Source organism: Eptesicus fuscus, chromosome 9 (genome assembly GCF_027574615.1).
Source record: "Eptesicus fuscus isolate TK198812 chromosome 9, DD_ASM_mEF_20220401, whole genome shotgun sequence".
Classification (NCBI taxonomy): domain Eukaryota; kingdom Metazoa; phylum Chordata; class Mammalia; order Chiroptera; family Vespertilionidae; genus Eptesicus; species Eptesicus fuscus.
In genome coordinates this window covers 56294087-56556352 of record NC_072481.1, presented here as the reverse complement: position 1 = coordinate 56556352, position 262266 = coordinate 56294087, and the positions used below count along the sequence as shown (strand labels likewise).

At 39.8% G+C, this 262266-nt stretch overlaps 4 protein-coding genes, 1 non-coding gene and 2 pseudogenes across 33 annotated transcripts; 3 read left to right on the top strand and 4 right to left on the bottom strand.

The window, feature by feature from the left end:
- Window positions 1–31871: 31871 nt before the first annotated feature.
- On the bottom strand, window positions 31872–81277 carry DNAJB4 (DnaJ heat shock protein family (Hsp40) member B4). Of its 7 annotated transcripts, XM_054721112.1 has the most exons (7): window positions 80888–81277; window positions 80105–80447; window positions 79570–79666; window positions 77114–77319; window positions 41933–42220; window positions 34326–34894; window positions 31872–32209 (listed from the first exon to the last, which is right to left on the bottom strand). In XM_054721112.1, the coding sequence occupies exons 5-7, from the start codon at window positions 42141–42143 to the stop codon at window positions 31976–31978; spliced, it is 1014 nt and encodes a 337-aa protein (XP_054577087.1). In that variant the 5' UTR covers window positions 42144–42220; window positions 77114–77319; window positions 79570–79666; window positions 80105–80447; window positions 80888–81277; the 3' UTR covers window positions 31872–31975. The 7 variants fall into 7 exon arrangements, with proteins under 7 accessions (XP_054577087.1, XP_054577086.1, XP_054577090.1 ...); XM_054721111.1 differs by lacking the exon at window positions 80888–81277 and having other exon boundaries at window positions 80105–80658; XM_054721115.1 differs by lacking the exons at window positions 41933–42220; window positions 80888–81277 and having other exon boundaries at window positions 80105–80649.
- On the top strand, window positions 55285–56677 carry LOC103284144 (high mobility group protein 20A-like; annotated as a pseudogene).
- LOC114230820 (U6 spliceosomal RNA) lies at window positions 57822–57928 on the top strand. Its single transcript, XR_003616796.2, has one exon. It is a non-coding gene; the product is annotated as a U6 spliceosomal RNA (small nuclear RNA).
- A 137-nt stretch (window positions 81278–81414) lies between the features above and the next one.
- On the top strand, window positions 81415–121549 carry FUBP1 (far upstream element binding protein 1). Of its 18 annotated transcripts, none has more exons than XM_054721103.1 (23): window positions 81415–81629; window positions 88498–88588; window positions 89428–89490; window positions 90251–90289; window positions 90823–90862; window positions 91405–91454; window positions 91534–91605; window positions 91735–91792; window positions 94075–94237; window positions 94338–94436; window positions 94560–94661; window positions 94912–95014; window positions 95116–95216; window positions 95765–95906; window positions 96783–96943; window positions 99203–99354; window positions 99442–99521; window positions 103259–103387; window positions 105267–105341; window positions 116297–116442; window positions 119041–119087; window positions 119974–120110; window positions 121331–121549. In XM_054721103.1, the coding sequence occupies exons 1-22, from the start codon at window positions 81510–81512 to the stop codon at window positions 120002–120004; spliced, it is 2064 nt and encodes a 687-aa protein (XP_054577078.1). In that variant the 5' UTR covers window positions 81415–81509; the 3' UTR covers window positions 120005–120110; window positions 121331–121549. The 18 variants fall into 18 exon arrangements, with proteins under 18 accessions (XP_054577078.1, XP_054577077.1, XP_054577074.1 ...); XM_054721102.1 differs by having other exon boundaries at window positions 91402–91454; XM_054721099.1 differs by having other exon boundaries at window positions 81415–81668; window positions 91402–91454.
- A 78-nt stretch (window positions 121550–121627) lies between these two features.
- NEXN (nexilin F-actin binding protein) lies at window positions 121628–162971 on the bottom strand. 6 transcript variants are annotated; one of them, XM_028142463.2, is made up of 14 exons: window positions 162745–162971; window positions 147734–147812; window positions 145495–145686; window positions 145221–145299; window positions 144988–145136; window positions 137730–137771; window positions 136198–136392; window positions 135911–136087; window positions 134669–134857; window positions 131058–131255; window positions 127016–127237; window positions 123493–123678; window positions 122676–123033; window positions 121628–122581 (listed from the first exon to the last, which is right to left on the bottom strand). In XM_028142463.2, exons 1-14 carry the CDS (start codon window positions 162933–162935, stop codon window positions 122568–122570), a joined length of 2271 nt encoding a protein of 756 aa, XP_027998264.2. In that variant the 5' UTR covers window positions 162936–162971; the 3' UTR covers window positions 121628–122567. The 6 variants fall into 6 exon arrangements, with proteins under 6 accessions (XP_027998264.2, XP_054577071.1, XP_027998265.2 ...); XM_054721096.1 differs by lacking the exon at window positions 162745–162971 and adding an exon at window positions 159872–159917; XM_028142464.2 differs by lacking the exon at window positions 137730–137771 and having other exon boundaries at window positions 162745–162970.
- Window positions 162972–173484: 10513 nt separating this feature from the next.
- MIGA1 (mitoguardin 1) lies at window positions 173485–261599 on the bottom strand. Its single transcript, XM_054720739.1, has 15 exons — window positions 261480–261599; window positions 247201–247378; window positions 244443–244579; window positions 236198–236324; window positions 233621–233754; window positions 232504–232627; window positions 211376–211476; window positions 197280–197398; window positions 196944–197016; window positions 195949–196035; window positions 189916–190014; window positions 187654–187788; window positions 181746–181799; window positions 177318–177434; window positions 173485–173882 (listed from the first exon to the last, which is right to left on the bottom strand). The coding sequence occupies exons 1-15, from the start codon at window positions 261597–261599 to the stop codon at window positions 173664–173666; spliced, it is 1824 nt and encodes a 607-aa protein (XP_054576714.1). The 3' UTR covers window positions 173485–173663.
- LOC103284188 (40S ribosomal protein S11-like) lies at window positions 203087–204041 on the bottom strand (annotated as a pseudogene).
- Window positions 261600–262266: the final 667 nt, after the last annotated feature.

Genomic DNA, 262266 nt, shown 5'->3' with positions numbered 1-262266 from the left:
GTCTGTACGTCTGAGCCATTGGGGATATGAATTTTTTTTTAATTTCTTTATTGATTAAGGTGTCACATATTTGTCCTCACCCCCCCCCCCCCCATTCCCATCCCACACCCCTCCCCACGGATGCCCCAACCCCCTGTTGAACTTAACCATTGGTTAGGCTCATATGCATGCACACAAGTCCTTTGGTTGATCTCTCCCCCCTCCCCCCACCCCCCATCGATAGTCCGATCGATGCCTCCTTGTTTCTGGTTCTGTTCTTGTTCATCAGTCTGGGGATATGAATTTTAAGGTTCAAGTCCACCTTCATGTGCCTTCTCTGCGCCTTACTACACCGTGCAGGGCGGAATTGGAAGGGAAAGCTTTGAGACTGGTGCCACATCAAATTCATATTCAAATACCCTCAATGCCTCACAATCTTAAAAAAGTAAAAACTTTTTCCTTCCTGGCAGCTTTCTCTGTCGAATGTTCAGCACTCTTCCCCAAATCGATAGCTCCACCTACGCCCTTCTCTTGGTCTCTGCAGTGGACCCAGCCCGAGGGTCCTACTCAAAGTATTGTGTAAACTCCCTTAATTCCCCACCCCTTGTCTGTAACTCCACCCACCCCCCTTCTCCAAACTCAGAGAAATCGCTTTTTATTTGACCCTTGATCTGTCTTCACTCCTTAAGAACCTCTATTTTTAAGGACTCTTGTCCTTCCCCACCTCATGCCCTCATTAATAGCCAAAAGCCAAATCTCTTACACTGTTTTCAAGTCGCCCTCCATCCCTGCAGCTGCCTCTAGCTACATTTTCACAACAAAGCAAAACTATCTTGAATTATTAGCTGCATTTCCTCGCTTCCTCCTTTACTCTTAAGCTCGCTGTGATCAGACTTTGCCCCCACACTCCACTGAAATTGCTCTGACTCTGGTCAGCACTTCGTAATCCATCAGCTATGATTCACTCTTTTCCTTCTTTATCTTACTTGACCTTTGAAAGTTTCTGACTGCAATAACCATTTCACTCTTAAGTCAGGCCTCTGTTTTGACTTCCTTACCTCTTCTCTTTAACTGCTGCTCTGCAGAAACTGTTCTCCAAGGCTATTTTTCTTTGGCCATTTTTTGTTGTTGTTCTTTGCATGCTGTTCTCCCTGAATGACCACATCTATTGTCTTGGTTGGGTTTTTTATATATATGTTGATTTCCAAGAGTAAGGAAGAGGGAGAGAGAGAAATGTCAATGACGAAAGAGAATCTTTGATGGGCTGCCTCCCGCACACCCCCTCCTGGGGATCAAGCCCCCAACCCAGGCATGTGCCCTGACCAGGAATCAAACCGTAACCTCCTGGTTAATAGATTGATGCTCAACCACTGAGCCACACTGGCCAAGTGTTTTTGTTTGTTTTTTAATTCTTTAAGAATATGTGTTTATTGATTTTATATTTTTTTGTTTTTATTTATTTTAAAGAGAGATAATATAGAGACAGAGAGAAACATCAATTGGTTGCCTCCCATATGCACCCTAACTGGGGATGGAACCCACAACCTGGTTATGTGCCCTGACCAGGAATGGAACCCACAACATTTTGGTGCACAGGACAGCAATACAACCAACTGAGCCGCCCGCCCCATCAGGGCTTGACCTTGGTTTTTGTTGTTGAACTCCAAATTTATATCCACAGTCCAGTCTACCAGAAAGGGAATGTACTGCAGGAAACTCAAATTGAGAAACTGAGATTGTACAATCATCCTTTCTCCTGAAAGCATCTTTTTTTTTTTTTAATTCCTGATTTTAGTAAATAAGGTCACATACCCAGTGGCCCAAACCAGACATCTTTGAGTCATCATACCAAGTATTTTCCTTCTCCCTCACCTCTCACATCAATTCAGTCCTAAAAGTTCATGTTCCTAAAAATAAGGTTAGCGGTTGTACTGGCAGAAGAGAGGGGAGCCTAGAGTAACTTTAAAATTTTTGTGTTTTGTTTCTGTGATTTATAATATAAATATATCCTGGTTCATATGCTGGTTCATACTCACTGAAAATGGAATAGTGCCACAGGACCTCCAGGCCTGAATTTGCCTTTATTGTTTATGATTGCTGTAGCACCAAATAGTATTACCTTAATTATCTTGGGATAATGAAAAAAGAGTAGAGAAAACCTAATAAGTAAATGATGCATTCCCATCAAGTGAGAGCCAACTAATTTCACAATGTAGTATATGGATAAAAAGTTCACTGAGGATTGATTTAAAGAAAAGGAGGAAGAGAAGTGAGTCACCATATTGTATATGGCAGGTACATTAACAATGCCTAAACAATATGAGGGAACAAAACGTTTCGGAGAGGAACCAAGATGGCAGCATAGTTAAACAACTAATCTGCTGCCTCACACAACAATTTCAAAAATACAACTAAAAGACAAAAACGTCTACCACCCAGAACCACAGGAAAGCTGGCTGAGTGGAAGATTTACAACTAAGAAGAGAAAGAAGCACAATCGCTGAAAAGCTGAGGTAGGGAGGCACGCGAATCGGGCCGGCGGCGGGCGGCTGGGTGCGCGGCTTTTCTTCAACCCGCAGGGAGACAAGCTCCCGATCACTCTGAAATCCAGTTTCTGGGGACACTCGGGGGACCCAGGCACCTACGGGGAGAAGCTGGACTCTTGGCCATCGGGTCGGAAAGTGAGAGTGACTTTTTTGCAGTGGTGCGCCCAGCAATCATTGTTTACTGCGCTGGAGCGTGGGGCGCAGGGACTTGGAAACGTGGAAAGGCAGAGACGGCTGACGGCAGCCATCGCCGTTGGCCACGCCCCAGCCTAGTGACGCCCTGAGACCCCGCCCAGCCCTGAGGCCCCGCCCTGAGGCCCTGCCCCGCACATTCTACAAACCCGCCCAGGCTCCACACAGCGGCTTTTGCATATAAATGGCCTGTTCTGGAGCAGCTTAACCAACTGCAGCTCCAGTCAGACTGCTCCAAAACCGCCCAAGCAAAGGAGGAGAAAACTAGCCCTTGCTGTAGCTCCTGCTGGGGGACACACAGTACACAAGGGTAAACCAAGAGTGTCCACCTCAAGTAACTGGGAGGCTGACCCGTTGAACCAATAGGACACCTAGTACACAAAACTACCCTACCAACTTAGGGAAGCAGAGAATATGAGAAGGCAAGGAAACAGATCACAAACCAAAGAAATGGAGGAGAACAAGCGACTGGACATAGAGTTCAAAACCACGGTTATAAGGTTTTTCAAGAATTTCATGGAAAAGGCCGATAAATTCCATGAGGACCAACTAGAAATTAAACATACACTGACTGAGATAAAAAATATTATACAGAGACCCAAAAGCAGACTAGAGGATTGCAAGAATCAACTCAAAGATTTGGAATACAAAGAGGCCAAGGACACTCCTCCAGAGAAGCATGAAGAGAAGAGAATTCAGAAAGTTGAAGATAGTGTAAGAAGCCTCTGGGACAACTTCAAGCGTACCAACATCAGAATTATGGGGGTACCAGAAGAAGAGAGAGAGCAAGATGCTGAAAACCTATTTGAAGAAATAATGAACGAAAACTTCCCCCACCTGATGAAAGAAATAGACTTACAAGTCCAGGAAGCGCACAGAACCCCAAACAAAAGGAATCCAAAGAGGACCACACCAAGACACATCATAATTAAAATGCCAAGAGCAAAAGACAAAGAGAAAATCTTACAAGCAGCAAGAGAAAAACAGTTAGTTACCTACAAGGGAGCTCCCATACGATTATCAGCTAATTTCTCAACAGAAACCATGCAGGCCAGACGGGAGTGGCAAGAAATATTCAAAGTGATGAATAGCAGGAACCTACAACCAAGACTACTCTACCCAGCAAAGTTATCATTCAGAATTGAAGGGCAGATAAAGAGCTTCACAGATAAGAAAAAGCTAAAGGAGTTCATCACCACCAAACCAGCATTATATGAAATGCTGAAAGGTATTCTTTAAAAAGAGGAAAAAGAAGAAGAAAGATAAAAATTATGAACAACAAATACATATCTATCAACAAGTGAATCTAAAAGTCAAGTGAATTAAAAATCTGAGGAACAGAATAAACTGGTGAACTTAATAGAATCAGGCATAGAATGGGAGTGGATTGATAATTCTCAGGGGAAAAGGGGTGTCTGTGTGGGGAGTATGGGAAGAGACTGGACAAAAATCATACACCTATGGATAAGGACAGCGGGGGGGGGGGGGGAGGTAAGGGAAGAGGGGGGGTAGGAACTGGGTGGTGGGGAGATATGTGGGGAAAAAGGAGAAACAATTGTAATCTGAACAATAAAGATTCATTAAAAAAATAAAAAAATAAAAAAAAATAAAAAATAAAAAAAAAAACAATATGAGGGAACAAAAGAGTGTATGAAATTAAGAAAAACTTCAAAAAGAAGACTTGTCTTTAAGCTGTGTCAAATAAAATATCAAATAAATAGGGCAAAAGTGTTGGCATGTGGGGGAGCACAGGAGACTTGGAAAGTTTGTAAGGAGGACGTTCTGAAAAGGGAAGTGTGCTGAAGGTGGCCCACCTGTTTATCAGAATTACAACTTAGGAGAGTGCGGAAGGCGGTGCCCCTAATTATTCCTTAACCTTTCCAAACAAGTCTGTGCATGTGCGGACCCCCAAGTGTTTACTGGAATCCTTATGTTTAATCTTTAGGTGTCCTTGCTTAAGGGACACTGCAGACACACGTGTCCTCCCAATATTACTTACCCTACTGATTGTATCTAAAAGATAAACTTTATCTCAAATTGCTGTTACGATAAAAGCCTAATGAGGCAGGTGATTGAGGTTGTCTGGTTCCTTTAGCCAGGCAGTCCCTTAGCCCTCTCTTTCACAGCAATCCTATGTCAGAGTAATCATTCATCTGTCGCTCAGGGTCTGCTGGTCAGCCCGGCATTGGCATAGATAGGAACATTAAAATCAATAGCCTTTCAATTCCCTTTAATTTCTAAATTCTCTTATTCTTTGCCTAGAAAGTGAGAGTTTCCCTCAAGGCCTATGTCAAGTTTACCTTTACTGTAAATCTCATTTAAGGAGCCAGCTGTATCAGCTATAGCTACAGAAGGAAATGGATGGTACACTCAAGAATATCTGGCGATGGTTTAATAAAGGGATCGGGCAAGGTGGTGGTCAAGGTATACACATAACATAACCTGACCCAATATTACCATTAGATCTGAGCAACAGGCACACCTGCTCTGGCCCTACAAGGTGCACCAAACCCTACAAGGTATAAAGTCCACAGGGTCAAGGGGCATGGTCACCCAGAACTCATGCCCTTCCTTCTAGACCTTGTTCTGGGTACCTAGGATCCTGGATTTCCCCACCCAAATAGCCCCAAGTCTGCTTGCATAGGCTTTCCCAGGGTCCAGGCAGCCAGCACCACTGGTATGCACAACCCTATGCCTGGGAGTGGCCAAGGAGCAGCTCTTTGCGAGGGCGGGGAGGTAGGGTTGCAGAACAGGAAAAGAATGGGGTAGGCTACAGTCTTGGGGGTGACTTCTATAGCAGAAACCATGTTTTATATTCCTCTTTAGTATCCTCTCAGATTTTCATATGGTACTATGTAGTAATAGATATCAGTAAATATGACTACATAAAATAAAGTGACCTTTGCTACTAAGATAAATGAATTAACTACAATTAATTAAAAGTAGTAAGTCTTCATTTTACATCTAGGTTTACAGTTCAACCCAGATTATTGATCTACAGTATTTCCACTCAGTAGCATTTGGTGTTTCTAACAGCCTAAAAGTATCAACTGTAAAATCAAATATGCATGAGTCTAAAAAAATACCAGGATTAAATTAATATAACCTTATATGTCTGCCAACAGCAATAACATTACTTTGTTGGTAAGAAAACATGTAGTCATCAAATGAATCATAAGATAAATTTACTAACTTGTTTTTTCCAGCAAATATAGCTTCTAACTACAACATGTAACGTTAGTTCTGAAGAAACAAACACTGCCGCCCCCTCGACCCCCTTTCCCTCCCCCACCCCAGTTATGTATGTATCCAGTAAGCAAATACTTGGGAGAAAATAAACACAGGATTTGTTAAACCATGTGCAGTTTTCTCGGGAACTAAAGATAGCCTGTTTTATAGTTGCATGGCAACAATAAACAATTGAAGATGACAAGTGGGTAAAGAAGTAACCCTTAATTCACTGAAATTCAAAGACTTTTTAAGGAATAATTGGAAATAGAGAACTGGAAAATGGGAAGAGGAAATGAAGATGAAGTGATATAGTGGGAAGTATGAAGTTAATAATCAAAAATAACAAGTAGTTGTTCATTGAGCACCTACTGTGTGTCTGGCTCAATGCTCAGTATTTTATATGCATTATTCTCCATGGAGGAAACCATCTGGCAAGGAATTCAAATTATTCTGCATCACCAAGGTTCTGGTAAATGAAACAGTAAAGAAGCAAGAAGAGATGTGAACAGTAAGCTAATTTAATGTAAGTTCTTTTACAATAACATAAATATGAAAGGGCTGCATGGGATTTAGAGAGCAGCCACATTCAAAAGTCACATATTTTAATCATTCAAGAACTGTATAGAAAATAGTAATAGTAATTAGTTGACATATATAAGCCTTTGATGGCTCTTTCAGATTTGGGCAAATAATTTCCTTTATACAGAACTCAAATAGTACATACATTAAAACAAATATTTTTCAGTGAAAACAATAACCTAAATAACTCTTTGAAGATAATCATAATGATTTTAAGGTCAAGATATAGCAAAGACAAAAAGAAATATAAATTCTCTAAGGAAAAATATTCACATAAGAGTAGAAAGCCTAGAGTAATGACATTACTTTTCAAAAATATGAAATCTGGAGTCACAGTACTATCCACCCATTTGCTGGGGGGAAAGGTAAAAGATTGTCAGGACATGTCCAGCCAGTGTGGCTCAGTGGTTGGGTGGCAACCCAAGAACCAAGAGGTCACCTGTTCGATTCCCGGTCAGGGCACATGCCTGGTAGCAGCTCAGACCCCTGTGGGGGGCATGCAGGAGGCAGTGGATCAATGTTGCTCTCTCTCTATCCCTCTCTGTTCCTCTTTCTCTAAATCAATAAAAACATATTTTAAAAAAAGATTGTCAGGACATGAGACTCATTAGCTGATTATGAGATTATTGTCTCCAGCTGTTTCATTTTAAACTTGAAATACATGCAAATGATAGGCTCTCAAACATGCCAAATTTTTTTTTTTTTGGTGCCTTAGTGTTATTGGATAAATTATACTAGTAAATATTATCCAAAAATATTTCACCACATTTGGTAATTAAAATTAGAACACTGAATTTACCCAGAAAGTTTTTAAAGTTTAGATTTTAATATGAAAACTTACCATTACGGGAGAGGAACCAAGATGGTGGCAGAGGTAAACACCTAAACTGCTGCCTCGCACAACAATTTCAAAAGTACAACTAAAAGACAAAACGTCTATCACCCAGAACCATGGGAAAGCTGGCTGAGTGGAAGTTCTACTACTAGAAGGAAAGAGAAAAGAGCATTGAGACATGCACAAGCACTGAAAAGCTCAGGTACGGAGGCGTGCGAACCAGGCTGGTGGCGAGCGTTGCTTTTTTCAACCTGAAGGGAGACAAGCTCCCGATTACTCTGAAATCCAGTTTCTGAGGAGACACGGGGGACCCAAACTCCTACGGGAAGAAGCTGGACTGTCTGCCATCGGGTCAGAAAGTGAGGGTGGCTTGCTTGCAGAGCTGCACGCAGGAATAATTGTTTACTGCGCTGGGGCGCAGGGTGCAGGGACGCGGTTGGAGACCCTAGCCTAGTGACTCCCTGAGACCCCACCCCGCACAACCTGCAAACCCACCCAAGCTCCAAGCAGCAGCTTTTGCATATGAATGGCCTGCGCTATCGCAACTTAACCTAGCAAACTGCAGCCCTGGTCAGACAGCTCCAAAACCTCCAAACCCCAAGCAAAGAGGAGAAAACTAGTTCTTGCTGTAGCTCCTGCTGGGTGGCCTCAGACAGTAGCTGACCTGCACCCCATTGGAGATCCATAAGCCAGTGTACCTAGTGGTCAGTGTGAGACACCAGATTTCAACTTCTCATATCTATAAGTGACACATTCAAGAGGCAGACTCAGTGAGCACCAAAGCCCCACTGAAACAAGTCCTGTACCATAAGCGTGTCTCCAACGCAGCAGTTCTTCCATTATAGACACAGCGGGTCCTCACAGCCAATTGGCCTGGAGGTCAATTCCTCCCAGTGTACCAGCAGCAATCAAGGCTTAACTACACCAAGACTTTACACTCAGCCCACAAAGGGGTGTACCAAGAGCATCTACCTCAGGTGATTGGGGAGGCTGATCTACTGGCCCCTATAGGTCACCTACCTCACAAAGCCACTCCATCAACACAGGGAAGCAGCCAAAATGCGGAGACAAAGAAACATGTCACGAATGAAAGAAATGGAGGAAAGCAAACTACAGGACATAGAGTTCAAAACCACACTTATAAGGTTACTCAAGCATCTTCTAAAAACCACCGAGAAACTTGATGAGACCTCCAAGGAGCTTAGTGAGACCTTCAAGGACCTTAATGAGAATGCCAAAAAAATGGAAAAGGACCAGTCAGAAATTAAGCATACACTGTCTGAAATAAAGAATATATAGAAACTCAACTGTAGATCAATGTACCCCAAGAATAAAACCAAAGACCTGAAATATGAGGAAACAAAAAAACACCCAACCAGAAAAACAAAAAGAAAAAAGAATCCAACCGAAACTGGTTTGGCTCAGTGGATAGAGCGTCGGCCTGCGGACTGGAGGGTCCCGGGTTCGATTCCGGTCAAGGGCATGTACTGTGATTGCGGGCACATCCCCGGTGGGGGGGTGTGCAGAAGGCAGCTGGTCGATGTTTCTCTCTCATAGATGTTTCTGGCTCTCTATCCCACTCCCTTCCTCTCTGTGAAAAATCAATAAAATATATTTAAAAAGAAAGAAAGAAAGAAAAAAGAATCCAAAACTATGAAGATAGTGTAAGGAGCCTCTGGGACAACTTTAAGCCTACCAACATCAGAATTTTTGGGGTGCCAGAAGAAGAGAGAGAGCAAGATATTGAAAACCTATTAGATGAAATAATGACAGAAAACTCTCCCTACCTGGTGAAAGAAATAGACTTACAAGTCCAGGAAGTGCACAGAACCCCAAACAAGATGAATCCAAAGAGGACCACACCAAGACACATCATAATTAAAATGCCAAGGGCAAAAGACAAAGAGAGAATCTTGAAAGCAGCAAGAGAAAAACAGTTAATTACCTACAAGGGAGTACCCATACGACTGTCAGCTGATTTCTCAACAGAAACTATGCAGGCCAGAAGGGAGTGGCAAGAAATATTCAAAGTGATGAACAGCAAGAACCTACAACCAAGATTACTCTACCCAGCAAAGCTGGGTAGAATTGAAGGTCAGAATTGAAGGTCAGATAAAGAGCTTCACAGAGAAGAAAAAGCTAAAGGAGTTCATCACCACCAAACCAGTATTACATGAAATGCTGAAGGGTATTCTTTAAGAAGAGAAAGAAGAAGAAAATGGTAAAGATAAAAATTATGAACAACAAAATGACATCAAATATATACCTACCAACAAGTGAATCTAAAAATCAAGTGAATAAAAAATCTGATGAACAGAATGGACTGATGAATATAGTAGAATCAGGGACATAGAAAGGGAGTGGACTGACAATTCTCAGGGGGAAGGAGGTGTGAGGGGTGCGGGAAGAGATTGGACAAAAATCATACACCTATAGATGAAGACAGTGGCGGGGGGTAAGGGCATGGGGTGGGGTGGGGAATCAGGTGGAGGGGAGCTATAGGGGGAAAAAAAAGAGGAACACCTGTAATAATCTGAACAATAAAGATTTATTTAAAATTTAAAAAAATAAGGAAATAGAAAAAAAAAAAGGAAAACTTGCCATTACAATATAATCTCAGTAATTTAAGATAAAATAATTCAGGTTTTGCTGTAATTTTAGCGAGAAAGGGCTGAAGTTTTTATCTGCCAAACAGAATGCAGAGAATGTTGATTTTACATGGCATAGATATAACCTAAAGATCCAAATGGAATTTTTAAGTGGGCATCCTGCTTTACACTTTCCTTTCAAAGGTCAAGAAAACAAATAAGAATGGTGAATATGTGCATACTGGAAGCCCGGTGCATGAATTCATGCATGGGTGGGGTCCAGCCATCCCACCCCGATCCGGGCTGATCAGGCTGGGCCTGCTGGGAGGAGGGGCCATGGGCGGTTGGTGGGCTGGCCCTGCCCATGATCAGGGTGGGAGGGGGCCAATTGGGGGTGAGGCTTGCCATGGGGAGGGGCCAGCCACGGGTGGTTGGCCACAGGCCCCACCCCCTGGTCGAACCCCTGGTCAAGGGGACAATTTGCATATTAGCCTTTTATTATACAGGATTATATAGGATATGGAAAAAAATAGCCAAAAGGGAATGTTATACAGAAATGGTATCATTTCCTATACTTTCCACAACTGTTGTAAATCAGGGGAGTTGTTGTTCAAGATATTGATTAAGTGCCTGAGTTTTGGATCAAGAGTCCTGGTGTGGCCCTAGCTAGTTTGGCTCAGTGGAAGGGTCCTAGGTTCAATTCCAGTCAAGGGCACATGCCTGGGTTGCTGGGATTGTGGGCTCAATCCCCAGTAGGGGGTGGCAGGAGGCAGCCAATCAATGATTCTCTCTCATCATTGATGTTTCTGTCTCTCTTTTCCTCTCCCTTCCTCTCTGAAATCAATAAAAATATATTTAAGAAAAAAAAAAAAGTCCTGGTGTGGCTCAGCAGTTGAGCACCAACCCGGGAACCAGTAGGTCACTGGTTCGATTCCCCTCCAGTGCACATGCCGAGGTTGTGGGCTCCATCCTGGTGGGGGGTGTGCAGGAAGCAGCCAATCAAGGATGTTTCTCTCTCATCAATGTTCCTATATCTCTATCCTCTCCTTTCCTCTCTCTCTAAAAATATATAGAAACATTTTTTTTTAAAAGAGTCCTGATTTAAGTCATTTTGGTATTATATAATACTAGGGGCCCAATGCACAAATTCGTGCACCTTGAAAGGAACTATGGGCTGCGAGGCTGCAGTAGGCACAGGGGAGGGTCTCGGCCCATCCTCTGCACCCCTGCCCAGCCCCTCCCGCCGCAGCCCCTGGTCCCCTGTCTGCCAGCAGCCCCACTCCCACTGCCACCACTCCCACACGCTGATGGCACCAGCCCTGCTCGCACCCACTGACAACGCAGAGCGATTGGGACCAGTGCCAGCAGCAGGTGAGAGTGGGGTCGGCACCGTCAGTGGGTGAGAGCAGTGGCAGCTGCTTCCCTGATTGCCCCTCAGGAGCAGGGGGAGGTGGAGAAGCCCTCGGGGCGATCAGGGCCAGCAGCCACTGCTCGCACCCACTGATGGCACCAAGTTATCTGGACCGGTGACAGGCACCAGCAGCCGGCAGTCGGACATCCCTCTCGTAATCTGGGACCACTGGCTCCTAACCACTCACCTCCTTGCCTGCCTGATCGCCCCTAACTGCCTCTGCCTGCCTGCCTGATTGCCCCTAATTGCCCTCCCCTGCCAACCTGATCTCGCCCTCAACTGCCTCTGCCTACCTGATCGCTACCAACTGCCCTCCACTGCCGGCCTGATCTCACCCCCAACTTTCCTCCCCTGTTGGCCTGATCTCGCCCCCAACTGCCCTCCCCTGCCGGCCAATTTGGTTCTGATTTGTCGGTTTCTATGCCAGTCAGCATCTCCGGGCCTATCTCCAGGCCTGATCAGAGAGGCGAGGCTGATTAGCAGCCCCTGTGGAGTCCCAGAAAGAAACAGAGGTGTGGCTGCTGGTGAAGCCTGGAGAGAAAGAGAGAGGCAATGACTGATCAATAGCTGCCACGGAGGCTACGAATCAGACCCTGCCTCTCTCTTTGGGCCTGTCTCTGGGCCTAATCAGCAGCCCCCTCAGCAGTCAGTGCTGAGTCGCCACGGCAACCCAGCACTGACTGCAGGACTCACGGTGTTCGGTCGAGCCTTCCGTCAATCATCACGGACCCTGGGTTTTTATATATTAGGATAATATGATATATAATATATGACTTTGATTTTAGGCAAATCTTTTAATTTCTCTTGGCTAATTTTTCATACTTAAAGATATTACTTATAAAAAAGATGTTAACTTCTTATAGTTAATATGAGGGTTACATGAAATAACATTTGTAGATCAGGTGGTACAGTACCTAGCACATAGTAAATGATTAAGAAACATTAGTTATTATTACACATTAGGTGTTCATGATAAAAATTAATGACTTACTATAAAATCCTATAGTATTTTTTGAACAAAGTACATGTTCTGCATTTGATAATAGCCTTCATGTGGCATATTTCATTGTATTCTTAAACTTTGAAAACAGGCTATCTAAGCATGATGTATATTTAATTATTCAAAATAATGAATCAGAACATTTTATCTCAAACATTCGGGATCAAGAAAAGTTGGTATAAACAGTGAATCTCTATATATAAAACCCTAATATGCAAATAGACTGAACACAGAACAACCAATCACTATGACATGTGCTGACCACCAGGGGGTGCACGGAACATAGGGGGCGTCAGCAGCAAGCGGCAGAGTGCAGAACATGGCAGGCATCAGCCATGGTGGGATGGTGGGGCGGGTGATTGGGGGCGCCAGACCAAGGCGGGGCTCCGGTCGCTGTCATCAGAGCAAGACTCTGGTGGTTACTGAAAATTCTTTGCTCCCGCGTGCTACAGTCCCGCCCGGCATTCGCACCTGCGGCCACTGCCGGCCCCACTCGCACCTGCTGCTGGCACCAGAGCTGCCGCTTGCACTCACTGCCAGTGCCCTGCGCTGGCCCCAATTGCTCAGCGCCATCAGCGGGTGCGAGCAGCGGCTGTCAGCCCCGATCTCCCCTGAGAGCTTCTTCACCTCCCTCTGCTCCTGAGGGGTGATCGGGGCAGCAGCCACCGCTTGCACCCGCTGCTGGCGCCGGCCCCAATCGCTCCGTGCCGTCAGTGGGTGCGAGAGGGGCTGGCACTGTCAGCGAGTGGGAGCAGCCGCAGTGGGAGCAGGGCTGCTGGCAGACAGGGGACCAGGGGCTTCGGAGGATGGGCTGAGACCCGCCCCTGTGCCCACTACAGCCTCGCAGCCCACAGTTCCTTTCAAGGTGCACGAATTTGTGCACTGCGCTCCTAGTAAAGTTATAAGAGACATGTTAAAAATACTTGCAATCCAATCATTTTACAGTATAATAGAAATTTTCAGCAATTGATTACACTAAACACCACATTTTTATCTGCTCATTAAATCAAATCCTGAAGTACATTTACTTAGCAGATAAGTATTTCAAGTTGTAAACTAAACTGGAAAGTAAACAATCTATCTTTATGATATACTATGTTTTAATATTTAATTCAGAATAGTCAGTCTACTTCTTCCAAATTGTTTCAGTTTATTATGCTTTAAGACTATTTTGCATAATCTGCCTCCTTGGACATTTTTCTTAAATAAAAGCATTAAAAAATAGCCCGAGGCAAAGATTCCTGGCTGCTCTTTTTCCGAGTCTCCTCGCTATACTTCCCAACCCAGCCTCTCCTTAGGCATCTTGAATCCGAATCTCCTCCCGCCCCTAAGCCTTGGGCTCCAGACTCTGCTGCAGCCAGCAGCCCTGTCTTGGGTGGATGTTACCTGGACTATGGGTCTCAGCTCCATTCTGCTGCAGCCAGCAGCCCTGCAGCCTTTCACAGTTGGATGTTTCAAGGGCTGAGGATCTTGGCTCTGGTGCTCTGGGCTGGGGAGCCCAGCCTGGGTTCCGGGCCTCTATCTTCTGAGGGAACAGACCTTCTCATAGCCCAGCATGCCTTCCTCTCTTGACATGCCAGCCTGCCGCCCCTGAGAACTGGGTCAGCCCCTCTCTCAACCTCACCCTTCCTACTGGTCTCCAGGTATTTTCTATACTTCCTTGATATGTCTCCCCCTCAGCTGGACCTCATTTGGCCAGGAGAATGTCCTCCAATTTAGTTGTATTTCAAGTTTCCCTGGGATGAAGTGCACGACAGATCTGCCTATTCGGCCACCATTTTTTCCAGGGATGAATTTCATTGATACTCTGATCTTAAATTTGTTTCCTTCCCCTATTTGCTTTATATTTAATTCTTTTTCTTGTTTCTTAAGCTTGAGGCTTGGATCATTGATTTGAGACTTAGCTTTTTCTTCTTCTAATTTAATTTTTTCCATCACCTTTTTATCTCCTCTATGCCCTCTATCATCTCCACCCATCACCTTCCACTTCAACAAGCACAACACTGTTGTTTATGTCCTTGAGTTCTCTCTCTCTCTCTCTCTCTCTCTCTCTCTCTCTCTCTCTCTCTCTTTCTCTCCAACCCTCTACCTCCTCGTCCCTACTCCCGTTCTCTGCCCCAAGCTGTCTGCCTGCTCGCTATCAATGAGTCTATCTCTATTTTGCTTGGTAGTTAAGTTTGTTCATTAAATTTCGAATATAAGTGAAAAAAAAAAAAAAAAATAGCCCGAGCCAGTTTGGCTCAGTGGACAGAGCATTGGTGTGCAGAATGAAGGGTCACAGGTTCGATTCCGGTCAAGGGTGATCCCCAGTGGGGGAGTTGTGCAGGAAGCAGCCAATCAGTGATTGAATCAATGATTCTCTCTCATCATTCATGTTTCTGTCTCTCCCTCTCCCTTTCTCTCTGATATATTAAATATATCAATATAAATATATTTTTAAAAATAGATACCACAAAATGTCTGCTATTATAAATTATTTAGCATAAATTCAACCCAACATTTATTAAGAAATTGCTTTGTATCAGACCTGACCTAAATGCTGGGGAAGAAAAGTCTATTTTCAAGAAGATCAAGTCTAGTGAGAAAGATTAAGACTGCTTAAACTTTCTTATCAATCTTTATCATTTAGAAGGTGAAAATGTATTTTCCTATTTAAATAGAAAATTTAAATTTAACCATCCTTATGGTTGTTAAAATAAAAGATGGTTTCCTTTTGCTGACACCTAATTCTAACCAGTAGACATTTTCTTTCTGGGAATTAAGATGCATTCCCCCAAAGAAAGTTTATCCCATCCTCTGCCGTGAAAGCACTTTCTTGTCTGCCAGGATCTCAAATGTTTTGAAAAGATCCAGAGTGCCATAAAAATTCAAGGCAAAATACTAAGGTATAGTAGCTGGCATCTAATAAGTGCTAAATTTTTGTTGAAATAAGTATTCCCCTTCCTTTCCATTTCTATTGATAACTTTAACTCAAGCCCTCATAATATCTTAACACAATCATTTTGATCGTCTTCCAACTGGGCTCATTTCTCCTGTGCTTTATCTTTCCTATTCGTCTGCCACACCTTTATCTATGAGTGATCTTAGTAAATTTAAATCTGATTGTGTTGCTCCACTGCTTAAAGCTACTTGTCTTCCATTGCTTTCAACGGTAGTTCTCCAAGTGTGGTCCCCAGATGAGCACCATCAACATCACCCAGGAACTTTTTATAAATGCAGTTTCTCAGACCCTATTCCAAACCCACAATCCATGTTTTAAGCAACTCTCCAGGTGTCTCTGATGCACCCTACATTTGGGGACCACTGGCTTATAGGATAAAATACAAACACCTGAGGATAGCCTATACCAAGCACCAGTTCTCCCCCTATTCCCTCCTCCTCTGTATCAAACCATATATTTTAACCCTGCTAAAGCGCTGGCAGTTCCCTAAATACTACTGCCCTTTGCTCATAGTACTCCTAGAAAGCACTTTCCTAACGTGGCAGCCTGATAGCCCCTGCTCACTTTTCAAAATTCAGCTCAAGGTTGTCTGAAGTAGCAGTGAGATATATGGAGTATCTGATAAGCCGCAATAGAAAAATCAGAGTGCAAAACCTTAGGACTTTGGACTAAGGGCATGTCCTCTGTGGCCAACAGCCATTTTCCCTTTGAAAAGCTCCTGACTTGCTGGTAGAGGCTCACCAGCTGATGGTGGGACACCATGGGATTATGCAACCTAAGCTGCTCCTCGTGAATTGAATGTTACTTGGTCAACCAAGTCATCAAGTTGAAACACGAACTCCATTATTAATACAATTAATAATGCATTCCATTAAACAAAAATTATATGGCACGACTGATGCCAAGTAAAGGAGGAAAAAACACAGGCCTGGATCTTCACATTATATAGGCACCAGCCAGAAATGGAAAGCTACTGCATTACATCCCACCACTGCCCTGAAGCATTTGGTGAAGGAAAATCCCCCCAATAGGCAGAACTTTGGGCAGTTCACTTGATTGTCCACTTTGCATGGAAAGAGAAATGATCTGATATCTATTTACTTTGGCCACATACCCCTAGCCACTTTAGCTGATAATGTAAATTGACAAGAGAATCTTTAAGGTCTTGGGAGGAGCCCAAGGGCACAGAACCCCAGGCCCTGCCTAAACACTATTGATCATTCTTGTTTGCTGTTATCCATTAGGCAACAACGTTGTAGGAGTTTTACCTTTAAATCCTTAGTGGGCAGCACATTGAGAGAAATAATTCACCAGTCCCAGGGCTTTAAAGTGAAAGAAAAGGAGGAATAAATAGCTAGGACTATCAATCAGCCTGATTTGTTCTCATCAACACTTCCTAACACCAAGGCCTGGGGATGCTCTGCGGTTATCAGCATCTGCAACCTGGGCTATTGCTTTCAACTGCAGAAGTGAAGCTTCCTGCAATGTCTGTTAACAAGATGACACAGGAGAAAAGCAAGGGTAGACTGAAGCTTTCCTCCAACTAATCCTCTCACTCCTCACCAACCTGCCATTCATCACCCCTGACAGACTAGTTCAAGGCCTCCCAAATCTCTCTAGGGTCCCTCCTGTTTCCATCTAACCCTATAGTTTTTCTATGGTTGATTATCAGAGAAGGAGGTTGCAGCTTCTGCTGCTTTCCTACAATTCTGGCCAGGAGCTCGAAACCCTCAATTCTCATGAATCTAATGCCTGGCATATAGTTTGCTCTTAAATGTTTAATTAATATTGAATGAATAGACCCTAGCACGGAGGCCTGGTATTAGGATTCTAAATTCACTTTCAATGGAAAGATGCTATGACTCAGAAAATTTAATATTTACTGTTGAGCCAGACATGCTTATAAGTGCTTATTTAAGTGAAGTAATCCATTTAGTAAATGAAAACAATGACGATTTCCTTTTGTGTTCTGAGTGGAAAATAAGAAACATACTTCTTTACAATAATAACATGATTTAAGTGCTTACTATGTGTGATGGTTAATTTGTGTCAACTTGGATAGGCTAAGGAACAGCTGGCAAAACATTATTCTGGGTGTGTCTGTGAGGAAGTTTCTGGAAAAGAAACACTGAAAAAGAGATTGAAAAAACGAGATTGAAACACTGAAAAAGAGATTGCCCTCACCAGTGTAAGTAGGCATCATTCAATCCATTGAGGGCTACAATGGAACAAGAAGGGAAAGGAAGGACAAATCTCTTTCTCTCCTTGAGCTGGAATGTCCATTTTTCCCTGTCATGGTACATCGTGGCATCTGGTGCTGGGGCCTTCAAACTCTGGAATTTATTCCTGGGGTCCCCTGGTTTCTCAGGCCTTCGAACTTGGACTGAATTATACCACCAGTTTTCCTGATTCTCTAGCTTGCTTACAGCAGATTGTGGGACTTCTCCATAACTATTTATTAATCTCTCCGAATATATATATATATATATATATATATATATATATATCCTATTGGTTATATTTCTCTGGAGAATCCTGACTAATACACCATATGCAATGATTTACCTAATAAGGCTAATATCTTTAGTCAACTAATACTCTGATGTTTTTTTCCTAGAAAAAAGAAGAACCTTTCGTTTTTTCTGAAGATATATTTTCATGACTTTGGCAACTATACACATACACACACAACCCTGAATGCAAATTAATTTTCTAATAATTTCTAATTTTTGTAAGAATAGTTATTAGACAATGTCCTGGCTGCTGCCTTAGAGATACATATATGTGGCCCTTTGCTTATATCCCAGAAGCAGACCTTGGACTGAAACAGCAGTAATAAAGAGGACACTTACGTGAAGGTCTGTGAATTCCAACAGACTACACATCAATAGTGTATGTACAGTGCCCTAAAACATTAAGATTACACTTAATGGTTGCAAATAAAAATCATTGAATATATCAATCTGGGAAACATATTTTTCTCTATATTCTTTTTGTGGTCACTAATGATGACAATCAAATTAAATAATATCAAAATAGAATTCACACAGACACTTTTAATGGTATTTTGTTTTCTCATATATAATCCTAAGAGGAATGTTTGTGATGCTGGCAAATAGAATAAAAATTTTTGAAAGTAAATATTAAAAAATTTTAAAGTAAAAGTGTTTCATTTAGAAGTTCTCTTCCCTGCAATGAGGATAAAGCAGACACATCAGAATTATTTAAGCTCACTCAAACCCATTCTGAACTAATATTGCAAATATTTCTAATGAGAAATTAAAACACTTCCATGTCTCTTACTAAAACAACCATCTCTTTATATAAAATCTTCCTAAAGTCTTTGGTTTGTAAATTAAATTTTTAAAAATATTACCAACTAATATGTTTGCTAAAATAATGTATAAACAGAATTTGAAAGAAATCTGAATGTTGTCACAGTTGATATGGGCCTTTAATATGAAAATTTTAATATAAATGCACATTCTTATCTCCAATTATCTTAAGTTTTGAGGGAGGGAGAGAAATGATCTCCATCTATAAATTGATTGAAATAGTATAGGTCTTTGTTAGAATTTGCCTCATGACCACAAAAGAGCTGTATCTATTGCTGTTTCAATAATCAAATAATGAGTTAAGCACTTCCAAATAATAGTTTTAAAGTGAACTGAAGCATATTAAGAGTTAAGTTTTAAATTTTGGCAATCACTACATTTATACCCTCATGAGAATACCTAGGAGTGTTTTTCAAACTGTAGAGCTATTTCACAAATATAAATTCTGAAAGAAATGTAGTGGGTTACAATCAGAAAAAAAATGTAATGAACTAGAGTAAAACAGAAAATATCTGGGCCATTCCATTTAAGAAGTGTAGATGTTTTATGAAACTTTAGTTTCATACACATATATGCATATATATGTATTTGTATACCTACCTAATAAAAGAGTAACATGCTAATTGACTGTACCTTCGTGATGCCCACCAGCCAATCAGGAGTGAGTATGCAAATTAACCCAACAAATATGGTGGGTTAATTTGCATACGCAGGTGCCAAGTGGCCGGGGGGCGGGGCAGAATGCTTGTGTCATCGCCATGGCAACAATGCAGGTGTTCCACACCACCCCAGCTGCTCTAGGCCTCTGGGCAGCGTGGGAAGACAGAAACGCAGCTCGGGCCAGAGTGAAGGTGATGCCGGCAGCCAGGGGAAGAAAGGCCCATTCCTGCACGAATCTTCATGCATTGGGCTTCTAATATATATATATATATATATATATATATATATATATATATATATAATTACTTTTATAGGTCAAAAATTTAATTTAAATTGCTATATTTATAGATTTAAAGAATTGTATACAATTTCATATGGTTCAAGCTATCCTATATAATAAAAAGGTAATATGCAAATTGACCATCATTCCAACACACAAGATGGCCACCCCCATGTGGTCAAAGATGGCTGCCCCCATGTGGACACAAGATGGCTGCCACAAGATGGCTGGCAGGGGAGGGCAGTTGTGGGCAATCAGGCCAGCAGGGGAGGGCAGTTGGGAGGGACCAGGCCTGCAAGGGAGAGTAGTTAGGGGCGATCAGGCCTACAGGGGAGGACAGTTGTGGGGGACCGAGGCCTGCAGGGGAAGGGAGTTGGGGGAGGGGGACCAGGCCTGCAGGGGAGGGCAGTTAGGGGTGACCAGGCTGGCAAGGGAGAGAAGTTAGGGATGACCGGTCCAGCAGGGGAGCAGTTAGGCGTCAATCAGGCTGGCAGGGGAATGGTTAGGGGGTGATCAGGCTGGCAGGCAGAAGTGGTTAGGGGCAATCAGGCAGGCAGGCAGGCGAGCAGTTGGAAGCCAGCAGTCCTGGATTGTGAGAGGGATCCCAGATTGGAGGGGGTGCAGGCTGACCTGAGGGACACACACCCCTCCATGCCGTGCACGAATTTCATGCACCAGGCCTCTAATTATATATAAACATTTGTACACATATGTAACCAATTAGATGATAGTATAAAATATATTCTTACTGGCAAAGAGTAAAAAACAAAAAACATAAACAAAACATTGTTATACATTACATATTTCTAGAAAATAGCCTAATATTTAAGAATTTTTATTTCTAACAAATTACAGAGTAGTTTTACTTGTGAACTTTTTATAGTTTATTAACTTTTACACTACATTATAGAGTGCATTGATAGTTGAAAATGAACTCAAACAAGTTGTTGTTTTTTTAAATCCTTACCTGAGGATATTTTTTCCATTGATTTTTAGAGATAGTGGAAGGGAAGGAGGAGGGAGAAATAGAAAGAGCAACATCGATGTGAGAGAGACATATTGATTGATTGCCTCTCACACTCTTCCCGACTTGGGATGGGATCAACCTGCAACCCAGGTACATGCCCTTGACCAGGAATGGAACCTGAGACCCTTTGATCCACAGCCAACACTCTAACAACTAAGCAAACTGGGCAGGGCTCAAACAAGCTTTTTAATATAGGAATATTTAAAGTTTCTAAACTCCGATAATTTTTCTAAACTTCTATAACTTTTAGGGAAAAAATGGTTAGGTTAAATGAAGAATAGTTGAAAGAGGTGGGCAAATTAATTTTCTAATTTTGTTCCCTGTACCAATTTTCCAAAGACAGATTATTCTATTAGTTTGAATTTCAAAGCATTATGAAACAGTAATACTACCAAATTTAAGTTCCATGAATCATTTACTAAGATTTATTATAATTATAAAGGGAATGCATTATTCTTTTCTGCTCTTCCACTATTCGTACTTTTTTTTTTTTTTTTTTTTAAGAAACCGTGGCACCTTTCAAAGTTGTTAGCAGTACAAATAAACTTTTGGCCCATGGTTACTATTATAACTACCTTGAAAAACAAGTTGTCGCCCTAGCTGGTTTGGCTCAGTGGATAGAGCGTCGGCCTGTGGACCAAAGGGTCCCAGGTTCGATTCCAGTCAAGGGCACATGCCCAGGGTTGTGGGCTCGATCCTCAATAGGGGGCATGCAGGATGCAGCCAATCAATGATTCTCTCTCATCATTGATGTTTCTATCTTTCTTTTCCTCTCCCTTCCTCTCTGAAATCAATAAAAATATATTTTTAAAAAACAAAACAAAAATAAAACAAGTTGTCATGTAAACTTGAACATATCCTAAGACAAAAGCATACTCTTCTGGGTATTTACCCTAAATAAATTTGTGCACTTGTGTACCAAGGGAAATGGACAAGAATCTTCTTGACAGCATTGTTCATGGTAGAGAAGATCTGAAGACAACCCACACATCCATCGTTGGTAAAATGGACACTGTGTGTTCATAAAGTGGAATATTATTCTGTAATTAAAATGAACTCCAGTTCCAGGCAATAATATGGATAAATCTCATAGCTATATTATGTGATAATAAAACACACACAAAAAGTATAAATGTAATCATGTAATACTCAAAAACAGGCAAATCAATATCTTATTTAGGAGTGCAGAGGAACTTATGTAAAAAGCCAGAAAACTATTAGTGCAAAATCAGGTCAGTGGCTACCTGTAAGGGAAGGAGGGAAGAGGTTAATATTGGGAAGGACACACAGGGTGCGCCTGGGTCCTAGCAGTGTTCTAATTCTTATCTTGGTAAGAAAAAGAAGCTGAATTCTAAGAAGGCAGAGCACTGCTCACATTCCCTGGGTGAGATTTACTCATGTGTCCACACCTAACTGCAAGGGAAGCTGAGAAGAAACGTACGCCAGCTAACTCTGTCTACTGCCCAGAACAGCACCTGGCATCAGAGTAGGTACCAGCCAGCTGAGGAATGAATGAATACTGGCTGTGTGACTTCGTTTTGTTTTTAAATTTATCTTTATTGTTGTAATATTACAGATGTCCCCCCTTATTTCCCCCATTGCCTCCCTCCTCCCTGCACCCGCCTCCCCCAGGCCTTCACCATACTATTGTCTGTGTCCATGGGTTATGTATATATGCTTATTCTTTGGTTAATCTCTTCCCACCCCCACCTTCTGAGATTTGTCGGTCTGTTCCATGCTTCTATGTCTCATGATCTATTTTGTTCATCACTTTATTTTGTTCATTAGATTCCCCATATGAGTGAGATCATGTGATACTTGTCTTTCTATGACTGGCTTATTTTGCTTTGCATAATACTCTCCAGATCTTTCCCTGTTGTCGCAAAGGTAAGAGATCCTTCCTTTTTAGAGCTGCAGAGTATTCTATTGTGTAAGTGTACCACTACTTTTTTATCCACTCATCTACTGATGGGCACTTGGGCTGTTTCCAGATCTTAGCTATTGTAAATAGTGCTGCAATGAACATAGGGGTGCGTATATTCTTTCTGATTGGTGTTTCAAGTTTCTTAGGATATATTCCTAGAAATGGGATTACTGGGTCAAATGGCAGTTCCATTTTCAATTGTTTGAGGAAACACCATATTATTTTCCATAGTGGCTGCACCAGTCTGCATTCCCACCAGCAGGGTACTAGGGTTCCCTTTTCTCCACATCTTTGCCAGTACTTGTCATTTGTTGATGATAGTCATTCTTACAGGTGTGAGGTGATACCTCATTGTGTTGTGTTTTTTAAAAATATAATTTATTACAGAGAGGAAGGGAGAGGAGAGAGAGATAGAAACATCAATGATGAGAGAGAATTATTGGTTGGCTGCCTCCTGCACACCCTACACTGGGGATCGAGCACACAACCCAGGCATGTGCCCTGACCTGAAATCAAACCATGACCTCCTGGTTCATAAGTCAACGCTCAACCACTGAGCCAAATCGGCCGGACATCATTGTGGTTTTAATTTGTCTGGCTGTGTGACTTTGGACAAGCAAATTAACGTATTAAGACATTGGTCTCCTCTTTTGCTCAATGCAATGTGATTTAAATAGGGGTCATTATAAAACAACTTTATGGCTGTAAATGCAGCATATGCTCTTTGGAGAAAAATTTTTAAATAACAGGAAGTAGGTATAAAATGAAAGCAACAGTCACCCTTGGTCCCACCATCTCAAGATCATCACAAACATTTCTATTTGTTTTCTTCCCCTCTTTTTTCTATAGATAGCATTGTATCCTAATTTAAAATTTTTAACCTGCTTTAAAATAAAAAATTAAGTAAGAAAAGTCACCATTCTATAATATTCCTTGTTAGGAATTCATTATAAAGCTGCTTAGGGCATACAAATCATCTTATTACACTTTTTATTTTACCAGTGAGGAAAAGATATGGCAGAGAGGTTAAACAGCTTGCCCAAGTTACAGATGTTGTTATTGATAAAACCTGACACCTGGTAGTATTCTTTCCACCATCATTTTGCCTTCCTTCTTAAGTGGGTCATATTTTAAATAGGCCACCTTTTAGTGTTATATTATTATACTAGAGGCCCAGTGCACAAAATTCATGCACGGGGGTGTGTGTCCCTCAGCCAAGCCTGCACCCTCTCCAATCTGGGACCCCTCAAGGGATGTCCGACTGCACGTTTAGGCCCGATCCTAAACGGGCAGTCGGACATCCCTCTCACAATCCAGGACTGCTAGCTCTCAACTGCTCACCTGCCTGCCTTCCTGATTGCCCCTAACTGCTTCTGCCTGCCAACCTGATCACCCCCTAACCACTCCCCTGCCAGCCTGATTGATGCCGAACTGCTCCCCTGCCAGCCTGTTTGCCCCTAACTGCCCTCCCTGCAGGCCTGGTCACCCCTAACTGCCCTCACCTGCAGGCCTTGTCCCCCCCAACTGCTCTCCCCTGTAGGCCTGGTTCCCCCTTCCCTGCAGGCCCGGTCACCCCCAACTGCCCTCCTCTGCCAGCCTGGTCAACCCTAACTGCCCTCCTCTGCCAGCCTGGTCACCCCTAACTGCCTTCCCCTGCAGGCTTGATTGCCCCCAACTGCCCTCTCTTGCAGGCCTGGTCCCTCCCAACTGCCCTTCCCTGCTGGCCATCTTGTGGCAGCCATCTTGTGTCCACATGGAGCAGCCATCTTTGACCACATGGGGGCAGCCATCTTGTGTGTTGGAGTGATGGTCAATTTGCATATTACTCTTTTATTAGATAGGCTACTTTAATTATTTATCTTATATTTCAGAAGTGAGCAAAAATATTACTCATTAAAAAATATATATTAATCCTCTTTCTCCAAAGAACGCCCCTTTCTCTATATTAGAAGTGTCAACCAAATTCACGATAGATAATGACAGATGGAAACACACACATGCGATTGGCACCAGCAAAAGCTTTATATGTATCGCGCATGCACAAGTCAACTTAGCCTTTTCTATATATATAATAAACTTGCTCCATTTTCCAGCTAATGAAAAGGAAATAGGATTCCACTGAGTCTCCTATCTACTTGCTCCAGGACTTCTGTGAGGATCAAATGAGATGAGGCACAGGGAAATGCTTCACAGACATTTGGTTAAAGTGTAAAATGTTTCCACCTGGGTATAAAGCAAGTCATGTTCCTGGGCTGAAGAAACTCCAAGGAGGCTAGTCACTAGGGAGAGGAAGCCGGGTATTGCTACGTGACATCATTACCTGGTGCCCACAGCCAACATTTCTGGGCTGGGCTGAGCTGTGGGCCACATTTTGCGCCATGGGGTCTCGGCAGTGTTGGCTGCGATTTGGTGGGCTGTCACTCTGGGGTGGTGGCAGGGCCTGTGTCCCACCTGGGGGAAGCCGAGAGTTGCTTTGTGGGCGCCAGATCCGCGGTGCCATTTCTCTGTAAATGGCCAGTGCACATCACGGCAGCTCCTGCATTGTGCGTCTGCCCCCTGGTGGTCAGTGCACATCATAGTGACTGGTTGGATGGGCAAAGGGACACTTAGCATGTGACACTTAGCAAAGGGACACTTTATATAGATATATAAAAGGCTAAGTTGATTCACGCATGCATGATACATATAAAGCTCTCGCTGGTGCCAATCATGTGCATGTGTTTCAATCTGTAATTGTCGATCATGAATTTGGTTGACTCTTCTATTATAGAGAAAGGGCGAATAGTGATATAAAATATTTCTTCTAATTAATTTTCTTTCAATGTGCACGAATGCGTGCACCAGATCACTGGTGATTTATAAAAGCCTAATTTTCCAAGCTGAGAGGGTTACATTTCTGAAAGCACTGTGGTAGGAAAATGATTAGCTGAGGAATTTAAGTTGTTATGGAAAAAAATAGTTTTAGGCAGAACACTAAAAAGTCAGTTTTTAGGTTCATTAAAATAAAGATCATCCTACCTAATAATAGACAAATATGCAAATTGACCATACCTCCGACACACCCACAAGCCACGCCCACCATCCAATCAGAGCGAGCATGCAAATTAACCCAAACCAAGATGGCTACAGCCACAGAGAGCAAGGTTTCCTAGGTAACAGAGGAAGCCAAGCTTTCCGCCTGCCCTCGCCAGGCCTAAGCCTCCACTCAAGCTACGAAGTTTCAATTATAGAAGGTAAACAAATTCATGGTGGCAGAATGGAGCTTGAGAGAGCAGGCCAGGGTTGCTGCCGGCAACAGGGGAAGCAAAGCTTTCCGCACACCCTGGCATGGCCCACCCGCTTAAGGCAGCAAAGTTTCACTTATAACCCCAACAGAAATGGCTTCCAGCCTCGGAGGGAGCCCCAGGCTTGGCTCCGCTCCAGGCTACAAAGTTTCAATTGTAGAAGGAAAATATATTCCAGATACCAGGGCCTCCACTTGGGTTGCCAGGGGGCGTGGCCCACCTGCAAACCACCACAGGCCCCTCGCTCAAGCCGCCCCATGCCCCAAGGGAACCCCCACCTGATCCGGGACACCCTTCAGGGCAAACCAGCTGGCCCCCACCACTGTACCAGGCCTCTATCCTATCTAATAAAAGAGTAATATACAGATTGATCATCACCGCAACACACAATATAGCTGCCCCCATGTGGTCAAAGATCCTGCCCCCATGTGAACACAAGATGGCCACCACAAGATGGCCAGCAGGAGAGGGCAGTTGGGAGGCACCCAGCCTGCAAGGGAGGGCAGATGAGAAGGACCAGGCCTGCAAGGGAGGGCAGTTGGAAGTGATCAACCCTGCAGGAGAGGACAGTTAGGAGTGACCAGGCCAGCAGAGGAGGGAAGTTGGGGGCAAACAGGCTGGCAGCAGAGTGGTTAGGGGGTGATCAGGCTGGCAGGCAGAAGCGGTTAGGGGCAATCAGGAAGGCAGGCAGGCAAGCAGTTGGGAGCCAGCAGTCCTGGATTGTGAGAGGGATGTCCGACTGCCCGTTTAGGCCCGATCCCAGGGACATCCCTTGAGGGGTCCCAGATTGGAGAGGGTACAGGCTGGGCTGAGGGACAACCCCCTCCGTGCACGAATTTCGTGCACCGGGCCTCTAGTATTAAATAAAGAGAATGATAGTCCATATAGTATTTAATAAGTAATAAATATTATATGATGTACCATCCCTTGCTCACTAGAAACTTTTTCGGAACTCCCATTCACAGCTTCAATAAGATACTTGCAAATTTATTTTTGCTTTGTTAGACACCTAATAGGCATAGTGAGGCAATGAAGAAAAAAATTAGTCCTGCCGAAACCGGTTTGGCTCAGTGGGTAGAGCGTCGGCCTGCGGACTCAAGGGTCCCAGGTTCGATTCCGGTCAAGGGCATGTACCTTGGTTGCGGGCACATCCCCAGTAGGGGGTGTGCAGGAAGCAGCTGATCGATGTTTCTCTCTCATCGATGTTTCTAACTCTCTATCCCTCTCTCTTCCTCTCTGTAAAAAATCAATAAAATATATTTTTTAAAAAAAGAAAAGAAAAGAAAAAAATTAGTCTAATCTCATTTCAAATGTCTCATACTTCTCATATCTTATGATCTGCAAATAATCCCCTCTCTTGAACCCCTCCATTCCCAATCCTAGAGATGCAAAATATGTACTTGAGATTAAAAATATTGTGCAATATTTCTCAAGCTCTTCTCTAATATAGACTTCCTATTATAACTTAATGTCACAATAGTACTTTTCTTTCTATAATTCTCCATAAAGAGGGAGGGTGGAATATATATATACAGCACACTGCATTACATATTATTGGATAAGCATTTTGTTAGTTAGATTATTACAGATAATGGTTAACCTTAACTCTGAGGTTAACAAGAAAAATAAATAAAAACTCAGACATAGGCAACAGTATGATGGTTACCAGAGGGAAGGGGGTTGGGTAAAGGGGGTCAAATATATGGTGATGAAAGATTTGACTTTGGGTAGTGGGAACACAATGCAATATAGAGATGATGTATTATAGAGTTGTATACTTGAAACCTATATAATTTTTTAAAATATGTTTTTACTGATTTTAGAGAGAGAGAAAGGGAGGAGAGAGAAACATCAATGAGAGAAAAACCTCGATTAGCGTGTGCCTTGACCTGGAATCGAACCACAACCTCTTGGTGCATGGGACAACACTCAACTGAGCCACGCCAGCCAGGGCAAAACCTATATAATTTTATTAACTAATGTCATTCAATAATTTTTTAAAAATCGTCCTTTATATGTAAGGATATAGTATCATTACTTTGCCATTTACCAAGTCCAATCACATATTAACTTTATTTTATCCATACCTAATCAAATGATAGTTTCTTAAAAATAAGCAAGCCAAAGTATTTTCAACTCCTTTCCCTCGAGAAAAGCTAATAGTAGGCAGATGTGATGAGATAAAAAGTAAAGTAGGGGTCACAAACTCAGACGCTTCCCAAGGTGGTGAGGCAAATGAACTAAATATGTGAAGCGGCTTTATGTAGCACAATAGAGTGATAGGTCGGTTACAAAGCAATAGGGCACACCTTGCCTAAAAACATCCTAATTAAAAAATATAAGCAACTTGTGGTTTTCTTGTAGGAGAGACAGATAAACATCTTTATCAATTAGCTTACTGAGATCTACAGTTCTTCAAAACTATTCCAGGTATCCAAGAACCTAGTTGAATTTAAAGAAAACATTTAAAAATAAAAAAATACTTTCATAATTTAAATAAATAAGAAAACTTTAAACCTCTTTTAAATGAATTTAACAAAAATTGGGCACTTCATGCTAAGTCATTATCAATATCCTTTAAGATAAGAAAGATATTGATATACGGTTTTTATATGCCAATGCAAATTAATTTTTTACTACTAAAATGATTCTATACTTTAAAAATGCTTTTTAATCCAAATATTATTCACCTATATAATCTATAAATCCTTTATCTAATTTAGGAGAAAATACTTAATCAAGTAAATTTCAATGGGTGTGGCTCAGTGGTTGAACATCAACCTAAGAACTGGGAGATCACTGTTTGATTCTGGGTCAGGGCACATGCCCAGGTGTAGGGCTTGATCCCCAGTAGGGGGCATGCAGGAGGCAGCTGATCAGTGATTCTCTCTCATCATTGATGTTTCTATTTCTCTCTCCCTCTCCCTTCCTCTCTGAAATCAATAAAAATATACTTAAAAATAAATAAATAAAAATAAATGAATAAAATAGAAACCACATCCACCACTCTGACTTGCTGTTCAGCTCTTTAAACCTGTGAGAAAATTTTCTTGGTCTTTATCCTTCCCTAAGGACATCTATAAATAAGATGGACTAATAAGTATGATTAGCTGAATTCGCTGGCATTTTCCTTACAACTAAAATATATGGTTATCCCCAGCAATTCTATTTTAGGCATATATCTAACAAAACTGAAAAATTATGCACACAAAATCGTGTACAAGTATACTCATAGTAGCATCCTATATAATAAAGAGGTAATATGCAAATTGACTATCACTCCAACACACAAGATGGCCACCCCCATGTGGTCAAAGATGGTCACCCTCATGTGGACACAAGATGGCCACCACAAGATGGCTGGCAGGGGCGGGCAGTTGGGGCCAATCAGGCCTGCAGGGAAGGGCAGTTAGGAGTGACCAGGCCACAGGGGAGGACAGTTGGGGGGGACTCAGGCATGCAGAATAGGGCAGTTGGGGGGGACCAGGCCTGCAGGGGAGGTCAGTTAGGGGCAATTGGGCCGGCAGGAGAGAGAAGTTAGCGGCAACCAGGCTGGCAAGGGAGGGAAGTTAGGGGTGACCAGGCCAGCAGGGGCAGGCAGTTGGGGGTGACCAGGCATGCTGGGGAAGACAGTTAGGGGCGACCAGGCCTGCAGGGGAGGGCAGTTATGGGAACTCAAGCCAGCAGGGGAGCAGTTAGGCATTGATCAGGCTGGCAGGGGAGTGGTTAGGGGGTGATCAGGTTGGCAGGCAGAAGCAGTTAGGGGCAATCAGGCAGGTGAGCGGTTGGGAGCCAGCAGTCCTGGATTGTAAGAGTGATGTCCCAGATTGGAGAGGGTGCAGGTTGGGCTGAGGGACACACACCCCTGTGCACAAATTTCATGCACCGGGCCTCTAGTTATTAATAATAGCCAAAAAGTGGAAATACACATCTATAAACTAATGGTTAAACAAATTTTGGTATATCCATACAATGGAATATTATTGTTATAAAAAAGGAAAAAAAAGTCTTGATACATAGTGCAACATGGATGTATCTTGAAAACATTATGGCCAAGTGACAGAAGCCAAGCAAAAAAAAATAATATCATTTTCTCCCATTTATATGTAATGTTCAGAATAGACAAATCCAGAGAGACAGAAGTAGATTAGTGTTTGTCAGGAGCTGGAGGAATTGAAGGTGAGAGCTAATGGATATGGTATTTCTTTTGGGGGTGATTTAAATGTTTTGGAATTAGAGAATGGTTGGTTGCATAACTCTGTGAATATCTTAAAACCATAGATTTTAAAACAATGAATGTAAAAAAATAAATTTAAAAAAATAAAAGGGTAAATGTTATATACGAAATCGTGCGTGGTAGGGTCCCTAGGCCTAGCCTGCAATCAGGACCATCTTCTGCCCACTCGCCAGTCCCCAGTTTCGCTCCGCCGCCACCCCCCCAACCCCCATTCACTGTGGTTCACCGATCGCAGCATGGCTCCACTTCCCTGGAGCCTGCAGGCCTGGGGGAGGGACCAAGAGGTTGGCCGTTCCCGCCCACTCGCCAGTCCCGCCCCACGGTCACTCACCTCGGTTCACCGTGGTTCCCCATTTGCCATGCTGTGATGGGAGCCTGTGGGCTGGTGGGGCGGGACTGAGAGGTGGTCAATGCACCTCATGGCAACTGGTCGAGCAGTCATTCCAGTTGTTACACTTATGGTCACTGGCCTTCTATTATACAGGATAATAAAAGCATAATATGCAAATCGACCGAAAGGCCAAACAGCGGAACGACCATCCAGACGACCTTCCAGACAAAGCCAGGGCTGGGAGGGCGGCCAAGGCAGCCAGGGCTGCGAGGCTGGCTGAGGCAGCTGGGGCTGTGAAGGCCTGCTCTCACACTAATTTCCTGCATCGGGCCTCTAGTATCTCAAAGCTGTAAAATAAATGGCGATTGCAACCTACTTCTTGAATTTCTAAAAGAAGATTTCATATTCTGCTAAAGAGTGATAGGATCCAGTGAACCCTGTGTGTGTGTATCATCCCGAAAATTACTTTTGAGCAAAATGCTGTTTCAAAACATCATTCTCACTAGAGTTATAAAACAGAAAACAAAACAATTTTTAGATGTAAATATATTTTAAAAATTAAAACACCTAAGAAATGCAATCTATGCATATGAAAAAGTAAAATATTTATATGCATAACAAGTAGTAGCAACATCATTCATAAGCAGCAGTTAGTATTTATTTTCCCCATATTTTGGCTTAACACCATAGTGGTAGTTTATTCTTTTTAGGGAAATTGCATAAGGTACATATAGCATATTATGAGTAAGTTATAGAAGACTGTGTAATTGGAAAATTAATTCCAAGTAACAACATTTCCTCTAAAAACATATTTATTATTAAACAAACTAGTTTAAACTAGTGGACAATAAAATGTGCCTATAATTTATTAAGTCCAAGATATATAATCAACTTGCATAAAATTACATATGGTATTTTAAAAACAGCCTATTTCTAAAATATCAGTAATTCAGACAATTGGGATTTCCACAGGAGATAAATTGCCATTAATTTCCTTTTTATGGAGAAAAGGTCCGTCTTAAGAACATTACAACTATGTTATTAACAAATATTATAGCATATTTTAAAAATCAAAATGATGAAACATATGCATTTGGATATTCTTTTATGGGCACCAGCCCTATAGCAGCATTTCAGATAGTGTTTTAAATCTAGTTAACCACAGTTCCAAATGACTTGGGTTTTTATTTTCTAGAAATACATATCACATGTATAGTTTAGTTAAGAATTTAAATTTGCATTATAAATGAGAACCTAATTGATAATGTAAAGATATAAGAAATAAAGTACTTGGATAGTCTAGTACTTTATTAGAAATATATCTACTAACTCCACAAAAACAAACTTTACATGTAAGCAAAATACTAAAAATTCCTGACTTCTGAGAAATAAAATAGAGTGAATGATTTCTCTTCATCTCTAACTGTAAAAATCCCTTTTGCCTATTTATTTGACCCGTCTCTATTCATGCAATTTAATGAACCCTCAAAATAATTTATACATCTTTATACAGAATTCACATCTACATCAATAAACAGCCAGTCCTTTTATATTTTCAGTGCCTTATCAAAATATGGGTAGCAAAGTTTTTCATTCTATGAGGCAGGAAGATGTTTTCTAAGTACTTCTTTGGATGATGAGGATATAGAATCTGGGAAGGACACCTCAAATTCTATTAGAAGGTCACCACGTTGCTCAGGATTTTTTGGAAATGGCAGCCCATATCCAATAATTCTTCTCCTCATTCCAGGTTTCACAATATCATTTACTGACATAGGTATGGTTCTTCCATCCATTGTTGGAACATTAATTGAGCAGCCACACAATGCCTAAAAAGTGCACAAAATAAAATTAAACAACTTAAAAGTCTAAACAAAAATATTACCAATTGTAAAAGATGATACCAATATGTCAAAATTTTAACTTCCAAAAGAATATCAATAATTATAAAATTATTTCCCCCATTAGAAAATTCCTTTAGGACATGCACAAGCAGGCATGCTAAAAAAAAAAAAAAAAAAAGGAAAAGAAAAAGAAGGGAAAGGAAAGGAAAAGAGAAGTAAAGCATGTCTTTCACACTGTCCTAGACCCGGGGTCGGCAAACTGCGGCTCGCGAGCCACATGCAGCTCTTTGGCCCCTTGAGTGTGGCTCTTCCACAAAATACCACGGCCTGGACGAGTATTACGTATGTAATACTTTAAACAAAATGGATGAGTCTATTTTGAAGAAGTGGCGTTAGAAGAGGTTTAAGTTTTAAAAATTTGGCTCTCAAAAGAAATTTCAGTTGTTGTACTGTTGATATTTGGCTCTGTTGATTAATGAGTTTGCCGACCACTGTCCTAGACTGAAATGGATAGTTTGAGTCTGTTATTGCAACATTCAAGATGCAGGGATGGAATGGGAGAAGAGGGAGAAATTCAGGGCTGGAAAGAACATGATAGGACCAACTACCTACTTCTCTGGAGGGAAAACATTAGAATAAGAAATACATTTATTGTTTTAGTCAATAAATGTTTACTGAGTACCTACTATATGCCATATATTCCTGCTAAATGCTGAGCATAGATAGGGACCATGAATACCAACACCACTTCAAGGAATGCACAAGGACCACAGAAGCAAACTAGTAATTAAAATACAGTAAAATTTTGGCACAGTGATATGTGCAGAAGTCTTTTGTGAAAGAAAAGGCATGCAACATACCCTCTTAGCTTCTGGGAGTATCAAATATTTAAAGTAAGCATTGGACTAATAGTTGGTATTGAGGCAGAGTGAGGAATAATAGTGTTCTACAGAGTAGAGCTCAGACAACGACACAGATATATACTAGTATAAGATAATAATAGAGCAAACTTAGGGAAATGCATATACAGTTACGGGTGGAAATCAGATTAAAATGATCTTTTATGTTAAGCTAAAGAGTTTGAACTTTATGATAGATGCTATGTGGAGTCATCTAAGAATTGTAAGCAGGCCGAAACTGGTTTGGCTCAGTGGATAGAGCGTCGGTCTGTGGACTGAAGGGTCCCAGGTTCGATTCCGGTCAAGGGCATGTACATTGGTTGCGGGCACATCCCCGGTGGGGGCTGTGCAGGAGGCAGCTGGTCGATGTTTCTCTCTCATCGATGTTTCTAGCTCTCTATCCCTCTCCTTTCCTCTCTGTAAAAAATCAATAAAATATATTTTTTTAAAAAGAATTTTAAGCAGGCAATTGACATAGCCATATTTGTTAGATTATAATCTAACTTGAGAAATAGTGCCTAAAAATAGAAAATTAAAACCCGTGTGTCCTAAATCAGTATCCTTATAAATTATTTTGTCTTTTAACACATTTTTTGTTATATAATTACTCCAAACTAACAATTTTTTTAAAAAAATCTTAAACATAGACTAAGGTGAGGAGATTACAATGCAGATCTCATAAACCACACTTGTTAAAACAGAGTAGAGTTAGCCCTGGCCAGTGTGGCTCAGTGGATAGAGTGTTGACCTGAGGACTGGGGGGGGTCCCGGGTTCGATTCCTGGTCAAGGGCACATGCCTGGGTTGCGGGCTCAATCCCCAGTGGGGGTGCAGGAGGCAGCCCATCCATGATTCTTTCTCATCATGGATGTTTCTCTCTCTCTCTCTCTCTCTCTCTCCTCTCTGAAATCAATAAAAATATATTTTAAAAAAAAACAGAGTAGAGTTGTTAGGCCTCATAGTACATAATCCAGGTAGCACTTAAAATTAGCATTTAAATTGTTACTATAGGTAACTAAACTTAGAATGTATAATTTTATTCATAAAAGAGGTATAATATAGCAGTACTACCTCAGAGGGTTCTTAGGAGAATTTTAAAAATAATGTATAGTAAACATTAAATAAATCTTAGCTATTATTTAAATTCCCTAAAATCAACTGCATAAATGTTTGGTTTCAGAATCCTAGCTTTTACTAACTTACCTCTCGCAAACTAATTTTAGCAGTATAAATTATATTTGATCCATCCCTTTTAAATTTGGGGTGATCTTTATCTTTAATAATGAAAACAATGTCTGCTGGAATACTAGTTGGTGTTTCATCTCCTTCCCTTGGAAAAGTAATTTTGGTGCCTTCTTTCCATCCTTTTTTTATCTCAATGGTGAGAATTTTGTCCTCAGATCTATAACTCCTTCCATCAGGGTTTAACCTTTTTCGAGAAATCTTCATCCGTTTGGTGCAACCACTATATATTTCTTCAAGTGATACTCTAAGTTCATGAATAATTGGAGGATCTTGTTTGAGGCGGGATGGCCCCACAGAATTCCTGTCTCTTGGATATCCATTCATGCTGAATCCAAAGGCACTAAAAGGATCTCCATCTACTTCCATATCTTCAGAATCTCTACCACCAGCCATCCGTCTTCCAAAGAAAATTTCAAAGGGATTGGAACCTCCGAAAAATGCTGCAAATGTGGCATGAGGATCGCCATGAAAGGTGTACCGGAAGGTACCTCCTTGTCCATCAGTACCTCCTGCTCCTCCTTTCAACCCTAGCGAAGAAATAAGCATAATTAGAATAAAGTTTGCAACTATTGAAAGTTTAACTTTCAAAAATTGTATTATTTGTAATACCTTAACCAATAAAGAAATTAAAATGCAAAAAGAAAAAGAAAAAAATGACTGTGATAAGATGACAAAAAAAATTGTATTACTAATAAACTTTGGCGACTTTAGATTGTAATTTATTAAATTGGCAAGAAATGCCATTATAACTAAATACAGAACAGCTACCTACCTCTAGATCATTCTATCTAAAGTTAAAATTTTAGCTTCAAATTCTCCCTCCAAATACCCATCTTTAATGATAATTTATCCCTGAATCACTGTTCCACAGATAAATAAAAAATAGAAGTCTGGAACCTCTTATCTCATAAGCTACTGGTTGACAACCTGAAGTATATAAAGTTTTCTTAACTTACGTCAATTGAAAGGTCTTCAGTAATCAATGCAAAATATATAACCTAAATCTTTAAGTACCATTATCATCAATGAGCACAATCAACAATATAAAATACCATATTCATACTAACAAGTTTTATTTCTGATCATCTTTTACTGCTTAAGAATTAAAACAGAACTCTTTCTGTGGCTGAAAAACTTTAATAGTACAAAAGATGTTTTTACACACTAATATTGTTATCACTATCTCAGATAACCAAATTTTTCCTCTAGGCGTACCACGTGATTACATTAATTTCAACACCATTTAAAAAGAAGACTGAAATCAAGAGCTGTAAATCCTCTTGATAAATAAGGCCTTTGGACTGGTTATTTCTATCTATTATGGACAACCTGCTTCACGCACCAAGTTAGTGAACCTCTGACCCTGTTCTTTAGGCTCAACTAAGTAATATATATCTTACAAAATATTATATATGTGAAGCATCATGATTCTACTAAAACCCACAAACGATAGTACAGTGATCTCTTTTTTCTTTTCTCTCTCTCTCTTTTTTTTTTTTTGGTGGCAGCAGTGGGATTACAATGATCTTTTAAGGGAGCAATACTGACAAGGATTTACATCATTACAATATTAATAAATTTTCTGAATGAGCCTTATGAGAATTCCTAACCAAAAAAACAAGCAGGAGCAGAATCTAAAAATTATAAAACTGATACATTCCAGAGATTTAACTAGCTCATCCAAAACTTATTTTAGTTAAATTTTAGTGGTATTATTATAGCTCCAAATGTAAAAAATACATACACACAAAAACCTAGTGACAGATTTTTTTAATGATAAAATATGTATACAACTCAAGGTCATGATCAATGTGACTAAACCATTAAATTATTTTAATCATTTCATCTTTCGTCCCACAAATATAACACAGTATAATAATTTAACAGAGTTAATAAAGTAAATTAGCTGCCAAATATAGTTTAATTTTGTTGGCAAGACAAAAATCTAAATGTTTGAGCCCATACTGAATTCATGAAAAGAAAGAATATTTTAAGTTATTATATCATGCCCATTTGACCCAGTAATCACACTTCTAGGAATATATCCCAAGAAGTCAGAAACATCAATCAGAAAGAATACATGCACCCCTATGTTCATAGCAGCACAATTTACAATTTGGAAGATTTGAAAAAGCCTAAGTGTCCATCAGCAGGTGAGTGGATTAAAAAATGGTGGTACATCAATACAATGGAATACTACGCTGCTGTAAAAAAAGAAGGAACTCTTACCATTTGCAACAGCATGGATGGACCTAGAGAGCATTATACTAAGCGAAATAAGCCAATCAGAGAAATATAAATATCACATGATCTCAGTCATTTGTGGAATATAATAAACAACGTAAACTGATGAACAAAAATAGATCCAGAGACATAAGAAGCATTGAACAGACTGTCCAACCTCAGAGGGAAGGCAGGAGGGGTGAGTAAGAGATCAACCAAAGGACTTGTATGCAAGCATATAAGTATAACCCATGGACACAGACAGTAAGGGGGGTGAGGGCATGTGCTGGGGGGTGGGAACGGCCAGGGAGAGGTCAATGGGGTGGGGGGGGGGGGCGGGGAGGAAACATGTAATACTTTAAACAATAAAGAATTTAAATTTTGAAAAAGTTATATCATGGGTTTGGCTTTTCCCTAAAACCCTTTTCCTCCTCTGCCAAAAATAGTAACTCAATCAGGATTACAGAGTTCCTGAGATTTACATACTGTATAAACTGACATGTATCAAAGGTGATAAAAAGCCTCCAACAGGGTTTTGAAATTTTCTTTGACACTAGTCAACTACATTGCTCAGATAAATGACAAGGCTACTATAATGACTGAAAAAAATCTAACCAAAATTTAGACTACTACAATAAAACATGAATTATTATGCAAATATCACTTGCACTGCTGAGCACTTGAATTATAATGGGCATGTCATCAACTATACAGTCAATTCTTTTATTACATACATTTCAACTGCTTGTGGAAAATTTTTAAATTCAACTGGATTCCCTCTGCTATCCAAAATGTTTCCCAGACACCATATCACTTTGTATTATCAAGGAATGCACTCTAGAATCAACATTTGCCTATGCTTTAGAAAGACTGCTATTATTTAAAAAACAACTAAGCACCCTGGTTGGGTGGCTCAGTAGGTTGGAACATTGTTCTGTGCACCAGAAGATTGTGGGTTCAATTCGGGGTTGGGGCACATACCTAGGTTGCAGATTCAATCCTGGTCGAGATGTGTAGGGAAGGCAAGGGATCAATGTTTCTCTCTCACATCGATGTTTCCTTCTTTCTCTCTGTCTCTCTGTTTCTCTCTGTCTCTCTCTCTAAGCATATCCTCGGGTGAGGATTAAAAAAACAGCAACCAACCAACCAACCAACCAATGTGCAATCCAAAAACAAATATGTGTTTGGGGTACTAACCATAAAAATGATTTCTAACAGTTAATTGACTAAAAGTTTATCCAAAGAAACAACACTGGAGAAGAATTAGGACTTCAAAGAAAAAAATTATAGGACTTAAATAACTCTTACTTTAAGGAGATCTAACATGTAAATATCCAGATTGATAGCAAGACTTAGAATTACTAGCATGAGAACCTTTAAACAGTTTTGATTCATAAAAACTCAATTTATTTATTTTTAGAAATATATAGTAAATAAAAAAAAATCCAGTTGATTTAAAACAATAACTGAAGAAGCAAGCTAGTATAGAGATTAATGTACTACATAAAAGTCTGATCATATAAATACTACCTTTCTTTATATATATATATATATATATATATATATATATTTATATGTATATGTATATATTGATTTCAGAGAGGAAGGGAGAGGGAGAGAGAGTTAGAAACATCAATGATGAGAAAGAATCACTGATCGGCTGCCTCCTGCACACACCCTTCTGGGGATAGAGCCTGCAACCCGGGCATGTGCCCTTGACCGGAATCGAACGCTGGACCCTTTAGTCCGAAGGGTGACGCTCTATCCACTAAGCCAAATCAGCCAGGGCTAAATACTACCTTTCAGTGTTTAAAATAAGTTATTGATTAAACCATAAACAAGCAAAAAAAGAAGGCATAACGAAATGTTAGAGAACTAGAATACTATAAGGATGTGTTACTTAAAATTTTTTTTTAGTCTTTTAATACAAACTTGTGTTGACATCTACTAAACCATTCAGAACTAAACCTAAATTTTTTCGGAGAGACTGATTCAAAATCCAATATTAAATTTCTGTAGTTCTGTGTTTTTTGTTTTCCAATGATTCAACTATGTTGAAAATTTCTGTTTTTTAAAATAATGTTTTTTACTATATACCATAAAATTAACCCATCGAATGTACAATTCGATGAGTTTAGTAAAGTTGTAGAGTTGTGCGACCATCACCACAATAATTAGAACATTTACCTCTAGTTTCTATTTGTAGCTAATCCCTGTTCCTACCTCTAGCCCTAAGCAACCACTGATCCGCTTTCTTTCTTTACAAATTTGCCTTTTCTATGTAATTCATATTCTAGTAAATGGGATCATAGCCTATATAGTCTTTTACATCCAACTTCTTTTATTTAGCATAGTTTTTAAATTTCATCCATGATGTAGCAGACTTAATTAAATTGGTCATTTTAATTGCTAAATAGTATTCCTGTGTGTGTGTGTGTGTGTGTGTGTGTCACAAGCATACATAGCATTTATCACAGTTTGTTTATCCATTCACCTAATGATGGTACTTTTGACTTGTCTCCAGTTGGGGACCATTACAAATAATGCTATGAACATTCACATACATGTCTTTGGGTGGACGTATATTTTCATTTCTCTTTTATAGATTCCTAGGAGTAGTACTGCTGGGTCATATAATAAATTTAAAACATCTTTATTTTTATCTAGCTTTTTAAAAACACAGCATTTAAGGCCCTGGCCGGGTAGCTCAGTTGGTTAGAGCATCATCTACATACTCCAAGGTTGCGGGTTTGATCTCCTGTCAGGACACATACAAGAATCAACCAATGAATGCATAAATAAGTGGAACAAATTGATGTTTCTCTCTCCCCCCGCCTCTAAAAATCAATAATATTTTTAAAACCCCAGCATTTAAAATTTGGATATTAGAGATTTTCAAACCATGAGCAAACTGGATCACTAGTTCTCTTAGTTCCTAAGTATATAATTTAGCATGTTCAACTCATACACTGCTCAGTTCATGGTTCCTTCCCACTGTCCCAAGCCTTGAAACAGTGCAATAATTGGGAGGGGTGGGGGGACATCAGGTAAATTAGTAATGGCTCCAATCATAAAATTCAGTGTTTTGTTACTGCTAGAGAAAGCCATAGGGCTATGGAACCAGGCCTGCAGGCATGAACAGATACGAAAAACAAAGAGAAAAATGTTTTCCCACATTTTCACAGTACTATACCCAAAGGGATTTTTTTTTAAAGAATGAGACATTCTGAATAAAAGGTAAATATAATGCTTTTCTGTAAAGGAAGAATAAGTTTTTAAAATAATCAAATATAGTAACTTTTATTTTAACTATTTTCAAGTAGCATAACTAGAGAATAGTATTTCTTATTCTCCCCTCACTTTTACCTATTGCTTATATAAATTATCTGAGTCAAGAACAACAAAATTCAGGATACATAAATGATCCCGCTTTAGTTTTGTTTTTCAGTTTTATTTTTGGTGTTGTTTTTAAATTCACTCACAATGATGATCAGTAAAAATCACACTGGAGAAATATCACTCAATAAAAACACTACTAAAAGGTAATGTTAAACCAAAAAAAAGTGTATTATTTGGTGACTTCAAATTTCTGAAGACAAATATCCTCAGTCCTGTGGCTGAGTCAGCTATCAGTGAGATGTGGAGTAAAGCAGTGGGTATCTGGTTTTCCATGGAAATTTATATTGGTGGGTTTCTTTTTTTTTTAATTTTAATTTAATTTATTGAGGTGAGATTGGTTAATAAAATTATATAGGGTTCAGGTGTACAATTTTATAATACATCACCTGCATATTGTACTGTGTGTTCACCACCAAAAGTCAAGTCTCCCTCCAGTTACTAGATTTATCCCCTCTATGGATTTCTTTACAAAATTACAAAATAATTTCTTTGGAAATAGTACACTGTTAGTAGTATCTGAGAATCCTGCTTAGCTTTTATGATGAACCGAACCATAGTATTTTGAGTAGTATGGCCATAGGAGCAAGCAGGATTAAACTGCCAACTATTTATTTGCCTTTTTCAATATCTACTTTATAAGAACCTGACAATGCAGGTCCTCATCACACCAAAGCTAGCAGCAAAAGCTGCTATTTTTGGCAACTCAGATCAAAAAGAAAAATAAAACAAAGAAAAAAGCCTTAATACATAATCACCCTGCTTATCTAAATTTAATTTTTAACTTAAAATGAATAGTCACTTTTTCACTATTTTAGGATATATTTCTAATTAGAAAAAGTTAACATTAAATGCAATAAAGGAAGCAAGGACATTACAAAAAAGTTTTCATAACTTAAAATTTCATAATTTATAAGCATTTAAAAGAGAACACTTTGGGCGAAAATAATAAAACAACTTAAGTTCTGATTTTTAAAATTGTAGGAATTAAAAGTATTTTTGTTGTTAATTAGCAATTTAAAACAGACTTACTTTATAGCTATGGAGATGATGACAAACTTAATTTAAAATCTGAGTGATAAAATAATCTTAAAATATCTCATCTACTGTATTCAACTAGTTTCTGATCTCAATGCAAGAAACAAAAGTACCGCAGGGAGAGGAAAGGGGAAGTTGTCATGCTTTTCTCCATACCTAGACAGTAAAATTTCAAAGGAAATAGTGCTACCTAAAAGTAAATCAATAATTGTGCTAAGTGGCCATTTTAGGTCAAAAATTGTATTTCTGAGATCTCATTTTCTTGGCAACAATTACTGTTTACAATTAAGCTAAAAACTTGTTCTGGTATTTTATGACATCAGGAAAATTCTTTCCTCTCCAGGCGGAATGCCAAAAACAACTAGAGCTAAATGCCTAGGCCTTCTCCTTCTGAGGGAGATGACTTTCTCTTGTTCAAGCTAATCTAGCTTTGCTCTAAGAAAGGCAAAAACTTCTTTTTTGTGAATAAAATAGAAACTGACCAGAATTTGAACTGCCAATCTTAAGATTTTAAATGACTGAAGGATCTTTACTGGTTCTGGCAGAAAACTCATTAAAAAATAAAACAGGTTGCATAAGACTTTTGACACAATTCATTAATGTGTATGAGAATTTAAGGTTTCTTTTCAAATATAAATGTTAACATTATAAATCTAATGGTAGAATACGGATATTACAAAATGCCAAAATCTAAAAAAAGGCAAACAAGTATTTTTGATTGACAGCTATGTAATATTCATTCATATCATCAGAGCTAAAATTTTGTTTTTATCCATTATTTATCTTTCTACATTGATATGTCTGATAATTTAATTTAATGACAACCAGAAAGCCGAGAGAGGACGGGGAAAAGAGAGAGAGACAGAGACAGAGCTGGAGAGACAGAAAGATATACACCGAATTCTTACCTTCCTCCCCAAACTGATCATATATTTCTCTCTTTTTAGGATCACTCAATACTTCATAAGCTTCTGCGACCTCTTTAAATTTTTCCTCTGCCTGAGGAGATTTGTTCTTGTCCGGATGAAATTTGAGGGCTTGTTTTCGGTAAGCCTTTTTAATATCTTCATCTGACGCTCCTTTTTCAATTCCCAAAATGCAATAATAGTCTTTCCCCATTTCGAATGCCTTGAAATGAACTTAGATTTCCCTTTGTGAAAGAAAACTGCGTCCCCAGTCTTAGCAATACAAGGATTCTAAGGAAAATAAACCAAGCAGGGTATTTTAAAAGTTAAAGCAATTAGCAATTCAGCCTCGCTGTCTTAAGGCAGCAAGCAGACAGCATATCCGTATTTAATTCCTTCCCCAACAGCTCACTTACAGATAAATATACACTACACAGGAGACAGCCTTCTTCTAGATCCTCCCATTTTCACTACGTGTCTCTGTACTTTCTAGAACAGCAAATGCTACAGGACGTCACTTCCCCAGCTGCCGCTAGTCAAAGATCTGAGCTAGGTTTTCTCCTCCTCCACGATTAACTATTCATTTTCCTTCTGGCTCTACCATCTGTATTTCCTTTTTAAGAGGCCAAGTAGATTAAGAAACCAATATTTCAGCATTGACTGTCATAACTACGCTTTTTTATTTACTCCATTCTAGGTGAAAAGTAACAAAAATAATTATAGCTATTAGGCATCCTATGTTAAAATAAGTTAAACTTATTATGCAAATATACCCATGGGTACTTATTTTAGGTATTTCACTTCAATTTAAAGTTATTCACGTGTAAGATATACAATACTAAAATATGGTTTGTCTAAATTAAAATTTTCAAAAAATTTGTGTCATTTTCAAAATTCCTGGGGTTTATCAATCAAAATGCCAGGAAGTCAATATACCAATTTCACATTGTAAAAAGGCTATATCATAACTTCAAAAACAATATTTTAAAAATAACTAGAGGACTTAAATATTATTTTAGCTAATGATTTTAAATGGTCTTTTTATAGTAAGCAAAAGTTAATAGTTCTGGCAAACTAATACTTGTGAAATCTTCATATCTGATTTTAGTTACTTCAACTAAAATAGAACGAGACACCTCCAATTCCTTAGAGTCACTGAAGACCTTTTGTGCTGCAGGACAGAGAGGAGAAAAGTATCAGGTTACCAACAGTAAATACTCATGTTTCTTTCAAGACCTTAACTGGATCAGCTTAAAATCTGGATATGCTATTTTCGGGGCAATAGTATGAGAAATATTTTTTCTTTTAAGAACACATTTTCCCTAATTATAAATACAAATTATTGTTCAAGATTTTGGAAAACAGAAAGGAAAAAAATTAAAATAAAAACCTCCCTATCATACCACTTTAGACAATTCCCTGCTAAATGTTAGTGTATTTCCTTCTAATCCTTTTTTTTTCTTAGGAATATTTATGTTTATTTATTTATTGTAGTTTGGTATATTTATCAACAAATTTTATGTCATATCACTTATATACCCTTTTTATGTCTGCTCTTATATATTTTGGGTATTTATAAGAGTAATAATTTAAATGTATATAACTAATCTCTTATTTCCTGTATGGTTTCCTCATCTTTTCAAAGTGCTCCTATTTCTAACATTGGAAAGATGGATTAATAAGAAAATGTCAAAAGAATTGCATAGAAAAAAGAATTATATAGAGCCTTATACTTAATTATCTTAAGTCTGTTAACTTAAAATAAAAAAGAACATTTATGAAGAAAATTAAATGTACATATATGTTTAGAGTATAATGAAAAGGTGATGATTATGTGTTAACTTTTTAAAGTATGGGAACACCTACTGTATATGCCAAACAGCTTTACATTAATGATTCAGCAATTCTTTCAGATGTCCATTTTTGTGCATTCTGATAGCTTTCCTATTTCTCAAAACACTTTATTTTAAAAACACCTTGACATTATAAATTTATAACATCTATCTAGCCTAGTTACAGGTTATAGAGGTTTGTCAGGTATTCAACAAAATTTTTAGTCCCATCAAGAAATACTCAATGTCAAAAGATAAATTTTCAAATTCAAAAATACATAGAAAACAGTACTAATATACAAAGTCACTTTAAGACTTCTACTCTAAAAAAAAAAAAAAAAGCAAATAGGAGTCCAGTGCAGGGATCAACAATTAATTACCAAAGAAACACTGACATTACTATCTATGAAAGGCTTAAATTATTCTGGTGGGTAACACAGAAGGAAAAAAAAAAAGGAAATTTTCATCTGATTTGATAATTTTCAGAGAGCTAGAAATATTATAAGGACTTGGCATATTAAATGATTTTAAAAACCCAAAGACTAGGTTTTCCACATTTCTGAGAAATTCATTATTTATTAACAAATGAAAAGAAATCTGGCTCTCCATACATAGAGAAGGGTGATAAAAGGATGTTCATAGTTTTTCAAATATCTTAAACACATAAAAGAATACTAGTGGTAAAGTCAAAAGGCCAGAATTCACCTCAACTTGGAAATTTCAAGTTAATAAGGGATCAATTATAATTTTTAAGATTTCAAATAATAAAATAACCTAGTAGCTTTTGACAAAATGACCAGATACTTGTACACTTATAGCTTTAAAAAAGTATTTTTATTGATTTTTAGAGACAGAGGAAGGGAGAGGGACAAAGGGAGAGAAACATCAACGTGAGAGATCAGCATGAATCCCCCTACCAGAGACCCGCAACCCAGGCATGTGCCCTGACTGGGAATCAAACCAGTTACCTCTCGGTGCTCCAACCAACTAAGCCACACTGGCGAGAGCGGTTTATAACTTTGTAAATAATTCTTTCAAATATTTGGGAACAGTTATTTAAAATGGTTTTAAAAACCCTGTATATAACATACTTGGAAATTTGTCCTTAGAAAATAATTCATAGGATAAAATCCTATCTAATAAAAAGAGTAATATGCAAATTGACCATCACTCCAAACACAAGATGGCTGCCCCCATCTGGTCAAAGATGGCTGCCCCCATGTGGACACAAGATGGCCGCCACAAGATGGCCAGTAGGGGAGGGCAGTTGTGGGTGATCAGGCCAGCAGGGGAGGGCAGTTAGGGGTGACCGGGCTGGCAGAGGAGGGCAGTTGGGAAGGACCAGGCCTGCAAGGGAGGGGGACCAGGCCTGCAGGGAGGGCAGTTGGGGGCAAACAGGCCTTCAGAGGAGGGCAGTTAGGGGTGACCAGGCCTGCAGGGGAGGGCAGTTGGGGGGGACCCAGGCCTGCAGGGGAGGGCAGTTGGGGGGGACCAGGCCTGCAGGGGAGGGCAGTTAGGGGGGACCAGGCCTGCAGGGGAGGGCAGTTGGGGGCAATCAGGCATTCAGGGGAGGGCAGTTAGGGGTGACTGGGCCGGTAGAGGAGGGAAGTTGAGAGGGATCAGGCCTGCAGGGGAGGGCAGTTAGGGGGGACGAGGCCTGCAGGGGAGGGCAGTTGGGGGCAATCAGGCCTTCAGGGGAGGGCAGTTAGGGGTGACTGGGCCAGTAGAGGAGGGAAGTTGGGAGGGACCAGGCCTGCAGGGGAGGGCATTTGGGGGGACCAGGCCTGCAGGCGAGGGCAGTTGGGAGGGATCAGGCCTACAAGGGAGGGCAGTTAGGGGCGATCAGGCCTGTAGGGGAGGGCAGTTAGAGGTGACCAGGCCGGTAGAGGAGGGCAGTTGGGAGGAACCAGGCCTGCAGCGGAGGGCAGTTAAGGGGGACCAGGCCTGCAGCAGAGGGCAGTTGGGGGGGACCAGGCCTGCAGGGGAAGGCAGTTAGGGGCAATCGGGCCAGCAGGGGAGCAGTTAGGCGTCCATCAGACTGGCAGGGGAGTGGTTAGGGGGTGATCAGGCTAGCAGGCAGAAGTGGTTAGGGGCAATCAGGCTGGCAGGCAAGTGAGCAGTTGGGAGCCAGCAGTCCTGGATTGTGAGAGGGCAGTCAGACATCCCTCAAGGGGTCCCAGATTGGAGAGGGTGCAGACTGGGCTGAAGGAAACACACACACACACACACACACACACACACACACACACACACACACACCATGCATGAATTTCGTGCACTGGGCCTCTAGTGATTATATATACAAATACACTCATTGCAATTAGATGCAATAGGGTAATGGGTCAATATGATCATTTTTAAACTACATAATATTTTAGAGATATTTCTCGCTTACATTCACTTTTTCAGACTGATCTGAACCACTTAGGGGTTGAAATTCCCTTACACAATCACTTTACATTAAATTTTCGTCATCCAAGTTTGCATGAGATAAATGTGGGGTTTTTTGAGGGCGGTGGGGAGTCAAGCAATTATCATCCCTGTAAATAATTACCATGACAAAAATAGAATATATAAAGGGAACAGTAGTGGAAGCCTTTTGGGAAAATGGAGCAGAAAATATTATGTGAACAAAGCTCATTTAATGCCGGACACCGATCATTGTCACTAATAGAGAAATGTGAAAAGGGAATCCGGAAGGCTGGTCAACCTTAATTGTTCTGGTCAGAGCTAATCACTCATTGTTTAGTTGAGACTTTGGTAGTTAAAGCAGCCTCTACCTGTTAGTCATATGTAAATTCTTGCTGATTGTCTATTATTGGAATTTCCTGCCTAAAGGATATGGGTGTATCTCATAACTTTAATAAAAGGGATAGCAAGCCCAGAGCAGTGGTAGTCCTCCCCCTAGAGGTGGACTCCCGCCTGGCCCCCCATTTCCCAAATTAATTCTTTTCTAGTCTCTTTCATTTTGTGTGCGGCCTTCTCCAGAACCCGAACCCTGAACAGGAACCCTGAACCACGCGGGACGTGAAAGGGGCTCCCATGTGGTTTGTTTTCAATTTAATTGTTTTCAAAAGGAAAAAGGAAACCAAAAATACTATAAAATAGAGTCTATTTACAACATTATTTAGAAATCACATAAATCCCTGCTTATTTGATATTACAGGTATGTGTATGTGTGACAGAAAATTTGAGAACAAAACTAGCTAGAGTTTATAACTTATTTTTTTCCTTAAATATCTTTAAGGCTTCTTTATAGCTATTTAAAGTATATTTCATTAATTTTTTTTTTAGAGAGGAAGGGAGAGGGAGAGAGAGAGAAACATCAATGTGGGAGCAAAATATTGATCGGATGCCTCCTGTACACCACCTACCTGGGGCTAGAGCCTGTAACCCAGGCATGTGCCCTTACCAGAAATCAAATTGCCAACCTTTTGGTGCACTGAATGACACCCAACCAACCGAGCCACAGCAGCCAGAGCTATATTTTTAACAAAGATAAAATTAGTGTTTGTATTTTTTTTAAATACTATATTTCTTTTTATTTCAGAGAGGAAGGAAGAGGTAGAGATAGATAGAAACATCAATCTTTGATTGGCTGCCTCCTGCATGCCCCACACCGGGGATTGAGCCCGAAACCTGGGCATTGAACTGTGACCTCCTGTTTCATAGGTCGATGCTCAATCACTGAGCCATGTTGGCTGGGCAGTGTTTGTATTTTTAAATTTTTACCTTACTACTCAAATACTGATGAGATTATACCATGACAACACAATTATTTCCTTTATTAAAAGAAAGTCACAAAAAATCAGATTCTTCTCAATATTTAGTTTATAAGGTCAAGTTCTCATGCTGAGAATAGGTCATCTGTGACTGAAGGCAAGTTACAATATATTTTAAAGAAATGATTTTCATTTTTTAAACCAAATCAGAAATCTTAAGTGTGTTTATTACTTTGTTTATCAAAGTTAATAGCAACAAACTTTTTGTGCTTAATAATATATTTAGGGGAAAAGTATCACTCTATTAAGAGAGCCATGCATGGGCCAGGATTAAGTAAAAATTTTAATGATACTATATTTTGTTTTCTATATCTTTACAAAACTTCCTTATTTGGCTTATTATGCTCTGTAATAAATATAGAAAAAATTATTTTTATAAAACTATGAGATTTTTATTTTATAATCATAGTTCAAATACTAAATATAAAAATCAGAAAAAAGCAAATATTAAATATATTTAGATAATGAGAGCTAAAGATAATTTTAATCACAAAAAACTAAAAGTATATTACTAGTCATTCAACTAATGCTATCTTTGGATTTATTCATATACAGTAAAAATGTTTTCTTTCTCCAACTCACAAATCATTTCTCAGTTTATAATAAACTAGAGGCCTGGTGCACGAAATTCATGCATGGGGAGGGGGGCGGTGTGTGTCCCTTAGCCCAGCCTGCACCCTCTCCAATCTGGAACCCCTCAAGGGATGTCCGACTGCCCGGGCCTAAACGGCCCGTCGGACATCCCTCTCATAATCCAGGACTGCTGGCTCCCAACTGCTCACCTGCCTGCCTTCCTGATTGCCCCTAACTGCTTCTGCCTGCCAGCCTGATCACCCCCTAACCACTCCCCTGCCAGCCTGATTGATGCCTAACTGCTCCCCTGCCAGCCTGGTCACCCCTAACTGCCCTCCCCTGCAGGCCTGGTCACCCCTAACTGCCCTCCCCTACAGGCCTGGTCCCCCCCAACTGCCCTTCCCTGCAGGCCTGGTCACCCCCGACTTCCCTCTTCTGCCAGCCTGGTCACCCCTAACTGCCCTCCCCTGCAGGCTTGATCCCTCCCAACTGCCCTCCCCTGTGGACCATCTTGCGGTGGCCATCTTGTGTCCACATGGGGGCAGCCATCTTGTGTGTTGGAGTGATGGTCAATTTGCATATTACTCTTTTATTAGATAGGATTAGTATAGTGAAAGGCAACATGCCTTCTAGAGCCTCAGAAAAAAAGATTACCATTAAAATCCAGATCATCATACTTAAATACTCAAAGACAAATGACTTCTAATATTTTAACTATTTTCCTATTGAAAACTTTTCTGTCAATAATTAATTCTTAAATGAGTATGTTTAGTCCTGAAATTTCTCAGTGATTGGTTTTAATACATTATGACTTCCATTCCCTGCTACTTCTTATCAAGAATAAGAAAACTGAGGTTCTTTTATTCCTTGTTAAAAGTACTTCAGATATTGAATATAAGCTCAAATATAAGTATGTAACAGTGGTTGTAAAATTTGCTAAGATGGCACCAGGGAATATTGATAGTGTAGTTGTTAAAAGCACAGACTTTGGAGCCAGACAATCTGGGTTAGAATCCTGGCAATACCACTTACTAGCTGTGTGACCTTGGATTTCACTTCTCTGTGCCTCAGGTTCCTCATCTCTCAAATGGAATTAGTATTAACTAGAGGCCCAGTGCACGAAATTTGTGCACTTGGGCATGGGGGGGGGGGGGTTCCTCAGCCCAGCCTGCACCCTCTCACAGTCCAGAAGCCAGCAGCTGGACATCCTTAGCACTGCCACAGAGCTGGGAAAGGCACCCATTACCACCGCTGCACTCACCAGCTGTGAACCTGGCTTCCAGCTGAGTGGCGCTCCCCCTATGGGAGCACACTGATCACCAGGGGGCAGCTCCTGCATTGAACATCTGCCCCCTGGTGGTCAGTGTGCATCATAGTGACCGGTAGTTCCGCCATTCAGTCGATTTGCATATTGGCCTTTTATTATATAGTACAGTGGTCGGCAAACTCATTAGTCAACAGAGCCAAATATCAACAGTACAATGATTGAAATTTCTTTTGAGAACCAAATTTTTTAAACTTAAACTTCTAACGCCACTTCTTCAAAATAGACTCGCCCAGGCCGAGGTATTTTGTGGAAGAGACACACTCAAAGAGCCAAACAGCCACATGTGGCTCGCAAGCCGCAGTTTGCCGACCACGGATATAGGATATTAACTTCATAGGGTTGTTGTGAGAATTAAGTGAGAGAAATGTATGATGCACTTCATGTGACTGGCACATAGTGAGGACTATGGAAGTGTTATCCACTGTGATGACAATGATTTCATCATATGAAACAAAAATTTTTAGAAAAATATTGCTATACAATATGTATAACAAAATATCCTTTTTACAAACATTCACACACAAAAAAAACTGTCCAACTAAGAATTAATGGCTCTTTCCAAATATTCCAGTTAATATTTGCTACTTACCCATCTTAACTCTATTCAAATTTCATCATTAAAACTTCACATAGGTAGTATTCACTATATTGAAAATATATTCATTTGTATTTCAAGTGCATTAATTATATTTCAAGTGCATTGTGTTTCAAATATAGTAATCAAGACAGTGTGGTATTGGTGAAAGAATAGGCAAATAGATCAATGGAAGAGAATAGGGAATCCAGAAATAGTCCCATAATTATAGTCAACTGATCTTTGACAAGGGAGGAAAGGCTAAATAGCACTGGAACAACTGGACATTCACTTGCAAAGAAAAAATCTAGACACAGACTTTAAATTATACCCTTCACAGAAATTAACTCAAAATGGATCCTCAGACCTAAAAATAAAATGCAAAATTATAAAACTTTCAGAACATAGGGAAAAAATCTAAATTTACCTTGGATTTAGCAATGACTTTTTTCATGTATTTATCTTCACGTGAGGATATTTGTTTCCTTTTTTTTTTTTTTTAGAGAGAAAGTGAAAAGGGAGGGAGGGAAGGAAGGAATAGGAGGAGGAGAAAGAGAGAGAAACATCGATGTGAGACACACTGATCAGCTGTCTCCCCCATGTGTCCCGACCGGTGCTAGAGATCAAACGTGTAACCCAGGTATGTATGTGCCCTTGACTGGGAATCAAACCTGTGACCGTTTGGTGCACAAGCCAATGCTCTAACCATTGAGAACACCAGCCAGGGCTGCAATGACATTTTTTTAATCCTCACCCAAGAATATGTTTGTTGATGTTTATTAATTTTAGAGAGGAAGGGAGAGAGAGACAGAGAGAGAGAGAGACAGAGAGAGAGAGAGATCCATGTGAGAAAACATCTATCGGGTGCCTCCCCTATGTGCACAGACTGGGGATTGAACCCACAACTTTTGCTGTACAGGTTGACGCTCCAACCAACTGAGCTACCCAGCCAGGGGTGACAATTACTTTTTAAATATAATACCAAAGGCATACTTCATGAAAGAACTGATAAGCTGGACTTCATTAAAATTACAATTTTCTGCTGAGGAAGACACTGTTAATAGAATGAAAAGATAGAGAAAATAATCTCACAGACGGAGAAAATAATTCAGAAGTAATCCAATAAAAAACCGTTATCCAAAATATATAAAGAACTCTTAGAACTCAACAATTAGAAAACAAGTCAATTAAAACATGGGCCAAATATCTTAACAGACACCTCACCAAAGGAGATATACAGATGGCAAAAAAGCATATAAAATGATTCTCCAGCTCAGCCGCGGTGTGGCTCTGTAGTTGAATATAGATCTATGAACTAGGAGGTCACAGTTCAATTCCTGGTCAGGGCACATGCCTAGGTTGTGGGCTTGACCCCTGTGTGGGGCGTATAGAAGGCAGCCAATCAATGATTCTCTCTTATCATTGATGTTTCTCTCTCTCTCCCTTCCTCTCGGAAATCAATAAAAATATATTTTTAAAAATAATAAAATAAAATGATTCTCCATATCATGTCATCAGGAAGATGAATATTAAAATGAGATATCCCTACACACCTATTAAAATGGCTAAAATCCAGAACATTGGTAATACCAAATGCTGGCATAGGAATAGGAATTCTCATTCATTTCTGGTGGGAATGAAAAATGGTATAGCCACTTTGGAAGATAGTTTGGTGTTTTCTTACAAAAATAAACATAGACCACCTTAGCCGGTTTGGCTCAGTGGATAGAGCATTGGCCCTCAGAATGAAGGGTCCCAGGTTCAATTCCGGTCAAGGGCACATATAGTTGCAGGCTCCATCCCTGGCCCTGGTCAGGGTGGGTACAAGAGGCAACCAATCGATGTCTCCCTCACATCAGTGTTTCTCTCTTTCTGTTTCTTCTCTCCCTTCCACTCTCTCTAAAAATCAATGGGAAAATATCCTCAGGTGAAGATTAACCAAAAAAAAATTAAATTAAAAAATAAAATAAACATAGACTTATCATACCATCCAAAGGTACTTATCAAAGGAGTTGAAAACTTTCACCCACATTATAAACATTCATATGCATATGAATGTTTATAACAGCTTTATTCCTAATTGCCAAAACTTGGAAGCAATCAAAATGTCCTTCAGTAGGTGAACAGATAAACTGTAGTACATCCAGACAATAGAATATTGTTCAGCACTAAAAAGAACGAGTTTTCAAGACATGAAAAGACATGGAAGAAATCTAAATGCATATTGCTAAATAAGTGAAAGAAGCCAGTCTAAAAAGTACACATTCTGGAAAAGGTGAAACTATGGAGACAGTAAAAATATCAGTGCTCGCCAGCGGTAAGTGGGCAGAGAAGAATAAATAGGTGGGGTACAGAAGGATTTTTAGGGCAAACTACTCCACTTAATACTGAAATGGTGGGCTCATGTCATTTTACATTTGTCCAAATCCATAGAATGTTCAACACCAAGTGTGAACCCTAATGTAAATTAAGAACTCTGGGTGATGATGTATCAATATAAGTTCTTCAATTGTAAACAATTGTTCCAATTGTTCCATCTGGTGGGAGGTGTTGGAAGGGGGGGTGGGGATAACCATGTGTGGAGGCAGGAGGTACATGGGGAATCTCTAAATCTTCCACTCAATTTGCTGTGAACTGGAAACTGCTCTAAAAAAATAATCTACTTAAAAATTAAAATTTTAAAAATAAATGGAAAAAGGCTTCTGGTCTTGCTGATGAGTAGGTAAACACTATACTCACCTCCTCCCATGAGCACATCAAAATTCCAACTAAACTACAGAATAACCATCATTGAGAACTGTTTGAAGTCTAGCCTGAAGTCCCTATAACAAGGGCTATACCGAAGAAACCACATTAAGACTGGTAGGATGGGGCGAAGACTCAGAAGGGGCTGGGTGTGGTGGTTAAAAACCAGAAGGGATATCTCAGCTGCAGAGGTCCCCCCTGAGGAGTGAGACATCCTGGCACCACCCCAGGCTCCCCAGCTCAGGGCTCCAGGGCCAGGAAGAGAAGTCCCCATAACTTCTGGCTGTGAAAACCAGATTGTGACTGAGTGACATGGAGGACCTCACCAGATCACCACGTCCAACCACGTCCACAAACAACATATTTAAAGGGCAGATGTGGCAGGCATCAGAGCCCTGCTAAAGTGATGCGTGCTCCATAGGATCAGTCCCTGCAAACAGTTCCTCCACTGTAGTCATGGCCAGTCCTCAGAACCAATCAGCCTGAGAATCAATACCTCACATTGACATGCCAACAGCTATCAAGACTCAACTTGATTGGCACACACAAGCAACACACAGCAAGAGGGCACACACAAGCAACACAAGAGAGCACACCTGGAGCACCTGCTTAGGTGACAGGGAGAAAGGTCCTCTGGGCCCCACAGGACACCCAACCATGAAGGCCACTCTACCAAGACTGCGACACATAGCAAGCAGCTCTACCTAGTACATAGAAACAAACACAGGGAGTCCCAAATGAAAAAAAATGAAGAAAAAAAAAACAGAAGAAAACTCCAAAAAAGAAACTAAACACAAGGGAGACAAGTAATCTACCAGATGCAGAGTTCAAAATACTTGTTATGAGGATGCTCAATGATCTTGAAAGATTGATAGAACTTAGAAAGAGAGCAAGGTTATGGGGGTTCGAGGTATCTGCAATTTGGACCAAGAACACAAAGTTCAGAGGCAAAAAAGTATAAAATGTATTTGATACAGCAAAAAGATCGGTCAGATTAAAGCACAGAACTTAGATGGGCTCTCCTTAGAAAGCTGACCAAAAAAAAAAAGTTATGGTCAGATTTTTGAAAGTTTTGAATGTCATTTTTTTTTTTACTTAATGACTGCTCTTTCATGTTTTTCCAAAAGGGCTAATTCATTAGGTCTTTGAAATGAATTTTAAAAGCTAGCTTCATTTCATAAATACCAATTTATTTTGAAGCTAATGAAATTACTTTTTGGTTCTCTCAGTAAAGGGTTCTTAACAATGTTTCATCAATATTTGTAAGCTTCCGAGAGCACCAATAAAAGACGTCAAACTAACTAACCTAAAAAGACTGATAGGAAGAAGGGCTTTATCAGTTTTAACTCTCCTTGCACTAATTGTCTATATCCTCTAAATTTCCCAGTACTTTATCACTATAGTTATATTAGTAATTCCCAAAGTGTTCAAGTTTTGATACAGTGTCATTGTTTGATTTTATACTTTCCTGCACAAAGCACTGTAATAAAGTGTACACATTTAATTTTATTGATTTAATAGTCTTTACAAAAAAGATTTAAAATGAAATTTTAAAAAATGTAAAAGTACATGCCTTTTTAAAAATTAAAATAAAATTGCTTTAAGACGTTTATAAAAATTACTAGAGGCCCAGTGCACAGACTCGTGCACCAGTGACGTCCCTCAGCCTGGCCTGCTTCCTCTCACAATCCAGGACCTCTCGGGGGATGCCGGAGAGCTGGTTTCGGCCTGATCCCCGCTGGCCAGGCCGAGGGACCCCACCAGTGCACGGGGCCTCTAGTATGCATATAAGCTCTTTGGTTAATCTCTTTGTGCCCTCCTCCCTTCCCTCTGAGATTCATCAGTCTGTTCCATGTTTCCATGCCTATGGTTTCCGCTCCTGCGTTGAGCATCTGCCCCCTGGTGGTCAGTGCGTGTCATAGCTACCGGACAGTCGCTTAGTCTTTTATAGATATAGATATAGATATAGATATAGATATAGATATAGATATAGATATAGATATAGATATAGATATAGATATAAGTTGGAGTTACTGGAGATACCCAGGTATCAGAAATATTTTATGCTTTTATTTTTTTAAAATATGTTTTTACTTATTTCAGAGAGAGGAAGAAAAAGAGAGAAAAATCATCATTAATCGGCTGGCTCTTGCCCACCCCCTACTGAGGTTCGACCCCACAACTAGGGCATGTGCCCTAACCAGAAATCCAACTGTGACCTCTTGGTTCATGGGTCCACGCTCAACCACTGAGCCACACTGGGCTTGGCAATATTTTATGTGTTTTTTTCTAAATCATTTTCTGTTGGGAGTGTAGAATTCGTGTATTCTGTGGTGATATTAAAATGTATCCTAATAATACTTCATTTTTCTCCTCACCGAAACAACTTTAAGTGTTATTGTGATAATAGAAGTTGCCTATGGGAAGGTGTTTAAGACGATAAGGTAAACAGAAAGAAAGGACATAATAATAAAGTACTGCGAGGAATTTTTCTCAAGCTGTGAGATGCCGGAGAAGGGTGAATGTGATTCAGAGAAGCTCAGAGAATTGTCCTCTCTACAGGGGACTTTCTTTAGCTCCAGGCTCCTGCCTAGCCCTATCTTCAGCAGAGAGATGGAAACTTTGATGACTTTTATTTTTTAAAAATATGTTTTTACTTATTTCAGAGAGAGGAAGAAAAAGAAAGAGAGAAAAATCATCATTAATCGGCTGGCTCTTGCCCACCCCCTACTGAGGTTCGACCCCACAACTAGGGCATGTGCCCTAACCAGAAATCCAACTGTGACCTCTTGGTTCATGGGTCCACGCTCAACCACTGAGCCACACTGGGCCTGGCAATATTTTATGTGTGTGTTTTTTTAATCATTTTCTGTTGGGAGTGTAGAATTCGTGTATTCTGTGGTGATATTAAAATGTATCCTAATAATACTTCATTTTTCTCCTCACCTCCCCTTTATGCAGAGGAGGATTGCTCCAAGGAGAGTAGTGATCTGGCTACAACCTGGCTAACCAACCCAGAGATTCCATATGGTAGTGGAGCCACATCATCTACCAACAATCCAGAATTTGTGGAGGGTCTCTCCCAAGGTCAATTGCTTCAGAATGAGCCTTCAGACACAGCAGAAGGCATTGAAGATGAGCAAAGATGTAAATGAGGAGGGTGGTCCAAAGGAAGAAAGAGGAAGACACCTCTTTGAGACAGCAATACACCCAAATCCCCCCTTACAGGTTATGTTCGGGTCATGAATAAGTGTCAAGAACAGCTTTGAGCAAAGAGACCAGAAGTCCCATTTCCAGAAATCACATTAGGCAATGAATGTTAGGTAGGAAAAACAGTGCTACTTTGATGAAGCCAATAGAGATAAGGAGCGTTACATGAAGGAACTGGAGCAGTATCAGAAGACTGAGGCCTACAAGGTTTTCAGTAGGAAAACCCAGGTCCATCAGAAAGGCAAATCTCAAAGGCAAGATGCAGCCAGATCGGCCAATCATGATCGTGAGAAAGAAACAGAAGAAACTGTCTATTTTTGACATCCCTATATTTACAGAGGAATTCTTGAGCCTCAGCAAAGCTCGGGAGGCAGAGCTTCACAAATCCAACATGGAGTTTGAAGGAGAAATGCAGCCCTGCAGAAGCACGTGGAGAGCGTGCGCACAGCAGTGGAGAAGCTGGAAGTGGATGTGATCCAGGAGCGAAGCCGCAACACTGTCTTACAACAGCACCTGGAGACCCTGCGGCAGGTGTTGACCAGCAGCTTTGCCGGCATGCCCTTACCTGGAAGTGGAGAGACACCTACACTGGACACCTTTGACTCATATAAGAACAGACTGCACAGTATTATTTTAGCTAATCCCCAAGACAATGAAAACCTCATTGCTATGGTTGGAGAAGTTGTAAACAGACTTGATCGTTAAGGAATGGTGAGTGCTCACTGATATCACACTTCAAAAATAAATGGCCTTAGATTTTATCAATACTACTAAAATCTTGGAATCACACTGAATAAAGAAATGAGTTGGAGACTTGAAACAAATAAAAACAAAATGTATTCTAATAAAGTAGCACTGTAACAACCTGCCCTTCTTCTTTACCCACTTTTACAAGAAGTCACTAAAAAGATTACCGTAGTGTTACTGAATGTACAGTGAACTAATCTCATACTTTCCTAGCATTTTGGAATCAGTTAAAATAAAGCATTCTCTACGGTACTTTTTCATATTTAATTAGAGAGCCAAAAGAAATTATAGAATTTCTAGGTCATTTTCTTTTCTTTATCATCTCCTTTTTTAAAGTATTTTTTTTTTATTTTAGACAGAGATGAAGAGAAACATCAATGTGAGAGAGAAACATCGACTGGTTGCCTCTCACACACAAACCAACCAGGGATTGAACCCAAAACCTGGGTATTTGCCCTGACCAGGAATCGAATAACGACCTTTTTGGTGCGTAGGACAACACTCAACCAACTGAGCCCCACACCAGCCAGGGCCTAGGTCATTTTAAATGGATCTTGTAAATTGGTATTTGATTATATACTTTGATTATGTTGAAAGATCACAGAATGTAGAGCAGTGCTGTCCAACAGAAATATAAAGCTACAAATGCAAGCCACATATATAACTTAAACATTTCTAGAATCTACATTTTAATAAAAGTAAAAAGGAAGGTGAAATTAATTTTAATAATGTATTTTATTTAACCCAAGATATTATCATTGCAACATGTAATCAATAAAAAAATTATGAGGAAGCTATTTTACATTCTTGTTTTTATACTAAGTCTTCAGAAGCCAGTGTGATTTTCACACTTCACACTATATCTCAATTCAGAGAGCCACATGTCAGGTACTTAACAGTTTCATGTGGCTAGTGGCTACTGTATTAGCCACTATAGATGAAGAGGTTACTTCTCATCATTAGTGCTGAAATCCAATTTTTCAGAAACTTCAACCTATGAACTGAAGTATATCACCGTCTCTCACATGCACATTTAGGGGGAAAAAATCCTAACAGTTGAACTCTAAAGAAACGTTTATTTTACTTATAAAATAGTATTACAGTACTCACTTCAGCCATACATTTACTATAATTGGAGTGACATGGAAAAGATTAGCATGGCCCCAGTGCAAGAATGACATGAAAATTCATGAAGTGTTCCATATTTTTAAAAAGATAAATATATGAGGTGGTAAATGTGTTAGTTAAGTAGAGGGGTGGAATCCTTTCACAGTCTATACATATGTCAAATTATCACAATGTACACTTTAAATATCTTATAATTTTTAAATTAAATTTATTGGGGGTGACATTGGTTAATACAATTATATAGGTTTCCAGTGCACAATTGTATGATACATCATCTGTATCTTGTAATTTTACATGTCAATATCTATATATATAAAAGGCTAATATGCCAAGTGTCCCCTTAGGAATTCGACTGGGAGTTCGATCGCTCACTATGACGTGCACTGACCACCAGGGGGCAGCATGGAATGAAGGAAGGCCCCAGCCAGCGGCTGGCAGCTGGGGAAGGAAGGCCCCAGCTGGCAGCCAGAAGGCCCTGATAGGCCCTGATCACAGGCCAGGCCTAGGGATCCTACCCGTGCACAAATTTTGTACACCGGGCCTCTAGTATCTCAATAAAGTTGAAAAATAAAGTAAAATAGTATTCCACATTTCATCTACAAGAAAAAGGTACTTGTAAGGAATTTTTGAAATCATATTTTTACATTTAGAGGAGAGTTGTGGGACTGGCTCTTACACATACTCACTCCATATATACTTTCACAATATTAAAAGTAAAAAACACAAACACACACTAGGAAATGAGGAATTTATGTAATTTTCATTTTATTCTTTTCTAAAGTTTCTCCTCTCACAAGCAGCCATGGAGGCCAGGAGAATCACTTGGAAAACTTAGTTGGCTGGCCAGAGAAAGGGATTAGCATTAGTCTGTGGCCAAAGTGAAACCAACAGCCCTCATAGTAAGACAAATAGTAACAGAAAAAAATGTCTGTATCACAGAGGTGAGCAGGAAAGGAGAGAACTGGCTGCTGTTTCACCGAACTATTAGGCTCTTAGCCAATCAATAAACTGATTATTGGAATAGCTTGTTTAACTCTCCAACTATTTATAACTCTAAAATTAGGCAATCTAATTCCACATACAATGAGTACCAACTACTGTAATTGCTTAGAAAAGGACATTTATAAATAAGAGAAAAATAGTATTTCTACAATAATTCAATTTTAAATGGATGGGTTTCAATTGTTTCAGTTTTTAATATTTTAAAATATAGCCTTTTTATTAATCTAGGCTAAATCAGCAAGTCAACAGTTATTGAGACCCTACTGTGTTATGTGCCCTGAAGAATACATCAGTATAAGGCATGATCCCTGCCCTTAGGAGTTTATAATATCTATAATTAAAAAAGCATAAAATGCTAATTAGACCAGATGTCCTTCCAGAAGTCCTCCCTTCCAGACAAAGCCGCAGTAGGCGGGGGCCGAGGCAGAGGTGGGCGGGGACCACGGCGGCAGCAGGAGGGGGCTGTGGCAGAGGTGGCAGAGGCAGCAGAGGGCCATGGCAGCAACCAGCGGGGGCCACGGCAGAGGCCCCCAGCCATGGCCGCAGTGGGCAGGGGCCGGGGCCAAGGCCCTTGCATGAATTTCATGCATCGGGCCTCTAGTAAGTATATAAAAGAGTAATCACTGTCTATTGCTGCTTTTGCCATATAGTGGTAGAGTTGAATATTAGTAGCAAAGACTATAGGGCCCACAAAACCTAACAATTTACTATCTGGCTCTTAACAGAAAATGTTTGCCAATTCCTGCTTTTTAAAAATTATTCTTGACTGGAGTAAGAGGGCAGACTGAAAAAACACTAAACACGACAAAATTTTATATCTAGCAAGCTTTTAAAGAACTGAAATTTTTTACTATAAACACTCAGCTTTCACTATAAAACATTAGCCTGGATGATGGTAAAGTAAAACTTGCAGACTAATTCTCAACCTGGCTGTGTCTACTAAGGAAAATATATTAGAACTAGAGGCCTGGTGCATGAAATTCATACACAGGGGGTGTGTCCCTCAGCCCAGCCTGCACCTTCTCCAATCCTGGACCCCTCAGGGGATGTTCAACTGCCAGTTTAGGCCTGATCCCTGTGGCAGTCGGACATCCCTCTCACAATCCAGGACCACTGGCTCCTAACCACTCACCTGCCTGCCTGCCTAATGCCCCCAACTGCCCTACCCTGCCGACCTGGTCACCCCCAACGGTCCTCCCCTGCCAGCCTGGTCGCCCCCAACTGACCTCCCCTGCTGGCCTGCCTTGGCCCCCACCACCATGGCTTTGTCCAGAAGAAAGTTGGATGTCTAGAAAATGGCTGGTCGACTTGGTCCAATTAGCATATTACCCTTTTAGTAGTATAGATAGATTACATAGGATAGGATTGCTTAAATCGGGGGAAAGCCTTTTTCAGCAGGAGGAGATGCTCTTGCAGACATAAATACATAATACCTATATCTGGACTGATAGCCAGCCATATGCACTATACTGCCAAACCGGTTATTAAAAAATTGAACTGCTTTCTTACACCTTACACCAAATGTCTGTTGCCCTTAAAACCCCTCCTCAACCCCCACCTTAGGTTCTGCCTTCACAATTCACCAGATTTGGTTCTGATTGGTCTGTTTCTATGCCAGTCAGCGTCAAAAGCTCACCTCCTAGGCAGCCATTGGCTCCTCTTGGAAATTCAGAGCAGCCCCACCTTCATGTCGGTGCCAGCCCTTCAGTCACACCTCCAGTCCGCTACCAGGTGTATCTCTGGCTGCTCTGAGAAGAGGTACCTCAGGTCTGTGCTGGTGGCAATTTTGAATTCTCATCCCTGACCTAACCTTCTTACAGTGCGAGCTCCGTGAAGGCAAGCATTTGCTTGTTAATTCTTAGTTCACTCATAGACTTTACCTGTGTCTATGCATCTATGCTAGCACCGCATGGTGACTGAACAGTTGTTTCAGTCTTCATGGTCACTGCTTTATATATATATATATATATATTTAGGGTAGTGAAGTAAGATGTTTATCAAAGGGAAGGGGGCATGTGTTTTAAAAGGTTGAGGAAGACTTTAATAATCAGACCTCTATAGTGTCCAGCTTGACTCACCACTCCTGGCCATAAATGACTTTGGCTGTTTCCCAAAATCAAATGTACCCTGAAAGTACTCGATTCTCATTATTTGCCATAGTTATGTTCCATAAAGTTGCTGTGAATGCTGAATTAGTGAATACTGAATCATTTTCCCTAAGGGAAATGCAGAGTTAAGTCAACTCATCAATAGATAACCTTGTTTTATGTGTGTTTATGCTTAACGGTACCTTAGTTACTGTAACATTGAACTCAAGATCAACAGCACTATAACTCATGCCTGAATAAAGCTTACATAACACATGCATTCTCTCTATAAGGCACATCACAGGCTTCCTATGCTTAAGAACACAATTTAGATAGTATTTCAGCACTACACTGAAACATTTCTTTAAACAGTGAAATCACCAACGAAGAGCACAAAAATGCAAAAAATGTAAAAGTATACTTAATAGTCTACAAAAACTTGTTTACAATATGAGAACTGAAATAATAAAGCTAAGTAAGCACTGCCTTGTTGGACCCAGCTAGGAACATAGGACTCAAATTTATTTTGCCCATGCTCAGGTCTGAAAAAAAAAAAAACCTGCAAATCACCCCAACTGCTTGATTTCAGAGTTACAATTAGATTTTGGGGTTAGTGGACAAATTCAAAAGTAAAGAATTGGTAAATAATGAAGGATCAACTGTATAATGATGTACTACTACTGATAACCTTCTAAATCAATTATGATGCTTAAAAATTATTTTTAAGCAAGAGCAAATTAATAAGTACACAAGCACCCAAAGTAATGTCTTTAAAATAATATTTCTTTAGTATATACAAAGTGAATGGTGTGTGTGTATAACTCTCTTCCCCACGCCACACTTAGTTTGCTACTGCTTTGAGACTCAGCCTCTAGTTGGCCAAATCTTACTCCCAGCATGGGTTAGGTTCCCCTGACCTTGAGTTCCCATATTTTTCCCAGTATCTCTATTCTATCACAACTACATAACTATCTATTTGCTTATGCCTTGCACACTGAGATATTGTAATCTCCCTGAGAGATCCTGTTTTTGTTTTTCTCTAGATCTTATTTTTTAGTACGAGGCCTTATTTATAACATATTGCTGTTCAGTTAACTTTGAATGAGTGAAAATAACTCAATGACATGAGTAATTATGAGGACCTACATAAAATGACTATGAAATAAAAAGACAAATGGCTAAAGTAATCAAGAGATAGAATATGTACAATTTGCCAACCAAATGCATGTGGAAATTTGAAAAAGTTTTAGATTGCCCTGGTTTCCAGATTGAACAAAGATGTGCACAGTTCACCCTAGCTGGTTTGGCTCACTGGATAGAGCGTCGGCCTGCAAACTGAAAGATCCCAGGTTCGATTCCAGTCAAGGGCACATGCCCAGGTTGTGGGCTCGATCCCCAATGGGGGACTTGCAGGAGGCAGCTGATCCATGATTCTCTCTCATCATGGATGTTTCTATCTCTCCTTCTTTCTTCCTCTCTGAAATCAATAAAAATATATATTTTTTTAAAAAAAGATGTGCACTACTAATGAAATTATTCTATATAATAAAAGGCTAATATGCAAATCAACCGAACAGCAGAACAACTGGTTGCTATGATGTGCACTGACCACGAGAGGGAAGACACTTAATGCAGAAGCTGTCCCCTGGTGATCAGTGTGCTCCCACAGGGGGAGCGCTGCTCAGCCAGAAGCCAGGCTCACAGCTAGTGAGCACAGCGGCGGTGGCGGGAGCCTCTCCCGCCTCTGCAACAGCACTAAGGATGTCTGACTGATGGCTTAGGCCCGCTCCCCAGGTGGAGGGGGCCTAAGCCATCAGTCAGACATCCCCCAAGGGCTCCTGGACTGCAAGAGGGCACAGGCTGGGCTGAGGAACACCCCCCGATTGCAACAATTTCGTGCACCGGGCCTCTAGCAGAATATAAGAATGCATTTGAAGAGAAAGACAAGTTCTGTTAGAACATGCCTATAACCCTACTAATCACCCATTCATCTCTGCTACTTCCATACTTGGTAAAATTCATTGCTTGAACTATATTCCTAATTACTACCTATGTTGTAATAACTTGTTTCTCTAACTCCCCTATAATAATGTAAGATCAAACAGGGCAAGGCTTATTTAATTTTTGACTCCCAAAAACCTAGTACAACAATATTCAATTAAATTGAATGTGGATGAAGGTGTCTAGGAAAGAATTGGATATTCTAAATTGGGACTTACAAAAAAGTCTTAGCTGGAGATAAAGATTTAGAAAAGATTGTAACACAGGTAGTATTTTAACCTTTTGCACTCGGATGTCGAGTGTGACTCGACACGGTTAGCATTGGTAGCAGCTCGTATGTCGAATTGTATTGAATGTATCAATAATTTGAAATATAAAAAAATCCAAATAAATAAGTTTGTATGAAAAGAAACTCCAGTTTTTTATTCTACTGCCGCACTTTGTAAAATCTGGGGTATTTAAAAAATTAAATCCCGAGTAGAATAAAGGAATCGAGAAAAAAGCAAGTGCAAAGGGTTAAAGTGTAAAAGAGGGATAATTTTTGAAAGAATCGAATACAATGTGGGATGGAAAATTTTTGAAAGAATCAAAGACAACTTTTGGATGGCCAGCATTTAAGGGGCACATCAATAAAAAACTGACGATGAGCTCGGCCTATGTAGCTCAGTGGTTGAGTGTTGACCCATGCAACAAGAGGTCACTGGTTCAATTCCCGGTCAGGCACATGCCCAGGTGTAGGGCTCAATCCCCAGTGTGGGGCATGCAGGAGGCAGGCGATCAATTATTTTCTCTCATCATTGATGTTTCTCTCTCTCTCACCCTCTCCATTCCTCTCTGAAATCAATAAAAATATATATATATTTTAAAAGAACCTTCAGCCCTGGATGGTTTGGCTCAGTGAATAGAGCATCAGCCTGCGAACTGAAGGGTCCCAGGTTCAATTCCAGTCAAGGGCACATGCCTGGGTTCTGAGCTTGATCCCCAGTGGGGGACTTGCAGGAGGCAGCCAATCCATGATTCTCTCTCATCATGGATGTTTCTATCTCTCTCTCCCTCTTACTTCCTCTCTAAAATCAATAAAAATATATTTTAAAAATAAATTTAAAAATAAATAAATAAATAAAAAGAACCTTCTTATGCCAAGACACCTTTCTAGGTACTGAGGATACAATATAAATTTAAAAATCCATGCCTTTACATTCTAATGGGGAAGATAAAACTTTATTTTTTTAAATAATTAAGAACAATTTTAAAAATACTATATAGAATATTAGATGGTGGTAGGAGCTAAGGAAAGTAAAGTAAGAAAGGAAATAAGAGAATTAAAATTTTAGATGGGGTGGCCAGAAATGGGTTTAAAGGGTTGAGAAATGACATTTGCACCATGACCTGAAAGAGGAAAGGAGGAAAGTTATGTATATATGTGGGGGTAGAATATACCAGGTAGAGGGAAATATTAAAAAATGCTAGGCATCTTTGAGGTGCTGCTATGTCAGAGTGATGAAGTGGGAGTGGTGAAAAGGTTAGAAGGCAGTCAGAAAAATAATGCTAAATGGCGTGGAGCCTTGTAAACTACTAAAGACAGACTTCTATATGGGGAAATGAGAAGCCACTGAAATTTTATACAGGATGCCAAAATCACTGGCTTCTGTGTTAAGAATGGAGTGGGAAAGAATGATAAAGTCTAAGGAGAGTATATTGCATTATTTCAGGTGGATTGGACCATGATGTAGCCATTTTATTTATTTTGAAAGTAGAATCAATAGGACTTCCTGATGAATCAGATGTGGGATATGAGAGAAATCAATAATGACTCCAAGGTTTTTCAGCTTCAGCAAACTGAAAAAACAAATTTGTTACTTACTAAAATAGGAAGACAGAAGAGCTGAAGGGGGAAATTGAGTTTAACATTGAACATATTAAGTGGAAGATGCCTATTAAACTTACAAATGGCAATGTCTAAGAGGCAATTGAATACATGAGTCTGGTTTACATAAAGCAGTCCAGAGGGAAGATAAAAAATTTGGAGTAAAGGTGATCTTTAAAACCATGAGACAAAAGATTATACTAGAGTGAATGAAGATTAAAAAAAAAAAAAAAGAAAAAGCCCAAGGACAGAATTCTAAGGGTCACAAATGTAGTAGTAGTAATAACTATTACCAGGAAAGTGGGGCCTCTTCCCTGGCTCCAGATAAATCTTAATTATTCAAAATCAAATATGATACTTGCTAGAGTAAGCCTGTGGGATTAGCTGAGTCCAATTGGTATCCAGAGGAAGAGGGTAGAAGAAAGAGAAGAAACTTTCTTCTTCCACTTTACAATCATGACTGCATAACACCGGGAACTGTGGCAACCATTATGCAATCATTAGGGGCACTAAACCACATACTAAGGATGGCAGAGGATAAAGATTTTAAAAAACAACAACTCATATATTGAGCTGCTAAATCAACCCGTGCTAGAGCTACTCTGGATCTCGATTTTTAGGTTATTTCATAAGAATTTTCATTACATACAGGCAATAGTATCTGCTTACAATAATGTCATTTAATTTTTATTACAATGTTTAGGGTACCAAAGAACAAACTGAGACTGAAAACAAAAAAAAAGTAAAACCTGAAGAAGTTAAATAACTTGCACTTATGCAGCAAATGGTGAATTGAAGCTCATCTAACTCCAAAGTCTATTTCAAGTGATTAATAATAGTGGATTAAAAAAAGAAGAAGCATGCCACACCTGCTACTCCTTGGCCCTGCAGCCATTCACAACTATTGGCTTTTACCAGCAGGCATTAATGAGTTTGTAGCAAAAAAAAAAAAAAAAGGCAGGGAGGGGGAGCGCTTAAGTCATATAAACAATCTCAGTTGATAAAAAAATAAAAAGAGAGTAGTGGATTTAAAGAGTGGATACAACTAAAAGACAAAGGAGAATGGGAACTGAGAATTCTTGAGGTGAATGGCAAAATTAGGCCAGGAAGTAACAGAGATTGAAAGAAAAGGGAAATGACCTAGCCCAGTGGTCGGCAAACTGCAGCTCACAAACCACATTCGGCTCGAGAGCCGTGGTTTGCCGCTCTGTTGACTAATGAGTTTGCCGACCACTGCTGTAAGGCATTACCCTTACCCAGAAGTTTTGACTTCAGGTTAAAGACATTAGTACATTATTAAAATGTTTTTTAAAGTTTTTCCCTAAGGCAGTGGTTGGCAAACTCATTAGTCATCAGAGCAGCAAATATATGGCTCGCGAGCCGCGGTTTGTCTCAGTGGATAGTGTCAGCCTGCAGACCGAAGGGTCCCAGGTTCAGTTCCAGTCAAGGACACATACCCCGGGTTGCAGGCTCCTACCAGCCTGGGCCCTGGTTGGGGCTCGTGCAGGAGGCAACCAATCAATGTTTCTCTCACATCAATATTTCTGTCTTTCCTTCTCTCTTCCACTCTCTCTAAAAAAATCAATGGAAAAATATCCTCAGGTGAGGATTTAAAAAAGGGGGGTGGGAGTGTCAAAAGACTAGAAGAACAGATAGAGTATATTAGTAAACTAGAGGCCCGGTGCACAAAATTCGTGCATGATCTAGGCTTGGCCAGTGATCAGGGCCGATCGGCGCCTTCCGGCTGCCAGCCGGGACCTTCCTTCGTTCCACACCACCCCCTGGTGGTCAGCACACTTCACAGCGAGCGGTCGAACTCCCAGTCAGTCAAACTCCCGAGGGTACAATTTGCATATTAGCCATTTATTACATAGGAATAGAGGCCAGTGCACAAAATTCATGCACAGGGCAGGGGGGGAGGGTCCCTCAGCCTGGCCTGCACCCTCTTCAATCCGGGACCCCTCAGGGGATGTCTGACTGCTGGTTTATGCCTGCACTTTTAACAGATGACAGCTCCATTGTTGTTTCTTTCTTTTCATGCTTAAACCCATTGGAATTAGTAGGTATTCAAAATGTGGGGGGACACCCTGTATATCTCTAGTCAGCAGTGAAAGGAACCAACGGCAGGTTTGGAACCCCCAGACAGGGAACCTCGCTCACTCCCCGCATGTCTCCCCACTCAGCTTTCCACCTTCATGGGCAGTGGGAGAATCAATGTTTTCTCTCATTAACTCGGAAAAGCACGTCCTGTCACCCGCTGCCCTGGCAGGAGCGCACTAGGCCCCGAGCAAGCGAGGCTCAGTCAGGGCAGCCTTCACTCATGGGCGCCAGCACCCCGAGTGCACATTCCTCCTCTGCAGTCTCCCCGACTCTCCTGCCGTTCCACTGAGGACAGACCCCCTCACTTCCTCTAGGTTTCCAATCTTGAACACTGACCGAAGGCATGCCGCCGCCCACCAGGTGAGTCTGTTCGCACCTGCTCCCGCCTCAGCACCTGCATTAGCCTCACGGAGGCAATCTCATGGCCGCACTGGCCTCCGGAGGAACAGGGCCTCACCATTCCCCGCCCTCTCACTGTCATCTCACAGGCACCTACCCCGAGCACCCAGAGCACCCAGACACGCTAAAAAGCATGTGAGCGTGCCAGAGGGGACATGCACATGCTGTGTGGGGGACGTAGGCATGCCGGGGTTGATGGAAGTGCCGCGGAGGGGGAGGGAGAACATGCCCGCACCATGGTCCGGGACTTTTGCGGGTGTGCGTGGGTGACAGCACGCTGGGGGACGTTCACACGCGAGTTGGGGAAGAGAGGATGCACACACCGGAGGCCTGTGCCTGCGCAGATCCGCAAACCTGCGCGGGCGGCACGGCCAGGAGGATGTCAATCTGGCCCGCCACGGTGGCTGTCCCTGCGATCACACACCTTCTAGGCCAGGAGGTGTAACTGGCGCAGCCGCTCCTTGGCACTGGTGACCCACAGGCACTGCTTCAGCTCGGCCCACAGGCTCCGCTTGGTGCCACTCACAGCCGCCGCTGCCGCCATGTGGGGAGTAAGGCCACCCTCCATCAGGCCCGCCTCCCCTGCCCCCATCCCCACTGCCGCTTGCCCAGGACCAGCCCTGGGCAAGTGGCAGCAGCCATCGTGAGTGCTCACAGCCACCGCTACCGCCATGTGGGGAGTACAGGCCGCCTTACAGCGAGCCCGCCTCTCCCGCCCCCGGTTCTCGCTGCCACAAGTCCCCACCCACCCTCGCCTGCTGTGAGCACACAGCCTGCTGTTCTGGTCATTACGTGTGACGGCGTCCTGGAAAATTTGCATATTCCTCTATTATTAGTATAGATAAGTTAAAGTGATAGCTCTTCTTAAGAGAATACTAGAGTTGAAGATTTTAATTTTTTTAATAGTCTGAATGAAGACTAAATGTAGGCTGTAGCCATGAGTAGGGAGAGATGTGCATTTTGAGTGGTCAAGGATTAATATTTACTAACATCTATGTGGAATGTTATTTTATGCACTTGGTACACAGTAGTATTTATGCACTCTGGTGTGAAGAGCAGACAATAAACAAGGAACTAGAACTGCGATGTGTATGAAGTTTGGGGCCAGCACAGTCAGAGACTTACACTCAGAGGTATCTGACTTGAGATTAAGATCTCTGGTGGTGGCATGGCCAGCAACTGAGGCCTTTACTCAAGGTTACAAACAGAACATAAGAATTGAGTGATAATCGGGAAGACAATGAATAGCAATTATGTGATTTCAAATAATTTTACATACTCACACTAGAAAATGTTTAATGGATATATGATCTAAGTACTAAGCTTCTCCCATTCCACCTTATCAACCATTGCTTAGTAAATTACAGGTTATTCTTTTTTTAGGCTGATGCAAATAACTACCTGAAAACAAATATGGAGTCTTTGCACACAGTGATTCATGGTTTCATTCAACATTCACACACTAGAATAAGCTCCATGAAGGTAAAAATATTGCCTATTTTGTTCACTGCTATATATCTAGCACCTAGAACAACGCCCAACATTTTTACTGAACTGAATAATAAATAATGAATAATTAATAAGCACCTACTGGATGTCAGGTACTATGTTAATTTCAAAGGTAGATAAGATAGTTCTGCCCTTAAGGAGTTTAGCATTTAAAGATTTTTATTTTATTTCATTTTATTTCTTTTTGCATTTAAAGACTCTTAACTGCCTTGGCCAGGTAGCTCAGTTGATTAGAGCTAGCTGGAAAATAATACAATAATTAATAAATAATAATACAATAAGTTGTGTTTCGTGTACTCACAACTGTAAACCTATTTTTGCCCAACCCTGTATACAGTTAAGGAGCAAAGTTGTTAAACTTAAAGTTGTATCTGTCCTGGATAAAAGAAATTTATTTTAGACTACATATGTTTTTAAACTTAGTAAAACAAACTACCATTCTACCTAAAAATATTAGTATTTGTATCATTAGGTACTACAGTTAGATGACCAGTTTTAAACAATGATTATGATAATGCATAGAAAAATAATTATTTCACATGCTTCTAAAATTTTAATTCCTTCTTTCCTTCTCAAGTCCTTGCAAATACATTATTTTTTAAAAATGAATGAGAATACTGGTTATTATGTAGCAACACAAAAGAAAAAAACAGAATCAGAAGTCAAATTCCAAGGAGATCGCAGCTATAGAGATATGGAAATGTCAGGACAGAGAAGAAAAGTTCCACTAAAAAACAACAAAACTGTGTGCCAAGTAAGTTTTATATCTCATATCATCTATCGTCAGTTAAAGATTTCATTTGCAAATAGTCTAATAATCTATTTCAAAAAAATAAATGAGTGCCCTAGCCCGTTTGGCTCAGTGGATAGAGCGTCAGCCTGGATTTGATTCCAGTCAAGGCATGTGCCCAGGTTGCAGGCTCAATCCCCAGTGTGGGGCAGGAGGCAGCCAATCAGTGATTCTCTCTCATCATTGATACTTCTCTTTCTCTCTCTCCCCACCTCTCTCCTTCTCTGAAATCAATAAAAATATATATTTTTTAAAATAAATAAAGTAAGAGTGAGTCCCAGTCAGGTTGCTCAGTTGGTTAGTGTCATCCCAATATATCAAGGTTGCAGGTACAGAAACAACCAATGACTGCATAAATAAGTGGAACAACAAATTGATGCCTCTCTCTCTCTAAAATCAATCAGTAATAGAGGCTCAGTGCATGAAATTCGTGCACTGCGGGGGGGGGGGGGGTGTCCCTCAGCCCAGCCTGTGCCCTCTCACAGTCCAGGACCCCTTGCTCCTTACTACCTGCCTGCTCGCTGCTCCTTACTGCTCAGCTCACTGCTCCTTAGTGCTGCCACGGAGGCAGGAGAGGCTCCTGCCACCACCACTGTGCTTGCCAGCAGTGAGCCCAGCTTCTGGCTGAGCGGCACACTGACCACCAAGGGGCAGCTCCTGCATTGAGCGTCTGACCCCTGGTGGTCAGTGCACATCATAGCAACTGGTCGTTCGGCAGTTTAATATGCAAAAACCCGATTTGCATATTAGGGTTTTATTATATAGGATAAAAAATTAAGTAGAAGTAAAGGTAGATGTCCTGATTATAAAAACCAAGATGTTGTTGGTTCTAAAGATTCTTCCTCCTTTTGTACCCAAGGAGCAGAAAATCCCCTTCTGAAATGTAAACCAATCACTGCTGCTTCACAGAAAATTTATTCCATAAAATAAAAAGCAATTAATCTTGTTACTTTTAATGGCAGTTAAGCAATCTGAGTCACAATTTCCTCCACCACAAAATGAAATGGATTAGATGATCTTCAAGACCTTTCAAAATCTTTTTTAAAGTAATTTTTTATTTTTTAATTAGTTGATGTATAACCTTTTATTAGTTTCAGGTATAAAACCCAGTGGTTAGACATTTATATAACTTACAAACTGATCACTCCAATAAATATACTACCCATCTGACACCACACATAGTTAATAAATATTATTGACCATATTTCCTATGCTGTACTTTACACCCACATGCTTATAGTGTTTTGAATTCTGCATCTAGTAGATTGCTGGTTTCTATTTTCTTTAGTTCTTCTTCTGGAGTTTTGCTCTGTTGTTTCACTTGGGACATGTTTTTTTTGTCTCCTCATTTTGGCTACCTCCCTGTTTATTTCTATGTAATAGGTAGAGCTGCTCTGTCTGCCAGTAGAGGGGCCTTATGTGTAGGGTGTATTGGTGCAGCCTGTTGGTCACCTGATCTGGACACTCAGGTGTACCCCTCGTGTGGGCTGAGTGCACCCTCCTGTTGTAGTTGAGCCTGATTGCTGTTGGCACATCGGTGAGATTTACCCCCAGGCCAATTGATTTAAAGGACTGGCTGAGACCACAGCAGAGCACCTACTGTCCAGGTGCAGACCCAATGAAGCGGGAAATGCTTTAGCAGGCTCTGGTGCTAAATCATGAGTGTGCTGCTGGTGAAGGTGGTTGGGTGGTACTCTGGATTGGTCTGAAGCTGTCCACTGGGTGCAATGGCTCTGGGTTCTCCCAGGAGGTGCAGGCCAAGATCAGACACATATGTCCTGCTTGGGACATAAGCTACAAAGCAATCTTAGGTGGCTGCTACTTGTGCTGAGTTTATAGATGCCTGGGAGAAACCAAGGCCAGCTATCACTAATGCCTAACTTTGGGCCATTTAGCAAGATATGCAAGGCATGCCAAGATCAGATGCTGCTTGTTAGGGGTTTGAGAAATTTTAGGAAAGTCCACAGCATGAGTCAAGACAGGCCAATTTTATTTAAAAGCCACTGGAAGGGTAATGGGTAGTCCCTCAAGTTGCTTGTGTTGGTGTCTCAGGAAATCACCACTGTGGGGGCGGGGCTCAACAAAGGAACAGTGGTATTTGCCAGCACTTCTGTTTTGGAGAAAGCTGCCCCTTCAGCCCTCAGTTTCTCCCTGTACGTTCCTGGTGCCTTTTGAACTGCTGCCCCAGTGCTAGAGCTCAGAGTGAGTCCAAGTAGGTCCATGCACGAGCTTTTTTAAAAATATATTTTATTGATTTTTACAGAGAGGAAGGGAGAGGGATAGAGTTAGAAACACTGATGAGAGAGAAACATCAATCAGCCGCCTCCTGCACACGCCCCACTGGGGACGTGCCAGCAACCAAGGTACATGCCGTTGACCGGAATCAAACCTGGGACCTTTCAGTCCGCAGGCTGACGCTCTATCCACTGAGCTAAACCGGTTAGGGCAACGAGCTCTTTAAGAGAAATGCCTGGCACTCCAGCAGCCCTCCAGCTCACTCTGCCATAATCCCCACTTGTTTCCACAGCCAGAAATTATGAGGACTTCTGTTCCCAGCACTGGAATTCTAGGCTGGGGGGCCTGGTGTGGGATTGAGACCCCCTAGCTCCAAAGGCAGGACCACTTGCAGCTGAGATATCCCTCTTGATTTTTAACTGCCACATGAATGTGGGGCCAGCAAGTTCAGTGCCTCCATCCCTCCCACCAGTCTCCATGTGGCGTCTTTATATCCTTAGTTGTAAGACTTCTGTTCAGCTAGATTTTAGGCAGTTCTGAATGATGGTTGTTCTGCAGTTTAGATGTCATTTTGATGTGGTTGTGGGAGGATGTGAGTACCGCATTTACCTACTCTGCCTTCTTGACCACTCCTATTCTAAGAAAAGTGTAAGTGAAGCTACTCTTCAGTGCCATGTAGCATCAAAGGCCCCCAATGTTCATGATATACACTCAACATTTTTTAATCTCTGGATTTATAGGAAAGTTTTAGTATGATAACAATGAATTCAATTTCATACTTAGTAAGCTTTTATCAACATAAAAGCACTAAGCCATACTAAGCAAACCAAAGAATAAGATCCAGTCCTTGACTAGCCCTCTCTTATACAGAAGGGAAAGTGGAGAGAACAAGATCTCTGTATTCAGAATATTTACTGCAGTCTAGCTGGGGAAACAAAATTTAATTCTGCAAACATTTATTAAATTCTTTTTGCCGAAAAGGGCAGGTTTCAAACTTAGATAAGCATAAGAATCAACTATGATGTTCTTTTTTTAAAATATATTTTATTGATTTTTTACAGAGAGGAAGTGAGAGGGATAGAGAGTTAGAAACATCATGAGAGAGAAACATCAATCAGCTGTCTCCTGCACACCTCCTACTGGGGATTTGCCTGCAACCAAGGTATATGCCCTTGGCCAGAATCGAACCTGGGACCCTTCAGTCTGCAGGCCGACGCTCTATCCACTGAGCCAAACTGGTTAGGGCTGATGTTATTTTTTTTTAAAAGCCTCTGATGAAGCGTGTGTTGGTAGGGAAAATAAGAAAAGCAGATGTTCTTGCCCTGGCCAGTGTGGCTTAATTGGTTGGAGTGGCGTCCTGTATACCGAAAGGTCGTGGGTTCCATTTCTAGTCAGGGCACATACCTAGGTTATGAGTTAAATTGGGGTGTGTATGGAAGGCAACCAATTGATGTTCTCTCTCACATCAATGTTTCTCTCTCCCTTCTCCTCTAAAATATGCTTATCCTCAAGAAAGGATTAAAAACAAAAATGTAGATGTCCTAAAACATGATTCTCCAGATGAGGCCAAGTATCCACATTTTTAAAAAGCACCCCAGATGCTGCTAGATGCCCTTATTTAAGAAATACTGCCCTAGCCCAGCCAGTGTGGCTCAGTGTTTTGAGTGTCGACCTATGAACCAGGAGGTCACGGTTTGATTCTGGTCAGGGCACATTCCCGGGTTGTGGGCTCAATCCCGAATAGGGGGCATGCAGGAGGCAGCAAACTAATGATCTCTCTCATCATTGATGTTTTGATCTCTCATTCCCTCTCCTTTCCTCTCCGAAATCAATAAAAATATGTTATTTAAAAATAAATATTTCCCTAGCCTAGAACAAAAAGTTGACTGGGTTCAAAAAATAGAAAATGTGGACATTTACACTATGGAATACTATGCAGATGTAAAAAAGAGGGACCTCTTAAGACTTTGGGACAGCATGGATGGACCTGGAAATTATTATGCTATGTGAAATAAGCCAAACTAAGACACGTATCACATGATCTCACTTATTTGTGGAATCTAATGAACAAAATGAATTGAACAACAAAATAAGACCTGAAGCATGAGGCATGGAACAGACTAACATACCTCGATGTGGGGTTGGGGAGATGAGAAGAGATAAACCAAAGAACTTATATGCATAGCCCATGGACATGGGCAATAGGGTAGTGAAGAACTGGGGGTGGGTAGAGGCTGGGAGGAGGTTGAGTAGGGAGAGAAAAAGGGAGATATCTGTAATACTATCAACAATAAAAAATATATTTTTTTAAAAAGTATGCCTCCCCCCCAAAATATTTGACCTCCCATTAATAATATACAAGACATGTCTCTTTAACAACCAACCTCTTGCCACATTAGACTCAATGAGAGGATTACAGTATACTGTGATGGGATTTTAGTTAAACCCCTTATTGATTAAAAAATGTATTTAATTGGATTTGAAATAAAAAATTTTAAAAAGAAAGTGTTGCTAGACCTCGAGGTCTCAAGACTATGTATATGCCCATAACAACTACAGAACAAACTTTATGAAAAATAAGCAAAAGTCAGACACAGCATGTAGACTTCAGTTCTATTTCAGTGGTTCTCAAGTATGGATCAACCTAGGACCAACCTAGGAAGATTTTACAGATATTGATCAATTAAATTAGTCTCTGGGTGTGGGGGCTGGGACTCAACCTTAAATTTAGAAAAACTCCCTGTAACTAACGCAAACAACCACTGAACTGAGTAAGAGATCACTGGAATTAGGTTATGTCTCATGAAAAAATATGATTTTTAATATGGATCTTTAGTTGGCTAAAAATTTCATGAAAAAGATAAATATAAGAGAAGAAGTGAAAACTGATATATAAATACATGATCCAAGTAGTGAAGAAAAATAAAAAACATTTTTTAAACCACAAAATAAGGGAGAATAAGAACAATAAATATATTAATTTATTTTAGACATTTTAGTTTTGAGGTAAAATGCAAAATGTTTTGGAGGTAGTTGCAGACACAGGTTTGAAAACAAATTTGGGGAATAAACACAGAACCAATTTAAAGTAAATTATGAAACCAAATGTATATATAACATATATATATTCTGCAGTTTTGTTTTATATTATATTCTGAAGCATTCTTATCAGCTTTATTATAATTTACTAGAATACATACTGTAGAAATAGCTAAAGTCACTAAAAAACTGGGCAATGGAGGCCAGTTTTTTAAAACAAATATTTTCAAGAATCCCAAATTTTTCAACATAGCATTATCCCTAAAGTAATGGAAAGCTAGGAGTGTTGTAGCTTATCAGCAAGGACAGGCAGCTCTAAACTTTTCTCACTAAATACTGATTTTCAATTTCTTATACTGTATATTCTATGATGCTGCATTACCGCTCCTATGACCCTGGTCAAGGGACAGACCCTGTTTATAGACAGATGCCAACACATGTGTGCAACTAGCTAAGCAAGCACTCTGTATGCATTCAAAGAGGCCCTTTGCATGACACAGTAATGAGAGATGATAATTCTTTCATTAGATTTGAAGAAGCCTGTAAAGTCAGGAATAGTATTTTAGCAAATCTTTCCCTTCCATCTTTACTGAAGAGGTCCTAAAGGGAAAAGAAAATTTATCGTATTTTCACAAAGCATCTTTAATTGTCCCAAAAGATTAAATTATAAAGAATTTTAATCAGAATTCTCAGAAGAGTCTAATCTAAAAACTCTTAATATGCTTCATTTGGTAGATGGGGGCTATTTTTCAGAGAAATCCAATATGCAGAAAAACAGTACAAATACTATAATAAGTGCTGTATGGAAATGAAAATTAGTTAATCCTATCATTGGTTTGAAGAGGCTTATACTCTAGTTAGTGATATGGACTACAAATATGTAAATGCCCTAAATAATGTATTTGAGAAATAATACTAATCATCATCAAATATATATGCACACATGTATGTACACCATAAAGCACTACATACTCTAGATTACTAATCCACCCAAAGCAACTAACAATACAGAAAACAGCTTCTATCAGGTTGTATAACACATGGGTTCTTTAAATTTTATAAGTATTCTATATTTATTATCTTACATTAAGAGCTGCCTTTTCATGAATTTTGGCCTACGTCTTGACAAAAACTAATGTGCATGTTTTAAAAACCCAAGAAAGAAATAGTAAGTTGTGAACCACATCCTCAAAATTATAGAAATATTTATTACTTGCCTTTTTATAGATTCCTCCATTCCTTCAAGTAAGGCTGCCTGGGTTCAAATCACAGCTCTAACATTTACTTAACAGGTGACTTTGGGATCAGTTAACTTATTTGTACCCCAGCAAAATGGAGATTTTAAGAGCACCTCTCTCATAAACCATTATGAGAATGAATTAAATACATGCAAAGCACTGAGAACAATGTCTGATATATAGTGTTAGCTATTATTAGCTATTGTTATGTTTTAGGGTGTGTTATGCAGTAAAGGCACAGAAAAAGATGAAGCCCTCACTGTCATGGACCTTACAATCCAGTAGGAATTCCAAATAAACAATAAATGATATTATGGTATTATTACCGTAATATTGTACATGAGAACAAATAGGAATCTCTAAATTTGAGAGTTTTGGACAGACTTTCTGGGGGGAGGTATTAGGCAAGAAGTGAGAAATGTTTCTGACTGAGAGAACAATATGTGCAAAGGCTCAGGGGCTCTACAGCAGGGGTGGGGAATGTCCAGCTCACCGGTCTTAGTGTAAAGCCCACAAAATCATTTGGTCTGGCCCTGCCAAGTCATTAGGGGTGAATTAATTAAATGTTTGGCCAAATATAGCAGGCTGACTTGTAAGTTAATAATTTTGTATTGCCTGCGAATGGTGTTATAAATATCCAAGTGGCCCTTGGCAGAAAAAAGGTTCACCACCCCTGCTTATGAATAGATGGGAATGACAAGGAGAATAAAAGACTCGATTTAGGGCAAATCAATGGTCATGAGCAATATCCTAGTATTCATCAATTCTCTAATAGCCCTTCAATCAGGGCACACCATTAAATTTGGCATCTAATTCAGAGAATTTTCTAATAATTGAGAGTGAGATGATACTCTGATAACTTCTGAAAGGGAAAACAGAAATCACTGTAAAACATAATACTTTTTATAATCTTTTACTAGTACTGTTGGCTTCTTTTCAGAAACAGATTAAATTACCTCCTACTTTTGGTATGCTGGTAAAAGAAGCTGTGTGACTTACCAAAGGGTACATGGGTGGGATCTGAATCAAGATTCTCTGGGACCAAGTCCAGAGTCCTTTACACGTTATGGAGCTGATTCCAGTTTCAGACACTGGTCAAATTGTTATTCTCCACCATGTTCCAAAATTACATTTGTGTTAGCAACTTTGTCCTTTAAATGCAAATATTCCCTGCTTCCATTCATACCTTAGTCTGAAATAGAATCCTGGAAATTCAATCAGAAGGGATAAAAAAAAGTCATTAAGACTAAAGACCAACTTAATGATCAAATATCCTAACAACATTCTGGACTATTTAGTTTAATTTGAAGTGGCCACTTTCCTCCTATCTAACCTGAATCTGTTGTGACTGCTGAGAAAATACAGGCCTGGTTTAAATGATACAGAGTATAACATGAAGTTATCAGATTCTTCTCTCTAAGAGTTGTTAGGAGGTAGGTGGGGCAGTAGCCTGTAAAATTTTGCCTCTCTTAAAGTGCCCGTACAAAAAGTCATGTTGAGTGATTTTTCTCCAATAGCTATAAATAAGAATGATAATACTGTATACAGATTTAACAAATCCAGTAGTGAAAAGTTGGGCCAAGAATCACTCAGTCATTTGGTAACCAATAAATGAGAAGATAAAATGGAAAATCTTACCAATATATATACCAGCCCAACTTTTATTATCTTTGCTAATCTTTTCATTCTATTTGGCAAGTCTAAATGCTCCCTGCTAGACTTCTATAAGCTCAAAAATACTGACTTTTGCTTCATTCTGAGGATGAAATATGGGATACCAATTTCTGTGATAACAGTGTGACTATAATATAACTCAGCTGAATATTAGCCAACTTATAAAAAGCTAATAATAAACTAATTTTAGGTCAGCTATGATGCAGCCACAATTAAGAGAAATTGCATTGCAAAGGGGAATAAACTTAGTCAACAAAAGTCTGATTTCATCGGTTTTCATGAAAGTATCTAGAATAATCAGCAAAGTACAAATGGCTTTGAGACTGACTGGACTCAGAACGAACACACAAATAGTCTAGTCAAGTCACTGGTTATAGTCTTCCCAAAACTAAGATTTGACCATAGCTGTTTAACCCAAAAAATTTACAGATGCAAAGTACCTTGCATTATCCTTTCCTGTCCTTATGATATACCAGAAGCCAAATTATATGTTTAATAATACCAATTTCCATTTGCATAACACTTTACAGCTTCTGAAATGATCACAGATTTCTCATTCTAGGATAGCAAAGTAGGTCATGCTTATTATGTAGATGAGATATCTGAGCACAGAGTCTAATTCACTTGCACAATGTCACAAAACAACTAAAATGAAGAGGCAGATTTTTTTCAATATTCGTTCATTCAACAAATAGCTAGAATGCTAAGACTTTGTTTTAGGAACTAGTCAATGGTAGATACACAAAAGCGGAAGAGAGACAATAAACAAGTAAACATACAGAACGTAAGATTTTAGATAAACGCTTTAATTTTAGATAAATTTAGGTAAGTTTTAAATAAATGCTGTAAAGAGAACATGGTAATGGATAGAGTGTTGTAGAATGGCACAACCAGAGGTCAGAGATGTTCTAAGGAGGTTATATCTGAACTAAGGCCCGAATGAGGATGACAAATCACCCATGTGAAGGTCTACAAAGGCATCCCAGGCATAGGAAAATGTAAGTATAAAGCTCCAGGGGCAGGAAAGATCATGGACAACAAGGTGACCAGACAGCTGAAGAGGAGTAAGAGGGAGGAGGGTAATGAAGGAAGAGGGTACAGAGACAGTGGACTGGTTATATATAGCCCTTAGACCACTCACTCCAGGAGGTAGGATTCAAAGTGAAATTGGAGACAGAGGTGGGATGATCTGATTTTCCTTTTAAAGAGATCATTCAAGCTGCCAAAAGAAACAACTGTTAATACAATCCTCTAGCAACACCCCCTTGAGATTCAAAAGTACCAATAACAGTCTATTCCTTAGAGAACATTCCCAGAGAGTGGATGCATGGGTACTTGTTACCTTTGAGACTTTACATGAATATTATGCACTTTTCTGTACAAAATTCCATTTTTAAAAGTAAATCGTATGGATGTAAGGGTGGAAGCTGAAAAACCACCAGAACGCTTCTGTCACAGTCCAGGTGTGAGGTGATGGTACCTTGGGCGTAGGGAAGTGAAAAGTAATGGAATTTGTAATATACATAGTTCAGAGTATGGTAAGGAAGTCTCCCTGACGGATGCAGGCAGGGGCAGGAATCAAGGCTAACCAGTGGTTCTCAGTGTGGGATGGTTTTGCCTCCCAGGGGACATTTGTATTGTCTGAAGACATTTTTAGTTGTCACAATTGGTGGTGGTGGGGAGTGAGGGAGGGGGGTGACAGGCTACTGGCCTTTATGGGTAGAGGCCAAGAATGCTAAACATACTATAATGCACAGTAGTACTGCAAAACAAAGACTTACTTGGCTAAAATGTGTTACAGTGCTGAGGTTGAGAAATCCTGATCTAGACTGAGTCCAACTGATTCCCATCCCAGAATATCCATATTTCCAGTAGAATCTACAAAAAAAAAAAAAAAAAAACCACCCCAAAACCTAGAAATGGCATTCTTTATTTTCATTATTTAGAGACAAGTAAAATTGTTGTATACAAGAAATAAAGTTTATTTGTTTAGAGATCAATTAAATCACTGTGGTTAACTCTGTTGATCAGGTCTGATTAGTACATAAGTGTAACAAAATATAAAAAATCAATTGCTGATTAATAAATGCCATTTGTTGAACACTTTCTCAAAATGCAAGTAGAAAACTTCTATTTAGCAACACCGCCCAACACTGCTTTTAATTTTTCTTTCTACCAGCTGGTTTAATCTGTAGTCCAATACATCCACTACTTCTCCAAATAAAAATCCCTCCCAAATCTAAAGAGATGGCTACAAACGCTGGAAAGATAACCAGAACTATAACTGGGTAAAATGGGAAGAAAATGATAACCCACTTGCATGTATGTGCATGTAGCTGTTTAGTTATCCTGCCTTATTTTGGGCCTTGAGCAAATGGACACGTGAGTTCTAGGTATCAGAAGACTGCAGCACGCATTTCTCTCAATTACTCTAAGACCAGCAACAGGAAAGAAACTTCATAGACCTAATTAACAAAACACAAAATGCCAAAGTTGGTAAAGTTCATTTTACCTCCTTCTTTGTTACCTAAAAGGAGAGAATCTGGGAAAAAGTCATTGTCTCCCACAGCTTCCTCCAAGTCTGGAACTGCTATGAATGCAGTCAATTACGAGCCACATTATACTGGGAAAGGTCTGAAGATCTGGAGTGATTTGGTGACTGAAGTAGGTAACAGAAAATAAGAAAGTAATTATCTAGTCCTAAAATGACAGTTCAGAACATTACCTTTCCACAAGGTGGGGCTGGGGGGAAGCTATTTCTAAGAAGCTACAAAGTCACTTTTGAATTAAGAAAAGGATGCTGTTCTTAATTACAAGGATCTCAAGGAAATTGGTCATGGACACATAGAATACTAGGTTACTAAATCTGGTTAAAACTGAGTTTTAGGAACAATTTACGCTTTTTAAAAGGTAAAAAGCAGGGGGGGGGAGGGGGGGAGGAACAGCAGTCATATTATCACAGCCTCATCCACATTATTTACCCAAAATCATCTCACGTGGTAACAAGCCTCCAGCCTGAATCCAGCCCCACTTGTGATAAAACTTAAAAAAAACAACAATCTAACAATCTAGAAGTAAAATACAAGGGCACTTTACTACCCTGAACATCAGGCCGAGCTCCCGCTAGACCCGGTGGACGTTTTCGGGAGCATCACCGCGCGGCGACCAGAGCGCGCCCTTCCCTGGTGGCCTCCCGGCTGCAGGGACCTCAGGACACCGCAGCGTCGTCTTTACGCTCGTGACGTCACCCTCTTCCCTATGGATACGCAGAATTACCCCCCAACGTAAAATTCGCCGAGACTAACTCCCTCAGGCAGCGACCGTTAAGCAGCTTTTCTTCAGGCTTTCAGAAACTCGATCCTACCGCGGTCGCCCGGCCGACCTTAGCCTCCCTAAAGGGGCAAGCCACACAGCCTCAACACAGGAACGCGCGAGAGGGGCGCCCCTAACAAACCACATTCTCGCGAACTCTTAAACACAATTCTCGCGACACCTTCCTGCGTGCCCGTCCCCCTTTTTTTTTTTTTTTAAGCCCCACCCCTACACAGCTACTTGCTTAGAAACATCGCGAGATTTGCTGCTTTCAATCTCCGCCCCTTTACGGCACGATGGTCGCACAAGAATGTGATAGAGGCTCCGCGGCCGCCATTTTCTTTCTTTCTTAGCAGTTGGCTGGGAGAAGGTCTCTGTGAAGAGCGGTAGCGGCCACAGTAGGGTAGAGATGGCAGACTATTCAACAGTCCCTCCACCCTCCTCTGGCTCAGCTGGCGGTGGAGGCGGCGGCGGCGGCGGCGGAGGTGTTAACGATGCTTTCAAAGATGCGCTGCAGAGAGCCCGGCAGGTAAGCCGGGGCCGCGCGGCGGGATCCCGACGGCTCACGGTAATTGGTCGCTGGCTGAGTAGGCCGCTACTTGTTCGCGCAGAGGAAGAGGGAAGACATGCTCTTCCGGGCTCTGAAATGTGGGGGAAGAGGCACGTTTCCCCACGTTGGTGGTGCCGGTCAGAGGCTAGAGTTAGGTTTTGTGTTCCTGCGGTCTGAGCCCGGGGTAACCCCAGCGCGTGCTGCGCTTGGCCGGCCTCGGCCCTCCGTCCTCCCCGGCGGCACACGCGCTTCTTTCCCTTAAGGAGTGAGCACGTCCTCCTCCTCAGATGGAACATGGTTCCCCCGGGGTAGAAAGCGCGCCTAGTTTCACACAATAGTACGGAAGGCTCTGGCAGTGAGTGTAGTTCGGGAGGGAAACCGGGGTCTGCCCCCAGGAGCCTTGTAAGGGGGAGGATAGGCCAGGAGAGCCGTCTTTACAGCCCTCTCCTCGCCATTAAATCTTTCGGTGTCGTTCACTTTCACAGTGACGAGGAAGAGACTTCGGAGAGGGCTGAATACCGGGTTGGAGTTCTTCCTCATGGCGGGATTTACGTGTCCGTGTGGTACCAGTCCTTCCCCCTTATTGCTCAAAATGGCTTCAGGCCCATTTTACCCCACATTTCCATTTGAATCTGCCTCTCCTGTTCAGAGTCGTAAACTGACCACCTCTTTGTATTACGTAGGTGCATACATTTGCCCCGAAGGCACTTCTTTCACGTACGAAAGCTTTAAAAAAAAAAAAAAAAAAGGGGCAGCACATGTACCTCAGGAAGTAAAGATTTCTTAATGTGAACTTCCATCTTTATTGGGAAGTACGTTAATATAATTATAACTTTAAAATGTGTGATATTGGTCTGGACTTGTATGTAAGCAAAATTGAGAATCTTTTTCTCGTTATGACCCTATGCACAATAGGTGCCAGACATTTTTAGACATTAGTGTAAAACAGATGGTAATCGGAAACTAATTTTGTGCTGTGCTTTGATTACGTTAGGAGTTCGCTTAATTATATTTTACCCTCCAGTTAAAGGATTATTTCAGTCAAAATCCATAAAATCGGTAGTGATGTAACAAATCGCTCTTATTTTTATAAAAATGTACCTGTACTAGTTTATAGTCAGACTACTCAGGAGAGTCAAGGAAAAGTCATCATTAATACTAACGCTACAGTTTTTTCACGTAATTTTTTTTTTATTCTGAACATGTTTTGAATAGCGACTGAGACATTTGTATAATGACAGGATTTATTTTTATTCAACCAGCATATTGAATTATTATGTGCCACACACTGTACTTAGATACTGGAGAATTTTTTAAAATATATTTCTTTATTGATTTCGGAGAGGAAGGGAGAAGGAGAGAGAGAAAGAAACATCAATGATGAGGGAGTATCATTGATCGGCTGCCTCCTGCACGCCGTCCACTGGGGATGAGCCCTCAACCCAGGCAGGTGCCCTTGACCGGTATGGAGCCTGGAACCCTTCAGTCCGCAGGCTGACGCTCTATCCACTGAGCCAAGCCGGCTAGGGCAGATACTGGAGAATTTTTAAATGTGTGAATTGGGTTTCTGGCTTCTAGGAACCAAATGCAAATGAGTGGTTTTCATAAAGAAGTGGACATAATAAGGACAGTTAATCTATTGGTTCTATAAACATTTATAGAGTTCCGGAGTTAAGCACGGTTCACACCACCAGGGAGTGGGGTACCTAACTGCCAAAGTAAAGGACTGATACTTTAAGCAAGGCATTAAAGAAAGAATGGGAGTTTGACCAGTGGAGAAAAGCAGCATGTGCAAAGGGAGGAGGGTTTTTTGCAATGACAGCCCAAGTATGAAGTCACTGGAGGATAGTGTTGGGTGAGGCAAGAAGTGAAAAAAGGTACAGATGGATACAACTTCTGAAAGACTGCTTTAATAAAAAGTAGGTTTCATGATTTGGCTAAGCTACAATTTCCTGGTTAAGTTAGACTGCCTTTTTAATGTGAAAATTGTCCTCAAACTGGAATTTTTTGTACTCTTTTCATACCAATAGGTCAGCTGCCCCAATGCCCTTGATGTAACGATCCTTTATAGATAGATGTCTTTGCTGTAATAATTTGATTGTTTCTTTACAGACTTGATCTTAAATCTGAGGTTTCCAAATTTAGCTTCTGATTACATTTTAGGATGCTGCTTGTCTTATATAAGTGGAATGTTGGGAAGAGTACTTGGACTGAAGGAACCAGTTAGGTTAATATTTGAACTACTTTTTCCTAAAGGACGCTGAATTATATTTCCAAAATTCCCATCTAACCTTAAGCTTCATTGCTTTGTCCAAAGTATTATGCTGTGTTCTTTGGAAGGGAGAGTTACAAGAACAGCTTCTTGTTCTCAAAGAGCTGTGTACCGATGGGCATTTTTGGCTGGACAGTTATTTGTTGGAAAGCAGGATTAAGTGGTTAGGATCCCTGGTCCCTACCTAGTAAATGCTAGTGGCATTTACGCTAGCTGATTGTTGCCATCTGGTAATTTAGGCCAAGTTGCCAAATTTTTTCTTTTTCCCCCCAGAGAATCCTAGTTCTTTATTTTTAATGTGAAATTTATAGGTTTTTATAATACACTCTGTGAGCTAAATCCAGCACAGGGCACCAGATTAGATTGCTTCTCTAGTTTAGGGTTTCCAACCTGTACACTTTAGAAATTTATGTTTTTGTATTTCAGGTTGTGACTCCAGAAGGTGAGGTTGGGATTCTGGTGATCACATTAAATAATAAGTTCTGTCTCTGAACATTGGAAAATTAAAATGTACCTATCCACTTTTTTTTCTCAATGTTATATGAAGATAGAAGTGAATCAGACAGAGGCTGAGACTAGATAGATGAATAAAGTGGTAGATTACTTTCCTAAAGGACACTGAATTATATTTCCAAAATTCCCATCTAACCTTAAGTTTCATATCCTTGTCCAAAGTATTATGCTATGTTCTTTAGAAGGAAAAGGTATAAGAACAGCTTATGCAGTGGTAGGTCACAAGTTAGCAAAAAAATCAAACTTCATCCATTCTGCTTAACTACTAAATTAGTTATTAAGTACCCAGTCATTCTTTTTTTTTTTTAATATTGATTTGAGAGAGGAGAGGGAAGTGGGAGAGAAAGAAAGAGAGACATCCATTTGTTGTTCCACTTATTTATGCATTCATTTGTTGATTCTTGTATGTACCCTGACTGAACCCTCCAACCTTGGTATAGGGGACGATGCTCCAAACAACTGAGCTACCCGGCTGGGACCAGTACTCAGTTGTTCTTGATAATTCTTTTTTGATAATTATAAATTGCATTATGCTGTTTGAATGCAATGAAAATTTTATAAAATAGAATTGTTGATTTTAATTACCATTAATCCCATCAATGAAAACTAGCATTTGAGTATGACTTTTTTAAACAATTTGGAACAGAATAGCAAAGTTTGATTATGATAATAAGCAAAGGTTCCTGTTTCTTAGAGAGGGAACAATGTTAATAAAATGGTGGCCTAGTAATATTTCTTGTGTCCTTCATGCATCTTCACATTTCTGGTGCATGGGAACCATCAAAACCTGGCCCTTAGCAGGTACTTAGTATTTATTCAGTTGAATCAAGAAATATCTTTAATGAATTTAGGTAGTAATGAAATTTTGTTTTGAAAATAATTATGTTCTTGCAGAAATTCATTTGTTAAATACCCACAATATGGCTATGTCAGTCCTTAGGGATAACAAAGAGAAATCGCATACCTTAGTCTCCTGCAGGCAGTTTTCACAAATAGAATGTAACTACATACATCTTCAGCAGGACAAATAAAAATTGTTAAAATTTTAAAATGCAAATATTTGATGTGCAGACCCTGCTTTATAGTTTGAATTATAATATGCTGATCTGTTTAATTAGTAATTAATATACTATGTTAGGCTCTGTGCTAAACTTGTATTCATTTAATTATCACAACCATCCTGCTAGGTAAGTATAGAAAAATGGTTATCTCCTTTGTATAGATAAGGTGAGCCAGGCCCAGAATGCACAGGGAAATTTGGCAGGGACCCAAATTAGTTGAACCGGAATCACAATCCACCCAAATCACAGTAGTAATGCAAAACCTAAAGAAGCATGTAGTGGACTGAAAATTAGGAGCTAGTCACCTTAGGCATTTAGGTAGTTTGCTTCTGAGAATTAGCTTCTGATTTTTAAAAAATAATCTCTAAAATCTGATGGTATGAGTAAATAATCTCTTAAATATCCAGAATTGTTGGGTAGTAGGAACAGTCTATGAAGAAAGGTGGAAAAATGCTAAAACAATCAAACACAAAAAAATATTTACTCATTTGAGGTCCAAATGAAAATATTGAATTATTGTAAATTAAAATAAAAAATTGATCACACTTAATTTTCTAGTCTAGTAAGAATTTTATATATAGTTGGAGGTTGGATTTTAGGAACTACTGTTTCTCTTAAATTAATCCTCTTTTCAATGACTTAGGACAGCAATTCTCAACCTGTGTGCCACAAGAATTTTTAAACATTCAATACCTGACTATTTAGTCAGGGATACTGACCTTTGTTGTCAAATGAAAAAATGACAACAGCCAACTCAATAATTTTGGTGTGAATAAACCAAAATTATACCTCTGTGTGTGTGTGTGTGTGAGTGAGATCAGAAAACGTTTTGTTGGTGTGCCACAGAATTTTAGTAATTTATGTGTGCAATGAAATTTTAAAAAGGTTGAAAATCGCTGACTTGGGAAATGTGTATTTTCTTTTGATTTTGGAGAATTGATCAAATCTGTATTGATGGTATTTTTACCAAAAGCTCTTCTCTGATGTCTTCATATTTTGAATTTTTGAGATGGTGTTACTGGTTCTTTGTAACCCTAAGGTCACCTGTTCGATCCCTGGTCAGGGAAGATACTGGAGGCGACCAATTGATGTCTCTCTCTCCCTCTCCCTCTCTATTGAATGAATAGGGAGGTAAAAATAAGTGTACTTTCTCTGTGCAGAAATTCCAAGGAGTGCTGCTTTGCAGATTTATAGAGCATTTATAAAAGCTAACTGTTGGAGATACTCACAGCCTAAACTATTTTCCAGTCATTGGTGTCACTATTTTCTCTGGCCTAAAATACTTTCCTTAACATCAGTGTCCATCAATAATGGCAGTGTAGTTAAGTTCCTAAGGAACAATTCAATGCTAAGTGCAGAACTGTCTTGACACAATTTGAACTTGCTAGTTTAACATATTGCAGTGCTCTCCTCTATTTGACAAGCCATTATATAGATTTAGCGTAAAAAAAAAAACCAAAAACCCTTAAGGATGGAAAAGCAGTTTTCGGGTATGATGAGAAAATCTTAGAAAAGAAATAAGGTTTTAATTAGATGCTCAAAGATGCAAACAGACTTTTGAGAAAGTGAAAGTTGATTAAGGAAGGTTAGATTGACCAGAGCTATAGTATACTTAATTCTAATATGCTTTGCTATATGTGTTTGCATGTAGAAAAAGGGAAATCTAGTAATCCTGGGAAATACAGTTGGTTTGTGGGAACATATATATAAGTGATACATATTGGATTTATGACTCAAGTTTCTGAATATACTCTTACTTTCTCTAGTTTTCTAGTTATAATGAAGCTTGAGGTATAGTTGGTTTAGTTCCACATCAGGACATCTTTGGGGGAATTTCAGTTACCAAAAGTTTGATTTTCCATTTAATTTTTTATCATGGAACATTTCAAACATACTCAAAATTGAAAGAATAATGTAATATGAACTCTGAGCCATTCACCCACTTGAGTGATTATCCCCCTCATAGTAATGAGCCTGGGATTGTGTAGAAATTAGGATATCAGCATTGACTAACGATGTAATCTTAGTTAAATTAACCTCTTTTAATTTCTTTTAACTGTAAGATAGATCTCTACTTCACTAAATACTTTCTACCTCATAGAGATGTTATGATTATTCAATGACAAAATGAATATGAAACATTTATTTATAGTGTGGAGCTTGGCCTGTTGCTAGCACTCAACAATATTAGTTTCATTTCTTTCATAGAAAAATGCAGTAAATGTCCATTGGTTGTGCCCCACTTGTGACTTGAGGCTGGTATTTCAAGTATGATGTTTGTTTAGTCAACTTCAGGCAATTATTTGGCCCACTCTAATTAAGTCTTTAAGGCTAAAATTACTTATGTCTATTTCTGAGGCTTTCTTGTCCCCATGTTTCCTTAGTGCAGGATTGTCCAGTAGAAATATAGTGCAAGTCACACATTTTATTTAATCCAACATATCTAAAATATTACTAATCTAATATGTGTTCAATATAAAAAGTTTTGAGATGCTTTACATTCTTTAGTTAATTTCAAGTTCTTAATATCTGTATATTTTACACTTCAAAGTATATCTCCAATTTGGACTATTTTAAGTACTTAATAACCACATTGGCTAATGTCTGCCCTATTAGACAGCACAGCCGTAGAGTCCCACAGGTATTCACATTCTCTATGCCAACACACATCTTCTGTGGAGTCATGGGAGAGAGCCATGGCAAAGATAGAATTAGGATCCAGATTTTCTTCAAAGCTATTTGGTCAGTCTTAAGGTTCCTAATTGATTACTCCTTTTTTTTGTTCTTGTATGAAAAGCTTAATTTCAGGTGATTATTTGTTAACTCTGGAGTTATTAATGGTAGTAATGTACTATAATTTGTCTTTTTATCAAATTAGTCATTATGTGATAGTTACTTGGCATATATAGGTATTAGGAACTATATGAGGAAATTGAGTACTAAATAGCATATAGTAGTTATGGTGCTCTTCTTAATGATAGTATGTTTTTGTTTTTTTAAGATTGCAGCGAAAATTGGAGGTGATGCTGGTACATCACTGAATTCAAATGACTATGGTTATGGGGGACAAAAAAGACCTTTGGAAGATGGAGGTAAGTTATAGCCATAAGTATTTTTATTGTTTTACACAGTTTAGTTAAAATTATTTTTATAATTTTTCAAATGTTATTATTGCATTGAAACATTACTTTTATCATAAGATTCCTAAAATTGTAAGGCTTATATTGCCCTCAAAAGGAAAGGGGGGGAAAAGAAACCTAGACAAGGTAGGTAAAATTTTAGTCAACCAGCCAGTTTTGTCTTATTAGAAAACATCTTTTTTCTTCTTTTAAGATTGTGCCAGATTGACAGTTTGCACAGACGACTTGTTAATATTCTGGGGGAGGGGGGAGTGAAAATTAAAATGTTTAGGGGACATTTCACAGGTTTTTCTCATCATACATGAATTAAATTTTTATATGCTATATTTTCATTGTTCTGCTATTTCAGATTTCACTTTAAAGGTTGAAGTTGCCAAAGTTTGCTATTCTAGTGTGTTGCAGGTTATACCATTTTATTGCTACATTTTTATTTATTTTAGTACCTTGTTTTGTGTTTCAGGTTTAACTCAATGTGGCTTAAAGCAGTAGATTTACAGTGCCTTGTATTTTTTTAAAAAATTATTGAAGTTTCTGAACTTAGAAGTCAGCACATATTTTTGTTTTAGATTTGATGTATGAAATTTTGATACAATTTCTTTTTGCCTTTTTATTTTTTTAAGAGGAGGATTCTGAATGAGCCTATAGAATGTATTTGTAGCTTTTGACCAGGACTACATGGTTTCATTAAGTGACTTTCACATTTACAGTGAGGTTTTAATATACAAAACAAAAAATGAGCTAATGATGCTTCAGATGTTGTATGTAATGTATTCTTTTTATTTTATGTGTAGATGGCTCTTGGACAAGTCCGAGCAGTACAACACACTGGGAGGGAATGCCCTCTCCTTTTAAAGGCAGGAATTTTTATTTATTACCTGTGTTTAGTATGTAAACGTGAAATAAACCAGTGGATTCTGATATGGACACAGTATTTCTTGGATTATGTGTCTGAATTTTTGCTGTACAACATTCTGATGTTTAATTATTTAACTTTGAAGGGGGGAGGAGAATAGTACTTTATCAGTTGTCTATTCTAAGGTATGCATTATATTCATCTGTAAAGGATGTAGATGAAGGTAGTCATGTAGTTGCTTTGAGTTTCTGCTGAAGTTTATGCCTTGATATGTTTGGTGAAGAACAATAGAACAGTTTAGATCGAGATTGCCTGTAATGTCATTTTAAAATTTATTTTGCATAGCTTTGTGGTCACTGTCTGATACACTCAACTTTTGATATGTCAACTTTTCACATTTTGATAGGTCTTCTTTTCTTCCAGTCTTCAGTTCCTACAATGGGAAGCATCATTAGCCTTTAGCATGTGATATTTTGCTAGTAACGGACCTAAGTACTTTGTCTTATAACATTCTAAAGTGCTTAACATACATTAAGGTCAGTGATTTGATACAATCAAAAAGAACTTTTTAAAAAATGTCTGTGCATCTTTTAAACATGAATAGTTTGGGCTATGTTTTGGCACTTTTGGTTCAAGTTACACCATACCCTCAGCTATTTCAATAAATGTTTATATTGATATTTATTCTTGCTTGGGCAGGGGGAACTGATTCATATATTTGTACTTATTGGCAAAAAATTAAAAGACACTTAATTTTGCAGATCAACCAGATGCTAAGAAAGTTGCTCCTCAAAATGACTGTAAGTATTTATTTGAAGTTGGGTTAAAAAATAAAGTAACTGGATTTTAATTAGGGTTTTGTTCCTATCTTTTGTTGGGTATCTTTGAAGTTAGTTGAAGGTCATGAATATTATGTTATAATGAATTTCTTTGTAGATATGTGCATCCTATCTTTATGATCTTTCAGTTATGGCCAGGTACATATTAATGAGTTTAGACCATTAAATTATTTTATATAGTCTCTTTTTTTGCTCTATTTATTTTTTATTTTACTTTTTTTAAAATTTTGTTGCTCTATTTTTTAATCTATACTTGCACCACTTGAAAAGGGACAGGTGTTTTTTTTTTCTATGTCATTGCTAGTAATGTCTGCCCTTTTACTGACTTTTTATTTGCCTACTGTCAATGTTGATTTAAGTATTCTGCATAAAATTTTACTCTCTTCAAGGTATTATCTGTGCATCAGGGAAATATTTTGGAATTGCTTGATAATTATTAAATATATGTGAACTTAAATTTAAACTTTTCAATTTTTATTTAATTTTTATGGTAGCTTTTGGGACGCAGTTACCACCGATGCATCAGCAGCAAAGGTATAGTCAAATGCTTTTCAAATGATTTGCAAGTTTTAGTTGAACTGTATGTAAAAATACAACCAAGTTAGTGTACGGTGAATATGTGTCTGCCGTGTGTGTGTGTGTGTGTGTGTGTGTGTGTGTGTGTGTGTTTCATTTCCTTCGACTTAAAGTAATACAAAATGATCATTTTTCCTTTTGAGTGATGTACATTTGTAGTTTGGAAGGATGGGTGTAATTAGACACATTTTAGAAGAAGTAAAGTAAATTAAAATACTATTTTTTAAAAAAATTAAGATGACATTCCCTCAACTCTGCTCCAGCTTCTTTGCATGTCTTCAGACTGTTCCATTCATCATACCCTCCTCACTTGATGTGTGTTACCTTAAGATTCTAACTTTACTCAAGCCATATTTTGATTATAAACAAACATGTTCCTGGAACCCTGGTTTGAGCCATTAGACCTCCATTTTCATCAGTAGAGTACCTTTTATATGTAAATAAATTATCTTTCTTTGAAGGAAGATGTTAGTTTCTGGTTTGTTTGTTTTTTTTAGCAGGTCTGTAATGACTGAAGAATACAAAGTTCCAGATGGAATGGTTGGATTTAGTAAGTAACCTAGTTTCTAAAGCTTTGAAAACAGTCAAAACATACTTGGCAGTCTTTCAGCTAATAATTTTCTTTCTAGTTATTGGCAGAGGAGGTGAACAAATCTCACGTATACAGCAGGAATCTGGATGCAAAATACAGATTGCTCCTGGTAATGTTATTTTCATGCTATTTTCATACTGAATAGAAAGCTAGCATATTTTTAACCTAGTGAAAATTATCGTATGTGTTAACCTTTTCTTAGTCTTAAACTTTTTTGTTTGTTTGTTTTATATTGTAGACAGTGGTGGCCTTCCAGAAAGGTCTTGTATGTTAACTGGAACACCTGAGTCTGTCCAGTAAGTATGAAAATCATGTGTCTAAGGCCAGCCCCCTTCTTCCTACTGATGGGCATTGCCTTTACAATTGAACCAACTTCCTCCTGCACTGTTAATTTCCCTTTCTTTTCTAGATAATTTCTAATAGCATACAGACATGCTTGAAAATCTCACATTGACCAAAACTATCCCTGAACCCCACATTTATATTTCTCTGCTCCCTTTTACAACAAAACTCCTTAAATAAAGAGGTAGTTCTACTTTGGTATATCATCTGCCTGTTTTCATTTTGTCATGACCTTACACCAATCAGGCATTGATTCCCACTGTTCCATTAAAATTGGTCTATTCGAGATCATGACTGGCCGCTTCCTCATTCAGCCTGTCAGCACGTTTTGACACAGTGGGCCACTTGCCTAGATACCTACTTCTCTTCTCCTCTTTCTCAGTTTATCTTGGTTGTCAGCCTTATCTTCCTGGGCTCAACATGAAAGTGCCACAAAATTCATTCCTCTTACATTATATCTACACATACTCTTTAGATGGCTTAATTTACTCTATTAACTTTCATTTAATACATAGCTTTATATACCATAGATTTTATGTTCTAAATTTTTATCTCCAGCCTTGGTCTCTTTTTCTAAATTCCAGGCTCATATCCAGCTGCTCAGTACACCTCAAACATTAGATTGTTAGGAAACGAAATCATAGTTTTACAGCCCATTCCCAGCTTGCTTTTATTTATTTATATATGTATTTATTTATACTTATTTATCTCTTACACGTATGGCAACTCTGTTTTAGTATTTTTTATCTCTCTCTTACTCCTCATTTATCCATAAGCAAGTCTTGGTCATTTTTTATTCCTAATTTATTTGAGATCCCGCCTCTTTTTGTCACCTTCTATACTACCGCCTTATCTGTGATGTGATTTGCCTATATTACAACATGTGTCCATTGTTTTAGCCTTGTTCAACAATGATCTATTCTTATAACAGTATAGCCAATGTGATTCTTCTAGAATGTGAGTCAATTCATAATATTACTTTGCTCAAAATCCCGTAATGCTTAACTCAATTAGAGTAAAAGTCAGTGTCTACCATGGCCTGCTTACCTGCTATTTTTCTATTTTTTTACCATTCTCCCAACTCACTCTGTTCTAGCCTCATGTAGCCTCTTGTATTCTTTCAGCACATCAAGCGTGCTTCTCATTTGAGGTCTTTGCACTTTCTATTTCTTCTTTCTGGAACATTTTCCCCCAGATATTTTCACATTCCCTCCCCCTCTTCCTTCAGGTCTTGGTTCAAATGTCTATCAGTAAGATTTCCAATATCTACTTTCCATAAAATAGCATCCCTTCACACACATACACATTCTATCCTTATTCTGCTTTTGACTTTCTTTATAGCCCTTCCCAAATTACATGTAATTTATTTAACATGTTAGTTTTTAATATGCTTTTATTTATTACAGAGAGGAAGGAAGGAGGGAGAAAAAAATTCAGTGATGAGAGAGGATCAATGATTGATCTGCTGCCTTGTTCAGAGCGCCTATTGGGGATCAAGCCCACAACCCGGGCATATGCCCTGACTAGGAATCGAACAGTGACATCCTGGTTCATGGGACAACGCTCAACCACTGAGCAATGCCAGAAGAAACTCTTGTCTGTTTTGTTCAGTGCTGTATCCCCATCAGCTAGAATGAAACCTGAAATATAAATGACATTTCTTATGTATTTATTGAATGAATACATTTTAACATCTGAGTGACCAAAGTGATGGTTTAAAAATAGAAATATTGCCCGGCCAGGTGTGACTCAGTGGTTGAACATCGACCTATGAACCAGGAGGTCACTGTTCTATTCCTGGTCAGGGCACATGCCTGGATTGCTGGCTTGATACCCTATAGGGGCCGTGCACGAGGCAGCCGATCAATGATTATCTCTTGTGATTGATGTTTCTACCTCTCTCCCTTCCTCTCTGAAATCAACAAAAATACATATTTTTAAAAACGTTTTATTTAGTGCTCTTAAGAATCAATTTAATATTGCGGTAACTTTGGAATTTGAGTGCTACTTAGAAATTCTGGATTCTCAAAAATATTTAAAAATTGTATACCTAGAAATTTGATTGAATAGTTTCAATCTTTGACCCTAATGGCATTTTCTTTTAATTGAAATTATTAAAATTTAGCTTTAAGCCACCTAAACTGGAATTGGAAGAAGTAACTGGTTATATTTTTTATTTCTCTTTGATAAGCTTTGGGGTATATTACAACTTATTTGACTGTTAATTTATTAACAGGTCAGCAAAGCGATTACTGGACCAGATTGTTGAAAAAGGAAGACCAGCCCCTGGCTTCCATCATGGCGATGGACCAGGAAATGCAGTTCAAGAAATAATGATTCCAGCTAGCAAAGCAGGATTAGTTATTGGAAAGGGGGGAGAGACAATTAAACAACTTCAGGTATTATTATTTGTAAAACGATTACTATTCATCTGTTTTGAAGCCGGTTTCCTTCAATTCCCCTTTTATTAATACTGTGGTTTTTTTTTATGATGAACAGGAACGGGCTGGAGTTAAAATGGTTATGATTCAAGATGGACCTCAGAATACTGGTGCTGACAAACCTCTTAGGATTACCGGAGATCCATACAAAGTTCAAGTAAACAAGTTTATATTTTACAAAGAAGGGTTGGGATGGGTGCAGAATGAGCAAAACTTGTATGAATAAATTGCAATGTTTTGAGACATGCTTTCTAAATTGGGTAATTTTTTTCTACTTCAGCAAGCCAAGGAAATGGTGTTAGAGTTAATTCGTGATCAAGGTGGTTTCAGAGAAGTTCGAAATGAGTATGGGTCAAGAATTGGAGGAAATGAAGGGATAGATGTAAGTAAAAATATTCAGAAATGGTTTTATGCTAATGTATAAGTAAAATAGTGTTTTTCCTGTTTTGTATTACATAGCCTACTGTAACATTGTATCTTTTTTTCTCCCAGTTTCCACCTTAGAATATAGTAGTATTTTTTGTGTCTTGTTACCCTACTCGATATAAAGAGTGTTATATATTTTTTTATGATTTGAGGCAGCTTGATTTTCAGTAAGTGGTTTTTTTAATACTTGGTCTCCTTTGCATCAGGTCCCCATTCCAAGATTTGCTGTTGGCATTGTAATAGGAAGAAATGGAGAAATGATTAAAAAAATACAAAATGATGCTGGTGTTCGAATTCAATTTAAGCCAGGTGAGTACGTACATTTAATTTTCTGAGTGTTGGTAGCAATTACTTTTGACAGTGACACATTTAACGTTAAATTAATTCATTTTATTTCTTTTGTTTTGAAGATGATGGAACAACACCTGACAGGATAGCACAAATAACAGGACCTCCAGACCGATGTCAACATGCTGCAGAAATTATTACAGACCTTCTTAGAAGTGTTCAGGTTGATAGAATATAATAATTTCTTTGTTTTATTTTCATTCAAAAAATTTTTCTTCAGCTCCAGCCAGGTGTCTCAGTTGGTTAGAGTGTCATACCGTACACCAAGAGTTTGTGGGTTCAATTTCTGGTCAGGGCACACACCTAAGTTGCAGGTTTGCTCCCTGGTTGGGGCCCATACAGGAGGCAACTGATTGATGTTTCTCTCACATCGGTGGTTGTTTCTCTTCCGCTCTCAAATCAATAAAAACATAAGCTTGGTTGGAAATTTTAAAAATTTCCTTCATCAAATCTGAAAGCCCCCCCTTTATTTTATATCAGAATCTGTTTAATAACTAAAAAGTTTGAAGTTGCTTTAAGGCAGACATCTTGGAGCAGGAAGGCAGCTAGCTACCTTACTCATTCCAGTATAAAATGAATAAGTGGTGGTTATTACTGGCTGATTACTTGTAAACTTTTCTAAATTTCTAATTTAGGAAAATAGACATGTAATTTATTATGGAAAGAAGAGTGTATTTTTATTCTGACTTCGTTTCTTGTCTTTCTCTTTAGGCTGGTAATCCTGGTGGACCTGGACCTGGTGGTCGAGGGAGAGGTAGAGGTCAAGGCAACTGGAACATGGGACCACCTGGTGGACTACAGGAATTTAATTTCATTGTACCAACTGGGAAAACTGGATTAATAATAGGAAAAGGCAATGTATTTTTTAAACTCTTAATCTTTTAATGTAGGGTTAAAATTTTAACCTATTAATTTTTCTGATGATATATCTGTTGCTGTTCTAAACAAGTGGTGGTGATTTTTCCTGAGCTGTATTTTAGTAGAAAAGTGTTATGTTGATGTGTAACAACTAAAGCATAAATGAGAAGGGCCTTATATATACTTAAATAAAAAGAGTAGTCTTTAATTCACACGGGCTTCTAGAAGAGATCAACAGCTTATCAGTATAAGAAACTTCTTTTGACCCCAAAAGTGGTCTGGGTGTTTTTGTTTACTTTGCTATTTCCTGATACACATGTTTTCAAATTTTTTTAATGTGTTCTTTATATTGCTTGTAAAAGCAGTTTAATTGAACCAAATATTTTGATTTTGATAAGTTATTCCATTTTAAGGTTAGGTACAGATATACTAAATTATGTCTTAAAACTCAAATGTATTTTAAGAGAAGCATGAAATGCTTTATACAGTTTGATTTAAAGTATAGAATAAATGGAAAATCTTAATAGAATATTGGTAGATGGACTACTGGTCAAAGCTTAATGACCCATTTAATTGTGACTTTAAGTTTATTGAAGTAATATTGATTAATGACATTATATAAACTTCAGGTGTACATCTATATCTGTATACCCTATTTTGTACTCTATACCCAAAGTCTAATTTCTTTCCATTGCCATATATTTGACCCCCTTTGCTTAATTTGCCCTTTCCCCTTCCCCACTGGTAATCGTCATTCTGTTTGTATCTATGAGTTTATATTTGTTAGTTCGTTTGTTACTTCCATTTTATTTTAAATACCTTTTCTTGTATCCTTTGAATTCTTAGAGAAATAATTGTGTTTTGATTTTAGGAGGTGAAACCATAAAAAGCATAAGCCAACAGTCTGGTGCAAGAATAGAACTTCAGAGAAATCCTCCACCTAATGCAGATCCTAATATGAAGTTATTTACAATTCGTGGCACTCCACAGCAAATAGACTATGCTCGGCAACTCATAGAAGAAAAGATTGGTGTGAGTGTGCTTTAAACTTCAATTATAGCATAGGTTCTAATCTAAAATTATAGGGCTCATTACATAATAGATAACATAAACAGAAAAGATTTTCCAGTAATGAAAGTAACCTAATTAAATATAGTAAAGGTGTTGAGAACCTTATATTGGTGTGGGTAGATAAGAGGATAGCATTACTTGCAGATATGTTAAGGTTGGTGGAGAATTGTGAAACATATTTGAAGGATATAGTTAACAGGAATTCAGTGTTTATTACGGGCTTTTACTATATGTAACCCTGGTGACACAAACATGAATCAGATACATCCCACTTTAAAGTAGAAATTTATAGATCCTAATTCTTAGGCAGTAATCTGGGGAGTTTTAAATGTAGACTAGTTGGGTGCTTTCCACCTCTACACATAACAGAGTTCTCATTCAAAATGTCTGGAATAGAGTCCAACATCTACTTTTAGAAAGATGGTCCAGGTGATTCTGATGCCTGGCCAACCTTGAAAATGTTTCTGCTAGAAAAGTTTGCTGGGGATAGTACAAAAATATATGAAAAGTCTTGACTGTTCTTTCTTGTAAATGAGGTAAATAATGCTTTACTGTTTTCTTTTACTATAAAGAATTAATATAGGGTGTGAGCAAGCATCTTAAACTATTAATAATAATTAGAATTTCTTAGAAAAATTCTCCTTGGTGTTTGCCATGCTGTGGATGGGGTGCAAAAGAAATTTGACACTGTTTCTGTCTGGGAAATCAAAATAACTGTACAAGAAATACTTAAAGAATATTTTTTAAAAACATACACAAACATTGTATGGGCAATAAGTGTAATTGCACAGAGACATGAAGAAAATAATTGTGGACTCAGTTTGGCAGAGATTAATGCAGAAAAATGAATAGCACATCTTGTTTTTGAAGTTTACTATTCTTTTACTATGCATGGATTAGGATTCCTTCTGGATTGGTAGACAAACAGAATAGAATGTCCTAGAGAAGCAAAACAATCTGAATTCAAAATACTCTGGCCCTTGCTGGCATTTTCCAGTGGTTAGAGCATTGGTCCACACACTGAAGAGTCTTGGGTTAACATCGATTGTGTCTCTCCCTCTCTTCCACTCTCTCTAAAAATCAGTGGGAAAAAAATACTCTCAGTTGAGAATTAACAAAATAAATACTCTGAATTATTTACTGACTATGATCTTGGGAAACCTAATATTCATTTTTGCCTTAGTCTGTTACCTACTTAATAGGGTTTAGGGATTAAATAATTTGAGTATGAGTGTGTGGTGCGTGTGTATTACTTAAAAGAGTACCTGGCACGTATCTCTATGAAAATATTCCTACTTAACCCTGGCCAGTGTGGTTCAGTTGGTTGGGCATCGTCCCATGACCAAAAGGTCACTGGTTTGATTCCCAGTCAGGGCACATGCCTGGGTTGTGAGCTCCATCCCCAGTAGGGGGCTATAGGAGGCTGCCAATCGATGTTTCTCTCCCTCTGAATAAAAACACATTTTTTTAAATGTTGCTAATTTTTTTCAGTGTTTTGTTTTGTTTTTTACTATTTGGAAAGGATGGGTTATAGATAATACAATGTTAGAAGTGGGGGATGGTGACAGCAATTAGAGACATAAAGAGACGTCCTAATAAAAGGAACTTTAAAAATCATGAAGGTTAGCCCTGGCCAGTGTGGCTCAGTTGGTTGGGTGTCTTCTTATGCATGGAAAGGTTGGTTCACTTCCTAGTCAGGATCCATGCCTGGGTTGTAGGCTTGATCCCCAGCAGGAGGCGGCTGATCAGTGTTCCACTCTCACATCGGTATTTTTCCCCTTTCCCTTCCTCTCTCTAAAAATCATTTTAAAATATTTTAAAAAGAAAAATACCACAAAGGTTAGCTTCATTATTTTGTAGTGAGAAAAATGACAACCAAATGTAGTTTAAAAACAATTTTGTCCAAAATATCTCATGGTAAATATTAACTGAAATGAAAGGAATGTTTTAGGGCAGTTAAATCTAGTGGTCTTTACAAGTTAGATAAGTTAGATAAATAAAAAGAAGACATCAACTAAGTATTTTTTTTTTTTTAATATATGTTTTCATTGAGTTTAGAGAGAGAAAGGGAGAGGGAGAGACACATCTATTGGCTGCCTCCTGCACTCCCTCTACTAGGGATTGAGCCCACAATCCAGTCATGACCCAGGAATTGACCTTTGAGTTGTTTGGCCATTGTTGTTTTTCTGATTTTTGTAAGTCATTTTGCTTTTTTTGCAGGGCCCAGTAAATCCTTTAGGGCCACCTGTACCCCATGGGCCCCATGGTGTCCCAGGGCCCCATGGGCCTCCTGGGCCTCCTGGGCCTGGAGCTCCAATGGGACCATACAACCCTGCACCTTATAATCCGGGACCACCTGGCCCTGCTCCTCAGTAAGTACACTGGGTTTTGTTTGTGCTTTTCCCAAAAAATTCTAGCTTTTGTAAGTCATATACTTATATTGATTTATATCTTTTCAGTGGTCCTCCAGCTCCTTATGCTCCCCAGGGATGGGGAAATGCATATCCACACTGGCAGCAACAGGCCCCTCCCGATCCAGGTAAAAGATGTTTATCATCCTTGTGTAATTTGTATTGTTTTTTACTCCTATTACATTCTTATATTTTCTAGTGTTGTTTCTACATTGTGTGCCATTTTCTGCACATATTCCACTCTTTCAACAGGAGTGTTAGGGTCTGGTTCTACCCCAGTGTGTAAGACTGGTGTGAATATGGTCTGTTGTCATGGAACCTTTTACAACCTGCGTTTGGCTTTCTCTACTTTTGAAATTATACAGCAGAGTGCTAAGCCAAAAGCTATAGGAAGAAGTACAATGTCTTGGGCCTTAAGTACTAGTGCCATTTCATGTATATAGTATGTTACAAGTCTAAATGGAGTGTTTAATACTTGGGCATTAAACTCCTAAGTTCTCGAATAAGATATGTAAGTTGTCCGTTTTAGTATTCTAGATACAGTAACTTTACCTGTTAATAAAAATCAGGCCTGTATTTAATATCTGCATGCTAAAACTCTAAAACACATTTTTTCAAATATTTTCTCTGCTCAGAACTGGATTTTACATATATTACATTCTGTTCAATTCTATGTTATTTTTTCCCCACCATGGGTGGTCAAGGGGGCACTTATCGAAACCAATTAACAATTGTTTATGATTATTTTTTCTCACCTACTACCTACCTTTAGGCCTCTTTCACTGGAGTAGTTTCAAGGAAGGTACTAAATGATGGATTCCTTTCCACACTAGTTAATAGTTGTATTTTTTTAAAAACCTAAGAAATTAGGTGAAACACTGTGGTATTTAAATGTGGCCCCCATCCTATCTAATAAAAGAGTAATATGCAAATTGACCATCACTCCAACACACAAGATGGCCAGCCGGGGAGGGCAGTTGGGAGGGACCAGGCCTGCAAGGGAGGGCAGTTTTTGGGGGTTACCAGGCCAGCAGACGAGGGAAGTTGGGGGCGACCGGGCCTGCAGGGAAGAGCAGTTGGGGGGGGGGACCCAGGCCTGCAGGGGAGGGCAGTAGGGGCAATTAGGCTGGCAGGGGAGCAGTTAGGCATCAATCAGGCTGGCAGGGGAGTCGTTAGGGGGTGATCAGGCTGGCAGGCAGAAGCGTTTATGGGCAATCAGGAAGGCAGGCAGGCAAGCGGTTGGGAGCCAGCAGTCCTGGATTGTGAGAGGGATGTCCGGTAGGATCGGGCCTAAACAGGCAGTTGGACATCCCTCGAGGAATCCCAGATTGGAGAGGGTGTAGGCTGGGGTTGAGGGACACACACACACACACACACACACTGCATGAATTTCGTGCACTGGGCCTCTGGTATTCTATAGCATACTTTAATTTCAAAGGAAGTGTATTCTTTGGAAATGATGACACAGCATGGCAGTCACCCAATAGCCACAACATCCACTAAACAACTTGAGTGTGCTGAGAATCTGGGTGTGCAAAGAGTAGTTTATATTCTGTAGCAGAAGAGTGCATTTCAAGTGTTAGCAATAATGTGATAGAAGGACTTACAGAAGAGTCAAATGTGATTTAATGTATAGTCTAAAGTTAGTCTTTTATGAATGAAAGGATTTTCTTCCCTCTTGTAAACGAATTGGGATGGTGTGATAAGCAGAAGAATCACCATTTAAGAGATTCAACAGGTTGGGTAAGTTAAGAGGCAGATTTATATTGGGCAACTTGGATCTGCAGAGTAGCACCTATGAGCACTGTTTGGGTAGGTAGCATGACTGAGAAAATGATGGGAATAGAGAAGTGGTCTCTATCAACAATCTCATTTTCCCACTTGGAGTAGTAATAAAGTAACAATTGGTTAATGAATGTGGTTTCTAGCATTGCTTTGGGGAAAGAAAGAATCCATAGGCTAAAGTTAGATATTACTTAAATTAGACAACATTATATAAAAACCAAATAAATGATTTAAATGAAATTGTATTGACAATAAAGTCAATATTCTCTGAACTAAAATCTGTTTTGATAAAAAATTAATGGGCTGCTAAGCATTTATATAGAGTCAAAAGATTAGACCTCAAAATGAAACAGACCTAGATATATCCTAATCTTACAACTTAGTAATTGTGGTATAACAAGCACATTTTTTAACCCCTCTAAATCTATTTTCTTATGCATAAAATAGTGATACATGAATGAATGAATATTATGTTGAATGAATGATTGTAAGTTCTCATTATGTATTGTGTGTAAACATGAGGCTGGTTTTCTATTTTTGACTTGGATGGCATCTTTTTATTTTCTTTACTATTGCTTTAATGCACTTTAAGACTGTTTTTCTTACATGACGTTCATTCAGGAGTACCAGTATCACTTCCTAAGGTCTTTTATCTCACTTTCTCTATCCAGACATGGTATCAAGTGAAAATATTTTGTATTTATTCGTATACAGGTAATGACACTATTGACACATAAATATCCAACGTAGAAAAGCAATACATTTCTTACTTGAGAAAGATTAGGAGGGTGGAGTAATGTCATGGAATTATATCACCTTAAAATTATATACCTCTAAAAATTCTTGTTCCTTTTTTTCTCAAACTTCATTCACTTTTATTAAGCAGATGAAAATTGCTGCCCATTTAGGATGAAGGCTATAAACAAATTACATTATAGATGCTAACTCTAGCTAAGAAAATGACATTCTTCTTGAGGCTATAAACTAATAAAGATATATACCTGTAATACCATATGATACTCTTAGTATAAAGTACAGAATCAATAAGAGAATTTGTTTCAAAGAAGTCTCAAACTGTTCATGTATCCATTGATTTTTATGAAGAATAAGTGAAGGTGAGCCAAGTGCAGAGGAAGGCCCAGGTCACTTCTGAAAAGTATAAGCAGTTTATTGTAGTCAGAATATGGGTGTTAGAAAAATACTGACATAGGGAAGATGAGGCTGGAATGGAAAGGATAATCCAGGGGGTCCAGATCATGGAAGATACTGGATGATATGCTGTACCTAAGAGCTTAGACGGTCTTGAAGACTCTAGGGAATAAATGAAGAATTTCAAGTAGGACTATGACATCAAGTTTATGTTTTAGGATAATCACTGAAATACGATGAGATGAAATATGGCTAATCTCTGTTTCCTTTTCTAAGATTAAGTTGTCTTTTTATTGGAAACAAGGCAGGAGAAAGTTCATAGTTCTATAATAACTAGTAGCCCTGCGCAGCAATCTCTGCGCCAGTAGCTTGCTGCCGCCCTCCAGTAGCTCCCTCCCCTGTCATAGCTCGCTGCCCTGCCCCCTCCTGTAGCTCTCCGCCACCCGCTTGTAGCTCACTGCCCCACCCTCCTGCTGATCCGTGATCTGGTTGTTACATGGTCGGTCATTATGCTTCACGATGTAATGACCATTTGCATATCACATCTATTATATAGGATTGTTTCTTGTAGCTTAGTCCCTAGAAATCCTTTCATTTAGTAATCTGCCATATGGAACTGTTGTGCTTGAAGCAAAACTGATTTAGAAAGAAAACACACAGGATGTTTTGAGACAAAGCATTGTATTGAGAAAAGATCTTTATTCCTATCTGAATCCTGCCACCAACTAGTTTTCTAGGACCTAGGAATGCCAGTTAATCTCTGAACCTTACCTAGGGGTAACAGTGAAATTAATAGGAGAATTTGAAAGTTTCTAATTATTTTTAAGTCTAGTTAATTTTGGGTTCTATGTATTTGCCAGAGGGTGTGTGTATGTGAGAGAGAGAAAATAATGGACTTTTGGTGCAAATGTTGAACTTGTGTTTATTCTAGCTAAAGCAGGAACCGATCCAAATTCAGCAGCTTGGGCTGCGTATTATGCTCACTATTACCAACAGCAAGCACAGCCACCACCTGCAGCTCCCACTGGTGCACCAACTACAGCCCAAACCAATGGACAAGGTAACTATGGTAATAAAACAATTTTTTTATATATATATGTGTGTGTATATGTGTGTGTGCGTGTGAGAGAGAGAGAAAACTTGTGTTTGGAATTATATATAAAGTGCATGTGATACCTAAAAATTCCTAATTCTTACAGCATTGATAAGCAGACTTTTTAAATATAGGTTACTTTTTTAGTCACAAACTTGCATAAAAGTTGTAAGATACATTAGAGAACACCCACTTAACCTAGTTATTAGTGTTTCATCCCTTATTAACACTCCCCCCCTCCTTTTTTTTTATTATCTTCTCTTATCATGTGTCCATGTCCATTATCCTTAGTCTTTGTCAGAACCATTTATGGCCAAGCTGTAGAAATAAATGATACCTCATTTAAAATACTCCTTTCCGATTACTCCAAAAATCCATGACCATCATGCAGCCTTCCACATTAGTTGATCAACATTGATACATTATTACTGTCCCAGTACACAGTCCTTAATTCAGATTTCACCATTTGTCCCAACAATTTTTATTCTGATCCAGGATCCCATCTGGTAACGTGTTTTTATGAGTTGTCAGGTCTATTCTATCTCATCAATCAGGAAAAAAAAGTTTTTGGTTTTTTTTTTATTTGTTTTTTTTTAATGTTATAAAGAATACAGACCTTTTGTTTTGTGGGATGATACTCAGTCTAGGGCCCTTTATTCTTTTATTATGAAGATGATGTCATGCTCATGAGGTCCTGTTTGTGGTATGGCAAGGATACTTACGATCTGCTCTTGTGCTTTACATCAAGAGGTCATATAATGTTGACCTGTTTCATCCCTGGAAATGGCAACCTTTAGTTATCTGCCATATAGAACTGTTGTGCTTGAGGCAAAACATGGTGACTTGGTTATATTGGTGTCTGCCAGGCTTTTATACCATAGAATCACCATTTTTCTCGTTAAGATTACTATTTTCTGGAGAGTTATAGTGATACTAGACCACTAATCTTTATCTCATTGGCCTTCGCTTTCATTGATTAATACCTGCCTCATTCATTCAGCTACAATTATGATGGCAATTTCTATTCCCATCATTTATTTTACATTTATTAGTTGGTAGTTTATTGTCAAAAGAGCTTCCCCCCCTTCCTGCTTACTTCTTTATATCAGTATAGGTTCCTATTTTATTCAATAGGTTGTATTTTAGACTGTATATTTTGATTATGAAATTGTCCTAGGTTTGACTAGTCAGGAGTACCTTCAAGATCACTTCTGTATCCTTTTGACATGCCTGTCATTCTCTAAGCATTTTCTTACTTTCTTGCAGAATAAGATGCTCATTTTGTGCTCTCTGGGCTCCAGCCCTAGAATCAGCCATTTTTCCAAGGAGCCCTGATTCCTTTTAGTAGATGATGGTATTTAGAAACCAAACTCACTGTGTTCATTGCTACTGAGGTATCATTGCTTCTAGCTCCTTTCAATGTACGGAGCTATGTAATTTACATAAATACATACCTACATAAGCATGTATATGTGTTTAAATGTATGTAAAATACATATATATTTTAGACTACATTCATTCCACCTACAATTAATTACATTCTTGTACTTCAAGGTTCTTTTTAGCCTTTTCATGTTTATAAATGGTGAGGGACCTGGTATCCTCAGTGTGTTTTCTTATGTGACAAGTGAATTTACTTACATGCTCAGTGTAGCTACTCTTCCAAATACATAGACTATCTTCTCTGTCCACCAACTTTGTACCCTAGTGTACACCAGCAGGGATACCACTGTCACAGCACCCTTCCTTCCCCCAACCCTTGCACTCAAGAAAGTGAAGGAAAAGCCCAAATTGTCTCTTGACAACTTTAATCTATTTTTTTTTCTTTTCTTTTTTCTTGAACAAGGTGATCAACAGAATCCAGCTCCAGCTGGACAGGTTGATTATACCAAGGCTTGGGAAGAGTACTACAAGAAAATGGGTACGTTCTACATTTCCTTTTTTATTTCTTTGGACTTTCACTGATTAACTTTTAAAACCTTAAAAGAATAATTGAGCAAGAATGCATTCCAAAATCACTAAACTTTCATATGTTTCAAGGTCATTACAAATAATAATTCTTAAAATTTGATTATATAATAAGGAAACATTTTTATTTGTAAATCTATTTGTCAACCATTTACCAATTGAAACTAAAAATTTTTCTATTGGCACATATGACATTGTATATTACCTACATTTTTGTCAAGACAGTTATATATGTTAGTAGCCAAAATGGCATAGGTTAAATTCTAGAGTGCCAAAGAAAAATTTGATTGTGTGGTATTATAATAGTGTCCCCATTTTCTTCAGGGAATACGATAAACTCCAAGACCCTCCAGTGGATGCCTGAAACCACAGATAGTAAATTTATAAATTAGGAACAGTAAGAGATTAACAATCATTATGAAATAAGCAATATGATAATACTAGAGGCCTGGTGCTCGAAATTCGTGCACAGGGGAGTGGGGGCTGTCAGTCATCCCAGCCTGCACCCTCTCCAGTCCAGGAGCCCACTGGGGATGTCAGACTGCCAGTTTAGGCCCCATCCCAGGGCCTAAACCGGCATTTGGACATCCCTCTCATAATCCTCCAGAACCACTAGCTTCTAACTGCTCACCTGCCTGATTGCCCCAAACTGGCGCGCCCACCACCACCACCAGCCTGATTACCCCTAACCCCCTCTGCCTACTGGCCTGATCGCCCCTAACTGCCCACCCCCCCCAGCCTGGTCGCCCCATGCAGCCTGCTGTTCAGTCGTTTCGTCGTCCTTCACTAAAACCCTCTGCTGGCCTGGTCACCCCACGCAGCCTGCTGTTCAGTCGTTTGGTCATCCCTCACTAAAACCCCCTGCCAGCCTGGTCGCCCCATGCGGCCTGTCTACCGTCCGGTTGTTTTGATCGTAATGGCACCTGGCTTTTTATATATTAGGATAAGTAAGGGTTTCTTGAACACAAGCACTTACAATACTGGAACAGTTGATCTCATAACAGCAACCAAGAGACTAACATAGGAGTAGAATATACAGTGTGGATATGCAAGACATAGGGAGATGATTCACCTCTTGAGAGTGAGAGAGTACAATGGCTTCAGATTTCATCACACTTCTCAGAACAGTGTACAATTTAAAATGGGAGTTGCTTATTTCTGGGATTTTTCTATACAATATTTCTGACCACAGTTGACTGTAGATGAGGGGAAACTATCAAAATAATCAGATAAGAAGTAATCTACAGTGACAGAAGAAATTACTTAAATGGCATTTTCATGTATGAAAAAGAAAAAAACACAATCACCTAGAAAGGCCATTTTTATTCAGTAACTATAAAGGACTTAACTATATGCCGAGTATGGTGATAGATGCCTACAGTGTGATTGTGGGAATAATAGCTATGATACAATAATAATACCAGAGTATGCCCTTCTGGTTATCATACTCTAATGGAGGTACAGTTGTTAATCAAGTATTCAGCAAATATATTCATACATACTGTTGTGAATGAAAAGAACTATCTTCACTAACACTTCACATGTGCAGATTGAGAAACAGAGGTCACAACTACAACTAAGTGGTAGAACCAGAATTTGATCTCTAAGGGTCTAAAGCCCAAGCATATCTCTAAAATTTGGCTTTTTCAGGGACTATTTGGACAAGTAGTTTTTTGTTTGTTTGTTTTGCCAGGTGCTTAGGCTCTTGGTCATTTGCAAACAATACAACTTATAGCCAGTTATCTTAAATGAAAGTTAAACTTGCCCATCCTTAACTAGTATAGAAAGAAAGGAAATAGGTGATAGAATCCTATCTAGTAAAGAGGGATTATGCTACTTGACTATCACACCTTCAAAGATGGCAGCTCCCACAGCCACAAGATGGCGGTGCCCAGTCCCCTCAGCCCCACAGGGGTGGCAGGGGCACGGGATGGCCAGGCCCGCCCCCAGGCGGGTCCAGCCACTCTGTGTGCCTGCCTCCAGAGTCCCCCAGCCGCCCAGGGCCAGCCTGAGGCATAGGCAAGCCTTTGATGGCGGCTGCCCAGCCGCCCGTGGCCGCCCGAGTCTCAGGTAACCAGGGCCAGCCGAGGATTGCGCTGCTGGCAGTAGCAGCACCAGAGGTGTGATGGGGGCATCTCCTTCCCCTGATTGCCAGGTCACCTCCCACCCCTGAGGGCTCCCGGACTGTGAGAAAGAGGGGGCAGGCCGGCCTGAGGGACCCCCCCACCCCATTGCATGAATTTTAATGCACCAGGCCTCTAGTTTTTTCATAAGATATAGTCTACTTGTGATTCTCAATATAAATTTTGTTGTTTTCTTTGTCAAAGAATGCTTGTCATTTTCCACAGGAAAAAAATTATAGTAATCTTTTTTTTTTTTTTTTGTATAAAAGTACATATACCTGGTAATAAGGATTTTTTTTTTTTACACAACTGATTTCTGTTTAAAGAAGGAAAATTCATTTTCCCGCCAAGCCAGTGTGGCTCAGTGGTTGGGTGTCGACCTAAGAACCAGGAGTTCATGGTTCAACTCCCAGTCAGGGCATATGCGGGTTGCAGGCTCAATCCCAGTGTGAGGTGTGCAGGAGGCAGCCAATCAATGATTCTCTCTCATTGATGTTTCTATCTCTCTCTTCCTTTCCCTTCCTCTCTGAAATCAATAAAAAATATATGTATGTATATATATATGTGTGTGTATATATATATATATATATTTTTTTTTTAAGGCAGTTTTATAAAGAAAAATTCAGAGCTCACTAAAAAAGAAGTGCTCTGGCTAGGCAATCATAATAAAGAAATATTTTTTTAAAAAAAAAGGGAGACCCAAAATGGCGGCATAGGTAAACACCTATACTTGCTGCCTCTCAAAACCACATCAAAATTACAACTAAAAGGCAGAATAACCACCACCCAGAACTGCAGGAAAGCTGGCTGAGTGGAAGTTCCACAACTAGAGGAGTGAAAAAAGCGCATGAGACTGGTAAGAGGTGCGGAAAGTGCTGGCACCTGGATGTGCTGCTCTTTTAATCAGGGAGATACAAGCTCCCGCTTGCTTTGAATTTCAGTTCAGGGCAAGACTCTGGGGGACCCAGACACATATGGGGAGAAACTGCACTGTCTAGCATCAGGCCGGAACGTGAGGGCGACTTTATCTCAAGAGGTGTTCACAGCAATCATTGTTTCTGCGTGGGGACACGGAGACGCGAGGACCTCTCTGGTGCAGGGCTGACCGGCAGCCATTGCTGTTTGCTTCGCCCTGTGATTCCCAGAGACCCTACCCCATCCAATTTACAACCCCACCCAAGCCGTGTGCATCGGCTTTTGCATATGAATGGCCTATCCTTTCTCCGCCTAAAACCTTTCACACTGCAGCTGGGTCAGAGAGCCCCAGAGGTTCCAAAAGAAGGCCCAAAGCCAGGCGGCAGCAGCCTGCCTTGCTTCGTAGCTGGGCCTCATCTGGGCACTTCCAAACCCCATACAAAGAGGAGCAATTTGCAGATGCCTCTCTAGCTCCTGCTGAGTGACCCCAGACAGTAGCTGACCTGGCATCTCCTTGGAGATCCAAGAGCCAGTGTACCCAGTGTGAGACCATACCAGATTATAACTCTTCACATCTATAAGAGACACTCAAGGAGCAGACTCAGTGAGCACCAAAGCTCCACTGAAGCAAGTCCTGCCCCATAAGGGCATCTTCTGTGCAACAGATCTTCCAGTATAGACACAGCTGGTCATCACAGCCAATTGGCCTGGAGGTCAATTCCTCCCAGTGTAACCAACAGCAATCGAGGGTTAAGTAGAACAAGACTGTACACATAGCCCACAAAGGGGTGCACCAAGATCGTCCACCTCAGGTAACGGGAGGCTGAGCCACTGGGCCCTATAGTTCACCTACCACACAAGGCCACTCTATCAACTCAAGGAGACTTAGCAGCTCCCCAGTACATAGAAACAAACATAGGGAAGCAGCCAAAATGCGGAGACAAGTCACAAATGAAAGAAATGGATGAAGGCAAAATACTGGATATAGAGTTCAAAACTACGGTTATAAAGTTACTCAGGAATCTTATAGAAACCTCCGAAAAATTTAGACCCTCAAGGATATGAAAAAGGACCAATCAGAAATTAAGCATACACTGACTGAAATAAAGAATATACAGAGATTCAACAGCAGACTAGAGGATCCCAAGAATCAAGTCAAAGATTTGAAATAAGAAGAAGCAAAAAACACCCAACCAGAAAAGGAAAAAGAATCCAAAAGTATGAAGATAGTGTAGGGAGCCTCTGGACAACTTCAAGCGTACCAACATCCAAATAATGGAGGTGCCAGAAGAAGAGAGCGAGCTAGATATTGAAAACCTATTTGAAGAAATAATAATGGAAAACTTCCCCTACCTGGTGAAAGAAATAGACTTACAAGTCCAGGAAGTGCAGAGAACCCCAAACAAGAGAAATCCAAAGAGGACCACACCAAGACACATCATAATTAAAATGCCAAGGGCAAAAGACAAAGAATATTAAAAGCAGCAAGAGAAAAACAGTTACCTACAAGGGAGTACCCATACGACTGTCAGCTGATTTCTCAACAGAAACTATGCAGGCCAGAAGGGAGTGGCAAGAAATATACAAAGTGATGAATAGCAAGAACCTAAACCAAGATTACTCTACCCAGCAAAGCTATCATTTAGAATTGAAGGTCAGATAAAGAGCTTCACTGACAAGAAAAAGCTAAAGGAGTTCATCACCACCAAACCAGTATTATATGAAATGCTGAAGGGTATTCTTTAAGAAGAGGAAGAAGAAGAAAAAGGTAAAGAGAAAAAATTATGAACAACAAAGTGACAACAAATGCCTATCTATCAACAAGTGAATCTAAAAATCAAATGAATAAAAAACCTTATGAACAGAACAGACTGGTGAATGTAACAGAATCAGGGGCATGGAAAGGGAGCAGACTGGCAATTATCAAGAGGAAAGGGGTGTGGGGGATGTGGGAAGAGACTGGACAAAGAGCTTACACCTATGGATGGAGGTCAGTGGGGTGGGAACCGGGTGGAGGGGAGTTATGGGGTGGGGGGAGAGGGACATCTGTAATTGAACAATAACGATTTTTAAGAAAAGAAAAATAATTTTTCCTGTTAGAATGACTTCCCATGCTGCATGTTATTCTTAAGGCTATAAAAGATTCATTAATTTATTTTTTTTTGACCCAGTTTATTTCAGGAAGTTCTATAACAGCTGAAACTGTAAAAAGACACTTTAAAAAAAAACTTAACATCAATATACTGTAATTACAGTGATTGCATAGTTCAGTGATGGCGAACCTATGACACGCGTGTCAGCACTAAATATTTAGTTTTTGGTTTATTAAATACAATTATATATAACAATTATACATTTATGTTATTTAAACTATAAGTATCGCGAAATAATGTTTTTCCCTCAAAGTAACACACTACCCGAGTTATGCTCAGTTTTTTGGCGAAGTCTGACACACCAAGCTCAAAAGGTTGCCCATCACTGGCATAGTTGATTGTCCAAACTAGGATGTTATTTAGAATAACTGGAAATCATTTTGTGACAACATAGTGTGGTCAGGACCTCACTATGAAAAAGCTTCACCATTTTAGCCCTAACCGGTTTGGCTCAGTGAATAGAGTGTCAGCCTACGGACTGTTAGGTCCCAGGTTCGATTCCGGTCAAGTGCATGTACCTTGGTTGCAGGCACATCCCCGGTAGGAGGTGTGCAGGAGGCAGCTGATGATCGATGTTTCTCTCTATCCCTCTCCCTTCCTCTCTGTAAAAAGTCAATAAAAATATGGTGTTTTTTGTTTTTTTTTAAAGTCTTCACCATTTTAAAGATTTAAGCATGTCAAGGTTAAAAATCATTATGTCCAGCTTGTTTCACAATGGGCAATATGCCAGAGATGTTCCATATATATATATATCTTCAGAGGATATGTTTTTATTGGTTTTTAGAGGGGGTGGGGAGAGGGAGAGAGAGAGAGAAAAATCAGTGTGCGGGAAACATTGATCAATTGCCTCCCATACATGCCCTGACTGGTGATTGAACAGCAACCTAGGTATGTGCCCTGACTGGGAAACAAACCCACAACCTTTTGGTGTATGGGATGATGCTCCAACCAACTGAGCTATCCAGCCCGGGCTGTTCCCTATATTACTAAAAGTGAGTAAAAACAAAGGCCTATTATTAGACTTACGTAGTTATTGGGGAATGAGTATGGTTTCTGTTTTATTATATAGGATTGTTTCTTTGCAACATGGTCATTAATAAATTTGCTATTAAACCATTTTACATTTTACTTGCCCAAATGAATGGGTATGTTGAATGTAATCTGGGAGGTCTTAATACCATTCAAATTTTTATGAAGGTGAGATACTTCACCTTGCCTTTCTTTTAAGTTTTCATTTTCTATCTTTTCCCTACTTACTACTCTATTAAATTCTAATTTTAGAAAAAGTATGTTGGACTGTCTTGAATCCTTTGTGGAGAAAGGTTATAAATAAAAATAAATAACACCATGTTTGACTGAAGACTTTCCTTAACCCCTTCACCTTTTTTTCAGTTGTGTTTTTCTGTAGCATAGTGGTCAGCTGTTAATTTTATGAGCAAGGTGGGCTGGTTGAGTGATTTCCTGTTACCTTAAAGGAAATAATGTTAAGTCCGGTTTTTAATGATACAAGGTCAATTTTTTTCCCCTATCATAGTTCTTTTTATAAATGATTGATTGCTTAACTGATCTAATTACAAGGTACATTACTTGTCCTTAAGATCTATTTAGAATAACCACAAATAAGAGGCCTTAAAGCATTAGAATAATACAGTTCAGTCTTGAGATTTTTAAATGGAAGGAAAGAAAGGTGTAATAAAGTATCAGGTAGTCAAATATCTTTATCTCCAAATCTAACGCCCTTATTTGGAGAGGCTAAGTTTTACTCTTCCAGTGGCAGAACAAGGATTTCCTAGGAACTTGGTTGTTCTGATTCCCAGTCAGTGCCCTCTTCACCAAATGAGGCAGGCTATTGCAGCTTTTGAAGCCTAATTTCAGCTTTTCCTGTCAAGAACAGGAAATCTCCACTAACACTATAAATTTTCATTATTTGCTTCTTGGTAAATAAACCTCTTTTGAAACATGCAGGTTAAATTTTTAAATTTGTTTTCTGAAAAAATTCTGTTTCCTGGGATTAACAGAATTTAGGAGAGGAATTCTTAAAGACAAGATTCTAGAGGGTTAAAGAAGGGAATTTTAAGTCATACAAGCAAAGGCAACAATCGGTTGGAAGGGTGGATATTTTTGAAGCTAGAATGAAGGAAACTTGAAGTGAACAAACAGGTTTCAAAGTAGAGAGGCAATTCCTATTTTGAAGATGGTAAGTGAAGGCATTTTGGAAGAAAAGTTTGACTTTCTGAAGGCTATTATAATGTTAAGCACTGATATGGTGGATTTGTAAGCATTAGCATATGGTACCTTAAGCCTAAAATAGGGAGAGAGTGGTTGTGGGAAGGATGCTAATATATAGATAACTAAGAGTGAAAATCTATTCAAGCAAGGCTGGCTCTTGGGCTATAATAAAATGTTACATGTGAACTGCAGAGCAAGTCTTACCTCTTAAATGAGATGAAATTAAAGTCAAGCTCTATACATTGTGAAGCTGTATGTGAATATTAAGTGGTAGTCTATTAAAGTATAAACTAAACTATCTGGCATCAAAACTGTTTTTGAACTGAGGGGAAGAATAAAGGGGGCAAGTCAAGGACATGTACTAAAAAGGTCAGAGAAGCGCAAGAGGCTAGCGGACAGCTACATCATAAGTAGATTAGAGAGGAGGAAGAGTCTTTTCCTATTTTCGTCTGGGCAAAGTAAATCACATTTACCCTTCACTTTGGAGGAGTGTAATGAGTTTCTTCAGATAACTTCAAGATTGAAATATCAAGTGTTGATGATTTATTTATTATGTGTTTGTTTTTCATGGCGATATTTGACTTTGGGAGGGTTGTGGTTTGGTTTGGTTTGGTGTTTTTTTTGTTCTGTTTTTAGGGAACATTTACTTTTGAGATATTTTCTTGATCCACCTCCATTTCTGTTGTCTTATATTGGTATTTTGCCTCTAAATACCAATGAGTATCTCTTAACAATGAGATTTAGTTCCTTCCATAAACCTCAAGTGGAAATTGTTATTTCCTTAACCAGATTTGACCTCAAGTCAGCAGGTTTTCAAGTGTGCAGTTTGTAAGAGACATTATATGGTTTTATTGCTCTTGGTACCAGGATATTTGGCAGTTGTGTAAATATTAAAACCTTTCAGATTTAATATTTGTATTTATTTCAGATTTGCCTGAATTGTGTCTCCTCCTAAGATCAAAATGTTAAGCTCACGTTCTTTTTGAAAAGAATTATGGAAAACAAAAATATGAGAATTTTCTTTATACTATATGGGATTTCTTATGTTTTTTAAAGATAGCCATAAATCTTAAGTTTTCATTTACTCAATTGCTTTTATTTGACCAGTTTTGTGATGGTGATAGACTACTTACTAAAACAATGTCATGTACCACTTAATAACAGGGATACTTACTAAGAAATATATCTTTAGGTGTTTTCATTGTGTGAACATCAGAAGAGTGTACTTACCCAGACTACATAGTACATCACCATCATGTATACTGTTTGTTGTTGTCCCTGAGGTGCATAACTGGATAAAGTTGCCTCGTTGGGAACATCTAGTAAACATAAAAACAGCTTTCTGTATATATGTGCTCCAGTATTTTTTGTTTAGCTGTAATTTTATAAAGCCAACTGAATTACATATTAACTAAATGCTGTTCCAATAAAGGAACTAAATAGGAAAACACATGTTTTCTTTCTTCCCAACCTTTTATTTTAAAAAATGTTTATACTGTTAGAAAAATTGGAAAAATAGTACAGCAAATACCCATATTTATGTTTTTCTACCCAGAATCACCATTTTTTTAAAGTTTGCCATACGTACTTTTTGTATATACATGTTTTATGTGCCTGACACATTTTCAGAGTAAGTTGCAGGCTGGTAGCTCTAAATAAATTATTTCAATAGCAGCTGCGCTGCGGGCGGGGTTTCCTCAATGGTTAAGCGTTGACCCATGAACCAGATATCACTAGTTCGATTCCCTGAAATTGATTAAAAAATATTTTTTAAAAAATAATAGATTACTTCAGTAGTAGCAACACAAAGACCGCATTTAAGTGTGGAGGGGTTTTGTTTTAATCCAGAGCCTGTTTAAGATTCATGCATTATATTTGGTGGTTGTGTCTCTTTAGTCTCTTAAATTCAGAAAAGTTGTCCTGCCTAGTAAAATAACTACTCATGAAAGCTCATTTTCTTTGCATTTTGTGTTTCACTGATCTTGTTGCTTAGAACCTCTTTGGTAATTGTTCTTTATGTCCTTCATCAGGTTATTTATAATATAATTGTGTTGTACTTTGAACACATGTATTAAAACTTTAAACATGTCATTTAAAAGGTATAGGTTAGTCTTTATATATATATATATATATATTAGTGACCCGGTGCATGAAATTTGTACACGGGGGGGGGGGGGGTGTCCCTCAGCCCGGCCTGCAACCTCCCCAATCTGGGACCCCTCGGGGGATATCCGGCAGTCGGACATCCCTCTCACAATCTGGGACCACTGGCTCCTAACCGCTCACCTGCCTGCCTGATTGCCCCTAACCACTCTGCATGCCAGCCTGCTTGCCCCCAACTGCCCCCCCTTGCTGGCCTGATCGTCCCCAACTGTCTGTCCCCCCCATGCTGGCCTGCTTGCCCCCATCTGCCCCCCACTTCTGGTCTGCTTGCCCCCAATTGCCACCCCCCTGCCGCCCTGCTCGCTCCCCACTGCCCCTCCCCCGCCTGCCTGCTCACCCCCAACTGCCCTCCCCTCCTGGCCTGATCACCCCTAACCGCCTCTGCCTCGGCCCCACCACCAGGGCTTTGTCCGGAAGGACATCCGAAAGGTCTCCCAGTCTAATTAGCGTATTACCCTTTTATTAGTATAGACGTACACATACATTTATACATATATGTAGTGTATAGGTTACTAATAAGGAGACAAATCTTTGGGCAGGTCTTAAAATAATAGTCTTTGCATTTTATTTAAAATAGGTACTGTAACAGATACACATGAATGAGCGATCAAAAAAATAGTGGCCCCCACCCACCAGTCACTACCAGGGAACTTTAGACTGTTTACATGAAGCACTTTAAAAAAAAAATTAAAGTATAGTTGGCCATGAGGCACTTTTTAAACAAAATTTGGAACATTAATAAATTCTTTAATTGAGCCCTAGCCAGTTTGGCTCAGTGGATAGAGCGTTGGCCTGCGGACTCAAGGGTCCCAGGTTCGATTCCGGTCAAGGGCATGTACCTTGGTTGCGGGCACATCCCCAGTAGGGGGTGTGTGCAGGAGGAAGCTGAATTGATGTTTCTAACTATATCCCTCTCCCTTCCTCTCTGTAAAAAAAATCAATTAAAATATTTTTTTTAATTCTTTGAATCAACATGTTTATATCTTCACCTTAGTTAAATTATGTGGGGGGGGGTTATTTTTTATTAATAGAGATGATATGCAAAGAAATAAAAAACATTCTAATTTTTTTATTACAGAGTTTTCTGACACTGGTGAAAACTTGAATGAGCAATTCAGATCCTCTGCTTTTGTCTTTATAAGCTGTACTTAAGTGGATATAGTTTTGTATTAAAAATGAGGGGATTTGATCAACAAGGGCAGACACAGGATTATTCAAAGGCTTGGGAGGAATATTATAAGAAGCATGGTATTGTCTTTATTAGAAATGAGATTCTTTTGGACTTTTAATTATGGTTACAGTAATAAAGTTCTGTTTTCTCAAAGGTCAAGCAGTTCCTGCTCCTACTGGTGCTCCACCAGGTGGTCAGCCAGATTACAGTGCAGCCTGGGCTGAATACTATAGACAACAAGCAGCCTACTATGCCCAGACAAGTCCCCAGGGAATGCCACAGCATCCTCCAGCACCTCAGGTATAATAAATTTGCTGATGTTTTAAAAACTCCAGTCATGTTTTCTGCATGTTTACTATTTTGTTTGTTTGGGATTGATTATGTTTGCCTTTTTAATTTTTATATGGCAAAATATAACTAAACGAAGGACTATGGTGTACTGTTGGGTTGCTTTTGGCTTTGTTTTTTTATAATGCTTTATGGCATCTGAGTGCTGAACATTTCTATAATGCCTTTAATTTTAAAAATAAATTTTTTTCCCCCAGGGATTTGCAAATCATGCAAGAAGCCACCACCATTTATATTAACCAGTTTTTCTTTCTTAAAGGATTCACTCCTGAGTTAGCTCCATTTAAAGGATTTTCTTTAACTTTTTGTGTATTTCTTATGTATCTCTTCTGCACAGGGCCAATAATAAGAAGTGGACAATACAGTATTTGCTTCATTGTGTGGGGGAAAAATACCTTTGTTAAATATATGGATGCAGACGACTTGATGAAGATCTTAATTTTGTTTTTGGTTTAAAATAGTAGTTTTTTTTTTCTTTTGAAAATGTACAAAATATCTATCACTACTGATAGGAGGTTAATATTTCTGTGTAGAAATGAAAATTGGTTTGTTTTTAGTATTTAGTGTAGATGTACACATTCCAGCAAATGTATTTGCAACTATTATGTGGTCAATGCTTTGTGATATAAATGTACTTTTTCAATGTATACTTTCACTTTTAAAATGCCTGTTTTGTGCTTTACAATAAATGATATGAAACCTCCTGTGTCGGTAAGTTGGATATGTGGGTATTTAAAGAATTCATAATTTCTTAGCAATGATAAATTAAGATACATATACACAAATATATAAGCTTTCCCCATGAAATATTAATTGAATTTTTAAACACTGGCATGTTTTTTTTTCCCCCCTTACAGTATAGTAGTAGATTGGAGGATCTTTTCCATTTATTGTATTTGGCTGTTTCAGCACAAGTAATCCTGATATCGTCTTTTTTTTTTTTTTTTTTTTCCTTCTGTTTGATTAAAAACTGCATGTGTGTACAATGATCTTTTGGCATACTTCCATTGAATTAACAGTGAAATTTCCTTTTATACATGACCACTGTTTCAGACCTGTACTGCTGCTATAACAGTTAACCTTTCTGTTCTTAATTACTTGGTTTCCAAGACTGTTTCAGCATAACTAACTTTAAACAGTTTTCAGATAGTGAATATGAGTAGTCTAATAAGAACAGTTTTTTGTTTTTTTTTTCATGTGAAGCAACTCTTTCAATGTATCGATATTAGTGTGTTTCTTTCTAAATTAAGGGTAGAAAAGTGAATAGTTTAAAAAGTATAATAGTTACAGTTCATCTGCCATTGAAACATTATTGGGGTATGGAAATGTTCAAGCTCTTCTTTTTTTTTCTTTTTGCAGTATAGATAAGCTTTGTTTTGTAAATGCACAAGTCAGTCATTGAATCAACTTAATTTTTTTATGTACTTGAAATCATTTTATTACTCTATGACACTCATGCTGAAGTTTTGATATTTTGTTGAAATCCATTGTTTTACTCTGCATATTTGTTGGCTCTTTGCATATTAATATATTAGACTACATGCAAATACAGTCTGTCTTGCCATTGTCTGTTGAAGTGCAGGTTTGATCCAGCCAGTATAGAACTAGCTCTGTAGGGGTGAGGAGGACTGTGCTGTGTATCATCCTTGATTGTGTTCCTTCAAGGAGCATTGCACTGTAAGTACATCAGAATGACAAATTGATGAACTGCAACAGTATCTTTTTGTCAATGTTCCACATAATGTAAATGCCATACTTTGTGTGAATATTATGTTGGAATACAGTGCTGATATCTTGGAAAACCATAACTGCTTCTTAATTTAACATAGAATAATACATAGGTTTTTTTTTTTTTAAGTGAGCTCAATGGGTAAGTATTTTTTATATGCTTTAGCTATAGCTAAAGAAAACTGATCATTAACAAAATTGAATAGTATTACTCATTGGTGCTCCTAAAATATATTGTTTTTCAGTATAATATATGCATATTTTGTATATTAATAATGAAAGATTTACAATGTATCAGACAGAAGTGGTTTTCAGTTTGCAAATATATTAAGCAATATAGCAGTTTTAACACCATTTCATAAATATGTTCTTTCATTGGTAGGGAGCACCATTTGTTTTGAATATACTGTAAAGGAAGATGTACAAAAACATAAATGTTGAGATTACCTAGGTTAGAAAATTAGCAGTACAGTTCATTGTGGATATTTTGAAATGTTTTTGATTGTTTTATAGAAGTTAGAGTGACTTCCATTACCCTTATGTAGATATGGATATATAGCTCAAGTTTGAAGCTTAATCCTTAAGGAGTTAGTTATTTGTTATCTTTAAGAGTAGGGTATTGACATGAAGAATATCAGTATTTTGCATGATACTGTTTTATAGATGACCTTTAGGAAAGTGGTACATTTATTAATTAAACTGAAGAGATAGTTCAGTTAGATTCAATATCATAACTCACAAATTGGAGGCTGTTGATTTTGATTCATTTAAACTTTAAAATCTTTATTAATTGCAAACAGTGCAATTATTTATGCTTCACAGTGCCTTCCCAGACCTTCCACCTTAGGTTCTGCTGCAAAAAGCAACAGGTAAGCACAACCTAAGGACATATATAAATAAATATTTCAATACATTAATGTTGTCCCTGTGAGGTTTTTGTGGTTGTGTATTCAAAAGCAATCTGCTACTGCTTCCCCAAAATGTATCTTGTTATTTATGCTACTATTTCAGTGGAAAGTCTGTAAGTTGTTCAAACAGCTGTTTACATTTCTAGGTAATGTTTTTTATTTTATTAAACAAGAATGATGAGTAGATTGCTGCTGTAATTGAACTACATCATCCTTTGTCATCTTTTCCCATAGAAAAATTGTTACATTTAAGAAAAGGCAATTACGTAGATTTTAAGATTTAGGAAGTCACTTGGTCAGAAAGTTCAACAGCCTTCACAATCTATTTAAGATTGATAGGACATTTTCTTTGCCCTCCAAAGCTATGTGGTCTTTATTTTTTTCTTATTCTTGAACTAGAGCAATTCAGTAAGGCCATTTTGGGTGAGAGTTTTATTATGTCTTCTTTTTAGACAGTTTGGGTTTTAAAACTTTTATATACACTGAAAAAGGAAAAAATTATAAAGAAAACTGGCAGTATGTTTTGATAAAAGGCATGTGCATCAGTGAAATGGTAACTGTTTAGCAAATAACCTTGCATAATCTGTATAGCAACCAGTATTTTTCTGATTTATAATATTTTAATAACTGACGCTGAATTTCATTTTTTTGCCAGTTTAAAATGTTTGTGTGTTCTTATTGATGATTTTAACTGGTACATATTTTGAGTTAAGATGAATGTTTTAAAGCAGCATCATATCAGTTTTGTTTATTCTATTTCTAAAATGTGCTGATCCTTTTAAAACTCCTGCTTATCTCTACAACAAAGAAAAATATTCAAAAATACTGCCTTCATTTTCACACACAGTGCTGAAGATGCTGCAAGCACCAAATCATAGCTCATAAAATCAGGTCCTGAGATAGTTACCCATAAAGAGGAATCCTTTGAGTGTATGCCATTGGTGAGCCGATGAGCATGGACCATAGAAGGGCTCAATGTAGAAGGTAAAATTGGCGAATCATAATTGAGAAATATGAAATGTATTCCCATACATAATATGGTATAGGGTATAATGTACCTGCTTTTGATCACTTCATTTTAAAGTGCTATTCACTTGCTCTTAAATGTTCCATGAACTGTTAAGTTTCATAAGTTATGTAGTTATTGCACCACGTGTGTGTGTGTGTGTGTGTGTGTGTGTGTGTGTGTGTGTTTGATAGTCAATGATAGGTATGTTAAGATAATATAAAGGAGCTCTTTGAACTTTCAGAGATTGTCAAGTTTGGGTTAGCTGTAGCGTGCATTTTTACAAAAGAAAATATAGATGAATGCTAATAGATATTGGAGCATTGTTTCTGTCTTATGAGAATTTTTTATCATTACCACAAGCCTTCACTGATACTGCAAGCATTTTTTTTAATGGCGCTAATCTTAACCTTGAAATTAATGGAAAGCAGAAAAGGTGAGCCAGTTGGTTTGAATGCAATGGGTGTTCGGAGTGGTAGAAACAATGTTTAGTTTAGATTGAAATTGAACTGATTTACTTTATTTTGCACTTAAAATTTTGAAAAATTTTTTAAAGATCTGTTAGTGTGATACTTAGAATTCTTATGTTTTGATGTTTCTTTTAGAAATGAGAAGTATGCTTTTATTTTTAACGAAAATGGTTTTAATACTAGAACTAGTCATTTAATACTAGTTGTTTATAGACATTGTAAAATATATTGTTAGACAAATACCTTTGTAGTTAATTCAGAAGGGTGGGTTTGTGTAGAAGTAGCAGAGTACCTTAAGAGAGAAATAGGAATATACGTAGGAGGGATAACATGTCATTTGTGTGAATACTCTGCCAAGAGAATCAGTTCTATCTGCAAAGTTGTCTGTTGTTTAGAATAGGGATATAGAAATTAGTAATCAATGAGGATGTCTTATTTTTAGTTCTTGAAAATTCTGCCTCATTTTAAAATGTATTTTAACAATACCTAAAAAGATAATTTTGACTCTGAAAATAACCTTATTTTTTGTTTAGTCACTTGAGTTTTATTGCCACAGTATAAACTTCTGAGGGATTTTTTTACATTAGTGTTTCTAAGCAAATAAATCCCAGGGTTTTATTTTCTTCATTTATACCCCTATAGAAACTCTTAAATGTACTTGCACATATATATATTTTTTCTTATGCATGCTCGATGCATTTTCGTCCTGAGAAAAGTGTTCTCTACAGAAACTACCCGTGTGTAAAAAGAAGATTGGCTTAAAATGGCTACTGTGATGGGAACAGTGTCTTAGGGAGATGCAGCTTGGACTGGAGGTAAATTGAATACTTTACAAACTGTGGTTTAGAGTTTGCTTTAATGACATTGTATGTAAAAGGACACATGATTGCTGTAATTTTGTATTATGGTTTCCTCAATAAAAAAAAATAAATGTACATTGATGAATATTATAAGGGAGTGTTTTGTCTTTTCTAAAATACTGAGACTTTTTTTTTTTAATATAGAAGTTATTTTATTATGGGTTTACATTGTAAAACAAAATTGTCTTCCAGAAAATTAAAATATAAAACAACTTGATGATAGAACATGGTAGCTAATTATTTACAAACTCATTTTAAAGACCAGAATTTAAAATTGAAGATTGTGCCATTCCCACCCTTCCCCCACCCCCCAAATCCTCTTGGATCTTAAAATCTTCAATTATATTGAAAGTGTTTTCTCCTGTGTGACTACTAATACAGAGTTTCTCATTGAAATGTCATTTGTTCAGGCAAGGTCACAACATAAATTGGTTTTATAAGCTTGAACATATATTACACACATTTGAAAAGTACATTTAATATTATTCTCAACACTCAGAACTCTGTATAGGCAGTGGTTTTCATCCAGTTTTCTCTGGCATTTGTTTCTTAGAAGTCTTTAATGTCGTGTTTTTCTCCATTCTCCTCCTCTCCCATAAAAAGAGTGGTATCCCAACCCCCTCCTACATCTGCTTCAGAAAGGCTCTGAAACTACAACCAAAACGATGTACTAAGGGAAACTCCCACTCAAACTGATAGGTTCCAAATTCACTGTCTCGGCTATTTCAGACTAATTTTAGTTGTAAATAGCTCATTGATGGCATTCTTTCATGCAAAATAATGTGTTGGTTTTGATACTTTTAAATATTGCTGTGAACTTACGGTAAATGCACAGCCTAAGTTCTGATATAATTGAGTAAATTTCCCACTTTCCCCATTAAATGTGCATTAACTTATGCATAATATGGCGATGAATCTGGTGCTCATTTTGAAAGGAGGAAGGTATTCTTTAGATGAGCTTGTGTTTTTGAAGACGGTTATGAAAAGGAATAAGAAGTCAACATTGTGGCACTTCTGGTTTCCTTTTTTGGCCCCGCCACAGAAAAGATGGATGTAGTAAGAAAGTCGGAGAGAGAAAGAGAGTTCCAGGCAGAGGGAAGGGGAGCTAGTAGTCATCAGCTAAAAAAGAAGAAGAAAAGTGATTCTTTTTAAAGGGAAAAATTTTAAAATAGAATAAAAGTATTAGATTTTTTTTAAAGTGATTAATTCTTACTTTCAATTGTAAGAATACAGGTACTAGCTGCGGAGCCTTTATTGTTGACAGCTTTACACATATACTCTCCTTCATCTTCTGGGAAAGTTTCTGGTAAATAAAGGCAGTAAGTTTCTCCTCTTTCGATATATTGGTAGTCTTCTCCATCCTGCAATATTTCTCCTTCAAACCACCATGTAATTTCTGGTTTGGGTTCTCCTGTTACTTTAACTGTAAATCTAACAGGCTCACTATCTACAACCGAAGTATTTTTCAGAGGCTTCTTGAACCACGGAGCTCCTGACCTGGTTTGCTCTTCATCTTCGATAATGGAGCCATTCATGATGCTACCCTCCTCTTCTTCCTCCTCTTCTCTTTTCTATATTAAAATTAATGCATTCAAGTGGTCACTTTCAGTATAGCAGCATTTTCAGTACAGTAGTTTAATCACAATCTTTGAGGTAAATAGGTTTTGGGGGGTTTTTTTGCCCTCAGAGTCAAGAGCATGTAAGTAAGCTGTGCACCACTTAACAACAGTATATTCTTAGGACTGCATCATTAGGTGATTTGGTCATTGTGCCAATATCATAGAGTGCATTTACACAAACCTAGATGGTATAGCCTATTGCTTCTAAGCTATAAACTTGTTACTGTACTGAATACTGTAGGCAGTTGTAACAGTATTTGAATATATAAACATCTAAACAAAAGGTACAGTAAAAATAACTATGAAATGTTTCTAAAACAATCCAGTGACTTATTAAAATGTTTTTTTACCCCTCATATAAAACTATGGCTTTTAAGAGCATCTTTGGAAAATAAAGGCTATGTTTGGTACCTTTTGTAGTGCTGCATCAATTTCCTTTTGTTCAAACTGCATACGTAGTAACTTTTGTTCTTCAATTCTCCTTTGTTCTTCTTCTTCTCTTGCCTTAGCCATTTGTTCAAACCTAGCTTTCATATTCACTTTATGAGTAAACGGAGCCTCACTTTTTTTTGCAGGCTTGACATCAACATCTTCTTCCTTTACAAAAGTGGGCCAAGAATAAGAGTTGCTTGTTTTTCAAAAACCAAGAACTAAGTATTAATAGTCCTGAAGTTGTCATTTATAATAGGCACAAAATAATTAACATTTTGTATACATTATTTGTGCTACACTATAGACAAGTTCTCACTATACCTTAGTTTGGGAAAGATGAAATTTTTATTTGTGAAACGTTATCTTAACAAATGGAATTCTTTTCTCCCAATGTAAAGATCATAAAATATCAGTGGGATCCCAGTATCTTTATTTCCCCAACTGTCAGTGTTTGTTGACCAGACTGAGTAACAGTGGAGATACTATATATTATAACAAAATACTCCCGTATTTCCCACTTCATGATTTCCTTCGTCACCCTACTTAGTTAATAAGTGTCGTTCCGATGTATTCCATCCAACAAATTTATTGATGGTCAGATGGCAAAGAGTGCAGGTAGAATAAATGTGACAACAACTTCAGGTAATGACGAATTTAGGAAAATCACTGAGGTGAAGAGTGGTTGTGAGTCATCTATTTAGGAGTAAGAGTTGGGAACCATGGAAATAAAAACTGAGTAACTTAAGAGTAGTGTTTCAACTGTCAAATAGTGTGAGTCAATAAAATCAAACTATAAAGCCATCATGAGATCACTAATGGCCTTAGTAGAGTGGGGTCATGTAGATAACAGTTCATGGTTTCTAAAGTACTTTAGTCATATTTGACAGTTTTGAAACTAGGTTTTTGATGGGTCTGTCTAAAGATACCACCATGTATATTACAGAATAAGGAAATTGCTCTAGGGTACTACATCAAATAAATTTTGAAACAAGCTGTAAAGTAGTTTCCTATAGTAAAAACCTGATTTATGGATGTTTTACATCAATTTGAGGTACTGCAGCTAAGTTCCAGTGCATGTAGGAGGAGGAATTAGAATAACTTGGATAGTTTTCCGACTTGTTCTTGAATCAGATTTTTACGTGATGTTGGGAAATCCTTGTGCATCAGACACACAACCAGATACCTGTTGGGTAAATTCTATTATACATGCCATAATTTACCTTCGGTTGATAAACATGCCTGCCTATAGCTATTGCTAATGAAGGATGTTCTGGGGGTTTTGTTATTAAAGTTTTTAAATAGGCTAAAAAGTATATGTTAATAAGAATTCCTCTGAAGCTAATTGGGGGAAACTTATGAACAGTCTTTCTGTTATTAAATGCAATTGTTGCCCTTTTTTTTGAGAGAGAGAGAGAGAGAGAGAAGAAGCATCGATTTGTTGTTCCACTTATTTATGCATTCATTGGTTAATTCTTGTATGTGCCCTGACAGAGATCGAACTCAAAACCTTGGTGTATTGGGATAATGCTCTAACCAACTAAGCTACCCAGCCAGGGCAATTGTTGCCTTTTCTTGAATCTCTGAAAAGCCACATTTTAAAATGTTACAGAAAATGAGTCATAGTAAAAGAATAACTTTTGTTCTCTAAGTGCTTTCTTAAGAGGACATTGACACCCCAGCACATGAATATTAAGGACAGTATAATTAGGCAGTAAATTTAAGATAAAAGGGAGTATAAGGAAATGGTTTTGGAGTATACCTTATTAGAAAATTGAACTACAAAGTCAAATACTATAAGGCAATTAAAATATTTAAGTACCAAATGAGGTACGGATTAAGGGCTACGGGAGCTGGAATGGAATTCCTTGATTAGGGAAGGTTACATGAATGAGTTGGTCCTTAAAAGATGTTTGGAATAGGAGATGAATTGAACATTGACATTTTCTAAAGGTGAAAATTAGATACATGATTAGAGGGATGAGGGGGGCAGTCCTATTCTGGAAGTTGATTGCACTCAATGCCAAAACTGCTAACAAGTTTTTAAAGAATATCTCAATGACCTTTAATATAGAGGGTTATGATCAGAGGAATGTCAACATTCTTCACAGGAAACAGTGTTCAGGGCATCCACATGGGTTATAGATCAACTATGTCCTAGTATATCATTTTAAACGAGAACCAATAAATAGCAATAAAACAAGAAGTAACCACCTCTTTTCTTTCTATCTTACATATTTTATAGGGCTAGGTATTACTGCTCTGAGGTTTCACTACCTTTAACAAAGAGAATCAAGTGCATGCTTATGGAACTTTAGATAGAGTGACATTTATCTTTCTAAAGAACCACCTGATATTTTAGCCAAACAAATGTTAAATGTTGGTGTTCTCCAGGGTTTTATCATTTACTTTCAAACTATTAACTGTTTCAAGATGGTTTTATCTATTTCTATACTTTCAAAGACTATCCATAAAAGTGACAATCCCTAGCTCCTGCCTCGCACCTGAGCTCAGTACCTGTTTCAGACAGCTTTTACCTTATCTAAATACAGCTCAAACAGTGCAGTCCCGGTGTCCAGAACAGTCCCTCGGACATTTAAGGCTTTCAAGTAAGTTTTTTAATGCATGAATCAAAAACCATCTTTAGATTCAGCATGATCTACCTATAAAGATGCTAACTTGACATGACTCCATGTTTTTAAAATCCCTTCAGTGCACCCCAATAAAACAAAGTTCCTTAACGTGTCACCTGTGACCTTTCGTGGTCATCTCACCTACACTTACATCTTCATCATTAGCTGTTTGCACTCTGTTTGCCTCAATAATAAATTCTTTTTAGTCTTGAGAACTTGCACATACTTTCTATTAACAACCTCCTCTGATGGCCCTCCCAGCTTCCATACCTGTTTTACTAGTTGGATATCTGATGATAATGCATTTTTAGAGGAATATTGGTTGAATGCTCTGGCAGAAAAACATTCCAAGGTCCTATTTAAACCAGTATTCATTACCATGGAACTAGTCCTCAAACTGGGAGGGACTTTACAGGTCATTTAGTGATCACCTCATTTTACATTTGGAGGTACTTCAAATTCATGCTATCTGAATTTTGATTTAGGTTCTGCCACTGAGTTATATGACTTGCATGACTGAGCAAGTCATACAGGGTTTATTGGCCTCATCTTTAAGAGTAAATGAATAATCTCTGGAGTTTATTTTAACTCAAATATATATTGGTTGTACTAATTCAAGCTAAAATTTATGCCCATAATTTTTTTTTTTTTTTTTTTTTTTTTTTGGTAGGGTGAAACATTTGGTGTTCACTATTGGCTTTAATTCTAATAAAACTCTGAAACAATGCTAAAGTGGGAAAATAATTTCAAAGTCTTTTAAGATCTTGATGTGTTTTTGCTATTTAGTTTCCAAAACTTATTTCAAAGCCAGTGTTACTTCCGTTGAATCACCATTACGGTATCATAACAATGTTAAATATAAAATAGTTTACCTCATGGAAGTGTTCTGCTTCTCGCTCTTTAATTTCAAGGTCAATGGCTCTCCTTCTTGCTCGTTCTTCTTCTATCTTTTTCTGTATTTCTTTTTCAGACAACTGTCCAATTTTTTCAAACTTGCTTTTTAGATTTTTAGCTTGAATAGAGCCACTCCTTTTCAGTTTGATTAATTCTTCATATTCCCTGCTCAATTCAAAAGTTTCGTTTTCTTCCTCTTGCTTAAAAAAAAAAAAAGGTATTTTATATATTAAATACTAGAAAATTAGTTTGTATTATAAACATCCAAAAAGTGTTCGCCATTTCCTATTTTAAACCAAAAATAAAGGTTAAATAACCTCCCTGAACACAATACCTAAATACAACCTGCTAAAATATGTGTATCAAAAATTAACTTTTACTAGGAATTGTAGAAAGATCTTTGTTCAAAGAACACTGAGATAGGGAAGAGTCAGATATAAATTCTAGTTCTGACACTCCTACTGTGTGGCCATTTTATCGCTTAACTAACTGGACGTGGTTTTTTCATTTCTATATAGAGTCAGAGTATCTCTAAATGCTTTTTGTCTTTGATTTGATGATGGCCTAATAAAGTTAAATATCAGTCTTAATACTCAACTGATTCAGCACCTCTACAGATACAGTCTGGTAAAATCCCTACACTTCACTATGTATCACTTGTATTCTCAATTTTATATTTTGCCAAGAAAGAAAAAGAGTCAACCTAAATTGGGATCTAATTTTTTTTAAAAACAAGTGTCTCTTCATTTTACTCTTCTTTCTTTAATCCCCACCCAAGGATATGCTTTTATTGATTTTTAGAGAGGAAGGGAGAGAAAGATGTGATAGAGAAACATTGATCTGTTGTCTTCTGAATGTGTCCCAACTGGGGATCGAACTTGCAACCTAAGTGTGTGCCCTTACCAGAAATTGAACCCTTGGTGTACTGGACAACACTCAAACCAACTGAGCCACCACCAGCCAGGGCAGGAACTAATTTTTTATACCATTTTATTTTGAAAACTTTTTTTTTAATAAATATTTCTATTGATTTTTTACAGAGAGGAAGGGAGAGGGATAGAGAGAAACATCGATGAGAGAGAAACATCCATCAGCTGCCTCCTGCACACCTCCCACTGGGGACACGCCCGCAACCAAGATTCCCTTGACCGGAATCGAACCCGGGACCCTTGAGTCTTCAGGCTGACACTCTATCCTCTGAGCCAAACCAGTCAGGGCTATTTTGAAAACTTTTTATTCACATTCCTTTCCCTTGGCTTTTCATAATTTATGATCACTAGTTCTTTTCTAAAATTTATTGTTGAGAGTGTACAAATGTCACCCATTGTTCCCACCCCACCCCAGTCCTTACCCTGTCCATTGTGATTACTAGTTCTTTGTATACTTCTTACACTAAAACCTAATCTCACTAAATGGAATGGTAAAATATTGCTGTTATTCCTGGTAAACTTTTCCTGGAGAAGACCTACAGTTTTATTGGGCTGAGGGGGCAAAAAAAGCAGGAATGGGGCAGGGGAGGTAGTCACAGTGGATGTGACATGAGGCTTAATGGCTCATTCAAGGGGGAAAAACATTTCTTTATACTACCGCTATTTTTTCACCTAGGGGTAAAAACAGACTACTTAAAATACCAGAAACAAATTTATGATATAATTCATTTTCAGCTTCCTTTTCCAAATAAATGCTATAATTTAGGCTAGATCTTAGAATATTTCCCTATAGCATACTAATTTTATTAACTATACTAGTGACCTGGTGCATGAAATTCGTGCACATTAAAAGGGGACTAATTAGAGGAAATAATTTAATATTGCTACTTGCCCTTTATAATAGAAGTGTCAGAGATGAAAGAAAATTAGTAAAATGTATATGAAAACCTTCCTCCTGTCATAGTCTGGGGCTCACCATGGGACCCAGACCCAGCCGGGCCCCCCTCGCCCCCCCACATTGGGTTAGATCCAGACCTGGCCAGTTCCACCCTTGTCAAGCCCTGCCGGGCAGGGGGCATAGCCTCAGGTCCCCTGGCCCCAGGGCCAGGATGGGGGGAGTGGCCTGAGGTCCCCCAGACCGTTGTGGGGGGGCGTGCCTTGATGTCCTCCATCAAGCCCCGCTGGGTGGGGGGGGGGGCCTGGCCTGAGTTCCCCCGTCAAACCCCGCCAGGCAGGGGGCCGAGCCTCAGGTCCCTCGGCCCAACACAGGGAGGGAGGTGCAGCCTCAGGTCCCCTGTCTAGCCCTGCTGGGCAGGGGGGCACAAGCCTCAGGTCCCTCGTCAAGCCCCACTGGGTGGGGGCGCAGCCTGAGGTCCCCTCTCAAGCCCTGCCGGATAGGGGGTGCAGTCAGGTCCCCCGGCCTGGTGCCGGGGAGGGAGGCACGGCCTGAAGTCCCGTCAAGCCCCACCTGGTGGGGGGCGCAGCCTGAGGTCCCCTGTCAAGCCCTGCCGGGTGGGGGCGCAGCCTGGCGCTGGGGCGGGGGGAGCAGCCTGAGGTCCCCTAGCCCAGCACCAGGACGCGAAGCACACCTTGAGGTCCCCTGTCAAGCCCTGCCGGGGATGGGGGGCATGGCCTGAGGTCCCCTGGCCTGGCACTGGGGCAGGGGGTGCGGCCTGAGGTCCCCTGTCAAGCCCCATGGGGTCAGGGGAGGGTGTAGCCTCAGGTCCCTGCTGATTGCTTGTTAAGGCTCATTAAGGGAACTTGGCCTCAGCTGTGGATGCAGCCATCTTTGTGATGAAGATGGTCAATTAGCATATTCCCTCTTTATTAGATAGGATATTTATACAGCCTTTATAGTCTCTTGGTTAGTGAGGGCAAGGAAGTAAATATCCCCACAGGCCCAATGCCCTAACCCATGACAAAGAGGCAACTTCTAAGAGATTGCAACCTCTGCACAGGAACCCCTCAGTTCCTAGATTAGGAGGAATTGGCAAGGGGCTCCCACCAAGTCACCTGCCAAACATGCCATGTCACTGCTAGTCCAAGGTTGCGATAGCCACTGGCCCCTTGCCCTAAGTTGGGCTGTGTGCTGTTCCCCAACTCTGCTCATTTGCTGTCAGCCCCTCCCCATCAGTGGCAGAGGGAGACTTGGAATGCTGACCCCCTCCCTCACCCTTCCCTCTCTGCCTATGCAATTGGTTGGCCATTCAGATGGAGGGCTGCAGCGTCCAAGGGCAAAAAGGAGAAAGTTAAGTAGGGCCTTGGGGGCATCAGTAGGTGGGAAGAGGGCTGCTGAGAACCCACCACAGGGAGGCAGGATATGTGGGTGAGCCAAGGCTCTAAGACTCAAGCGCAGGTTCCATTGTCCAGTTGGCTTGGAACTGGACAATGGAACACAGATTCAAAGTAAATCATTAAACATTTCAAGATGGCAACCTGAGAGAATTAGACCACTAAACATGACCCTTCTGAACATGGGGTCCTGTGAGGGCACAAGTTGCATGCCCATGCAAACGGCCCTGTACAGTGTGTGTGTGTGTGTGTGTGTGTGTGTGTGTGTGTGTGTCTATTTCATTTCAACACTAGAGAAGTCACACTAAAATGTGACAGCATCAAAGTTTTATCTTTAGTAAAATAAAGTGACTCAAAGGCTTGCCAAACTGATGTTCCTATTAGTATCCATGGCACTCCTTTAGTTTTATCTTATTTAGATTACATGTATCAGTTTATCAGTTTCAAAGATACGAACAAGTATAAATGGGTATATTAAGTACTCCCAACAGCTCTCAATAATGACAACCACATATAATCATGAGGTCTATGGAAATATATATTTACTTAAGGTATTGTAGTAATATCTCAGTCACTTGCAATCTTCTATATTTTTTAAACTACCAAGAAAGAAGCTGAGTTATGTGAGCTAGAAAGTGCACATAACTGTGAAAACTTGTATCAGGGGTCTCATTGGAGTATGTTGCATGTCCTTTATGTGAATAATAAATATTAACAAAGTTATTATGAGGAAATATATGTAAAATACTTAGAATAATTAATATTTGTGGAATACAAATGAGTATTTTTAAAACCTTACCTCTCCCATTTCTTGTCTCAGTTGTTCAAATTCCTGTTTTTCCATTTCTAGCTTATGCTTCCGTTCTTCCTCTGTTCGTCGTTTTTCTTCTTCCATTTTTTGTTTTAATAATTCTTCAAAATTAAATTCCAGTTTTCCCGGTGTAAGAGATTCTTGAGAGATTGTTTTATACATCTCTGGGGAGTCATCATCTACTACCTATATAAAATAATTATTTTATCACTCTTATCAGAATTATGCTTACTAAAAAGGGAATATTTCTTGTAGAAACTATGATTACTGGAATACAAAGGTTGTACATTGAACTAAAAACCAGGAGACCTAAATTATCTTCTAAAGTACAAAACAATAAATGGGAGGAATTATTAGAAAATGTAGACTAAGGTATTTTGTGATTACAGAGGAAATGGTGACCATCTATTCTCCATTCCAATGAACACGATGAAATACTTTGATTTTATACTATCAGTTATTGGAATTAGACATTAAGATCCCCTAACATTAAACATTTTTTAGTTGAATTAAAATAAATCTGTGGTAATAAAAATAGAGCATTTCAGTTTAATCACAGTTTTGTCTGAATGAATTAGATAACCCCTCAGGATCCCTTCCTTCATAATCAGGCAGAAATTATTCAATGCTATGATTTTATTATACTGATTTATTGATTGATTTATTATTGATTTTAGAGAGGGAGAGAGAGCGTAGAAACATCAATGATGAGAGAGAAACATCAATCGGCTGCCTCCTGTACACCCTATACTAGAGATCAAGCCCACAACCTGAGCATGTGCCCTGATCGGGAATTGAACAATGACCTCCTGGTTCATAGGTCGACATTCAACCACTGAGTCACACTGGCTGGGCTGTACTGATTTATTTATGGTCAGGCTAATTGAAAAATAAATAATAATAGTTAATATAGCTGCCAGGTACAATGCTAAGCACTTTACATGTATTGAATTATTTTATCCTGTAACCCTACAAACTAGGAATTATTAATATCCCCATTTTATAGAAACTGAGGCACTGAAAAGTAACTTGTTCAAAGTTAATACAAATAAATAAGTGGTAAAGGTAGGATTCAAATCTTAAAGATCTTTAAATAATAAAATTATAAATAATGATTTAGAGGTTTTTTAAATACTTTCATGAATTCCATGTCTTGACTGCCATTTTTTTCCCCAGGAATTGAATTTATGGGGTGGCATTGGTTAATAAAATTACATGGGTTTCAGGGGTACAAATCTATAATACATCAGCACCCCCAGTCAAGTTTTCTTCCATCATCATTTATCTCCCCTTTACCGTCTCCTCCCTCCCTCCACCCCCCTATCCCTCTTGTAATCACCATACTGTTGTCTATTCTAACAGCCGTTTAGATGTGACCTTGGGCAAGTTATCTAGCCAAAGTCTGAGTTTCCTTATCTGCAACAACTTTCATGGAGTTGTCATGAGAACTAAATAAAGTATGGAAACACTTAGTGGTGCTTGACACCATGATAATAACAAAATGGCAGTTTTATTATTACATTATTTCCCTGTATATAGGCAATCTCTAAATTGCAATTAGAAACTTTGCTTTAAAATCACTGACTTAGAATACACTTTACCATGAAAAGCAATTACCTACTTCTCTTTTTCTATCTTCTGAAAGTATATACATAAACCTCTGGCTTGAAATAGACATAGGGGAAAGAGAGAGGCAAAGGGTAATTATTTGTTCTAAGATTTATATATGACAGGCTTTACCAAAGAACCAGTTCAACTAAGAAACAATGTTTATATGGTCTTACCATCCAAAGATTGCAAAAAAAAAAAAAAAATTAGTGATATATGAATTAGCTGATCTATACTATGAAATTATGATACTTAGCCCTGGATAAGAAAATAATATAAATGAAGGGGAAACTTTCTCTTTTCTGATAACATAAATGTCTCTAGGTAAAACTAGATTTTTGGTTTAAGGTATTTTGCACTTTTCTACTAGTGAATCACTGGGCCTAAAATCTGCCCCCAGCATTAACTTTCCTGATCTTCACAGATACTTCTCATTTACCACTTCTGAATTATTCCACAAAAAATAAGTGGTTTCACAATGTTTGCAGGGCTTTTGTGTAGAAACCATTTGTGAAGCAAGGATTACCTCACAATGCACATAAGACAGCTTTAATCTCACTTATTCCACAAACATTAACAAGAAGTTTTTTATGCTAGAATATGTTGTACCACATGCTTGGTGAATGGTCTCAGCCTCACTGTGTGAGAAAGACAACCATAAGCAGCAACAATACAACATTAGTGTTATGCTGGGGGAGTCCTAAAGGTTATGAGAATGCATAAAAGGAAGACCTCTCTGGAACACGTGTTATCAGGAAAGGCTTCCCAGAGAAAACGGAACATATGACTAGGAAATAGAGCACAGGGAAAGGACCGAGGGACATGCTTCACACAGCATTCATGAGAGCATAGCTTTTTGAAGAACTGGGAAGAAATTTGTCATGTCTGGCAGATCAAAGAAGAATCAAGAAATGAAACCAGAGAAATTATTGTAGGGCAAGATTATAAAGAAATTTGTTTTAAAAGTTTTTGGTTTTTGCTTACAGGAAGTGGAGAATTTTTTAACGTCAAATTTACTTTTTTTTTTGGAAAGAAAGATCACTGCTGGCTTTTCAGGGAAGAATGGATTAAGGGCAAGAAAAGTTAAGAGTTGGCCCAAGGCAAGGGGTAACAATGACCTGGATTATCGTGGTGGAAATGGGAAATGTGAGAAAAATGATAGATTTTTATAATAATTTAAGAGGTAGGATAAATGAGACAGTGAGTGAGTGGATGTGAGGCATGAAGGAGAAGGTGGAAGTGTGTAAGGCTCCAAAGCTTCTGTGTGAGTACCTGGTTGGGTAACAGAGCCTCATATATCAACACTTGGATATATATGTGTCTGAAGCTCACCCAGACACGGGAAGAAAGCCAGACCACCGAAGCCAATGGAAGTGTTTCAAGGAGGAGATGCTGTGTTCACATGTCAACTTTCTTGAAAAGTAAGTTTGTCAGATAACTATAGATTTCACAATCATTAAAGTGGTATGCGAAGTACAACTTTGTGAGAATTAAGGTTGGTAGCAATATCCAGCAATGATGGGTGAGCATTTTGGAGTTAAATACTTGTGATTAAATAGCTTCGGTCATTTAATATATACTGGATGTGATGGAAATTGAAAAGAGAGAAAGGAGAGGAAGGGAAGGAGGAGGAAATGGGAAATGTGGGAAGGGAAAGGAGAGTGTAGAGGAGGGAAGGAAAGGTGGGGATAAGAAATTCCCTGTTCAGATACTTAGCCCTGGAAAACATCCTCTCCCAGAGAAGAAAGACCATATTCAACCCTCTATGCCAGTCAAAGCAATTCAATTAGAACCTTCTCAACACCACATGGAAGCAAACGCCTGTAACTGAGGTATTACATCACAGGAGACTTAAAAACTATTTGCCATCCCTACTCTTGGCACAAATTTCAGAAACAACAGTGTATTCCCCAAAATGTAATGGTTTCTCTTAACATAATTAAAAACCTGAGTGAATCCTAATGGCATTCTCCAGTTATATTCTGTCTTACCATGCTTCTCCGTGCTTCAGCAAATGCCTTCTTTTCCTCCTCTCTTCTCCTTCTGGCTTCTTCTTCTGCTTTCCTTTTTTCCTCTTCTCTCCTTTGTCTTTCCAGCTCTTCAAAACTGAGTTTGAGTTTTCCAGGGCGGTACCCTTTAAAAATGTTTTCTGTGTCTTGGTTTTCCTCCTCTTCATTCACCTAGCCAAGAAACAACTCTCATTCATCAAAGACAGGAATGAGTCATCAATCAAAGGGCACAGAATCAGCCACCTCAACAGGAATATTTCTTTGCCCTAAATATAGTTGACCTAAATCCCCTTCTTTTATAATATCTTATATGATAAAATATTCAAATTTGGACAAATTCCAAATAAATATATACTCAAGTTAAATAAAACTTCTCAAGCAAGTCAAATTTTTAAATAGATCAGATGAAGCATTTAAAAAATTTAAGGGGTCATTTAAGAGTTATTAAACATTAACTTTCCCAGAACAAACATAGCGTGTGTGTGTGTGTGTGTGTGTGTGTGTGCTTAAACTGAGGTTCAATTATACCTATACAGAGTCTCTTTGGAAGTAAAATAAATTTCTCATTAAAAAATATTTATGTAAAAGTCAAATTTTATTTTATAATTAACATTCTAGTTTAACATTAAATCAATTAAAATTTGTTATTTGATTAATTGATGGTATTTCTATTTCAGTTCACTAAACTGACAACTAATGTATCTAAAATATATAGATATTATGCAACTATGATTACCCAAAATTCATAACATTTTCAAACAAATGTCTAGAAAATTAAAATTTTGGAGGTATAGTCCTTAGAACATCATTAATAAAAGTTGATCAAGAAATTATGAAAGCTTTAAAAAATTATAGAGGTTCTATTTTTAAATTCTTATGCAATCTGGAATTGGTGTTTTCTTATTTCAGTTTTATTTTTTATTGATAAATCTATTAGTATAATAATAGTTAATATTTTTAAAGCATTTATTATATGCTAGACAGTATTGTAACTGCTTTTGGTATTAACTCCTTTAACAATTAAGTAGGCACAATTATTTTCGCTATTTTATAAATGAGGAAACTAAAACAGGTTAAATAATGCCCATATTATATCTCCCACTTTAACGGGAGATATCTGAACCCAGGCAGTCTGGCTCTAAGACTCATGTTCTTAATGATTACACTACATATATATATGTGTGTGTGTGTGTGTATGTATGTATATATATATGCTTATTTTACCATTTGCTGCCTTGCTTCTTCAAAAGCACGCTTCTCTTCTTCTAAACGTTGTCTTGCTTCTTCTTCAGCTTGCTTCCTTCGATTTTCTTGTCTTTGTCTTTCTAATTCTTCAAAAGTTAGTTTCAGTTTTCCAGGAGAAGTTGATTCTTTTTTTGCCTCATCATCCAGTTCATCATCCTAAGAAAACATAAAAACCCATCTTTTAATCATAAGGGAAATGCTGCTAACCAACTCTACTGCTTTGACTTGCTCCTTAAGGAAAAAAAAAAAAAAAAAAGAAGAATTACCATGACCAGTGAAAGACACTTTGCTTCCTTGAGAGACCGTCGTTGTTCTTCATATCTTATTCTTTTATCTTCTTCAGACTTGACCCTTTCTTTTTCTTCTCTTTCTTTTTCTAGATCCTCAAAATTCTTTATTTTCCCAGATGTTTTGTGTGATTTCACAGGTACCACTGTTATAAGTAGTGAATCATCTCCTTCCTAATTTATAAAATAGATAATTAGCATATTTCTTCCTAATCAAAATTTAGGTTTCATGGGATTTTATCTCCATCATTGGTGAATTTCATTACATTGTCATCAATGTTATGAAGAACAAAAATTTATACATATTTTTACAGATTTTTATTAAATATCTCTTATCTCCAAAGTCATTGTACATTATGAGTTAATGTAATACAAATCCATTGCTGATTAGGTTCAAGGATCATCTTCTTCCCTAGAAGATGGTGTTAATACAGCTGTTCAGATAAAACTACATGACATTATCTGAATTTAGCTATTCATGCACTAATCCCACAAAAGGTAGTATGCACGTGAGTACACTGTAAATCAATTTGATGGTGGAAGGATTCAGTTTAAACACACAAAGTTTCTCCATTTTTCTCCCCATGCAAGTTTTTATTTTATATCTTTTTAAAATGTTTTTTATTTATTTCAGGGAGAGGGAGAGAGAGAGAAACATCAATTAGAGAATCACTGATCAAGTGTCTCCTGCACACCCCTACTGGGGATCGAGCCCCCAACCAGAGCATACCCCAACCTGGAATCGAACTGTGACCTCCTGGTTCACAGGTCAACACTCAACCACTAAGCCACACTGGATGGGCTCTCCATGCAAGTTTTTAAATACTTAGTAAAGCAAATATTTAGTAGGTAAAAAGAAACAGGATTTCCAAGTGATTTATAAAACATTTTTGTACTAGAAACAAAACTCTTTGGCATTTGATCTTCTTGAAACTTAAATTGGTTGTTGTTTTTTTAATGTATTTTAGTTAGTTCTATTACATAATCTATTGTTGCTTCCAATTTATGTGGCTGTAGTTTTAGGCACACCATCAAATTGATTTTTAACTTTCTGTTAGATAGAAAAGGGTAACTAAATTTTCTGTGGCTGTTAAGTTTTTCTTCATGGTAATAGATAATACTATACTCTCTACTAATATATGATAACCAAATAAACTATCAGGAACTCTGATGAAAGAAGACAAATGATGAAAAGAAAACTGCCTTTTTAAACTGTAAGTTTTCAACAATCTCAACTATTAGTGATAGTTTAAAAAATATACAGTCTTGACAGAGTTACCTCAAACTGAGACTGTCTCTAACCATGAAAGCAAAACATACTTTTCTTTAAAAATACTAAGGTATAATGTTCGAAAGTGCAAAAATATGATTTGCTTTGCAAAATATTTTTGTTCTTTTTATTGTTGCTGTAGTTATAATAAAAAGAATAAAAACTTAATTTTTAATTAAAAGATTATTTGTGAATCAGATAGTTTTAGGTGAATGTTTCATTAAAGTAAATGTCCATTTACCTCTGATGCTGATTCAGTTCCCGTATTGTTTATGTCCTCAATCTATTGAATGAGAATTTCATATCATTACATTACATTAGATTTCTTTTTTTTTTTTTTTTTTTTTGCTTTTAAACATACAATGGAAAAATAATTTAGTTATGACTTATGGTAAATTTTTAATTTGTAATTTTTGAAATATTTTTGGTTCAAATTAACCAATTATATCCCTTTAAATGCAGATTAAACCTTATATTGTTTTTTGCATTTTGATATAAATATCAATATCTAGGGACCAATATATTAAGAAAAAATTAAAATAGAGTCTACCTTTGTAATATTGGAATTTGGATAATTGACCAAACTCATGACCTGGCAGTGAGCTTACATAAGCATCAGTTATTAATAAAATTATCCATTTAAACTGAGATACAGAAACATTTCTCCATTCTCTGTCTCTGCCCCAGTAAAAGAAAATCTATCATCAATCAAATAACCATAACTGTATTTACAATAAAAAATATATGGCAAAAATATAACTGACACAATAAAGTGTGATGAAAGGTATAGGCTTTTACATGGCTAGTTTAGAAAAGGGAAAAAATTCTGGAAGTCATAATTGTCTATATTTTGACCAAATCTAGGTAGGGAAGTCCCCCATTCAAAAGGAGGGAGCTCAATTTGGCCATTACTCATAAGAAATATCATTGTTAGCTTGAAGGGCAGGCTAATGTACAAATACTGAGAAATGAAGAGAAGAAAGGTAATTTAAAGAATGCAGTGTTTGAGATCTCCGGAAAAAGAAATATAAGCAATGGGAAAAGTTAGAAAGTAAAAATTCATATTGTTTATTATTTTCATTTGATTTTTAACACCGGTGAAAGAGCCTGGAAGTAGCGTGTACCTCCCGCAGCCGAAGGGAAATCCGTTGTACCTTCGTTCATATGAGGAACTGGGATGGCTAAGGCCCTGTTCTGACACCATCCCACTTTCCTATGTTCTCTGCCAAGTCAGAAGTAATACATTTTATTAAGATACCAAATTTTTTGAAAAATAAATTATTCTGAACAAATCGTTAAAATACATCTATTTTTATATGTTAATAGTTTATTAATAGTTGTGTTCAGAGTAATTTGCTTTGTTACAGAATTATTTATCACACCGATTTGCCATGTAAATGGTGAAGGCTTTATTGAATGATGTATTATACTAAGAAACAATTTAATGGATCTATAATGAAATAACTACAAAATCATTTCCTTTCCAAAAGATGTTAACAATTCCTCTACAAATCACATTCTCTCAATAAAAAGTTCTAGGAGATATGATGAGAAGCCAGACATTGAGAGTATAGGGAAGAATTTCACTCAGCCTCCCTCCTGACTCAGGAATCCCTTCTATAGCATTTTTAAAAAATTGATTGATTTTAGAGAGAACAAAAGGGAGAGAGAGAGAGAAGGGGAGAGAGTCACCGATGTGTCGTTCCACTCATTTATGCATTCATTGGTTGATTCTTGTATGTGCCCTGACCAGGGATCGAAGCCGCAACCTTGGCTTATTGGGATGACACTCTAACTGAGCTACCCGGCCAAGGCTATCGCATTCTTGAATATGGACTTGTACAAGTGGATTTTTCAAACAAACATTAAGACTCTTCTTGCCCTAGGTCCGTGGTCAGCAAACTGCGGCTCGCGAGCCACATGCAGCTCTTTGGCCCCTTGAGTGTGGCTCTTCCACAAAATACCACGGCCTGGGCGAGTCTATTTTGAAGAAGTGGCATTAGAAGAAGTTTAAGTTTTAAAAATTTGGCTCTCAAAAGAAATTTCAATCATTGTACTGTTGATATTTGGCTCTGTTGACTAATGAGTTTGCCGACCACTGCTAGACTGTTTGGATAGAGTGTCAGCCTGCGAACTGAAGGGTCCCAGGTTCAATTCCGGTCAAGGGCACATGCCTGGGTTGTGTACTTGATCCCCTGTAGGGGGTGTGCAGGAGGCAGAGATGACTTTCATCATTGATGTTTCTATCTCTCCCTCTCCCTTCCTCTTTAAAATCAATAAAAATATTTTTTTAAAAAAAAGAAAATAAAGATTCTTCTTGACTACCTATGTCATACTTTACTACTTATATTCAAAGAAAGATTAAATTATATCAGATATGAGCAGAAAATGTACTTAATTAGGATTTTAAATTATTTGAAAGATAGAAATTGCTATTAGTAGTTCATTTTGTTCTACATAAATATTCTCAAATAATTTAACAGGCCAAAAATTTCATTAACCAAGATTGTATGGCACCCTGCCACATAGTACTGAGGTGGTTCTCTTTCACGATTATATTTTATTTCCATCTCTCTTTGAGTATCATGTGTATTCATCATGTTCAAATTCACCTCTTCAACATACACTTAGTTTTTCTTTGAGAAACCACTACCTACATATTCAGTGCCTGGGGTTACGATGGGTCTAGTGAGTAATCAGTGCTTTTTTTGAAAATGGACAAAAGACTTAAAAGAAGTACACTAAACCCATGTGCGTACTCATTATTTGCTGCCAAACACCCTGTATTTTAATTATATATTTTATTATAATGTTATTGCCTTACTTTATACTTTATAATATAAATAAAATTACATATATGTATTATCTTTATAATCTACATATATAAAAGGTTAATATGCAAAGTGTCCTCTTGGGAGTTCCACCGGGAGTTCAATCACTTGCTATGATGTGCGCTGACCACCAGGGGGTAGCGCAGAACATGGTGGGTGACCAGCGGCAGGGGCGCTGAGGGAGAGAAGGAAGGAGGAGGGGGTGGGGGGAGGGCCTGTTCGGCACTGATCACTGGCCAGGCCTAGTATTATAACTGTATTCCCTTCTGAAATTTCATTGCAAAGGTATACTAGTCTTTGACAACTGGAGGTGACAGGGGTAAAGTATATACCATCCTTTCCTCAGATAAAGAGGTACATAGTCATAAAATAGAGGAATTTTCAATTGTTGCCTATAATTCATCTGGCATATGTCATTGTCTGCCACCATGCAAGTGGTTATTGGTGCCATAGAAGTGGTTATTTGCAAAGTCTAGGTAAATAAATTTTTTTGACATGCAAATATGGCGTATGCTTTGCTTTCTTTGTCACTTTTCTTTTTAGAAAGGTAGCAGAAGCTGAAAAGAGCATAGCAAATAGATTTAAGGCACTTAAAGAGTAGGCAAAAAAAAGCCAAGTACAATCTCACAATTACAATTTTTTTAAGAGACAATATACTATAAAGACTCTTACAATATTTGTTAAAATACTGATGAGAGAAGGAGGAGAACCTAAAATGGTTCTATAACATTTTATCTATATGTATTATCATTTAGGTGAAACATTAGGTATGTATAGCCTACTTACTCTATAACAGGCACAGTTCTAAGTGCTTTGCATTTATTAACTCACATAACCTTATTTACGACTCTAGGAAAATAAATACCATTATTATCTCATAAAGCTCAATTGATCATCTCTTTTGATCTTCCAATGTAGATCTGGTTGTAGCACATAAACAGTATAACTGTCTCTGTCAGCTATTCAACTATATGATTATAATGTAAAACAAATATCAATATATTAAAGACATTTTTGTGATCAATCAGTTCTTTATTTAAAATATAATAATTATTATTAGAACTGTAAGTTTCTGTCATTATAATAGTTAATATTTGAAAGATTAGCTTTTTCTGGACTTTATATCATATCCTTGAGTATTTCAAAAATACCAGCCTCTTACTTCTCATGTACTTAGCTAAAATATACGGGAATTTGAAATTCATTAACAGATTATATAAAATCACAGTAATAATACTTTAATTCTCATTTCTCCTCTATGAGCATCAGTTATATAAAGGAAACTAGAGGCCCGGTGATGAAATCATACAGGGGGAGTGGGGGTGTCCCTCAGCCCGGCCTGTACCCTCTCGCAATCCAGGACCCCTCAGGGGATTGGGCCTAAACCGGCAGTCGGACATCCATCTCACAATCTGGGACCGCTGGCTCCTAACTGCTCGCCTGCCTGATCACCCCTAACCATTTGCCTGCCTGCCTGATCGCCCGTAACCACTCACCTGCCTGTCTGATCGCCCCTAACCTCTCTGCCTGCCTGCCTGATTGCCCCTAACCACTCTTCTTGCCTGTCTGATTGCCCCTAACCGCCTCTGCCTCAGCCCCCACCACCATGGCTTTGTCCAAAAGGACGTCTGGAATGATGTCCAGAAGGTCATTCAGCTGTCCGGTCTAATTAGCATATTATGCTTTTATTATTATAGATGGCTGTCACACATTTGCTCCCCGCTCCTATTACCATCCCCAACTTAAAAAAAAAATTAAATTAGATAGTACCATTATTTTTGTAATAGATTTCCAGAACATATATATATATATTTTTTTTATTGTTAATCTTGACTCAAGGATATTTTTCCATTGATTTTTAGGGAAAGACAGAGAGAGAAAAACATCAAAGTGAGAGAAACACATTGATTGGTTGCCTCCTGCACGAGCCCTGACCAGGGCCTGGGCCTGGGAGGAGCCTGCAACCAAGGTATGTGCCCTTGGCTGGAATCAAACCCGGGATCCTTTGGTCTGTGGGCCGATGCTCTATCTGCTGAGCCAAACCAACTAGGGCTAATAATACCATCCTATCTAATAAAGAGGAAATATTCAAATTGACCATCACACCATCACAAAGATGGCTGCGCCCATAGCCACAAGATGGTGGTGCCCAGTCCTCTCAGCCCCGCCGGAGTCCCACAGTCGTTTCAGCCCAGCCAGGGGGGCGACAGGTGCACGGTGCGGCCGGACCTGCCCTCAGCCCCCCAGCCGCCCAGGGCCGGCCTGAGGTGCAGGCAAGCCTCAGATGGCGGCTGCCCAGCCGACACCGAGGCGCAGGCAAGCCTTGGGTGGTAGCTGCCCAGCCAACGCCCAAGGTGCAGGCAAGCCTCAGATGTCAACTGCCCAGCCGCCCAGGGCCACCCAAGGCTCAGGTAACCAGGGCCAGCCAAGGCTTGCGCTGCCAGCAGCGGCAGCAGCAGAGGTGTGATGGGGCGTCGCCTTGCCCTGATCGCTGGGTCGTCTCCCGCCCCTGAGGGCTCCTGGACTGTGAGAGGGGGCAGGTCGGGCTGAGGGACGCCCCCTCCAGTGCATGAATTTTCATGCACCGGGCCTCTAGTCCTATCTAATAAGAGTAATATGCAAATTGACCATAACTCTGCTACACCCACAAGCCATGCCCACCAGCCAATCAGAAGCAAGTATGCAAATTAACCCAACCATGATGGCTGCGGCCATGGAGCAAGCAGGAGGCTTGGGTTTCCCCGGCAAAGGGGGAAGCCAAGCTTCCCCCACACCCTGGCTGGCCCTGGAATCCACTCAAGGCTACAAAGGTTCAATTATAAAAGATAAATAAATCCCAACAAAAATGGCAGCAGCCACGGAGCTGGAGAGAGCAGGAGGCTTGAGTTGCCCCCGGCGAGGGAGAAAGCCAAGCTTCCGCAGCCCTGGCCTGCCGTGGCCTCCACTCAAGGCTACAAAGCTTCAATTATAGAAGATAAATAAATCTCAACAAAAATGGCTGCGGCCATGGAACGAGCAGGAGGCTTGGCTCCGCTCAAGGCTACAAAGTTTCAATTATAGAAGATAAATAAATCCCAGATACCAGGGCCTCCACTTGGGTTGCCGGGGGGCGTGGTCAGCCTGCAAACCACCACAGGCCCATCACCCAGGCCACCCCATGCCCCAAGGAAACCCCCACCCTGATCCGGGACACCCTTCGAGGCAAACCAGCTGGCCCCCACCTGTGCACCAGGCCTCTATCCTATCTAATAAAAGAGTAATATGCAAATTGACCATCACTCCAACACACAAGATAGCTGCCCCCATGTGGTCAAAGATGGCTGCCCCCATGTGGACACAAGATGGCCTGCAGGGGAGGGCAGTTGGGAGGGACCAGGCCTGCAAGGGAGGGCAGTTGTGGGCGATCAGGCCAGCAGGGGAGACAGTTGGGAGGGACCAGGCCTGCAAGGGAGGGCAGTTGGGGGCGATCAAGCCTGCAGGGGAGGGCAGTTAGGGGTGACCAGGCCGGCAGAGGAGGGAAGTTGGGGGCAACCAGGCCTGCAGGGAAGGGCAGTTATGGGTGACCAGGCCTGCAGGGGAGAGCAGTTGGGGGCAAACAGGCTGGCAGGGGAGCAGTTAGGCATTAATCAGGCTGGCAGAGATGTGGTTAGGGGATGATAAGGCTGGCAGGCAGAAGCAGTTAGGGGCAATCAGGAAGGCAAGCAGTTGGGAGCCAGCAGTCCTGGATTGTGAGAGGGATGTCTGACTGCCCGTTTAGGCCCGATCCTACCTGGGGGTCCCAGATTGGAGAGGGTGCAGGCTGGGCTGAGGGACACACACACTCGTGCATGAATTTCATGCACCAGGCCTCTAGTTATTAAATAAAATGTGATTTAATTGGTTTCAAATTCTTGAGTAGAAAGATATGCTCTTTATGCCTTAGTGTTTGATAATAACCAAGTATTTACTGATTGCTGTTAAAAGACCAGCATTTTATTAAGTGTTTGTGGATAGCTTATATGTGAAATTGTCTTATATCTATACTAGAGGGCTGATATCTATACCAGTATATCTATACTGGGGTCCCTCAGCGTAGCCTGCGGGGATCGGGCCTAAACTGGCAGCCCAACACTGCCTGCGCTTCTGCCTGCCACTCCTGATCATCCCGGCACCACTGCGCCTGCCACCACCACCACTTGGTAGGCTCGCTGCAGCTCCGCTGCAGTCTCTGGGCTGTGACGGCCAGCTGTGAGCCCTGCATCTGGCTCCTGTCAGTCAGCTGAGTGGCGCTTCCACTGTGTGAGTGCACTGACCACCAGGGGGCAGCTCCTGCGTTGAGCGCGTCATAGCTACTGGTCATTCGGTCACTTAAGCTTTTATATATATAGATAAAATCCTCTAACATGTCAAGAAAAATAACCAATGAGGATAGTGTAAGGAATGTGGATGGAAGGGTAAAACGGTATATAACAAAAGTCACCTCAGTATTCAACCTTAAAATAGGCACATTCTGCCCTTACCCTTCTAGGCATTTGATATTAAATATTTGTGGTTAAGATCTTGTTTTCAAGGTAGCTACTATGTAATAGGTTCATGTTACAAAATATTTTAATTAGGCAGCATAATGATTAGTTTTACTCTGTAAAATTAGTTTCTAAAGCAAATACCAAATTAATATTTAGTGTATACCTGCTCAGCCCTTTTTGCTAATTCACGTTGTATCTTCCTCTTTTCTAACATATCCTGCTCAATTCTGCGTTTTCGTTCCTCCTCTGTTCTCTTCCTTTCTTCCTCTTGTCTTTGTTTCTCCATTTCAGCAAATCTACCTTTAACAGTTCCTGAGAATAGATGAAACATGTTTGATACTTGGCTGTTTTCCTTCTTTACAATTTCATTTACAATTTACCCTTCAAGTGTCTTACCTGTTAGCTTGGGAACATAAGCCTTATCCACTTTAGAAGGCACCTCTCCCTCTTCATCAGAAGCAAGCATTTCTTTAATCTAGATGGTTAAATAAATTAATATGAACATGTCACAAATTTAGACTAAACCACATTATATACAGAGTTGGAAATTAGTTTTTAAATACAGAAAATTATCTTAATTACGGTTAATATGAAACATAGTTAGTGTGAATAATGAAATGTAAATTAATAAGATGAATATTTGCACAACAGTAAAATAAATTAAAATAACCTCCTGTTTTCTCCTGTTCCATTCTCTCTCTCTAATATATTGTTCTTTTCTTCTTTGCTTTTCGTCTCTAGATCTCCTTTGATTTCTTTCTTCCCTGGCTCTCTGCATGGCTTCAAACTTATCCTTTACATCACCTTTGCCAAGTTTTGGCACATAGGTTTTTGGGACAGGTTTAGATGAAGAAAGCAGAATCTTCATTAGAAGAAAATAAAGAAAAGAAAGTGGAAAAAAAAAATAAAGGTAGGAATAAGTTAGGTAAAGATAGACCAGAATAAGCAATACAAGAAATACTTGTTGAAACAGAAAATAGAAATGAGTTTGAAACCTTTCTTTGAACCATAAGAACCTGATTATATACTGTTGAAGTCTAAATCTAAAAAAGGAAATTACAGAAAATATGAGAGTAAAACTTTTATTAATATATAGTACAGAAGTTCCATTTTGTAAGTGCATTCCACTGAAGCTGAGGGCCAGTAAAATATATAAATTGAATACTGGATTCTAATTTAAAATAACCTTTATTTTATCATCCTACTCCCATTGCTTGCTTAAAAGATACCCAGACTAATTTTTTAAAATATATTTTTATTGATTTCAGAGAGGAAGGGAGAGGGAGAGAGAGAGAGAAATATCAACACATCAACGATGAGAGAGAACTACCTATCCGCTGCCTCCTGTACACTCCCCACTAGGGATCTAGCCCCCAACCCGGGCATGTGCACTGACAGAGAATTGAACCTTGACCTTCTGGTTCATAGGTTGACTCTCAACTACTGAGCCACACTGGCCGGGCACCAGACTAATGTCAATAAATTAGATGAAGTTGAAAATAAAGCAAAAGTTTAGGCTTTTAAGTTTAATTCACACATTAATGTTCTTGCTTGTTTCCATATCTAATATGAGCTAAACTTAAGTCTAGTCCTTTGCCGAAACCGGTTTGGCTCAGTGGATAGAGCGTCGCCCTGCAGACTCAGGGGTCCCAGGTTCGGTTCCGGTCAAGGGCATGTACCTTGGTTGCGGGCACATCCCCACTGGGGGGTGTGCAGGAGGCAGCTGATCGATGTTTCTAACTCTCTATCCCTCTCTCTTCCTCTCTGTAAAAAATCAATAAAATATATTAAATAAAAAAAAAAGTCTAGTCCTTTATTTCTCATTTGAGGTTAAGATATGCCAGGGTCTTTGTGCATAGGCAGATACTTATATTGTTACTGCCCATCCAGAACTTCTATAAACCAACATTAAAATTGTGTAAGAATGCCTGCCGGTGATGCTCAGTGTTTGAGCATTGACCTACGAACCAGGAGGTCATAGTTTGATTCCCAGTAAGGTCATATGCCCTGGTTGCGAGCTCGATCCCCAGTGTGGGGTGTGCAGAAGGCAGCCGATCAATGATTCTCTCTCATCATTGATGTTTCATCTCTCTTTCCCTCTCCCTTCCTCTCTGAAATCAATAAAAATATTTTTTTTAATGTGTAAGAAAGCTGTCTCGTTCCAAATAGGATGAGCTCCATAGGAAAATTCCCAAATGGCAAAAGAGCTTCCCAAAGCTTTTCCTCCACTATAAAACCTAGAAAGCAAGTTATTTTCATCATTTTTTAAAATTAAGCTGATCTCTAAAAGAAGTTTCTATAAATAAAGCTTCAGTTCTTACTTAGAACGCCAAACCCTTTCTCCTAGCACTAATGACAAATTGCTAATTAATCTGGCATACCCAGCCTCTATTTTATCCACGTATGGTGTCATTGGCCATTTAAGGTTTTATTACGTTTATAATTTGGGGGCATCACCAAATTTGGGGGTGGGTTCTTCTTATTACAACTCTCCATACTGCAGCCAAGAACCAGAAAATGGCTGAGAAGTTTTATTGCAGCTTCTGGAGGAAGTGCTAATAGGGACCCTCACCTGAGATTGAATTATTGCTAACTCCTGAGAGTACAAGTCAAATCCATTTTTTTAATACTGAAAATATAACTTCTAAGACTTAGCAAGATATTAAAATTCTACTCAAGATGTTTCCCATCACATCCACTTGACAATCATTCACAAATTTAATAATCACGATTCTTAGATTGGAACCCAAGCAAAACTACGGGACCCAAGACCAGCCTATGGATTTCTTATGATTTATATCTTGACACTGTGTTGTTATGAATTTCTCAACATGACCTTTCCACTGAATAACTGTCCTACAGTCAACCTTAGGTTTCCCCCTACTTCTTTTTTAACTCTGGAGACTTACCTCAGCCTTTTGGGAAATATCATTCATGTTTGCTCTATGTTGTCTTGGGGTGATTATGAAGCTTTGTGTATTTTTGCACCTGAAAAATATATTAGTATGGAATAAGAATTTTAATGAGTTAATTTTTTAAAATATGCTATGCATTTTTGTAAATATTAATAGTATGTTAATTGCTCCTTAAGAAATACTGACATTATCCAGGTAAGTGCTAAATTGTGATAACTCTTAGCTTCTTTTCCCAAGATTTAGGGTAGAAAAGGTACAAGATGCATGGTATAAAAGATCTTTGTAAGTGTGTGTCCCAAAATAGCTTGTGACTACATCTAGTGCACTTACAAAGAATTTGTATCCTGCAGTTATTAGGTGTATTATTCTATAAATATTAACCAGGTCAAGGTGGTTATAGTGTTATTGAAATTTCTGTCTTCACTTTTTTTTTTAGCCTAGTTTCATCAGTCTTCAACTATGTGGAATTACCTATTTCTTCTTTTAATTCTGTCATTTGTGTCTCCTATAATTTCGAACTCTCTTAAGTGCATATACATTATGATTTTAATATCTTCTGTTAGAATTGACCCTTTCACCAGTATGAAATTTCCCTGTCTTACCTTATTTCCTTGAACTTATCTGATATTAAAATAGCCACATCAACTTCCTTAAGTTTAGTTTGCACAGTATATCATTTTCTAGCCATTTATTTTCAACCTTTCTCTCTCTTTACATGTGAAGTACATCTTTTGGGCACATCACATAATTGGACTTTGTGGTGTGTTTTTTTTTTTAAATCAATTCTGATATCTTTTAATTGCAGTGTTTAGTCTATTAACATTTAATGTAATTATTTATATGAATGGACTTAAGTCTACCATTTACTATTTATTTCTAATTTGTCCTCTCTTTTTTTGTTCTTTTACTATTCTTGCCTACTTCTGGATTAACTGAATACTTTTTAGAGTTTTATTGTAATTTATTTATTGTAATTTGTAAAATTAAAAAACAGCTTTACTAAGCTGCAGTTGACATACAATAAACTACACTTTTTAAAAGTGCACAATTTGATAAGTTCTGACATATGTATGTATTCATGACATCATCACCACAGTCAAGAAAACGAATATATACATTATCCCCAAACATTTTCTCAGACCCCTTACTTCCTTCCTCTTCCTGCCTCTCCCACCCTCACCCCCAACCCCAGGCAGATATGCTTTCTGTCACTACAGATTAGTTCAAATTTTCTATAAATGGAATTATATAGTATGTACTTGATTGTCTGGCTTTTTTCACCCAGTATAATTATGTTGAGGTTCATCCATGTTGTTGCATTTGCCAATAGTTCATTCCTTTTTATTACTGATTATTATTATATGCCACAATTTGTTAACCATTCATCTGTTGATAGACATTAGGGTTGTTTCCAGTTACTGACTATTGCAAATAAAGCTGCTATGAACATTCATGTACAAGTCTTGAGGCAGCCAAGAGATGTTCCTTTCTCATCTATGTTTCTATCCCTCTATCTCTCTCCCTTCCTCTCTCTCTAAAATCAATAAAAACATATTTAAAAACAAAAAGAAGAGAAATGTTTTGTAGTATTCAGTGTGGTCTTCCATATCTTTTGTGAGATAGATCCCTAAAAAAATTTCGTATTTGTTGTTGCTTTTGTAAATGGTGTTGTTTTTAGGTTTCAATTGATAATTGTTGCTAGTATATAAAAATATAATTTACTAGAGGCCCGGTGCATGAAAATTCATGCACTGGAGTGGGCGTTCCCCCAGCCTGGCCTGCCCTCTCTCACAGTCCAGGAGCTCTCAAGGGTGGGAGGTGACCCGGCCATCAGGGCAAGGTGATACCCCATCACACCTCTGCTGCTGCCACTGCTGGCAGCGCAAGCCTCAGCCGGCCCTGGTTACCTAAGCCTCGGGTGGCCCTGGGTGGCTGGGCAGCCACCATCCAAGGCTTGTCTGTGCCTTGGGCTGGCCTGGGTGGCTGGGCAGCTGCCATATGAGGCTTGCCTGCACCTTGGGCCAGCCCTGGGTGGCTGAGGGGCTAAGGGGACTGTGGGACTTCAGAGCCAGAGGCGTGGAGGGGACTGGGGGGCAGGCTGAGGGTACTGGGCACTGCCATCTTGTGGCTGTGGGCACCGCCATCTTTGAGGGCAGGGCAGTCAATTAGCATATTCCCTCCTTATTGGCTGTGGGTGCCGCCATCTTTGTGATGGCGTGAGGGTAAATTAGCACTATTTGTTAACCATTCATCTGTTGATAGACATTAGGGTTGTTTCCAGTTACTGACTATTACAAATAAAGTTGCTATGAACATTCATGTACAAGTCTTGAGGCAGCCAATAGATGTTCTGACATATGTATGTATTCATGACCTCTTTATTAGGTAGGATTTTTGTACTCTGATCTTATATCCTGCTAAAGTAAAATTATCAATTCTATTGGGTTTTTGTTTGTTTGTTTTAGATCCCATTAGATTTTCTACATAGATGATTACATCATCTGTGAACACCTTTTCCTTTCCAATCTGGATGTCTTTTATTTCTTTCTGTGGTCTGATTGTACTGGCTAGAACTTCCAGGACAGTGTTAAGTAATGAGAGCAGACTTCTTTGCCTTGTTCCTGATCTCAGGGGAAAAATTTTTCTCTCACCAATAAGTATGATTTTAGCTATAGATTTTTTCTTAGATGCACTATATCAGATTAAGTTCCTTTCTATTCCTATTATGCTGCAGTAATTTCAGGAATGGGTGTTGAATTATCTAATGCTTTTTCTGTGTTTATTAAGATAATCATACGGTTTTTATTTTTATTATGGTGAATTTATTTATTTTCAAATGTTAAATCAACTTTCCATTCCTAGGATAAACTTCATTTGGTCATGATGCATTACCCTATACATCCTGATAGATTCAATTTGATAAAATTTTGTTAAGAAGTTTTGCATCCACATTTGCGAAGGATATTGGTCTGTAGTGTTTTTTTTAATACTTTTTTTTTTAATTGATTTTAGAGAAGAAGGGAGAGAGAGATAGAAACATCCATGAGAGAAACATCAACATTGATTGGCTGCTTCCTGCAAGTCCCCTGCTGGGGATCAGCTCGAAACCTCTTAGTGCATGGGTCAACGCTCAATCACTGAGCCACACAGGCCAGGTGGTTTGTAGTTTTATTTTCTTGTAATACCTGTTTGATTGTATTTTCAATATTTTTGTATTGATTTCAGAGAGGAAGGGTGAAGGAGAGAGAGATAAAAGCATCAATGCTGAGAGAGAATCATAGATTGGTTGCTTTCTACATGGCCCCATACTGAGAATCGAGCTCAAAACCCAGGAATCAAACCATGACCTCCTGGTTCATAGGTTGACCCTCAACTACTGAGCAACACCTGTTTTTGTTAATTGAGTAATACTTCTCTCACAGAATGAGTTGGGAAGTATTTTCTCTTCTTTAATTTTCTGTAATAGTGCATATAGAGTTGGTATTATTTTTTTCCTTAAATGTTTGCAAGAACTTCCCTATGAAACCATCTGGGGCTAGCTTTCTTTGTGTGAGGAGATAATATGATGGGGTGAGTGGGTCTCGATTCCATGTAACTATTAACCAGGTACTAACTGTTGTAGTTTAATGGGTCGATGGGTGCTTATACATTACTAACAACAATTACTAATAGCCCTGGCCAGTTTGGCTCGGTGGATAGAGCGTCGGCCTGAGGACTGAAGGGTCCCAGGTTCGATTCTGGTAAAGGGCACATGCCCGGGTTGTAGGCCCAATCCCCAGTGGGGGGTGTACAGGAGGCAGCCAATCAATGATTCTCTCTCATCATTGATGTTTCTATCTATCTCTCCCTTCCTCCCTGAAATCAATAAAAATATTTTTTTAAAAACCCAATTACTAAGAAAAGCAGGCCATGCTTGAATGAAAGTATGTCATTAATCAAGGTTTACAAGCAATCTACTTCTATGTGCCTGAGATAAAAATAACAAATAGCTGTAGTCCTATTCGCTTATCTGAGCCATTCTATCATATCTAGAGTTACCTATCAGATATTTCTTATTGTATAACCAACAAAATCTACCCTTAATACCCATAGTTTCTCAAACCTTAAAGTTATTACTGGTTTATTTTTCTATATCTCCTACATTTTAATAGATTGTTAAGATTGTAAATGTTGCTTTCAAATTTGTTCTTACATGTTACTTCACTATTTCCACTGCCCCATTTTACTACAAGTCTTCACCTCACATTTTGATTACCATAATTTGATCATAAGACCTAAATCCAAATTCCAACGCTGTTGCCTCCTAGTTAGGATTAGACAAGATAACATGTGTAAAGACTCTAGAATAATATCCAACATTAGTAGGTATCAATAATTTTGATTCATTTCATTACTCCTGGTGTACCTCACTACAATGTACCCTCTTCAGTAAAAACCTACAATTCCCTTCAAGTGAGCAGGGAATTTTTAAAATTTATTTGTATAATTTAAGAGGAATACCAAAGGGTACAAAGAAAATTTGAGCACTCTCATATGGAACTATGGGAATTGAAATTTTTAGCTGAATTAATTGGCCAGATGAACTTCAAGAAGACTTTTTTCCTGGTAAAATGAAAGAAAATTGCATGGCTTGGTGACAATAAAGAATTAACCTGTCAAAAATAGTCGGGAGAATAAATGAACCAGCTAGCTCTCTTCATCTAATTTTTTTAAATCTTCAAATTATATCTTGACTTATTTATAGAATCTGAATGAAATAAGATTGATCTTTAAACTTTACTGAGTAAAACCACTTAGAATAGTTCTTTAAATGTCATTTCAGTATTTTGAGCTCTCGTTTTGAAAGTCTGTGGAAATTTGAACAGTACTAAACCTTAACTTTTTTGGTTAAAATATAAGCAAGTAATCCTTTGCTGACAGTTTGCTCTGTTCTACATTTTGAGGATAAAAGAGTTTTGGCAAAATACATTTATGAGCTTTCTGTGTTATGGAATTGTTTTTTAAGGTCTAGATTACAAACCAAGAGGACTCATATCTCTTAACTAGCTTTATATTAGAGAAATTAATTTCAAAATCAAGCAGATAAATACTTATGGGATTCCTTTGTAAATAATTTTTTAAAGGAATGACTCTAGCTGGTAGAAACAACAGTGTATTCCAACTGTTGACTCAGTTGTATTTCTGTGCTAAACCAAGGTTAAAGGTATAAATTTGACTTCATTTGGTGTATTAGCTTCACAGGAAAGAATTCTATTCCACAGTCACTGATTGTATTGTCTAATCTAAATCCACTATCTCGCTAACACACCACAATATGAAAAAAAATAATGATGAAAATAATCTAAGCTAACATTTATTAAGCCTTTACTGTGTGCCAGGTAATATGCCAATTTACTCCCCACAAGAACCCTTTAAGGAAATTCTATTATCAAATCCTGTCTCAAAACAAAAAAGTTTAAGTCTAGTAATTTAAAATTTCTTAAAATATTAGTACAAAAATAATGTCTTAGAGTTTATCTAATAGGATTTGAAGTCTTCTGTAAATTATTACAGCTGGGAAAACTGAGACAGAAAAATCAAGTGACTTCCTAAGACCACACAATTAATGAGTGATGGACACAGGATAAAAATGGGCAGAGTTTGTCTACAGAGTCTGCACTCTTACCCATTGTATTATGCTGATGCCAAGAAAGCAGGACAACTGGTGTATGTGATGGGGATGGGGGCGTAGTTTATAAGGTTTTACCTATTAGTGTAATCAACAGAACATTTAATGCAATCATCTGAGAACCACAATTCTGAGCAGTAGAAATATGTTGGAAGCCAAAAGCCATGATTAATAGTATTCTCTGTATTTAGTGAATTTGTCATCTTTTTCTGGCAACTAACTGACAGTCGAACATGGTGATGGGTAACTGAGAAAGAGACATTTTGCCCATGTGAGCAGCACAGAGCTTTTATTTAAGCTACTTTATTTCCTTTTAAATGGATACTTATTTTCTAAGAGAATAACATGCTAGCAGTTACTCTCTTAGCATTAACTTGGAGTTAAGCAGAACACAGACATAGGTTTTTAATGATTCTCAGGTACTAAACGCAATGCAGCTACCTCTGATGGTTGTGGTTTTAGAATTCACTGAGTGAACTCATTCATCAAGTTAGGGGCTGTTTTGATATCTGATTATTAAAGTGTCCAAGTCAGTGACATGCATGTAGTACTCCTAATTCTGTAAATAATGACTGAAGAATCAAGAAACAGTATTTACACATGTCATTCTCTTAATTAAGAAAAACACTGATATGTCTCATCATTCTGTTAAATTGTCAAAAGTACAGAATGCTTCTGAATTTATCTAACAGAACATTATTGAACAGAACAGGACATGACTTAACATTATTTAACACTAGAGACCCGGTGCACAAAAATTTGTGCACTTGGGGGGGTCCCTCAGCCCAGCCTGCACCCTCTCAAAATCTGGGACCCCCTCGGGTAGGGTCCCTAGGCCTGGCCTGAGATCAGAGCCTATCGGGGCTTTCCTTCTCCCGGCTACAGGCAGCTGGCTCCACCACCACCGCTGCCACTGCTTGCCATCTGTGCAGCGCTGCCCCCCCCTTCCCTGCCACCAGTGGCCTCCTTCTGCAGGTGACAGGCTGGGGTGCGATGGCTTGGCTGGCCTGGGCCTCCTTCTTTCTTTGCTGGGGGTTGGGGCCAGCCCTGCGAGGGGCCGTCTGCCTACCTGATCGCCCCTGACCACTCACCTGCCTACTTGATCACCCCTAACCACTTGCCTGCCTACCTGATCACCCCTAACTGCTTGCTGGGGGGCAGGACCAGCCCTGTAAGGGGCCGTCTGTCTACCTGATCACCCCTGACCACTCTGCCTGCCTATCTGATCGCCCCTAACCACTCTGCCTTCCTTCCTGATTGCCCCTAACCACTTGCTTGGGGGTGGGGCCAGCCCAGCATTGAGCTATCTGCCTACCTGATCTCCCCTAACTGCTGGCCTGCCTACCTGATTGCCCCTAACCACTTGCTTGGGGGTGGGGCCAGCCCACGAGGATCTGTGGTGGTCTGGTCTCTGGTCGTTTCGGTTGTGAGGCCTCTGGCCTTTTATTATATAGGATTAGGTACTCTTAGAGCAACCAAATTCACTTTTAGTTGTATAATGGCAGTGAGAATGTTAGTTTTATGAAGGCTTTTTAAAGTATTAACTAATTCCAACAAAGTCATGACATGGACTTTGAAATGTTCAAAATGTAGCTGAATGTTATATATTTTAGTGAAGCTCAACACTAAATTAAAAATCCATCGTGGACGTTTTTATGGAAGGGAGGCACAGACACCGACCTTTAGTTAAGGAATGGAGCCATAAGCTCTCCAAACTGCAGCAGAAAATATTCCATTTCCTTCAATCCTCTCCTCTTTGTCCCCTATGACTCTTTCTCCACCCTCCCTCCACAATGCCTTTCCTCCCAGAAGGGCACACTCACCTTCCACTCTGCCAAAGTTGCCTCCCTCTCTTGTATCAACCAATTAGGGACCATGCCTTGGACTAAATAGCTGCTCGATATATAAATGATCATAATTATTTGTGGTGGAATGTGGATTATGAAATACAAATTCAGAACAAATGATATATATAGGTTCAATCTTGTCATAACTTTTCATAAACCCTCCCTCATACAAAAATTTACAAACCTTTGCAATTTTCAATTTGATAAAAAATTAATTCAAAATAATTTGAGCCCAGCCGGTATAGCTCAGTGGTTGAACATCCATTGACCTATACACCAGGAGGTCACCAGTTTGATTCCCAGTCAGGGCACATACCTGGATTATGGGCTCAATCCCCAGTAGGAGGCATGCAGGAGGTAGCCTATCGATGTTTCTATCTCTCTCTCCACTCTTCCTTTCTCTCTCAGATCAATAAAAACATATTTTAAAAAATAATTATTTGAAATCATCCAACTTTTGTTTGCATAAGGACCTTTGTAGCAAAATATTTGTATATATATATATATATATCCTAATAATAATTTCTCCATTAATCGTTGATTTTTCAAACACATTAAGAAGGTAATGGGCCCTGGCTGGTTTGGCTCAGTGGATAGAGTGTCTGCCTGCGGACTGAGGGGTCCCAGGTTCGATTCCGGTCAAAGGCACATGCCTGGGTTGCGGGCTCGAACCCCATTGGAGTGGGGGGGGGCGCGTACAGGAGGCAGCCAGTCAATGATTATCTCTCATCATTGATGTTTCTATCTCTCTGTCTCTCACCCTTCCTCTCTGAAATCAATAAAAAATATATTTTTTTAAAAAAAGAAGGTAATGGTTATGGAAGCAGTGGAGTTAAAGCCAGAAAATTTGGACTAGAGTTTATGTTGAGATCATTTACTAAATGTATTATCTTTAACAAACCAAGCAATTTCTGTGAACTTTAGTTTTCTATGTAAAATAAAAAACTTTTTCTGTCTTTTGGCTTCTGATAAAATTAGGATTTAGCTTTCTTTGCATGTGTTTCTTCTTATATGTCTTATCATTGATGTTTCTACCTCTCTCCCCCTCTCCTTTCCTCTCTGAAATCAATTTTAAAAATATAAAAATAACCACTCAAAGAAAACCAGTAAGTTCTCATTTGATGAAGTCATTAATAAAATTAAATATATAAATAAAATGTAGAAAAATTTTTAAAAAGCTATCATACATTTGAGGAAAGATCGTGAGTCTCTATACTGAATAAAGGAGAGGGTAACATTTTTGTACATCTCTTTAATATCTGGCTTAATAAAAGACAGGTACACTCTATGTCTGCTTCTGCACTAAAATTATTGTGATATGTTGTTTTAACAGAAGTATATAAAGAAAACATGGCCTCACACAGATGTATAATTGGAAATAGAAGGACTTCATAGTCAAGCATCTTCTCTGACCATATGGTATGAAACTAGAAATCAATCACAAGAAGAAAAACTGAAAATCACACAAAGACATGGAGGCTAAATAACATGTTACTAAACAATGAAGGGGTTAACAATGAGATCAAGGAAGGAATCAAAAGATATCTTAAAACAAATGATAATGAGAACACAACAACCCAAAATCTATGGGACAGAGAGAAAGCAGTCCTAAGAAGAAAACATATAGCATTACAGATCAACCACCAAAAACAAGAAAAAACTCAAATTTTACACTCACTAGTAAAGAAACTAGAAAAAGAACAACAAACAATGCCCAAAGTGAGTAGAAGAAAGGAAATAATAAAGATCAGAGCAGAAATAAATGAAATAGAGTCTAAGAAAAAAAAACAAGACAAAAGATTAATGAAAACCAAGAGCTGGTTCTTTGAAAAGATAACCAGACTCGTCAAGAGAAAAAGAGAGAGGACCCAAATAAATAAAATCAGAAATGAAAGAGGAGAAGTAACAGCTGACACCAAAGAAATACAAAGGTTTATAAGATATTACATATATGTGTGTGTGTGTGTGTGTGTGCATATATATATAATCTCCAACAGTAATACTAATTGATACAAACTGGCATAGCAATTAGTGAGACAGGCTTTAAAAAGTTTTTGAAAATGACATAATTGGCCTGATAAAATGTTTCAAGAACAGAGTATACTTCTGGGCTGTTATAAAATAATTTCCAGGTTGAATATTAAAGTATGAAGTTCAAGCTGTCATATGTAAGTGCCATAGTAGAATGTAATATAAAGTACAAGAATGTAATATAAAGTATGGAGATCTATGTTAAAATATGCATGCTAATGTTCCTGTTTTAGAATTTCATTGAACCTATGTTTGACCTCTAAATTGTCTAAATTTAATTAATTTTTCTTGACTTTTAGATATGCAATTTAAATATTTCAAGAGCAAATAATGCAGGAATCAAGAAAATAATTTTAAATTATAGCTGTCACTTACAATAACTGTTTCATTGTGTGAATAATGTATTATCTGGTTTCTTAAGGAGAACAGAATTGTCAGGACAGTGACAGCTTTAAGTCTACATCAAGTATATTCTTTGTCTCAACTTTTAAGAAGGTTTTAGATAGAACACTTGACTATACACTACAATAACTGTTAAAACCTACCTCTTTACAGTCTTTTGAACAAACAACAACACTAATTGGAGCTTTATAAAATGTCTGCCTAAATTTTTATTATATTTCACTTGTACAAGAATATAAACTTAAATATAATTTTATGATTTAATTAATGAAGGTGTAACTTTATACTTTAAGATTATATTATAAAACCTGTCATAAACCTCATCACAATTCAAAAGTATGAAATTACATCCTATCCTACCTATTTGACATAGTGAGATTTTTTTCCTTACTCAGACACAATTCCTTACTGATAACCAAGACTCTTATTTTCAACCTGCCTTGGCAATCTTCTGTATTAATAATATACAATACTTGGCATTCATATGACCGTATGTGGTATTTTTCAATGAGCACTCACCTACTATGAGCCCCTGAAAGGTCAAAACCGCTCTACTCTGTTCTTTTTATTTAAAAAAAAATCATTATCGTTGAAAGTATCACATATGTCCCCTTTTTTTCTCCCATTGATCCCTTATACCTGCCCCTGTCTACTCTGTTCTTTATCCTTAGTGTCTCACACAACAACTAGGACACAGTACAAACTCAATTCATATTTGAGCGAATGGATGGAGGACAAAGAAATAACAGGACAACTGTCTGACCCCAAAATCAACCCAAATAGAACTTATGATTGATATCTTCAATAGGAGGGCCTATGATGAATGAAAATGAAATAATAGAAAATAAAATGGAGTGAGCTTGCATTAAACTAGTTATCATGAAAAAACCTTAAAGTTAGGGCTTCGGGCAGTTGGCTGATACAGTAATGGATGTGGTACCCTTGGAGGGGACTGTGCCTCTCGGCAAGCGGAAGAAGGCCTTTCAGTGAAGGACAGGCTGGGGATGGGTGGGGCGGGGAGGCAGAATAGTAGCCAACTCCTCTTTGCGGCAAACCTCTGGGGGTGTCTCCCAGAAACATCACCTCCATGCTTTCTAAACTCCCACCGGTTAAAATATTTTGTTTTAGTTAGCAACACATGGTCCCTTTCAACTCAATCTGACTAGCAAGTAGTGTCAACGAATGTTAACTTCTTCCCATTCCTGTAATAGCATTGTTTAAGAGAAGGCTTGCTAATCTAAATATAAAGTCCAGGTTCCTAATGCCAAGTCCAGCAGACTTCCCTTCATATCATGACTTCAGACTTGCCCTCATACTTACTTAGACTAGGGTCAGGTAATGTGAGTGAGTGTGATGCAGTGTCATTGATAGGTAATGTAAATGAGTGATGACTAAGATGTAAAACAACAGGGAATGGTGGAGTCTATGCGAAAAGGAGAGTGTGCACTCTGTCTGAGTGGGGAGCCACTGCTTCCTTCCTGTATATTGTTGCAATGAAGAAATGTGCACTCTTGCCCTAGCTGGTTTGGCTCAATGGATAGAGCATCGGCCTGCGGACTGAAGGGTCCCGGGTTCGATTCCCAGTCAAGGGCACATGCCTGGGTTGTGGGCTCAGTCCCCAGTAGGGGGCGTGCAGGAGGCAGCCGATCCATGATTCTCTCTCATCATGGATGTTTCTACCTCTCTCTCCCTCTTCCTTCTTCTCTAAAATCAATAAAAAATATATTTTTTAAAAAAAAAGAAAAAAGAAATAAATGTGGATTCTGTTTTGCCAACTTCTTCCAATTTTTCAAGAGAGACTGGGAATCCATATTTTAATATAAAATGTACCAAATTGTAAGCATGTCTGTGGCTGCAAGTGGCTTTTGGGCTGCCAGTTCATGGCCCCTGATCTAAACAAACAGGAACTGGAGACAAAGGAGAAGCCTATTTTTGTTTGTTTGTTTGTTTGTTTTGTTATTTTTTACGAGAAGCCTATTTGGACCAGAAAGAGGGAGGCAGAGTCAAAGGGGAGAAAAGGACATACAAGAGGTACAGAAAAGAAGGTGGAAATCAAATTTCACCAACCTCAAAACCTGACTTAGGGAGCCCAATCTACCTGTCTTTTAATCTGAGAGCAAAAAGGAAGTGATGACAAGAAGGAAGAGAAGGGAAGAGAAAAAGAACTAGCTATTGAACACTTACTAGATGGAGGATACTGCATCCGATGCTTTTACATATGGCAATACAAGAAAAAAAATCGTACCCATAGGGAAAAGAGGGAAATATAACAAAATCATAAGTTAGTGTGTGAGATTTTGATACCCCCTTTTCCATTCTTCATACTTCTTTATCAAAACTATAGTATGGTTGTATTAACTTCATAATAAAAATCAAATTTTACTAAAACTTAAATAAGTTGAATTTCTAGGTAAAGATCCACCCATCCTAGAGTGTAAAAAGTATACTACCATAAGTCAAGCCAAATTATGCCCTATTTAAATAGAAAAAGAAAATACAGCAATTCCAAGTGTATGTAATATATAATTTCCAATTATAAAACCAGAAAAAAGAGAACATGAAACTATACAGGTGATGTAGATCACAGATTGATTAAATAAGAACAGAAATATGTGAAATTGTTAAGCATTCTGTAGATCATTTTCCCTCAAATTACAGACTATCATGATGTTCTTGTGTTGTGTGTGTGTGTGTGTGTGTGTGTGTGTGTGTGTGGCCTACATACTATAAAATGCACTGAGTCCGCTCTTCTGTAAAAACTTTCAGACATCGCCCATCTGTTACATACTTTTCTACATTTACTGCATTGTTTTCTTTCATTTAGGCATGTATTTTTTTCTTTTTTTTATTGATTTCAAAGAGGAAGGGAGAGAGCGAAAGTCTCCGGCATGCCCCCTACTGTGGATTGAGCCCACAAGCGGGGCATGTGCCCTGACCAGGAATTGAACTGGGGACCTCTTGGTCCATGGATGGCATTTAATCCATTGAGCCACATCAGCCAGGCTAGACATGTATTTTTATTTAAACAATACTTTTATTTGTCTTTAGGGTGTTTCAAAGATAACAGTACATTTTATTTTTCTAAATGAAGTATGTCATCCCCAGTCACTTGGGTTCTAAGGAATAAATCCCCAATTAATATCTCCCAAATATATATATACATATATACTGTATATATACTATATATATTTTATATATGTGTATGTGTATGTGTGTGTGTGTGTGTGTATTAAGTTTTCATTTTGTTCATGAATGAAACCCTAACCTAAATACTTAGAGTGTAATTTCAGGGGGAAATTACTGTTCAAGAACCTAGATAATACATTCCTCTGTTGATACTAAATATAGTCATCTCAAGATGACATACATTTTCACAATGATCAGTCTTATATATCAGATTTTCAAAAATAGCACAGATTCCATTGTAAGGTGAGTAGGAAAAATTGCTATTTCAGTTTTAAATGGATTTGAAAGTGTGAATCTTCTATTAAAACTGAATTACAATAATACTGTACTGCGGGAAACTGGATTTAAACTAATTTTTTGTGGTTTTTGCTTAGGGCTCTTTAAGGGAGTTGTTGCAGATAAATTATAGAATTGTACACATTTTTCTTTAAATTATTCCAGTCAAGATATAAAATATCTTCGAAAATAGGGGCCTAAGACCTGTGAGGAAGAATCTCAACTAACTACATTGAATAATCAAAGTTCACGTATACTAAATCTATTTCCCAAAAAAACCTGTCCCTAAATTTGATTTATTATGCGTTTTCCACCTTACCATACCTCAAATCTCAAAAGAACTTCAGAGACTTATGTGTATTCTGAGGTTTTTGTTTTTTTTTATATATAGAAGCAATTTAACGCATAAGAGGATTAGGGGGGAAATAAATGTGGTTCACTCCATGTTGTGTGACTCAGATGGTATAAATACTTAAGCTTATCTAAACACACTATCCAACACGTAGTTATGTTGTGACTCGAAAGCCAATGGGTCGGTTACATGAATTCATTAACAAAATTTAGCTGATGAATGATGCTCCCATCGCTTTCCTCGTGGAACGAATTTCTTTCTTATAATGGCTTACTTCTTTTCTCTACCTGCCTCTTCCCCAAGGACAGACATTTTTTTAGGACATGGCCTTATGCTATTTTTACCTTGTTCTCTCTCTCTCTCTCTCTCTCTCTCTCTCTCTCTCCCGCCCCCCCCCCCTCCCCAACTCTCTTTGTTCACGTTATGGACCTTTAATAAATATAAAATGAAGATCTCAAAGCCACTGCAATAATCAAGTCCTCTCTCAACTTGCTATGTTCTTCACAAATGCCAACAATAATATATATTTTTTTAGCATTTGTAGAGCGTTTCACAGTTTACCCAACTGGAACGGTTTGGCGTTTTCAAAAAACATAGACAAGGCAGGTTTCAGGAGGTAACTACCTGATTCACCCCAACTTCTACGTGCACAACCCCCCACATCGCACCCCGGACGGAATCCGCAAAAGAATCCCCGGGCAGGAGCGGCGCGGGGTGGGCTGTCAGCTCACCCTCCCTCCCCAGCGTCCGCCGGGGCAGGTCAGGAAAGGTCTCTCCGAAAAATGACACGCACCGCGGGCGAGATGGAGACCGCGCCTGGGGGACGCGGTGGGGGCGCCCCCGAACTTCACCTGCCCGGGCCCCACGGGGAGAGCCCAGGGACCGGTACCCACCGCGCGCACGGAGGGCGCCTCCCCTGCAGGAGCAGAGAAAAACCACCCCAAACTCCAACGAGCCGGGCGCCACGGCGCCGACACCGGGCGGCGGGGCCAGGGAATCGCCAGCAGGGCCGGAGGCCGGGGGACCGCGAGGGACAGCGAGGCGGACCCAGCTCCGCACCCGGCCGCGGCCGCCGACCTGCGCGCCCCCACGGCCGGAGCGAGCCCGGTGCGCTCGGCGCCGCGTCGGAGCCCGGCCGGCAGCCAGGCGCGGGGAGCGTCTCGCTGTCCTCCCCGCCTCTCCCCCGGGGGACCCGCCACCTCCGCCACCCCCGCCCCACGCTCCCCCCGCCGCCAGTCCTCACCCTCCTGGAGCCGCGACCAGCGATGGCCCTCGTGGCGCGTGGAGAGGCTGCGCGCGTCCTGCGCCGGGGAGTGGGCGAGGGTCTGGGCGCTCGGCCGCCGCTCCTGCCGCCGGGAGCCCTCTGGCTGTCGCCGCCGCCGTCTCCAGCAGCAAGTTTCCATAAAAGTCCTGGTGCGCTGCCTGCTCCCGCATTCCAGGCGGGCCCAGCGCCGGCAGCAGCTGTTCCAAAACACAAGGCCAGTCCCCCCAGCCCCCCCACCTCCGCCGTATCGCCCGGAGGGGGGTGGAGAGTCGAGGAGGGAGGCGGGCGGTGGTTGCCAACTTTCCGCCAGAACCCGCCTGTCGCCTGGCTCTGGGTCTCCAAACTGACCCCTTCACCTTGCGTCTGCCTCCACCTCCCAGGGGAAGGGAGGCTGCCTTCCCGGTGGGAAAGGGGCGATGTTGGAAAGGAGCTGATCAGTGCGCCGAGCTGGCCTCCCGCTCCCCACAGCCGGCGGGCCCCGGAGCCCCCTTCTCGCAGCTCCTCGACCAGGCCGGCGTTCAGTGCCCAGAGCAGAGGGCAGCAGCCCGGGGACCACTTTACCCTTCGTTGCTCCCCTTTTCTGGGCTCTGATCTTCAGCTCCAAAGAGAGCGGTCGGTAGAGAAGTGGAAGAAGAGAAGGAGGGGGAGGAGGAGTAAAAGGAAAGAAGGACATGATCTTTCGTGAATTGAACCCAATCATCTCTGGTCTTTCTAAACCCACATAAGGGGATCTGGGAACCTCAGCACCTAACCACCTTTTCAACCTGGACCACAAGCTTGTCAGTTATACCCATCAAGCAACCCACATGAAAGCCGGAAGTGCTCATCCAGAGAGGGCGTTACCTCTGGTGGGAGAGATCTTCACTCCTTCACTGCGTGCTGAAAGTGAATACAAACGAAGTCATTTAAGAATTGAACTGGCCTCCGCACAGATACACCAGGGACAACCACTTCCAACTTCTAGCACTGAGCAGACAACAGGTTATATCTTCAGGGATGTCAAAAAAAGCGTCTGCTCTTAACTGTAACTTTTCTTCCCCACCCCATCTCCATTCACTGTTTATTCAGAATGAAAATTCTTTTGTGCAAACCATCCCTTCTTTAATGAAAGTTCTAGGTTGGTAATTAAAACAGCTATTGGATCATCTCGCTCGCCCCCTTGCGCCCTTCAATACCATCACCTTGACCTTCAGTTCATGGAACGCTACCTGGTCATTCTGGCTCAGGACCTTTGCACAGGCCGTTCCCGCTGCATGAAATCCTCTTTCCCACACTCTTTACCTACCTCACTTCAACATAAACATTTGCTGTCTTCTTAAATGTTGCTTTCTCAGAGGGCCTTTCTTTCGCTCCAATCTATATCAGTCTGCTCTGTTATAAACTCATTCCACGCTCTTCCTCCTTATACTTATCTATATATATAAAACCCTAATACGCAAATAGACCAAATGGCGGAACAACTGAACAACCGGTCGCTATGACGTGCTCTGACCACCATGGAGTGCACGTGGAACATGGCAGGCATCGGCCGCGGCGGGATGGTGGAGCAGGTGAGTGGGGGCGCCAGACCAAGGTGGGGTGCCGGTCACTGTCATTGGGGTGAGCCTCTGGTTACTGAAAATTCTTTGCTCCCACACACCGTGGTCCTGCCGGGTGCTTGCACCTGCTGCCAGCACCTGAACCTGCTGTTGGTGCCAACCCCACTCACAACCTGCTGCGGGTGCCAGAGCTGCCGCTCACACCCGCAGCCGGCGCCTGGCACCGGCCCCAATAGCTCAGCGCCGTCAGCAGTTGTGAGTGGCGGCTGCCAGCCCCGATCATCCCTGAGGCTTCTCCACCTCCCCCTGCTCCTGAGGGGTGATCAGGGCAGCAGCAGCCACTCGCACCTGCTGCTGGCACCAGCCCCAATCACTTTGTGCCATCAGCGGGTATGAGCAGGGCCGGTGCTATCAGAGTGTGGGAGCAGCGGCGGTGGGAGCGGGGCTGCCAGCAGATGGGACTGGGGCCGTGGCAGCGGGGGACAGGCAGGGGCGTGGAGGATAGGCTGAGAGCCACCCCTGTGCCCACTGCAGCCTCACGGCCCACAGTTCCTTTCAAGGTGCATGAATTCATGCACTGGGCCCCTAGTCAATTTATAATTACATTTATTTTTATGATTTAAAGGATTAGAAGCTCTCTTCACGGATATTCTCTAAACAGATTCACCTGATTAAACAAAGTTCTCTATTCTAACTATAAACTGATAGCTATTCACAACATGCAAAGCCCATTATTTCTCCCATCAATTCATCATCCATTCAACAAATATTCAATTCTAGGTACTGAGGATACAGTACTGACAAGACAAATAAAAAGCCCTGCCCTTATGAAGAAGGAGGGCCAACCGGAAGCAAATAAATGAACTATGTAGTACTGAGTGATATGCAATATGGAAAGATCAGAGCAGGGAAGCAGGGAATGCTGGGAGTGGGGTGGGTGGATCTTGTACTTTTACATAGAGTGGCTAGGGAAGGTCTCAGATGAGTAAAAGTCTTGAGGAAAGTGAGGCAGTGAGCTACGGAAATGGCTGGAGATATCTGGGGGAAGAGCAGTCAGAGAGAGGCACAAAGGTCCAGAGGAGAAGCCTATCTGACTTGTTCTAGGAAGAGCAAGGTGGCTTGTGTGGGTGGAGCTGAGCAGGCCGAGGGTGAAATTATAGAAAATGGAGTTGGTGCAGGGGGCGGACTGTGGAGAACCCGTTTTGTAACTTTTTACTGAGTAAAATGGGTGGCCATTGGTGGATTTTGAACGAAGTAGTGTCATGATCTGACCTGTGTTTTATTTTAATAGAAAAGTTTATTACAGGTCATATATATATATACTAGAGGCCTGGTGCATGAATTCATGCATGGTGAGGTCTCTTGGCCTGGCCAGTGATCGGGGCCGATCGGGGGTGGTTGGGGCCAGCTGGCCAAGGGGAGGGACCATGGGAGGTTGGCCAGCCACAGGAGATTAGCTGTAAGAGCGCACTGACCACCAGGGGGCAGCTCCTGCATTGAGCATCTTCCCCCTGGTGGTCAGTGTGCATCATAGCGACCAGTCGACCAGTCATTCAGTTGACCGGTCGTAACAGTCGCTTAGGCTTTTATATATATAGATGTATGTATAATTATTGATTTCAGAGAGGAAGGGAGAGGGAGAGATAGAAACATCAATGATGAAAGAGACTCATGGATTGGCTGCCTCCTGCACACCCCCCACTGGGGAGGAGCCAGCAACCCAGGCATGTGCCCTGACTGGGAATCTAACTGAGACCTCCTGGTTCACATGTCGACACTCAACCACTGAGCCATACCGGTCAGGCTGACCTGACCTTCTTAACATGCTCACTCTGGCTGATGTGCTGCAAATACACTGACTGAAGCAGGGAGACCAATTAGGAGGCTTCCTCAATAATCAGGATGACAGGTGATGGGAGTTCGGGCCACAGTGATAGCTATGAAGATAGTTGAGAAATGCTAGGCACATTTTTTTTCTTGGTACATTTTTTAAGAAGTAGAACTAGTAGGATTTTGGTAACATTGACTATGAGGTGTGTGGAAAAGACCTTTGTGGCCTGGGGATCTAGAAGAATGAAATTGTCCTTTCCTGGGATGAGAAAGATTGGGAGGAGGAGGCCGAGGCAGGTGTGGCCAGGAGCTCCGTTTTGAACTTGCTAAGTTTGAGAATACATTTAGAAACCCAAGACCTGCCAATTTGTAAAAACACATTTTATTATGAATTTGTTGGTTTTGTTCTCAAACTTGTTTATATCAGTTGCATGTTATTGAAATTACATAAACATTACAAAAAGAAATATAAAAGCAAAGAGAGTTAGATCAGGTACAAAATTATTAAAATCAAGGGGAATCGACACTCATTGCTTTCATGTAACATTTTTCTCCTTTAAAAGTAAGGGAAACTGGAAATCCCAGGTGATGATTTACAGATGTAGTTTATGCAACAAAGTTATCTCAGAATACCAAGTGGATCCATATTCCAAGTAAAGATCTTGACCCTACATCAAGATTAGCCAAAGAATGCACAATTATTCCTTTAAAATCAAAATGTCTACACTACCTATGTGTAATTTATTATGATTCCTGGCTGTGGTATCCAGCTATCAAGATGACCCCAAATGATCCTGCCTCCTAATATTCACACCCTTTGTAATCTCCTCTCACACTGCCAGGGATGGTCTGTGATGGAATACAGCCCAAGTGGTGGTATGTCACTTCCAAGTCAAGGTTATAAGAGATACGTTCATCTATCTTGATATCTCTCGAGTTATTCACCCTGAGGAAAGCAAGCTGCCATGTTTTAAAGATATTCAGGCAACTGTTAAAGAGACTCAGGTGGCAAGGGCCTAAAGCTCCCTGACAACAGCCACATGAGTGAGCCAATCCTGGACTCAAATCCTCCAGCCCTAGTCAAACCTTCAGATAACTAATCTCAGGAGAGACCCTCCGCTAGAACCACCAAAACCAGCCATGCCTGGATTTCCAACCCTCAGAAACGGTGTGAGGTTGTGTTTGTTGTTTTAAGCTGCTAAATTTTGGGATAGTTTGCTATGCAGCAATAGGTAACGGATACTCCTGCTTTAAGCTATTTTGAAAATTATTCATCTTCTATCACATTAAGCATTCAGTCCTCTTTAAAGTCCCAGGGCCTATTCTCTCATGGAATGTTACTAAATAAAATAATTAGCCAAGTTCTGGAAACCATATAGTTCAAGTGCTTTCAAATGTCAAAGTGCTTCTCTATATCCAAGTATTATTTCAAACATAGCAAATTATAAAAGTTCTAGAATTTCCTAAATATAAATGTACATTGTGAAAGGCTTTGCGAAACACATAAGAGATGTTCAAAGCAAAACACTGAGGTGGTTTTTTGATGTACCAGTTACTTTGCTGTGGCTTTCAAGTAAAAAATAAAAAGTGTCACACATAGAAGTTTGCTTTTTTTCCTGTACTGAAATCAGTCCTTTCCTGCTCAAATGATGGATACCTAAGGTTTCTCCCTGTTCGGGTGTAGGGGGGAAAAGGATCTCAGCGAAAGAGCTGTGTGGCCTGATGTCAGTAGCACAGGAGAGATTGAAGGAGAAGTGGCAGGGGAGATTAGCATACAGGGTATAGAAAGAAACACTACATAAAAAATAGAAGTCAAAAGCAGCATAGCTGAAACCGGTTTGGCTCAGTGAACAGAGCGTCAGTCTGTGAACTGAGAGGTCCCAGGTTCGATTCCGGTCAAGGGCAACCTTGGTTGCGGGCACATCCCCAGTGGGGGGTGTGCAGGAGGCAGCTGATCAATGTTTCTCTCTCATCGATGTTTCTAACTCTATCCCTCTCCCTTCCTCTCTGTAAAAAAAATCAATGAAATATATTAAAAAAAAAAAAAAGCAGCATAGGAACGATAAGAATGGAAGTGGATAAACCGAGTTTACAAAGATTTCCAGCAAAACTCTAGAAATAGTGTAACAATAGGACACTGAGATGCTTGTAGAGAAATATTTTAAACATAGAGAGAGGATGGCATGAGACAACAGTGTATGGCAGATGACAAAAAACAAACAAAAAACCAGAAAATGAGATTGAGATTCTGATCTGGTTTCTCATTCTATCTCCAACACTATACCCTAGCTAGGAAGAGAGTCCACTCACATTTGTATGGTTTGCCTGTTAAATTAGATTCAGTTTGTTTAATAGTTTTAAATAGAACTACATACATTTATCTATACTGTACATATTTAATTATCCTAAAATACACTTTTAAAAAATACGTTTTTATTGATTTCAGGGAGGGAGAGTGAAACATCGATGAGAGAAACATTGTACTCCCTCTCCTGGACTAAATGTCTCAATACTAGAAAGTAGTGGGAAAGGGAGATGTCTGAATAGGGATGGATGCATGTACATCAATAGGATAAATTTGTACTGTGTTGGATGGCATTATTAATCAGACCACTTTAAATTATTAATTAAAATACTACAAGTACTTTGACTTCATTCATTGTCCCAGTTAGTGGACACTTGATTTCAGTGCTTCTACAGTTCTCTGTTTTCTTAATATATTTTTTTATTGATTTCAGGGAGAAAGGGAAAGGGAAAGAGAGATAGAAACATCAATGATGAGAGAAAATCATTTATCGGCTGCCTCCTGCAGGCCCCACAGAGGGGATCAAGCCCTGACGGGGAATCAAACCATGACCTCCATGACCTCATGGTTCATAGGTCGATGCTCAACCACTGAGCCACGCCAGCTGGGCTGCCTGTCTTTTCTATGCCTGTATATTTGAGATCTTATGGAGACTGAAAGTGCAACAAGTGTGACCTTGCAAACATATAAGTATCCTATATAATAAAAGAGTAATATGTAAATTAGCCATCACTCCGCTACAAATGGCAGCGCCCATAGCAGACACTGGAGGCGTCGCCCCGGCAACGGGATCCCAGCATCTGCTCCTTGGCCGCGGAGGGGTTTCTGGCCAGAGGACTGGGAGCGTCCGTGCCACGGTTGTGCTGCGGCAGAGAAGGGACCTCTGGGGCAGTGAGCCCACATCCCTGCCCCGGCCGGCCATGCGGCGAGAGTGAACAAGCCTCTGGCGCCGCATGCCCACGTCCCCGCCCCAGCCTGCCTTGGGGCCTGGAGCTCAGCATCCGCACGGCAGGGGAGGAACCAGAAAAATTGATCTTTCCAGTTCCTGATGCTGACAGCCCTATGGGTGCCGGGGTCCTCCACCTGCAGCCCCCAGTCGCAGCCCATCAGCCCCAGTCACAGACTGGAAGCCCCCTGCCAGCAGTCCAGACAGGACCAGTGTGGCGCTGTGGTGGTGGGTGTCAGCGGGCATGCTACAGACATCAAATCACTGCCACCGAGGCCACCCCCCCACACACACTCGCAAGTAGTATGGTCCAAGGGGGTAACTCCTAAGGCAAGGCTCCCATGGCAGCTGATGCTCACCATGCCAGGTGAGGAAGCCAGACCTGAAAGCCCAAGCCCCCGAGTACCTGAACTGCAGGGCATCGTGGGCCAGGGCCCTGAGGAGACCCCAGGACAAGCATCTTCCCAGAGGCTGTGCAGAAGGGGGGGAGGAACCTCTGGCTAGAGGCTGGGGTGAGGGATGCTGGCGTCTTTGCAGGCCAAGACAGGGCTGAGGGACACCCCCTCACCCACACCCCCGCGCACGAATTTTGTGCACCGGGCCTCTAGTTGTATAAAATATTCAATACATCAGCAAGATATACCATCACTTTTTTTATTTGGCAGCAGTAGAAATACATCCATGTTATAGTGCTTATTTTGGCTGAAGAGCCAGTGCTGTTTTTCTGCTACTGTAGTGTTTCACTTTTACATAAATTAGTTAGTGCAGTCCTTACATTTAGGAAATAGACACATTTACTCATATCAGCCAAGTAAAGCTAATACATGGTTGTTCTCAAACTAAGCAAAACAATAACATAATATAATCACTAGGAACAAAAAAAGGATAACCTTATTTCCATTAATCACAGATTATACAAATTCCTATGTCTCACATACAGAGATATTTCTAAATTTGATTAAGCAAATAACCAAAAATTTGAATTTAGCCTAATTCATATAATCACTTTGAAATGTATATTCCAAATAATTTCCAATGTGTTCACATTACAATAAAAGCAAATTATGTTACGAACATAATTTAAAGTTTCTGATTCTGAAAGGTCACAGAGAAGTACGTTAAAATGTTACTTTGGCATTTCTATTTCATGTGTTTAAAAGAATGATAAAGTATTCTTTTGTAATGTAAATAATCATTCCTCAGGTAATCATTTAAGTAGGAAATGGTACATCTCAAGGCAAGAAAAAGTTGTAAATATTTTTTATAGTCAGTTAATTCAACAAATTATTCTAATCATAGTAAATAATTGCAAAGAAAGAATACTACTTTATGAAAGTTTTGTAGCTGACTATAACAGTATGAAAAACAGCTTCTTTTTAAAAAGATAATCTCATTTTGACATTTAACAATCATATTGTAAGTCTTAGAGAAAACAACAACTAGCCTTTTAGTTAAAGAAAAAATGTAAAGAATCCAAAACAGAAAAATAAAATTACCAAGTATAATCACCTGAACATTTATCTTTTGTCTTCCAGAAAACACAAGGGAAAAGAATCCATTTTCTCAGGACTAATTCAAGGTCCTCATAATTTACATGGGGAAGTGGGTGGTAGGACTCCTCTGGCGATGACAATTTTCTGACAATGCTACCATGAGTAAATGTTAAAAGAGTTCATTCTAAAAGATTTTAAACTAGTGCAAATCGATTTTTTATTTTTAAAAACATTACTTTAACTGTTTAAACCAATGTCAAGGCAAACTGAAATTGATGCATATGTCTTAAGAACTCTTCTGTGGTCAATAATTTAAGTCAACATTTCATGACTTAAATTATTATCTAAAGAGTTAAAACAACTTTAAGAGATGTTTCTTTTAAAAGGTCAAGTTTCTTCTCTTACAATAGAGGTTTTTTTTCCCTATATGCATTACCCTGAACTTCTATTTGGTCACCCCTGACTCTTTTGTTAAAGGCCACAAAGAAAACATCTTACTCAAGCAGTAGCTACTGAACTGACCAAAAATTAATTAAATGGAAGCTCTTAATTAGACAAACCAATCTCTTGAATATGGATAACCTTTTTAAAATATATATATATATATATAAATATATATATATATATGTATTTATTGATTGATTGATTGATTGATTGATTTCAGAGGGGAAAGCAGAGGGAGAGACAGAAACATCAATGAGAGAATCATTGATCGGTTGCCTCCGGCATGTCCCCGCACTGGGGATCGAGCCTGCAACCTGAGCATGTGCCCTTGACCGGAATTGAACATGGGACCCTTCAGTCCTCAGGCTGACACTCTATCCACTGAGCCAAAACGGCCAAGGCTGGGCAACTTTTTTTTTTTTTTAAAGATGAAATATAAAAGCAAAAAAGAAAAAAAACACCTTTTGGAAAGCAATTCATCTTACCTGATGAAATAAATTACTCAATTATCTTATGTAGTAGCAGCATTATTAAGTAGTGCAATTCTTCAGAATAGTTTTCAAACAAAATCTTCCTCAAATAAAAGAGTACATTTAGCTCCCCAAACAGGAAAATTAATGTAAGCAATAACTGTTTTGCCTACACGATAATGGGAATGTGTGTATGTGTGTGAATCATTCAAGGCCAGTGATATCTCAACAAGAAGCTAGAAACACCAGATATAAATTAAAAAGTAAACATTACATAATGCAATTTTTAGCTTTGATGCTTCTAATCATACTCCTCCATCAATAATCCAAATTATAAATAGCAAATTCTTAAATTAAGAATATATGTAAGAAAAATCAAGGAGCTATATACTAAAAAAATTATTAGAGCAATATTTCATATTTTTTAATGCTATAACTTGTACATTATGGAACATAGTACATGCAAACAGAATGAAAATGCTGGATCTCATATTCTGTAACTACTGTTACCCAAACATGGCACATACACAGATTTAAAACCTTAAAAGATTATGCTCCCCACCCCACTTTTCATTTTCTATTTCTTAATCAGAAATTAGGCACTTTAATCTAAAAATGCATTCTAAAAAAATATATTTAAATCCTTCTGGGTAACTCACTAAAATGAATAAAGCCTACTTTGAAAAAGAAATCAACAAATCTAATCCATTTATATACTGAGTCAGCCACTCCAAATAAGTGGTATATAATTTAGACACAACTCTAAAAGTACCTAATATACTTTTAAAGAACTGCACTTACATGAACAACCCATTTGTTCATACATTTATCATAAAGGACATGAAATATACTTCTATACAATTAAAAAAATTTTGTTCTATATTCATGGGGGGAAAACCCTTCTTTAAAACCACACTAAGATTCAAAGTATGAATAATATTTTAAAAATATGGACGTATTTGCTAAGTTCTCTGTGAGAACAACTAAAAACCAGTTTTAGAGGAGAAAGGAGAAATGACTTTACTGTATTAAGATTAATAACTTCAGGTGTTGGGAGATAGTCTCAAAACTACACAGAAAAAAATTTTAATTGCCTGTTATAGTTAATAAATGTTATCTTTTTAATCAATATTCATGTAAGAGAAAAATGCTCTAATCTATACAGATAAAATAAATTTCTTAATCTCTCTACTGTAACTTATAGGACCAACAATATATTTTGGAAACTGCAGTAAATCTAATATAAACTTATAACATAAACTTCTCAGTGTCAATTCATTTAAATGTTTTATAATGATAGTCATTACAATTTCTTTGATTTAAATACATAAGCAAATGCACAAGCAATAATGTAAGCAGTACATATTAAACACCACTACTGTCTAAACTTGATTAAACAAATGAACAACTTTACAATTAAAAATACATTTTCAGGCAAAAGTTTGTGGACACTAAGAGTAATATATTCTTGTATGTGCAGGCCACATAGGTCTTAGCTAAAGTGTGTGATTTCAAGGCGCAAAGCATAAAAAACGGAGCTTTTGAGAATAAGACTAGACATTTCAGACAGCTTCAAGACAACAAATCAATTAACTCCCAAGTACTGGCTTCAATTCAAGCAAAATATGTGTAATACGCAACATTTCATGACTTAAATTATTACCTAAAGACTGTGAAAAGCTGCTTTGGATATACTGTACAGGGATTCAATGCCAGGACTTCTGTGTAAGTACAGTACGGTCACTCACTCTTTACTAGATTTCTCTCCCTCCCTGAGACCATATCCACCAATTCTGTGTAATATGTGTTACAGAATCAACAGTTATTTTAAGACATTTCATAGCACACCCAAACTGTCTGATTTTAAGAGACTTATTGAACTTTGGCTTCTACCAGGCCAGTGGACATAACCTGACCATGATTACTGATACAACTGCTTGTATGCCTCAGCGCATCGGCTCCGAGATAGGCCATTAGAAGTTCAGTGCGGCGAATAAGTAACTGCATGAGGTCTTCCGCCAAGGTCTCGATGCTGGAATAGCGTACTTTCTCGAAGTCAAAAATGTCTTTGAGAAAGAAAAGAACCTGATTCTGGAAAATAAACACAAAACAAATTGGCACTTACTGGACCAAAATTACATTACCTCTAAATAGTCACTAATGCTGTCACATGCTTTGAATTAGGAGTCAGAAGGCCCGAGTTCCAATGCTAGAGTTTCATATCTCATTGGAAAGGGGTCATTGAACAAATGATTAGACCTTTTTGGGTCTCATTTCCTTTTACTGTAAAATAAAGGGCAATACTTCGTGTCCTTTTTTTACCACTCAAGGTTGATGTTATGATAAAAAACAATCTGTAGAAAATGCCTGTAAACCCTAAAGCACTGCATACAGGTAAGGGGCTATTATCAGTCCTTCCCCAATAACTGAAGTTTCCCATGTCACTTATGAGCGCTGGTACGACTTTAGAGTAAACTATTTCCAATAATTATAATGTAGAAGTTTTAAATGTACATTTTTCTGTACATAAAAAAACAGGATACATGCAAAATAAAAACAATTTTAGAAGCAAATGGAACAGACTGTGGAATATCAGAGGGAAGGCAGGGGGTGGATGGGTGGGTGGGTGGGAAGAGATCAATCAAAGAACTTCTATGCGTATATACATAACCCACGGACACAGACAACAGTGGGGTGAAGGCTGGGGGTGGCCTAGTAAGAGGGTAACGGGGTGGGGGAGAAAAGAGGACATAATGTAGTACTTTTAACAATAAATATTTTTAAATAATAAAAATATTTCATTGCAGTAAGTTAATATTTTTTTAGCTCTTTTTTTTTTTTAATTGATTTTTAACAGAGAGGAAGGGAGAGGGATAGAGAGTTAGAAACATCGATGAGAGAGAAACATCGATCAGCTGCCTCCTGCACACTCCCTACTGGGTATGTGCCTGCAACCAAGGTACATGCCCTTGACTGAAACTGAACCTGAGACCCTTGAGTCCACAGGCCGATGCTCTATCCACTGAGCCAAACCAGTTAGGGCCAGTAAGTTAATATTTATGCTGAAACTCATTTTAAGCAAGTTGTATACTACTAAGTATTAAGTCTCTGGCTATTATGCCAAGATGAAAATTAAAGTGATTCCAAAGAGTAAAAACATGAATATTTAATTTCTATACTATAGAAATCAAATGTTACAAAGTACTAAGAAGCCCAGAGAGCTGGTATGGCTCAGTGGTTGAGTGTCAACCTATGACCAGGAGGTCATGATTTGATTCCAGTCAGGGTACATGCCCAGGTTGTGGGCTTGATCCCCAGTGTGGGGTGTGTAGGAGACAGCCGATCAGTGATTCTCTCTCATCATTGATGTTTCTCTCTCTTTCTCCCTCTCCTTCCTCTCTGAAATCAATAAAAAAAAATTTAAGAAAGAAAAAAAAAAGAAGTACTAAGAAGGCACACCTCTTAGAATCACCAGATGTTGTAACTAGAAGGCTCATTAGCAATTGATCTGTCAAGCTCCCTCATTTTAATGAAGAAAAAGAGGACAAGGCATGATTTTCCCAGAGTCAGACTGTTCATTAATGACAGATTTAATTCCCAGTCCAGATTTTTCCCACTAAACACATACCTTACCTTACATTTGGGAGGTCAAGTAAACTTGTCAAAAAATAATGAGTTTTAAATGATAGTAAAATAAACATTTCCTAAATCATTTACATAAATGCTATATTAAGAGCACATAAACATAATTTTATTTTTTTAATGAAGGGTATAGTGAAACAGCCAAACTTTCAAGCATCAAAAACTTTCCAATTCATACTTGTTATATTTACTTTTTTATTTGTTCCTTGAAATTCAGCCGCAACTGAAAGCTATTAAAATAGTGAGACTTTTCTTGGCACTGTGCCAAGCAGAACCTTCTGCAATGAGCTATATAAATTGTTTTTTGGCAAATTTAAACTGCTGATGTTGGGATACAACTTTAAACTCTCATGTTATTTCTCACAACTGGGATTTTGTCATTAATATTACCTTGAACCAGAACTTCTTTCTAAATTGCCACATGAGCAATAAAGACAAATATTATTTATTTTATAAATTTCAAAAGCATTCAGGTATGAAGAACAAGCTGTCTTCAGCAATCTATATACATAAAACCCTAATATGCAAATAGACCGAACAGTGGAACAACTGAACAACTGGACAACTGAACAACCGGTCTCTATGACGTGCGCTGACCACAGGGGCGCACGTGAACCATGGCGGGCGTCGGCAGCAGGTGGCAGAGCACGGAACATGGTGGTGTCAGCCACAGCGGGATGGTGGAGCAGGTGAGCAGGGGCGCCAGACCAAGGCGGGGTGCCGGTCGCTGTCATCGGGGCGAGCCTCTGGTGGTTACTGAAAATTCTTTGCTCCCACACACCGTGGTCCTGCCCGGTGCTCGCATTTGCTGCCGGTGCTGGCCCTGCTCGCACCTGCTGCCGGCGCCCAGCGCCGACCCCCATCACTTGGTGCCATCAGCGGGTGCCAGCAGCGGCTGCCGGCCACAATCACCCCTCAGGGCTTCTCCACCTCCCCCTACTCCTGAGGGGCGATTGGGGCAGCAGCCGCTGCTCACACCCACTGCTGGTGCCGGCCCCCATGGCTCCGCGCTGTCAGTGGGTGCGAGTGGGGCTGGCGCTGTCAGCATGTGGGGGCGGTGGCAGACAGGGGACCAGGGGCCTCAGCGGGAGGGGCCGGGTGGGGGCACGGAGGATGGGCCGAGACCCGCCCCTGTGCCCACTGCAGTCTTGCGGCCCACCGTTCATTTCAAGGTGCATGAATTCGTGCACTGAGCCCCTAGTTTGACTATAACATCATGACTCCACCCAAGATCATGCATCTATCACAGATGCACAAGGTGATGAACTTGCATCTACTCTAGGAAAAAGCACCATCCTACCTAATAAAAGGGTAATATGTAAATTACCATCACTCCGCTACACCCACGATTGGGCCAGTGGGAGGCACAGGGGGAGGGACTTGGGGTGGCCGGGGTAGCCGATTGGGCCGGTGGGACGCTGAGCTTGCGTCGCCAGCGGCGGCGCGAGCTCAGTGTCTGCGCCATGGCTGTGCTGCGGAACAGAAGGGGCCTCTGGGGCAGTGAGCTCACGTCCCGCCGCGGACCATCAAAAGCGGGGGAGCTGGGTGGTTGTCTGCTCAGGCACCAGGCCTTTCGGAAGCCTCCGCCGAGCCAGAGGCTTCCGAAAGGCCTGGTACACCAGCAGACAGGCACCCAGCTCCCCCGCGATCGAAAGCGAAAGCATGTAGGGGACCCTACACGTGCATGATTCAATCATGCACTGGGCCTCTAGTAACTATATAACACTGATCTACTGGCACTTAAACACTGAATTTAGGTGACTTTTATAGTGTCACCTTTAAATAACATTCTCTCTTCTACAAATGCAAACAAACAAACCAAACAGAATATACCTTATTGGATTTTTTATTTAGAAAAAAAAAAGGTTCAATGACTGGACGTACCTTAAAGAAGCAACATAAATCATAGAGAGAATTTCTAGGGCCTAAAAAGCCCCAGGCTAGGACAGGGCTGATGTGCTCACAAATGGCATAAAAATGAGCAAAAAATCCATCTGGGATCTGTTGGAAAGTAAAAGAAAACCAAGTTATTTTTACCTTTTTGAATCTGCTTTTTCTTTAGAAACCTAAATTGCTATCCATCATCTTTTGAGGGGAAACCAAAGATCAATGATGAGCCAGCCTAATAAGAAAATAAACTTACAAGTAACTTTTAGTCACAGAATATTTTCTGTGAATTTCATAACCTAGCCAATAGTTTCAAATATGCTGAGAAACAGTATTTCTTAAAGGCATTTTCACTTCATAAAAAAACAATCATCAGCGTTGTAACCAAATAAAAACAAGAATGGCACAATGTTCCTTAACAGTATAATTTTTAGAATTAATGAGACCGCCATTGTTTCAGTTATTAAAAAATTCTACTCAATCACTTAATTAAATTATCTGAAAAAGACTAAAACAAATTTTAAATGATTAAGTACAAAACAGTGCTCACTAGAATCCTAACTTTTTGTTAAGGAACCAGCTATTATTGAAGCATTTAATTGTGTAATTGCCTCTTCTTGTGAAATAGTAAAACATACAGTTGTGATTTAGGAAACTCTCTAAGTTTATTAATAACTTGCTGAATGTCCCTGGTTAAATAAGGTCCTATGGGATTTGTCATAGCATCTTCGGGGGATAACTATGCCTTAAGATTCTGCCTCCTGATGGGGTTATTTTCTATTTTACAGGCTCTAGGACATCTTCTAAACCTCAATTTAAGAAACATATTAATAGCAGCAATTACCATTTAATGAGTACTCATTATATTCCAGATAATGTGCTAGGTTCTAGTTAATTTAATAAAACGTTCCTGAAAAAGTAGGTCATGTAAACACTTTAATATGTAAAACGTGATACTTCAGAGAGATTAAACAACCTGTCCTAAATCACACATAGCTCACTAATGAAGCCAAAACGTTATGAGGGATGCACTGAAGTTATTACTATAGCATGAGATGTTCTGCATAAATTAAAATTCTAAACCCTACACAGCTGCTAAATGCTTTCAGATAGTTAGCATGGGCTGAAGTAGAAGGGACACGCTTCCCAAGGAATAACTGTTGAACTGAACTCAACAGCAGGTAAGATATATTGAAGAACAAAGACCAGAGTATGGCATTCCAGGTGTAGGGAACAATTCCCCAATAGGTTTCTGTAGATACAGAAAGCAGACTAAGCCCAAGATTCATGCTTAAAAAAGAAAAAAAAAAAGTGAGATATAATGATAATGTTATAATTATGGAAACTACAATTATTAAAATCTTTGTAATATTTACTCTTAATTTTATGTTTAAATTAAGCCTGTTGATATAATCTCATTTCATCCTTACAGCAGCCCTATGAAACAGCATTAACTCCATTGTGCAAACAGGAAAACTGAACGTCAGCTGATAGTAACTTGCCCATCATCAATCGTACGGGCTGTGTGAGAATCAGACCCAGTCTACAAGTCTGTCCCCCCGCCCAGTGGTTCTCAAGCATTACAGTCTATAATCATCATTTAGGGAACTTGTTTAAAACAACAGGTCTCTAGAATCATTTTAAATAAGAATTACTCAAAGACAGGGTCTCCAGAATTATTTTTAAGAAGCCCTTTCTGAAGATGCTGTGAGAACTGTGTTTTGAAAACACCGTCCTTGGCAATACCATCTCAAAAGTTACAAGAATAAGACTGAGAAATATAGATATAATAAAAAAAAAGCTACAGGTAAGTATGCAAATAATATAATAACCAATACTTGCAAAATGTACTATGCCAAACACAGTTGTAAGCACTATACACTTTATCTTCAAAAACCCCATGCAGTAGATACTATACTCTTTTTGAAAGATGAGGAAACTAAGGCACAGAGAGGTTAAGCACCTTACGAGGTCATGGCTGATAAGTGGCATTTGAACCAGGCAGCCTCACTCCAGCGTCCATGCCCTTACCACAGGAGTGAATGGTGAGAGCAGCATGCAGTGGGCGAGATGGGCTGAAGGGTGTACAACATGGAGGCAGGATAGAAACTTTGAGACTTTTTTTGTGGAGCCTCTCATTTGAATAAGACAGCTATTAGAATCAAATCATTATTTCTCAATTGGATTACATAAAGTGGAAACCAGTATATTAAACAATTTTTAAAAGACTTAAGACATCAGACTAAAAAAAAATCCCATTTACCATCACACCAAAAAAATTAAGATACCTAGGAATAAACTTAACTAAGGAGGTAAAAGACCTGTACTCGGAAAACTACAGGACACTGAAAAAAGAGACAGAGGAAGACATAAACACATGGTACCATGTTCATGGATTGGTAGACTCAACATCATTAAAATGTCCATACTACCCAAAGCAATCTATAGACTCAATGCAATACCTATTAAAATACCAACAGCATATTTCACAGACCTAGAACGAACTCTCCAAAAATTCATCTGGAATAAAAAAAGACCCAGAATAGCTGCAGCAATCCTGAGAAAGAAGAACAAAGTAGGTGGGATCTCAGTACCAGATATCAAGCTGTATTACAAAGCCACTGTTCTCAAAACTGCTTGGTACTGGCACAAGAACAGACATATAGACCAATGGAATAGAATAGAGAACCCAGAAATCAACCCAAACCACTATGCTCAATTAATATTTGACAAAGGAGGCAAGAACATACAATGGAGTCAAGACAGTCTCTTCAATAAATGGTATTGGGAAAATTGGACAGATTCATGCAAAAAAATGAAATTAGACCACCACCTTACACCATACACAAAAATAAACTCAAAATGGATAAAGGACTTAAAAACACAAAACGGAAACCATAAAAATACCAGAGGAATCCACAGGCAGCAAAATCTCAGACATATGCCAAAGCAGTGTCTTCACCAATACAGCTCCTAGGACAATGGAAACTAAAGAGAAAATAAACAAATGGGACTACATCAAAATAAAAAGCTTCTGCACAGCAAAAAAAAAACCCATCAACAAAACAACAAGAAAGCCCACTGCATGGGAGAACATATTTGCCAATGTCATCACCAATAAGGGTTTAATCTCCAACATTTACAGGGAACTCATACAACTTAACAAAAGGAAGATAAACAACCCAATAAAAAAATGGGCGGAGATATATGTACTACTATATGTAATACTTTAAACAATAATAATAAAAAAAAGGGCAACGGACCTAAATACTTTTCGAAAGAAGACAAAAGGAAGGCCAAGAGACATATGAAAACATGCTCAAAGTCACTAATCATCCGAGAGATGCAAATCAAAACGACAACGAGGTACCATCTCACACCTGTCAGAATGGCTATCATCAACAAATCAACAAAGGACAAGTGCTGGTGAGGATGCGAAGAAAAAGGAACCCTCGTGCACTGCTGGTGGGAATGCAGACTGATACAGCCACTGTGGAGAACAGTATGGAGTTTCCTCAAAAAACTAAAAATGGAACTCCCATTTGACCCAGTGATCCCACTCCTAGGAATATATCCCAAGAAACTAGAAATACCAATCAGAAAGGATATATGCACCCCTATTTCCATAGCAGCACAATTTACCATAGCTAAGATTTGGAAACAGCCTAAGTGCCCATCAGCAGATGAGTGGATTAAAAAACTGTGATACATCTATACAATGGAAAACTACGCTGCGGTAAAAAAAGAAGGAATTCTTACCATTTGCAACAGCATGGATGGAACTGGAGAGCATTATGCTAAGTGAAATAAGCCAGTCAGAGAAAGATAAATATCACATGATCTCACTCATTTGTGGAATATAATGAACAACATAAGCTGATGAACAAAAACAGATCCAGGGACAGAGAAGCATTGATCAGACGGTCAAACCTCAGAGTGAAGGTAGGAGAGGGTGGGGGTAAAGGAGAGAGATCAACCAAAGGAATTATATGCATGCATGTAAGCTTAACCAATGAACACAGACTACAGGGGGGGTGAGGGCATGAGTGGGGGTTGGAGGGGCAATGGGGCGATAAGGACACATATGTAATACCTTAATCAATAAAGAAAAAAAAAAGACTTAAAACATCATTAAGTGGAAAAAAACAAAAATCAAAACTCTATCGAAAGTTTCCAACCCTGAACCCTCTCCCACTTAGTAGAAACCCCATGCATGCCTCAATACTTGCTATACTGAACTCTACAGAAAGTTAAGGAAGAGAGAGAAAGAATTCAAAAAAGAAGAAGCCAACCATGTACCAATAAGTCTCTCATCTAGCTTTAAGGACAGTCCTTATGACCCGCCAATCCCACTTGAGAATGGACTCGGATGTTTTTTTGACAGGAGCCTTGAATTACTTAACAAAGAAGTCCAAGGTATTTTACCTTCATCTGTTGCCTTTTCTGTTTCAGCACCGACCAACAACTTGAAGCCACAGCCTAAATATATGCAGAGACGAAAATATAAGTCTTAAATTCATAACTATATAAACTTTCCATTTAGAAAAGAGTGATTTTTATTAGAAATTCAAAGTTGATGGGTCTAAAATGTTCAAAACATGAACTACTAATAAGAACTAGTCCAAGTTCCTTCTATTGTCTGCAAATATTAATATACTAGTAAAGGTTTTGTCTTTATAAATTTAACAATTAAATACCAAGTCTCTAAAGAAAAAAGGCTGAACTCTGGTACCAATGACATTGGCAATTAGAATTCAACTCTCAGAGTTCTTAAGTTCTGTTCCTATGTGAAAAGAATACATATATATCTATAATACTCTATAATAATAAAAGCATAATATGCTAATTAGACCAGACGTCCTTCCAGACAACCTTCTGGACGAAGCCAGGGCTGCAAGGGAAGCCAGGGTCCCGGATGCCGGCAGCCAGAGGAAGGAAGGCCTACTCTTGCACAAATTTCGTGCATCAGGTCTCTTATATATATATATATATGGAAGCATATATATATATATATATATATATATATATATACTAGTAGCCCGGTGCACGAAATTCGTGCACATTGAAAGGGAATTAATTAGATGAAATATTTTAATATTGCTATTTGCCCTTTCTCTATAATAAAAGTGTGAGAGATAAAAGGAAATGAGTACAATGTATATGAAAATAATACATAAATTTATTAATAAGTAAACAATAACAAACTGATATAACAATAACAAACTGATATAACAATAACAAACTCGTAATATAAAAACAACATTGATGCAAATAATGATTGATAAAGTGATTAAACTTATTCTAATATCTTCCTGTATACCACATTAAGAGTAAAAACACTTTCAGAGTGCTTGACTAATTTCCCTTGAGATAAAGTATTTACAGCTTTAACTTTAACGTAACATGCTCTTTGAACTCAAGAGAAAGCAACAGCCGTAACTGGTTTGGCTCAGTGGATAGAGCGTCGCCCTGTGGACTGAAAGATTCCAGATTCGATTCAGGTCAAGGGCATGTACCTTGGTTGCGGGCACATCCCCCGTAGGAGGTGTGCAGGAGGCAGCTGATCGATATTTCTCTCTCATCGATGTTCCTAACTATCTATCCCTCTCCCTTCTTCTCTGTAAAAAAAAATCAATAAAATATTTTTTAAAAATAATTTTAAAAAAAGTGAGAGAGAAAGCAACATATAACTGACCATGTCCAAAAATGGGTTCAGGTAGGAATATTCCTACTCTGTCTAGAGTTTGTCCTTGTGATTTATTAATAGTCATCACAAATGCTGGCATAACAGGAAAATATCTTCGAATTAATTTAAATGGGTGGCCAGTGTCAAATGGTGACAAATCAATTCTTGGAATCAGAACAATCTCTCCCTCTGCAGATCCTGTTAATATTTCAGCTTTGATAATATTAGGTTGCAATCTTTTGATAATAAATCTGGTACCATTACAAAGACCCCATTTACTATTAAGATTTCTCAATAGCATGATGATTGCACCCACTTTCAATTTTAATTTATGACACGGCATTCCAGAAGGAGTAATACTATTAAGAAATTCAATAGGAAAATTTTCCTTTTCAGCATCTGTTGAGTCAATGGAATCATCACTCAAATAGGCATGAAAATCTCCATCAAGTATATCCAAAATTTCTTCATTTAATTTTTGAACGTGCTCATTTTTTGAACAAAGAATTGCATGTTTAGATATATTTCCAAAGATGGCTTAAATAATAGATCCATTAAAAATCATTTCATGGGGAATTTCAATAATATCCATTCCTAAATGAAAACTGCTATCAAGTTTGCCATCTCCAAGTTTTACTAACCATTCACTATAAGCAGAATCCTCTGATCTCATATTTGTTTTAAGAGACAACTGTCTGAAACATCCCCAAACACTACAATACTTTAAAACTTATTTGTACTATGGCCAATCGTATAGCATGGCAACACAAAAATTCCCTCTGAAAAGAACTTTCCCACCAAATGCAACATTCAAATTAGCGCCAGCGAGAGCTTTATATGTATGGCACATGTGCGAGTCAAAGCTTATTTTTATATTTCCAGTGCGTCATATGTACCAGTTGGTCAGACGGATGGACAAATGTCGGTCACTTAGCCTTTTATCTATACAGATTATAAGTCATGATTTTAACTTTTTAAAAAATTATCCTTTAATACCTCCAAAGCACAATGAGTAAGAATCTGAAGGTTTATGTGGCTTCTATTTGGTTTCTAGGACAAAGTTCTTTCCTTTACCCACCACTCACTTCTCTCCTTTTACTCTTGAATGTTAATTCCAACATAATTTTTGTAACGCCTCTTGAAAAGAATCCCACCAAGTTTTTGATAGTCCACATGATAAAACTTACAGAAAAATACAGCATGAGACTTTCATTCTCTCACTAAGTTCTTCATATAACTGTAATTCCTCAGCCTCTAAAGAATGAAAAAGGAAAATAAAAGTGCCTTCTCTCATTCCAAGGCCTTTCTCAGTCAGGCAACCACAAAAAGAAAGAATGAGCCTACAATTCATGCCACGTAATCTCTATCAGGCATAATTCAAATCAAATCCCATCAGGCAAAGTCTGGGATAATTAAAATGTGTAAGAGAACAGTGGTGACCTGGGGGAGAACTTATGAAACCTTGTCTCCTGCTTTTGCTGACTATTCTTTTCGTTATGCTAGACTCCAAGTCCCTATAGGGGACCTGGTCAGATGGCTGTGGGTGCTAACCCATGCCGTCTGCCCTGGTCCGTGATCCGTGATCGTGGACCTGGTCAGATGGCTGTGGGTGCTAACCCACGCCACCTGGATCCGTGATCGGGGACCTGGGCAGCCTGCTGCAGGCATTAACCCACGCTGCCTGCCCTGGTCCATGATCCCTGATAGGGTCTTTGAGTCAGCTGCTGCTGGCGGGAACTGACTCGAAGCCCTTATCCCGGACCTGGTCAGGTGGCTGCCTGCACTAACCCACGCCGCCTGTCCTGCTCTGAGATCGGTGATCACGGACCTGGGCAGCCGGCTGTGGACTTTAACCCACGCTGCCTTCCCTGGTCTGTGATCCCTGATAGGGGCTTTGAGTCAGCTGCCACTGGCGATGGCTGACTTGAAGCCCTTATCCGGGACCTGGTCAGGCGGCTGCGGGCGCTAACCCACGCCGCCTGCCCTTGTCCAAGATCCGTGATGGCAGACCTGGGCAGGCGGCTGCGGGCGCTAACCCACGCTGCCTTCCCTGGTCTGTGATCCCTGATCGTGGACCTGGGCAGGTGGCTGCAGGCCTTAACCCACACCGCCTGCCCTGGTCCATGATCAGTGATGGCGGACCTAGGCAGCCAGCTGCAGGCCTTAACCCACGCCGCCTGCCCTGGTCCATGATCCCTGATAGGGGCTTCGAGTCAGCCTCTGTCAGCAGCAGCTGAATGGAAGCCCTTATCCAGGACCTGGTCAGGCGGCTGCAGGCACTAACCCATGCCAACTGCCCTGGTCCGAGATCGGTGATGGCGGACCTGGGCAGGCGGCTGCCCTTTCGGCCCCGGTCCGCGATCGGTGATGGCGGACCTGGGCAGGCGGCTGCCCTTTCGGCCCCGGTCCGCGATCGGTGATGGCGGACCTGGGCAGGCGGCTGCCCTTTCGGCCCCGGTCCGCGATCGGTGATCGTGGACCTGGGCAGGCGGCTGCGGGCGTTAACCTGCGCCGCCTGCCCAGGTCCGCGATCGGTGATGGCGGACCTGGGCAGGCGGCTGCCCTTTCGGTCCCGGTCCGCGATCGGTGATGGCGGACCTGGGCAGGCGGCTGCGGGCGTTAACCCGCGCCGCCTGCCCAGGTCCGCGATCGGTGATGGCGGACCTGGGCAGGCGGCTGCCCTTTCGGCCCCGGTCAGCGATCCGTGATCGTGGACCTGGGCAGGCGGCTGCGGGCGTTAACCCGCGCCGCCTGCCCAGGTCCGCGATCGGTGATGGCGGACCTGGGCAGGCGGCTGCCCTTTCGGTCCCGGTCCGCGATCGGTGATGGCGGACCTGGGCAGGCGGCTGCGGGCGTTAACCCGCGCCGCCTGCCCAGGTCCGCGATCGGTGATGGCGGACCTGGGCAGGCGGCTGCCCTTTCGGCCCCGGTCCGCGATTGGTGATCGTGGACCTGGGCAGGCCGCTGCGGGCGTTAACCCTCACCGCCTGCCCAGGTCCGAGATCGGTGATGGCGGACCTGGGCAGGCGGCTGCAGGCGTTAACCCGCGCCGCCTGCCCAGGTCCGCGATCGGTGATGGCGGACCTGGGCAGGCGGCTGCCCTTTCGGCCCCGGTCCGCGATCTGTGATCGTGGACCCGGGGAAGCGGCTGCGGGCGTTAACCCGCGCCGCCTGCCCAGGTCCGCGATCGGTGATGGCGGACCTGGGCAGGCGGCTGCCCTTTCGGCCCCGGTCCGCGATCCGTGATCGTGGACCCGGGAAGCGGCTGCGGGCGTTAACCCGCGCCGCCTGCCCAGGTCCGCGATCGGTGATGGCGGACCTGGGCAGGCGGCTGCCCTTTCGGCCCCGGTCAGCGATTGGTGATCATGGACCTGGGCAGATCGGTGATTGGTGATCGTTGACCTGGGCAGATCCGTGATTGTGGACCAGGGCAGCCGGCTGCGGGGTTAACCGCCTGCCCCAGTCCACCATCATGGCTTGGATCTCACAGGCATAGGTGCTGCCCTCTCCCCCCGCCATCTTTGCTGGTTTAACGTGTATATTTGCTTCTGATTGGCTGGTGGGCGTGGCTGGTGGGCGTGGCTTATGGGTGTAGCGAAGGTGCGGTCAATTTGCATACTACTGTTTTATTAGATAAGATATATATGCACATATACAATAAATGTTTTGTGCATAACAATGAAAACAAAGTACTTTTTTTTTCAAGAATAGCACTGCTGGAAATAACTGGGTAAAGCTAGCAGTTTTATCCAAATTAAAAACTAAAAAATACAACCATAATGGTAGGGATGAAACACCCACCTGGATCCTGAAGAAATCTGACCCTACTCTGGCATGACCCAACTTTAATCAAGGTCAGTTTACCAAAGTAGTTATGGAAATGGAGATAACATGTACCTCTTATGGTTAAAACATACTTTGACCAGAATCGATCCACAGGCCGATGCTCTATCCACTGAGCCAAACCAATTAGGGCTGTTTTAAAATTTAATATCAGGAATTTGCAAAATAATTATGACATAGCCCATTAGAACATTTTTTTAAAGGCTTCAAACTTCATCATGAATATCTATTCCACCTACTTCCATGTACACACTTAAAGCCCAACCAAAAAAAAGTCAAATAGAGATTTGAGTATGAAAAACAACAGAAACTAAAAACATTCAAAATTTAGATTATAGTTTAAAAACCTGTTTTTGGGGGGGAGGGGCACATGCCTACTCCTCCCCCTAATTTTATAATATTTGGGAACATGAATCCCCATATTTTACTTATATATATATATATATATTGTCTTTTGACTGCAACTGCTACATTTCAGTTTAGTCATGGCGACATGCACAGTTACAGACAATTTTTTGTTAGATCCAAAGTAGTCTGAAGCTTGAGGTATTTTGTTTTTATTTTTAGATCTAAAGAAATATTGACTATTTCAAGTCAAGGCAAGGACTGGTAGAAAAGCCAAAAAGGAAATTTCATCTGAAGACATATACTCTACACATCTGATCCCAATATGAAAGGATGAATCACTGTCCACACTAGTCATTCTATAGGTAATATACATGTAAATCTTATTAATCTTTCCAGTTCTGACCATTTTTCATTAAATTTACATGGTTGAGAAAGAAAAACACACACACTACTTACAGTTTCTTTGAAGGACGAGTTTAGCCAGCGATTATTTACTACATTCTGTATGGATGTGGGTGGGTTTTCTAAATCTTCAAAGGAATCCATTAATATAAAATCCAGAACAACATCATAAAAATTTAGATTTTTCACCTGCATTAAATTATGAGTTAAAACAGAAATTATTATTATTACATAGATCTTAAATGAAATCTGAGCCAGGGCTTCAGACTTTATAACAGCTGAGTGCTTTTAGTTGAATCAGATTATATCTCTGACAAAAAGAGAGGAAGAGGAGAGACCAATATGAAAACAACTCAATCCCAGAAATTACACTTCACATGATAGGTGTTCCTTCCTAGATCCATCCCATCAAGTGAAATTAATCTTTCCTTTCACTCTATGCTAGGAGTTCTCTGTTCCTGCTTTCATTATGGTATCCACAAAGCTCATTCTGCTTTGTCACTGAGTTATTGGTGTATCTGTCTTGCCCACAACATCATGAACCTCTTGCTCTTTCATTCATTCATGCATAGTGTACCAGGTGCTCAGACTTCTAGAGTAAGCAAACCAGATGCTTAGTTTAGTGGGAAAAACAAACAGCAACAAAGAATCCCATAAAAACACAGTTATAAACTGTGATAAGGACAGTAAAGGAAAAAGTACATAGTACTATGAGAGGCTATGGTGGAGCTTCTAACCTAGACTGGATGTCACAGAGGGCTTTCTCTAGGGAGGCATCCAGGTACAGAAAACACCTTATCAAGGACTTTAAGGTAAGAAGGAACACAGTGATGTTGAGTCAAAGAAAATCACGGCAAGTGTGCTATGGCTCGCTATGGCAGAGAGCACAGAGGCACAAGGAGGAGGGGACAGACAGCTCCTGCAGTTTATGGCCCATGTTGATGATTTTGGATTTCATCTTCACAGTATTTTAGGCGGGTAGTGGTGGAAGAGAGATGGATGATTAGATTGTGTTTTTAAAAGACTGTTTGGCAGCAATGTGGAGAGTGGAATGGAGAAGAGTAAGAGTGGATGCAGGGAGGGGAGGAGTAGGCAGGGAAGACAGGTAGCCCAGGAAAGCCTGTAGTTACTCAGACTACAGTGGGGCTGGCAGGAATAGAGAAAATTTGAAGAAACTGAAAGATATTTAGAAGTTAAAACTGACAAAAAGCAAGAGAGGAATACGATAAAGTAGGTGAGGACCAGGTCTCTGAAGGAGGTGTGAAGGAGGAGTCCCAGGTCTCTGGCCTACACAACTGAACGGACGGACGCCAATTCTTTCACCAAGTGAGGGAACACCAGAGGAGGAAAGATTATGCCTCTGAGTCTCTATACCTACTGTTTTCTCTGCCCAGAAAGCCTTTTACCTCTTGCAAACTCATTCTTTAAGCTCCCATTATGACAAAATGCTCCAGGCTCATCATGTACTTTCCCTATCCCAGTGCTGAGATCAGCCATTTTCCCAGAATTCCCTGCAGTTGCGAATGGAACTTAGAAGCCAAGATCTGTGTGCCCTTGAGGAGTCATTTCTTTTAAGGTGTAGCTGCTTCCAAACCCTCTTGGTGAACAGAGCTGGGAAGTACATATGTTTATATATATGCAAGCCTTTCTATTTATTTCTATATCTATCTATATCTATTATAAACTATGAATTCACGCTATTAGCTCCAAGTCTAGCCCTAGCTTTTTATACGTCCCTTCTTCGACAGTAAGTAGCCTGGCTCCAATTATTCTTAATATACACTGAGTGGCCAGATTATTATAATCTCTGAACGCATAATAATCTGGCCACTCAGTGTATATCCTACATAATAAAAGGCTAATATGCAAATTGTCCCCTCAATCAGGAGTTCGACCAGCAGGCAGGCCGGCTAGGTTATTATGCGTTCAGAGATCATAATAATCTGGCCACTCAGTGTATTGTTTGTTTGATCCTATATATGTAGCCAAAACCCTGCCCATCTGAAACCCTCTCAGCACAGGCCACCCCTACTGCCCTGCTAGGGCCTACTCCTGACCTTCAGAAGGAAGCAAAGAAGGAAGGGAAGGAGGAAGGGAAGAGAAAGGCTTTTAAAAAAAACAATACTTTTCAACTGTTGCCCCAATGTATAAAGCCTGTTGCTGCTATTGTTTATGTCTCTGTCATTACTACTATCACACAATTGGTTTTACTATCATTTAACAAGGACAAGAAAAAAACACCAGTGGCCTCAAATTATGTAAATATTATGTGTAAATAACCAAAGGGAATAAATATTTAAAAAATTTTGAACTTACTCCTTTAGCAGCAAGTTCCATTTCAGTACTATCCCAGTGATCAGTCTGTTCTAAAAAATAGATCATTTCATCAAAAACATCTTCAAACTTCTTTGGATTCTGCAGAAGAAAACACACTTTAACCCTAAACTCAACCCATAACAAGGCTCAAGCCTGCAAAGTACATGAGTTACTCTTAAAGTCAATTTTTGCTAAATCTTCATTCGATTAGGTTACGGAGTTAAAATACATTTTCAAGGTACACCATTTGGTTTAATATTTTGTTGCCCAACATTTTGAAGCCAAAACTACGAACATTTGTAAAATGTCATAAGCAAAGTGCCTAATACTCAAACATGTACGCTTATTTAGGTCAGTCCTTAAGGTGAAAACTTGGTCACCATCTAATGCTTTTGAGGCATTTCTACTCTTATAGGAGGAACTCTAGTTCAAACTACCTGTCTGCCATGGGAAGGCCAAGAAAGCACCATAAATTAACAGTGGGAACTGCAAGTAGTTAATATCATCTTTCATTTATTTTACACTTTGTAAAAAATTTGTGTTCCCAATTATCATTTATTTAATCATCATAAGAGTCCTCTGAAATAGGGTACCATAAATATAATTTTATCATTCAAATGATGGGATTGAGGTTCAAACAGATTGGGTCTGAAAGCCAGGTGTTCAAACGGTTCAAGGAAAGCCCGTTTTAGTTTGGTTTTCTTCATCATCTGGACACACCTTGCATTCAGAAAAGTGGTTCCTTATAGTTTTAATGAAGTTCTTTTCATTGTTTCTGACTCATCCAGTCCCATGAAGATGAGTGAGAGGAAGAGGCAGCTCAATTTGCATTTGCAGATTTCTGAGATCTATATTATTTCCTGGAAGCTTCTGACTGAACAGAATTAAGGGAGGTAAGAGAAGAGGTATTCAAAATAATAATAGTGGTGATTGTTAGCAGATCTAATGATGATGCTCACCATGACATCCATAGATCTTATGGCAAATTGGGAATAATTTATGACAAACAACTGGATCAAAACAGAGTGGGCTTTATACATAGAAAATAATTCAGCCCAAGCAGAAATCTATGCTCTTTGGGTTATTTTATGTGAACCTTTGCAACTATCTACAAAAACTATTTTTTCTGGAGAAACCAAGATAGCGCCATAGGTTAAACACCTAACCCGCAGCCGGGCACAACAATTTCAAAAATACAACTAGAGGTCAGAACGGTCATCGTCCAGAACCACAGGAAAGCTGGCGGACTGAAATGCCCACAGCTGGGGAGAAGGAGAAGGCCACGGGGACAGTCGGGGGAGCCGCAAAAGCCTGAGGTATGGAGAAACGGACGGAGACACGAGCACGCGCGCCTGCGGGGAGGATGGAGCCGGAGAGGAAGGGGCGGCTGACGGCCTGGCCAGCGTTCACTGGCAGGAAGGAGATAAAGGCTCCGGAGTGCGCTGAGCGCCGGCTCCGACTGCACTAAACCCCGTTCCGGGCGAAACCCTGGGAAGCCAGGCGCACGCTGGGGGAATGAATCTGGGCTATGGGGCGCAGGCACAGAGGAGCGGCGGAAGGCAGAGCTCCAGAGGCGCGCGCAGGAAGGGGCGCAAAGGACGGACTGTTGCCTGAGCCACTGAACTGCCCTAGCGGGAAGGAGACAAGGGCTCCGGACCGTGCTGAACCCCAGTTCCGACTGCACTGAACCCCAGTTCCGGGCGAAACCCTGGGAAGCCAGGCACATGCTGGGGGAATGAATTTGGCCTGTGGGGCAGAGGCACAGAGGAGCGGCGGCTCCAGAGGCGCGCGCGGGAGGGCGCGCAGAGGAGGGACTGTTGCCTGCGCCGCTGAATGGCCCTGCTGGGAAGGGGACAAAGGCGCCGGACTGCGCTGAGACCCAGTTCCAGCTACATTGAAACCCAGTTCCAGGCAGCGGGCGAAACTCCAGGGCGCGTTTCTCTCAGAGGTGTTTGCAAGGAATACAGAGGGACACAGACACAGGAGCCTCATGTCTCCTGCACAGCAACTCTTCCTATATAGACAAAGAGGGTCCTCATGGACAATTGGCCTGGAGGACAATTCCTCCTAGTGACACCAACAACAATCAAGACTTAACTGTAGATACTCACTCAGTTTCGCAACTGCGCCGCCCCCGCAGGCCGCCCGGCCCGGGGCACTGGGGACGCCGCAGCGGCAGCGGCGCCCGGAGCCCGGCGGCCGCCCAGCGCCCATCCCCGCCGCGAGGCCCCCGCGCGCCTGGTTCCGCGGGCCGCGCGCCCCGCACACCGGACGGAGGCCCGGGCGCCCTCTCCGTGCACCTCCCGGCGCCACTAGACCTAAGTAGAGTTGACTGAATTCAAGGGATTAAGAAGAACAAATTGGGGAATTCGAAAAAGATGACGGCGGAGGTGAAGGCTGATGTGTTGCCTCACATGGCAGTTTCGGAAATACAACTGGAACATGGACTAGTGAGGGTGGCGACTGCTGCTCGCGTCTCCCCAGACCGGGCGGCTGCTCCTCTCAGTCAGCACCGCAGCCGGGGCCATGGGCTCGTGGGCGCCGCAGCAGCTGCTGTGGCGGCGGCCGCGGACTCGGCGCAGCGGCTCTCTGTGAAGGAAGAGACCATCTTTCTGCAGGAGGGGCGCATCCGCGCCACCGACCTGGCCGAACTGCGCAGTGAGATCCTCGAGGCCCCGGAGGCCGCCAACACCGATTTGGAGGATTCTTAGGAGTTCTCATCTTACATTCAAGCCCTTTAAGCCATTTTGACAGAGGAGAATCAAGAAGGCGGCTAAGTTAAACAAAGGAACTGCGAACTCCACCGCGCACAGCAATTTCAGGGGCACGAATGGAGGACAGAGCCTCTGCCATCCAGAACTACAGGAGAGATGGCTGAATGGTAGATTTATAGCTAAGAGGGAAGAGGAAACCAGCGAAATCGGAGGGGATGAGGTGTGGAGGCGCGTGGGTCTGGTTGGTGGCGGGGGAAAGGGGCTTTTGTTCCAAACCTAGGGGAGATTAGCTCTCCATCACACTGAAATCCAGCTTCTGGGGACCCGTGGGAGACCCAGATGCCTGCGGGGAGAGGCGGGACTCTTGCGGAGGTGCCAAGCGCCCCTGGGTCTGGGGGAGGCCGCGCTCCCCTGGGTCCGAGTGAGGCCAGGGGTCCATAGATCCAGGTGAGGCCTCGCGCATCTAGGCCCGGGTGAGCCCAAGTGGCCCTGGGTCTAGGAGAGGCCAAACATCCCTGGGTCCAGGTGAGACCATGTGTCCCTGGATCGGGTGAGGCCTCGTGAACCTAGGCCCGGGTGAGCCCAAGTGGCCCTGGGTCTGGGAGAGGCCAAGCGTCCCTGGGTCCGGGTGAGACCATGTGTCCCTGGATCCGGGTGAGGCCTCGTGCACCTAGGCCCGGGTGAGCCCAAGTGGCCCTGGGTCTGGGAGAGGCCAAGCGTCCCTGTGTCCGGGTGAGACCATGTGTCCCTGGATACGGGTGAGGCCTCGTCCACCTAGGCCCGGGTGAGCCCAAGTGGCCCTGGGTCTGGGAGAGGCCAATCGTCCCTGGGTCCGGGTGAGACCATGCGTCCCTGGATCCGGATGAGGCCTCGTGCACCTAGGTCCGGGTGAGCCCAAGTGGCCCTGGGTCTGGGAGAGGCCAAGCGTCCCTGGGTCCGGGTGAGACCATGTGTCCCTGGATCCGGGTGAGGCCTCGTGCACCTAGGCCCGGGTGAGCCCAAGTGGCCCTGGGTCTGGGAGAGGCCAAGCGTCCCTGGGTCCGGGTGAGACCATGCGTCCCTGGATCCGGATGAGGCCTCGTGCACCTAGGCCCGGGTGAGCCCAAGTGGCCCTGGGTCTGGGAGAGGCCAAGCGTCCCTGGGTCCGGGTGAGACCATGCGTCCCTGGATCCGGGTGAGGCCTCGTGCACCTAGGCCCGGGTGAGCCCAAGTGGCCCTGGGTCTAGGAGAGGCCAAGCGTCCCTGTGGCCGGGTGAGACCATGTGTCCCTGGATCCGGGTGAGGCCTCGTGCACCTAGGCCCGGGTGAGCCCAAGTGGCCCTGGGTCTGGGAGAGGCCAAGCGTCCCTGGGTCCGGGTGAGACCATGTGTCCCTGGATCCAGATGAGGCCTCGTGCACCTAGGCCCGGGTGAGCCCAAGTGGCCCTGGGTCTGGGAGAGGCCAAGCGTCCCTGGGTCCGGGTGCGACCATGTGTCCCTGGATCCGGATGAGGCCTCGTGCACCTAGGTCCGGGTGAGCCCAAGTGGCCCTGGGTCTGGGAGAGGCCAAGCGTCCCTGGGTCCGGGTGCGACCATGTGTCCCTGGATCCAGATGAGGCCTCGTGCACCTAGGTCCGGGTGAGCCCAAGTGGCCCTGGGTCTGGGAGAGGCCAAGCGTCCCTGTGTCCGGGTGAGACCATGTGTCCCTGGATCTGGGTGAGGCCTCGTGCACCTAGGCCCGGGTGAGCCCAAGTGGCCCTGGGTCTGGGAGAGGCCAAGCGTCCCTGGGTCCGGGTGCGACCATGTGTCCCTGGATCCAGATGAGGCCTCGTGCACCTAGGTCCGGGTGAGCCCAAGTGGCCCTGGGTCTGGGAGAGGCCAAGCGTCCCTGGGTCCGGGTGCGACCATGTGTCCCTGGATCCAGATGAGGCCTCGTGCACCTAGGTCCGGGTGAGCCCAAGTGGCCCTGGGTCTGGGAGAGGCCAAGCGTCCCTGGGTCCGGGTGAGACCATGTGTTCCTGGATCCAGATGAGGCCTCGTGCACCTAGGCCCGGGTGAGCCCAAGTGGCCCTGGGTCTGGGAGAGGCCAAGCGTACCTGGGTCCGGGTGCGACCATGTGTCCCTGGATCCAGATGAGGCCTCGTGCACCTAGGCCCGGGTGAGCCCAAGTGGCCCTGGGTCTGGGAGAGGCCAAGCGTCCCTGTGTCCGGGTGAGACCATGTGTCCCTGGATCCGGGTGAGGCCTCGTGCACCTAGGCCCGGGTGAGCCCAAGTGGCCCTGGGTCTGGGAGAGGCCAAGCGTCCCTGGGTCCGGGTGCGACCATGTGTCCCTGGATCCAGATGAGGCCTCGTGCACCTAGGTCCGGGTGAGCCCAAGTGGCCCTGGGTCTGGGAGAGGCCAAGCGTCCCTAGGTCCGGGTGCGACCATGTGTCCCTGGATCCAGATGAGGCCTCGTGCACCTAGGCCCGGGTGAGCCCAAGTGGCCCTGGGTCTGGGAGAGGCCAAGTGTCCCTGGGTCCGGGTGAAGCCAGAGCCTGGGTCCGGGTGAGGCCGTGTGCCCCTGGATCCATCCGGGCGAGGCTGGGTCCCAGGCCCGGGTGAGACCACGCGCCCCTTGGGTATGGGTGAGGCCACGTGCCCCTTAGTCCGGGTGACGCCGTGCCCCTGGGTTCGGCCGAGACCAAACCAGAGGGAGTCGGACCTCCATTACCACCATTTGTCCACCATCCAGAGCTGAGGGGTCAGTGCTGACATGTACACATAAGGAACTACTGGACATCGAAATTGAGTCTCAAAAGAACTGTTGGTCCAGGGGGAAGCTCGCTACAGACTGATTCATTTGCCTGTCAGCATAACTATTATTGCTCGTCTCACATTCAGTGCTTATTAGTATATATCTAGTGACATATGATCTCGCTCATCTAGGGGAAATGATGAACAACATAGACTGAGGAATAAGAACAGAACCAGAAGCAAGGAGGCATCGATCGGACTATCGGGCCTCAGAGGGAGGATAGGGGAGGGTAGGGGGAGGGTGGGGGGAGGGGGAGAGTTCAACCAAAGGACCTGTATGCATGCATATAAGCCTATCCAACGGTTAAGTTCAACAGGGGATTGGGGCATGCGTGGGGAGAGGGGTGGGATGGGAATGGGGGGATGAGGACAAATATGTGACACCTTAATCAATAAAGAAATTAAAAAAATAAATAAATAAATAAATAAATAAATAAAAAATGAAAAAAAAAAAAAAAAACTATTTTTTCTATTAAAAATTAAATGCATTTTAATCATCAGTCCAACACAAACAATTATGAAAATACTTGCCAACAAAACAAGTTACCTTTCGTGCTTTCACAATTAACGCTGATAAAATTTTCCTTCCACTCTCAGCAAGGAATATCCTATTGGCTGTTTCTGAAAGAATAACCTGAAAAAATATCCATCCCCACACAAAGAAAAAAGAGACCTGTAATGAATTTGAATGGACACTTGACTGTATAGCACAGTGATCGGCAAACTCATTAGTCAACAGAGCCAAATATCAACAGTACAACGATTGAAATTTCTTTTGAGAGCCAAATTTTTTAAACTTAAACTATATAGGTAGGTACATGGTTATTAACTTAATTAGGGTACTCCTAAGCTGGCCTTTGCTAAAAACTCAAGGGGCCAAAGAGCTGCATGTGGCTCATGAGCCGTGGTTTGCCGACCACTGGCATAGCACATCTAAGCACAAATAACCCTAATGTAGTTAATGCATTGCATGTGGCACTATTTCAGACCACAGAGAAAGCTCTAATTTACTAAAATAAAATGAGTTCTTGAAACCTATAATAAAAAAGATTAAAGGGAGATAAATCTGAATTTAAATTCTGTTCAATTTAATATTAGAAAGTCCAAAATAAATGATACATAGGCCCAAAACATAAGAAAATAAAGATAATTTTGTTGTTTAACAACCTTATTTCATTTTTAGGAAACCAATAATTTTACAAATGATTCAAATAAAAAATGATCTAGAACACATACTAATTGGTAATTTTAAAAAGTAGGATTTTTATTTTAAGCAGCCATTTGTACACATCTGCAGCATCAAAATATCCTGTTTTGACAAAGTGGGGTGGACCTGGGAAGCTATGGGAGAGGACAATGACAAATGAAGCCAAATGAAGGGAAACAGGAGGCAGGAAACATAAACTTGGTGGACTTTATATTTGCCATCAGGAATAACAATAACAAGAGCAAAGAGCTGTCCTGTTTATATGCGGCTGGACTCTATAGCATGAGGGTGGGGTGAGTGGCTGGGTAAAGTCACTTAATGTTTAAAAATAATACCTGAAAAGCCTGTCGTATACAGTGAAGTTTGGCAAGAAAATCACTGTCTCCTAGGCACTCCAGCATTTCAGTTCTATGTAAATAAACAGGGGAGACAACTGTTACACTGCATTCAAGATCAAGGCTACTACAAATTTGGATTCAAACAAGGCTTAACCTCAGGAACTTAACATGAAACACATGTCTTTTCAATACTGACAAAATATGTAAAAAAAATTTTTTGAGCCTAAAAATATACTTTTCCCTATTCTCATTAACATTTTAAATAAATATCATACAAACATAGCAATAGTACCTTAATATTTTTCATAAGCATAAGCAAAACTGAAGTGGTACCTCAGCACTCTTGAGTAAATTTTTCCTTCTTCAACTAAATGCATGGCTTCTTCATAAAAAGGGCAGTGGCAAAGAGACTCCAGACTGTAAGAATGCCGGACTTCTCTGTGTTCTGCAAGCTAAGCATTAGCTTAGGTTAGAACAGACTGCAATGATATAGGAAAAAAACTATGAAAATAGAAAATCAGATCTCACTAACATCAAAATATACTCAATTTGATAAAACCATAAAAACTATTCATAAGATTTCAAAGCTATCATTTAGAATGATAAATATAAAGAGCTTCCCAGACAAGAAAAAACTAGAGGAATTCATCATCACCAAATCAGTATTACAAGAAATGTTAAAGGGTCTTCTTTAAAAAGATTTAAAAGAGGTAAAAAAATATTAATAAAATGATAATAAGTACATATCTATTAACAATTCTTTAAATGCAAATAGATTAAATGAACCAATCAAAAGACATACGGTGGCTGAATAGATAACAAAACAAGACCCTTACATATGATGTCTATAAGAAACTCACTTTAGATCGAAAGACACACATACTGAAAGCAAAAGAATAGAAAAAGATATTTCAGAAAAATGGAAACAAACAAAAAAGCTGTGATAGCAATACTTATAACAGACAAAATAGACTTTAAAACAAAGAATATAAAGAGACAAAGAAGGACCCAGCAATTTCATTTCTGGGTATTTACCTGAAGAAACCCAAAGCAGTAATTTGAAAAGACATATGCACCCATATATTCATTACAGCATTATTTACAATAGCCAAAATATGAAAGCAACCTAAGTGTTCATCAATAGATGAATGGATAAAGAAGTGGTGCATATATACAATGGAATAGGACTCTGCCATAAAAAATAATGAAATCTTGCCATCTGCAATAACATGGATGGATCTAGAGGGTATTGTGTTGATTGAAGTAAGTCAGACAAAGAAAGACAAATGCCAGACAATTTCACTTACATGTGGAATCTATAAAACAAAACAAAACACAACAAGCAGAGCAGAAACAGAATCATAGATACAGAGAACATTTTGACAGTTGTCAGATGGGAATGGGGATTGGGCAAATGGGAGAAAAAGGTGAAGGGATTTAAAAGTACAAAATGGTAGTTACAAAATAGTCATGGGGATGTAAAGTACAGCATAAGGAATCCTATATAATAAAAGGCTAATATGCAAATAGACCGAACAGCAGAACGGCGGAACAACCAAACAATCGGTCGCTATGACATGCGCTGACCACCAGGGGCACGCACAGAACATGGCGGATGTTGGCAGCAGGCGGCAGAGCGTGGAACATGATGGGAATTGGCCACAGTGGGATGGTGGAGCAGGTGAGCGGGAATGCCAGACCAAGACAGGGCTCCGGTCACTGTCATCGGGGTGAGCCTCTGGTGGTTACTGAAAATTCTTTGCTCCCGTGCGCTGCGGTCCTGCCTGGTGCTCGCACCTGCTGCCGGTGCCAGTCTCACTCGCAACGCTGCAGGCGCCAGAGCTGCCACTTACACCCGCTGCCAGCGCCTGGCGCCGGTCCTGATTGCTCGGCGCAATCAGCGGGTGTGAGCGGCAGCTGCCGGCCCCGATCACCCCTCAGGGCTTCTCCACCTCCCCCGGCGTGCTGTGGTCCCGCCTGGCACTCACACCTGCTGCTAGCACTGGCCCCGCTCCACCTGCTGCCGGCACTGGAGCCACCGCTTGCACCTGCTGCTGGTGCCTGACCCTGATTGCCCCTGAGGGCATCTCCACCTCCCCCTGCTCCTGAGGGGCGATCAGAGAAGTAGCCGCTGTTCACACCCACTGACGGCGCCGATCCTACTCGCACCCGCTGCTGACGCTGGCCCCAATCGCTCCACACCATCAGCAGGTGTGAGTGGGGCTGGCACCATCAGCACGTGGGAGTGGCGGCATTGGGAGCAGGGTTGCTGGCAGATGAGGGACCAGGGGCTACAGTGGGAGGGGCTGGGCATGGGTGCGGAGAATGGGCCGAGACCCGCCCCTTGCAGGCCACAGTTCCTTTCAAGGTGCACGAATTCATGCACTGGGCCCCTAATATAGTCAATAATATTGTAATAACTATGTATGGTGTTAGATGGGTACTAGATTTATTGGGGTATCATTTCATAACTTATATAAATGTCTAATCATGATGTTGTACATCTAAGACTAATATAATACTGCACATCACCTGTGAATTAATTTTTTTAATAAAATAAAAGAACATCGCCCTGACCGGTTTGGCTCAGTGGATAGAGCATCAGCCTGCGTACTCAAGGGTCCCAGGTTCGATTCCAGTCAAGAGCATGTACCTTGGTTGTGGGCACATCCCCAGTAGGGGATGTGCAGGAGGTAGCTGATGTTTCTCTCTCATTGATGTTTCTAACTCTCTATCCCTCCCCCTTCCTCTCTCTGTAAAAAATCAATAAAAAAAAAAAAAAAAGAACATCAAGGTCAACCAGAGATGAGAGGTTAGGAAATTCTAAGCTTTTTCCTGCACACATGCATAGCCCTGCCATGTTTATGGCTGTCTAGATTCCCAGAATTATGCTGGGGCTTTTCAAAAACCCCTATAAACATCTCATTGCCCAATGTTTTCTTTTAAGTTTTTGGTCAGCCTCTTGCTAGCCCTAGCTGGTATGACCAACTCAGTCAGCTGCAATGTTAAACAATTATCACTAATTGTTTTCAACAAAGGCCCAAGGGACAGAACTCTGTACAGAGCAAGCTCTAAGTTAGGTCAAATGAAAGACAAGTCTTGAGAATGGAGCTTTGCAAGTCAAATAGTGACAATTCTCCAGGGATGGGGCTTTTGAGAAGCTTCAAAGCCACTAAGTTTCTTCCAGTGGCTGCTGAGCCTCTGCTTTCAAAGTTACCATAGTTGTGAGACTGTTGGGTTTTTAAAAAAATATTTTTATTGATTTCAGAGAGGAAGGGAGAGGGAGAGAGAGACAGAAACATCAATGATGAGAGAGAATCATTGATCGGCTGCCTCCTGCACGCCCCCTACTGGGGATCGAGCCTACAACCCAGGCACATGCCCTTGGCTGGAATCGAACCTGGGACCCTTCAGTCCGCAGGCCGACGCTCTATCCACTGAGCCAAACCAGCCAGGGCAGAGACTGTTGGTTTTTAAAACTACTGTGAAGAAGGAGATGGGAATAAAGTAAGTTAAGTATCCACAAAGTTCACTATTCTTGAGATTCAGCCATTTTTCTTGAACAATGCTCCTTGAATCTTTTCAAGTATTTCATTAATTTTCAGAGTTCTAAAAATTATTATTTTGAAAAGTTTTGCTAATGTTTTTATGATTTTGTGGAGAAGTTTAGGTTTTTACTCTACTATTCTAGAAGTATTTCTCTATGCTATAATTCATATTCACTCATTGCTGTGCTAAACGCCTTACCCTGATTATCATCTCATTTACCCTTTCCAATAACTCATAAAGTAGATACTTTTATTATCAACATTTTACAGATAAAGAAACAGTGATTTAGATTAGCAGGCACATGCCCCAAGTCCCACAACTAAATAGTAGAAGTTAAATTAAGCCTAGGCATTTATACCAGAGCTTATACTCTTTTTTTAAAAGATTTTGTATTGATTTTTAGAGCGAGAGGGAGAGAAAGCGAGAGAGGAACATTAATGTAAGAGTGAAACATCGACTGGCTGCCTCTGCACCCCCTTACTGGGGATCAAGCCCTAACCAGGAATCAATCCTGCAACCTCGGTGCACGGAATGATGCCCAACCAACTGAGCTACACCGGCCAAGGCTATACTCTTAAATATCAAACTGTACTCTCCTATCAGCTCTATCCAGAAAGCCAAGGAAGAAAAAGTTTAAGCAACAGCAATATTTAAGATATTATAAATATGACTATTAGACCAGAAGCACAAGGAAAAAAAAGGTAAATGGAGATAATGATATCTGACATCATATATTTTCTGCTTTTAAGTAGTATTTCCCCTCATAGTTTAAGGAAAATATATTATGCTACTGGAAAGTGTTTGAGGTTAAAAAAAACCCCACACATAACTGGTTAAAAAAATAACTTATAATGAAAATTCTTTAGATATTAAATAGTTTAAAGTGTTGAACCACTGTCAAAACAAACAGGATCTATGTACACCTACCAGTAGGAAAAACTTCTGAGGAAACTGGAGCTCCAATTAAACTCTCCACATAAAATAATTCATACTAATAAGAAGTGAACAAATCCAACAAGATTCCAGAGTCAAGTCTTGATTTATTGGTCTACCTTGCTTATTTGTTGGCTTGGCTGAGGTGATCATTTAACTAGGTCTCTTAAAATAGGCTTGCAGCTGTGAAAATACATCATATTGAAGATTTGACACTGGCTAATATTATCATCAACTCTTCCTAAGAGACAATAACTCAGAAACATTTATTTAATAATGAATCGAGTTTTTTATAGCAAAAAGCAAATCTAAAAGCAAATAAAATGGCTTAAATTCTCATTTTAGAATATAGTTTCTAGGAAGGATTTTTTGACAAAATTTCCAAAAACTTTTTAAAAGGCTTCCGAAAAAGATTAACATTTTCTAGAGCTGAGATGTATCTTCTGAAGCAGGGTCAGTAACATGGTTTAAGTGGGCAATTTACCATGAAAAGGGGTTCTTTTTTTTCTAACTGAAACTTTTGAAATGTCCTTTATTTCCAAGTCATTCTTCCCTCAAAAGCGTACATTTCAAGAATTTATTTAAAATTTTTCAAACAGAAAAGTAATACTATATTGGTTTCCATCAAAGCACCATCCTACTTTATTAGTTATCTCCCATAGTTCACAAGTACCATAAAATGTCCATGTAAGGAATCAAACAAGTCAATAACAACAGCAATAAAAACAGATAAAACCCAAAGATGTACCAACGAGTACAAACAATGTTCTGGAATTAGCTGAAGATTTCAAACACCCTGAATTACTTCTCCCTTGCTCTCCGTGAGGTGCAAGAGGGGCTGACCCTCATCTTCCTTGGCAAGCAATGATTGTGCTGAATGTAAGGTAATATGTTTGAAAGCCTTTATATTTTTAAAAGCCTCTGAACAAACATGAAAGAAATGTCGAAAGTCTCAAAACTAGTATGGGTCATGAAATAGGCTAAGTTCCACTTTAATATGGACTATTTTTTACATGTTTACGTGTTCCTTTAAGATCAACCACCTAAAATTACAAATAGAACTTACTAGTACAGTTAAAGAAAGCAGGCTAACTATATACCATATCTCACTAATAGAAAAGAAATAGAAAAGAAAATAACAATAACTCCAAAGTGGCCCTCAATGACTCTCTCTTCCCGGTAATGTCTCATTCCATGCTGAACAGGACTAACGTGTAACCGATAGGATATTGTAGAAATGATAGAGTGTGATTTCTGAGGTGAGATCTTAATAGTCACTGCTCCCATCTCACTCTCTTTTGGATCACTTCCTCTTGGGGAAGCGAGGTGCCATGTTGTGAAAACACTCAAGCAGGCCTACAGAAAAGTCCACGTGGTGAGCAAGTTAGGTTTTCTGCCTTAGGTAGCACCAACATGCCATTGTAAAGTGAGCTATCTTGAGAACAGATTCTCCAGCGTCAGTTAAGCCTTCAGATGACTGTACCCCAGCCAACATACTTGACTATAGCTTCACAAAAGACCTCAAGCCAGATATGCCACTTCCAAATTTTTGACCCTCAGAAATGGTGCGATAATAAAAGTTTATTGTTGTCATCGCTGTTGTTTTTAAATGAGAAAAGAACTTTATTTTGTTTGGGGAAATGGGTAGGTGTCTGGTCTCAGAACTTCTGGAACTGCTTCTTAGTGCTGGCGGCCTTGGTGGCCTTGAGCACAGCCAAGCAAACAGTTTTTCTCAGGGGCCAGCACTCCCCAACCATGATGATATCACCTATCTGGACGTCCCTGATACAGGGGGACAGGCGCATGGATATGTTTTTATGGCACTTCTGAAAGTGGTTGTACCTAGGGATGTAGTGGAGGCAGTCTCTGCAGATGACAGTGATCTTCTGCAACTTCATCTTGATCTACACACCAAGCAGGACCCACCCTTGAATGGAGACATTACCAGTAAAGGGGCATTTCTTATCAGTGTAAGTGCCCTCAGTGGCCTCCCTGGGCATCTTGAAGATCTGACCAATGTTCTTATAGTACTGTGGGAGCTGTTTCTTGATAGTTTCTTCAAGCAAGACCCTCTTCTTACTTTGAAAGATCAGGGCTACCCAGCCAGTGTGGCTCAACCTATGAACCAGGAGGTCACAGTTCAATTCCTGGTCAAGGCACATGCCTGAGTTGTGGGATCCATCCCCAGTAGGGGGCATGCAGGAGGCAGCCAATCAATTATTTCTTCCCTTTCCCTTCCTCTCTGAAATCAATCAAAATATATTAAAAAAAGAAAAAGAAAGATGGTGGGCTGCTCTGGATAGGCATGTTCAGTCTAAGAGTCCTCCTTATCTTATATATACGACTTCAGAATTAAATACCTAAACAACAGGCTCCCTGGATTAGCCCTTAGGACTCAGTTCTCACGGGACTAACTGTAAGGCCCAAGATCCAGAAAACCATCCACAAACCTTAAATTTTAAGAAGGTAACTTCTAAAACACTTGAGCCTCCACTAACCCCAAGTGTGGAGGCCTCGGGATTTAATCTAATCTAGTTTAAGACAAAGACATGTACCTCTGCCTGACAATCTCCAAATTAGGGCGCGGGGTCTCACTCTCAAGGATGCACCCATGAGGCCAAGGGCAGGCCCCTCAGCCTCAGCACCAGTCCCAAGCCCGCACCTGAATTTTATTATTGTTTTAAGACACTACATTATGGGTAATTTATTAAACAGCAACAATTAACTAATAGTGGAAATCATATTAAGAGCAACAAAAAGACACACAAATTTCCCCAAACTGGAAAGCAAATGCAAGTGTGTGAACAGATGACATAGATGAGGAAGCCACAATCTAGAATAAGTTCAGGAGGAAAGACATTTGTTGAGGGTAGACATTTGCTAAGCTGCAGCCTTAAACAGCAGCAGGCCTGGAGTTGGCAGGTGTGAGAGCAGGATTGAAGAAGAGGGACTAAAAATGGGAGATTAGACAAAAGTCTGTGTCCAAAGACCTATAGCAGTCCCACATCTCATTCTACTCCCTGCCCCTTTCCCTCCATCCCTGAATAGGAAGGCAACTTGTTTAAAAAAAAAAAATTTCAACCAAAAATTATTAAAACTGCCTGAAGAGAGTAAATTGGCTAGGGTGAGTGATGGCCCTCCCCACAATAAGGCCCTCTGCATTCTATTTCCAGGTGTGCCCTGCCTGCTAGGCTATTTCCAGAACATTAATCCTAAAGAAAAGCCTGCCAATCAACACACCTTAAAGAAGTAAATGAGCCCCATTTGCTCTCCTGTTCACCTTTCTGTGGGAAAAACAAACAGAAAACACTGCAAACCCACAAAATCTACCTAAGAAAATCAATCCAGTCACCAATTACACTTTCAAATTTGAGAGGGAGGAAAAAAAACTGTCAACACAAGAATGAAAGCCCAAGATAAATAGACAAAATTGACTCCAGAGGAAGTAAGATAATTCAAGAAATAGAAATTTGCAATGGCAGATATAACCCTCTCTTTTTAGATTATGATTATTCTAAATGTTTATCCTTGTCCCGTTGTATATTATTGTTACTGTATCATTTTGGATTGGTATAAAGTGCTAGCAAGTCAGAGGGCGGGTAGCAAAAGCTTTCATTAGTAGACATATTTGAATTATCCTATACTAGAGGCCCAGTGCATGAAATTCATGCACAGGGGAGTAAGGAGGGTCCCTCAATCCAGCCTGCGTCCTCTCGCAGTCCAGGACCCCTCAGGGGATGTCCGACTGCCGGCTTAGGCCCAATCCGCCTGGGGATCGGGCCTAAGCCGGCAGTCGGACATCCCTCTTGCAGTCCAGGGCTCTCGCAGTCCGGGACCACTTGCTCCTTACCACCCACCTGCAGCGGAGGTGGGAGAGGCTCCCACCACCACCGCTGTGCTCGCCAGCCATAAGCCCGGCTTCTGGCTGAGCGGCGCTCACCCTGTGGGAGCACACTGACCACCAGGGGGCAGTTCCTGCAATGAGCATCTGCCCCCTGGTGGTCAGTGTGCATCATAGTGACCAGTTGTTCTGCCTTTCGGTCGATTTGCATATTAAGGTTTTATTATATAGGATGGCAACTGAATCCACTGATCCCCATGGCAGAATGGGCCTAAGCTGGCAGGCAGACATCCCCCAAGGGGTCCCGGACTGCGAGAGGGCACAGGCCAGGCTGAGGGACCCCCCCCAGTGCACAAAATTTCATGCACCGGGCCTCTAGTAAGAAATAATATTTTCTCTTTAAAGAGCAACTTTCAAAAAAAGAGCCTCCTATAATTTATGTATGTGTTAACACATATATAATATACCTTAAGGAGGGGTAATTCTAAGAAAAATGAAATCTAAGGCTAAAAATTGCTCTCTCTGTAATATTAGTTTCTATCTATTAAATGACAATCTCTTTAACAGATGGTAGAGTTAGGAGAGTACTTAATGCAGTGGTACCCTAACATTGAAAAGACTTTTCAGAATATGAAAACATGCTAAGTAAAACAATGTCAAATACAAAAGATCACATATTGTATAATTCTATTTATATGAACTGTCCAGAATAGGCAAATTCATGGAGACAGAAGGTGGATTAGTAGTTGCCAAGAGCTTGGGGGGAAGGGAAGTGTTAGATGAGAAAAGGGAATAATTACTAATAGTTTCTTTTTAGAATGATGAAAATATTATAGAATTAGAAAGTGGTACTAGTTGTACAACTTTGTGAATATACTAAAAACCACTGAATTATATACTTTAAAAGAGTAAGTTTTATAGTATTAGAATTATATCTCAATAAAACTATTATTTTAAAAATAGACTTTTCAGAGAAAAACGGCTGTAGTTCCAAAGCAATGTTTGGCAAAGCTTATATAGGAAAATCCTGTTAATCACTTTCACAAATGACTGACCAGGCTTTGAGAAAAGCCTATGCCAGGACTTGTTTTAATCTAAAGAGGCAAGAACTCTTTCTGGTAATTCTGAATAAAGCTTCCAAATGATCACAAACTTTAACTTCCCAAGCAGTTCTGATATTATTTTCTTACTAACTTTCTTCATTAAAGTAGTTTTCCCTAATTTAAGGGCTTGGCATATAGTAAATGCAATTAAAAATAATTTAACAAACATTTCTTAGTAAAGAATTTATCTTGGATCACATTCTGAGATCATATATTTATACCCTAGAAGCATTCCTAGGATGTTTCTCAGACATCGAGTCCTTCTTGTGGTACTCATGCATTTTGTTTTCCATAAGGATTTAAAAAAAAAAAATTACAACAAATTCAAAGTACAATGAACACTTGTCAAATATTTTTTTAAGTTGTACATTATAAATAAACTTTAGAGCAATTAGATATATTGTTCTTCCTGGGAGGGGGGGGGAGAGGGAATGCAATTATTCTCCCTATAAACCATCAAGGAGTTAAGCATTTACAGAACATAAAGACAAAAAACATTTGACAAAATACATCCTTTTATGATAAAAACTCTTAACATTTTAGGCATCGAAGGAATGTACCTCAATACAATAAAAGCCATATATGACTAGCCCACAGCTAACATACTTAGTGGTGAAAGACTGAAAGCTTTTCTTCTAACAACAGGAACAAGACAAGGGTGCTCACTTTCACCACTCCTATTCAGCATAGTAATGGGAGTCTTAGCCAGAGGTGCTAGGTAAGAAAAACAAAAAGGCATTCAAATTAAAAAGAAGTAAAACTCTCAGCACATGATATGATCTTATACAAAGAAAATCCTAAAGATTCCACCAAAAAATCATTAAAACTAATAAATAAATCCAGTAAAGTTGCAGGATACAAAATCAATATACAAAAATCAGTTGAATTCCTACACACTAACAGTAATCAGAAAGAGAAATTAAGAAAACAATCCCATTGATAATAGCTTTAAAAAAAAATACTTAGGCCCTAGCCAGTTTGGCTCAGTGGATAGAATGTTGCCCTGGGGACTGAAGGGTCCTGGGTTCGATTCCAGCCAAGGGCACATACCTGGGTTGCAGGCTCAATCCCCAGTAGAGGGTGTGCAACAGACAGCCAGTCGGTGACTCTCTCTCATCATTGATGTTTCTACCTCTCTCTCTCCCTCTCCCTTCTTCTCTGAAATCAATAAAAATATATTTTAAAAAATACTTAGTAATAAATGTAAGTAAGGAGGTGAAAAATCTGTACACTGAACACTGTTAAGATGAAAAAACTGAAAAAGACAAATAAATAGAAAGATATCACATATTCATGGATCAGAATAATTAATATTGTCAAAATGTCCATATTACCTAAAGCCATCTATAAATTCATTGCAATCCCTATCAAAATTCCAATGGTATTTTTTCACAGAAACAGAAAAAAACAATCCTAAAATGTATATGGAGCCACAAAAGACCCCAAAGAGGCAAAGCAATCCTGAGACAAAACAAAACTTGAGACATCATACTTCCTGATTTCAAACTGTATTACAAAGCTACAGTAATCATACAGTAGTCTACTGGCATAAAAATAGACACCGAGACCAATGGAACAGAATCGAGAGCCCAGAAATAAACCCTTGTAATAGAGTCAATCAATATCTGACAAGGGAGCCAGAATACTAACAGGGAAAGAATAACTTCTTCACTGTGGTGGCAGAATTGGAGAACCACATGCAGAAGAATTAAAATGAATCCCTATCTTACATCACTCAACAAATATTAACTCAAAATGGAGTAAAGACTAAACATAAGACCTGAAACCAAAAAACTCCTAAAAGAAAACATAGGGAAAAAGCTCGTTGACACTGGCAAAAAAAAAAAAAAAAAAGCTCCTTGACAATAATTGTTTGAATATGACCACAAAAGCATAAGCAACAAAAGCAAAAATAAACAAGTGAGACTGTATTGAAGTAAACAGTTTCTGCACAGCAAAAGAAACAACAAAAAGAGAAGGCAACTTACGGAATGAAGGAAAATATTTGCAAACCATCTATCTGATAAGGGGTTAATATATAAGGATCTCATACAACTGAATAGCAAAGACAAAGAAACTCAATCTAATTTTAAAAATGGACAGAGGGTCCTGGCCAGGTGGCTCAACTGGTTGGAGCATCGTCCTGTACACCAACGGATTGCAGCTTCAATTCCTGGTCAAGGCACATACCTAGGGTGCAGTTCAATCCCAGTCGGGTTGTGTACGAGAGGCAACTGATCAATGTTTTTCTCTCACATTGATGTTTCTCTCTCTCTCTCTCCCCTTTCCTCACTCTCTAAAATCCATAAAAACACATGCTCCCATGAGGATTTTTATTTTTTAATAATATATTTTTATTGATTTCGGAGAGGAAGGGAGAGGGAGAAAGAGATAGAAGCATCAATGATGAGAGAGAATCATCAACCAGCTGCCTCCTGTACACCCCCCACTGGGGATTGATCCCACAACTCTGACATGTGCCCTGACCACGAATTGAAACGTGACATCTGGTTCATAGGTCAATGCTCAAACACTGAGCAACACCAGCCGGGCTCCCATGAGGATTAAGAAAAAAGGACAGAGGACCCGAATAAACATTTTTCCAGAGAAGATACAAATGGCCAAATAGGAGCATGAAAAGTTGCTCAGCATCACTAATCATCAGGAAGATGTAAATCAAAACCACAACGAGATACCACTCAGACCTGTCAGAATGGCCATTATAAAAAAGATAAGAGATAACAGGTGTTGGTGAAGATTTAAAGAAAAGGGAACTCTTTTGCACTGTTGGGAGGAATGTAAATTAGTATAGCTACTATGAAAACAATATAGAGGTTCCTCGAAAAAGTAAAAATAGAACTACTGTGTGATCCAGCAGTCCCATTTCTGGGTATATATCCAAAGGAAATAAAATCACTATATTAAGATATCTGCACTATCCTATGTACATTGCAACATTTTAAAAAATAACCAAGATATGGAAACAATTTAAGTGTCCATCAATGGATGAATAGATAAAGAAGATGCAATATATAGTATATGTACAATGAAATATTCATCCATGAGAAAGAAGAAAATCCTGCCATTTATAACAATATGGATGAAACTTGAAGGCATTATGCTAAGTGAAATAAGTCAGACAAGAAAGACATATCACATGTACAGCATCACTTACATGTGAAATGCAAAAGGGCCAAAAACAAAACAAACAACAAAAAAAAGGCCAGCCCCATAGAAACAGAGAGTAGAATGGTGGTTGTAAGAGGCTGAGGGGTGGGGGAAATGGGGAGATATTGGTCAAAGGGTGTAAACCTCTGGTGAGAAGATAATTAAGTTCTGGGGATCTAATGTACAGTATGGCAACTATCCTACATAATAAAAGCCTAATATGCAAATCGACCAAACGGCGGAACGACCAGCAGAACAACAGGTCGCTATGATGCGCACTGACCACCAGGGGTCAGATGCTCAACATAGAAGCTGCCTCCAGCCTGGAGGCCCCAGGCCAGCCAAGGCGGGTGCGAGCAGGGGCCCCCCTATCGTCCCGCGGAGGGAGGCAACCAGCGGCGGGAGGCAGAGCCGGCGAGCGGGTGGCACCAGGCCAGCCAAGGCGGGTGCCAGCGGGGGCCTCCTGATCACCCCGCTGGTCACCCCACAGATTGGCCCTGATCACCAGCCAGGCCTAGGGATCCTACCCATGCACGAATTTCATGCACCGGGCCTCTAGTAGCTAATAATACTGTATTATATACTCATTGTGGTAATTACTTCACAATACATGTGTATTAAATCATCACACTGTACACTTTAAACTTACACAATGTTATATGTCAATTATATCTCAATAAAGCTGAAAAAAAAAACATTTAAAAAAAGAACAGAAAGATAAGCCTGTCTATATCAAATAGCAAAGAAAAAGGAAACAGCTTTTCCATAAAACAAATAGGTATATTTTGTCTATTGCAAACTTATACATAAAAAATATAAGAAAAAATGTAAATAATTCAAGAGATAATACTGTAAGCTGCAGCGACAATACACATACACAGAAAAATCTTGAGAGGATGAAATATTATGGTCAGTAGAGATTTTAAAAAGGCAGAATCAAGGCTTAGGGCCCAGGGTATTAGGTAGAATACCTAAAGCTTTCCACACTACAGCATGAATTCAATTACATATGTGTGATACTATTTATATTTTTAAAACAGCATTAATATCCAAAATCTATCATAAAAATTAAATTATTCTAAGATAAAATTGGCCATTGGTGATTTTTAAACCTGTTTTAAGTAGAAGAAAATTATAAAAAGATGATCACTTTGTAAGCATTCTCTTTTGATACAAAATTTAAATCTCAGTAGAAAACAAATTATCCATAAATTTATAATTCAGTGATCACCATTATTTATACGTTAGTGAACTTTTATCTAGTCTTCTTTTCTCTGCCTAAATAATTAAATACCACACACGTTTTTCTTTCTTTTCTATTTCAAAATCACAATCATATTCTCTACATACTACCCTTTTCACCTAATGCATGTTCCCATGTCATTAAAAATGATTAGGAACTTGTTTATGCCATTATAATATTTCAAAATTATGGATATATCATAATTTAGCATTAGACTGTTTCCAGTTTTTCATTATTATTAAAATGCCAAAGTGAATGTTTTTATATATAAATCTTTACATCTAATCACTTTAGATGTATGATTTCTGAGCTAAAAAATGTGAACTATTTTAAGAATCTTGATATAAGGTCAACTGCTTTCCATAATCCATAGTATATAAAAGTGCCTATTTAAAGTATGTGTTTACATGTCCACCTCTGTACAGAGGTTATGAGCTCCTGTGAGAACTTTCATGCTATTTTCATTTTTGTATCCTGGTATCTACCATGTGCTAAATAAGTGGCTACTGAACTAAATTACAACACAATGGCAAAATTGTACTGTCCAGCTGACAAAGAATGCGAATCCTCATTAGGAACACACATGACCTACCTCTGCTGCTGAAGCAAAGGAATCGGTTGAAGCAACGCTCAAGGTGTCTCGAAGGCCATAGTCGTCTACATTCCCCCTCACAGTAATATCTGTGTTTTTATCTTAAAAGTAAAAGATGAAAGGTTTAGAAACTGATATTCCTTGTCAACTCCCATATTTTATACTCTATAGTTGGTTTTTCTTTTTTTTTATTTACTCGTCTTTCTTTCGATAGACTATTGGGGTCTAAAAGGAAAATAATACAGCCCAGGCAGAGAGGCTCAGTGGTTGAGTGTCAACCTATGAACTAGGAGGTCATGGTTCGATTCCTGGTGGGGGCACATGCCTGGATTTCAGGCTCAGTCCCCAGTAGTAAGGCAGCTGGTCAATGATTCTCTCTCATCATTGATGTTTCTCTCTTTCCCCCTCTCCCTTCTCTGAAATCAATAAAAAAACAAAACTTGGCCAATATTTTTTAAAAAGTTTGAAAAGGAAAACAATACAAATAAATGGAACATAATCTGAGAAGCCTCTCAAAGTTGATTTACTATTTAACTGATTCTGAAACACTGCCAAGCAGAGAACAAAGTGCTATAAAGTTGACATTTTTGCTTTAACAAGGGATTAAACTTAATTGTGGATTAAAAATTTTTGAGTATATAATAAATTAAGTGGGTATATAAGAACTGAAGTTGGATAATCTACATGGTATAATCAGCATATACCAAAGACAGTTTGAAACAGAGCAAGTTAGAACTGGTAGGATCATTCAAATTAAAAGAATTATTAACATAAAATGTTGCCTGTCTTATCAGTTGTGATAAATTGATTAATTATAACAATTCCAAAAAGGTATCTCTGAGTTCTCTTGCTCCTTAAGGCCACTTGAAAACACTAAAAGGCCAAAAATGATGAGATAGATCTAGGTCACTCACACTTACTGTGCTTACCTGAGGGTCAAATATAATTGTTCCAATGATTTTAAAGGGCTGAAAAAGTTTAAATACATTTGCAAATAGTCAATGTCTTGACAGGCTACCTATTAGCAAGACACAACATTGGGAATGTGGATGCCAATATCTTCACATACTATCATCAGGAATCTGTTAACATCAAATTTTAAAGGAATATTGTACTTGCTTACAGATGTGACAAGACTAGCAAATAAATGCTATGCTTCAAAATTTATCACAAGTGCCAAAACCGGTTTGGCTCAGTGGATAGAGCGTTGGCCTGTGGACTCAAGGGTCCCAGGTTCGATTCCGGTCAAGGGCATGTACCTTGGTTGTGGGCACATCCCCAGTAGGGGGTGTGCAAGAGGCAGCTGATCGATGTTTCTAACTCTCTATCCCTCTCTCTTCCTCTCTGTAAAAAATCAATAAAATATATATATTTTTTAAAAAATTATCACAAGTATAAAAAAGAAAACAACAAAATATATTTACATTTTTCTTATTTTTATTCTCAACCTGTTAATTTTTTCAGAAACTTTATCTTCTTTAAAAAGAAACCAGAACTCTCTTTGGCTTTCATTTATCCAAATTTGTATTCAATCATTTTTCCTAAAATAAAATTCATTACCTTTACTCAACTACCAGAAAACACAGACATTTTGTGATTCTACACGGGAAGTGTAAAGTTTTTAGAAATCCAAACCATTAATTCAATTTAAACTAAAAAGTTTTACAACCTATTTATATTCCAAGCTCTAAGCCAATCTGAAAAAGCAAATAAACCTTAATTGGCACAAGGTTGATTCCTATTAAGTATCAAAAATAACCATGCACATAGCATATTTTTCTACTACTGTGGATGAAAGTGGCCACATGCTAACCTGACAAGCTCAGGGAAGGCCTACATGGTTGTCTTGCAAACTCAAAGACCTAAAGTAACCACAAAGGATGGTCTGAAATTAAACTTTAACTACCGTATTTTGTGGCGTATAAGACGACTGGGCGTATAAGCTTTTCCTGGGTTAAAAAGTCGTTTTATATGCCAGAAAATACGGTAGTCCAATATATCTAATTCATTACATCTAATCCCATCAATATAGTCCAATACACCGTATTTTCTGGGGGTATAAAATGACTTTTTAACCCAGGAAAATCTTTTTTTTTTTTTTTTAAAGTATATCTTTTTTTTTTTTAATATATTTTATTGATTTTTTACAGAGAGGAAGAGAGAGGGATAGAGAGTTAGAAACATCGATGAGAGAGAAACATTGATCAGCTGCCTCCTGCACACCTCCTACTGGGGATGTGCCCGCAACCAAGGTACATGCCCTTGACCGGAATCGAACCCGGGACCTTTGAGTCCGCAGGCCGACGCTCTATCCACTGAGCCAAACCGGTTTCGGCTAACCCAGGAAAATCTTATACGCCCAGTCGTCTTATACGCCGGAAAGTACGGTAAAAGTAAGAAGTATGTATCTATCATTTTACTAGTAATCCAATCCCAGAGGTTTCCTCGCTTTGCTTTCTCCTGTCTCTCTAATCTGTCACCAAGTGGATTTCAAGTAACCCACCTATGTCTCCTCCTTTGATTGTAATGTATAAAACAAGGTGAAAAACGGCCATTCTCTGGAACATCATCCCAATCCGTGGAGATTCTGCTTCCTGGCAATTGTTGATAGTTTGGCTCAAGTAAACTCACAAAAATTCTTAACAGGTTTGAATGTTTTTATGTTAACACTACTCTACATTTGGTGAGACCATAGTTAACATTTTAACCATTTATCTTCTAAGTTTAAATTATAATTGTTTTCAAATGAAGTTTACATCAATCCTTTTAAAATATCTAACTTGTCAGCTTAAAATCCTACTACTAAATGACTATATAATGGAACAAAATCTGAGGTTAAATCATTCTATTTTTAAGAATACATATTCTATTAGAAATTTACATTTTTCATCAAATTTGGTATTTTTATTTTGTTATTTTTATTGATTTTTTTAGAAAGAGAGAGGAAAGGAGAGGGAGAGAGAGAAAGAAACACTGCTGGGCTGCTTCCCGCACATCCCCTACTGGGGACTGAGCCTGCAAACCAGGCATGTGCCCTGATTGCGAATAGAGCCAAGGAGCTCTCATTGCATGGGACGATGCTCAACCAACTGAGCCACAGAGTCCAGGACTAAATGTGGTATTTTTAGAAACTCAATTTTACCCAGAAAATTTTCAATTATTCTCTTTTTAGTGCATATGATTTTTTTAAATGCACACACAAACAGATCAATTATTTATAAAACTGAATTGGCATTTACAACTTTTAAATCTTTATCTTCTTAATGATTTTTCCATTGTTAGTATTAATTGTGCAAAAAGAAATCACAGTACAATTTTTTTTGCCAAAGCACTTTTAAAGCAGAATTATATTACTAGTCAATTAAGTTAAATCGTGGTTCCATATGCCTTTTGCTATTTTCAGAATGAAACACAAACATTTATCTCATGTCACTTTACCTTTCAGACATTACCCACAAGCTGTTAAGTCTGTTTTACTTCACTCAACAGAAACCAGCCACTCAATGTCATCCAGATCAGTTACAATGATTGTACTTTTTTTTTTTTAATCTAACCAAAACATAAGCTCAGAGGAACTGGAAAGATTTATTCATTAAATCCAACTTTGTAAACCACACAGACCATACCTCTCATTTCAGTAATTATTATTATTCCTGGAATGGCAGCTTAAAGCAGTAATTATGACTAGAAATAATACAGCTGTTTTTCACACAAGCCAATAAAAAGTATAAGGAAAGAATATTGGACAATATCTCAAACTAACTGCTTTCATGCATCCAATTAAAATGTAAAATACCTTTTGAAACTAATACAAAATAATATTGCATATAAACTGTAATTGAAAAATAAAATTTAAAAATATAAAAAGTATCAACTCTTGATTGTGGTACTGAAAGACAAGGACAGCACAGAAAATTGGGAAACCATAGGCTTCATCTTAGTCAATATTTCAGAAATATTTTCCTACCAAATTTATCTTAGCAGAAAAAAATGTTAAAGTCACAATTAGATATCATTACACACCTACCAGAATTATTGAACTTGGAAAAATTTTTTGTTAAGGATGTATAGCAATGGAAATTCTCACACACTACTGGTAGAAATGTCAATTGGTAGAACCATGTGGAAATTTTGGCATTATCTATTAAAGTTCAACACTGCCTTCTCTATGACCTAGCAATTCTATCCTTGGTGTGTTTTATAGAAATGCATGCTTTTGTGCATAAGAATGTTCATAACAACATTTATAATAGCTCCAAAATGGGGAAAAAACAAAAACAAACCAATGTCCATATACCATAGAACACATAAACTGTGCTACATTCATACAATGAAATACCATACAACAATAAAAGTGAATGAATTGCTGCTAAATGCAAGAACATGGATGAATCTCACAACACGTTGAGTGAAGAATTATATGCATTTTATTCACATTAAAATTCAAAAACAGCCCAGGCCAGTATAGCTCAGTTGGTTGTAGTGTTGGCCCATGCACCCAAGGGTCGTGGGTTCAAATCCCAGTCAGGGCACATACCAAGGTTGCAGGTTCAATTCCCAGTCCAGGTACTTACAGGAGGCAACCGATCGATGTTTCTCTCTCTCATCAATGTTTTTTTCTCTCTCTCTCCTCTCCTTTCCTCTCTCTCTAAAAAAAAATCAATAAAAACATATCCTTGGGTGAGGATTTTTTTAAAAATTCAAAAACAGGCAAAACTAAATGGACTACACACTTAGTTGATAAGACTATAAAAAAAGCCAGGAAGTAATCAGCATTAGCAACATACCAGTGGTTAATTTGGAAGAAATATTGATTGGGGCGGGGAGGGGAGGGGTAATAAGGGGACCTTTTGAGAATTGACAATGTTTTATTTTTTTATCTATATGATAGTTACACAAGAGGGTGTTATAAATCACTGTATTTTTTCATTTTGTGCACTTTCCTCTAGGATTTAGAAGGAAAGAAAACAATAAATCTATACATTTTGACCCCAAATGGCTGAAAACAGAAAAGACAAAGAAATACTTTCTGTATTTCAATGTTGATAGTAAAGTTGCAAATTACTATTAGACATGAATTGTATTCCCTGGTAGAGGGAGCATCTATAATGATGCTAGGTTAAAAGTGAAAAGATCTGATGAGTCTGTTAAGTACAACAGCAAATTGAAAATAATTTATCTGCACCCTATAGGGAAATACCAGTAGTAATAGTGGAGGCTAACGCCACGCATAGACCACTCACAACCTTTTTACTCCCAGCTCATCAATCTTTCTTTGCTATTTAATGATTGGTTTAGAATTTTAAATGTTTGGGCAAGGATAATCAATCATTTGCAGAAGAAAGATATGGAAAATAAGAGACGCTTGCTATTTAACAACAATAAAAGTGTGATGAGATTAATAAACATTTATTTTGCATTTACTACTTGCCAGAAACCAAGTTATTTGCTTTACATATATTATTTCATAATTCTCACAGTAATCCTTTGAGGTAGGTGATATATATTTTTTTCATTTTATATATCAAAGAACCTAAAGTACAGAAAGGTTATAAGTAACTGGTCCATACGAATACAGTTAAGAAATGGAATGGCAGGATTCAAAACCAAGTCATCTGACACCAGATTCCATGCTATGAAACTATGTAATTGTGGTGTCCAATATGGTAGCTGCTAGCCACATGTGTCTATCAAGCACATAAAATGTGGCTGACAGAATTGAGATGTACTATAAGTGTAAAATACACAATAGATTTTGAAAGCTTTGTACCAAAAGACATAAAATCTCTTATTAATAAACACTAGGCTTAAGAAAATGTTATTAATATGTTATTAAAATTAATTTCACTACTTTCGTTTTACTGTTTCACATGACTACTAGAAATTTAAAGCTGCATTTGTGGCTCACGTATTTCTATTATACAGCACTATTAGAGCATTCCTTTCTCAAATCTTATCTTCAGTGCAAAGAATTTACAAGTTCTTTAGAGGATTTAGATTCAACTAATATTTTTTGAGTGACTACTATGTTCCCTAGACTTTCTGCTAAATGCTTTCACAAACTATTTATTTCATTTAATATAGGTAACTGCTAAATAGACTAGCCTAATTATATACAAGAATGTCTTATAATAACTAGAACAATAAAGGCCATTTTCTAATCAAAATCTTCAATGGCTCCTTGTCTGGTTTTCAAAGCTTTCCATAATCTCAGTCCAACCTACCTATATAATCTTGTTTTCTATTAATTACTGAAAGACCACTCAGCTTTATCTGAGTATATTTACTACACTCCCACTTACCACAGATTAATGCAATGGTTAAAAGTTTGGGCTTTGGAGTCAGCCAGCAAGCATTTGGATTCCAATCCTAGCTTTGTTGTTTACTATCTGGGTAAACTGAGGATAACAATATTGATTTCACTGAGTTGTCACAGGATTAAATGGGAGACTTGTGTAGGCACAGTCCTTGCTACATAGTAAGTGCTAAATAACTTTTCACTAGTAGTCTTATTGCCATATGCATTCTTTACTCAAGCTTTTGGTTCCTTCTGCATCTTTTCCAACACACAAATTTCTCTTCTGATCCTGCACCCCATGCTACCCAGGAACACATACTGCTTTATAATTTGCAGCTTAAGTATTATCCTCAGCAAGTATCCTCCAAAAATTAGCTGTTTTATTTTATTCTATATGAGGCAATACAGCCAAAGTGTTCAATCATGGGTCTGGGGCCATTCAGGTTAGATTCAGATTCTGACTGCTCTTTATTAGCTGTGTAACCTTGGGTAAGTTTCTTATCTCCTCAGTTCCTCAGTGTTCTCGTTTATAAAATAGGTGTGTGTGTGGGGGGGAATCTACCTCACAGAGTTGTGTGAGGATTAAACAAGTTAATATATGTAAAATAAGTATTCAATACATGTTAGCTATTCATATTCTTATGCATAAGGTAAGTATGTACCATTTAATATTCTATCTGAATTTTTATTTAACTATTGCCTGAATATACAACCTGTCTGTCCCGCTGGACACAACTTAAGTGGATGTACTTTTCAAATTTTCTCTTTATTTTCTTTTTCTTTCATTTTTGTTTTTCCTGATGGTTCCTACAGTTCTCAATCAAGTATGGAACACATTGTAAACATTTAAATATTTGTTCATATAAACGAAAAAAGAAAACTTATTATAAACTGACCATCCCCAAGACATGGAAATCCCTAATTTAAAAAGCCTCTCATGTATTTCCTCAGGCTCATTCTGCCTGTTACACGACTTTAACTTGTTTTCAGAGGCCTGTTAAAATTCTTCTGTTTCTAATAGCCAGATCTAAATTAATTAAACTTATGACACCATCTTCCAAACCTAAAATATGCAGCATTAGTCCCTTAATGACTCATCATTAACACTCAATTGCCTAAAAAGAGCTTTTCACATAATTGGGTGATTAAATATGAAAAATGTGCCATGAGTTACCACACTGAAACTTGGCAAGGTAGCTCTTTTTTCCCCCTAAACTTTTAAAATCGTAAATCTAAAAGTTTTTTTAAAAAACACTTACCTGTGTCCAATACCCAGAACCTTTAAAACATTCATGCCTAGACATAAACTATGTTTTTCTTTGGAAGAACACTGAAAGTATGTTTACTTTTAACTAAACAGTTATATATTTTAGGCCAAAAATCTGACTGGATTCAAGCCTTCCTCCTTCTTTCACAATCTCCTAATTCACATATTACTTAAGTTTTTTCCAAAGCAGAATTTGCTTGAAAGTTAAAAAGAAAACACACAAAACAAAACTAGAAGACCCTTGAGCCCTGGAGCTTCAGGCCTAGACCTGTTCCTTTAAACCAGTGCAAGTGGGTTTTCTGCATGCCCCGCTTTGGCCATCACTGGGCACATTCTATTCTCTGTCGCTTAGAAGGCATCAGGTCTATTTTAACCTCAGCAGATTCTAGCGGAGATTCCAAGGATGCCGCTCCTCTTTTAAAATCTAGGCTGTCCACTGTGGGTTTTGTAACACCAGCAAGCAGAGGAAGCCTGCCAAATGTCTCAATATCATCTGACTGCGATGTCAGCAGCTATTCTCCAGAGGATTTTTAGCAATTTAAATCTGATTTGGGACCTTGCCTTTTCTATGGTCTTATTAAAAATGGAAAAGTTCCCGCTGCCAACAAGATAAGCAATTTTCCAAACAGTCTGCTATAATGTTAAAATAATTAACAAATCTAGAAAACTATTGCTGCTCTTTGTGTCTTGCATGACTATCTGTCCACCCCTGTTGTGGATAATTTTTATTCCCATTTGTTTTAAAATGCTATAGTAAAGTTTGAGAGAGAAAAGAAGTTGAACATAAAAATAAAAAAACAACACAATTTCAGAGAGTGAAAGAGCTAAGATATATTTTCTTAATTCTCCTCTCGATGTACCTTGACATTGAAAGGACTAACAATGAAATAAAGAAGTGATCAGTTCTTGATGTGTTATGACTTACACAGTTTTGCCCATGTGAAATAATACATATACAAAAACAGCCAGCTACTATGACACTACCCAAAAGGAGCCTTCCATAAGTTATAATTTTTTTAATCTTCACCCAAGGATATTTTTTCCATTGATTTTTACAGAGAGGAAGGGAGAGAGGAGGGGAGAGAGAAAGAGAAACATTGATGTGAGAGAGACACATTGATTGGTTGCCTCCCCGATTCGCTCTGGCCCGGGCCAGGTATCAAGCATGCAACCAAGCATCATGCCCATGACCAAGAATCGAACCCAAGACCCTTCAGTCCTCGGGCCAACGCTCTAACCACTGAGCAACGGCTAGGGCCGTGGTCAGCAAACTGCGGCTCGCGAGCCACATGCGACTCTTTGGCCCCTTGAGTTTTTAGCAAAGGCCAGCTTAGGAGTACCCTAATTAAGTTAATAACAATGTACCTACCTATATAGTTTAACTTTGCACTCACTTGCTTTTCTCGATTCCTTTATTCTACTGCTAACCGTGTCGAGTCACACTCGACATCCGAGTGCAAAGGGTTAAGTTTAAAAAATTTGGCTCTCAAAAGAAATTTCAATCGTTGTACTGTTGATATTTGGCTCTGTTGACTAATGAGTTTGCCGACCACTGGGCTAGGGCAACTTTCCATATTTTATCACAACTTCATATACACCACAATTGGCCAACAAAACAACTATGATTTCTAACTGGGAAATACAGCTGCCAATGCAAAATGAGTAACAAAAGGAAAGAAAAAGGATTAACAGCATTTTCTACCTTTTTTCAGGAGAAGAAAGAAGTGACGGATAACCCAAAATGTACCAAAAAGTAATCAAGGTTAAGTCTGCAGTTATAGACACGTTAACAGGGCTAGTCGGAACAGTGGTTCACTCCGTACGCTACACAGAGGCCCCTGACCAATGTGACAAGTGGCATCAGATATCCAGCCCATATCCTGGGCCTTTTTCTAAATCACACACAAAGGCCTTGTCTGGGTGAGTGAAGGTCCTAGACTTAGAAATCCAAGTTGGTAAAATGTAACTTAAATACAAAAGAGGCAAAGGCAAGCAGCAGGCTTTTCTCTTATTTCTGACACCCTGGCAATTTTCAGACTGCTCTAATCTCTGCACCTATTTTGACTTGCATGTAATGCCAGTTAGACTTCACTTTGTAGTACTCTTAAATACTTTGAAATTAAGATTATACGCCTTATGCATAAAAGGAAATTACCAGGCCAAATTTCTCGTATGTTCTACAATTTGCACTGTGTATATTTAGAGGTCTGAGTATACACGTTAAGCCTATAATTCACGTCACTCCCTAAAAATAAACCCTCAGGGAGTTCATTCTCTGACCACAGTGATTGTGCACAAAAGGAAAAGGACAAGGTCTGAGAGCGTCAACTTGGGGCTGTCTGACATCTGACTCAAGATGATAGTTGAGGTATTTGCTCTGGCTGCCAAGCTCTTCCAATATTGCTAAATGTTCTACCTGGCTGCTTACCAAAAAAGAATGTCTCTCCCGTGGTCAGGAAGGCCTCCTTTACAGCTTTTCCTATTCTCTGCCAGAGAATTTGTGAAATCAGTACTAGGCTGAAAAATCTCTGATCTTCCCTCAGAAGATGTCTCACTATCTCAATGAAATTCTCTGCATAAAAGAGCAGGAAAAAAGTATGGGTAAAATATTTAAACTGCACTGGTCAACCCTTCCACAATCTCTTGCAAATACATAAATTTGGTTATGACTTCTTATAATTCTCAGTAGCTCCGTTTTGCCTAAAGGTACAAAACAAGGACCGTCGTGATTTAGCTCCTGCCCACCTTTCTAGATTTCTTTCCCACTACTCTCCTACATCCTATCTAATAAAAGAGTAATATGCAGATTGACCATCATGCCAACACACAAGATGGCTGCCCCCATGTGGTCAAAGATCCTGCCCCCATGTGGACACAAGATGGACACCACAAGATGGCCAGCAGGGGAGGGCAGTTGGGAGGCACCAGGCCTGCAAGGGAGGGCAGTTGGGGGCGATCAAGCCTGCAGGGGAGGGCAGTTAGGGGTGACCAAGCCAGCAGAGGAGGGAAGTTGGGGGTGACCGGGCCTGCAGGGAAGGACAGTTGGAGGGGACCCAGACCTGCAGGGGAGAGCAGTTGGGGGGGACCAGGCCTGCAGGGGAGGGCAGTTAGGGGCAAACAGGCTGGCAGGGGAGCAGTTAGGCATCAATCAGGCTGGCAGGGGAGTGGTTAGGGGGTGATCAGGCTGGCAGGCAGAAGAGGTTAGGGGCAATCAGGAAGGCAGGCAGGCGAGCAGTTGGGAGCCAGCAGTCCTGGATTGTGAGAGGGATGTCCGACTGCCCGTTTAGGCCCAGATTGGAGAGGGTGCAGGTTGGGCTGAGGGTCCACCCCCACCCCCGTGCACGAATTTCGTGCACCGGGCCTCTAGTCTACATATATTGTGTTTCCAAGCCATATAAAACTGATACCGTTGTAATTAGCTAGTTATTAATAACAGGAAAGGAGCAAAGGGAAAGCCAGGGATAGGCACATTCCCGCCTAACACTGGGGGGAGGGGACTGGACAAAGGGGAGATATAAGCATGCCCAATAAAGCTGGGATGACGTAGGGAAAATATCTGTCTGTCAGTCACACCTGGGAGAGATGGTTGGGCAGAATGGGCATGGCCACTGCAAGTCCACGAAATTTGGGATACTTAACCCCCTAAACAAAGAAGCTTGCTCTCTTATGTTCTTGATTCTCTTGGTTCCCCTTGGCACGCTTGGCTCATGGCTCACACTTCGCTTCCTGGCATTCTCCCGTGTGGCCCATACCATGTGGACCCCACACACAATGGACAAATGGACTGCAACTAGCCTGATGCTGTACTGGACCTGTCTCCAACATGGAAAGGAAACTCTGGACACTGCCTTTGCTTCTAGCTCTACTGAAACCCAGCTATGTGTCTTCCATGACTGGACTAAGGGAAATGGGGCCTTAGAAATGCAGGGATTTAATTCCATGCAAATAAAAATCACTAGTTCTCCCATTCAAGTCTCACGAAATTCTTTTTCTTGGGATATCATAAGATGTCCACCCCAGCAGCACCCAGTGGGGAAGAGGACCCCCATTTCATTTGATATCAAAATGACTGTTATATACTGTCATGTGGTTTTCTCTGCTTGAAATGGCTTTTTCTCCATCGTCTTCCTGGTGGACCTTCTTTCTTCAAGTGTCACACCTGTGAAGCCTTCCTTGAGCCCCCATGAATAACCATATGCTTTTCCTTGGTGTTTCCATAGCACTTTCTAAACACATTATTATAGCATTAAATCCACTGAGCTATATACTTATTTACTATCTCCAAATAGTGTGTTGCCTAAAAGCAAGGATGAAATCTTCTCCATCCTTGTCTCCAGTGTCTTATGCCATGTTTGATATATACTAGGCAATCAAATGTTTGCTAAGTAATCCAGACCCAAGAGTCTGTGAGTTCGTTCTGTTTAAAAAAAAAAAAAAAAGAGGTCATAAAGAGGCCTAAAACCATATCTGAAATACGCAAAGCAATGTTGTTAAGCTATGAAAATTCCTGGTTTGTTTTTAAGGGCTAAATTTGTTCCTACACATCAGTATGAAAGAATTTCAGAGTCCTTTGCTTCAGCCAAAAAAACAACATTTATTAAAGTTATGCCTTAAAGAGTTTCCTGCTAATACTGCTGTTGCAAATATATACGACTCTCTTTATAGAAAATAAAAGCATATAAACTATGAAGCCAAATTAATTTTAGAAGAAATCTAATGAGAGTGCAGATTAATAAGCCTGAACTTTATTCATATAAACCATAGCAACTAAATAATGTCCCCAAGAAACTGTGAGCAAGCTTCATTTGTTGTTAATCAGGTAAATTTTTACACTGGTATTAAACTAAGCAATTTCGTCCTGCCCTAATAGCCTAACCAAAGTGAGTAAAGAATAATCTTAATTTCTGAATGTACTAATATTGAAGTAAACTACCAAACCATGTAATAATGCATACCCTACATGATCTTACCTTATAATAGACAAATATGCAAATTGACCACACCTTTGCTTCGCCCAAGCCACGCCCACCAGGAAACCGTTGCAGGGACGTTGGGGTGTGGTGGAGCCCAAGGCTGGGAAAGCCGCCCGAGGCTTTCCCGGCCTTGGGCACCGGCGGGGAGCCTGCGCCGATCGCAGGAAACCACTGGGGGTCGGCTCCTGTGATCGGTAGCAGGGACACTGGGTGCAGCAGAGCCCAAGGCCACCGCCCAGGGCCAAGCCCCGACCCTGAAAGAAGGCAGAAGGCGGTGGCCACAGCCAAGGCCTGGGTCCCTGGTGCAGGCAGCCAGGTGAATGAAGGTCTATTGCACGAATCTTCGTGCAAACGGGCTACTAGTATAATGATAATAGAATTCTTCTAGAGTATAAATCATTCCTTGGTGTTAGGTTTTAATCCATTTTCTACCAATCTCTCACTAGTGTTTATAACTAACTAGAGTCTAATTTTTACCTAAATAACTCAGATAACACAAATTTCTATTTAATATGAAAGATAAATGTACTTTTATTGTGCAATATTTGATATGTACAAAAATTACATATATACCATAGATGTTTACTGAATCAAAATACAAAAACAAACATTTGTGAATCTACCACCCATTTATCGCCACTTTTCAAAATATACAAAATTATTTACTTAAAATGAAAAATAATGTAATGATGAAGAAAACAGTACTGTACCTTTCTTCTTCTTGCCTGATACCTATGATATACGAATCTCCATGTGAATTATAAGAAGTCATAGATATTCATATATTTCAGCAAAAAACAGCAGTAGATAACCAAAGATTAACCACATGTCCCAAAACAGGCTGCAGGCACTTCAGTTAAGAAGTATAGGAAAGAATGGAGGTGGAAAAGAAACTTTAAAAGAAGGATCTTCTTCTTTGTGGAGGGAGCTTGAGCACTGAGTTTTAAGAGGTATATATCAACCTATATTGCTTTCTAACTGCTTCAAAAGAGTAAGTTGTAACTGGCCAATCAGAGCAGAAGTAACCTACAGAAAGGGTTTTAGCCCTTACTTATCACAGGTAAAGTGCACAGTGTCAGTGGGGGTGGGGGTGCTGGTGAGGAAGCATAAGGGTTAGAAAAGAAATAAACAATAAACATGTTATCATGTGGTCTAGATAAAAATTCCAAAAGAACCTATGATAAATTACTGGTGGCAGAACTAATAGGCAATCAGAAGGGTTGCTGATAATTTTTAAATGAAAATACCAACATTTTAGATAGCAACAAAAATTACAAAATGTAAATTTTAAAATGATACCATGATAACAAAACTATAAGGGACCCAGGAATAAAAATACATAAGACCTCCATGGAGAAAATTATTTAAAATTATGAAAGACATAAACGATTTAAGTAAATGAAGAACCACACCATAATCATAGATGGAAACATTAATCTAAATTCTCCTACAAGCTGGCCTATAAATGCAATGTAATAATCAAAATCCCAAGAGGGATATTCTTGACACTTGGCAAACTCTCCTAAACTTCACATGGAAAAGCAAGGGCAAAGAAGAGCCAAGGCAATTCTTTAAAAAGAACATAGTGAATGGACTCACCCTGCCAGGTGTCAAGACTCATAAAACTATATAAAGTGACAGTAATTAAGACACTGTGAAGACAATGAGGGAACAAGTAGACTAAAGATGCACATATAAGACAACCTGACATATGACCGGGGGCATTTCAAATCCATGAGAATAGGATATATTATTCAATGAATAGTGCAGAGGCAACCAGTTATCTAAATGTTTTAAAAAAATAGTAATCAGCCGAAACCGGTTTGGCTCAGTGGATAGAGCGTCGGTCTGTGGACTGAAAGGTCCCAGGTTCGATTCCGGTCAAGGGCATGTACATTGGTTGCGGGCACATCCCCGGTGGGGGGTGTGCAGGAGGCAGCTGGTCGATGGTTCTCTCTCATCGATGTTTCTAGATCTCTATCCCTCTCCCTTTCTCTCTGTAAAAAATCAATAAAAATATATATTTTTTAAAATAGTAATAATATACATTTAAAAAAACAGCTCCTGGCAGATTAAAAATCTGAATATGAAAAGCAAAACTTTCTAAAGAAAATACAAAAGAATTCTCTTTATACTTTCTAAACAATATACAAAAAGCACAAACCATAAAGGAAAGATTGATAAATATGGTAACATTAAAATTAAAAATCTTGGTACAACCAGAGAGACATTAAACAAAATGAAGATATGAGAAGGAACTCTCATACACTGCTGGTGGAAGTTTAAATTGGTACAAATACTTTAGAGAATGGTTTGATGCTATCTACTAAAGCTAAAGAGCATAACTGATAATCCATCAATTCCATCCCTATAGTAGTGTTCCCTACATGGTTCTTGGTGTGCACAGCATCTCTTTCTCTCTCTTTCTTGTCTTCTAGAATAAGGTCTATCACTGTTGTGCTGGATCTCCCTCTGCTGAACCGGACAAGTGCTAGCAGGGCTTATAAAGCAGGCAGGAAATGCTTATGTAGCTGGCCAGTAAGTGTACTAAGAATTTGGTCCGCATTCTCTCCACTTCTCCAAATAATTTCTTTTAGGGCAAGGGAGAAAGTGTAGGAAGCCTTAACACATTGTCTAACACAGTCATCAGCAAAAAAAAAAAAAAAAAAGGTTGCCGAAACCTTTTTGGCTTGGTGGATAGAGCGTAGGCCTGCGGACTGAAGGGTCCCGGGTTCGATTCCAGTCAAGGGCATGTACCTTGGTTGCGGGCACATCCCCAGTAGGGGGTGTGCAGGAGGCAGCTGATCGATGTTTCTCTCTCATCGATGTTTCTAACTCTCTATCCCTCTCCCTTCCTCTCTGTGGAAAATCAATAAAATATATTTTTAAAAAAAGGTTAAAAATGAAGTTAATACTATTTTATAATCAATATCTGGGTCTTTTTGCATTCTCAATTTATTCAGAACCCAGAAAGACTGATGAATCTTTAAATGGCACCCATAAGACCAAAAAATAGCATTATTATGGAACAGGAAATGTATGAGCAGTTTCCTATGGCTAGAAAATCAAAGGGTACACAGAGGAAGTAACTTCAAAGAGAGTTGTGTTCTATCAGAAAAAAATGTTTCAGAGCATGTTGAATTATGCAATGAAACAGCAAAAGAATGTAAAAAAGAAAAACAAGAAAAATTTACTAAAAACCTGAAGTTGGTTATGTAACTAAAATCTTAGAGAATTTTACTTCTGGAAAAGAGCTTATTCAAATGGCTGGGTTACATGGAAAAAGTAAAACAAATAGGTCAGAAAAGTGGTTTAAGAACCTGGTAGCAATAAGATGAGAGCTCTGTACCAAAAAGGTAACTCCAAAACAAGATACGGATGTACCAGTGGGGAGTGACTGGAGGCAGGAACCCAGTTAGGAAATTATTCAACCGAAGCAAAACATAATGAGGCTGCAGAGGAAAGAGAATGAATGAGAGCTATATTATGGAGGCAGAATCAACATAATTTGCTAAATAATTGGATGTGCTGGTAAGGAGTATACCCATTATCTTTTTTTTTTCCTCCTCTCCATATGGCAAGATCAGGAATTAAGGAAAGATAATAAATAGTCTTAGCTACATATAGAATATATACTTTTGCAAAGTATCAGTCCTTCAGATGATGGTTTTCTTTTCTAACACAGAGAAAAAATGGATTTATAACATGCATCCAATTTACTTTCTTGAATAAATAATTTTAAACATGGCTTAAATACTTTGTTTCAGGAAATGCAAATTTGTTACTACTATAATATGAGAAAAATCAATAAATTCCCAGAAAAATGAATGTTGTCTACAGAATATAATTGAATAATATCACTGTAAAACAAATTATGAACATGTGATATCCATCTACGTATAATCAGGTAATTTAAAAATAATCTTAGAACAGGCCTTATAGAAATTCTATAATATAGCTGCAATATATATTCTAGAATATAACTGCAATATAAATAGAGAACAAGTGTCAATATAAATAGAGAACAAGTGCCAATACTAAAATATGACACACATTATCTCATTTAATCTTCATAATTTTATAAAGTTGATCCTAATACACTGCTGCATCTTATAGCAAAAGAAGCCAAGTCTAAGAGAGGTCAAGGCTTGCTTAGGTTTCATAGCCAATAAGAGTGATAGAGGCAGAATTTCAACCCATGTTTGTTTAATTCTAATGCCACACCTTCTTTAACCACTGAGCATACTGTTTATCATATTGGAATTTTTGGGTTGAGCCTTCAAAAACTACAATAACAAAATTATAAATTAACAACTGCAATTTAACAATTCACTGAAAAACAGAAACTACAATTAAACACAACACTTCTAGATGCTGTTAGCTAGAACTTGCACACTAATGGAAATTCACACCAACGCTAGGTCAAGTCTGTGTGCATAACCTCCACACTCTGTCTCACTCTGAGTTACAGTAGCAGGTGTATATAAAACATGCCAGAAAAAGAATGGTGACCTAAATTTAACTTCCAAGGCTTAGAGCAGACAGAATGGCAGTTATGAGTCACAGGCATCTAATATGTAGATAAAATGTGCTGCCCTCTAGTGATTTCAACACCTCCCATTTAACACTAAAGTCTCATAAGGAAAGAAAAATAACTCAAATTTCTTTTCACTTTATGATAAGATAAATAGAATACCTATTGTTTAAGCCAAGAGTAAACTTTTGGTGTGTAAGACCAAATATAGAAATATATCCAATAATAATTATTCACTAATTCAGAATGGTTAAGGGAATACCAGTACAGAACATGTGAAAGATCAATTAGTGAATACAGGGTGGTTACTTTTTATGCAAGGGATTTATGTCTTACAATACAATTCAAACCCTGCTAATTTCAAAGCTTTTTTCCTACAGAAATAAATGTAAAGACAGGTTGCAATACATTACAAGTATTGTACTGTATTTCTTTTTCAAGGATAGCTTTAAAGCATAATAAATGACTATAATAAAATCTGTTTTTAAGAATGCTTTAAAAACATAAAGTATTTGTAGTAAGGTAAAGTTCTATATCACTTTCACTTACTTCCAAAATATCAAAAATATTTCCTATTTTAACACAAATAACAGCTTGGTTAGGAGTGTATTAGAATGGTTGTGATTTTAGAGCCAGGATGCCAGAGATTCTTAATTTAACATTAGGAGTAAAAATAATAGCAAAACAGTCACCAAGACCACGTGCAGAAGTTCCCATGCACGTACTAGTACACAACAGAATGGTTCACAGGATAGTGACAAAGGATGCTCAGTATTTCTGGTTACCAGTTAAAGTGGTACCACCTAGAGTAAACATGGTTTTTAATTCACCAGTCCTACCAGCTTTGAAACAAAGTGATTCTTGATCTTTTTTTTTTTCTTCTTAATTTTTGGGATTAGCATTATTTAAAATTTTTAGCATTAAGTGCTATTTTGCACTGTTTCAAATTCACAAAAAAATATGCTTACTTAAAAGTAGCTTAACAGGATCATACTCTATGTTTCTTTTTTTATTGATTTCAGAGAGGAAGGGAGAGGGAGAGATAGAAACATCAATGTTGAGAGAGAATCATTGATTGGCTGCTTCCTGCATGCCCCCTACTGAGGATCGAGCCCGCAACCTAGGCATATGCCCTGAACGGGAATCGAACCCGGGACCCTTCAGTCTGCAGGCTGACGCTATATCCACTGAGCTAAATCAGCTAGGGCCATACTCTATTTTTAACAGCTTTCTTTTTCCTGGTAGAAAACATTACTTTTTAATTTTGTTTTGTTTTGTAATAGCTTTATTGAAATACTAGAGGCCCAGTGCACGAAATTCGTACATGGGTAGGGTCCCTAGGCCTGGCTGGCAATCAGGGCTGATCTGCGGAGTGACCAGAGGGTCGATCAGGGGGCCCTGCTAGCACCTGCCTTGGCCGGTCTGGAGGCATCACTTGCCGGGCCCACCCCCTGCCGCCGCCACTGGTTGCCTCCCTCTGCAGGGTGACCAGAAGGGTGATCGGTGGGTGGAGGTGGGGGTGGGGGGCTCACTCACACCTGCCTTAGCTGGCCTGGGGCCTGAGGGCTGGGGGCAGCTGCTGTGTTGAGTGTCTGCCCCCTGGTGGTCAGTGCCTGTTATAGGCCACAGGCTAACGCTCTATACACTGAACCAAACCAGCTAGGGCTAAAATATATTTTTATTGATTTCAGAGAGGAAGGGAGAGGGAGACAGAGACAGAAACATCAATGATGAGAGAATCATCGATCGACTGCCTTCTGCACGCCCCACACTGGGCATCAAGCCTGAAATCAGGCATATGCTCCGACCAGGAGTTGAACCATGACCTCCTGGTTCCTAGGTTGATGCTCAACCACTGAGCCATGCCGGCCAGGCTATCCTGTTTATATTTTGAATTACAAATTAGTGAAATAAGTTTTGCTGAGGCTCTAACTTTGTCAATAAGACCTGACCCGTGTGCCTTCCAAAACTAAGATGATTTGCAAGGAGTATAAAACCAGCTATGAATACTTAGGGCAAATATCTTACCTGCAGAAAAGCTCAGCATTGGCAATATTTCCAAATAAAATGACAATTTATATTAAAACTCTTTTTCAAAAAATTTTTTACATTTTCCTAAATTACTAGCTAAGTAGATAAATACACATATATTTTAGTACGATATATCATGAAGTATCCTAAGATATCTTTACAATCAAGATAAAAAATGTGAAAGTAGAATCAGTTTAATTTATACCTGCATGAACAACAAAGTGTCTTAATAACTCTTGGTGAAGCTAATATAATATTGTTGTCAACTGTAATAAAAAAAATTTTTTTTTAATTTTTAATAATGATTCTTGGGACCTAAGGTAACTTGAAAGTGTCATGTCTCAGATCTCTTGACTCTGACCCTGTCCACTTTCAATGTGATGTTGTGATATATAATATATATTTATCAGGTTCCTGACACAGAGCTCCTAAAATCCTTGGAATTTCCTGAGTGATGAGGTTACAGGAGCATCTTTTATTATTTATAATAAACCCCTTTCAACCCATAGGAGAATTTATGCTAATTAGGTGACTCTTGGAGAAAGGGCGATAAATCCAAGGGAACCAACCTGTGATTAGAAGGTTGGAACTTTACGCTCCACCCCTGACCCGAGGGGAGTGGGGCTGGAGATGACATTAATCATCCAGTGACAATGATTTAGTCAATGGAGCCTCCAGTGAAGCCTCCAGAATGCTCACTACAGAGTTCAGAGAGCTTCCAGGTTGGTGAACACATCCAGGTGTCTGGAGGGCATGAAAACTGCCCATTCCCCTATGCCTGTACAAATGAAATCTTTTACCTAAATTCAAAATACATAGACACGTAAACAATTCAAAATGCAGCCACTTTCAGTACTTTACCTTCAGAAATAAATGTTGAAAACTTAACACTCCTTAACTATTTTTTGTATTTAATTTTACTAGAATACAACAATCCTCCTCAATAAAAAGACTCAAATTATTTTTAACAAAAAGGGATGTAATATAATTTTGTCTCATTTCATTTTTTGGAGCATTTACAGAAATTCAGGAAGCAATTATAATCATTTTTTCTTTTAAAAAATATTTTTTATTGATTTTTTACAGAGAGGAAGGGAAAGGGAGAGAGAGTTAGAAACATCGATGAGAGAGAAACATCCATCAGCTGCCTCCTGCACATCCCCTACTGGGGAAGTGCCCGCAACCACGGTACATGCCCTTGACCGGAATCGAACCTGGGACCCTTGAGTCCGCAGGCCGATGCTCTATCCACTGAGCCAGACCGGTTAGGGCTATAATCATTTTTCCTTTGGAAGACTTTACTTAAGAAGTCTCTTTAAAAAAAAACCACACACACAAAAAGAAGTCTCTTCAACGTTCTTTAAAATAGGAAACAAAGGCAATAGTATATAATAATATATGTAATGACTACTTACACCAAAATCTAGCCTGCAATTATAACGGAGTCCAAGAAATATAATTACTTAAAAATATTTTAAATGTGTGCAATGATTGACATGCACATTTCTGGGGTGTTTACGTCCAATTTTTATATTATTGTTTATCTTTTTCCTCTCTCTAGCACTTTAACTGGGATTCTTTCACTTAGAATAATAATTTTAAAATAATGTCACAATCCTTCCTACTACCAGTACTTGAATTTATATCTTTTAAAAAATATTTGACTTTAGAGAGGAAGGAAGGAGGAGAGGGAGAGAGCAAGAAAAACATGGATGTGAGAGATACATCGATCTGTTGCCTCCCATTCACAACCTGACTGGGAATTGAACCCGAGACCTTCCAGTGCATGGAACAACACTCCAACCAACTGAGCCACACCAGCTAAGACTTGAATTTATATCTTAAAGCCATTAAGTTCACTTGAAAAATAAAACTGAAAGAAAAAACAATAAATATGATAGGACATTTTTGCTCTTTGCTATTTCATAAAAAATATGTAACCATATTAATATAGTTAAATGATTACAAGAATATAAAAAATAAAACCACACATTTAATAAAAACCATGTAAAATATCCATCTTACCAAAATCATTAGCAAGAGAATTAGGATCTGATGCCCCCAGCGTAGCTTCAAACTCCTCTTGGAGACGATATGCTCTTTGCAGCAGAGATTCAAGCTTATGGATAAATTCAGTGCTAATAATATCCTACAAAGAGAGAAAAAGTAAAACAGCAAAATTATATTTTAATGTTGAACTCAGAAACATTTCCCACTTTTAAATGAAAGACAGGGAAGTGTGGGATATAAAAAACTGCTGTTGGGTGGTAAGAATACTGTGACAGAAGTCAGGAGGCCTGGGTTCTAGCTGTGCCTCTGGCTAACTCACCTCAGTTCTCAGAGACTCAAAGTCTTTGTGAAATTGTGTTGCATTAGATCAGCGATTCTCAAAGTAAGGTCCCTGGACCAGCAGCATCAACATTATCTGGGAACTTGTTAGAAATGCAAATTCTCAGGACCTACCTCAGCCCCACTGAATTAAAACCCTGGGCCTGGCTGGTGTGGCTCTGTGGTTGAGCATTGACCCATGAACCAGGAGGTCACAGTTCAACTCCAGTCAGGGCACATCCCTGGGTTATGGGTTCAATCCCCAATATGGAGTGTGCAGGAGGCAACTGATCAATGAATCTCTCTCATCACTGATGTTTCTATCCTTCTCCCTTCCTCACTCTGATATTAATAAAAAACATTAAAAAAATATATTTTAACCGTAGGGGTGGGGTTCTCAAATCTGTGTTTTCACAAGCCTTTCAGATGATTCTGATGCATGCCCAAATTTGAGAATCACTAGCCTAAATGATCAGTAAGTACCAATCCAGCTCTAACTCAATGTGAGTTCTATGAATATAATGGAACTTAATTAAATCCAAAGCACAAAACAGACATTCACAAATTCCTTTAGAAATCATATCTGCTTTAATTCTATACATTCTTAGAAAATCAGGAAACTTGATGATAATTTGCAAATTTGGGATTTAACAAGTAACTGAACAGAAAAAGCCCAATAAGAAATAGCCCCAAATAATCCTAGGGGAGAAAATAAGCAGTTCTATTATTAAATACCATAGAAAGCAAGTGCACTCAATCAACAATAAAAGTAGTTTGATTCCTCCAATACTATGATAAATCACCCTTAACTTACATCTACATTTTCTTCAGCAATGGCATCTCCTGCACCCAATTTAATGGAGCTACAGGCTTCATCTTCGGCCTGTCTATTTCTAAAGGTTAGAGCTTGTTCCCATCGACGCAATGCCTCTTCAAACAATTCCATACCTAAAAATTAAGAACAGAACAATTGTAAGTAAGCAAAACCAATGCCAAAATAAAATCATCTGGGGTCTCAAGTGTTTTCATACCGTTATCATCAATGACAAACAATCTGACAGTAATTTCGGCACTAAAGAATAATTTTATGCTCACATCATTTCATAGTATAATCTTAATTTCCCAATGTATTCCAGTAGTTCCAGTCAACCAAAAATCAGAGAGAAATTTAAAAATGTAATTCAAATGTATATGGTGCTTAGGATTTTTCTAGAACAATATCTTGAATTCATCGAAAGTCTAACAATAACGGCAAATTTTTATAGTCACACAACTATCTTTCAAAATAACCCCTGAGTTAAAATGAAAACTGATAAATAAGTAAAATAAACTATTTGATAAGAAGCTATCAAGTTTATAAAGGTTCTCAGAAGGAAAGAGTAGCCCCAGGTGATTTGGCTCAGTGGATAGAGCATCAGCCTTCAGACTGAAGGTTCCCAGGTTCAATTCCAGTCAAGGGCACATGCCTGGGTTTAGGCTTGATCCCCAGTAGAGGGCACGCAGGGGGCAGCCAATCAATGATTCTCTCTTATCATTGATGTTTCTATCTCTTTCTCTCCCTCTTCCTTCCTCTCTGAAATCAATAAAAATATGTTTTTTTAAAAGGAAAAGTAATTCAATGTTAAAAAAGAATATTAAAAAAAGAAGAAGAAAAGAGTAAAGCTTAGAAGAAAGATAATAGCATGGGAGTTAGAATACAGCATTTTCTATCCTTTTTTCCACAAAATGATGTCTTAAATGCATAAGATACCAATTTGCGGATCTGGATGGTAAAATTGCTGGGCTAGAGTTAAAACTATGGGAAGAACCTACAAAGGATATTTCAATTAGGAATTTCATATCCCTGCTGATGTGGAAAAAAATGGGTGAATATGTGCCCCTTTTTTCCATATTAAAAGAAAAAGGTTTACCAAAACAAAAATATTTCAAAACTTTAACTTTTCTAGACATATAAAAGAAAAATATCTCTAATGCTGTTTAAGAATCTGGGCAATTTTTTCTCAAGATGTTTTTAAGATGTGATAGTTAAAGAATACCTCTCCTCTAAGATAATTTCTTCAATTATCTGGAGAACCTACAACTCTAAAAAAATAACATGTTCTATAAATGCAGTTTAGGCCTTTCCGCCTTGTTTTATTTTTTGTAGCAAAGAATCACTACCTACCGCTTCCTTCTAACAAATTTAAGCACTTAAAAGTCAATGACTGTATATTACTATCTACTCTCGTTTCTCCAAATCATACAATTCTAATTCCTTCAGCCTTTCCTCACTCCATCCACTCTCTAGCCATCTGGTTATTTTGGTTAAACATAAGGAAGAATGATCTAACAACAGCGTTGTCTCACTGAGGAACATGACCCAAACTATCATATATCATCCGTTTTGTAACAGAAATTCAAATATGTCACCAATCTTTTTTTTACGTCATCAGTCTTGTAAAGGGCATTGAAACAACAGGTGGGGGATCAGGTGATCCACAGGGCTCTTACCAATCCTGATTCTATGATACTCAGACTCCTATCCGCTTCTCTATTTCTTTTCAATATTCCAAGAGAAGCTGTGAGGTAGGTTTACTAGACACAGAGTAATCTAGAAGCATAGTGAGCTCAATGCTCTGAAGATGTTTGGAAAAGGTGGCAAAAGAACTACTCTTACACCTTTCCCCCCAGGCAGGAGTACCTACTGTGATACTACTGGAGATGATCAGAGTGCACTCAGAGGCACACAGTCCTGACAAGTCATCATCTCCTTTACTGTTCACTGGCTGGGAGCTACATCAAGGGTTTTTGGTTGTGTTTTCTAGTTAATATGAATTTCCTTTCATTAAAAGGAATATAGCCTGAAATAGAGTAGAGAAGAAAAGCATGCTCTGGTTCTCTTTCTGAGATCCAGTGAGACTTTCTAGACATGCTCATGGTCAAGCCAAGAGATGTAAAACACAGGCCTCTTTCTATTTAAAATCTTCTCTGGATAGAAGAAGAAAACCAATGATAGCTAGGTAGAAAGGTAAATGAAGAGAAAGGCAGGAACTTAAATCAAGAGGCCACAAGCCAGAAGCTACTAGAAACTAGAAGACAAGAAACAGATTCTCTCCTAAGCCTCCAGAGGGAGCATGGCCCTAATGATACCTTGATTTCAACCCAATGATTCAAGATTTCAGACTTCTCGCTTCAAGGACTCTGAAATAATAAATTTCTGCTGTTGTAAGCCACCAATGGTAATTTGTTACAGCACCCTCAGGAAACTAATACAATAGATTGTGTTATACACACTAGATTCAGTAGATATAAGAACATTTTAAAATTATAGTTGTTTCCCTTAGAACCATTCATAGTTCGTTAGTTTCACATTAAAGAAATATATCTTAAAACTTTATTATGTTATTCCTACCCATCAAGTATAAGTTCTCAGGAGTAGTCACAGGAATGTTAACAAGTTTAATATCATCTTCATCTGTTTTGTCCCAGGAATTAGAATTGCCACAAGCACAGCTATGACAAGAATTGACACTCTGGACCTAAAATTAAGATGGATAAAAGTTACTTCAAAATCTTTTTTTCATAGTATTTTGTAACTTTTTATATTTATAAATTATTTATATAAATCCTATTTCTGGCAAAAACAATCCATATTATTTCTATTTGAAGAAATAAATCTGATTTATTTAATCAAATTTAGGAGTCATTAGGACCCTAAAAATTCTGAGTCTTTATTTGCTCAAAAATACACAAGTAGAACAATATTTTTAACATAAATCAGTTATTTCCATAAAAAATCAAGCAGTTTTTTATAGTTCATTGGTTTATTAAGTATTTACTTATAAATGTTATCCACACCTAATTTGATTTGAGATATCTAGTGTTAACCCAAAAATAAAAGGGTAAAGTGAGAGGCAACAAACATTTATTAGAGATCCATAAGTAACTCCGGCAGCACTGATTCAGGCAGAAGTCCTATCAGTGTTCTGAGAAGGAAAGAAAGGCCAGGGGTATTTATGCGGAAGAAAGGGGGCCAACTACTCAATGAAGGAAGGCATTTCTGTAAGTGCAGACAAACTAAAATAGTGATGCTAATTCTAAACCATGTTTTTCATTTTCCATCTGGCAGTCATTAGTCAGGGTAGTCATAATGTTTCTGATTTCTTGTTATCTTTGCAGTTATTTGGGGCAGAATGCTGCTTTAGGCCTAGTAAAAAAAAGTTATTTTACCGTGGTTTTACATTCCAAAGATTTGAGGTACAATAAGACTTGCAAGGCAGTTCCTCTGGGATAGCAGTTCTGACTACATTTTAAAGTGGCTCTGTTTATATTATTTTTTACAATAGCTTATTTTCCATTTAAAATTTATCACACATTCTCTAATTGATAACTAAAATTAAAAAGCCTCTACCCATCTTCCCTTCTCTAACAAGGTTCACTGAGCCAAGCATTTCAGTCACCTCTGTGCAGATAACTTCCAAATCTGTAACTCCAAATCTGTCCTATTTTGAGAAATCTAAACCCACATTTTCATCTGCCTACCTGGTGACTCCACCTGGCTCTTCTGGCATCTCAAACATTATATCAAAAAAGTACAACAAGAACTCTTCTTCCTCCTAAATTTACTAGTAGTACGAACTTCCATCCCCATAATTTCTCAAATAGAAAACAAAAAGTCATCTTTAACCTCTCCCCCACAAACCTCTCATATTCAGTTACCAAGTTCTGTAGGCCCTGTCCCCTTCATTCCACTCCCATTGTCATGACCCTGATTTAGGCATTCTTTTTTTTTTTAAATTTCTTTATTGATTAAGGTGTCACATATTTGTCCTCATCCCCCCATTCCCATCCCACACCCCTCCCCACGGATGCCCCAACCCCCTGTTGAACTTTAGGCATTCTTAAAAGGGCAGAAATCTGGGTTCACAGACCTGGTAGGGGCCTCCCTCGGTCACCGAGGCAAGTATAGTAAAGTATTCTAAAGTCTTGTTACTCACAATATTATCATAAGATTCCCTTTTTCTACCTCCTTGTCAAGAATAGCTTCAACTTCCAGTAGAGAAAATTCAAAACAGAGGCACTTCTCTGACACAGAAGTCCAAATTATAGCATGGCCATATATGTACTTCATTATCCTGCTCAGTTTCACAGAGGAACTGAAAGCTTGCAGGCCTTTGATCTAGTTGTTCCTGCCATAGAATAGCTTTTAAAAATTTGTTATATTTTTTAGGCATTTAAGAATGGAGCAGATAAAATAAAATGGATTAAAAATGGCTGCACAGACATGCTCCCAGGAACAAGCTGGAATTACAACTGAAATAGGCTTCCCGAATAATCAATGGAAAACTCACAGGAGAGAACCCTGATACCCAAAGACCGAAGGTGAAGACCACATAAAGACTGATAGGAGGGGTGGAGGCGTGAAAGGGCTGGCCAGGCACCCACAGACAGCAACTGAAGTCCCGGAGAGATATCTCAGCTGTTGGGGGGAGTGCCACTGAGAACTCTGGGATCTAACCCCGAAGCTGGGCTCCTCAGCAGAGAGCACCAAACTGAGGAGAGTACCGACATAACATCCTACCTAATAATAGACAAATATGCAAATTGACCGTACCTTCGCTATGCCCGCGATTGGCCAGGAGGCGTGGGGGGGTGGGACTTGGGGTGGCCGGGGTGGCCGATTGGGCCGGTGGGACGCTGAGCTTGTGTCGCCAGCGGCAGCTCGAGCTCAGCGTCTGCGCCATGGCTGTGCTGCGGCACAGAAGGGGCCTCTGGGGCAGCGAGCTCACGTCCCACCGCGGACCATCAAAAGCGGGAGAGCTGAATGCCTGTCCACCCAGGCACCCAGCTCCCCTGCGATCGAAAACAAAAGCGTGGGAGCTGGGTGCCTGTCCACTCAGGCACCAGGCCTTTCAGAAGCCTCCCCTGCGCTGGAGGCTTCTGAAAGGCCTGGTACACCAGCGATCAAAAGCAAAAGTGTGGGAGCTGGGTGCCTGTCCGCTCAGGCACCCAGCTCCCCCGTGATCGAAAGCGAAAGCGTGTAGGGGACCCTACACGTGCATGATTCAATCATGCACTGGGCCTCTAGTCTAGCTATGAAAAGCAATGGGATGCTGTCTGCCAGGAAGTGGCAGCTGAAAGTTCAGGCACCATCTTAAAGGGCCAATGCACAAAAATTCCCTGTGGAGCCACCCACCTTGTGCTTCAGCAGAGGGAGGGTGAAGTGGACTGGAGCTGTGAGAGCAGGGACTCCCAGGATAAAGCTTAGAAGGCAGACACCCCAAGTTTCCTGGGCTGAGTCATCTGCTGCCTGAGGACATCTTTCCCACATAGACATCTGCCTTGCCTGGGGGGAAGACAGTCGACACACCCTATTGGAAAACACCTTGCCCTGAGGCCACTTAAGAGATTAAAAGTAACAATTAGCCTCCAGGCAGAAGCAACTGCCCCATCCTGTTGAAAAAAATCCTCTCACCACACCTAAGGATGATTGCCTGGAGGCAATTCAAGTCGGAATCCTATTAGTCTGTAGACTGAGGCGGTCTCTGGAGGCTTTGAGTCTTTGTCTGATCCAATTAGAAACAGCCTTTAACACTGTCCGGCACTAGAGATTGAGAGGTATAGAGGATCAACCTAAAACATAGTCACAAACCCAAACAGACCACCAAAATGAGGAAACAAAGAAACAACCCCCAAATGAAAGAATTAGCAAATTCTCCAGAAGAAGAGATAAATGAAGCAAAGAAATTTATCTGAAACAGAAAGAAACCAAGATGGCGGCATAGGTAAACACCTATACTGCTGCCTCGCACAACAATTTCAAAACTGCAACTGGAAGACAGAGTGGACATCGTCCAGAACCACCAGAAAGCTGGCTGGGTGGAAATTCTACAACAAGAAGGAAAGAGAAAAGGACACTGAGACTCAGAGGAGCTGTGGAGGGCAGAGGTGTGGAGATCCGAGCGCGCGAGGAAAGGGGGGGCGGCTGAATACGCGGCTGGCTTACTCGCAGCGCACGGAGAGGGTGGGCAGCAAGCGTGTGGCTAGCTTCCTCGTTCGGGAGGGAAACAAAACCTCCCGACTGCACTGAACTCCAGTTCCAGTACCCAGACTCATTCGGGGAGAAACTGGACTGCGTGGCATCGGGCGAAACTTGAGAGCAGCCTTCTCTCAGAGGTGCGTGCGGCCATTGCAGCAGAACACTGAGACACAGGGGCCTCTTAGGGTGGGGCTGACGGGAAACCAAGGCTGTCTGCCACACCCTGAGACTCCGCCCCATCCAAGCTGAGCACAGAAGCTCTCCCAGCGGAGACACAGCTGATCCTCACAGCCAATTGGCCTGGAGGTCAACTCCCCCCAGTGATACTAACGACAATCTAGGCTTATCTACAACAAGACTGCACACACAGCCCACAAAGGGGCACACCAAGAGTGTCCACCTCAGGTAACTGGGGAGACTGAGCCACTGGGCCCTGCTAGGACACCTAGCACACAAAGCCACTCCATCAACTCAGGGAAGCAGCTGAAATGCGGAGACAAAGAGGCAGGTCACAAATGAAGGAAATGGAGGAAAGCAAAAGACTGGATATAGAATTCAAAACCATGGTTGTAAGGTTTTTCAAGAATTTCGTAGAAAAGGCCGTTAAATGTAATGAGACCCTCGAGGATATGAAAAAGGATCAACTAGAAATTAAGCATACACTGACTGAAATAAAAAATATTATACAGAGACTTAAAAGCAGATTAGAGGATCGCAAGAATCAAGTCAAAGATTGGGAATACAAAGAAGCAAAAAACACTCCTCCGGAAAAGCAAAAAGAAAAAAGAATCCAAAAATATGAAGATAGTGTAAGAAGCCTCTGGGATAACTTCAAGCATACCAACATCAGAATTATGGGGGTCCCAGAAGAAGAGAGAGAGCAAGATATTGAAAACCTATTTGAAAAAAAAAAAGAAGAAAAAAAAAAAGAAAAAAAAAAGAAAGAAAAAAAAAAAAGAAAAAAAAAAAAAAAAAAAAACCTATTTGAAGAAATAATGACAGAAAACTTCCCCCCCTGGTGAAATAGACTTACAAGTCCAGGAAGTGCACAGAACCCCAAACAAAAGGAAACCAAAGAGGACCACACCAAGACACATCATAATTAAAATGCAAAGAGCAAAAGACAAAGAGAGAATATTAAAAGCAGCAAGAGAAAAGCAGTTAGTTACCTACAAGGGAGCACCCATATGATTGTCAGCTGATTTCTCAACAGAAACTATACAGGCCAGATGGGAATGGCAAGAAATATTCAAAGTGATGAATAGCAAGAAACTACAACCAAGATTACTCTACCCAGCAAAGCTATCATTCAGAATCGAAGGGCAGATAAAGAGCTTCACAGATAAGAAAAAGCTAAAGGAGTTCATCACCACCAAACCAGAATTATATGAAATGCTGAAAGGTATTCTTTAAGAAGAGGAAGAAGAAGAAAAAGATAAAGATAAAAATTATGAACAACAAATACATATCTACCAACAAGTGAATCTAAAAACCAAGGGAATAAAAAATCTGATGAACAATATTAACTGGTGAATATAATAGAATCAAGGGCATAGAAAGGGAGTGGACTGACAATTCTCGGGGGAAATAGGGGAGTGGGGAGTGCAGGAAGAGACTGGACAAAAAGCGTACACCTATGGATGAGGACAGTGGAGGGGAGGAAAGGGCAGAGGGTGGGGTAGGAACCTGGTGGAGGGGAGCTATAGGGGGAAAAAAGAAGAACAATTGTAATAATCTGAACAATAAAGATTTATTAAATTTTTTAAAAATTGGAAAAAAATAAAATAAAAGAGGTTGTTCTATTTTTTTTAAAAAAAGAAATTTATCTGAAACAGAGTTCAGAGTAATGATGTTAAAAATGCTCAACAGTATGAAAAAGGATATAGTAACTATGAAAAAAGAACAGTCTGAGATAAAGAATGACATAATACAAATAAAGAACACATTGGAAGGAATACACAGCAGATTAGGGGAAGCTGAGGATCGAATCAGTGAATTAGAAGACAGAGTTGAAAATAACACTAAATTAGAGAACCAAGAAGAGAAACAATTAAAAAACAGGAGGACAGCTTAAGGGACCTGTGGGACAATGTGAAACATAACAATATTAGAATAGTAGGTGTGCCAGAAGAGGCAGAAAAGGAGAAAGGAATAGAGAAGGTGTTTGAAGAAATAATGGTAGAAAACTTCCCTAACCTGGTAAAGGAAAAAGACACAAGTTCAGGAGGCACAGAAAACCCCAAACAAGAAGAACCCAAACAGACCCACGCCCAGACACATCATAATTAAAATGCCAAAAATTAAAGACAAAGAGAGAATCTTAAAGGCAGCAAGAGAAAAGAAAACTGTTACCTACAAAGGAGCTCCCATAAGGCTGACACCTGACTTCTCATCAGAAACTCTACAGGCCAGAAGGGAATGGCATGAAGTACTCAAGGTAATGGAAAGCAAGGATCTGAGACCAAGATTACTATATCCAGCAAGGCTATTATTCAAAATAGACAGTTAAATAAAGAGCTTCCCAGACAAAAACAGGCTAAAGGAGTTCATCACCACCAAGCCAATATTATAAGAAATGCTAAAGGATTGCTGTAAGGGATTGCTGAGAAGAAGAAACAGAGAGAGAAACCTAGCCATAGCCAATTAAGATGGCTATAAATAAGTACCTCTCAATAATAGCCCTAAATGTAAATGGATTAAATGCTCCAATCAAAAAGTTTAGGGTAGCTGAGTGGATACAAAAACATGACCCAACTATATGCTGTCTACAAGAGACCCACCTCAAAACAAAAGACACACACAGGATGAAAGTGAAGGGATGGAAAAAAAATTTTCATGCAAATGGGAAAGAAAAAAAAGCTGGAGTAGCAATACTCATATCCGACAAAATAGACTTTATGCTAAGTGAAATAAGCAAGTCGGAAAAAGATAAATATCATACGATCTCACTCATTTGTGGAATATAATGAACAACATAAACTCATAAACAAAAATAGAGCCAGAGGGGGGAAAAATATTCTAGAACATAATAAAAGTAATCCTGTTTTTGCCAATTTTTAATATTTCCTACAACTTTTGTGATATCATACTATGTTAGTACAGTTTTGGTAGTATTATTATACTTAAAATCCTTTTATCCTTGAAATATTGTTTATTGCATGTAATTTTATATGTAAGGTCATTTTTCTTGAATAATCGGTGTTTACTGCATGTAATATTATCATATTTAAAATAGTTTTTCTTGAAATATTAAGGTTTATTGCATGTAACATTATTATACTTAAAATCGTTTTTCTTGAAATAAAAAAAAACACTGAAAAATAATAAAATACCTTGAAAAAAAGGGGGGGGGCAGCTATATATTCTAACAAAATATAGAAGGTACAGAACAAAATATGGTGTCCTGTAAACTATTTTTTTAAATGAATACACACGAGCCCAGCTGGTGTGGCTCAGTTGGTTGAGCATCATTCTATGCACCAGGAGGTGTCACAGGTTTGATACCCCATCAGGGCACATGTCAGAGTTGCGGGCTCTATCCCCAGTAAGAAGCGTGCAAGAGACAGCCAATCGATGTTTCTCTCTTTCTCTCCCTCTCCCTTCCTTTCTCTGAAATCAATACAAAAAAATAAATAAATAAATGAATATATATGATGGTAGAGGCATGCACTCCCTGAAAGATTATACATAAGAAAATGTCAGTTTGTCTCAAGGGCGGGGGGAGGGATTGAGAGGATCAGGAACATATCTTTCACTGTACATTTCTTGCTTCTTTATTTAACAAATGCATATACTACTGATTTTTTAAAATAATTTTAAACTATATTAGATTTAAACAAACAGTAACTTCATTCCTCACTTGTCAATCAATCCTATATAATAAAAGGCTAATGTGCAAATCGACAGAACGGAGGAATGACCAGTCGCTATGGTGTGCACTGACCAGCAGGGGGCAGAAGCTCAACGCAGGAGCTGACCCCTGGTGGTCAGTATGCTCCCACAGGGCTCACAGCTAGCGAGCGCAGCAGCGGTGGTGGGAGCCTCTCCCACCTCCGCGGCAGCCCTAAGGATGTCCGACTGCTGGCTTAGGCCTGCTGCCCATGGGGAGCGGACCTAAGCTGTCAGTCGGACATCCCCTGAAGGCTCCCAGACTGCAAGAGTGTGCAGACCGGGCTGAGGGACAGCCCACCCCGCTACCCTCCCCACCAGTGCACAAATTTCATGCACTGGGCCTCTAATACTATAATAATACTCCAAAGACAGAGGTGAGAAACTCCATACTTGGCTACAATGAATCTAACATTTTTACCTAAGCAGACTCATCAAGTGAGTTTTGTGAGCTAGTACAAAGTCTGGATGCATCTTCCAGCTTTTTGCAGAACATGTAGCTTTGAAGCAACATTTCCATATCACCACCATTTTTATAGGATCCCATGGGACCACATCACTTACTCAAACTGGCTAAATAGTTAGTAAAAGGATAATTTCATTTGCCTGAAGACAACAAGCTCAATCAGATTTTTTTAAGGTTCTTTCCATATTAAGAGCTACTATAATTGTATAACATTTAAACCAATAGATAAACTTAAAAGAATAATGAATTTTCTTCTTTACTTACAGAGGCCAAACTCTGTGCAGAACCTGAGTATTTACTGAAAAGTCCTCCATTAGCATAGTTACAAGACTGAGATCCTTTGTCTTTGACAGAACTTAAAGATAATGTCAAATTCTGTCTGCTACTGGAACAACTTGAACCTACCAAACAAACATAAATATTAAAAGTATCATAAGTCCAATGATAAATTTCAGATAAAATTTCAAAGTTTATGTTATATTAATTCACAAAGCTGATCTTAAAACATTTCATTCAATTGTATAAATTATTAAATGTACACCAATATTAAAATCTACATCTTTATACAATCTTACCTTATAATAGACAAATATGCAAATTGACCGCACCTTCGCTACGCCCAAGCCACGCCCACCAACCAAGCCACGCCCATCAACCACGCCCACCAGGAAACCATTACAGGGACGCTGGGGCCGGTGGCTTTCCGGGCGCCTGCTCCGATGGCAGGGACCCTGCTGGGGTGCGGTGCGGCCGAGCCCAAGGACCGGAAAGCCGCCCGGGGCTTTCTGGGCCTTGGGTGCCAGCCGGGTGCTTGCTCTGATCGGAGCAGGGACCCGGCTGGGGTGCGGTGCGGCGGAGCCCAAGGACTGGAAAGCCGCCAGGGGCTTTCCGGGCCTTGGGCGCCAGCCGGGTGCCTGCTGCGATCGGAGCAGGGACCCGGCTGGGGTGCGGTGCGGCGGAGCCCAAGGACCGGAAAGCCGCCCGGGGCTTTCCGGGCCTTGGGCGCCAGCCGGGTGCGTGCTCCGATCGGTGCAGGGACCCGGCTGGGGTGCGGTGCGGCGGAGCCCAAGGACCGGAAAGCCGCCCGGGGCTTTCCGGGCCTTGGGCGCCAGCCGGGTGCGAGCTCCGATCGGAGCAAGGACCCGGCTGGGGTGTGGTGCGGCCGAGCCCAAGGACCGGAAAGCGGCCTTGGGCGCCAGCCGGGTGCCTGCTGCGATCGGAACAGGGACCCGGCTGGGGTGCAGTGCGGCCGAGCCCAAGGACCGGAAAGCCGCCCGGGGCTTTCCGGGCCTTGGGCGCCAGCCGGGTGCTTGCTCCGATCGGAGCAGGGACCCGGCTGGGGTGCGGTGCGGCCGAGCCCACGGACCGGAAAGCCGCCTGGGGCTTTCCGGGCCTTGGGCGCCAGCTGCGATCGGAGTAGGGACCCGGCTGGGGTGTGGTGCGGCCGAGCCCAAGGACCTGAAAGCCGCCCGGGGCTTTCCGGGCCTTGGGTGCCAGCCGGGTGCGTGCTCCGATCGGAGCAGGGACCCGGCTGGGGTGCGGTGCGGCCGAGCCCAAGGACCGGAAAGCCGCCCGGGGCTTTCCGGGCCTTGGGCGCCAGCCGGGTGCCTGCTGCGATCGGAGCAGGGACCCGGCTGGGGTGCGGTGCGGCCGAGCCCTGGGGGTCTGCTCCTGCAATCGGGTCGCAGGGACGCTGGGTGCAGCTGAGCCCAAGGCCACCGCCCAGGGCCAAGCCCGGACCCTGAAAGAAGGTAGAGGGCAGTGGCCACAGCCAAGGCCTGGGTCCCCGGTGCCGGCAGAAAACTGGTGCAGGCAGCCAGGTGAATGAAGGTCTATTGCACGAATCTTCGTGCAAACGGGCTACTAGTGTTTTTAATATTGCTAAAATCTGATTCTTAAATGAAGAAGAAAACATTCACCTAATTAATTAGGGCACTATTTGATTATCTAATGTAATTAATATAAAAATATTGAAAACTCTGAACCTCCCCTGGCCAGGTGGCTCAGCTGCTTGAGCATCGACTCATGAACCAGGAGGTCACGGTTAGATTCCTAGTCAGGGTACATGCCTGAGTTGTGGGCTTGATTCCCCAGTAGGGGGTGTGCAAGAGCCAGCCAATCAACGATTCTCTTTCATCACTGATGTTTCTATCTTTCTCTCCCTCTCTGAATATCAATAAAAATATAAATAAATAAATAAAATATATAAATCATTTTCTTGTACATAATACAGTACAAGATGCACAGTGGATGCCTTAAAACACGAACAGTACTGAACTATATTTATATGTATGTGTTTTTCCCTATACACACATACTTTATGGTTTCTCTTTGGCACATGCAAATTGTCAAATCATTACTCTTGTGCTTTGGGGTCATTATTAAGTAAAATAAGGGTTACTTGAACACAAGCATTCTGATACCCTGACAGTCAATGTGATAAGTGAAATGTGGCTACCAGGTGATTAAAAGGCCAGTAGCATATATAGCGTGATGTGAGGGACAAATGGATGACTCTGTCCCAGGCCAGATGAAGCAGGACAGCATACAATTTCATCACACTACTCAGATCGGCACACAATTTAAAACTTATGAACTGTTTATTTCTGGAATTTTCCATTTAATATTTTCTGATGGTTGACTGCAGGTAACTGAAACTATAGAAAGCAAAACCATGGATAGGGGAGACTACTGTATAAAATTTTATGTCTCAATATTATCTTTATTTGTTTTTCTTTTTTGTTGTTGTTTTTCTCTCAATATGATATTTAAAAGGAAATATAAATGGACATATGCCAAATATTATCAGTAGTTATTTCCGGGGAGCAAAGTTTCCAGTGGTTTTAATTTCTTCTATTTGCTCATGTGTATTTCCTAATTTGTCTAAAATTAATCTGCATTACTTGTGAGTTAAATATTAAGGAAGGAAATTTTGGAGACTAAACCACTGAAATCACTGCATTCAGTTATGATTTACATAAAACATTTCCTTTGTAGACTTAATTTAGCTATTTCTACACACCTTTTTCTGATGCTGCTCTTCTAGTGTATTCAAGTACGAGGTGCTCTGGTTCCCATGGTAATGTTTTTCCTTTCTTCTTCCCACGTCTTCTTTTAAAGTGATGAGCCAGAAAAATTACAGATACGGCAGTCACTGCAGTTACCACAATCAACTTTTTAGCTACCGGTGAAAACCTGATCTGAAAAAGATGCAGTTAGCTTGAGAAAAACATCTTTTATTTGTTCACTTAAAATAAAGACATAAAATTTAAAATTATTCTTAAACTAATCTAGTACTAAATACTACCCAGGTAATATTTATTCATTCAATGCAGTTAGCTCAATTTGAATTTTAGAGCCAACCCTCCCACCAGAAAAAAGGAAATGTAGTAATTTTTTACCCACTGCTCTGAAGTTCTCAGGTAAGTAATATTACCCAAGGAATCAAGAGGAGCATAACATAATTCAACCTCATTAATATTTGTTGAATAACTAAGAATTAATTCATGCAACTAAATATTCCGCCTGAATGATAGCAAGATTTTTCATTATTGGAATGATTAAATCAAACCTTCTCAATGAACCGAATTTTTTAACCATCCAGAAATTTAGACAAACATACATTAACTCAATTTCTAAAAGCATCTGAATAAGCCATTTGATTTGTGAATTAATCAACAAATTCTCAGCATCTTACAATGTACTAGGACTGTGCTATAAAAATTAAAATAAAATCTAATTGTACTAATTATATTCCATAAGCATTTAGGGAATGCCTTCCATTGATCAGGAAGCACTGGGAATACAGAAAATACAAATCTTGCCCTGGCTGGCGCGGTTCAGTGGTTGAGCATCAACCTATGAACCAGGAGGTCACGGTTCGATTCTCGATTCCTGGGCAGGGCACATGCCCAGATTGCAGGCTCCATCCCCAGTAGGGAGTGTGGAGGAGGCAGTGATTCTCTCTCACCAATCAATGATTCTCTCTCACCATTGATGTTTCCATTTCTCTCTCCCTCTCCCAATGGAAGGCATTTCGTGCACCAGGTCTCTAGTAAAAATATATTTTTAAAAAGAGCCCTAGCCGGTTTGGCTCAGTGGGTAGAGCATCAGCCTGTGGAATGAAGGCTCTCGGGTATGATTCCGGTCAGGGGCATATGCCTGGGTTGCGGGATTGATCCCCAGTGGGAGGCGTGCAGGAGGCACCCGATCAATGATTCTCTCTCATCATTGATGTTTCTATCTCTCTCTCCCTTTCCCTTCCTCTCTGAAATCAATAAAAATATATTTTAAAAAAAGAATATCCTACTTCTAAAGTAAAAAAACAACAAAACTTAAAAAAAAAAAGTTGGGGAAAGGACTAGTACCTTTCCACTGCCTATCCAATCCTATATAATAAAGAGGTAATATGCAAATTGATCCTCATGCCCTCACAAGATGGCTGTCTACAACCAGGCCGGCAGGGGGGTTAGTGAGGGACGATCAAATGACTGAACAGCAGGCTGCATGGGGCGACCAGGCTGGCAGGGGGGTTAGTGAGGGACGACCAAACGACTGAACAAGCAGGTTGAGTGGGGCAACCAGGCCAGCGGGGGGGCCGTGAGAGGTAACCAGGCCGGCGGGGGGGGGGGGGGGTGGCCAGTTAGGGTGACCAGGCCAGCAGAGGAGGGCAGTTGGGGGCAACCAAGCCGGCAGGGGGGACATTAAGAGGCAACCAGGCCAGCGGGGGTGGGTGCAGTTGGGAGTGATCAGGCAGTCAGGGGGGGCAGTTGGGAGCGGTTAGGCTGGCAAGGGGGGCAGTGAGGGGTGACCAGGCCATCAAGTGGGGCAGTTAGGGGCAACCAGGCCGGCAGGGGGGCAGTAAGAGGCAACCAGGCAGGCAGGCAGGTGAGTGATTAGGAGCTAGTGGTCCAGGATTGTGAGAGGGATTTCCGACTGCCGGTTTAGGCCCGATCCCGAGGATCGGGCCTAAACCGGCAGTCAGACATCCCTCAAGGGGTCCCAGATTGGAGAGGGTGCAGACTGGGCTGAGGGGACCCCCCCCCCATGCACAAATTTCGTGCACCAGGTCTCTAGTAAAAATATATTTTTAAAAAGAGCCCTAGCCGGCTTGGCTCAGTGGGTAGAGCATCAGCCTGTGGAATGAAGGCTATCGGGTTTGATTCCAGTCAGGGGCATATGCCTGGGTTGCGGGATCGATCCCCAGTGGGAGGCATGTGGGAGGCAGCCGATCAATTATTCTCTCTCATCATTGATGTTTCTCTCTCTCTCCCTTTCCCTTCCTCTCTGAAATCAATAAAAATATATTTTAAAAAAAGAATATCCTACTTCTAAAGTAAAAAAACAACAAAACTTAAAAAAAAAAAAAAAAAAAGATGGGGGGAGGACTAGTACCTTTCCACTGCTTCCCATGCAGCAAACGCTGGGGCTCTTGTAGTGAGAGCCTTTCTTTAAGTATATGAAGCCAGTTTATAATTTCTTCAGTAAATGTGGTAATTAGTGGTATCTTGTTTCATATGTGGAATAAGGAGGTTGTTATGGTTGATTATTATGGATAGTATGAATGTAGTAGTTATTAGATTATAGATAAATAGGTTTAATAATGTTATGGTTGGATTATAAATTAAGATAGAAATTATTTATCCTATATGAGCAACAGATGAATAAGCCGTAATTTTACGTAACTGTGTTTGATTTAATCTTCCTCAACCTCCAATTGCAATTGATAATAAGGATATAATTAGGAGGTTTAGATTAATAAGTGAAATTGTGTGTAAGACAGATAAGGAGGCTAGTTTTTGTCATGTTAGTAGAATCAGTCCTGATGATAGTGGAACACTTTTAGAGAGGGAAGAAGAGGAAGAGAGAGATAGAAACATCAATGATGAGAGAGAAGCATTGATAGGCTGCCTCCTGCACACCCCACACTGGGGATCGAGCTCGTAGTCTGGGCATGTGCCCCAACTGGGAATCGAACCGTGACCTCCTGGTTCATAGGTCGACACTCAACCACTGAGCCATGCTGGCTGGGTGTAAAATCAAAATTCTATTTATATGTTATATATTATTTTTACATAAAATTCCCATTAAAGTTTACAATCCTAATCTCATGAAAAAAAGAAACCTTTCCATGACAAAAATAAGGCAAATTTCCCAGGGAAAGATGTTTATCCTAAGTAATCTAGACAACACAAGATTTGAAAGTCTCTAATATTACTTCTGCCTATCGCTTTTCATTTGTTACTTTTTCCCCTCACAGGAAAAGTCAAATACTTCTATACCATTGCCTGAAACACTGGAAATACAGCATCTCATTTCCTTACCTCCAGGCAAAATGCAAACTAGACATGTGTCCTATTCATTCAACATGCATTGAACATCAACTTATGGGCCACACGCTGAGAATAAAAAGAAAGGAATAAGACCCTGTTCCTTGTGCTCATATTGCACAATCCTCCCCCCGCCATAACCTGATGCCACTGTTTAATGTTCTTGTCAAGTTTTCCTCCCTCATCTAATGTTCTCTGGAAACAGAATAGTTATTTGGTTACATACAAGTCTTCGGCTCCAATAACCTTGTTTCACTTTACACAGCATAAACTTCTCATTAAAATTAAATTGATGTATTCCTTTAAGTCCAACGCAGTACTTACCACACACCTTTTCTTTCTACTTCCTTTTTTGTTTTTGTTGTTTGTTTGTTTGTTTGTGGGAGGGTTCTAAGTTAACTCTCAGTGCCGGGACTACATCTAGATCTTGCTCAACACTTTGGAGCTTGACTTAAACACAGTGATGCTTAATACATTTACTTTGAATAAATCTCTCTGACAACTGGAACATACCACAAGTCACATGCTAACTGCAAACTCTGGAAAATGGGGATATTAATATCTTCCTCATACGGTTGTTATAAAAGGAGATGACACATATAAAATAATATCTGACACAAGCAGACATTCAAAAAAATGTGAGCTCTTAATATTTTAGTGTAACAAACATCTTATTTTGGAATAACTTTATATTTACAGAAAAGTTGCAAAGATAGTAGAGAAAGTTCCCACATCGCTCAAAAAGTTCCCACATCTCTGATATTAATAACTTATATAACCATAGTACTCTTGTCAAAACTAAAAAATTAACATTAGCACATTATTATTAACTATAGACCTTGCCCAGGCCAGGTAGCTCAGTTGGTTAGAGTGTTGTCCTGATAAAACAAGGATTCCAGTTCAATCCCCAATCAGGGCACATACAAGACGCAACCAATGAATGCATCGATGGGTGGAGTGGTGGAGCAGTGAATCTCTCTCTCTCTCTCTCTCTCTCTCTCTCTCTCTCTCTCTCTCTCTCTCTCTCTCTCTCTCTCTCTCATCAATTTAAAAAAGAAAGAGCTATAGCCCTATTCTACTTTCACCAGTTTTCCTACTATTGTTCTTTTCTATTCCAGGACCAATTCAGAATACCACACTGCATTTAGACAGATTTTTATTTTTAAGTGTTTAGTTAATTCCTAGTCTCTCTCACTCCACTCTGATTTTGGACAATCAGCTAAACTACTTACCCTTTTCCAACGGAAAAATAGAGTTTGTTTGTATTAACATGATACATTGTAATATACCAAAATGACCCTTAAGAAAACTGCAGAAGCTAAAGAGACTTAAGTATTTTGTTTAGAGTATGTATTCATTAAATGAAACAAAAATAACTGGTTTGGCTCAGTAGATAGAGCATCGGCTTGCGGACTGAAGGGTCCCAGGTTTGAATCCGGTCAAGGGCATGTACCTCGGTTGCGGTCACATCCCCAGTAGGGAGTGTGCAGGAGGCAGTTGAATCGATGTTTCTCTCTCATCAATGTTTCTAACTCTCTATCCCTCTCCCTTCCTCTATGTAAAAAAATCAATATATTTTTTTTAAAAAGAAAAATACTTGGAAAATGTATTATTCCTTAAATAAATAAAACAGGGAAATAAAATAGGAGTGAATATTTATTGAGATTCTCACTCATCTTTAACTGTGTGCTGGACACTGTAGATAAAAATTTCTTTAAAGAGGTTAAGTAACTTGCCAAAGTTACTCAATCACACAATTCCAGTGTTCGAACATGAATCAAAATGCATCAGACAAGATGTGTTTAAATCCATGCAGGTTATGTATCATGTGTTGAAATTACTTCAGTCACAATGACATATCTCACTATTATTATGTTATATAATAAAATGATATTACATTATTATAATCTATATATATAAAAGGCTAATATGCTAAATGTCTGACCGTTTGACCATTTGACCGGTAGCTATGATGTGCACTGACCGCCAGGGGGCAGACGCTCAACGCACAGGCATGGAAACATGGAACAGACTGATGAATGTCAGGAGGGAGGCGGGGAAGGCAGGAAGAGATTAACCAAAGATCTTATATGCATGGTTTTTGGCCCGATTCCCACAGGCCAGGCCAAGGGATCCCACCAGTGCATGAATCCAGGCACCAGGCCTCTAGTTAATTATATAACTGAATTACACCCAACATGGATTGTCAATTTTTGGAGGCTGAACTAATGAACAAAAAAATTTCTTTTTCATAAATAGTCCAATTCTAATACTCTAAACTGTCCAAACAAGACTGACCTTTTTTCCTGGTCCTTTCTTGGTATTCAAATTATAGTCTGCTCTCTTAATACAGGGGTCAACAAACTTTTTGATAAATGTCAGATAGTAAATATTTTAGGCTTGTGGAACATATGATCTCTACTGCAACTACTTAACTCTGCTGTTAATGCAAAAGCAAACACAGATAAAACATTAACAAATGAGCATGGCTGTGTACCAATAAAACTTTACTTACAAAAATAGATGGTAGCCCTGACTGGGTCCATCGGCTACAGTTTCTGACACACTTAGTGCATTCTATACAATGGAATGAGTTTTGGATACTAAGTACCATGACTGAGAGTAAATATATCTGCAACAATTCTTTATATTACTTTTTAAATATTCCATGAAACAAATTGGACAATAGTCCTAGCCTCATAAATGTATTTCCAGGATTGAAAAGCAGGTGGTATAATAAAACCAGTATGGCAAAGGATACAAAAATAATTCATAAAAAAGAAATATAAAATGCTAATAAATTTTTTTTTTAATTTCTAGGCTGCAAATAAATAGGCATTGTCAAATATTACTAACTAGTAAGATTGTAGATTGGTATACCAATCTGGAAAGTAATTTACCAATGTTAAAAAAAAAATAAAACTTCACCCTGACCAGTGTAGCTCAGTTGGTTGGGCATCGTCCCATGTACAGAAAGGTTGCTGGTTCACTTCCCAGTTGGGCCTCATGCTGGGGTTGCGGGCTCAATTGCAAGTGGGGAGTGGGGGCATGCAGGAGGCAGCTGATCAACTCTCATATCAATGTTTCTCTCTCTTTCCTTTTCTCTTCCCCTCTCTCTAAAATTCAATTAAAAATATTTTTTAAAAACCTTCAAAATGTTCATAGGTTTCGGGGTCAAAGAGATACAACTTCAAATCCTATATTATATATGCAATTTTAAACAAGCTAATTAAGCTCTTGAAGCTTCCAGATCTACAAAATGAAGATGATATCTAAATTCCAGGGTGATTTTGAGGATTAGAGACATCTACACTAATAAAAGAGAAACATGCAAATTGACTGTACCTCCGTGACGCCCACCAGCCAATCAGGAAGGAATATGCAAATTAGCAGGACAAAGCTGGCGGCGCAGAGCAGCCGGGCAGGGCAGGATGTCTGCTATGAGGGGGAGAGTAGGAGGCGGAGGGAGCTACAGGAGCAGCACTCTGGCTGGAGCGAAGCGAAGACTCCAGCCGGAGTGAAGCCTGCAGACACGGGCCGGAGTCAGCAAAGCCTGTGAAGACTCCGCCTGGAGTGAAGGCAGAAGGCGATGGCCAGAGCGAAGGCCTGGGTCCCGGGTGCCGGAGGAAAACCGGTGCCGGCAGCCAGGTGAAGAAAGGCCTATTGCACAAATCTTCGTGAAACGGGTCTCTAGTTATATATATAAAAGACCTAAAAAATGTCTTAAACATAGTGAACACTAAGCAGTAACTACTACACTCATAATTATTCTCATACGTCTTATCTGTGAAACATCCTTTCCTAGATATATAAAATTACACTTTGTATGTTCCATCAATCTAAGAAACTTTATTTTAAGATGCAAGCAGGTTTTAGAAATGTGAGAAATGATCATCTTGGATTTGATAAAACAGTGCAAGTTTAGTGAACTAACTGCTACTTTCTATCTGTATATTTTTATTTAATACAATAAAAGTACAAATTGAATTAGAAGCAAATATTAAGAATAAAAACACTGTTGCCATGGATAATAAACACATGAAAAGATGCTCAACGTCACTAGTCACTAGAGAAATGCAAATCAAAACCACAATGACCAGATACCCAGTTTTGAGTTTGATCCCCATCAAAGCACATACAGAAATCAACCAATGAATGCATACATGGGTGGAGCAGCAGATCAATGTTTCCCTTTGTATCTCAGATCAATGTTTCCCTTTGTATCTCTCTCTCTTGCCCTTCCTCTTTCTCTGGTGTCAAAAAATCAATATTTGGGGCGGGGGGGGGGGGGGAATACCATAAGATACCAATTCACACCCATTATGGTGGCTACTATCCAAAAAACAGAAAAATAACAAATGTTAGCAAGGATGTTATAAGAAACTGGAAGTTTTTTGTGTTGCTGGTAGAAATGAAAAACAGTGCTGCTATTATGGAAGAGAGTATGGTCGTTCCTCCAAAAATTAAAAATAGAATTACCATATGATTCAGCAATTTCATTTCTAGGTATATACCCAAAAGAATTGATAGGAGGGATATCAAAAAATAGGTATCTGTACAGCCATGCACATAGCAATATTATTCAGAATAGCCAAAAGATGGAAGCAACCCAAGTGTCCAGCAATAAGACGAATAAATAAACAAAATGTGGTGTATACATACAATCAAATGTTATTCAACCTGGAAAAAGAAGAAGATTCTGACACAGACCTGAATGTGAATGAACCCTGAGGACATTATGCTAGGTAAAGTAAGCCAGTCACAAAAAGACAAATACTGTATAATTCCACTTATAAGATACTTAGAGTAGTCAAATTCTTAGAAACAGAAAGTAGGAGTGGTGGTTTCAGGGGCTGGCGGGGAGAGGAATATAGAGTTGCAGTTTAATGGCTGTAGAGCTTCAGTTTTAGAAGATAAAAGTTCTGGAGACTGGTTGTACAACAATGAATATACCCTAATGCTACTGAACTGCACATTTAAAAATGGTCAAAATGGTAAGTTTTGCACTATGTACATTTTACCACAATAGCTCAGTTGGTTAGAGAGTCATCCCGATACACCAAGGTTTGGGGTTTCATCCCTGATCTGGGCACACACAAGAATCAACCAATGAATGCATAAATAAGTGGAGGGGGAAAAACACCTCTCTCTCTCTCTCTCTCTCTCTCTCTCTCTCTCTCTCTCTCAAGTCAACAAATAAATTTTAAAAAAAGATTACAATAGTAAAAACATCAATTTGAATAATAATTCACTGAAAATAATTGTAATGGACTGTGTAAATTCACTTATGGTAGAAAAACAATTTTTTTAATCCTCACCCAAGGATATGTTTATTGATTTTTGAGAGAGAGAGAGAGAGAAACATCGATCGGTGGTCTCCCATACTCCAACTGGAGACAAACCTGAAACCTAGGTTATGTGCCCTGAAAGGGAATCAAATCTGCAAATTTTTTGGTGTACAGGATCACGCTCCGACCAACTGAGCCACCCAGCCAGGAATAGGTAGGAGGATTTTTTTTAAAGTAATGCAATCCCAGGTCAACCTAGATGAAATGGACACATTCCTAGAAAAATACAATCTTCCAAAACTCAATCAGGAAGAATCAGAAAACCTGAATAGGCTGATTACTACCGACGAAATTGAAGCAGTAATCAAAAAACTTCCAGCAAACAAAAGCCTGGTCCTGATGGCTTTACAGGAAAGTTTTACCAAACATTCAAAGAAGAATTACTACTGATCCTCCTCAGACTATTCCAATAAATACAAGAGGAAGGAATTTTAAGCTCTTTCTATGAAGCCCGCATTACCCTAATCCCAAAACCAGAAAAAGATACTACAAAGAAAGGGAATTACAGGCCAATATCCCTGATGAACATAGATGCTAAAATCCTCAACAAAATATTAGCTAAGTGCATCCAACAATACATTAAGATTATACGCCATGACCAAGTGAGATTTATTCTGGGGATGCAAGGCTGGTACAATATTTGCAAATCAATAAATGTGATACATCACATAAACAAATTCAAAGACAAAAACTACATGATCATATCAATTGATGCAGAAAAAGCATTTGACAAAATCCAACAACCTTTTTTGATAAAAACTCTCAGCAAAGTGGGAATAAACATAATAAAAGCCTTATACGACAAACCTATAGCCAACATCATACTCAGTGGGCAAATATTAAAACCATTTCACCTAAGAACAGGAACAAGACAGGGATACCCATTTTCATCACTCCTGTACGACATAGTATTGGAAGTGCTAGCCATACTGATCAGACAAGAAGAAGAAATAAAAGGCATCCAAATTAGAAAAGAAGTAGTAAAACTGTCATTATTTGCAGATGACATGATGTTGTACATAGAAAACCCTAAAGACTCCATCAAAAAACTACTAGACTTAATAAATGAATTCGGCAACGTAGCAGGATACAAAGTTAACACTCGGAAATCTGTGGCTTTTTTATATACCAACTAGAGGCCCAATGCACGAAATACGTGCAAGGGGCTCGGTCCTCGCAGCCCCAGCTGCCTCAGCCCTCGCAGTCCCGGCTTCGTCGGGAAGGTCATCCAGATAGTCATCCTGCTGTTCAGTCTAATTAGCATATCAGCTCTTTATTATATAGGATAATGAACTTACAGAAAGAGAAACTAAAAACACAATCCCATTTACCATTGCACCAAAAAAATTAAGATACCTAGGAATAAACTTAAGGAGATAAAAGACCTGTACTCGGAAAATTACAGGATGTTGAAAAAAGAGATAGAGGAAGATATAAACAAGTGGAAGAATATACCGTGTTCATGGACTGGTAGAATCAACATCATTAAAATGTCCATACTACCCAAAGCAATCCATAGATTCAATGCAATCTCTATGAAAATAATGGCATATTTCACAGACCTAGAATAAACGCTCCAAAAATTGATATGGAACAGCCCTAGCTGGTTTGGCTCAGTGGTAGAGCGTTGGCCTACAGACTGAAGAGTCCCAGGTTCGATTCTGGTCAAGGGCTTATGCCTGGGTTGTGGGCTCGATCCCCAATCCGGGGATGGGGGGTGGGGGGTGAGGGGTGGAGGGACATGCAGGAGGCAGCTGATCAATGATTCTTTTTCATCATTGATGTTTCTATCTCTCTCTCCCTCTCCCTTTCTCTCTGAAATCAATAAAAATATATTTTAAAAGTTTTTATATAAAATAAAAGAAGACCCTGAATAGCCACAGCAACCTGAGAAAGAAGAACAAAGTTGGAGGGATCACAATAGCAGATATCAGGCTATATTACAAAGCCACTTTTCGCAAAAATGCCTCGTACTGGCAAAAGAACAGACAAACAGACCAAAGGAACTGAACAGAGAATCCTAAAATTGACCCAAGCCATTGTGCTCAATTAATATCTGACAAAGGAGGTAAGAGCATACAATGGAGTCAAAACAGTCTCTTCAATAAATGGTTTTGGGAAAATCGGACAGATACATGAAAAAAAAGGAAACTAGACCACCAACTTACACTATACACAAAAATAAACTCAAAATGGATAAAAGACTTAAACATAAGACGGGAAACCATAAAAGTCTTAGAAGAATCCACAGGCAGCAAAATATCAGACAGCCGAAATCGGTTTGGCTCAGTGGATAGAGCGTCAGCCTGTGGACTGAAAGGTCACAGGTTCGATTCCGGTCAAGGGTATGTACCTTGGTTGCGGGCACATCCCCAGTAGGGGGTGTGCAAGAGGCAGCTGATCGATGTTTCTCTATCATTGATGTTTCTAACTCTCTATCCCTCTCTCTTACTCTCTGTAATAAAATCAATAAAATATAAAATATACATATACATATATATATATATATATATATATATATATATATATATATATATCAGACATATCTCGCAGCAGTATCTTTACCAATACAGCTCCTAGGACAAATTAAACTAAAGAGAAAAAAAAGAAATGGGACTAAATCAAAATAAAAAGCTTCTGCACAGTAAAAGAAACCATCAACAAAACAACAAGAGAGCCCACTGCATGGGAGAACATATTTGCAAATGTTACATCCAATAAGGCTTTAATCTCCAAAATTTACAGGGAACTCATACAACTTAACAAAAGGAAGATAATAATCCAATCAAAAAATGGGCAAAGGACCTAAATAGACACTTTTCGAAAGTGGACATACAGAAGGCCCAGAGACATGAAAAAATGCTCAAGTCACTAATCATCTGAGAGATGCAAATCAAAACAACAATGAGGTACCATCTCACACCTGTCAGAATGGCTATCATCAACAAATCAACAAAGACAAGTGCTAATGAGGATGTGGAGAAAAGGGAACCCTCATGTACTGCTGGTGGGAATGCAGACTGGTGCAGCCACTGTGGAGAACAGTATGGAGTTTCCTCAAAAAACTAAAAATGGAACTCCCATTTGACCTAATGATCCCACTCTTAGGAATATATCCCAAGAAACTAGAAATACCAATCAGAAAGGATATATGCACCCCTATGTTCATAGCAGCACAGTTTACAATTGCTAAGATTTGGAAACAGCCTAATTGCCCCATAGCAGATGAGTGGATAAAAAACTGTGGTACATCTACACAATGGAATATTATGCTGCTATAAAAAAAAAAAAAAAAAAACCAACTCTTACCATTCGCATGGATGGACCTGGAAAGCATTATGCTAAGCGAAATAAGCCAGTCAGAGAAAGATAAGTATCGCATGATCTCACTCATTTGTGGAATATAATGAACAACATAAACTGATGAACAAAAATAGGTACAGAGACATAGAAGCATCAAACCTCAGAGGGAAGGAGAGGAGTTGGTGAGGGGGATAAGAGATCAACCAAAGGACTTGTATGCATGGTTATATAAGCACTAGAGGCCCGGTGCATGAAATTCATGCACGGGGGGGGGGGGGAGGGGGTGTCCCTCAGCCCAGCCTGCACCCTCTCCAATCTGGGACCCCTCAGGGATGTCCGACTGCCCATTTAGGCCCGATCCCGGTGGGATCGGGCCTAAACGGGCTGTCGGACATCCCTCTCACAATCTAGGACTGCTGGCTCCCAACTGCTCGCCTGCCTGCCTTCCTGATTGCCCCTAACCGCTTCTGCCTGCCAGCCTGATCACCTCCTAACCACTCCCCTGCCAGCCCGATTGCCCCTAACTGCCCTCCCCTGCAGGCCTGGTCACCCCAACTTGCCCTCCCCTGCAGGCCTGGGTCCCCCCCCCAACTGCCCTTCCCTACAGGCCCGGTCGCCCCCAATTTCCCTCCTCTGCTGGCCTGGTCACCCCTAACTACCCTCCCTTGCAGGCTTGATTGCCCCCAAATGCCCTCCCTTGCAGGCCTGGTCCCTCCCAACTGCCCTCCTCTGCTGGCCTGATCGCCCACAACTGCCCTCCTTTGCAGGCCTGGTCCCTCCCAACTGCCCTCCCCTGCTGGCCATCTTGTGTCCACATGGGGGCAGCCATCTTTGACCACATGGGGGCAGCAATCTTGTGTGTTGGAGTGATGGTCAATTTGCATATTACTTTTTTATTAGGATAGAGGCCTGGTGCACAGGTGGAGGCCAGCTGGTTTTCCCTGAAGGGTGTCCCGGATCAGGGTGGGGGTTCCCTTGGGGCATGGAGCGGCCTAGGCGAGGGGCCTGTGGTGGTGTGCAGGCCAGCCACGCCCCCCGGCAACCCAAGCGGAGGCCCTGGTATCTGGGATTTATTTATCTTCTATAATTGAAACTTTGTAGCCTTAAGTGGAGGCCTAGGCCGGGCAGGATGTGCGGAAAGCATGGCTTCCTCCATTACCGGAGAAACCCAAGCCTCCTACTCGCTCCATGGCCACAGCCATCTTGGTTGGGTTAATTTGCATACTCGCTCCTGATTGGGTGGTGGGCGTGGCTTGTGGATGTAGCGGAGGTATGGTCGATTTGCATATTACTCTTTTATTTATTTTTTATTAGTGCACATAAATTTTATTTGAATGTTTTCACATCAAGAAATGAGGGGATACCTGCTAAGATAACTAGCAAATAAAATTCCCTACATTCCAAAGAAGTATAAATGATATCTCAAATGTCTCTGTGAGTTTTAAAGTTCAATGTTTAAAGTTGTTACCTATTTAAAAAGTGGTATTTTTTTTTTAATTTCTTTATTGATTAAGGTGTCACATATTTGTCCTCATCCCCCCATTCCCATCCCCCCGATCCCCACGCATGCCCCAACCCCCTGTTGAACTTAACCGTTGGATAGGCTCATATGCATGCACACAAGTCCTTTGGTTGAACTCTCCCCCTCTCCCCACCCTCCCCTATCCTCCCTCTGAGGCCCGATAGTCCCATCGATGCCTCCTTGCTTCTGGTTCTGTTCTTGTTCCTCAGTCTATGTTGTTCATCATTTCCCCTAGATGAGCGAGATCATATGTCACTAGATATATACTTATGAGAACTGAATGTGAGACGAGCAATAATAGTTATGTTGACAGGCAGATGGATCAGTCTGTAGTGAGTTTCTTTCTGGACCAACAGTTCTTTTGAGACCCAATTTCAATGTCCAGTAGTTCCTTATGTGTACATGTCAGCACTGACCCCTCAGCTCTGGATGGTGGACAAATGGTGGTAACCCTTTTATTAGATAGGATAACCAATGGACACAGACAGTTGGGGGATGAGGGCATGTGCTCGGGGGTGGGAGGGACAGGTCAATGGGGGGAAAAGGAGACATATATAACACTTTCAACAATAAAGAATTTAAATAAAAAAAATATATAAAATACAATCCCTTTTAAGAGTTATGAATTTGATACAACAACAAAAACACAAAACAAAGTTAAGTTGTAAACTACTTTAACAAATATTTTGACTCAATCTTTTAAAATGTCAATCAAATTTTAAACACTGTAAGCAAAATATGCTCGGAGCAGTAAACTTATTATTCAACTTCATGTTAGTTTCATTATTTTTTTTTTTACCTGGGAAAGAGAATAGTACCAAGACAGAGGGCGATCAAACGCTCTTAGTGCTGTGGTCTTCAAGGAAAACTGTGATTCCCTTACTGTTTCTTCTGACATGACTCCTCTTCTAATCTTCATTAAATGAAACATAAAAACATATTAACCACAGAGATTTCTGGTTATTCTACCAAATTAAAATATTAACTCTATCATGATATTAATAATTCATGATATTACATTTACCTGAAGAAAAGAGCATTCTGAGCCAAATTTACTTGAGCTGAAATGTTTACTTATTATTCACCAAAACAGCCAAAAAGAAATTAAATTTGAACTTTGAGTTCCGGTAGTAAATTTTCCTTCCAGTTAAATAAACATTTCAGCTTTTACATAATACTTTAAATCTATTTCTTCCCATGTATTTCTTTCAAATAACAGTGGGGGTGGGTAACGGTGGATACTGAAAGGAATCTGATTGAATCATGATTCCTGGAGCTAGAAAGGAACCTGGGAGTTCACTGAACTTCAGAACTCATGCATTTATTGTCCTACTGTCCCATTTTAAAGATCTTTAAAAAAGTGCCATATACATGTCATGAAATTTATATATAGTTTTAATGCCTATTTCTATAGAAACCAAAGAAAGACAGCTCAGATGTCTACAGAAGAGGCAGCTGTCACTCAGAGAGACCCTTATAGGTAGCAGAACCTTGACTGAAACGTAATGGTTCAGGGTCTGGGTCTATATTTTGCAGAGCCAGAAACCCAATTTTACCATTGTACCCAGCTGGACACATACTAAACA

Excerpts from the sequence above, each read along its gene's own strand:
- FUBP1 (XM_054721097.1), top strand. The coding sequence starts at position 81,510 with ATGGCAGACTATTCAACAGTCCCTCCACCCTCCTCTGGCTCAGCTGGC. Across the intron at positions 91,793-94,074 it reads GGAACACCTGAGTCTGTCCA|GTCAGCAAAGCGATTACTGG; the intron begins GTAAGTATGAAA and ends ATTTATTAACAG. Across the intron at positions 119,088-119,973 it reads TCTGCTGCAAAAAGCAACAG|TGCTGAAGATGCTGCAAGCA; the intron begins GTAAGCACAACC and ends TTTCACACACAG.
- NEXN (XM_028142463.2), bottom strand. The coding sequence starts at position 162,935 with ATGCGGGAGCAGGCAGCGCACCAGGACTTTTATGGAAACTTGCTGCTG. Across the intron at positions 134,858-135,910 it reads AAGAAGCAAGGCAGCAAATG|GTGAATGAAGAGGAGGAAAA; the intron begins GTAAAATAAGCA and ends TTTCTTGGCTAG. Across the intron at positions 123,034-123,492 it reads TTGATGCAGCACTACAAAAG|AAAAGAGAAGAGGAGGAAGA; the intron begins GTACCAAACATA and ends ATTTTAATATAG.
- DNAJB4 (XM_054721112.1), bottom strand. The coding sequence starts at position 42,143 with ATGGGGAAAGACTATTATTGCATTTTGGGAATTGAAAAAGGAGCGTCA. Across the intron at positions 34,895-41,932 it reads TGATCAGTTTGGGGAGGAAG|GGTTGAAAGGAGGAGCAGGA; the intron begins GTAAGAATTCGG and ends TTTCTTCGCTAG. Across the intron at positions 32,210-34,325 it reads CTAAAATTAGTTTGCGAGAG|GCATTGTGTGGCTGCTCAAT; the intron begins GTAAGTTAGTAA and ends TGCACTTTTTAG.
- MIGA1 (XM_054720739.1), bottom strand. The coding sequence starts at position 261,599 with ATGAAGATTAGAAGAGGAGTCATGTCAGAAGAAACAGTAAGGGAATCA. Across the intron at positions 244,580-247,200 it reads AAGAGCAGCATCAGAAAAAG|GTTCAAGTTGTTCCAGTAGC; the intron begins GTGTGTAGAAAT and ends TTTGTTTGGTAG. Across the intron at positions 177,435-181,745 it reads AGAAAAGGCAACAGATGAAG|ATCCCAGATGGATTTTTTGC; the intron begins GTAAAATACCTT and ends ACTTTCCAACAG.